General features: G+C 37.9%; 1 protein-coding gene across 6 annotated transcripts; it reads right to left on the reverse strand.

Moving 5' to 3' along the window:
• Positions 1-42,721: 42,721 nt before the first annotated feature.
• Positions 42,722-239,071, reverse strand: LOC131065031 (AP-3 complex subunit mu). 6 transcript variants are annotated; one of them, XM_057999412.2, is made up of 9 exons: positions 238,845-239,071; positions 228,491-228,553; positions 190,339-190,420; positions 187,753-187,863; positions 163,091-163,180; positions 109,531-109,778; positions 66,448-66,657; positions 66,014-66,221; positions 42,722-43,267 (listed from the first exon to the last, which is right to left on the reverse strand). In XM_057999412.2, the coding sequence occupies exons 3-9, from the start codon at positions 190,387-190,389 to the stop codon at positions 43,022-43,024; spliced, it is 1,164 nt and encodes a 387-aa protein (XP_057855395.2). In that variant the 5' UTR covers positions 190,390-190,420; positions 228,491-228,553; positions 238,845-239,071; the 3' UTR covers positions 42,722-43,021. The 6 variants fall into 6 exon arrangements, with proteins under 6 accessions (XP_057855395.2, XP_057855379.2, XP_057855384.2 ...); XM_057999396.2 differs by lacking the exon at positions 190,339-190,420 and having other exon boundaries at positions 228,491-228,590; XM_057999401.2 differs by lacking the exon at positions 190,339-190,420 and having other exon boundaries at positions 228,491-228,617.
• Between the last annotated feature and the right edge of the window lie 49,287 nt (positions 239,072-288,358).

Here is a 288,358-nt window from a genome sequence, read left to right on the forward strand (position 1 = left end):
TGTGCGGAGATCTACCCAGATGTCCTCAATGTGATGCACATGCACAAAGGATTTCTTGATCTTCTCCTTCATACCCTTGTAATCAAAATCAGCTCTAGGTTTAAACCTTTTCACCTTGATTTCATGTAGTTTAGTCTCCATGGCCTTAACTTTTACAAATGTGACAAGGGAATACCGACCAATTTTCAATGGGTTTGTGGTAGAGATCCCCATTCCAACCTTGTGTCTAGCAGATTGAAAAGTGTGGGCAGCTATGATCTGTCTTCCCAACTCCATAAGAATGATCTTATCAGCTAGGTATCTGGGAAGCATATATGGCTGATCACCATAGCATCCGATCCTCATATAGGTGAAGGTGGGAAACTGCAGAAACAAACATCCATACTCCCACACCTTTTCCCATGCCTCATCTAATACTCTCTTGTTCCTGAGATTTTTGTCAAGTTGACACATGAAATATCCAAAGAATGCATCTTGGACTCTTCTAAAATGCAGTCTGCTGAGTCTTAATGGAAACTGGTCATAATACTCCCAAACTGGTATAAGTGAGTGATCACCCTTGGTAGAAAGAGCTGGAAAGTGTCTAAGTGATGTTGCTAAGTATACCAAATATGAATTCATGAAGAAGGTCATGGTGGTAGGAACTGCTGCAAGTTGTTCGCACAAGGCATCATTGATTACTTCTCCCCATGAAATGTGATGAGACTGCCTTATGAACATGATGAACTGGTACATCCATGGCTCAAAGATATTGGAATGCTCAAGGCCCATCATCTTGCTAAGAAGAGTGATGGTGTCTCCTATCTCCCATTTGAAATCACAGTGGTACAAATTTTTCCACCTTGAGAAGGAGGCTCGTGGCTCTTGGATACACCTATTGATGTGTCACTTGCAATCTTTTTCCCTTTTCACATAATACTCCGCTGCACTTTCTTTGGAGATTTCCATATAAATAGGTGCAGGAGGTATTCTAAAGACTTTCTCGACTGTATTTGCATCGAGATGAATTATAGCTTCGCCATCATCATTTTTGATGACTCTTGTCTTTATCAAAATGATGGGCGCAGGCAAGAATAAATTCAGGTTCTAAGGCAGCCACCAGGAAGGATGATGCATGGTGGATATGGCTATCCAATAGCCACTGCAAGTTATTATCCTGTGGATCTTCTACCCTCTTGATTAATTCTGACATATCCACATGCCCTATTTCCGTATCTCTGATATGATCCAAAGGGGAAGAAACTTGAGAAGGTGCAACCTCGTTCTGATATTTGTCATATTTGTATTTCATCTTCTTTGGAGCTGGAGATGCTAACAAATCTGACGTTGATTGTGAACTTGGAATACTGTGATGAAGAATTAAAAGAGTTAAGGCAACATCATAGTCAGCTGCAAACATCATTCTTCCTTCTCCAAATGGGAAAAACTTCGATTCTTGAACTTCACGATTTTGTGAGAGGAAGAGGGGAAATATGTAGAAAATGGGAAAATGTTAACTTTGACCAATTTCAGATCTTGGGGAAATTTTCACAAGTATACAAGTTGGAAAGAATATACATGCAATCGGGGTTTTAAAACCCGAATGCAAGTACACTTGTAAATTTGCAAATGGAGAAATGGATGGAAAATGAGAATTTGACTTGCGGAAAATGATGGAAATGGAAAGTACGGATATGGGAAACATGAATGAATAGAAATGGGAAAATCCGAGAATGTCATTTTCATGAAAATGGGAAGAACTCTTCAACATGTAATCCAATTTTTAAAACCCGAATTTGAAAGGGAGGGGTATTTCACACTTTTCAACTTGAAATTTTAACCGGAAAAGGTTAAATTCCTTAACCGTAAGGGAAGAACAAGAATTTCCAGTGAACTTGTAATTGGGATTAAAAATCCCAAATACAAGTAAAGAGGGAATTTTGGGAAGAACAATGCAATTTGAAAATTGCATACCAAGGGGAAGATCTCTCTCACAAAAACCGATTTTTGGGGGAAGAATAACATATTTACAAAAATGCAACTAAGAAAGAAAACTAAGAAAACAAGAAAATAATAAAATGAAGGAAAGAAAGTAAAGAGAACATACCTTTCTTCAAACTGAAAATGTTTCTCCAAAAATGCAACAAACTTTGGAATGGAGAAGACACACCAATAAATAGAGACAAACCGAGATGCCAAACCCTTGCCACGTTTTTAGAAAAACGTCTTATATGAAAAAACGTGGCAGCACATGAGAATAGAATGGCTTGGAAAATGCTTGAAACCTCCTTAACCCTTAACTCCTTAGCATAATAGGCAAAAACAAACTAGGAGACAACAACTTCGTGGAGATTTAGTCTCCCAAAATGTGGCATTTTGGAAAAATGTGATTGCTGATTTGGGGCAAAAAAACAGTAAATGCAACCTCCATATGGCGTGACAAGTGGTTTCAAATGCATAAGAATAGGGTAGAAACCAAAACGCCTCTCCTTCCTAGAATATCTCCACAAAAATCTGCTTTGAAATCTTCAAAAACTATTTTTCCTTGCAATTCGGGTTTTTGGGAGACAAGAACAAGTTCGAAATGCACAAGTATGTGAAAATTGGGTTTTTTAGAACATATGACAAGTTCTAATTTTTACTTTTTCACTTACAAAGCCAAATTCAAGTTTTTTTAGCCAAATAGAAAGTTTTATTTTTGACTTTTTCACTTACAAAGCCAAATTTGGGTTTTTTGGAACAAACTGCAAGTTTAAAAAATGTCAAAAATGCACTTTATGTGCAAAATCGGGTTTTTTGGAGAGAAATGCAAGTTTTATTTACTTGTAAAAGGGAAATAAAATCCCTACAAGAAGTTATACTTGCTTGCACATATGTAATGGGGATTTAAAATCCCTATTACATGTAAAAACCATTAAAGTAGGGGTTTTTGGAGAGAACTACAAGTTTACTTGTAATTTAGCCAAAAAATCCCTATTTTAACTAAACAAGACCAAAAAACAATAAAAATAATAAAAACAACAAAGGAGAAATTTAAAACAAAGTACAAGTAACATCTTTTAAATAAAAGTGCACATGTAATAAGCTAAAAATTCCCCTACAAAGACCAAAACAATGAATATCATTAAAACTTGTAGTTTGAAGAAAATTCTCCACCTGCAGTCGGGGTTTTAAAACCCGAAATTGAAGGAAAGACATAGAAAACGAACCCAGAATTTGATGAAATTTGAAATGTAGCTTGAGGATGGATCGAGGATTAAGCTAATCCAAGGATTAGTCAAAATTTTGCCTCAGGAAGCGTGCCATAGAGTAAATTTTTTCATTTTTTCACAAAAATTTCATGTAGTGGTCCTTCATTTTTGGAAACAAAAATGAGGACAACATAATGAATATTTGATTTTATATCATTGTGTGTACTGCATACATTATAATTATAATCATGTGATTTTGGTTTGGAAACTCATAATGAAGTAATTAAATTATTGTATGATGCAAAACGAACTTTAGTGAGTTAGTAAAACATGAACGACATGTACCTAGACAAGGTAGACAAAATGCAATCTAATTAGATCTATTAGGAAACTGGATCGATTTTAATGTTTAAACAATATGGAAAAAGGTTGTCCTTTCTGATCTATGCCTATGCATGTTTAATTTTTTGTATTTGCATTTGCTTAAGAAATGGCAAGTCCTGGATTGTGATTGTTGGATATTGTCCTTTGTTTAAGTATCATCATGTCTTTAAGCTAATCAACTTGATTGGATTAATTAGCATGAGTTTAGTTAAGTGTTGAATTAAGTAATCACATTGGGAAACTCTTTAGGTGTTATTTAAGCCTTCCACTGTGTAATCTGAACTTTGATAACTCATTGTATCATTATGTTGTGTTTAACTTTAAAAATAATAATTATTTGCACTCTTATTCTTGTGTTTTAGCTTTATCCCTTTGGGGTTTCTTGATGGGGCATTACAATACACACTAGAGATTATTGAATCACAAGAGAACCATAAATAAAAACCTTTAGATAAAGGAGAAGTTCCTTTAGTTATCAATGACCTATAGGGATCAAGAACAACAAACCACCAAGACATACATATAATATACTGCTACACTAGGTGAACCATGATAATATGGAAATATAAAGAACCAACCAACATTTATAACCATATTATCAGTTAATGCAAATGTGGTATGATCTTCCCTATTCATGACTTTATAGAATAATAGAATATAATTGCAAATCGAATGTCTATTAAGATTATACAATACCTTGTGGCCAATTATATTGGGTGTATCATTCTTAGTAATAAAAAATACAATAATAATTTATTTAAAATTACTTAATTATGAATGGTATACATAATTCATATTATATCTAGCCTAAGGGACAATTAATGATGAGCAATTATATATATTGAGCAAACTTCCTTGATATTAATATAAGGGAGTATAAGGAGAGAGAAGATGATGAGGTCCTCCTCTAGGTACGCCACCTCATGGTAGTTGATTGATGGTTCCATGAGGCCAAGTGGACTATGGTTAAGTTAATGTTCCTAACCCTAAGTATAGAGAGTTTATGCTCAATTATCTTTATTAGAAGATTTATATTATTAATTATATACATTTTAATAGTTTCCTAACCTATCGCAGGATCTCAATCAAGTACGCATCTTATTCCATTTATTGTTCTACATGGAAATGGTGATTTAGGGCAAAAATTAGGGTTTTTACTAAAAAGAGACATTACACTAACATTTTATGAGCTTGAGGTATCCTCTTAATTAATTAGGTATAAATCACCTTATTATAATGGGTTTCTATCACCCTAATACACTATCCATGGAGAAAGCTTGGAAAGGATAGCTCACATGTTGCTTAAATATTTTATATATCATTACTAAATGTAGTAGCATGTCTACTTTTATTTTAAACAAGACAATTAATAATTCATGCTTATTCTCATGAAAATATATGTTGATCTCCTTGCAACTTTTATGTGGAATACTATATGATCTTTGGCATATGACAAATAAATAATATTATGTTTTCTCCTTGTACCAAGAGTAAAGTTTAATTGATTACTATGTTACTGATTATATTGGTGTTTCTATTTTAGATTATGCCTTCAAAACATACAGTGTAGGTGCTATTACATGGATGGTACAATACTTCAATAAAAATTCTATCTTCTATTGTTTCGTTGAATCAAAAGGGTGAAACAAGAAGGTAGCTCTTGAAGAATCAATATAACCTTGAAGATTAATGGAAGAGTTTCAACTAGATACGTGTAAAAGTGCCATCTTACCATATGATAATTAAAGTTATTATACTCTTTCCAAATGATCTCATTTCTAAAGAGAGTAAAGCACATTGAAGATCATGGGTAATTGATTCAAGAAAAGTATTCTAACATAAAAGATCTCGCCAGTTCCATTGAAGTGAAAGTATGCTATGATATAAAAAAGAGATTGAAATATCAAGCCATCACATATAAAAACCTCTATGTAGTGATGAACTTTAAGGTGATGTCATTTAGTTGGAGTTTATATGACACCACCTAGTGGCTAAATCCTAGATGTAAGACCTAATGGACATAAGACCTTTATGCATTAAATGCTACAAATTCATCTTAATTCTTTGCCTTGGGTGATTCCATTGAAGGGGAGTGTGTGTAGAAATGATACCACCTATTGGATAAATACTAAATTTAAGTACTTTAGTCATAAGCAAGTCCTAGTATGCATACAATAAGACCTCTAGGAATTATTATTAAGTCCTTTGTTTTAAGTCCTACATGCATATTTCTTAAGTCCTATGAGCACATTTTTTAAGTCCTACAAGCATATTGTAATTCTTCTCCTCGTAAATATTCCACTTGTAAAATAATTGTATTAAGTCCTACAAACACATTCTATTAATACCTATGGGCACTATGTAATGAACTTGGGAAGGGGTTAATTTGAGGAGACTGCGACTCTAAGATATTTTACAAGATTACTTTCATGTAGACCAGGAAGCATGATCTTCATGTTGGCATATATTTGTGTCCCTATTTATCATCGTCAAAGAAGACCTATGTTACTAGGGTACTTCTTGTTTTCTTTTTATGGAAATTGACTTATGTTGCCCCTTATTAACATTAATGAGTGTTAGAACATAATGTCATTAGGTGTCACACCCTTATAATATTTATATATTACTCTAATATAAGGTTAAAAAAATATATATTATATTATTTATTAAGCATATCCCATAAAAAATAACTATATTCTAATAAATATTAGATTATTAATTATTTATGAATGGGGGTTATTGAAAATGTGTGACTAATGTTGTCACCTTTACTCCTATGTTTAAGTAGGTTCTCTCTCATTTGAGAGTGAGTGAATTTGGAGATTTATAGTGAGTTGTTTCACTATACACAGGAGGTATTATTTGCCATGCAGAAGTGTGTGGGGGAGGGATCTAGGTTTAGTCTATTTTTAATAGACAATATTTTGTAAGAGTTTTAATAAAATGTTGCTATATGGGTTTTTTTACCCAAAAGGGTTTTCCCCATGTACATCTTGTGTAATGTGTTTAATCTATGTTTGATTAATTCTCATTTCATCATTTTTTGTATATTGAGAATTGCAATATATGGTTCTGAACTCACATCCATATTAATATTTACCTGCTATATATGTTTAATAAAATTAAAGATATCTTGTTTTCATTTAAATACTATCTAATTTGTGGATTGGGGTGTTTGATTTTCTAAAATCTAATCAAACCTAGTATTCATGAACTTGTAAAGTCATTATCATTATGGTTGTCTTGAGGTTTATTTGGGATAATGGATATACTAAAGTATATGGTGTTTGTGTATTTATCCCTATGAATTTAAACTCCCCATCTTTGTGATATCTATAGAAGGTATAGGTATCCCCATTGCACTAGAGTGGTTTATTCATCCAAGAGATAAGGATGCAATAAACTTGGCCATGGTTTATATATTGAGGAGTTATAATAACCTATTAACCTAGATATTTAATTATGATATCAACTTAAGCCATTATGACATGAGTAACTAGTGTGTATATGGATAATCTACAATTTATCTAATTATCATGCCTAAATTTGTGTTATATTCATGATCGAGTCCTTAGGATGACCTTTGTTGATTAGGGAAAATCGATGGTAAGTATTACAAATATATTATAGTGATTTATAAATGTTGCTATTGGGTGGACAATAATATGATAAATTTTTGGAGTGGTAAGATATATGAATTTATTTCTAAATAAACCTTGAATGAGTTAAATAAGTTTTTATTTCTTTTGAGCTCTTTTGGATTTACGTATATAAGTAATTAGATATATATAGGAAAATTGATATGGATTCGATACAAGAGATGACTATGAAAGTTTCATGGGCCTTTGATTTAAAGTTTAGGGTTGGTAATGGATGGTTAAGCATTGAGGGTTTATGGTTTAAATTTAAGTGTTTTTATTTTAATGTCAAGATTCATGGGTTATCATATAGGGCATAGGGTATAGAATTAATAGTTTAGAGTTGACATTTGATGATGGATGGTTAAGCATTGAGGGTTTTGGGTTTAAATTTAAGTGTTTTTATTTTTAGTACCAAATTATTAATATCAAGTTTAATGAGCCTAGGGTTTAGGGTTAAGGGTTGATGATGGAGGGTTAAGCATTGGGAATTTATTGTTTAAATTTAAGTGTTTTTATTTTAGTTTCAAATTAATAAAGTCAAGTTTCATAGCCCAAGGGTTTAGGGTTAAGGGTTGATGATGGATGGTAAAACATTGAAGGTTTAGGGTTTAAATAAGTGTTTTTATTTCAGTCTCAAATTTTTAATGTTAAGTCTCATAAGTTACCATATAGGGCCTATAATTTGGCATCACAAATATAGTTGATATAGGGCCTATAAGATACAAATATTTGAAACTGTTAGTTAACAGATTTATCTTCCCAAAATAATTATAAGAAAGACTTAATATGCCCATCATGAAAGACAAACAATAAACTAACAGTTGGAGAGATTACTAATTAAATCAACAATCTTCCTCAGAATTTGAGAGGTATGACTCCCTCTTATGATATAAATTTGGTTTTTTCTGGGTATGTTGTTAACTAGAATACAAGAAAGGTCAGAATTTTAACCAGAAATCCCTAAAGGAAAATAAAAATAAAAAGAAGCCACATGCGAAAAGAAATTTGTAACTAATTATCAACAAGCGCCATTGTTATTCCATATTCATTCAATGATAAACATTATATAATAGTGAACAAAGGAGAAGAGATAACTGATTTAATGACTCATAACATAGAAACTTGAACATGGAAGAACCCACATAAGAAGAATACAAACTTATCCAATATAGCACAGAGTCTAATCACATCAAATAAACTATTCAAACTCCCTTAATTGATATTAAAGCAATCAGATTTACTAAATCCAAAATTTTTAGAAAACAACACAAAGTCTGTATTCCCAAAAAACTTTTTTCTCTTTACCTTCTACCCCCCTTTTACAACTAACACCCTATTTTCCATTTCAAAGAGATGGTTTATGCAAGAGTAATAGTCTTGAAAATGACCATTTCAAATATTATTCTAGGTAAAACAAATCTCACCCACTAAACCATTATTAACACTAACCCCATATTATAAATAACCACTAATTTCATGCTCCTTCATCAAGTATGGGGTTTCTTCCAGCAATCTGACTTTGGATTATCTCACCTTTTGTCTCTTCTTCAGTCAACACCCAAAGGACCGCTGCAAATTCATCTTCATCTTGTATGTGCTCTCAGGTGAAGTCGGTTAGGTTGAAGAGGATGTTGCCTTGCATGTATTCAACATCAACCTGTATCACCAAATATTTCCCTTTGAGCACCATCTTGTTTGTTATCTAAAAAAACTAATTACCAGGATTCCTCCTCACAATTATTTCTTCTCGCAAACATTGTTCGTGATTTTCGACTTGCTCCGCAATTTTTCCTAATAAGGTGATGATCTTTCTATATCCAACAAAATCAGTTTGTTGTTTCCATGCAAGAGAGCATAGCCCTTGGATAATATTTCCTTGTTCACTTTCTGACCAATTTAGGTCAGGATTAACAACCGACAACTGGTTATCATAAGGCAAAACCATTCTGACAAAGGAGGTTCATGATAGCATGCGTTACTTTGGCCACTCTCAAAGGGTAGTGCATTAAATTTCATCTACAAAAGGTGATAATATCAAATTCTATGACTCATGTCGCCACCTTTACATGCCTTTAGCCATTTAATCAACCATTAATGAGGGTACTTGTGAATCCTCACTTGATTTGTTTCTTGAGAGTTGTGTGATTTATGGCTATAGGCTAACTTGGAAGCATGCAAAAAGAATTTGAATTCTTCGATACCCCGATATCGGTCTATAAGGGAGTATCGATCATCGGGAAGAAAACAAAATTGGGAACGGTGTGGATTTCTAGTTATCATCTGATTGCCTGATAAATAACGGTCCCTCCTTTGGAATAGTGACATTGAGTGAAATTGAAATTCAAGAACCTCAAAACATAGTTTTGATGTACTAAGGTTTTACCAATAAGACATAACTGATGAAGAAAAACCATTAGTTAAATAGATGCAAGCATTTTAATTTTTAAAATGGAAGGGGTGCTAACAGAAACATGAATTTAGAAGATTATAAGAAACCTAATTTAATGATTATAGAAACAAAATTTAATTTACAAGACTATTAAAACTTAAATTAAATTATTCATTAATAAAAAGCCTGTAGCATCCTAAAATTGCAGCCTTTGCAATTTTGACCGCATTTGGGGCCCTCACCTTAGTGTTCTCATCCTCATGCTTAATCAGGACCCATTTATGACTACCATGCAATAAATGTCATATTATCGCACTCCACCTTGCATTGCACCTTAACCCTAGTTGAAATATGGGGTAGAAGTAGGGCATGGTGCCTTGGTCCTCACTGGGAACATGGTGCCACGTCATGGTCCTCCCTAACTGGGGCCCATTTTAAACCCTTTTCCCCATCTCATGTTGGCCTATGTCAAAAAATTAATCAATTTTCTCGATGGGAAGGTATACAAGGAGGTCTTCGCCTCTCATTTTGGATATGGGTGGATACAAGGGAGATATTGGGAGCACTACAATCAAGCAATCAAGCATTTCTAGAGGTCTTCAAGGCTGCATATTCTTCATCTATCCATTGTGGAGCAACATTACATCATTCATTGGCAAGCATGTGTGTGTGTTAGGGTTTTGTCATGCTCATGCCATTTCATACAGCATATGTGATTACATTCAAGAATTAAAGCATCATTATCATTCATTGCAGATATGAGGTATACCTTTTCATCCTTTATTTCAAGTATTTGCAATATTTCATTCAAGGTTAATTCCTAAACCCAGGTTTGACTTAGGCAAACCCCTATTCCCAACCTATTTCCCCTTCTTTATGTGTGCATGAAATAAGTATAGAGTTGTACTCCTCTAGAATAAGCTTCATTCATAGAGACGAATAATCCCTTGTTGGCATGTGAAAAATTCAGAGGACTGTTGTGCCATGGTCTCAGTTTTTTAGGAGCTTTTCCAAGGATCAGATCCGAATCGACTTATACTACTTAGATCCATGTGCATGCAAAAATCCCACATCTATAGCTCACTATTTTCTCATTTTTACCTTCATTTTTCAGCACTTTACCTATTTCAACATTTCAACTCACAAAAGAGGAAACCCAAAATTAATTCAATCCATTTAGTATTCAGTCCTTATCTAATTTGTGACTAAATCTAGTGGATTCCCTTCCTCTTTTGAATGTAATGGTCCTAAGTGAAAATATTTAGTGGTTTCTTCCTTCCATGTTGCTAACTAAAATCAATTTTTACCATTACAAAGCCTAATTTGAACCCTAATTTTGAGAATATAAAAATCTAATTTAAAAGATTATAAAAAAGCTAATTAAAATACTTTCATTTAAATTTCATCCAAAAAAATGGAAAAAGGAGGTGATGTACATACCAGAGGAGAGGAGATCTACTATTGGTTGGAGGAGTGTATTGGTGTGGCTAGAACTGGATCTCATTTCTTCTTGTTTGCATTAGTTGCTAAAATGAATTTGCTCTATTTTTTTTATATAAATACTTACAAGAAATGCAATGGGTACTCGATACTCATTTCTTACATAACTGGATCTCGCTACCTACAAAATGAGTACCCATTTCTTTTTACATTTGAGTTGTTGAAACCTTAAGTGGGCAAGTACAATGAGTATATATTGCTTTTTGAGTTCATTATAATCACTTTCAAACTTGAGGAACTTTTGGGTGCAAAATTTGATCATCTCGAGCTGCATACGAATAGAGGTATTTCTTGAGGTTTAGTTTATAATGGAAAAATATATAATTATTAGTAGTATGGATGAACCACAATTTGTTTTCAAGTTACGTATGTTCAAACCTTTGAAAGAAGACCCGACTAGTGTTTTCTCTATTATTCCTATCGATGTCATTCATAAGGAGGATATTCACTTTACATTCATGTTCCTTTGGACAAATATGATCATAGCAAGATTAATGATTTCAGGAGAACCCATCTCGTTGACAATTTGCAAAAGCTCAAATTTGAATTTGGAAACCTAGGGCATATGGGGTTAGATACATGGAATGAATTTCTAGTATTTCTAAAAGAAGTGGAAAAAGTTGCACTAAATAGAATTCATGAAGATTTCATATGGTTGGATCAACCATGCCAAATTACTAAGGATTCCCTAAGTCATGTGATGAGTCTATGGTCCACTAGAGAGGTTCTAATTTTGAAATCTGTAAAGAATGAGGTAGTTACAAAGATGACTAGAGTAATATCTAACAAAATAGCTCTGCAAAATGATAGAATTATTTATCTTGGTGTAATATACACAACAATGGGCATATCATACAACTTTAGAAACAAGGAGGGATCCTCCTCGTCCATGACCACATACGTTGCTCATCAAATGGTGAAGGAGAACACAGACTATGATTTGTGTGAACTCTTGAGATTTCAATTGCTAGAGAATCTTCAAATGAAAAAGGAATAAATGTACCACTTCTGATATGGATATCTTATTGTTAGCTTAATATTTTATTTGCTAAATGCATTTCTTAGTAAGAACAATATTGCATGGAGAAAAGATATAATTGTTGGTGCTTAGATAAAAGGCTATTTAGATAATATGAAGGATGGTGATGCAGCTTGTTGTAAGTTTTTCAAGGATCTCTAGAAAGAGATGATCATTAAAAATAAAATTCCACCAATGATTATATAATTGTACAAAAATTAGATTATCTTTATGGTTGACAAGGACAATTGTTTTATGGAAGCAATAGTATCTCAAACTTCATGGGTTTCCAATCTTCCCTATGAAGTCTCTAAACATGAATTGACACTTGAAGAAATCATTCTCAAGTTGCCCGAGGACCTAAGTGAAGAGAGGTTTGGGAACTTTGATGAGATAATGAGTACTTATGCATGTGTTGGAGAGAAAGGTCTAGAAGGAGATTCGAAAAGACTAATTCAATTGTCAAGAGGACTAGGAGGTTATCTACTACATCTAAAGAGGCTTCCTCTTCCTACAAAATGATGAAAACTAAATGAGTGCCTTCTATTAGGAAGAATTGGGAAGAAACTATAATTGTGGAGAGAGAGGAAGATGAACTGGAGAAAGATGATAAATAGAAGAAATTTGTAGAATAAAAATTCTTACACTTTCTAGGAAAGATCCTCTTGAGGTACACAAAGTATTGGATATGATTGAGTGCCCCAATGGACTGAAAGCTATGGGTGATTTGTACCTTGTACGTGGCACTAACCTATGATCACATAATCATTTAACACGCATTTGTTTCTTATCTTACCCGAAACATATTGGTTGCCAAATTGTTTCCATAGATGTTATTGATCTTCTTTTGGAAGTCTTGGTAGAAATACTAGCCAAGCATATGGCTTTGGAAGACACTAGATGCAAAGTTACAAAGAAGAGTGAAGAAAAGGAGTTTACTATTGCAAACAAGACAATTGAAAATATACATATTAGCTGGATGACTAGGAAATGTGCAAAGGAACACCATAGATTGAAAGCCTACTTGGAGAATCTTAGGATGTGTATTGAAGATGTCGTTTGGCTATATTGATACTATTTAAGATGGCATGATGCCACTAGAAAATTCAAAGAAGAAATTGACTCAATTGAGTCATAGTTTACTAACTTAGCTAGTTCATTTGATATATACAAGGACAATGATAGTTTTGTCAGAGCCAGGATATATGATCTCCATTCATAGTTATCCATATTGCAAGAGTAGAGAGATAAATGCAAAAGACAATTTTGTTCTCTTAAAGATGCAGTTGAGTTACAAATGACTTCTCTTATCAAGATTTTGGAGGATGATGAAAAGACATAATAGAATATAAAGAATTTAGTCACCCTTGATACTGCAATAGATTGTATCTTCAACGTCAATGTCAACGTTGAATCCTCTCATCTACAATATATTCATGGGATTCTTCCCTTGCAGATATTAGGAGACATTACAAGAACATTTAGCCCACTAAAAGGGCTTAAGTCATGTTGGAATATATCAGCTCAATATGTTAACTTCTTGGTTTTGGGATTTCAGTCATTAAAACTATTGTTGATAGGAGGGCTTATAGATATAGTTATTAAGAAGATAAAAGTTACCTTTTGTCCTTGATGTCAAAGGGGGAGGAGTTTTTTGAGAAATAAGTATTCTGTATCTACAAAAGTGTTGCCATCAATGACAAAGGGGGAGATTGTTGCAAGTATATGTGTATGTTGTCATTAATGTCAAACTTGATGGTTTGGATGAGGTTTGGTTGATCCAGTTATGGTTTGAAACATTGTGGTTCTACAAAATTGTTAAAAGTGAATTGTAATTATGCCCTCATACATTTTATAATTTCTAGTAAAGGTACCAAAACTATGGCAATAAATGGTTTGGTGAGGTTATCCTGTTGGCCCAGGTGTATAACTTGCATTGTCTAATAAAGTTCAATGATTGTTGGTTGTGTTTGGATATATGGAACTCACTTGAAGACTTTATAAATAAAATTGTCTTGTGATTTTTTTGAAGCTCTGTTGATATTCTTGGTATACTGGTACGATGTTTAGTCATGTCTGACTATTCTAGTGAATAGTCTGTCATATAGTTTGTTCTGGTATGTGGTGGTTATGTATCAATTTTTTAGTGGTTGCTATATGTTGTTCATTAGCTCATATTATTCATGTTTTAGATACTCAAATATTGTATAGTTGAAGACATGTTGGCCTAAATTATAGATAATGCCCTAATAGCGAGGTGGTATATATGGTTTTCTAAACTAGTTTGTGGTGGATCTATGGCAGTTGATTATTTTGTCAGAACATGGTGTTGGTAAATAAAATATCATATCAAATTTCAGTTTTTAGGTGTTCAAGTGATCTAAAATTGGAGTTATTTATGTTGGAGGTTCGACTAATTCAATTGCAGAATAGTAGTGTGGAGGAATGCATTGCATTCCTTGGATTGCAGTTGGTTAAGTATTGTGGATAGTTGGCTAAGGTTTTCTTATTTTTTATGTTGGTGTTTTGGATGTATGCAAATCTTGTTGGTGGTATGGACTAAAGTTTGAGCCTGGTGTATTACCATAAGTTAATATTTTTACCTTTTGGGGTTGACTCGTAGTCATTTGGTCCATGCAGTCATGTGTGGTTACATAGGATCTATTTTAAGTGTATTAGGAAGGTGTGCCAAAATGGTGTGATCCTTCACACTTCTACATTTTATCTTGAAGACTGTTATGGGGCCGATGGTTTTATATGGACAGGTTACATCTTGTTATGTCGACCTAGTAGATGATATTGAGATAGAAGTTAATATATATAGGACTAAATTATTGTACTGAGTAATATCGATGTGGGAGATAGTGTGTGAAGTCATTGAGATACAGATTAGAGGTTCACAACAAAGTAGACATGAAGACTGTCTCAAATGTATACTAATTTGCAAACTTCAATTAGCAATCCAGAAGATGTCTTTTTCTATAGTTCAATTTTACTGATATTATTACATTAGAAGGATTGTATCTTGCGTTGAAGAAGTGGTCTTCAATGAGTGCAAGTAATTACTATATATTTCCCTAAGGTTGTGTTCCTTAGCTTGCAAGTCAACTTTTGGAGTAGTGAGCTCCTTGGCATCTAGCCTAAAATCTATAATTAATCATATATATTATGAATTTTCTTCTCACTGTGGTTTTCCCCACTTTGGGTTTTCCATGTAAAATATTGGTGTTCATGTGTTCTTTTATTTGATGATTTCAGTTATATATTTTCATGTTTAATAATTGATAAAGTAAATGATAAAGTAAGAAGCTAGATCTGATCAAGTTTTAGTATTTGTTGATTCACCCCCCATTCCTTCTCAAAAATTTAGTAGTGTTCAAAAACTTATGGATCAAAAAAATCTTAGTATACTTGAAGAATAAATCTCCTTTAAATTATACTCAAATTATTTTCTGTTCCTTAAAATAATTTTATGCTCCTCAAAATAATTTTCTCTCTCCAAATCTATTTGTGCGTGTATGATATAACTTGCATTCAACACACATACTTCAACACACTTCATGAAGGAGGGTGATCTTATGGAAAGACACACTTTCAAACTCGAGTTCTCACACACTAAGGAGTCAACCTCTTTTAGAAATATTTATTTATATTTTTAATTCACAAAGTAGGAGTGCTTGAAATAGGTTGAACCATATGAATAGATATAAATTTATATATTTAATGCAATTCAAAACTCTAATTTGGGTGCCAATTTAATTCATTCATTTTTGCTAATATTTTGCTAATTTAGTCAATTGGATTTCCATGTTGCAAAGAGGGTCGACCAACATTCTTCAAACATAACGAATTGTCTAGAAAATGGTGCAATCTACCCTTGAATATGGAGACTAAAATCTAATTTTGTTTGGTGTTTAGACAAGGATTAGTTCTCTTTGGACTTCATATGATCTGCTTTAAAATCAATGGCAATAATTCTAACAATTTCCCTCTCTATTAGATGGCAACCTCTCATAGAAATAATTTGTGAAAATAGTAAGAACATGATATTCCCCTATCTCTACTTCTTCCCCTTTCTCAAATTCTCCCCTTTTGATGTCAATGACAAAGGAATCATCAAAATCATAAGATGGTGTAGTGATGAGCTCCCCTTATATAATGGATCTCATTGATGACTAGATGAAGAGGATATCACCCCAAACTTTTTCCTAAGGTACTCAAAAAGTCTCTTTCAGAGAAGCTCTGTGAAGATGTTTACAATTTGTTCTTATGTAGTAATATACTATAACTTTAACTATTGGTATGACACCTATTCCCTTAGGAAACGATATTTTATTGCAATGTGTTTGGTTTGAGATTACATCCTAGGATTTTTCGATATATTGATTGCACTTGTGTTACCAAAAAATATGGATATTGGATGATCATATTCTATCTTGATGTCCCTCAAATTTTTCTCCATCTAAAGGAATTGAGTGCAACAAGAGGCTGTTGCTATATACTTTTCCTTTGTTGAGGATAAGGAAACTGAAGCATGTTTCTTTCTTAACTGTGATACAAGGCTATTGTCTAGAAAGAATACACCTCCACTTTTACTTCTTTAGTCATTAATGTTGTCTGCTCAATCCACATCAATGTATGCTACTAAAGTGAACTCTTCACCTCTTGGATACCAAAAAGAAAAATCTAAAGTGCCACTTAGAAATTTAAAGGTATGTTTAACTACCTCCACATGGGTTTGTTTTCATGTAGCCTGAAACCTTGCCACCATACCTACTACCTAGATACTGATAGGTCTCAAAGTTGTCGCATTTAACAAACTCATAATCATTAACGTTTGAAAATTTGATTAGTTTTACGATATTCATCATCCTTAGTTTGCATCCCTTAAGAATGGATGTACTTACATGTTTACAATTCTCCATTTCCTTAATATACTTTTCTATGAAATAAATATTCATTTATTTGATTGAGGGTTTTGCAACCCCAGGAAGAAAGACAACTCACCAAGAATAGACATTTCAAAATCCTACATGTTCATGGAAAATTCTTGACACATTTTATTACTACTACCTCCAAAAATAATATCATCTACATAAACTATAACAACCAATTGACAACCATCTCCAATTTTGGTGTATATATTGTTGTCAACAATATCTCTTTTAAAGCCTTATTGTTGTAGATGCTCATCCACTATTGAGTACCAAATCTTGGGGGCATGTTTCAATCCATAAGTGCTATCTTTAGCGTGCATACATAGTCCTCTTTTTTATAAGATGAACCCTTCAAGATATGCAATATAATAGGAATGATGATTTGACATCCATCTGGTAGACTTTGAAATTATTTAAACAAGCAAATGCTAAAAACATCCTTATAGATTCTAGAGGAGAAACAAGGGCAATTTTTTCTTCAAAGTCAACACCTTTGACTTGAGCATATCCCTTGCATACTAATCTTTCTCTTTTACTCACAACTTTGTCATCACCATTTGTTTGTTTTTGAATGCTCACTTAGTACCAGTTACAATCTTATCCTTAGGCCTTGGGACAAGTTCCCAAGTTTCATTTTTTCAATTTGATTCAACTTCTCTTCCATAGCATTTACCTAGTACATGTGTTCTCAAGCTTTTGTAAAATTATTGGGCTCTATTTTAGAGAGAAATATTAGGTTTGCATGTTTTGATGTATTGACCAATCTCCTTCTTGTCTAAATTTTTGTATCTTTGTATCTAGCAATCAAATCTTTTGGATGATTGCTTTGAAAAAATCTAGATAGTGTCTTAGATGATGTCTTTGATGGTATTTTTGTGTCTCTTTGCTCAACTATCTCATTTTCAATTTCTTCTTCTACTTCCTCTTCTTTACACCTTTCTCCCTTTTGGTAATCAACTTCTTGTGCCTTCTCTTCAGTCCCTTTTCACATCCACTCAAACATTTGCACTTTCAATAATTTTGTGAAATCTCTTATTGTAACACTTGTAGGCTTTTCTCCTTGAAGAGTAACCAAGAAAAATATTTTCATTAGACCTAGAGTCAAAATTTTCCAATTATTCCTCATCTCTTCTTATATAGCATTTTCTACCAAGGTCTTTGAAGTATTTCATAGTTGCAAGACTTCCCTTCCATAGTTCATATGGTGTTTTACTATGATTGATTCTAATTTCCCCTTGATCCAAAATGTAAATTTTTGAATGGATCACCTCTCTCTAGAATGTGTTTGATATCTTGAACTCATTTTAACACGGTTCTTGCCATTTCTTGGACAATTTTATTCTTTCTTCCCACGCCTCTATTTTGTAGTGGAGTCCTTGCAACAAAAAATTATCTCCTTATACCATTCTTTCACAAAATTCTTCAAATTGATTTGAAGTGAATTCTCCTCCTCTATCCAATCTTAGGAATTTGACTTTTAGCCCAATTTCATTATTGACTAAGTATTTGAATGCCTTAAAATTTTCAAAATCTTCAATTTTTTTCTTAAATTATGTGACCATTCATCTTGGAATAGTCATCAATTAACAACATAAAGTAACACTAACCTTGTATATTTTTTGTTCTAGTTGGCCCACATAGGCAGTATGAATAAGTTCCAAGGCTTGACAATGGGTGTACTTACAAATTTACAATCCTCTATTTCCTTAATATAATTGAGCTATGAAATAAATATTCCTTTATCTAATTGAGGGATTCACAACCCAAGGAAGAAAGACAACTCACCAAGCATAGACATTTCAAACTTTTGCATGTTTATTGAAAATTCTTGACACATTTTATTACTTCTACCTCCAAAAATAATATCATCCACGTAAAATACAACAATCAACTGGCGATCACCTTCAATTTAAATATATAGATTATTGTCAACAATATCTATTTTAAAGCCTTTTTGTTGTAGATACTTATCCCTTGCATACTAATCTTGCTATGTTCGTCACAAATTTTCCATCATCATTTGTTTGTTTTTGATACCCACTAAATGCCAATTACAATCTTATCCTTATGTCTTGGGACAAAATTCCAAGTTTGATTCTTTTTGTTTTGGTTCAACTTCTCTTCCATAACATTTACCCAATACTTGTGTTCGAGCGAGCTTTTATAAAATTCTTGAGTTCTAATTTAGAGAGAAACGATAGGTCTGCATGTTTTGATGTATTGATTAATCTCATTGTTTGAATTTTTCTATATTTAGATGATGTCTTTGATGGTGTTTTTGTGTCTCTTTTCTCAGCTATCTCATTTTCAATTTCGTCTTCTACTTCCTCTTCTTTACACCTTTCTTCCTTTTGACAATCAATTTCTTGTGCCTTCTCTTCAGTGACTTTTCTCATCCACTCAGACATTTGCAATTTCAATAATTTTGAGGAATCTCTTATTGTAACACTTGTAGGCTTTTCTCCTTGAAGAGTAACCAAGAAAAATATTTTCATTAGACCTAGAGTCAAAATTTTCCGAATCTTCCTCTTCTCTTCTTAATAAAATTTGCTCCCAAAGTCTATGAATTTTTTTACTTTCAAGGATATGGTGTTTTTACTATGATTGATTTTAATGAATTGCTTCTCTCCAGGATGTGTTTGATAGCTTGGACTCATTTAAAATGGTTTGTCATTTCTTGGATAGTTTTACTTTTTCTTACCACACCTCAATTTTTTTGTGGAGTCTTTGCAACAAAAAGGTGTATCCTTATACCATGCTTCCACAAATTTCTTCAAATTAATTTGAAGTGAACTCTCCTCCTCTATCCAATCTTAGGTATTTGATTTTTAGCCTAGTTTCATTCTTGACTAAGGATTTGAATGCCTTAAAATTCTCAAAAGATTCAAAATTTTCTTATAAAAATGTAACTTTGGTCATCCTAGAATAATCGTCGATTAACAATATAAAGTAACTCCCACCTTGTATACTTTTCATTCTAGTTGGCCCACATAGGTCAATATGAATAAGTTCCAAGGCTTTAGACATTGAATATTGTTTTGTCTTGAAACTCACCCTTATTTGCTTCCCATATTGGCATTGCTCATAAATGTTATTTGAAGGCTTTGAGATCTTTGACATGTCTCTCACAACTTTCTTATTGTTGATTTTTACAAGATTGTCAAAGTTTATGTGCCCCATAGTTCTGGGCTATAACAAACTCTCATCCCCTTGCCCCATATAACACAAAACCTTTAATTTCATTGAGAATGAAAAAGGTTATTTGTTGTTCTACTCGCATCTACAATCAATTTTTCTTCTCTGTTTATTTCACATCCCTGAACATGAAATGTGAGAGTGTGCCCTTGATCACATATTTGACTCACTTAGGAGATTATGCTTCAACCCTTCAACATATAAAACATTCTCAATTTTTGGTTTTCCATTGTCTAGGCTAAGAGTACATTTTCTTGTTATCCTTTCCATAGCTTTGTTCCCAAATTTCATTGTCTCTCAATTCACTCCCTTCAAGGTGAAGAATTTTCTCTTGTCTCTAGTCATGTGGCTTGGGCAACCACTATCAATATACCATTGGTCTCTCTCATTTTGAGCATGTAGAGAAATTTTGGACAAGCATGGACCTAACCTTTTCTTTCCATATTTTTGTATTTTTCTCCTTTTGCTTAGCCATATTATCCTTCATGTTTTGCTTGGGAGGTTCTACAAAACAACTTACACAAAAACATGCAATGTGCCCAAAAATGTTGGACTTGTATCATATAAAATTGTAGTTTAGTAGAGGGGCAAAAGAGTTAGAATTTCTATTTGTGAACCCATAAGATTTTCTTTTCTCATTCCAACCAAAATTTCCTACATGATTCCTACAAGAAATTGATTTATTACTAAATTTATTACACAAAAAGCAATAACCAAAGAAAGAGTGTTGAAACCTAGTTATATCAATTTGTCTTACAGGAAAAGACTTTCTAAATTTTTCCTTGTTAAGTTTTAGAGTGCTTTATTTTTGTGGAGTTTGACTCTCTTTCTTCTTGTTGCTTCAACTTTGATGCGACTGTTGAGGGCATCAACATAACTTGTCGATTATTCCTCATTTTTCTTTTTTTGGTGGTTGTTTGCAATTTTATTTGTTGGCCATTTGAATTTCTTTATATCCAAGACCAATATTTATAAATTTTGATATTTGTTCATTTATAACATCACTAAAGATCTGGATACTCTTTTCAAATTCGAGGATCTTGTTTAACTTAGTTGTTTTCTCTAATTATTTCTTCAAGAAAACAATTTTGGATTCAGATCTCTCATAATTTTCTTCTTTTTCCTATAATTGTATTCTCACTTCTTGCTCATTTCATTTTTTGTTTTCAATTTGAATTTTAAGATTGATGATCATTTTCTCCAACTCCTCAAGATTTTGTGACATTTTTTTCTTAGATTCATAGTCCTCTTCAAATTGTAATTTTGGCTTCAAATTCTTCTTCTTGAGTTTCTTTTTTTCATTTAGAGCACAGATAAGTTCATCTTCCAAAACTAATTTCCCATCCATTTCAAAATTCTCTTCCCCTTTGGTCTCCTCTACCTTTTCTTCACTTTCCAAGGCGTAATTTTTTGTTTCTATCACCATGAAAAGAATCTCTTCTCCATTGTGAAGAGAACATAATTATACTGAGAAGGTGGGCGGGCGAAGGAGGGGGGGGGGGTAAATTTGTATAACAACAAATTTTACCAACTTAAACTTTACCAATCACAATAGCATTGTTCATTAACTTTCAACAATCATGCACATAAGAACACAATAACACAATGTTTGCATGGAAAACCTAATGAGAAAAACCATGGCAAATTAATGCTTTTCATATAATTCTTCTTTTACAATGTTTGTAGGCACCAACCCCTAACTTAGTTTGTGAGCACCAACTCACTAGAAGCACCAACTCACAATTCTAAATTTGTGAGCAGCAACCCACTGGAGACACCAATCCCCACAATTTGTAGGCACCAATCAAATGGAGGAACCAAACCCCACTACTAAGCACCAACTTAACGAGAGACACCAATCTCTCCTTTAGAAAGCACCAAACTCCAAATCAAGATTCCAACTTTGAATGTTGCTTCGACAGTGGATGATGGACAATTCAATTTCTTCTACTCAGTTCTCTTTACAATATATGTCTCTTTCAATGGATGACTAACTTTTACAATGCCTTCATAAGATTTGATTACACAAATCCTCTCTCTTAAATTTAATGCAATCTCCTTTATATATATTTTTTCTTTAAATTTGTATATACTCTTCTTACAAATTTGCTAGATAACTCCTTTTCAATGATCTTCTTTTCTATATCTTCATGTGCAAACATGTAGGTGTAAGTCTAATATATTCTCTTTGATTCCTACACACTTATATCTTCTTCATCAAATCTATCTTATAAAAGATATTTCATTATCCACTTTATACTCTTCCTTCAAATATTCTTTTCTTTACTCATGAGACTAGTGGTGCATATGATTGTAATATTTAATTCTCACACAATACTTCTCTATTTTTCATATTTTATTTATCTTTCATATCTCTCACACTATTCTCTCCCTTTTTTTAAGGACTACATATATATATTCTCATTTTAGCCAGAAGATATGTCTCTTGATAAAAAAAGATCTCTTTTACCAATGACCACAACCCCTCAAACAATTGTTGCCCTTTGAGAACTAATTTGATCCTCCTCTGTACAAATTGTTCCTCTTTTATTAGCAGATCACACCTTTTCAAAAATGATTTATGTGCACCTAATTTGTTAGAGGCTTGCAAGACAACAAGAAAACATCAAATCCACCCATGAAACATTATATCAAGAAATCTAAATGAAGAAAACATGTTCATCAAATCAAATTGCTCAAAATCGTCTCATGGTCCTCTATCTCCAAGGATCTTCAAGATTCAAGGTGGCACTCAGCTTGGAAGAGCACTTGATCTTTTAGATGTCAACCTAAAGAACGAGAGATGAAGAATGATATAGGATCAAAATGGATGCAACTAAGATCCTAGTGATTAGATGAAAAACTATTGATATGATATGGATGAGGAACTATGATAGATGATGTGCAAGATGGAGGTGTATTTCCAAATTGAAAGATTAAGTGATGTAATTAAGCTAAGATGAAGATGAGATATGAGAATGCTATGGAATTGATATGAAATTAAGCTAAATGATAATCTAAAACATGATATAATATAAACTATGGTGCAATTAGGATGGCCTAGATTCTTGAGGGTGAACAATTGGAGCTCCTTGATAACCTGCACAACAAAATAACTATAGTATGGATGCAAAAGATGATGGATCCTAAGATTGAAGAAAGGGGGTCTATTTATAGAGAAAATAGAGAAATGGATGCCCAAGATTGAGCAATCTTAACAAGGGCTAGGATTGAAAGTTATCAATCCATGAGGGGGATTCAACCCAATCCCAAGTTGACAAATGTCACCTTGAGATGGCTTGAGAGGATGTTAAGCAAACGTTAGATGCTAAGTAAGCATTAGGGATAATCTCAACAGATGACATCATTGGATAATGCTATTATCCAAGGGAGCATGCTATTGTCCAAGAGCTAAACTCTTGTGCAAAGTTGAGGGATGGCCAAAGGGACAACCATCATGGGCTAGGATGATGTCTTGTAAGAGGCAGTAAATGCTCTTTGAATACTTTGGAGGTTAACTTGTTGAAAGTTAGATAACCTTACAAGTTTGGAAGACTCAACAAGTTAACTTGTTGAAAAAGGTAAAGTCTTCAATATATTTTGAAGACTTTTCCCAAATTTGGAGAAATGACTCCCCCAAATTCAAGGATGTGACATGATTAGAGGAATTAGGATAGTTAATGAGGGGTTAGAGGGGTTATAGAAGGATATTAGCATACTAATGGAAAATGTAGGAGAATGCAAGTGGAGGGAAATAGGCAATTTTAGATAAAATAAAAAATAATTTTAGCCAAAAGGGGTGCAACTTGCATTTGTACGATTTTGCAAGTGGGGAGACTATTCACAAATAAATAATGATTTATTTAAATGCAAAGGGATTTTAATCAAATGTAAATTCAATTAAAAGGGAAAAAGGGGGTTTTAATTAAATAAATAAGATTTATTCAATTAAATGGCTAAAGGGTACTTAATCAAACCTTAGTTTAATTAATAGGTTAGGCTAGAAGAAAAGGATTTTAATCAAATCTTTAATTTGATTAATAGGGAGATTGGAAGAATAGGGATATTAATTAAACCTTAGTCTAATTAATAGACGAATACATGATGATTAAATGAATAAAATTTATTTAATTAGTTGTGCATGTTTTAAGTGTCTGCATTTTGCCCCTCTTTGAAGTGATGTGTCACCACATGTTGATTCAAAGAAAAATGCTCAATATGTCGCCAAAATTCTCGATATGGTGTTGTCGTCAAAATTGTCGATATGAAGCCCTGGATATGAAGAATTGATTCGACATGAGAAGTTGATATGAAGTTGGTGTCGATATGAAATTGATGTTGATATGCTCCCTCGAGAGATAAATTGAGAAAAATTACGATTTCGGGACAGTGCCGTGATGCACGATGATTTTTGAAACTTTTGGATGATTTGAAATTTTTGGAATTTTTAAATTTTTTGATATTTTTGGAAAAAAAAAAATTTAATTTTTGATTTTTTGATTGTTTTAATTTTTTTTTTTTTTTTGGAATTTTAAATTTTTCGATATTTATCTGCCGATAAAAAAGAAATGTGAAAAATGGTGAAGAGATGATGTGGGCATAGCACGTTCATGCCCCACACGTCCATCGAGGTAGTTGAGTCGCTTGCATCAGCATGGGCTATATAAACCCTCAAGGGGCCCATTTCCACCTCATTTTTGCACTTGGCATTTGGAGAGTGGAGCTTGGAGAGGAGAGAAGAAATGGAGCCCCCTACCACAAACATCGATTTGAGTGAGTTCGGCGCTACCAGTGACCAATAGAGTATGACCCACCAGTAAGTTCGAATTTCTAACCCTCTTTGTGAATTTTTAGCTTAGATTTTCATGTTTTTAGGCTAGATTTTTCCAATTTTCACTCGTACGAAAGGACTTTTTTTGTCTTTTTTTTTTCTTTTAATGTTTTAGCACATTTTTCGTACGACATAGTGCATTTGTTTGTTTGATTAGTGCATTTGTTATGTTGTACAACGCATTTGTAAAGTTGTACAATGCATTTGCTTTAGTGCATTTGTGACAGTGTTGATTTTTTTTTAAAATTTTAACATGTGCAAATTAGATTTTTGGGTTCGTTGTGATGTTTGACACCTTTTCGATGTGTTGATATGCGTCGATTGCGTTCGTTGAGATGCGAGATGTCGAAAAGTTGGTCTAGGGTTGGCATGAGTCATTGTATGATATGAGTCGGGTGATGTGGTTCAAATTCGATATGGGTCATGTTAGTATGGATCTTGATTGTTGATATGAGTCATGTGTCGATATGGTTCAAAGGTCGATATGAATCAAACTGATTGTCAATATGGGTCAAATTGATTGATATGGGTCAAAGGTCGATATGGGTCAAACTTGTCGATATGAGTCAAATTGATTCGATATGGGTCAAACTTGTCGATATGGGTCAAACTTTGTTGATATGGGTCAAACTTGTCGATATGAGTCAAATTGATTCGATATGGGTCAAACTTGTTGATATGGGTCAAACTTGTTGATATGAGTCAAACGATTGTCGATATGGGTCAAACTGATTGTTGATATAGGTCAAACTTGTTGATATGGGTCAAACTTGTCGATATGGGTCAAACTGATTGTCGATATGGGTCAAACTTGTTGATATGGGTCAAACTTGTCGATATGGGTCAAACTTGTCGATATGAGTCAAACTGATTATCGATATGGGTCAAACTAATTGTCAATATGGGTCAAAGGTCGATATGGATCAAAGGTTGATAAGATGCTTGATATGCATCCTGGATTGATTGATTTAACTGATTGTGATATGATACTTGATTTGATATGATGCTAGACTTCTATATGATTATTGATTTCGATATGATACTTGATTTTGATATGATTTTTTGATTTCGATAGATAGGTTAAGTTGAACCTACTTAGTTGTCAAGAGTGCCTGATTTGGACCTCTTTGTGTGATATCATGATTGTCGTCACTTTGATAGGTGCCCCTTTTTGATTGAGAGTTGATGCTTGATTGCTTTAGAATAGGTGAAACTAATGTGGTACTCATGTGTTGATATAGGCGGACCTAGGTGTTATCCAGCTTTGGGAGCGATACCCGAAGACACTTTACATGCGAGGTTGATTGACAGATGATGATTGAGCAGTGCTCGAGGCGTGCAGATCGATACACAAGCTGCTCATGCCTTCCTATCAGAAGAACATAGCACTTTTGACGACCTTAGCGAAGCAATGGCACAGTGAGAATAGCACCTTTCACTTGTCGATAGGAGAGATCATAGTCACTCCTGAGGATGTCTATCGGATTCTCCAGATTCCGATCACTGGCGAGATAGTTGTATATGATGTTGAGGAGATTGGAGGGACTGATGCACTGTGGGAGATTTTTGGTGATCCCCATATTGTGGGATATTTAGTGGGTTGGCACAAGATGGTGGATAGATATGCCCCACTTCCATCAGTTGTAGCTGGATTGGTTGGTGGTTTCCTCCTTCCTGATAGGAGATCACATGGGTTGTCAGTTGGATGGGGCCATGTGCTTTGGCGGATGGTACGAGAGAGGACCCATTATGCATGGGGGATATGTGTTTTGGCCCACCTATATCATGAGCTACACCAGATAGTATATGGCAAGGATCGGGGATCCAGTCTAGCTGCAAGGTGCACATTGCTTTAGATTTGGGCTTGGGAGCATATAGCTATTACGCGCCCCATTGTTCAGAGATCTCGACTAGTTGGGTACCCCTATCTTTACATGTACAGATAGGCAACTTCTCAGCCTATGCTCGGGAAGCTAGAGTATTGGAGGTGTGTTCTAGATGACATCGATGCTGTGGTCTAGAGCCCGTATTTGGATTCTAAGCCATGGCCTGAGGATGCCACAGAGGTTCCAGTGTTGTTACAGAGCAGATATCTGATGGGGTGGAATCCCTATGTGGTACAAAGATCCCTCTTGTCTCGAGTATATCGACAATTTGGTTGGCCACATCCGATGCCCCGGGGGACAACCTTGTACGCGAGAGTGTACAAGGAGAGAGCAGAGTGGGGGTCGTCATTAGATTACACCACAACCCGTGCAGAGTTCCACTCTCTTCCTTTTGTTGTTTGGGATATGAGGCTTACAGTGACTGATGCGGGCATGCACCAGGATTATGCCCTATATATGATGAGCCATCATTTCACTCGATTGACAGGGATAGGAGAGCCAGTACCACCACTAGAGGAGGTTGATGATGATTATTATGATGGTGGCGATGGAGGATGATGAGGGGGCCAATAGGGCCAAGGTGTGGAGAGAGGGAGGAGAGGCCAAGGGGGAGATCGGGGAGTAGGCCGAGGCAGAGGACAGTTGGGTCGAGGTGGGGATGGAGGTGGGGGTGATGGTGGAAACAGGAGGGGAGGAGGATCTAGCGGCCAAGGGGTGAGGGGTAGGGGTGGTGGTTGGCGATAGATTCTAGGTCGAGGAGTGCATGTACATCGAGAGGTCGTAGCAGCAGTTGGAGGCAGGGATGAGGAGGAGAGCTCTGATGATGGATCTGATGAGGAGACATAGTCGAATGAGTTGGGTGGTGGGAGGGTAGGATTGGGCGGCATGGGCTTTTATGAGGAGGAGGAGGAGGAGGATGTCCAACCTTTGGTACAATGGAGGAGGATAGAGATGCCCCAGCCAGTCACAGGACAGGCGAGCTCCTTACAGGTACCAGCAGCACAAGTCTCGCAGGTGCCACGACCTCTCTCAGTTTAGATTGCAGTACCCTCGTACCAGCAGTAGGCACAGATAACAGGATTGCAGTCCTTAGTGCAGAGCCTTCAGGCTCAGCTTGTATAGGCATAGGGACAAATCATGTAGCTACAGGCACAGGTAGCACAGTTGATAGCTGAGAGGGATACAAAGATAGAGCGGCGAGGCCATGCAGAGGAGACAGTGCAGACATTACAACAGGCAACTACATGGGGTGTCACATGGGATACCATTAGGAGTCTCATTGATCAGACAGAGAGGGCTGCATATTATAGGACTTTGTACTTTTAGGTTGTGCCCCTAGATCAACATACCCCTAGCTATGTTGCCAATTCTCAACACGGGGCCTCTAAGAGACGAGGAGCCAACGAGGGTGTGATGGGTCCTAGGAGAGATCCTCCTAGTGGTGGTGGTGGAGTCAGATTCAGGAGGAAGCCACTCTTAGCCTCCTTCATGATGATGATGCACCCTTGACGTATTTTATTGATTATATACCCACATCATTGTATCTTTGATGATTCCCTCAAGATGTACATTGTTGTATTTTGATTGATTTGATATGATGCACATTGATTCATTGATAGATGTTGATGTCTCTTGATTCATATACTTTGCTATTGATGTGATATCTGGGGACTTTGGACATTTATTGTTTCACTGATGATGCGTTCTGACTTATATCTTTGATTTTCCTTTGGATCAACATGGGTCATACATGTGCATGATGATATGATACTAGATATGCTTCTACATGTTATGGACGCATTTATTTGATGAACTATATGATATGCATGATCTATATGACTTTTGCTTTGATAATGCAGATGAGTGCCTATGTGATGTGTGTGATGATGTGATGCTAGATATGCTTCTACATGTTTTGAAGGTGATATGCTAAAGATGTTTTGATGATCATGCTTAACTATATGTTTTGCAGGTGATATGATTACATGTAATGAGTGTATGCCTTTTATTGTGCTACTAAATGCAATGCATGAATGTACATGGATGAATATGTGAATGTTTTTAACATGTTTTTGTCTTTTTTGTATGCTTTTGATGACGTTGTTTTAACATGCAAAATGTTTTTGATATGATATGGTAATGTTTATGTACTTTGATATGAGATGATAATGATGATGCATCTAATGCAATTTGATTAGGATATGATATGATGTGAAATGTACCTAAATACAATCTTAACATGATATGAAAGTGATAATGATAATGCAATCTAAATGCAACCTTAACATGATAATGATAATACACATGAAGATGCAACTAAATGCATATTAAAATGATAAAGATAATGCAGCTAATGCAAAGCTTAATATGCATTCTCGTTCTCAATGTCGCCATTTGTTTTGATCAAATTGCTAGTGCTTCCCCCTTTTTTTAATCATTGAGCCTTGATTTATTGAAATTTGATACAAGCATCATGGTATAATTGAACCATAATGACCTGAGTATAACTTACATGGATATTGATATTGCAAGACGACACAAGCGTTGAGGTATAATTGAACCAAGACAACCTGAGTGTTGCTTGCATAAAACAGACAAGAGTTAACCTTAGTCCAATACAAATTGGAAATGTCGTCAGTGATATGTTGTCTGATCACGTTGTAAGATAAATTTGCATAGTAGAAGGCTTCACTCCCAAACAATAGACAAAGGAAACATCACATTCCTTCCTTGCTTCTCTAGTCTTTGAGACATCCTTGAGTTGCTTAGGAGATATGATAAGCAAAAATTAACAACCATAAGTAAGCATATATGCTATTTGAAGTGTATTCTTGTCAAATAAAACATCTTGCAAATATATCTTTTGTTTAGTTGAAATTAGTTCAAGTCCTCGATGTCTATCTTTGATGGTTGTGCTCTTATGTTGCTATGTTCACTGTTGGTTGTTTTGATCCTTGTTGTCTTACTACGTGTTTGGTCTAGTGTCTAAACCCAAGAGGAAAATGCCCCTAGTGAGGTCAGGATTGGCCCCTTGTTGTCGATACTACTTCGATATGGATATGTACACTGATCACCAAGCCATGGTGGGATATGATTCTGATAATTGATTCAGATAATCAAGGACAGTGACTACACTAAGTATGCTCGGGATAACGTTGCATGCATAAGTGTTCTGTGATGGCTATTGGCTTAGATAAGATGGAGCCAAATATATGATACAAGTAGTAATAGATAAAGGAGCTACTCTATCACAAATAGCGCCTGTTGCCAGGTTTTCACCACTTGTTTTTATTTCACTTTTGATTTGTTTTTCATTTTTTTGTATTTTTCTTGATTTTTGATTTTTTATGCCACCAGGTGCCTGTTTACCAAGTTTTCACCCTAGTGACAATTTTTTGATAATTATTTTTTTTTTTTCTTTTCTTGCTTGAATTGTGCATTGGACGACTCGAGTGTAGAATTTCTTTAGATGGATTTTGTTGGTTGGCTCATCAAGCACATCCCCTTTTGAAGTTGATATCTGATATGCTCCTGATCCATAAGTTGATCTGATGACAAAGGTTTCCAACTAGTTAGGTTCAAATTTCCCCTTCTTTTTCCGATCTTGTTGATTCTGGGGATTTTCTTTTAGGACTAGGTCACCAATTTTGAATGCCCTTGGTATGACCTTGTGATTGTAGCTTCGACGCATTCATTGTTGATATGCCTTGAGATGATCGAAGGCATGTTGTCGGCGTTCATCTAGCAGCTCTAGCTCTTGCAGTCTGTTGACTTGAAACTCTTCATCTAGAATGAAGCCTTTCAATGATACCCAAAGTGATGGAATTTCTACCTCAACAGGTAGGATAACTTCTGATCCATACACCAATGAGTATGGTGTAGCTCTTGTAGGTGTGCAGATACTTGTTCTGTATGCCCAAAGTGTAGGATTAAGCTGAACATGCCAACTTTACCAGCATCATTCACTATCTTCTTGAGGATCTTCAGGATTGTTTTGTTTGAGGCCTCTGCTTAGCCATTCCCTTGTGGATAATATGGTGTTGAAAAACGATGTTGGATATGGAATCACTCACAAAGTTCTTGTACATCTTGATTCTTGAAAGGTCTTCCATTATCTGTGATAATAGAACTAGGAATGATGTACCGACAGATGAGATAATTTAGGATAAAAGAAGATATTTGCTTGCCGGTAACAGTAGTCAATGGGACTGCCTCAATCCACTTTGTGAAGTACTTAGTGGTCGTGATGATAAACTTGTGTCCATTTGATGAGGAAGGATGAATTTTTCCTACGAGGTCAAGTCCCCATTGGCAGAAAGGCCATGATGTGGTGAATGGTTGTAGCTCCTATGTTGGTGCATGTATAAGATTGCCATGAATCTGGCATTTTGGACATTTTCTAGCAAATTGATATGATTCTTTCTCCATTATCGGCCAATAATATACCATCCTTAGAATTTTCTTGGAAAGAGTAGGAGCACTTGAATGTGTGCCACAAATACCTTCGTGAAGCTCATGTAAGGCGGAGTCAGATTCGTTATGATCGAGGCACCAAAGAAGAGTACCATCAAGACCTCGACGGTATAGCTTGTTAGCAGTTAAGGTATAGCGGGCTGCCTGACGAATGAAGTTGCATTTCTAGTTACGAGATAGATCACGTGGAAGGGTATTGTCTTTTAGGTAGGTGTAGATCATTTTGTAGAGGGGGGAATCAGAACCGTTTAGGGTACAAATGACTTGGGATTCCAAATTGTCATAGGCGGGGGGAAACAATTGCTCCACCGGGAATTCATAACAATTCTGTTTGTTTGGAATTTGCAGGAGTGAGGCAATGGTGGCCATTGTGTCAGTAGCTCTGTTGTCCAGCCTTGGAATCTGCTCAAATGTGATGTGTACAAAGTATTTCTTAAAATCATTCACCATGTGTTTGTAGGGCATCAACTTATCGTCCTTCATCTAATAATCATTATTGATATGATTGATAACTAATTGAGAGTCCCCACAGACTTTCAATTATGTGATTTTCCACTCTATGACTACTTTGATACATGTCACTAGAGCTTTGTACTCAACGATATTATTGGTGCATGGGAACATCAACCTATAGGATCTCGGAATTGTGTGTCCTTCTGGAGTGACTAACAAGATGCCGACACTTGATCCATGTTGTGTATAGAACCCATCAAAGTATACGATCCATTGCTTTGGTGTAACAGTGAGCACATCTGTATTTGGAAATTCCACATGTAGTGGATGTTTGTCTGGTTGGGGTGCTTCTGCTAGTTGATCTTCTATTTCTTGTCCTTTGATAGACCTCTATTTTGTGTACTGAATGTGGAAATCACTTAGAACCATGACCCATTTAGCTAACCTCCCTGTGAGAGTGGCTTTGTTGAGTAAGTATTTTAATGGGTCGATCTTTGCCACTAGCTTGATAGTATGAGCTATAATATAGCGTCGCAACTTTTGGGAAGTGAACACCACAACTAAACAAGATTTTTCGATGGTGTAATTGAGTTTGCAGTCATTCAGTGTCCTACTAATGTAATAAATGGCTCTCTCCTTTCCTACTGAGTCTTCCTGTGCTAGTAATGCCCCCAGTGACACTTTTGTTGCTGATATGTAGAGAATGAGTGGCTTTCCTACTATTGGTGGCACCAAAATAGGTGGATTCATGAGATATTGCTTGAGTTGATGGAATGATTCTACACACTTGTCCTCCCATCTGAAAGGTGCATTTTTATGAAGTAGATGGTTGAATGGGAGACATTTGTCTGCCAGTTGAGCAATGAACCTTTTGATAGATTGTAGCCTACCTTGAAGAGATCGTAGCTGACTAATGTTCCTTAGAGGTGGCATTTCCATGATTGCCTGAACCTTTGTAGGGTCAACCTCAATGCCCTTTTTTGATACAATGTAGCCAAAGAGTTTTCCAAATGTGACCCCAAAACAATTTTTTTAGGGTTTAATCTGACATTCAATTTCTCGTCTCTGAAAGATTTTATCAAGAATGTCCAGGTGTCCCTCTCTTGTGAATGATTTGGCTAGAAAGTCATGTACATAATCCTCCATAAAAGTATGCATCATGTCATGGAAGATTGTTGTCATTGCTCTTTGATAGGTCGCACCAGCATTTTTCAACTCAAAAGGCATGACATTCCAGTAGTATGTACCCCATGGACATGTGAATGTCATTTTATCCCGATCCTCTAGAGCTATCTTTATTTGGTTGTAAATTGAAAATCCATCCATGAGTGATAGCATCACGTGCCCTGCTGTGAGATCCACAATTGTATCGATGCTTGGTAGAGGAAAGTCATCTTTTGGACAAGCCTTGTTGAGATCCCTAAAGTTGGTGCAGATTTAGATGTTTTTGTTTGACTTGGAGACTGGTACAATGTTGGAAATCCATTATGCATAGTCTATAGGTTGGGTAAATCTGACATCTAGTAGTTTCTTTAGTTCAACTTTGACTAGCAATGCCACATGTGGATTCATCTTTCTGAGTTTTTGTTTAACAGGCTTCGCTCCTGGAGCGATTGATAAGTGATGCATAATGAGATCCGGATCAACTCTCGGCATATCTGCATAAGACCAAGAGAAGTTGATTTGTTTTCCTTGTAGAATTTGATGAAATCAGGTCTTTCTTGTTCTGTTAGTGATTTTGCCAGATGTATGGTTCTTGTTGCTGCTTAAGTGCTGTTATTGATTGATTGAGTTGGCTCAATCAAAATTGGTGATCTTTCCTGATAATGTTTAGGAAGAGTGTCAAGTCTCTCATCCTCAGGCGCGTCAAAGAGGTTTTCACTATCATATACGTCCTTTGTTTTTAGTTTTTTTATGATCTAATATTGTCATTAAATGGTTTTCACCATTAGATCGATTTTGTCTTTTGTTCATTTTACGACTAAGAGACTTGGCACTCCCTTGATTGAGAGCTTCGTTATGGGGTTCACTGGTGGAGCATGTTTTTGGGTTGACTGAGAAAACATATTGGACAATGGCATCATCGTTTTGAAAGGTTGGTATATTAATGTGTTCAGGTTGTTCCCAGTCTATAAGTTCGGGATGCATGAGAGGTAGAGGATCGTTTGGTGGGTCAAGGTCTGCCGCTATAAGAGTCATGATGGAGACATTGTCATAGTTGTCATTTGATACATGGCATCGAGGCATTTGATGGTACTCTCTTCGATGTTGCATGTTTAGTATTGACGTTGCTCGTTCTCACTAGCCTCATAGATATGTAGTGGTCCAAATTCAAATGATCTAGACCTCAAACCTTGTCCATCATAGGGTATGGGTGTATAAGCGTGGATTGCATCCACCTCAATGTCTTCAGTGACATTAGAGAAAGTATCCCATTCATATTCATTTGAGTCTGTCTCAGAATCACTTTCTAAGGCTACACCACTGTATCTGACAGGAATTTTGTATGGCGAGAAGAGTTCGCTGATAATTGATACAAGTTTTGTCGCTTGTGTTGATTCAGAATTTGTGCTTGCTTGTACTCTTTGGATTTGTTCATAAATAGTCTCCTCCTTTTGAATGGCAAGTTATTCTCGTTGTTGCTCATATACATTTTGATCGGGTCTTGTTATTGCTTGCACATGATGTATCTGTTTATAGGAAGCCTCCTCTCTTTGAATAGAGAGTTCCTCTTGTTGTTTCTCATATTCTTCATCCTTTTGTTCTTTGTTTGTCTTTTTAGTTGCTTGGTGTATCACTTCTTGCCATGATTCCTCGTTATGTGTCACATTTCTTCTCCATCGGGGATTTTGATTATCTCATTTTTGAATAGGTTGAATATGCTGACCATACCCAAGTCTAGATTTATCTTTGGTAAGTTGTGAATGGGGTTGAATTGGTTTTGTGATGCCTTCTTGACGCTTTCCAATAGGTCCCTTTCCTTTGTATCCCATTTGTTGCATGATTCTGAATCCATTACCATATTGTTGTGTGGGGATGGTAACTTCTAGAGCAGCTGCTTTTGTTTCTTCCTCATCTTTGTATAGCCAGTTGAGGATATCCTTGTCTTCTAATTCTTCTGTTAGTGTGCCTACTTGGATAAATTTTCCATCAAAATTTTTGATGGGTTGTGTTGCTTTGTGCCTTGATGTTGAAGGTTGTCCATGAGATCTTGGAGAAGTTGGCAACTTTGATAGACATAGGGATTCAAAAGAGTATTCCCCCATGCCTTGGTCTTTTATCTTCACCTTCTTTTCAAAGTCTATGGACAAAGACTTGAGTTTTTCTCAATTATTGGATCATGAGGAAGCTTGGGCCTCCTTGTTATGTGGTACTAGAACATTTTGAGCTGCCCTCATAGTGTTGCAATACTGAAAGGGGTTGGTCCGCTAATATTGAGATCTCCTATCCATTGTAAGGGAACTTGAGACATTGATGATATGTAGAAGGTATTGCTTGCATTTCATGGATCCAAGGATGACCCAAGAGTATGTTATATGTTGAGTCTATGTCTAAGACTTGACAAATTGTGTCCTTCTACACAGGTCCTACTTGAATGGGTAGCACCACTATTCCTTCTGATGACCTTTCTTCATCATCATATGCCTTGATAGTGATTTTCTTTTTGGGATCAATAGTTTTTTTTGAGAAGTCCAATGCATAGATAAGTTTTAAAGTACATATATTTAGGCAAGCTCCTCCATCTATTAGCACGTGTTTTACCTGATGTTTGTAGACGAGAACTTCGATATGGAGTGGGGTGTTGTGTGGATGACTCAAAGAGACGTCATCGTGCTTTGAAAAAGATAGGTTATGAGGTATTGTCATATGTGCCACCATGGCTTGGAATCAATTGATGTCCAGGTTGTTTGGAACTGTAGTATCTGTAAGAGCTTGTTCCAAAATGTCCTTATGTGTTGGTGAGATTTTGAGCAACTCAAGTATCGATATTTGGGCAAGCGTCTTTTGCAATTGGTCTACCAAGCTGTACTGAGTCTTAGGAAGAGTTGTTGCTTTAGATGTGCTCCCCTTCAAGACATATTTTTGTGCTCTTCTTGTCACATTCACCAACTCATGTTCTTGTTTATCCTTGATTTTTATGACATTCACTTGGTTGTCATATGTCGATATGTGATTAATGATGTTGTCGTGGATGTGGTTTGTATGGGCTCCTTTGTTGTTTTCATAATTAGGAAGGGGGTCTTTGAATGTCTCGTAATCACCATTGGTGTTATGGCCATCAATCGTTATATCACCCTTGCCTATCATGTCTTGAACTATGTTTTTCAACCTTAGGCAATTATTTGTGTGATGCACCTTGTTTCAATGATACTCACAATAGTGTGAGTCATTCCACCATGGTGGTTTGACTTGGGGTTCAAAATTGTCTATGTTTGGCAATGTGATGAGCTTGTTTGCCAAAAGCTCTCAAAATGCAGATTCTAGGGTTAATGGTGTAAACGTTCTTCGATATTGGGGAGGTGGAGTTTTGGTGTTACTCCCTTGGTTATTGATCCCTCGATTGTTGTTGTTTCCTTGATTGTTGTGCACTGATAGTTGTTCGTGCCTTGATTGATATTTCTTTGATTGTTGTTGGGTGGCGTACCACCTCACAAATTTAGCACTGGTTGCTTGGATTTTACGTTGTTCGCACCAATCATACCATCATTAACAACATTCTTGTTCCTAGTCCAAAATTTGGACTTGTCCGAGTTGTTGTTGTATTGATTATTATCGGTGTTGTTGTTTGATGAACTAGCACCTTCCCTAGAGAATTTCAAGGTTCCCTTTTTGATTGAGGCTTCTTCTACTTGAATACCATTCTCAACTAACTTTTGGAAAGTAGGTAGACATTATATTTTGAGTTGATAACTCATTTTGTCATTCAAGTTGTCTATAAAAATTTCCGTTTTCTCCTTTTCGAGCACATCACGTGGATACCTTGAGACTATGCGCCTCCATCTTTGTAAGAAAACCATGAAAGTTTCATTGTTCTTTTGTTTTGTATTGCATATGTCAAGCATGGTGACCTTGTGTTGGATATTATAAGAGTATTATGAAATGAATGTTCACTAACTCATCAAATGACCTGATAGGAGGTGTGAGTTTTGAAAGCCACTCCATTGTTTGTCCTCCCAAACTTCTTGGGAATAGCCTCATCATGTGTCATTATGGGCAAACTCTAAGCTCATAGTGCAAAATTCCCTAACGTGACCATGGGGATCACTCTTACCCTTGTATTTGTCATACTTAGGTATATTCGAGTTTGGTGGAAAGGGCACCATGTTTAGTCTTCTATCAAAAGGATAAGGACAAATGTCCTCCAAAGAGTACCTTGTCGTGGACCCTTGTTGCATATCCTGCATCTATCATTGGAGTGCTTAGATTTGTTGTGTGATGTTGGCTAAGTGAACATTTTCTTCGTTGAACCTTTGATGATTGACATACCCTTGTTCATTAATGTTGTCGTGATTATGGGTATCGTCTTGGTCACGGGTGTTGTCTTGGTCATGGGTGTCGTCTCCTCCCAAGTGCTCTTGATTTTGAGTATTGAATGTGTAAGTCCTTGCCCTTGTTCTTGGGATTCTTTCATTGGTATTCCTTGAATTCTCCGTGTCAAAATCCTCGAGAATCTTGACTCCTTTACTATTTAGCATGAGGTATTTTTGTTTGTCTGATTCTATAAGCCTTTCCATAAGCTTTTGGAAGGTGGCATTGTTGGATGAGATCCTCAGTGATCTCCTCTTCCCCCATATGCGTGTATTCATAAAAAGGAATGGACTCCCTCGACTCATGCTTGATTCTAGTTGTGGGTCCTTGTTTTTCTGAGATTGAGTGACAACATGCATTAATATACTTCTAAATAAGTGAGTTCTTCTTCTCTTAGCGGAGTTGATATTTCTTCTTCTCTTATTGGAGTTGGTGGTTTGGGTCGAGCTTCATTGTAAGTGGTGCAAATGTTTGGAAAGAAAGCAGGATTGATTTCCCCCCCTTTGTTGAGATGTTGGTTGAATGCCAACTTCTGAGTAAAAGCCCTACTTCTCAAAGGCTTTTCGTCAAACTCGTTGGTTTTTCCTTGAAGATATAATCGCATGTGACGTAAGAAGATACGATGTGATACAAAGAGTTGACGGTTAATGTAGAGAAACTTTCTCCTCTTGATAAGCTACCTAGGACTAGGTTGTCTCTTCTTCAACTTAGTCTTTTGACGAAAACTTCTTCTCAAAATACGGGGAGTGGTCATACAAATGATCAAAATGTTGATATTGTTGGTTGATATGGATACTTCGTTTTGATACTCAAGCTTACTAGTTTGAATAGAGGGTTTGTTCGATAGGCCTCTATGACAAAGTACATCAAATGATATGGATCAAGTTTCCCGATGTGGAAACCAAATTTGACAAACTTGAATACCTAGCTAGGTATTGTTGTTGAGATAGTTTGGATGATAACTTTTGATCACTTGGTTTGATACTCCTCTAATCTTGTTGGATGAAAGTCTTGTCTAAAGATAGTTGAAAAGTTGATAGCCACCTCAAAAGGTGCTTTATTGGATTTAAAAATCTTCTCCACTCTATGATTCTTTTGTTTGAACTGATTTTTGAGTTGAGTTGATTGATATTTTTGCAAGATGTTTTAATATTTGCGACAAGAATACATAGCACACATGAAGACAATGGTCATCCTAATGCTAAACATTTAGTGTATGTTCTTTTGAGGATGTGTTCAATCCCTGATGTTTTCACTGGTTTGGATACAAATAAGACACACCAAGTAGTCTCTATATTCAAGGGTCATTGACAATACCATAGCCCACAGCTCGATACTCCTTTCGCTCAAACAATTGTGTCACCCACTAGAGGACGCCCATTTTTTTGCCTTTTTTTTTTTTTTTTCCAGAAATTAACCCAAAGAGGATTGCTCCTCAATTGAGTAGTTATCTTGGGGGTGAATTTTTCCCCACCCTTGCACTGTGATATTGCCAATGTATGGCAACTGACTCGGCTCAAAGTTTCTACTTCTATGGTTCGTAGTAAAGGTTTCGTTCCGTTCGGCGCGACAAATGATAAAATCAATTAAGAGGCTTCCCAACTTTTAGAACAAAGGTTTTTCGCATCACAAGGATACCAGGGGAAGGCTATCAAATACACATTGCTGTTGGAGGGGATTTTCATCAGCCTCCACATTTGATTATAGTGGGTTGGTAAACTTGGCTTTAGTTATTGCCCACTTGGGTCGTACCCTTCTCACTAGCCCCCTCAAGGCTTAGGAAGGCAGGCCCTCTAAAGGTTTTAAATGCTTGAAAATAAATAAAGCTTGAAAAGAATGGGTTTGGCTTTTTGGTCACCCAATTAAGGGGAGAGCATATACCTACCACTCAAGACAAAGCATATAATGTTCTTTTTACCTTTTCAAAGCAATTATTTTCTAAGTCCTAATTAAAGATGTTGCTCCAATCAAACATGGTGTTTATTTTAGTCCCACATAGCAATTGTTTTCTAACTAGGAAAGTGAAATCCTAGTCAACAAAATAAAAGCACGTTGCTATAAAGTAAATCGATTTTACAAAAAGGGACAAGTTGATTGTTCTTTTAACTTGCAAATAAAGATTGATTATGAATTTTACCTTTACAAGAAAATGAAAGATTTGTTGTTCTTTTTAAGCCCAAATTGAGATGTTTTTGCTCCTAACTTGCAAGAAAGCAAAGTTTAATTTGTGATTCTTTTTACCTTTGCAAGTGATATTCTTTTTAAGCCCAAAAGACAAGTTTGATTTATTTTAGAGCACCAAAACGGAATTTTGAGGTTCTTTTTTACCAAAAAGAAAATATGAATTCTTTTTAACCAACTTTGAAAAAGCTAAAAAGAAATCAAAAAATCCTAATTTAACTCCTCCAACCTACAAAAAACTATTAGAAACCTGCAAAAAAAAGAAGTTAATGAAAATCTCAATCACTTGGTGGGCTAGACAAGCCTAATTTGCCAAACGAGATTACAAAATTTTGCCCCTGTTACAAATGTGTAAAAATAGAGTGCAAATGCGCTAAAACAAAAAGTGAATGCGCTAAAAGACACTGTAAATGTGCTAAACTTTTCAAAACAAAAAAAAAAACAGAAGATGCAAATGTGCTAAAACAAAGATCAAATGTGTTGCACTGTACTTCAAATGCACTATAACAGTGAACGTATGCGCTATAAAAGAGACCAAATGCGTTGCAGCGTACTACATATGCGCTAAAAGATTCTGAAAGATTTCTTGGTCGAACCTATGCAAAAATGTTAAAAAGTTGATCAAATTAGGGGTCTAGCCCCACGATGGGCACCAAAAATGTGCACCTGATTTGTTGGAGGCCTACAAGACAACAAGCAAACATCAAATGCACCCATGAAACATTATATTAAGAAAATATAAATGAAGAAAACATGTTCATCAAATAAAATTGCTCAAAACTGTCTCATGGTCCTCTATCTCCAAGGATCTTCAAGATTCAAGGTGGCTCTCAGCTTGGAAGAGCACTTGATCTTTTAGATGTCAACCTAAAGAACGAAAGATGAAGAATGATCTAGGATCAAAATGTATGCAACTAAGATCCTAATGATTAGATGAAAAACTATTGATATGATATGCAAGATGGAGGTGTATTTCCAAAGTGAAAGATTAAGTGATATAATTAAGCTAAGATGAAGATGAGATATGAGAATGCTATGGAATTGATATGAAATTAAGCTAAATGATAATCTAAAACATGATATAATATAAACTATGGTACAATTAGGATGGCCTAGATGCTTGAGGCTGAACAATTGGAGCTCCTTGATAACCTGCACAACAAAATAACTATAATATGGATGCAAAAGATGATGGATCCTAAGATTGAAGAAAGGGGCTCTATTTATACAGAAAATAGAGAAATGGATGGCCAAGATTGAACAATCTTAACAAAGGCTAAGATTGAAAGTTATCAATCCATGAGGGAGATTGAATCCAATCCCAAGTTGACAAATGTCACCTTGAGATGGCTTGAGAGGATGCTAAGCAAGCATTATATGCTAAGTAAGCATTAAAGATAATCTCAAGGGATGACATCATTGGATATTGCTATTATCCAAGGGAGCATGCTATTGTCCAAGAGGTAAACTCTTGTGCAAAGTTGAGGGGTGGCCAAAGGGACAACCATAATGGGCTAGGATGATGTCTTGTTAGAGACATTAAATGCTCTTTGAAGACTTTGGAGGTTAACTTGTTGAAAGTTAGATAACCTTACAAGTTTGGAAGACTCAACAAGTTAACTTTTTGAAGAAGGCAAAGTCTTCAACACATTTTGAAGACTCTCCCCAAATTTGGAGAAGTGACTCCCCCAAATTTAGGTATGTGACATGATTAGAGGAATTAGGATAGTTAATGAAGGGTTAAAAGGGTTCTAGAAGGATATTAGTAGAAGGACATTAGCATGCTAATAGAAAATGTAGGAGAATGCAAGTGGGGGGAATAGACATTTTTAGATAAAATAAAATATTTATTTTAGCCAAAAGGGGTGCAACTTGCATTTGTAGGATTTTGCAAGTGGGGGGACTATTCACAAATAAATAATGATTTATTTAAATGCAAAGAGATTATAATCAAATATAAATTCAATTAAAAGGGGAAAATGGAGTTTTAATTAAATAAGTAAGATTTGTTCAATTAAATGGCTAAATGGTACTTAATCAAACCTTAGTTTAATTAATAGGTTAAGCTAGAAGAAAAATATTTTAATCAAATCTTTAATTTGATTAATACGCTGATTGGAAGAATAAGGATATTAATTAAATCTTAGTCTAATTAATAGACTAATAAATGATGATTAAATGGATTTTTATTCATTTAATTAGTTGTGCAATTTTTAGGTGTCTTTTTAAACAAATCGTACTCTTCACTTTATTTAAATAAAACAAAGTAAATTTATCTTTTTCTTTAAATAAGACAAATTTGTCTTTTAGTAAATTTCTTTGACTATTGCTGCCTTCTTTCTTTATGAAAAAGACAAGGTAAATAAGATAAATTTGTCTTATTTGATTTTTGTCTTATGTGCTACACACCAAAAAACTTGTCTTATATAATATCTGTTTTTAATTGCTAATATTTATATTTGTGACTAATATAGGGATCAACCCTAAATGAATATTAATTTATTTTCTTAAAGCCTTTTCTAACTTGTGTGTCAATTTATTGAAATTCTTCACATGCCCATCTTGGGTGCCAAAAATACATAGTAATTTATTTATTTAATTTCATCCAAATGTCCACCTTCAACTTGCTAGTTGGCATATTATGAGATATAAGCTTTATCATTTTTTAGGGTGATCACAAGTGCGGGTGATCTTAAAGAGCCTCTAAACTTTTTGCCATCACTGCGAGTAGGAACTTTTTTCTTGTCACTGTAAGTAGGAATTTTTTTGCTGTCATTGCAAGTGAATGAACCTTACTTGTAATCGGACTCTAGAAACCCGATTACAAGTCAACACATTTGCTGAGACAAATAAGTATAGGTTGATGCTGATACAATATTTTTCTTGTTTTTTTTTTTTTCATAATATAAACCTTAAGGGGTTTAATAAATTAGTTGTTAGATTATTAGTTGGGTGAGAAGTTATTCTTACTGAAAAATAATGGCTTTATAAAGTCAAAGTCAATGTATTGGATATAATAAAACAGCGGAATGATTATAATGAAGAAAATCTTTCTGTCTTCTAACTAAAAAATAGAAAATGAAGAAAAAATATGAACTTTCTAAATTTTAGAATAAGAAAATTGTCCATGCAAAAAAGATAATCATTAATCATGCATTTTCAACTAGTTGAGAGATATTCGTAGCATTTTCCACCATGTCTGAATATAATATTTCTTTCTTATGAAAATAATTCCTTATGCGACTCCAAGCCATCTTCCCACAAAACCAGGCCAAGAGGGGAAACAAATTATATATGCTGCCGATACCTGCAGCTCTCACAATATCACTTAGACTAAAGAACGGTATTCAAAATTTAAATTGCTAACATTGTCCACTGCAGCAAGAAAAACCTTCTTACATTGCCAAATCAAATCAAAAGCAGTGCATCTTCTTTCAGATCCTGATTTCATAGCATGCAGCTTGCGTCAGAGCACGGAATCCTTTATATGGGCGATACCCCAAATTCTGGAGATCTAATTTATCTATTTTCAGGCCAGACATGGCAACTCCCATGATCTTGAAGCCAACAAGGATAGTGGGAAATTCACGCAAACAGTCCTGTCCACTTTCCAATGTAAGAGTCCCTGTTAAGCAAGGGGCTTTGTCTTTAGGAATTCGACCTATTGACCACGTGCAAGCCTGTGCAGCCCACAGCATTTAATTCAATTCAATGTTTTAGAGTCAGCTAATCTCCAGCAAGAATTATCTAAATAAAGTTTTGGACAAAAAATTCAGTTCTTTGAATTAAATATATGTTGAATCCATTCCTTGTAAATTGTGAAGGAAAACATCACAATAGCATGTTCATTTTTTAAAAAAAAGAAAAAATGAGAAGTGCAAAAAAAAAATCTGAAAAGAAAGAGAAATAGACTTTGTTTCAAGAAAATCAAGGCCTCCCAGTCATATAGATTTTGTTTTATTTATTTATTATAGTTTCAGTACTCGCTTTAAATTTAGGTGAGTTAGAAAAACCAATTTGTTTTAGTTGAGCAGCTTGGAAAACTTGGGAGGTACTTAGTTTTTCACTTTACCCTTATTTCGCTACCTAGAAAAAGAATGGTCATCTAAGCACATTCAAATTGTGACAGCTATTCTATCAGCACTTCAAGAAGCCAAAACTCGAACTAAAAATAGAGTGGATAGTTCATTTACATTGGCAGTATCCAAACCAAGATTTATGTCTTGGCTTACCAGTTTCATAACATAAAAGCAACGGTAGTTTCTTTGACATATCCAATTTAATGGTATTATGGTGGGGAAAACCAGAGCAGGCTTAACAATATGTATTACCGTGTTCTTTTTAAGGCCAGTAATCTCTAAAAGTAGCCATTAGAATCATTAAGTCACGACAACAAAAGGCACCAAAACAACTCAAAACATATTTCCCAATTACAGATCACGAGTCCTCTAATTCTATATTATACTCATAAACCTGCTCAATGAGCTACTGGAAAGTGGAAACCAATTACAGGCTAACAATGAGCTTGTTAGCCAACTTGATTGGATCTAGCTCAACAGATAGCTTTAACATGTTGCATTGAGGTTTACGCAATATTCGACGGGAGGCAGTTGGGGTTGACTTGCATGGGAAGAAAATTCACTCTTTAGTAAACTTGTACAAATAACCCAAATAAACTCATCTATTGAAAGTAATTTGCTAAATCAGCTATGTCTTCATTGAATTTAATGATTTTATGGAAGAGGTTGGGCCAAGGAGTGGCTGACTCTGCAACAAAACAGCACCTGTACCAAGAATGCTAAATAAATTCAATCATCGACTATCATCAGTCAAATCGAAGGGCAAACCTATCAATGTACTATTTACCTGTTAAAAGTTTCTTTAATACTATTCAAAATTCTCAAAGCTGTTTTGCAGCTGTCTACTTTAATTGCCATCATCAATAGTTCACCACATATAAAATATCTAGCCCTTGTTGTTATGAGGTTATATTAGGACTGCAAAGAAGTTGTGCATGCAATGTCTCATTTGTTGATTGATATCAGTGGATGAAACTGTAACTCTGTCTTCCACGAGTCCCCAACTTTTCCAGAGTGTGTTTGGGGCCAAGTCAAGATTCTGCAACCAAAAACCAAAAAAGAACTTTGCCTCCATGCACATTAACCACACGATGTTTTAAGTTTGCTATCCCAAAGCTTTCTATTTAATTTGTGAGTGACATGCTTACTCAACGGGATAATGAGGATAATAAACTATTAAATTATTTGTTTTTATTAATCCTTAAACTCTTCAATGAATGCAAGAGTGACTAAAGATCATTTGGAAGCTTAAACTGTTAATCGGCTAAAGCCGAAAGACATTTTAATTTCCGTTGGAAAAATTCAAACTTTAAATGACTTTGCTAGGTTTGGGTGTCAGAGCTTAGTGTTTGCTTAGTAAAATAAATCATCTGTTGGGGAAGGTAAATGCATATAAAATTATTATTTGTTTGTTTTTTGTGGGAGTTATTTCATTATAGGTCTGTCATGCTGAAAAAAGGCAGGCACATATATTGCTGGAAATCTAATTCATAATGTACACAGCAGAAATATATATAATTTTTTTTATTAATACTTTGGGTGATTACAAAGAATTGTGCAAATGCTTATACAACATTGCAATCCTGTACAACTTCCCAAACTACCCTACGGGAAACTAACTTCCAGCAAATTACCAACTTAAGTCACTAAAGCAGCTTTATTAAAATGTAAACCTTAATTTTGCTGACATCTGGATAATTTTTAAGGTTTACATTACATATAACAAAGCATATTGATAGATTTTGGAAGCTTTTCTTTGAAAAAACTAGTTTTCAAAAAATTGTCAAAAACTCTTTTGAGTCGTGACTACTCTTGAGTCAAAATGCAAGGCGAGTTACTTGCCCAAAAACTCTCCAACGAATTTTTGAAAAACTTGTGGTGATTTCTTCCTATAAAACTCCTGAGTAAATGCAAAAAATTGCAAGTTTTGTATTAAAAACTCGTCCAAATTCATATAATTTATTTTTTCTTGCTTGCCCCTTGACCCTATTGGGGGTGTTGCCTCCAAAACCCCATAAGGGGCACTACCTCTTGACCTTGCTGGGGGTGTGTTGTGACCTTTTCACACATTGCCCTGTTGCAAATGGGGACCCCCTCTTTCCTGCTTTCCGCATCGTGTTAGTTTAGGGTTTTGATAGTTAGGTGGCAATTTTGAGCTTTCAGCGCTCGAGTCCCACTTTTGAAGTGATCATGCCCAAGGTACAATTAGGATTTTGAAATTTTGAATAGGATCAAATGTTTTAAAATGTCAAAATTGTCAATGCAATCCTAAGTTTTCTCTAAGTCTAGGGGTCGCAACATGTTTTAAACGTGAATAAATGTCTAAGTGTTGCGAATTAGGGTTATTTTTGTGCTAGAGCGTCTAGGGACCCTTTGAGGGTTATTTTCTTGCTTCTATGAGGTAAATTAAGTCAGATTTGCACATTGTCCCAATGGACCCTTATTTTCCCCTAGTTAAAATGATGAAAGTCCCAATACAAAACGATAACATATGATAAGTCTAGGCATTTTTATTGTGAAAATCATCACAATTCTGATGGAAAATGTTTTTCCCCGTGAAGTTAAGGCCTAAAAATAAGTTGTCCCAATGGAGGACATTTTTCCATTGAGTTTTGAAGGCATAAATGGACTTTGTCCCAATGGAGCATGATTTTTCACTGCATCTTTTGAGGAAAAAAGGTTGATTTTAATGATAAAATGGTCTTAGTCTCGATGAGGTGCGTTTTTTCCCTCATGGACTGACTTTTTGGGGAAAATCCTAATGGATCGGGATTCTCCACCATAGTTGTCCCGATAGACCGCATTTTTCAACCAGAGGCAAAAATGACTAAGTTAAGTGCTAGAAATTGTCCAGATGAGATTCGAATTTCCCCAAGGATGGAAAATGAAGGATGCGAAGTTAAGTGTGGACATAATTGACTTGTTCCGATGAAGTGCGTTTTTCCCTTGGATGAGTTTATGAAGTTTTGATGTGAATTTGTTGTCCAGATGGAGATCGAATTTCCCCTGGAGGCTATTATGGTGAATTTTGACAAGTTTTATGTGTCCAAACAAGGATAGATTTTCTCCAAAATGAGATTTTTGGACAAAGTTGATGAAATGAATGGAATTTTTGTGTCCAGATGAGGATCAATTTTCGCCAAAATGAAATTTTGGACAAAGGCAAGGGAAATGATGAAATTTTATGTGTCCAGATGGCCCACAATTTTCCCGAAGGCCTTATGTGATGAGTTACGATAAAATTTAATCCAAATTTTTGTCCCAATAAGGTTCGATTTTCCCCAAGTGGCCAAAATTTAATGCAAGTGAGATTTTAATGACAAGTGTGCCCAAATTAAATGATTTTTGCCTTGCTACAATTATTTAATAATAAGCAACAATCATTTAATGACAAATATGTTATCCCAAGGCAAATCAATTTTTCACCAGGCTGTTATAAAACAAGTTTTTTATCCCACATTGCTTGTGTGGCTAACTCTTGAAGGCAAAATCATGAATAAGTATGCCCAGCCAGCATTATAATTTTATTATATTGTCTTGATGTGACAGTTGAAGATGCTGATTAGAGGCAGATTGAAGAACATTGCTGGGCGATTTTGTCTAAGTATGCTTGGCACCATTTTGGGAAAGGGATCTCCAAGGTGGGATCTCCAAGGCTTTATGCAGATTTGTGAGGGCGATTTTGCCCAATTATATTTGGTGCCACCATTGGAGAGGAGCCACGATTTTGTGTGGCCGATCGCTCCACATTTGGGTGCCATTTGACATTATTGTTTGAGCGCCATTGCCTGTGGAGAGAGCAGCTTCATTCAAGTTTAAGTTTGATGCCATAGCTGGGAGAATTTTGACGCCATTGTTTGGGCACCCTTGCTGGTCCTTGCCTGGGACATTAATTTCCAGGTCTGAAGTGTTGTTTCCAGCCACCATTTGTGATAGCAATTTTGTCTTGGATATCATTTTTGATGAATCACGGGTATTTTATGAGGACACCACAGCTAGCCTAAATCTGAAACACCATTTCCAGCTTTGTCTTCAAATTGATATTACATTTCCAGCCACCTAGTTGTGCCCAGGCGTGGCCATTTTGGAGTTTTGGAAGGCAAAATAACTCAAGTGAGAGTTTATGCCATGGCTGTGACCACTTCCAGCCACTAATATTAATCATTTTCAGTGTGTATTCAGACTTTAGGAGGCTATTTTCAGACTTTCAGAGGGTGTATTCAGACTTAAATATCAAAAATCAGACTTATATACACCACTTTCTGAGTGTGTTCAAACCTGGGGTATACCTTTTGAGCCTCAAATTTATCATTTTCTGAGTATACCAGGGTGCATTCAGACTTATTCTTCATGATCAGACCTTAAATAATTCTCAGAATCAAGGTTTTAGGAGGGTTATAGACCCCATTTTGACCCAAATCTATATTGTTTTCAGAATTTATGTTGCAAATAGTTAAAATTTCTGATTTTAGACCCTTGAAATTGACAAAATCATTAGAAATCAGAACTTATGAAATTCTGAAAACAAGTTATTTTTCCATGATATTGAATTCAAGCTTCGTACAGGTGCCATGTCCAAGGTGGGAATAGCTGCAAGGAAGGAACAATTGAGAATCGTACAAGAGGGCTTCTATTCGGAGTCATTGCTGGCGTCCCGATGGAAGTTCACAGATACGAACATGGAATTCCTGGACATGAGGCAGATGCGGCAAAGAATGTTCAGAATGAAGAACCATCTTCCTTCAACCCTATCGGCCAATATCATGAAAAGTGGAATCTACCAAGCAGCTGGCTTTCCACCATCCGTACAATGCGGTGAACTTATTATCAAGTGTGCGAAGCACTATGATCCAAGAACCAGAATGATCAAGTCACCCAAGGGGGCAGTGCTTGCATACTTAGCCGAGGATGCAATCGTGGAAGTGTTTGGAATCCCTAGGAGTGCGGAAATGCAAGAGAGAACTAACGATGAATACTAGGCTAAGTTTTTAAAAAAGGCAGATGCATGTATGGCAATTGTCAACAAGAAGTGGGTCATTGATCCAAGAACCAGAATGATCAAGTCACCCAAGGGGGCAGTGCTTGCATACTTAGCCGAGGATGCAATCGTGGAAGTGTTTGGAATCCCTAGGAGTACGGAAATGCAAGAGAGAACTAACGATGAATACTAGGCTAAGTTTTTAAAAAAGGCAGATGCATGTATGGCAATTGTCAACAAGAAGTGGGTCATTGAGCCAAGGCATCACCACTCTAACCTACCCAAGAGGCTTCTATCATCGGACTTCAAGGATGAATACAGTGATTTAATATTCCTACTCAATCGAGTGATGGGAACACCTCAAGGGCCATTGTTTGAGAACTGGACGTTTTCTTTTATTGAAGATATGTCAAGAGGAGTATTGATCAATTGGGCCAAAATAATAAGTGATAACCTTGACTTCCTCTTGAGAAGTTTGGAGAAAACAAAGACATTCAGCATGACCTCCTACATTGTGTACTTTCTTGCTAGATTTGTTGTATATAAGGGATTGATTTGCAAGGGTGAAGTTGGGAATGGACCAGGACAACACAAAGTTTATGTGTTATCCGCAACTCCATCTGCACAAGATTGAACACTATAGAAGAATGAATGATGCTTTCACCATGTACATCACAAGGCTATTGTAGAGTGGGATCCACAAACGGTTGCCCAAGGAGGGAACTAGGCTTATTGAGAAATATGAATCGTTGTATATACAGTTTCCTACCTTCGCATACCTACAGATTCAGGGATTTAGATCCAAACCATACAAACTTCCTAGGTATCCGACAGACAAGATGATCCTACTTGAGGTAGTGAGACAACTTTTGGAGTTTGATTTTATCCAAAAAGAGAAGCATAGGACAGGGATAACTCTCCCAATTGCACTTGGGAAGACTTTAGAGGTATGCCACACCGCAACCATAGCGGGTTCAATTATTCAAGAACTTGAATTCTATTGCCTTGGAACTTACAAGAGCACATATCAATTTGATCCATTCAAAAATGTTGTGAATATCAAGGGAGAAAAGTTTATACATAAGATTGACATTGAGGACTATTGGGCTAATCTCATGGATGAGCTCGCAGTTAGGAAGAGAATGTGGTCCTGAATGCCAGTGGACTTCATGAGGAAGTGTAGTCTCTTCTCCATTCTTGATCAGGTGCATGATGATAGTGATCATACTCATCCGCAATACAACAATGAGGTAAACAAACCTATCCTATGGCCCAGTTGGACACACTCTGAAGTGGTGGATTTGAATATGTTTATGAGAGAAGTAAATGATTACTCCGGGGAATGGATGGACAATTACATCAATAAGTTGAGAGAGATGAATGTCACCTTTACCTGTGAGAAGATGAAAGGTGAGGAGCCTTCCCTCGATGATGATGAAAGGACAGTCAGTAATGTAAGGACACATGATGATGAGAGTCAAGCTCCCAAGAGAAGGAAGAGTATGCCTGGAGAATCACAAGCAAAAGGCAAGGAGACTATTAGCCAGCAATCAAAGAAGAAGAAACATAAGTCTAGCACTCCTCAGTCCACCATGAGTTCCTCATTAGTGAAAGAGAATGATATGCCAGAGAAGAACAAAGAGTCAAAACAGAGTTCTAATACATAATCAAGAGTTGCATGCTACACACAATCGGCACCATTGAATGAAGATGAAGAGTAGCCAGGATCTTCCACTGTCCAGTTGGAGGTTAGCTTGGGCAACAATGTGGTCGATTTGACCAAGGACAAAATGATGGATGATGATGTCATTTCAGCTTTGAGAGGACTTGATCATGATATGAGCCTCAAAGATAGGATGGAGATGTCTACTATTCCTGATTGGTTGCTACAGAGCATGGAGAAGAAGAAGATGATAGAGGCACAACCCATAGAAGATATTGATGATTTCTTAGCCAAACCAGACAAAGGAAAGGAGCAGAAGAGGGCTAAGATATTTTCCAAAATTGCTAGAGATGATACAAGTGTGCCTATTGCACAAGTGGCTGTTTTGATGGGTGATAAGACCAAAGATGTTGCCACTCCCATGGATTATTAGATCACTATGATTCACCTTGGACCTACTACAAAGAAGCAAGAGTTCCAGGAACTTGATGATACGGTCAAGGCAATCAAGGCACAATTGGATAGGACTATTGAGAAGGAGATGCTTGAAAATGAAAACAGGAGACTCAAGGAGTACATTGAAGGGATGAATTCCAAAAGGCGTGAGGATCCTACTTTTGTCTCACCCATTGCTATTGATCATTGATTTCCCTTTGATTATGAGGTAGCGAGGAATACACAATTGGAGGTTGGAAAGTGGATTGAGGACGTTGCAAAACAAGCAGATGATTTCCTAGCTCAATTTGTCCAAGCATTTGACAAATTGTTAATGCTCATATTCAGGAATATAGTATTTGGAAGGAATTTGGGATGATTTCCAACTAGTGCAGGAGAAGACAATTCCTCGTCTTAGGGTGTTGAAGCGAATCCTGATGTTCACATTGATCTAGGAGGGAGTTGTACATGCGGGTGATGTTTATGATTTTCAAGGATGGTATTGTTCCTTGGCTATGAGGAAGTCCACCTTTGATCATGCAAGACAAGATTGTGCAAAGATGGAAGGATCGATCCAGGAGATTCAATCTAAGATCCTTACATCTATTGATGAGTTGTTGGGGATGGATGTCCATGCTTCCAATAGTTTACACCTAGAAGAATTGAAAGAAAGGATGAAGTTCATTTACTTCAATCGACTAGAACCTTTGAAGAAGAGTCAGATTGATGATTTGGTTTCTCTCATGGTTCACATCAACAACTTGCAAAAGCTTATGCCAGATTGGGAGAATGTCGTTGATTCTTTCTCAGATGTGTTGGATGCAATTGATGCACAACAAGAGGCTTTACCTAGCTTACCATGGAAGAGCTTAACTCGGTCTTGGCCAGATTCTTGGAATATGCTGCTAGAGAGAGGAATGTAGGCCAGATTCTTCTAGAAGATTCCCTACTTGATGACTAGGTGTCATCCCATTGGGTCACCTTTTGGTGATTCCTTTTTTGATGTAAACCCTAATTAGGGCAAATTTAGGGCAGTGTTGGCATGATCTTGGCCCTTCATTCTATTTGAGACTCTATATATACCCCATTGCCTCTCATTTTTAAGGGAGAGATTTTTTAGAATTGTCGTTTATATGCTGCAAGTTTGAATATAAACCATTGAAGTGTGGTGGTTTTGTTTAGATTTTGTATGCATTTGTGGTTCTCATTTCGTCCAAAATTTAGATTAGAATTTGTTTCAAGAATCTTAGATTGAACGAAAGAAGTGTTGAATGCATTTTAATGAGATTCGTATGATCCACACCAATAGCTTCTTGCTGATTGTAAGTTCGCCTTGCGTGGTCAATTGGAAATTGAAATTGAACTTAACTTCAATTGTTGCATGTCTATTGGTATGCGTTGCCTTGATGGTATTGATGTTGATGGTGATAATTTGAACATCTATAGCTTTACCTTAAATGATTGCACTAAGCATGTGTTGAATTGAACTTTGATGGTGAAACCTTGCCTAGTTGGATCTCATTAAGTCATTCATTTCGTCTTGCATTCTAGGAGTTAGAATAGAATTTCTAAAACCTTATCCCTTTTGCATTTTATTTGAAATCCTTTGTTAGATTAGATCAAGAGCTATATTGCAAAATCCTAAGTCATTGGCAAAACCTATTCTAGTCCATGATAAGATTGATAAATCCAAACAATTGTGTAAGTCCCCAAGTGAAAACAACAATTCACATCGACCATTGAATTACCCACATGTCAAGAATTGATAGTAGAAACCTTGAAAATCTTAGTTGATAAGATATTTAGCATCTAAGGTGATTTTGTTCAAGAGAGGGTAAAGTGCTTTGGTATTTTATTCTATGTTTGATTGTGCCTAAAAAACACATCAACAGGGCGTTGCCCCCAGACCCCCATGAGGGGAACTACCCCTCAACCTCATTGGGGTCTCCACTCTCAAATCCCCATTAGTTATTGGAATCTGTCAAATAAAAAACTTGATTACAATGAGGGGGCAACATGGAATTGGGATATAACTGTTGAGTGTGCCTAATTAAATGTTTGAAATGTCTCCCTTAGTTTTTTCCGAATTTACAACACAACTTCTTCAGTTAACATTAACAAAAATGAAACATTTGAAAGCATTACATGTTGGCGGTTAGACCAGCCACTTCCACTTTTCAGTGAGATAATGAAATACTGAAAATTAAACAACTACTTGGCGGTATAACCAACCACTTCCACTTTTTAGTAGGGAAAATTACAAACCAAAGAAGACTCAACCACTTATTCAGCAGGAGTAATACATAATTAGCTGAAAAGCAACACTAGAAAGATACAACAACTAAGCTAGGCGGTAAACCGACCTCTTCCACTTATACAGTGGGTATTGGGAAACTAATCAAAATTACATTTGTTGTTAGTACTACCAACCAGCATTACATGGAACATCATAAGATGATTAGAGCATGAAAATGTGAGCTTCTATCAATGTATAACCAATAGAAAACTAGAGTATCAAATGGAAGGAGAGGAACAAGCATGTATGAGCATAAACCAACGATACCAAATTGCTGTTGTGCGTGAATAGCAGGCCGTACGCCTTCAGATCAGCAACCAAGAAACTCTCCAAGCATCCAAAGCTCACCAATGTCCACTCCAAGCAGCTCCGATGTGTAAACAACTGAAGGAATACTGAATATCCTTGAAAAATCCAACCAAGAAACCCTCAAAGACTCCACGAAACCCTTCCTTGCAATGCACTTATCTCCCACATAAAGTACGGCCAGCCTTAGGGGCGATTTGCTCCCAAAAATCAGACTCTCTACCAATCAACCCTTGAGCTCAGGAGATGAGACACCCAGGTAATAGCTTTCCAATGAGCTCCTACCCACAAAAATCTGTTCAGTCAATCAAGAGATCTCAATACATCCTCTGGAATGAGAATGCCCTACGAACACAGCTAGGAGTTATATTTTTAAACTCGAAGACTATAAAAAGAAACTAGGAGGTATTCACCCTCGAAGCAGAATTCTGGAAACAATCCGGCGACACTTTGTTGCATAAACATTTGATGATCAAAATGAGGAGTAGAGCCCTGTATTTAAGGAGAAATATCCCCTCAAATTCAAATTCAACTCCCTCCAAAAGTGAAATGAAACGAAATGCCATTTTGGATGCCAAAACATAAAATTATTTGACTTAGATTAAAGCCAAATATTTCTCCAAGGGGGATGCCAAATTAAGCTCATGTTTTCGCATTTTTGAAAGATTAAAACCTTTAATAAAATATTTCCAAGTTGGACGCCCAAATAAGGTATAAATAACTTAAGCCATTTAATTAATAAATGACTTAGTCCATTCGATCAAATAATCAAGCTGGAGAAACTAAATCCAATTTGCCTGGCAAAATTAGAACTGAATCATTGGATCATCATGCTGAATTGGACTGCTAAAAATAGCCTGTGCTGCACTGACTCAATCTGAAACCCTAACATAGTGCTTACCAAAAATAGTGCCTCCAAACTCCGTTAGGGCACAAACCGGGAAACAACTGTCACTAAAAATAGTGTCCGCTAAAAGTGAATAGATGGAGATAATATATATATGTTCAAACATCAAAATTATAAAATATAATTATATAATTATTAATTTATATACAATCCATACAAAAATAAAATATACAATGTGACTTTCCATACATAAATGATAAATGATAAATCCATAATTGCCAATGCCAATAAATATTCATATATCGCAAATGTAATCAGTAATAAGTTAATAACTAAAGTCTAATATCATATTCATAATTTGCAAAAAAGATAATATTCAAGTTTCAAGTTTCAACTGATTCAAGTTTCAAAATGTGAAAATGTCATGACACGATAAAAATTCAAATTACAAGGCATCTATGGGGTGCAAACTCCATATTCATCTTCATCTGAAGCATCCAACCCAAGCCCAAGGTCATCAAGTGGTTCAAATTCAGCATCAATTGAACCACTATTGAATGGAATGCCACTCCCACTAGCCATGTCTCTTTCAAGTTCCATAGCTGCCTCGTCTATAGAGACTTGGGCAAGTTGTGCAACTGTAGCATCTAAATCAGCACACTCAGGGGCTAGATCCCAATTCCTTGTTGCACCCACACTATATTCAGGGTCCTTATGTGACAACAAACGAAGGTTGGAGTGTACGTAGACCAAATCCCTAGCTCTCTTTGCACCCAAACGATTACGTTTGACTGAGTGGATGAAGGAGTATGTACTCCAATTTCGCTCAGCTGAAGAACTTGCAACCTGTTTTAAATAAAAGTTAAAACATAATTAGAAATTTATAAATTATAAAATAAAAATATGATAGCATCAAATGAGATTGGAAAACTATAAAATAAAAAATAAAAAGATACATACTTGGGATAGAAGTTTAATTGCAAGAGGCTGCAAGTAAACGGAGCCTTGACCATGTACATACCACCACTCATCAACATCCATCCCATATCTAGCATTGAGAGCTACAACATCATGATTTTTTGTGGATACAAACTGGCCAAACTCCCTCATGACAACATTTCTTGTCTCATCTTCATATATCTTTTTAAAGGCAGCCCTATAGCCATAAGCAACCTCTGCATCTCTATATGGTGGCACCCTCCTTGGTGTTGCAAGCATCTCTGCACTATAAAATTTTGGCCTCAAAGCAAATGCTAAGAGATGTAAGGGGGTGGTCATCTTGTTCCAACGGTCAACAATAATATTCTGTGCAACTTTGAAAAATGTTTCCGTTGGGTCATTTACTTTTCTTTTTATTACTTCTCTTATTTTCTCCACCATGCAATCCATGCCATCATAAATCTCACCCAAACATGGGCGATCAGTATCAGCATACCTAATCATGCTTATGATGGGCTCAGTAAAATTCAAAACATATTCCACTTTATCCCACCATTTCTCATCAAGGATCAATGCTCTTACTTTTAGAGCTCTTTCTGTTTGGGCCTGCTTCCATACACTCCACAATCCATTGATGACCATAGAACTCAAGGCCTCTCGCACCTTCACAAGTCGTCTTAAGACGAGCGTGTGAGATGCAAATCGTGTTTCAGCAACCTAACATGACAAAAAAATACACAACATATATCAATTATAAAAAATAAAAAATAAAAATTAAAAAATAAAATTAAATTAGTAATTACCTTCAACAACTCCAACTTGGAGAAGGTCCTAAAAATGGCTTGTGACATATGATGATTAGTCACAAACATTTGAATCTCCTCACCCTCCACGTACAGTTTTTTCACGCAATCAATTTGTGTGCCAATCTTTTGCATGATTAAATTGAGTGAGTGGACAACACATGGTGTCCAAAAGATGTAAACATATGTAGCCTCCACTATAGTCCCTGCTGCCCTACAATTTTTAGCATTGTCCGTTATGACTTGGACAACATTTTCAAGCCCCACCATGTCAATGCATTCTATGAGGATATTGGCAATGAAACTTGCATCTTTCACTTGCCCCTCACAATCCACCGCTTTCAAAAACATTGCCCCTTTAGGGCACACTGCTATAACATTGATCAATGGCCTATTTTTACAATCTTTCCATCCATCAGAAACGATGGTCAAACCTGTTTCCAGCCATGTATCTTTGATGACTTTCAATTGTGACTCTACAGATGCTTTCTCCTTTGCCAATAAGGTGGTTCTCACCTTTTCATACCCTGGACAAACATTATCAGAAGGTGCGTTGCAAAGGGTATGTACCATGTCCCGAAAGTAAGGTGATCTAACAAGGTTGAAAGAAAGCCCATTGCCATAAAAGCAACGCCCAATGCTCTAATCTGCAATCTCTCTCATTTCATTTTTGAAGGCATTATCCAATGGGCCTCTTTTCCGTGAGGCCACAACATTTTTTTTCTCTAGTGGAGCAACTGGTGGTTTTGGCTTGAAAGGATGTGAACCAGCTAGTCTTGTGGAGCCAATACTACTAGAAGACCTCGTATTCTTCGAGCTTGACTGGACAAGAGGATGATCAGTCTTTGCTTTGCCACTTTTCCTATCAGCTTCCTCTTGTTCTCTAATATATTCCAAAACTAGAGCTTTTGACAGCCCCTTGCCATCTGATCCCTTACAAAAATTTATTCCACGCTCGGGGATGAAACAAAGGTGGCCTTTCACTCGATAGTATGAGCTGGTATACTCAATGCCACAATGGTTACACTGCCAAACAAAACCCCCACCACCAGACACTTGCTTGATCATTGTTGTATAATGCCAAAGTGGTGAATCTTGATCAATTCTAAAGGGGTTATTTTGAGTTCGGACATGGGCAACTAAACTAGAGCTTGCACTTGCACTTCCAGTTCCAGCCATTATGTATGATTATATGAATAATGCACCTAAAATGAAAAGAGAAAACACAACATTATTGAAAAAAATTGATAAAATTTCGGCATTATAACCCCATACCATGCATACAAAGTGTAAAAAAATATACAAGACTTCTTTAAAAAAAATTAAAAAACTTTTTAAAAAAATAAAAAAAAATTTGAAAAAAAACTTCAAAACAACTTGAAAAAAATTCAAATTCACTCACCTTTGATAGCTAAATCTTCTTTCTCCAGTGATTCCTACGCCTTTGATGCATGTCTACACCTTCGTACTCTTCACCTTCGAAGAAAAATGCAAAAAATAAGAAACTTGGCTATAGAGAAAAAATCTTCAAAAATGCAAATGGAATGATTTGAATGAATGTTTTGATGCATGAAATGCATCATAAAGGGGCGAATTAGGGTTTACATGTTTAAAAACTATTAAAAAAGGTGTTTTTTTTTTCTTTTTGTTTTATGACCCGTGGGCCCCGTTTTTGGGAACCCACGGGCCTAGGTTCACCCGAGTCCTGCCCAGGTGGCTGGGTTCCCTGTGGGTCCTGCCACGACCCACAAGGAACCCAACCACATGGGCAAGACCCAGGTCGAACCTGAGGTGAACCAGGACCGGACATGAACCAAGACCCGGACCCAGGCCAAAAAGGGAAGAACCGGTAACTTAGGCATTTTAACTACATTTTGAGCAGCCGTCACAACTTACTAAAAATAGTAAGTCCGGAAAAGTACTCAGATTCAGTTGCATGTCACACCATCGCAAAGCTCTCAGAAAACCTAGAAGGAATCCAAAATTAGAACTGTAAAACTCCAACATGCAAGCCACCAAAAATGCTAAAGCATCGTCCTAGAAAATAGAAAACCCTAATTATTGCTCTCAACTACCCTACGGGCCTCCAGAATAGGCTAATGACCAACTAAACCGATCATTGCTGAGAAGGGGACATTACAATGTTATTATTGCACAACTTGCCAAAAATCTCTTTAGATGAGGCAACTTCTACATATGGCATGGCTAGTGGAAGTGGCATTATAACTCATTTAGAGTTGAACTTGTTTTTCGGTCTATGGTATGCATTAAATTCTAATTTTGATTTATATATGATGAAAATTAGTAATATGTGAAAACCAAATCAGAAATATTGAGAGGGGGGGGTGAATCAATATTTCAGAAATTATTAACGAATTTTGACAAAAGAAATGAGTAGAACAACTAATCAAAGAGATGACACAGAGTTTATCTCGTGGAAAACCCTCTCGGATAAAAATCACGGCATTAAAAATTTTCATTAATAAAGATGGGTACCAACCCAATTACAAACAAGAGGTCCAACTCTCGAGAGCACCAACTCCAAATAGCAGAGGCACCGATCTCAAACAGCAGAGGCACCAACCTCAAATAACAGAGGTACCAACCTCTATTCTTCTGATTTTTATATTTTAAAAACAAGTGGACCTGAGAATACAAACATTGTTCAACCATACACAGAATCTTCTTGTCATTCGACTATAAACTAAGACATGAACCTGAGACCACTTCACTGTACTGCTTGCACTTCATTTTTGCACTACTTCACACTAACTTAGCATAAAAAACAAGTACTATATTCTCACAAAAACTTCTGACTGCTTCACAGAACATATAAATTCTTTTTGCACTCATACATATCACCCTTTCTTTAGAATTCAACCATCTTCTGTAGAATTTTTATAACATAGATGTTTTTGGAAAACATTTTTTTTAAAGAACTTTACGCACCCATAACATAAAGTAAAGTCCGTTACTTTTGTACGAATTCTATATTTTCCACTCAAAAAATAATCCACGGCTTTTCATAGTCAATTTTTTATCAAATACATCTCCCTCTCTTAACTCATCAAAAACACTAAAAAAAGAAGACATCGAAATTAAATGTTTCATTCCAGAAAAGATTATACGATGCTCTTCCCACAGTTCGAATACCAAACATCTGACATCATAAAAAACGTTTTTTGTGAAGACTGTTTCAAAACCTTTCCAACACGTCACCATAGAAAAAAGAACCAAGCAGCATCAATTAAACTCGAATTTTCTAACAGTCGTAACATATCCAATCCATAGTCATTAATCTTCTATAGTAATAACAAAAAAACTTTTTATTTTCCTTCAGAACTATTCAGATTTCCAACCGAAACAATTATACCAACAAATAACTCATAAGAGTTTAGCCGATATCAATTTTCTTCATTCACATACAACTTTAGTTAAATTGTTTTTACTACTTTCCAAATGTCCATAAAAAGGGAAGCCAAATAACTAACTAGGACTTGGAGATTTATCACATGCCATCAATGATAATACACCTTTCAACTCATCTAAGAACTTCATTAATAGCCAATTCTGGTTGTCTCCTATCATGGTTGGGATATAGGCTCATTTCTCTTCTTGCATCCCACCATGTCTGATGGGAGCAAATAAAACAAGATTTTGGAAGAATCCAACTGCTTCATTTATTATACCTTTTAGAGTCTGGGATAAAGTTATAGGCACAATTGTCATTGCTTTTATTCTGTTAACTTGTCTTTTGACTAGTTCGGATTAATTAAAGTTCCTATCATCCTCTTTCAGCAATGATTCTCAACTTTCTTTTTCCGGAACAACTCTTCCTTGAGAAATATAAATCTAACAGAGGCATCAACATAGTTTCCATTTTCAAATTCTAATCAAGAGCATGTTTTCTTCAATTCCTCCATGTAATATCTTTAATTCTTCCTTGATCTTTTCATGTTCTTGAAGGTTGTTAGGAAATTGTTTATTATTTAAATCCTTCAAATAGTTTTTTTATATATGAGTTTTCGTGCCAGGAGGAAATACTTGTTCCCTTAGTGGTTGAGTGTTGCTGCCATCAATCCTCTTCTTTTCCAAGGAATATTTTATCCTTCAGCCACATCAACAAAATTTTAGAGGGTAATTAGCAGGAGTTTTATTGGTTTCAATTGAGAGCCGAATTGGAGCATGATCTTATTCCAAGATGTTCAGCATGGAGGAGTCTTGTATTTGTTGATGGGGAAATGTGTAGCACTTACGTCAACGCAGAATAAAATGCACCGAGTACATCCTAATCTCTCTTGTATAAGGAAATTTTGTATGCCTTCTGACTGTCCAAACTGGATAACCTCAAGGTTTCTATCCTCAAGTCTTGACTAAGCTTAGGATAACTCAGTGTTGATGTGATTTGTTGATAAACATGAGGGGACTAATGCACAGGGCAAGCTGGTTGGCATCTGGTATGGCATTCTAGTGATGCTTTACTTCTCAAACTGGGTGAAATAAAGAGCAAAGGATAGGGTTTAGAGAACCTAGGGACAATGATAGTGTAGCGTCCTAAAATTGCGACACTTGCAATTTCGACTGCATTTGGGTCTTCATGATGGCGGCGCAACGTTGAACCTGAATGGAGACCCCGAAACCTGCTTGTGACATCAAAAACTGCATCTCTTTGCACCTTGGCCTGATCCTCCTTGCACCCTGCTGTCCCGGGAGGTGGGACCATGGCGCCCAGCGCCCTGATCCCTGGCCCTATTTTGGGCCCAGTCTCTTGTTGGGCATCGGGTCTTCAAGTTTGCAATTTGGAAAATAATGCTCCTAGGTCGGCCTAAGGTCGGAAAAATCAGTCTCCTAACCCTAATTGACAAGTATATAAACTACATTCCCCCTCCCAGAAAAGAGGAGGAAAGATATATGTGTGCAAGAGGCGGAAACGCTAGGCAAACATTCAAACATTCAAGCATTCAAGCATTCCTTCAAGCAATTGAGCATTCTAGGTCTCCATTCAAGGCTAGGTGTTGCATTCAAGACAAGGATTCAACCATTGAAGAGATCACCTACAACATACAACATACAACATCATTACACCTTCGCATGTAAGAATACAAACATTCTTACAACAAGGTATCAATACTTGATTACATTACAAACATTTACATTTACAGCATTCTCATTTCTTGGTTAATTCCAAAACCGGGGTTTGACCTGAAGGCAAACCCCTAATCCCTAACCCCCCAATCATCCTCTCTTTTCTGTGTGTAGGTTGCAGGTACGCGGCTGTAATTGAAGATCTGGAATCCTTGTGCAGAGACGAACAAATCCCCCTTCGTTTCGCGGATTTTTCGGAGGACCATGTGCACTCCGGGCACCATTGTCCCGTCAACTTTCGCTCAAATTTGCAAGACAGCATCGTCTCGACATTTTACTGCTAATTTCAGGTCCGTAGCTTCATCCCGTGTCCCTATCTCTGTCTACAAGCAAATCTTTCTTACTTTTACATACATTCCTAGTTCGATCTTTCTATCTACATTCTTTACAAAAGAGGGTATCCTTGATGTCTCAACCCTTGAAACTCATTTAGAATTCAATCTTGCATTGTGTGGGATTGGATCTTGTGAGTTTCAACCCCTCTTTTGAATGTAAAGTCTTTCCTAAGTGAAAACCGTCAATCCTAGTGACCTCCTTTCTCTCTCCATGGAGTGGGGGAACACCTAGGGTTCGATTTTCCGCTTTACAGATAGTAATGGCTGGTGTTGTAGATAGACAAATTTCAAATAAAACTAGTTCCTACTCAGTCAGAGATGAACTCACAACTCCAAAGGAATAGTGCAAGCTCCAAAGGGGAATAAAAGGAATTTCAGACCATGAATGTTCATCAAGTACCCAACTCTGGTGCAACTTGGATGAGCATTCACAATTGAACTAACATCACTAAAAGGCTCAGACTAACCATGCACAAAGATTTATAATCAACAATCACAATTGAACTAATATCACTAAAAGGCTTAGACTAACCATGCACAAAGATTTATAGTCAATAGATCTCCAATAGTGTGAACCTGAAATCTATCACATAACCTCACACTTTACCATCAAAACCATTGAACATTGACTAATCTTGCTGAAGAGAAACCATGCAAATAAGTGAAAGCAAGTGGTAAAACACCATGCTTCAATGCATTATTCCTCTGCTCCAACTATCCTTGCAACAATTTCTGCCCAACAATTCCTATTCTAATCCTAATTCTACTTCTAACTTCTACTTTTAATATCCACTGCCTTCTAACCCTTTACAATGAGAGAGGCATTGGCCTTTTATAGATTTTACTTTCTGAATGAATGGCCACGATTCAATCCATTCAGTGGCCCAAATCTACCCTCTAGAAACCCTAATAGGTTTCAGTTAATGGCTTCAGCCTTCAACAACTTCCAAGCACCTTTTTGGCTACTTTCAACTGTTTTCAATTAACCCCACAAGAAGACAAAAGTTCGCGAGGCTCGAGACACAGACAAACTTGGTAGCTAGGTGAACAACTAACTTTTGGCCCCCCTCTTGAATTGCATTAAATAGGGCCAAAAAGTAGTCATTTCACAATAAAATAATTGTCATTATAATAAATCTGAATTCTAGTCATCTCCTGCTGTCCATTCTTTGTTTCTGCATGCTCTTGTAGCATTATGTGTGTCTTGTCATTGTCTACCAAAGCTTTGGAAATGGCATGATAACAATTTTTTGCACTATGGTGGTGGTCCTTATCCTCACGCTTTGTTTTTGGCTTTGCAGCTCGTTCCTCATTGGCATTGCTTTGTGATCATAACTTTGATCTTTGCGTTGCATTTTCATCCTCTGGCTTTATCACAATCACATCTTCAATCTGTGCGTTGGGTTTTCTCTTGTTGCCTTGTTGGTGGTCTCCATCTCTGTGATCATGTCTTCAATTGGTGCCCCCAGATTGTTCTAATGTAGAGCTTTCTTTGTCCCGACCATCTCCACATGGCCTCATTTGAGCTCTTCATCCTGCATGGACAAGTAAGTTCAAGGATCAATCATTATTTCATTTAGTCATTCATCCATTATCATCACATCCATTGGTGATTTGCAATTTGGCAAGACTTTAGCCCCTCATTATGCAACATATTACTCTGAAGTCATGTCCAAGAGGGTCCCCTTTGGCCTTGGGAAAGTGAGCCACAAAGAGCCAAGGATCAAACTTGGCACAAGGAAGTCCTTTAAGAATAAGGCCAAATCAGTTTCTACATGCCTATACCAAAATTGGAGCATTTGTGCAAAGTTCGGTCTGAACTTAGGGGTTTGAAAGAAGTTCAGGAATACGGACTATTCCAAAATTTTATGATAACACCGAACTTGAAGAGAAAACTCAGACCTGTGGCAAAACTTGGACCTGATCTCAACATTAGGACGCCCTTCATATTGATGACAACTCTTTATTTCATTGCTGGGACCAAAGTTAGTGGAGCAAGGTGAAAGTCCAGAGAGCATGAAAATGCCAAACTTTGCAAGGCAGGGCCAGAAGTTTGGCCTAAAGTTCGGCATTTGGAACACTTTTTGGAATAGGCTTATTTCATAATTTTATGCAGAAGCAGAACTTTGCAGGGGTCTAGGTGGAAGATAGAACTTCGGTATAAACTTAGGCATTTGGAAGAGTTTTTGGAATAGCACCTGTACTGATTTCTCAGCTTTAAAAACACTGAATTCTGATTTTTCTATGTTCCAATCTTGCTTGGACTGCCTTGAGCTAGAATCCATTGAAAAATTTCAGCACATGGAAAGTCTTTAGGAGTAATCTTTATTCCCTTTTTACTGCAAACACCGAAGTTTGGAGGTGCTGGACAAAAGTTCGGACATTTCTTAGGCATAGGGAAACATTTTAGAATTAATGCTTAATCCAATTTCTGATGCAAATACCGAGTTTTGGTCTGCAATTCAGGTTTCAAGGAATATCAAACTTTGCTTGCCACTCACTTTCCTTGGCCTCTAGCCCTTTAAGCACATAGATCTGATACTTTTTAGGAATAATGCTTATCCCTACTTCCATGCTACCACTGAGTTGTGAAGGGAAATCCCTAAATTCAATCCCAAGGGTGGGCTGGCCTACACTTTGTTTCATCCTATGTCTCCTCATGGATCAAGTTTGGCCCTTAGACAATCCTTTCACGCCTGAGCTTCACCCTATGTTCTCCATGCTTGTTTGTGCATTTCCAAGCTCTCTCTCTCTCAAGGTAAAAATTGCTTCAGGACCTCGACAAAGTGGCCAAAAGGTGGGGGTCCTTGTCGGAGATGGGGAGTGTGTGCAAGGCACAACAGTACCCATCACTTTTATAACCATTTGGGAGCTAATTGGATCCTGTCTAGTCTTTCTGCTACATTAGAAATGCCCACACTTAAATCATGCCATGACTACTTCCCTTCCTTTGGTTTCAATTCAAGCAATTTGTCCTCTTAATTTTGGAAAGTTCTATGATTGTGTGATTCTCCATCTAGCATTTCTCTTTTTGTTGATTCCTAGAATGGGATTGAAGTTAGCTCCCAAAGTCAGCCTTCTCTCATTTAGCTGAAGACGTACGGAAGAGGCTCCCAGGATTTTGCCTTCCCAATTGGGCAGTTTGGCACATGTATGCTGAAAGTAACTCGGAGATCTTTTCTTTGTGGGAAAGGAAGTTACAGTCTAACTGATTTGGAGCCTTTCCTAAAATAGCACATATTGTTGGATTCCATGCCGTTTCTGTTGCAATAACATTTCATGATTTCCCAAATGATAATTTCACCTCCTCTATCTCCTCCTTTCAGAATCCTGGTTTCAATTTTTGTACCATTTTTTTGTTTCTTCTCTCAGAATTTACTAATGTACCCTATTTTATGGCAATTATAGCACCTACATGGGAAATTTACATAATCTACTTACGAGGAAAAGAGGCCAACTTTAGTTCTTATGCTTACAAATTCAGGCAATGGAAGGAACCAATTCAAAAATAATCATTATATGTTACTCTAATTGCTGGAATGAGAATGGGAGACGAATAAATAAATCTGTAGTGAATATAGTGTTTCTATCTAATGAACTCTACCATGATATAGTCAGCAAGGTCAAAGAATTTTAATAAGGACATGTAACATGTTCAAATACTACATAAAATGGTAATTATAACTAGATAATAATTAGTAGTTATTTACTTATATATTAAATTGGCATTGCCATTTATTGAAGAGGTATTACCAGAATATAAAATAAGCCTTATACTCTAACAAGCAGCATCATCCTCTATTTAAATTCATCTTTCCCAAATGGATTTGTAAATATTTAGTTTCAAAATCTGTACTTTAGCAAACATTCATAATTCCCTGCCTGATCTCCCACATGAATGGCCTTGTATGTTCTCCTGCAAATGTGAGCTTTCAGAGTTCTTCAGAGTTACTTGGAAGGAACTACAATTTTATTGAAGCTGATAAATTTTCAATTTATATTTCAGAGTCCAGATTTCTATGATGCCACAGCAATCTGTTGTCACTGGCTGGATATCAATGAAGATGCTATCCGAATTCAGGAAATGGAAGGTATCAAATCAAAAAATATCATTATATTATGGGAACATTTAAAAAACAACAGGTTGTAATTCTAGCAACTAGGAATAGTTCTCTTACTTATATAATGGGCCATAATAAAGCTAACTGTTCTACTTGGGCAAATTAGCACAATATATGCTGAGATGATCTTCACAAGGGCAACCTTGAAAAGAACATTCATAAGTTTCAACTTTCAACTCTTCTACAGTTGCACAATTAGTGTAAGAATCCACAAGAAACCATGAATTTACTACCCTATATAGAAAGCATTTGCTCAAAAACCAAGCCCAAAGGGAAGTAAAAATTAAGTCTTCTTATATTTAGAGAAGAGATTAATGTGGAAAAAAGAAAAACAAGAATGTCCCCATATATGCGCCAAAGCAATGATGCATTTTAGTCGTTCATGACAATAATAGAAAAAAAATTACACTATATCAACAAGGTGATAACATAGGAATTGTATATAATTGAAACTATACTTGATAATTTCAAAGACAAACCTTGTGGGTGAGGACATCCACGCTCCCATGGTTTGCAGTCAAATCAGATGAGACAACAGATTGTGGAAAGGTAAATTTTAAAGCTATTGAATCAATTGGCTTTCCAGGATCATTGCGCATGCCAACTAGTATATTAACTTGACAAACTCCAGCATCTGAACTTAGTTGTGGCCTTACATATATTGGAGTGTTCTTCAACTTCTTTACCCTAAATAGATCAAAATAGAAATTAGTAGTACCAATTATTTTGTTCAAAATAACAAAAAGAGCATTAACTTGCATATTACATTCAAGATAAACTATAATAAAACTAGGATTTTTGTGATAGAATTTAAGATTTATAAATAGATGATTATTACAATATAAATTATTAAAATATAAATGTACAATGATGGTCAAAATTTAATCTAAACTTGTCAAAATTCCAAATGAACCTGTAGCTCATGAGTTTGAATGCCCCATCCGGTGGCACAAAGGATAGCACTTGGTGAGCTTCCCATGGGCGAAAACGCACACATGGGTGAAATCTTATGTCATTAAGAATAGAAGGGTTGGAAAATGAAAGAGTCAACTCTGGTACACCTGAGAGTCTAGAATTCACATGCACTTCACCATAGACTTCACATTTGACAAGAAATCCATCCCTGAATCAGCCAAAACAAACATAAACATGAAGCAAAGAAAATTATGTAAGTAGAGTAAATCTAATGATGAATATATTAGCGCTACAAGCTTAATTTATTACCTTATTGTAACTTTATCACAACCTTGTCCTTAAAGTTCAAGAAATTTTTGATCAAAATATCAAGCCATATAGCTAAGTAGTTCAACAAAGAGAACAGGGACTAAACAATACATGCTATAGAAAGATTTGAAAAAAATAATATATTGTAAGCATCGACTCAAAATCAGCTAGTATGTGTACTATCCTATTCTAGATATATAGATTACAACTAGGCTCCAATAATGTTTGTATTAGATGAATGAAGTTTGAGGACAGCTTAAGAGTACTCTCCAAATGTTGTCAACTACTTGCAGAGTAATCCTATCATAAGCCATGTCATCTTCTACATTAAAACACTTTTCTAAATATATTGAATCCAATGACTTTTTTTACTGTCCACCAACTAAAATCAAGAAAACATTTCCACCAAGATGTGAATCAACGGTACAAATAATTTGTTTGCCCCATTTGCAAAATCTTCAAATGAGGACCTAGTAGGTTTAAACAGAAATTATTATCTAAATTGAAGCCCCAACTAAACCACCTAGGTGAGTAATAGACAAAATCAAGGGATAGGGCAGCTTTTTCAAGGTCCAAAATTAAACACCCAAAATAGAGATCCTTAACTTATATAATACGGATGTAGCTTCATGGATAAGTCTCATGGAACTATATTTTAGGCTTCATACTATACCAAACAATAAAATGGTTGGCAAAGCCTCGCTACATTAAGAATTTGAATCACATCAATCAACGGTACCAATGTATGATGAGTGACAAGCAAGGGTAAGTGCTTAATTGGAAAGAATTTATTGATGACATAACACCCCACTATGAGCAATTATGGAAGGGAAGCTATTTCACCCAACAAACAAATTTAAAACAAATATGATTTGTAGCATAATATAATTCTGTGCATATAAGATTAATGATCTAGACTTAGGATGTGACACCTTATTAGAGCCTACAAACCTAAATGAACGCACTTAATGATCAAATTAAGCATGTTGTTTGTTTGTTGGAACCTTGTACAATTAGAAAAGTTGTGCAACAAGCATTGCATACTGAGCAATGGAACTCCATCACCATAAGTTCTACACAAGGTCAAACTATAGGATGCAAAGATAAAAATGTGACAAATCCTATCTATAGATATGTGGCCCACTTATTTAATCTAAGAGAAATTACCAAGTTCTCTACTCAATAGAATGCAAAGAAGAGATAAAAAGGTCTATGTTGGCATTGGGATAGAAAATGTTCTTAGATTGTGTTAAAATTGAGGAAAGGCTAATGACTATTGAGAATGAGGTTGAAAAAGAGGGAGAAGTAGCTATAGAAGAACTGTTGGAAGTTGTCATTGATGTCAGAGGTGAGACCATTAATTGTCATTGATGTGAAAGGCACAAAGAACATTTTGACCACTGTGGAAGGCAACTGTTGATAAGGTTTAAACGAAATCATATAAAGGCCAAAGGCCACTAATCAACCTTCATATAGAATCATGAATTTAAACTTCTCCGTCCAAAATATGAGATGTAGTTACGAGAATCAAAGATGTAAAAATCTTAATCGGCAATAAATCTTTTGGGTAAATTTTTTTTTAAAATCGGGAATCGGGAAAAAATCGGCAATAAATCGGCAAAATTATCGAACATTTGAAAATATATAATTTTTAAAAATATTTTTAAGAAACACACATACACGAAATTTATAGAGCACAATAACATATTACTGGTATCCATCATATATAAATCATAGTTTGAGTCAAATACATACTATATAGTAATATACCAAAAAACAAGAAGAGATTGCAAGACACAAACGAGAAAAAGAAGAGGAGAAACAATGACAGAAGGAAGAAAAGAGACTAAAAAGGAGACAAGTTCCTTTATATGCAAATTGGGATTTTCTAAATTTTAATCAGGATTTAATTGCGATTTTTGACGACTGCAAATCGGGATTTTTTCCAAATAAATCGAGCAGGATTTAAATGGAGATTAAATCGTCTAGGCAAATGAATCGCAAAAAATCGGGATTTTTCCGATTTTTTGAGGATTTTTACATCCTTGATGAGAATTACTTGCCAACCTTCCTTAACCTTCCTTTAGTACCTATGAAGATGATATATAAATAAAGTTTAATATATTTTATGCTGGCCGACCATGCTTGCAACAATAGAATGTGATAAATTGCAGCAATACAGCAATGCTTATTAGAAGCAGCAATTAAAGAGCATAAAGGAGCAGTGAATATATTATAGCAGCAAATTCAATGAAACGGTCAACTTCATCATATTCAAATCAAGAACACACAAAGTTCTTTGTTGGCATAAGCTACCAATACATAAAAGAGGATTTGTCACTTGCAAAAGTAATCTAAATGATTAGTTGCTGGTCGCTTAAGTAATCACAAAAATTATTAGAAACATTCAAGAAATAAACAAAAACAAACTAAAGTTACATAAAGTGTTGTTAAGAAAAGTTAAAGATTTATATAAAAGTAAGAATAATTGCCCAAGCAAAAGTATGAATGCAGCAATAGTATTTTTTTGAAGACAGCGATAAAGAGATTTAAAGAGGCAATGATTAATATAAATAAGAAGGCTTTAAAGGTAGTGCTTATTTAAAAAGGTGCAGCAATTAATAAGGATAGCGATTAAGTAGTAACAAAGAGGCATGTATTTAATGGATGCCTCCTCTGGAATGCATACATTCATTATGGAGTGTTGCGTCCTTTTGATGTGGTATAAATATAGGAGATAAAATGTGGTAAGAAGAATATACAGAAGCACAAGAAGATAACGTATGAATTAAGAGTATACTTATAAGAAGAGATACATGGAAGAATTGTTAAAAGCCTATGCAGAAATGAAGCATAGTAGAGAGAATAAATGAGAGATTTCAAGGCAGAATTGAGAAGAGTTCTGAAGCAGATTTGTGAAAGAATTTAATGCAGATTTATGAAAGGATTTAGTGTAGACCAATGAAAGAATTTGGAGCAAATTTGTGAAAGGATTTAGAGCAGATTTACTAAGGAATTTGGAGTAGAGTTGTGAGGTTTATGCAGATTGAAGAAGGAAACTATATGAAAATTATTGCATCAGATTTGTCAAGAGTGTGGCATCTACAAGAAGACCTTTATGAAGGCAAATCATCTGAGAAGTTAATTTGGAAGTTGGTGCTTCTTAAAGGAGAGAGAGGCATTTCTTGCTAAGTTGGTGCTTAGCTGTGAGGGTTGTTGGTGCCTACAAAGTTGTGACAAAAATTATTTTTATATATAAAGCAATATTTTGTCGTGGTTTTCTCCCATAAGGGTTTCCACGTAAATCATGTGTTCTACTTGAGTTGTGTATTTGTTGCACTTTATTTTGTTGTTATTGTGCAATTGATATGCTTATGGTATTAAGTTTGAAAAAGTAAAGATTGTTGTTATATTGATTCACCTGCCCCCCCCTAGTACAACCGTATGCTCATCAAAAACCAATTGTAAAATTTGATCATGAGAATTCAAAGGATAAAGAAAGCACTATTATCTCTTTACATGGATTGAATGGAACAAACACACCACAAACAATCAAAGTGATTGGTTATATCAAAAGTGAAAGGTGGTTGGTTGATACATGTATTACACACAACTTTATTGATAGAAGATTGGTTAATGATCCCAATTGTTTTTTGTGCTATTCGAAAAGAATGGTATTGTGATTGAGTGAGTTGAAGCTATGAAGGCAATGTTAATGTTAGTTTTGGAGCTCTGCATTTTGGATGAGAAATATCTTGTGTGTGAATTTTGGAGTTTAGGGTAGATAGAATGAGCTGGGTGTTTAAAGGAATTTTTGTGTGGAGCTGTGTGTGTTATTGGATATTTTGCCAAGCATGTTATTTTGAATTGAAGTGCTACTGCTGTGTATTTCAGATCAACGAATTATTTCAGAATATAGTATATTTATTGAGTTGGTGCTCTAATTGGGGTTGGTGCCTCAGTTGTTCAAAGTTGGTGCTTCAAAGAGGGTTGGTGCTCTCTTTTGTAATTTGGGTTGGTGCCCATTATTTGTTAATGAAAAGCCTTGTATGCCGTGGTTTTTTACCCGAAAGGGTTTTCCACGAGAAATCTAGTGTTGGTGTCTTAATGGTTGCTTATTTCATGTTTTACGTGTCTCAAGTGCTAAAATTTTTAAAAGTTCTGAAATACTGATTCAGAACTTTCTGTGTGCTCTTCAATTGGTATTGGAGCAAGACACCTTCTTATAAAGCTTAAAAGCTTGAAGGATTGATCCCATTAGCACACAAGATGAATGTTCTTGAAGGACTTGCAACTAACAGAGCTCCTTTGTTTGATGGCTCTAACTATGGATTTTGGAGTGTTCAAATGAAGACCTATTTGATGTCTCTTGGTTTTGATGTTTGGATGAGCATGGTAAATGGTTATATTGCTCCTTCTGCATCTCCTACAGATGCTGATGGAAAGAAAGCATTTGAAAATAATGCTAAAGCTATGAATGCAATATTATGTGGCTTATCAAAGTAGGAATTTGTAAAGGTCATGCATTGTGATACAGCTCATACTATGTGGGAAAAACTTCAAAATGCATATGAAGGAGATGATAATGTTAAGAATGCCAAACTGCAAACTCACAGAATGCAGTTTGAAATTCTTAGAATGCGGGAAGAAGAAAGTGTTGCTGCTTACTTTTTAAGAGTTGACGAAGTTGTAGATTCTCTTAAGAGCTTAGGTGAAAAGATTGAAGATAAAACTGTGGTTCTGAAAATCTTAATGTCTTTTACCTTTAAGATTCAATGCTAAAGTTTCAACGATTGAAGAGATGGTTGATCTTGACAAGTTGTTTGTTGATAAGCTTCATGGCATCCTGACAGCCTATGAGATGAGAATGAATATTGAATCTTCTTCGAAGAAAGAAACTGCATTCAAAGATTCTAAGAAAGGTAAACAAAAGGTACAAATTTCTAGTGATAGTTTTGATGATAATCTGATTCTGAAGAGGCATTGTTCACGAGAAAGTTGAAGAGAGATTCTAGTAAATATAAAGGTAAATTGCCTCTCAAGTGTTTTAACTGTGGCAAGGTAGGACATTTTGCAGCAAAATGTCCGTATGAAAAGGATGAGGACAGTAGCTATGAGAAGGAACCTAAGTTTAGTAAAAAGAAATTCATGAGAAAAAAAAATAAGACTCATAATTTCAAATAAAGTTTCTAATCTAAAGAAGAAAGTTGTTCATCAAATGCAAGTGAAGAGGAGTCTCTAAATGATGAGATTTTATTCATGGCCCTAGAAGAAACAGTTTTTGAAAATCAAGAAGAATACTACTTTAATGAAGAAGAGGAAGTTGATCCTGAGCAAGAGTTGATAAGTGCTTTAAATGAAATCAAGATGCTAAGAAAGAAAAAATAGAGTTTAAAGTTTTTGTTACAGAATGAGAGTAACGAAAAATCTGAACAATTTCAAGCTTTAGAGGTTGCAGAAAAGTTGATAGTTGATCTGAAGCTCCAGATTGAAGAATCAAAGAAAATAGAAGAAGAGATCAGATGTCAACTCAAGGACAAAGAACAAAACTGTGAGAAGCTTGAAGCTTAAGTTGTTTCTCTAAGAAAGTTGGATAAATCTTTATAGTTATTGAATCATGAGAAGATTAATCATAAAGGAACTATGTCTTTGGATGATCTGTTATACTCTCAAAAGCAGTCCATTGACAAAAGTGGAGTTGGCCACGAAGAAGCTCAATGACAATAACCATTTTACTTGTAATTATTTTGGTCACAAAACCATAAATTGTAGAGTGTTTGCTAGAAGAGATTCTAGTTTTGTGAATAGAAATTCATTTGCTCATTTGAGAAATTACAACATTATTTGTTATAAATGTAATATCTTTGGTCATACTGCAAGAGTTTGTAAAAATGGCATGACAAATTTTACTAAGAAAGATGAGACAAAAGATAAGGCAAAGGAGAGTACTAAGGTTTGGAGGAAGAAGGAGAAACAAGTCTCTGAAGAATCTTTGATTGTTCAAACAACCCTTCTTGCACAAAATGAAAAGGATATTTGGTATGTTGATAGGGGTTGTTCCAGACATATGGCTGGAAATAAAAGTAAATTTTTGACTCTCGAGAAGATGAATGGAAGCAAAGCACGGTTCGGAGGTAACTCTTCAGCGAAGGTGGCAAGTAAAGGAACACTAATGTTGAATGATGGTAAGACAAAAGTTGAAAATGTCTTGTTTGTTGAAGGAGTGAAACACAATTTGCTGAGTGTTAGTCAATTATGTGATCAGGGACATAGCTTAATTTTCAGTTCAAAGTATAGCAAAAATCAGTAAGGATGGTAGTCATAATATTGATGCTAGTAGAGCTCCTAACAACTTGTATCTTCTTGATGTTAAAAGTGAAACATGTGTTACAAGTTAGGGTTGTTGTTGCACCAAAATATCGACCTATCAATGCCCGATACAACCACTAGACTTATAGAATCCATAGGAGGTTGTTAAACCATTTCACGAATCCCCGCGAGGGACACTGACCCACTGCCAACAATCCCCCTCCCAGCATCACTCGCCGCGGCTTGCGTGATTCGAACCTGTGACTAAGCTCTGATACCACTTGTTACAAGCTAGGGTTGTCGTTGCACCAAAAGATCAACCTATCAATGCCCGATACAACCACTAGACTTATAGAATCCACAGGAGGTTGTTAAACCATGTCACGAATCCCCGCGAGGGACGCTGACCCACTGCCAACAACATGTTGTTTGAGTTAGCTTGATGAAACATGGTTATGGCATAGAAGATTGGGACATATGAACTTTGATAGTCTCATTCAGATCAGCAACAAGGAAGCTGTTAGTGATATACCACAACTCTCTAAACCTTCAAACATTGTTTGTAAAGAGTGTCAACTTGGTAAACAAACAAGGAAGAGCTTCAAATCAAAGGAGTATTCAAGCACAAAGCCTCTTGAGCTGATACACACCTACCAAGACTACAAGTTTTCAAGGTGAGAAATATTTCATGCTTTTGATTGATGATTATTCATGTATGACTTGGGTTACGTTTTTAACAGAGAAATCAGAAGCATTAGAGAAGTTTAAAGTTTTCAAGGCTCTAGTTGAAAATGAAAAAGGTCTGAAAATTAATTGTTTACATTCAAACAATGGAGGTGAGTTTACTTCTAATGAGTTTATCAATTTTTGTGAGATAAATGGTATAAAAAGACAGTATTCAGCTGCTAGGACACATCAACAAAATGATGTTGTTGAGAGGAAAAACAGATCGGTCCAAGAAATGGCTTGAAGTATGATGAATGAGTCAAAAGTGAGTGACACTTTTTGGAGAGAAGCAGTTCAAACTGTTGTCTACATTCAAAATAGAGGCATGATTAGAGCAAAGCACAATAAAGCACCATATGAACTGTGGAAAGGTAAGGCTGCTAGAGTCAAGTACTTTAGAATTTTTGGTAGTCCTTGTTACATTAAGAGAGATGAAGACAATCTAAGTAAATTTGATCCTAGAGCTAATGAAGGTATCTTTTTGGGTTACTCTACTAAAAGCAAAGCTTATAGATACTTTAATAAAAGACTACATAAAGTTATTGAGAGTGTTAATGTAAAAATACATGAGAATACTAACACTTGTGACAAGCATGAAAATGATGAAAATAGTGCTCAAAGAGATGAAGAAGAAGGTTGTTGGCAGCAATATTGTATAGAACTAGTCCCAGCCAGGGAAACAGAATTAAAATGCAGTCCCAGCCAACCATAAGGGAAAAATAGTGGAGGAAGGAGAGCCCGCAATCGTACACCGTACTACCGACAGGAGTTGAAAGGGAAACGCTGGTAGTTGGAAGGAGAAAGTGGCAGACTGGCAGTTGGAAGGAGAATGTGGCAGGTGCAAGAAAGTTAAAGCTATAAAGGCAGATCAAGGGAATTAATCAGGAATCAATGGACACAAACAGGAACAAGGCAGATTGGAGAAAACAGTTATAGCCGTTAGAAGACAAGTTACAAGGAGGGCGAAGAACCCCAGAATCATGTGTAGACACAGGCAAGTGAGTTTCGCCATCTGGTATGCGCATTGCAGGCAGCCTCGGGATGAGCAACAGTCAGAAAAGAAGGGAGCATCGTTCAAAAACCCAGTCGACAAAGGACAAGGATGAGGTAACAATGAACAATATTGTGTTCAGGGTCTTAATGGAATAGACTGCAGAAATTGGTGGGCGAAGACACCTCACGATGACCCGATAAAGAAAAACCTTCGCTAGGCACAGGTACACTGGGCTGTCCAAATGCCAGTTTTCTGCATAAAAGATTTTGAGGTGGTTTTGCGTGCCATGATTGGCAGCTATGATAGACATCGCCACCAGTTTGTATTTGACTATCAGCACCGGCGGATAACTATTTCCTTCACGGCAAGCGAGTTCAGCAGGGTGTTTGGCATACCGGGGTTGAAAGGAAAAAAAATCGATAGTTCACAAAAAATCACTCCAGAAAACCGTGCTACAGTTGATGTTGAGTGATAACCTCACGCAAGGAGAAAAAGATAGTCTCAAAAGTGCAAGCAAGAGTGGGGGGGTCAAGAAAACATTTTTGGCTAAGGGAGTATGGCGATGCCTATTGTCCATAGTGAAGAGTCACCTTACAGGTGCCAGTCGCGCGTCTGACATAGCTATCGCACAAATAGTGTTGATGAATGGGCTGCACAATGGGGTGGTGTATGATTGGGCATCACTACTGGCAGATAGGATGGACGAGTTCATGACCCTACAGTACAAGAAATTTTACATGCCGCATCACGCCATTGGGTTATTTCTCGATGCAGTCCGCACACAGATCACCCCAGGCTCACAGCCATTGGAGCCACAAGGTCGTGTTGCACCGGACCAGCTACCCATATTCTACTGGTCGCACTTGGACGTCTTGGCACATGGCGCAAAGGCATGTCTAGGCACAAAAAGGAAGAAACCCGCCATGTCAGACACGTAGTCCGACACAGAAGAGTCCGATGTAGAGGAGGATGCGGATAGCGGCAGGGAGGAATCCGTAGACACCTCCCAGGTGAGCGGAGGGAGCTTTCGGTTGGCAGGTAGAGGGGGTGACCAGTTGCCTGAAGAGGAGGTAGTGGAATCGACAGGTACAGAAGGGTCCATTTGAGCATCGCACGTTCAGGTCCACTTTACACCAGCACGCTCACTGGAGACTTGTCAGTTGGCGGTGTGTTGACATTTCTGAAATCGCATTGTTGCAAACTCCATACGGCCAACACAGAATAGAATGAACTCGCTGAGTATCCTATCCTCTCTTGAGATAAGGAAATCCCTAGTGCTGTTTCTCACGTTTGATCAAAAGGGACAACCTCAAGGTTTCGTTTGTCAAGTCTTGATTGCGGGATTACTCAGTGGTTTGATGTGTTTTTGTTGGAAACACAAGGGGACTTACGGTGAAATACGCAATTGCTAGATGAGTTCCCTAGAACTTTAATAGTCTTGCTTATCAAATGGTTTAAGTTGGGTTGATACTGTTTTCAGCAGGACTGTGGATTCTCTTGGTAAAAAAAGGAAAAAAGGGGGATAGAGAGAGAGAGACAAAAATTATGAATTATTTAACTAAGATAGCAGATTCGGTAAACAGACAGACACCTCCAAATAACTGGATTAAGCATTACCAACCATTTAAGCACAATACTTGCATCAATCTAGTGCAATCTTCAAGGGAAAATTGAATTTTCATGCTATTAAATACAACATCAAAACTTTGACATTCATTTAGTGAGCATTCAATAACCGAACTAAGCATATGAAAGGTTCAGATTAACCATGCAGAAGGAAAGACAATCAACCATTCCCTAATGGTATGAACAGCGAGGATTCTATCAAATGTTTACTTAGAAAATGCTATATAAAGGAAAGAAACATAACTGAAAATTCTAAATCAATGAAGGAGGAGACCATGCACTCACAGGGAAACTTGAAACAATCTTAACTTTGCATTAAATCCTGTAAATTTCGCTAGAGCTTCAGCAACAATCCATGAACTTCTTACAAAATGAGGGAAACCCAGTCCCTTAAATAGGCTTCAAAAATGGATGAATGGCCAAGATCTAATCTAAACAAATGGCCCAGATTCATCCTTAAAAAGAGAACCCATACCCAAAATGGCGGGTAAATAGCAGCAACTACCCCAAAGGGAGTAATAACTACTCAAAAAGGTAATTAAAACTTATCCAAAATAATCCAAAAAAGTGCATACACATAAAGTTTTACATTTAGTTGACTTGGAAGTCAAACATAACCCTTTGGCCAAAAAGTGCAATTTTCAAAATTAAAAAGGGAAAAAAAACTTTAGGAGAGCACTTTTTCTTTTTCAGCTTCACATCCCTTTTCTAGGAATTCATCCTCGTCGTGCAAATATTCTTGCCAATGGTCTCGACCTGCTGTACGTTCCTCACGAACATATTCCTGGAACCTGAGGCACAATTGGAATAGCAAACTAAATGGAGGCATAGGAGGATGACGAATTTTATACTGCATGCCTTCAAGGTATTGGTCTACGTGCTTCAAACCATCCTTCCAACTGGAACGATTACACTCGAAGCACAACATGTTGACCAGCAAAACTCGGGTCCTTAGCAGAATAGGTGATCCTATCCGTCCCTAGTCTTTCCTCCCAGTCCGACTGTATCACTTCATCGGATAGGTCATTTTGCCATCCCGAGACCATTGATTGGAGGATCGTTTTGCTGAGTTCTTGCATGGTGTTCAGAATTGTCTCGCATGCATCGTGTTCTTTATCAATGATTTCTCTTGTGTCATTCTTCATGGTGATAGTCCAGTACCATTCCTTAAGAGTGCTGATGTTATAAGGATCTAGGATGGTGGATAATGTAGGAATTTGTGCATGGGTCCAGAAGAGAGCTCTCATGAGGGGAAGAGTAGTGGTAGCCACTTCATGTATTCTAAGGGATTCCCTCTTTACCTCTAATAGCCGGACCAGAGTGGTCGCTTGATGGTGAGCCATCTCTTTTACTTCTTCGAGGATTCGTTCTCCCCTCCTTTTGATGCCTTGTATCCATTCTCTGACAGCCCTTGCAGTATCCCGTACTCCTTCAAATTCTGTTGTGGTCCTCTGTGCCAAGGCCATCGGGGGAATGTGGGATTCGGAAGCATTGTGCAAGGGTTTCAGGAGTTGATCAATGTATTGCTCAGCCTGCTCGGCACAAGCTCGATACATGTCCTTTTCAACTGTTATCTCTTCAAGTTGCCTGAGCATGTTCTGTACTGAATCCTTGAATTCCTCCTTTTCTTGTTCCTTAGTGGCTCGTTCGATGGGGATGGTTGTGATGCTATAATCTGTCAGTGTGATCTGATCTGTTGGCTTGTCTGCAGGCGGGGTGGTGATGTGAAGAGTACGGTTCCTTTGCTCATCTTTGGTTATTCTGGAATATGCCTTGGGTTTTTTCTTCCCCTTGGCTTTAGCTTGATCTATACGTGAGAAGATGTCCTCCAAATCAATGGGTGGCTTTGTGGCGGCCTTGCGCTAGGCTCGGGCAATCAACCATTCCTAAGGTACAGTCTGGGCTGATGCTATGGTTAAATTTTCACTCTGTTCTTTGATATTTTCAGCCGTCTCATCACAAATTTGCAGCTGCTCGGTTACAAGAGGAGTGGAGGAGGTGTCAAGCTCTTTGCTTGCAGCAGAGTTTTCTCCCACTTCATTGAAAAATTGTCTGGTGCCTTCTTGTGATGGTAGCTATTCAGTCTTTTCGAGCTTGCGGGTCTCCTCTGTCCTTTGCTCTCCTTCAATGGTAGAGTCATCTTTGGTAGCGTTATGGAGCAGTAGTTCATGGCGACTCTATTGGGTAGGTTCATGTACTTCGATCCCCTGAATGGATGGAATCTCTCCTTCCTCAATTTGGTTACCCGGCTCGGCTGATTCAATGACTCTTAGCTCGGCGTCTAGCATGTCGGGTGCGGGAGGGTCATCAACTCCAAATGCATCAATATCGCTCTGGGAAGGCGGAGCAAGTATATAATCTAGTTCTACTACATCGTTGGACGAACTGAGGTCTTTTGACGATGAAGTGACCTCTGGTCTCCTAATGGGAATCTTTTCCCTTCTTGTTCTCTTGGATGTCCGAGTTCCTCTGCTGGCTTTAGCCTTCTTCCTTTTCTCGGGCTTTTCAATTTCTTCCCTAGGTGCACTGGAAGTTCCCTCATCTTCGGAAGACTGAGAATCAAGGCTACCCATTAAGTGGTAAGTGAACTGGACTCCATGAATTAGTCGCTCAATCTGCTGATGCAACCATTGGTCTGTATATCTTCCTGGGGCTGCCATGACTGCCTCAAAATCAGTGATTGGGTCCTGCGACCAATCAATGCCCGGCAAAAGATGTCTTACTGCCTCAAATTCCCGGACCTGCAGACAATTTCCCGAATCTGTGAGTTGATCTAGGACTTGACGATATTCATAGAGTCACATTTGCTACACACTCAGCCTAGAATATTCACGCCTTCGGACCTCATAGTCATCAGAGCAGTTCTTCCAATAACCTTCAACTAATTCCTTTGCTCTATACCGCTTGCCATAGGCTCTCTTTGCCAGATTGTTGTGATCGAAGCATTTCCTTGGGAAATGCTCCTGTAGGCCATAGGAGGCCAGCTCTATGAAGGATTCCTCTGCCTGGGTGGGGATCTTTAGATGGACATCCTGATTGCCTATAATCATGGGGAATGCGAATCTAGCCTGCTTGCTGTCTCTGAGTAAGCTGTTGGTCGGACGTGACTGCCTTGCAACCTCCATAAGAACTATCTTGTCGGTTGGGTACCGTGGAAGCCAGAGAGGGGCACCATCAAAGCCAGCTATCCAGATATAGGAGAACCTTGGGAACTGGATGAACCAGGCTCTGTATCTCTGTACTAGAATAGTAGCTTGCTCCGAGAGCCTTATGTGTAATCCTCCCTGCATAAGCCTGACCAAGCGCATTGTGAAGGCATCGTTGACGCGCTCATACTGGCCAACTGCATAGGCCGGGTTGCTCTTTTCTCTTTGAGCTATATCTTGATAGTGCAGCTGTGGGTAACAATCATACACTTTTACCTGATCAGGTCCATTCCCAATTTCACCTTTCATTATCAAACCTGACTAGTTCCTAGCGAACATGTAGACCAAATAGGAGGTCATGGTGAAGTACTTCTTTGTCTTGAGTTCGATCAGCTGAGTGTGGACGTTGTCGCTTATGATCTGGGCCCAATCAAACTTGGACTTCCTAGCGAAGACTTGCTCTGTGAAATAAAACATCCACTCTTCAAAGTAGTTGGATTTGGGGAGTCCCATAACTCTGCTGAGCAATGTGACCATGTCCCCATGCTCATTGTGAAAGTCACTTCTTGGGGTCTTTTTCCCAATTCTGACGCTTGGAGGTCTTCTCTCCTTGTACCACTCTTCATTGATCAGTGTTCTGCATCTGGCAGGATTCATATCATACGCCCCCTGCGCTTCATCTATAGTCGTGGTTGTGGGATTGTTTGGGAAGGGAATGTCGAATGCGTCGCCAATGGCTTCAGGAGTGAAATTAGTGAGGACCATGTCCTCGAGGAGCACCAATCTAGAATCTGGTTGGTAATGCCAAGCAGCCACTACTACTAACTCATAGTTTTGCATTGCTGGGGGAAATCTTGCTGCTTGGGCAATGCCACTTTCCATCATCTGCCTAGGCTTGCCATAGGCATTAGGGGAAAAGACTCGGCTTCTGAAATCTTGGATATCGATATGGCCTAGGTTAGTATCATCGACATTGTCCTAGACACTCTAAACTTTTGACTCCCTTAATCCCCCTCTTTGATACTGGTACTTCATCTTTTCGACTCGGCGAGGGATATATGATTTGGATGCTCGCGATGTCTCGGCTATGTTGGTGTTGGAAATAAGCCACACCCGGACCGACGATGGACTGGTCCAAGAGGGGCCAGTAGCTCAGTGGTACAGCACTCCATCAGCGTTATGGAAGGTCCTAGGTTCGAGTCCTAGCTGGTCCATGTCTCAACATGGTATCAGAGCCAGGTCCAGGTTAGGAGCCCCAAGCACACGAGAGGTGTGGCTTAAAGGGGGGTGTTGGTGTTGGAAATAAGCCACACCCGGACCGACGATGGACTGGTCCAAGAGGGGCCAGTAGCTCAGTGGTAGAGCACTCCATCAGCGTTATGGAAGGTCCTAGGTTCAAGTCCTAGCTGGTCCATGTCTCAACAGGCTGTAGCAAGCATCTTTGATGATTCTACCACCGATTTAGGCATTCATCCTGCACAGCCGGACGCGGATTACGAGGCGATAAAAGGAAGTAAAGCGGGTTAGATAAAGAATATGTCAGCATTCAAGGATCAATTCAAAAACCGAATTGAAAGAACATGATGATTTCGTTAGCTAAAAGGTTGATTAATTTAAACATAAATATTTATGAAGCTTTTCGATTGCGGATTTACACTCAGGCATTAATTTCAAAATGGATAGAGCTTGAGAAATTTTCCTAAGTCTGACAATGCATTTCTTGGTTAATTCTGGGCCTATGTTTCAATTGCTTTGCACAACGCCTTACAAACGGAAAAAGATGCGACTTGAAGACTTAAGCATTTTAACCAATTTTGCACAGACATCCATCCAATTTGTAAATATTTCAGAGGATTGAGAGAGGTAAAGCGTGCTTACCTGGTGAAAATGAATGGCGAGAAATTGCACGATTTGCAAATTAGAATGGGAGGTTTCTGCAATTTTTGAATTTCAACGGTTAACTTTAAATCCAAATTCTCGCGCCTATGGTTTGAAAAGAATTTGCAATTTTTACTTCGAATTTGAATGAGACTTAGTGATTTTAATTACCTTGGCGATATGGGCGATTTGCTTCAGCGATTTTAACCTTGTGCGAACTATAGCAGGCGAAGGGGGTTTTCAAATTTTTACCACGCAATCTGGGGAGTCTTTGCGAACTCCAAACACTCTTCACTTATCCATCTAGGTCACGATATTTAGGAGTTTTGCCGATTTTTTTGAAAAAATCGATCTCTTCCCATAATGCAAACTTTGGGTTATTAGGGCAGTTTGCAAACTTTGGATTTTGGCGTTTATCCACTATTGTGTGAATTTCGGAGCTTTGGAGGGTTTTGTGAGCTTCATTTCCCATGCACATCTCTTGAAAATGCGCCCTTGGAAATTTGAAGAGGCCCTTTTAAACTTTTCTATTCCACGCACTTCACCCATGCATGGCGAATTTCAGAGCTTTTAGTGCATTTGCAAAGTGCGGCACTTTGACCCCATTCTACCAATTTTTAAACTTCTGAAGAAATAGCGATTTTCGCCCCGACGCGATTTTCGTCGATTGGGCACAGTTCGTCAAACTTCGGACCTTTGGTGGCTTTTGTTAATTTGGACTTTTCACGTTTCTAGCAGAAAGTGCGAACTTTGGTGCTTCTAACCCTTTTGCAAACATTTTACATTTTCCACGCCTTTTACCTTCATGCGATTTTTGGTGCTTTGAAAATTTCGCAATTTTAAGTGTTATTTGCAAACTTCCTTCTTTTTGGCATTTCGGCCTAAAGGTTCGAATTTCGACCCTTTTGGCCATTTTGCAAATTTTCTTTCTTTCAATTCGGCCTTAAGGTCCGAATTTCGGCCTTTTTGGCCATTTTGACAAGTTTTCGCTTTTCTCTCACTTCGGCCTTAAGGTCCGAATTTCGCCCCTTTTGGGCATTTTGCAAAGTTTTCACTTTTCTCGCATTTTAGCCTAAAGGTCCGAATTGCGCCCCTTTTGGGCATTTTGCAAAGTTTGGCACCTTGAGGTACTTTAAAGATTTTGCCCTTCTTTTGCCTTTCAACTGGCGAGAATCGCCATTCATACAGATCTCGCAAACTTGTAAAAAAAACATCATGTAATCTCTCCCATCATTCTTATGTGAAAATCGGCGTCTTTGGGTCCTTATGTGACCTTTAGATGCACTGTCCTTTACTTGGCAAACTTGGCCAGTTTCTATCATCCCACGCCTATTTAAGGCATTTTCACGAGCTTGAACAATCTCTTGGAATTCGTGCCCAGGGGCTCGACTGACCTAATGGAATCATCGGCTCCCTCGCTCAACATCATCATCTCACGGACTAATCGCGAGCTCGCTCGAAAGGATGCGAGATGCTTTGTGTGGAACTCAACAGGGCGAAAACGGAAAGGCCCAAAAAAAAGGAAGGGGGACCCTGTCGGTGACAGGGAGCGTGTGCAACGCACAACACGATGTCGCGGTCATTCGGGACAGTCAGCGTAGTCACCACGATGCCAGTACCTAGCTTTGGGCAGCCTCGGGTGACGATAGCTATGACACCACGACGGGTCGAGAACACAGCAGGAACCGACTTTGGGGTGGCCTCAGTTCAACAGGATGGGTCGGGTACCTTGGCAAGTGCAGGGGCTTCCATGGAGTAGGATGTGTCGAGTGTGCCAGGTTATATGCAGGAGGTAATGATGGAAGCAGGCGCTCTCCAGGATGACCTCAGTGCCTGGGTTAGTCGTTACAAGCTCACACCCGTGGCACTTGTAGGGGAGGCCACTCTATCTCCAGGCAGGGAGATGCATTCCTTGGATATCATTGATCTAGAGGAAGGGAGTTCTCCGAGCAGTAGGGCGCTCCAGAGGGCTACGTCACCCCCGGCGGATGTAGTAACCAGTCCTTACAGAGAGGAGGGGGTACCTGTGGGAGTGCAGCAGGGCACTGGAGAATTTGACCAGTTCATTGTCGTCATGACTCTAGAAGCACAGCGGCTTGTGTCATCTGCCAGACTCCAGGCGGATGCCGCCATGGTCGAGCGGATGGAGAGGTTGTTGACCTTTGCCCGCACCGGATGCAGAGAGGAGTTTGGGAGGTGTTTTGAGTCTACCAGGTGGTCTGAGATGGAGAACCTGGGGATGTTGGAGGCTTGGCGCTTCATTGAGGGGGTTGGTGAGACCCGGATGCAATCGTTGTTGAGAGAGGTGGAGCAGGCCTTCCGTGAAGGCTATCTTGAGCTCCGGAGGACACAGCACATGGCATCCATAGCTGAGGCCTTGCGCGTAGCAGCAGTGACGGCTCTGGAGGAGCTGACTACCAGGTTTCGGGAGGTTGAGGCTACCATGGCACAGACTCGGACAGCGATGGACATTCTGGTGGCAAATAAGTCTGCCTTGGCTATACAGCTAGAAGAGGAATGGGCATCCAGAGAGCAGTTGGAGACTCGATTGGTCGGTGCATTGGATAGCGTGGACAAGAAGGATAAGGAGGTGTTGGAGGCCACCTACATGGTGAAGACTGCAATGGAGAGATAGATGGTGGCAGAACAGGATCTGAAGAGGAGGACGGAGCAAGTGTACGAGCTACGTGGGCGATTGGCGTCCACCACTACACCACCACCGGCGCCTTCTTCATCAGGGACGCCCTCTGCACCCCCTTAGTTTTTATGTCAGCTTCTGTAATAAGCAATGTATTCCCCATTTTGTTGTAAGTCATCTGGAGACGACCTTTCTTTTTTGGGGGGATGATGTTGGCGGCAATATTGTATAAAACTAGTTAATTAAGTTGTATTTGTCTTTGTTAGTTCGGTAACCAAGGGATGGTAGTTACGGTGCGACGGTTGGCACTCGCACCCCCTCGGTACCTTTATATACCTCGGAGGTAACTTGTATAGAAACATGATTATGAATGGAATAGCATCTCTTATGTTTTATTTGATATCTATGGCATTATTATTCTGCATTAAGTGTTCTATCTGTATGTTCTAAACTGTTCACCCAGAGTGTAAACAAAGGTGTTGTCCAACATTCTTCTTCTCATGTTCAAGCTGGGACAGCAAGTGGTAGTGCTAAGAATACATCAGAAAGTGTTCAACCTGAGGTAACAAATACTTCTTCTAAGAATACATCTTTAAGTATTCAGTTTGGGACAGCAGATATTTTCTGAAAATGAATCTGAAATTGAACATGATAAGAACACATCTAAAACATCTTTGAAGACTCCTCCTAAGTTTGTTCAAAAGAATCATCCTATGGATCAAATTTTGCCTAAGGACAAACCTAGAGCTACAAGAAGAAATGTAAATTATTATGAGGATGAAGATATCTCTTTGTTGTCCATGAATGAACCAAAGAATTTTGAAGAGGTGGCTGGAGACAAACATTGGGTGGAAGCCATGAAAGAGGAGCTTGATCAAATATAGAAAAGTGAAACATGAGAACTTGTTCCTAGGCCCAAAGACAAAAATGTTATAGGCACAAAATGGGTCTACAAAAACAAATTGAATGAAAATGGCCAAGTGGTAAGAAACAAAGCAAGACTTGTTTGCAAAGGTTATGATCAAATAGAAGGTATTGATTATGATGAAACCTGTGCTCCCGTTCCACATTTAGAAGCAATAAGAATGTTCTTAGCTTTTGCTTCTTTTAAAGATTTTAAATTTTTTCAAATGGATGTAAAATATACTTTTCTTAGTGGTAGATTGAATGAAAAAGCGTACATAGAGCAGCCTGATGGGTTTATCTTATCAAAAAATCAGGACTATGTTTGTAAGCTGAAAAATGCTTTTTATGGCCTTAAACAAGCCCCACGCTTGGTATGACAGACTTGATAGTTACCTACAACAACAAGGTTTCAAAAGAGAGATAGAAGACAACCTATATGTTCAATGTTAATTTTATACTTTTAGATTAATGTAACACTTAGAAATCAGAATTTAAATTCTAATTAATTTGTTTGTTGTTAAAATTTAGAGATTTCTAGATCTAGGCATAGCATAGAAATGAACGAATAAGAACAAAACACAATTACCCTGAGAAAACCTCCTAGGAGGAAAAACCCAGCCAGAAAAGATCCTCAGATCAGAGTAGCCGAAAACTCCTTTGTCCCTCCCTAGGAACGCGTATCCCCGTATTTGTTCCCGTATCCAAAACAAATACGTATCCGATACAACCCGGATACACATTGAATAATGTACCCACATGTGCCAAAAAAACCTTGATTTCCAATCATGCTAGATACTATGTGATTTAATTTTTTTTTAAAATTGACGGAAATCTTCCTAAATTCAGTTTTACAAAACTTCATTCATGCATTTTAAAAAAAAAAATTGGTATAAACAAAACCTACACCCAATGAGAAAGACAAATGAAATGTTTTTCTATTTGAGTGACCCATTTTTGGGGTTATCTTCCAATGCAACTGTACTATTTTTGCATATTGTAAAATGTTAAATCAACTTATCATTATTTATGTAGCAATTATGTGTCTATATTGTTTTTTTATGAATGACGTATCCAGCCGTATCCATATTAGGGGTCTTAAAAAATGGCCGTATTCGTATCCAATACTGTATCCATATTCGGTACCGTATCCGTGTCCATGCAACTTTGCCTCAGATCTGATTATGGAGTATATTCATATAAGGATTGCAACACTTATCTCAAGTACTTGAAGATGTCTGCACTTAGGGCTGATAAGGTCTTCCACAAGACTGCACTTTCATAAGCATCAAGCCTTCAAGTCTGCCCCCTTTAACACTTCAAACAGCAATCAGGTCCACACCCTAGGTCTGCATTATATTGTGTTTGAAGTCTGCACCTTTGCTGGACTGCAACCTTAGCACCTTGACCTAGATCAGTTCGCTCTCCTTATGATGATATTTGCACCTGAAATTAGCACCTTTAATGGTAGATATAGTTCGCTAATATTGCTTCTTCAACTTCGCATTTTGGTAGATGTATATTTCGCATGGAAGGATATTCATCGTGTGTTGAATGAGGTGAATGTGTCTTTACTTATATGTGATGCAAGATCCATTTATGTCGGCTTATGATAAATTAATAACCTTTAATTTATTGTATCTCTTTAACCGAAATGCTTTATAGGGTCGGCCCTATTCATGTTAGCACGTTATCTTGCATGTAGCGTGCGGTTTTATCATGCCGTGAGATATAGGGCCCAACCCTACACGTTGAAGAAGGGGTTGGCCCCTTGGGCGGATTCCAATGTTGCCTAAGGCAATTGGAATCCGCCATTCCTTAATTACAATCAACACTCCCTCTTAATTAGGGAGAAAGATAATCTTACAACCAGGTTACAAGATTAGGGCCCAGCCCTAGTAATACATACAATGTTTAAATTGTAATCCGAACTTAGCTGTCAACTTCAAATATTCCTGAGAGAGGATCACAACAAGCAGCCACAGATAGTATCCCATAGTATCCATCTTGTACTGCCTATGGAGGGTGAATTCAAAACTTTAACATGCACACTTGAAAGTCATGAATACATACACAATTATTCATGCACATCATGGAGTCTTTCCATGCCATCGATCACGCATATCCATCATTCATTGTCTTTACCTCAGTCTTCTCCCAAAGAAGAATGCAACATCATAATCTTCCATCTTGTACCCAAGCATGGAGTGGAGTTACATAATAATTGTTCTCCATAAGCATAAAATGAAAACATAGTCCTCCATCTTGCACACAAGCATAAAATGGAATCTAATAAACATAATCCTCCATCTTGCACACAAGCAAGGAATGGAACAAACATAATCAGAATATTGTAGTCTTCCATCTTGCACACAAGCATAGAATGAAACTACATAACATAGTCTTCCAGCTCGCACACAAGCATAGACTGGATCCACCTTACATTGCCCGTAGAGGGTGGAGAGAATCTTTTCTACCATCTTACATTGCCCGCAGAGGATGGTAACAATTACTCTTCTCCCTGAGAAAATTACACTACCACCTTACATTGCTCGCAGAGGGTGGTTGATACAACACAATGTATCACTAAGGTTGAGACTCCCTCTCAACCAAGGCGGTGTTCTCCACAGCTCCAAGTCTATCTTTTGAAGTACTCAAGCTTCAAGAGACTTGGTGAGAACATCTGCAACACAAGATTGTCCTGCCATAAAACACTGAATTGTCAGGTATCTCTATACAACCCTGATAATAAATCAAAACAACATAACAAGAATTTTGAGAAACCACACTGCTTCTCTTGATGCAACACTTGCAACAATGTATTTAGCTTCAGCAATACTCAATGCAACTGAGGACTGTCCCTGTTATAGTTTTAAAACTCGACGACTCGCCTCGGACTCGCGAGTCCTTTGGCGCCGCAAGTCGACTCGCCTAGGACTCGCGAGGCGAGTCCAGGCGAGTCCCTGCGAAAGACTCGCCCGAGTCTTTCGCTCGGACTCGCGAGTCTTTCACTGGGACTCGCGGGCCCAGAAAAACGCGCCCGTAAGGGTTAAAAACAAGTTTTTTTTTTAAATTTTGACTTCATTTTGGTTGTTTTTTTGCTGTAGCAGGTTAGAAGGGTTTGGAGGGGTAGAGGGAAGAAGGAAAAATCAGCAAGAGAGATCTAGGTAAGGATTTTTCTCTTTCTTTTTTTTTTTCATTTGAATCATTTCATTGTTTTGAAACTGAAAAAAATCTTGAAAAACAAGGGGATATGCTGCCAAATTTTTTTCTATTTTCTTTCCTAAGTTATTTCCTCTTTTTTTTTTCTTGTTTTTGAATGCTATTTTTCCCAAATGATTCATTGTCCTTTTTATTGTTGATTTTCCATAAAACCCTACTGATTTTTTTTTTTCATGTTAAATCAGCAATGGCAAGTTCAACTCCAAGGGCAACCCCAAGGTCAGGAAGACAAAGAGATAAAGCTTGGAAATATGGGATTGTAAGAAGCAAAAAGGGGGAGGTCACTTGCACCGAATGCACAAAATGGATGCCTGATGGAATCAATAGATTAAAATACCACCTTGCACAAATACCTGGATATGGTGTGGAGGCATGCCCCAAATCAACTCCTGAAATTATTAAAGAGATGAAGGCCATTCTTGCTGAGAATGATATGCATAAGGAAGAAAGGCAAAAAACAAGAGAAGCCATGGCAGCTGCAATGAATCCCACATTGTCCACTTCGGGTCCCATTGGTCACAGTCGGGGTCGTCAGTCACTTTCATCTTTTGGTGACAATGAAGGTGAGGCTAGTGGCACTCCTGTTCGATCAGACCCTAATTTTTTTGTACCACGCAATATTCCAGGTGCACAACCTTCACTTGAAGGTACAGGATGGAATAGAGAGAAGCATCAACAAGCACGGATAGCAGCTTCAAACTTTTGGTTTTACAATAATCTATCTTTCAATGCAGCAAACAATGTGTATTGGGAAAGTTTTGTTAATGCATGTACAGTGGCGGATAAGGGGTTTAAGGCCCCAACAGGTCATGACTTCAGTGGGCCATTGCTAGAGAAAGCTGTGAAAAATACAGAAGGTGTGGTTGATGATCAGAAAAGGTATTGGAAGAGAAAAGGATGCAGCATTTTATCTGATGGATGGACAGATGGACGGAATAGGACTCTTCTCAACTTCTTGGTGGCTTCAAGTGGTGCAATGGTATTCATAAAGTCTGTTGATGCCTCAAATGAAATAAAAAATGCAGAGACTTTGTGTAATCTGTTGGATGGTGTGGTTCGGGAAGTTGGAGTTGAGAATGTTGTCCAAATTATCACGGACAACGCAGCTGCATATGTATCTGCAGGTAGAATGCTTATGCAGAGGCATCCTTCAATTACATGGAGTCCTTGTGCTGCACATTGCTTGGACTTGGTGCTAGAGGACATTGGGAAGATTGGATGGGTGAAGAAGGTGGTTGAAGATGCAAAAAGTGTCACCAAATTCATCTACAACCATACTTGGGTGCTTGCTTTGATGAGAAAACACACAAATGGCAAGGACCTTGTGCGACCTGGAGTGACACGATTTGCTAGCCACTTCATCACTTTGCAGAGCATTCTTAGTGCCATTCCTCATCTTAAGCAGATGTTTGTGTCAGATGCTTGGTTGGGGTCTGCATACTCCAAAAGACCTGAAGCAGAGAAGATTGTTTGCATTGTTTTTGATGAAGGGTTCACCAAAAGTGGAGAGGAGTTGACTGCAGTAAGTAACAAACACAAAAGTAAAGTTTATACAATCTTGTCTATTTGCTGATTTTATTTTTAAGGGGTTGATTTTGTACTAATTTAAAATTTGTTTTAATTTTTTTAGGTGACAAAACCTTTGGTAAGGGTTCTTCCTATGGTGGATGGAGAGGGCATGCCAATGGGTTTCATTTATGAGGCCATGGATAGGGCCAAAGAGGCCATTTCACATTACTATCGTGGAAATACAAGAAAATGTGAAATCTTTTGGCGCATCATTGATCGTAGGTGGACAAACCAACTCCACCAACCAATACATGCCTTCACCTACTTTTTGAACCCGAAATTCTACTTCTCTGATTCATTTAGGGCTGATGAGGAGGTCATGGCAGGTGTTATTACATGCATTGATAAGATGACACCTGATCCTGAGTTGAGAGACAAGGTTCTTGATGAGTTGGAGGTGAGATTTGACATTTGCAATTGCTCTATCTTTATTTATGAATTCGGAAATGTTCATTATTGAATTTGAGTTTGACACTTTGACTATCTAGTATCTATTTCTGAATTTGGAAATGTTCATTGTTCCAAATCTACAAAAGTGCAGAGGGGAGACTCTTCTCATCACAACTAGCAATTGATAGGAGAGGAAAACAACAACCAGGTAAAAAATTTAGTAACTTAGTTCAATAGTGCAAGAAAAAACCTACAAACTTGATTGTTACATTTTTTTCTCAATTCTAATATTTTTAAATGTTTTTTGTAGATTTATGGTGGGAGAATTATGGTGCCGGCACGCCTAATCTTCAAAAGATAGCTATCCGTGTTTTGTCTCAGCCATGCAGTGCTTCTGGGTGTGAACGAAATTGGAGTGTCTTTGAAAGCATTCACACAAAGAAGCGAAATAGATTGTCACAAAAGCGGCTCAATGATCTAGTATTTGTTCGGTACAACCTTCGCCTTCGAGTTAGACAGGTGGAGGGTGTTTCACATGAGGCCATTGACTTGGATGAAATTGATCCATATGGTGATTGGACCATGAATGAACAAAATGATGGTGATGATGTCCTCCTTACCGAAGAAGAAATTGCAGAAATAGAGAGAGGAGCAGCACAAGATGCAGAAGGAGCAAGATTGGATGAAATGGAGGATGAAGACGAGGACGAAGATGAGGATGATGATGAGGACTTTGACTTTGAAGAAGAATCATTTCACCATTTAGATACCACAACACCCACTGCTACTACTTCTAGCTCAAGGCCTAAAAAATTGAGCTATATTAGGAAAAATACAAAGAGGAAGATGTAGTCTTCTCTTTGGTTTGTTCATTCACATTGTTGTTTTTCACATTTGGAGTTGGACTTGGACATATCATTATATGTAATTTTGTGAACATTTATATACTTATGCTGCCATTATACATTTTAGAGTTGAAAGTTGAAACTTGAATATGCTGCCATGAATGATGAAATTTCAAATGTTGCGTGTTTGTAGATCATATGACATGTGTAATGTTTCAATTATGGCACTTATGTTCTCTAAATGCATTAATTTCTTTATGTTTTTTTGTAAAACTACGGTTTTTTTTTTGCCGAGTCTTTCACGAGTCTTTCACGAGTCCGAGTCCGAGTCCAAAATTTTGGTTTGTCGAGTCCGAGGCGAGTCCGAGATTTTCAACTATGGTCCCTGTAGGTCCAAGAGATCGCAACGGGTGAATGCTTGAAGTGTTTTCCTTGTCCGTAACACTTCTTGACCAATCTGAACCTAAGCAACTTCAACCCATACTCAATTGTGTCTTGCAAATATCAAAATATGCTTGGTTGCAACAATATGCTTAACTTTGATTAGCTGAAGCACTCACCAATCAACTTGCCTCTATTCAGATGAATCTGCAAGATCATAGTTGGCTGCAGACATACTCAACTTCTTTAAGTTAGTTTGCATATAAGTTTACAATCCATAATTCTAACATAACAATAGAAAACTTGACTTAGAATAATTTCATTAGATCCTTACCACACTAGAAGTAATGCATTTTAGGTTTAGATCTTCCATCAAAATTCTGAGCTAATTCTTTCTTATATTAAATCATGAGGCTATCTTTATTAGTCAGAGTTAGATCATCCACATAAGAAATCAAAATTAGCATTTCAAATACTTTAAGGAACAGGTTATAATCTTTACAAAACCCTAGGCTTATCAAGTACTCATTCATACCAAGAGTTTTATTGAAGATCATAGGGCTCCCTCTTAATCCTCAATATTAGACTGATAGCCAAGCATCATAGATCATAAGTATTCATAAAGAAGGATGAGAAATGCCAACTTCAACTTTTATGAATTGGACCCATGGCTCAATTATGATCAGAACATATCCTCAAACTTCTTCTAATTGAGTGTGAAGATCCTTATGCCTTATTTCAAAGCTCCCTCTAAAGCCACATCAATCCAAGCTTATGGATTTCTGATGTCAGTATGGCCTTGGCCCTCGGCATACATCACCTACTATATGAAGTTATATAAAAATGACCTTGGGTGAGGATCGCAGCATTCATGATAAGTTAGATGCATCCCTTTAACAATATAACCAATTATACATAGAATGCTGAGACAATACTTATGTGACACAAATTAAAAAAGGGCCAACCTGTAACACACAACCTTGAAAACTTGTACATCACCATACAAGTTATAACAAAAATCTAATTTTCATAAAGAAACTCACAAGGGTTAAGTCATGATCATTTTCTACCTCACCAGGGTTTCCATAGATTTGAAGTTTATGCAAACAACCATTAGTATGACCTAATAGCTAAGTCACCAGGTTCGAATTCGAATTCGAAGTTCAACAACTTTGAAATTCGAATGAAGTTCAATGAGGGAAAAATTCGAAATGTATAAAATTCGAATTAAGTTCGCCGTATGTATAAATATGTCAGATATATTCTATAAAACAACCAATCTTTCATATGGGGGATGGTTCCATATGAATTGCTAATAAGGTTTATTGTAAGTAACATCTTTATCTCATCTTATGAGAATAACAGAATCACCAAATACTGGAATACCTCACTGATTGGATAATCAATTATCATCTTCAGCATTTTTTTTCTCATCCTAATTGAGGGTTCTAACAGACATAAATATCCTGGAGAAAGAACAGGTTAATGGGTTTTAATCAAAGAAAAGAAGATGTGTTTAAAAAATATTAACAGAAGAAGAAGGCCAAAAATTTATTTTTAAAAAAAAAAATTTCAAGTTCGACGAATTTCAATGAATTTTTTTTTTTTTTGAAGTTCGGCGAATTTCGAACTTCAAGGATGAAATTCGGCCAAACCCGGTGACTTAGCCTAATAGAGTCTACAATTAGCTCAAAATGTACGGTAGTTATCAACTAGAATAATTTTAAGTCAGCAATTGAGGATATAGTGTATATTATTAATTTCCATAATACTTCACACTTCATGATAGCAAATACTCAACTGAAAAGTCAATTTTATGTAGCTATTATAGAATCATTCAATTGATAGTCAAAACTCAATCAGATCATAGGTGAGGAAATACTAATAGAATGTTTACAAGGAGAGTGAAGTATACTTAATGAAGATACTAACCAAACAATGATAGTGAGAGCCTATACTTCCATGAATCAATAGCAATTAGTAAGATGCAGTATATATAATCAAAATAATTCTGATAAAGGATTTAGATCAAACCTCTAGATATCCAGCAGCAAATACATCAAAGGAATTAATCTTCGGATCAAGCATTGTGAACAATAATTCCTAGCTCACTTATTTATGACATTTATTTAACAAATACTTCATTTACTCAATTAGCAGCAATACTTATGTAACTGGCTTATTTTCCCTTACGCACATAGATAAAGGCACACATAAATTAAACGAAGTTCAAAACAGAGAGGAAATATTCAAGTTCGCAATGTCTTTACAAATATGAATTTCAACTTTTCTTCTTTTTTTTGATCTCACTCATTGGAACAATTAAGCAATAGATATTTAATGTGGGCATACATTCCATATTTAATTTTAGTATTTAATTGATCAAGTCACAGACAGACACGTACACAAAATTTCCCCTACTAGGTTTAGGCCTGTTTTAGCCATAATTAATCTACTTCAAAATACTTATGACTTCAACTAAGTTGATTAGAAGACAAAATCTATCTTAACATGAATCAAATTTGTGATATTTCATAGTTCAATTTATTTATCAATTATTAATAAATTGTTCATTTACCATACTAGAGAACTAATTATATCATACTAATTAATTAATTTTATCATCCATAATTCTTAATGCAAGTGTCAACCTACGTTACTACTTCAGTTCTAAGGAAGAGGGGGATGTCTATGTTACCAAAGCACTCAGAGACCAAAATACAATAGGCTCCCTCAAAGTTTACGGTTCCAAGCCCTATCTTGGGACCATACCCTCAAAGTTTACGGGACGCTGATCCTTATCCTATCTTGGGAATCATCCTATTGATTGGATTTAGACTGCCCCTCTTTGGAAACAACTCCATTCCCAACTTTCTTAAATACTGACAGTAGTAACAAGCATTACGCTATAAGTATACTAACTTGTCATGTATTAAGAATATATATGAAATTAAGTATAACTGTCATACATAATGCAGTCCATATTAATAATATTATTAAATTCTGCAGAAGAACATTATCAGGTATCATATATTAAGCATACATATTAAGCACATCCCCATGCATACCACCTAGAACAAAGATGTTACTGCCTCTAACTTAATAACAGTTCTGATCCGAGGTGATATCACTGGATGCTTTGATTCCTTTCCTTTATGTCCCTCAATATGAGGGAGAGGTCACACCTCCTCATCATGTATGCTCTTTGGCAAGAGACATACCCTTTCACCATTAGCACCTTTTGAAAGAGTGCAACTCTTCATTATTTCTGCCCTATGAAAGGGACACAACCTTTCACAATCAGATCTACAACTCTTATTTAAATCAGATCTTAACCACTACATAAAGTTGCAGCCCAAACGAAATAATAAGCCCTTAACAGCAACCTTAATTAACCAAGCATCCTCTTATAATATTCGGTTTAACAAGGACTAAATAAAAGATTCGTTCATTTAACATTTAATGTTTTCATTGACATCAAAGTCGTCTTATTGAGAGATCCTTATATTTACTAGCCTATCACCAAAGAAGGAAGGAACAAGAGACTGAAATTACATGATTAAATCTGATCACTGGTTAATACGAACCTAGTTCTAATACCATGTTGATTTTATACTTTTAGATTAATGTAACACTTAGAAATCAGAAGTTAGTTTCTAATTTAATTTGTTTGTTGTTAAAATTTAGAGATTTCTAGATCTAGGCATAGCATAGAAATGAACGAATAAGAACAAAACACAATTACCCTGAGAAAACCTCCTAGGAGGAAAAACCCAGCCAGAAAAGATCCTCAGATCTGATTATGGATTATATTCATATAATGATTGCAACACTTATCTCAAGTACTTGAAGATGTCTGCACTTAGGGTTGATAAGGTCTTTCACAAGACTGCACTTTCATAAGCATCAAGCCTTCAAGTCTGCCCCCTTTAACACTTCAAATAGCAATCAGGTCCACACCCTAGGTCTGCATTATATTGTATCTGAAGTCTGCACCTTTGCTGGACTGCAACCTTAGCACCTTGACCTAGATCAGTTCGCTCTCCTTATGATGATATTTGCAACTGAAATTCGCACCTTTAATGGCAGATATAGTTCGCTAATATTGCTTCTTCAACTTCGCATTTTGGCAAATGTATATTTCGCATGGAAGGATATTCATTGTGTGTTGAATGAGGTGAATGTGTCTTTACTTATATGTGATGCAAGATCCATTTATGTCGGCCTATGATAAATTAATAACCTTTAATTTATTGTATCTCTTTAACCGAAACGCTTTATAGGGTCGGCCCTATTCATGTTAGCACATTATCTTGCATGTAGCGTGGGGTTTTATCATGCCGTGAGATATAGGGCCCAGCCCTACACATTGAAGAAGGGGCTGGTCCCTTGGGCAGATTCCATGTTGCCCAAGGCAATTGGAATCCGCCATTCCCTAATTACAATCAACATAAAGAAGAAGGTAAACACATGTTGGTTGTAGTGGTTTATGTTGATGATCTGATTTTTGGTAGTGATTGTGTAGATATGTGCAAAGTTTTTGCTATTAATATGAAGAAAGAATTTGAAATGTCCATGTTGGGTGAGTTGTCCTTCTTTCTTGGGTTACAAATTCATCAAATCTGATAAAGGTATCTTTGTCTCTCAAACCAAATACATTAGAAAGATGTTGAAGAGATTTAGGATGGAGGATTGCAATCCTCCAACTATGCCTATGATAACCGGATGCAAGCTTAGCAAAGATGATGAGTCTCAAAATGTAAATCAAACATATTACAGGTCAATGGTAGGAAGTTTGTTATATGTTACAGCTTCTAGACTTGACATTATGCAAGTTGTTGGTTATGTTGCTAGATTTCAGGCCACTCCAAAAGGACACTCATGTTTAGGCTGTAAAGAGGATCTTCAAGTATCTTAAGGGTACTATGGATTTTGGTTTATGGTATCTTAGAGGTAATGATTTTACACTTACAACTTATACTGATGCAGATTGGGGAGGTTCAGTTGATGATAGAAAAAGCACCAGTGGTTGTGCTTTCTTTCTTGGTAGCTGTCTTGTTTCATGGTTAAGTAAAAAATAGGCTTCTATTTCATTATCTACAGCTGAAGCAGAGCATATTGCAGTTGTATCTTGTTGTACACAAGTGCTTTGGATGAGACAAACTTTGAAGGACATAAAGGTAGAGTATGATCATCCTATTTCAATCTTTTGTGACAATATGAGTGCCATTAATATTTCTAAGAATCCAGTCATGCACTCTAGGACTAATAAGCATATTCCCATTAAGTATCATTTTTTGAGAGAGCAAGTTACTAATCAGCAAGTTAAGTTGGAATATGTGTCCTCTAAAGAACAAATTGCAGATGTATTTACAAAGCCTCTACCAAAGGAGACATTTGAATACTTGAGACAGCAATTGGGAGTGATTTCACTCCATCATTGAAGAGTTGTTCCATCTCAGGGGGAGTATTTACTGTCACACTTTATGCCTCGGTTCAGTTTTACAAATAGAAATCAGTCATTGATGTCAAAAGAAGAGTAATAAGACAACGGGAGTATCATTCGTTCAGATTGTTTCAAAGTTATTTCTAGTTTCAAATTGGTTGCCATCAATAACAAAGGGGGAGATTGTTGGATATTTTGTCAATGATGTTACCTATTGAGGACAACACTTTCTTGATAGGGATGGGCATGTTATGCCCTTACAGTTAAAGCACTTCTTGCATGCTTAACCAACACACCCACCCACAAACGTGTGTATATATATATGTGTGTGTGTGTGTGTGTGTGTATACTATGTCACAAGGTTCAAGTTTGAATTCATGTTCACCAAAAATAAAATCTGGATGAAATTTGACAAGGAGAAAAGTTCGGAAAAAAAATTCGTGAATAAATTCTCCTATATAAATTTGAATTTTTTTAAAATATAAGTAATACATTAAAAAAACAAATATTAATATATTATATAAAATTTGCATACATTATAATAATTAAAAAAAGGTAATATAGATATGTTTAAAATCTTAATTTAAATATTTTTAATATATAAATAAAAAACATATTAAAATTTAAATATTAAATAATAAATGTATTATAATTAAAAATTTAATTTAAATATTTTCTAATGTTAAAACTTTAATATTGAATCAAAAACAAAATTAAAAAACAAATCATTTAAAACACAATTTATAAAGATTTTAAATTTTATTTAAAAATAAGATATAATAAAAATGGAAGCTAAACTTGTGATGGGTCGGTTGGGGAAATTTTACAAATGGAGACTTCGAGCAAAGCCTAAAGAGAAGTCGAAACTTCAAACAAGCGTGGAGAGAGCCATTGCAATTTCGAGCAAGCTTGCCAAACGTATTATTGACAGCCTACTTGTGAATGGCAGTTGCAAAATGTGTCGTGCATTGAAGAAATGCATCGTGCCCTAGCTGCGCTTGGAAGAAAACCTGATCTCGAAAACCAGTAGTAAAAAATGCATTTCAAAAACATATGCTTAAAAAATATAGTTGCCCTTTCTTGTACAAATCTGAAGGCAAGCTTTAACAAATTTTGTAGTTTTTAAAATGTTTGCCGAATTTCGAATTTCAACCATGGAATTTGGTGAAGTATATATATGTGTATATATATATATATATATATGTATGCATATATATGTATATATGTATGCATATATATGTATATATGTATGCATATAAATGTATGGACGTATATGTGTATATATGTATGTGTGTGTGTGTGTGTGTATATATATATAGAGAGAGAGAGAGATTGGGTTCTCCAAAACCATCATAAGTTTATCATATTGTATTTTGTATCCTCGTATTCTGATTTTGGGAGGTCACCCCCTTGAAGTGGTCTGATTTTTTATTGATTCTTATCTTTATTCACAAGAAATATACTAGCAAGGAGTGGCATTATGGTTGTTTGTGGTTCAATGAACCAAGTGATGACTGCTATTGATGAAGAGCAAGATGAATGATATTGCTTGTATTTGTATTGATTTGACATTTGACATTGAATTATTATCTTTATCACTACCATGTTACCATATTTTTTTGCAAATTATGGGTGTTTTTATATATTTTTAATATTGTGTATTGTACGATCATGTGCACATGATGAAAAAATTGTCTTATCAATGAACTAGAACCCCAAACGCATACTTATATTGCCAACTTAAGTTCAAACCTCACTTACCTTATTTGGTAGGTCCTAGGTTCAAGTCCTAGCTAGTTCTAGAGAAGCAACATGGTACTAGAGCTAGACTAAGATCCCAAGCCTAAAAAGGTCACTTGAGGGAGGAGTGTTGGAATAAAACAAATCACAATCAAACCACAAAGGACTAGTAGCTCAAGAGGAACACCATCCCAAAATGGTCATGTGAAGACCTTGTTTCAATTTCTAGCTAACCCACACAAAAATTAAAATAAAATATTGCTTTTTCCTTACTCTATTTTATTGATGATCACAATGAAAGCAAGTTGCTAGGAATGAGGGAGAGAAAATGTTTGAACCTAAACCTTGGAAATATACACCATTTTTCCCATTTCCCCCACATTCTATGTAATGTCCCCATTTTCATGAGGATCGGTCCGCAGAGGGGTTTGGCCTATTACTTGACCCTCGTAGGCCAAGGAGTTGATAAGAGGGGTGGTTGGGCAATTACTCATGGCTTCACATTTTAATTTTATATGATTTTTCGGGAGATAATAAATTCTCACGTATGATGTGTTGACGTGTCTAAAATCGCTAAACTTGCGACTTCATCCGGCCAATACAGAATAGAATGTACTAGCTGAGTATCCTATCCTCTCTTGAGATAAGGAAATCCCTAATGCTGTTTTTCGTTTGATCAAAGGGGACGACCTCAAGGTTTCGATTGTCAGGTCTTGACTGCGGGATCACTTAGTGGTTTGATGTGTTTTGCTGGAAACACAAAGGGGACTAATGGTGATATGGATAATTGTTGGATGAGTTCCCTAAAATTCTAACACTCTTGTTATCAGTTGGTTTCAGTTGGATGATACTATTTCAGCTGGATTGTAGGGGTTTCTTGGTAAAAAAAGGAAAAAAGAAGGGATAGGGAAAAGAGATACAGAGAATGTAACTATTTAACTAAGATAGCATCTTTAAGAAAAACAGACAGACACCTCCAAATAACCAGATTAAACACTATCAGCCATTTAAGCACAATATTTGTATGAATCTAGTGCGATCTTCAAGGAAAATAGAGTTTTCATGCTATTAAATGCATCTTTAGAACTTTAACATTCATTCAATGAGTATTCAATAACCGAACTAAGCATATGAGACGGTTCAGATTAACCATGCAGAAGGAATGACAATCAGTCAGTCCCTAATGGTATGAACAGCGAGGATTCTATCAGATGTTTATCTAGAAAATGCTATAGAGAAATGAAAGAAACATAACAGAATAATTCAAATTGGTGAAGAAGGAGACCATGCACTCACAATGAAATTGAAACAGTCTTAACTTTGCATTAAATCCTGTGTAAATTTCGCCAGAGCTTCAACAACAATCCATGAACTTCTTACAAAATGAGGGAAAACCAGTCCCCTTTAAATAGGCTTCCAAAAATAGATGAATGGCCAAGATCTAATCTAAACAAGTGGCCCAGATTCATCCTTACAAAAAGGTACCCATACCCATAAATGGAGGGTAAATATCAGCAACTACCCCAAAGGGAGCAATAACTACCTCAAAAGGTAATTAGAACTTATCCAAAATAATTCAAAAAGTGCACATGCACAAAGTTTTAAAGTTTACAGTTGACCTGGCAGTCAAATATGAACTTTGGCCAAAAAGTGACTTTTCATTTTTGAGACAAAAGAAAGCACTTTAGGAAAGCACTTTTTCTTTTCCATCTCTAGATTCCTCGGCAATGAACTCGACCTCATCATGCTGGTACTCTCCCGATCGACTGCACGCTCTTCCCGAATGTAGTCCTGAAATCTCAGGCATAACTTGAATAATTCGGTCATCGGCGGCATAGGAGGATTGAACATTTTGTAATGGATACCCTGTAGGAGGCTATCCAAATTCTCCAGCTCCTCTCTCCAGTATGACTTGTGATTTTCAAAACATGATATTTCTGCTTGCAGCCCGGCAGCGAAATCTAGATCCTCTACGGAGTAGGTGACCATGGGATTAAGCCTGTCCTCCCACTGCGGTTGCACTTCACTATCCTCCATACTATTTTTCCAACCGGGGACCATGGATTTGAGGATTCTTTCACCAAGATCCTTCACATTTGATAAAGTGTCATTGCACTTATCATGCATCTTATTGATATTATCCCTCATATCGTCCTTCATGCTAAGGGTCCAATACCATTCTTTGAAGGTATTGACACTATAGGGATTTAGGATAGTATCAACAACAGGGATCTGAGAGCAGGTCCAAAATAGAGCCCTAATGAGGGGCAATGCCTTGGCAATCGCCTCATGAGTGTTATAGCATTCTTTCTTCAGCTTAAACATTTTGATAATAATGGCTTCCTTATGGAGGGCCATTTCGCGTAGATCCTTGAAGATTTGCTCTCCTCTCTCTTTAATGCCTCGCATCCATTCTTTGACGGCCTTGGCAGTATCTCGTACTCCTTCAAATTCTGTGGTGGTCCTCTGTGCCAATGTTGCAGGGGGAATGTGGGATTCGGAAGCATTATGTAATGGTCTCAGGAGTTGATCAATGTATCCCTCGGCCTGTTCAGCACGAGCTCAATACATGTTCTTTTCAGCTGTTATTTCTTCGAGTTGTCTGAGCACGTTTTGTACGGAATCCTTGAATTCCTCCCTTTCCTGCTCTTTTGTGGCTCGTCCGATGGGGAGAGTCGTTATGCTATAATCAGCCAGTGTAATCTGATCTGCTGGTTTATCTACAGGCGGGATGGCGATATGAAGGGTACGGTTCCTTTGCTCATCTTTGGTTATCCGAGAATATGCCTTAGGCTTTTTCTTCCCCTTGGCCTTGGCTTGGTCTATGCGTGAGAAGATGTCCTCCAAATCAATGGGCGACTTGGTGGCAGCCTTGCGCTGAGCTCGAGCAATTAACCATTCTTGAGGTACAGTCTGGGCTGATGCTATGGTTAAATCTGCACTCTGTTCTTTAATGTTTTCAGCCGGCTCATCACATAGTTGCAGCTACTCGGTTACAGGAGGAGTGGAGGAAGTGTCAAGTTTCTTGCTTGCAGCTGAATTCTCTCCCACTTCACTGAACAACTGCCTAGTATTTTCGTGTGATGGTTGTTCTTCGGTCTTTTCAGGCTCACGGGTCTCATCTATCCTTTGCTCTCCTTCAACAGTGGAGTCATCCTTGGTAGTATTATGGAGCTGCAATTCATGGCGGCTTTGCTCGGTGGGTTCATGCATCTCCAGCCCCTGAATGGATGGAATCTCTCCTTCCTCCACTTGATTATCAGGTTCGGCTGATTCAATGGCTCTTAGCTCGGCATCTAGCATGTCGGGTGTAGGAGGATCATCAGCTCCAAATGCGTCAATATCACTCTGGGAAGGCAGAGTAGGTATATAATCCAGTTCAACTATATCGTCAGATGAACTGGGGTCTTTTGATGATGAAGTGACCTCCGGTCTCCTAATAGGGATCTTTTCCCTTCTTGTTCTTTTAAATGTCTGAGTTCCTCTGCTAGCCTTAGCCTATTTCCTTTTTTCAGGCTTTTCAACCTCTTCCTTTGGTGCACTGGATGTTCCCTCATCTTCGAAGGACTGAGAATCAAGGTTACCCATCAAGTGGTAGGTGAACTGGACTCCCTCATGAATCAGTCGCTCAATTTGCTGGTGCAACCACTGATCAGTGTATCTTCCTGGGGCTGCCATAACCGCCTCAAAATCATTGATTGGATCTTGCGACCAATCGATTCCTGGCAAAAGATGTCTTACCGCCTCAAATTCCCGGACTTGTAAGCAATTTCCTGAATCTGTTAGTTGATCTGGGACCCGACGGTATTCATAGTCGCATTTGCTGCACACTCAACCTTGAATATTCGCATCGTCGGACGTCATAGTCATCAGAGCAGTTCTTCCAATAATCTTCAACTAATTCCTTTGCTTTGTATCGCCTGCCATAGGCTCTCTTTGCCAGATTGTCGTGATCAAAGCATTTCCTTGGAAAATGCTCTTGTAGGCCGTAGGAGGCTAGTTCTGCAAAGGATTCCTTTTCCCGGGCCGGGTTCTTTAGATGGACATCAAGGTTACCTATAACCATAGGGAAGGTGAATCCAGACTGCTTCCTGTCTCTGAGTAGACTGTTCGCCGGACGTGACTACCTTGCGACTTCCAGGAGAACTATCTTGTCGGTTGGGTATCGCGGAAGTCGGAAAGGAGCACCCTCAAAGCCAGCTATCCAAATGTAGGAGAACCTTTGGAACTGGATGAACCAGGCCCCATACCTTTGCAATAGAATAGTAGCTTGCATTGAGAGCCTTATGTGTAGTCCTCCTTGCATTAGTCTGACTAGGCGCATTGTGAAGGCGTCATTGATGCGCTCATACTGACCAACTGCATAGGCAGGGCTATTCTTTTCCCTTTGAGCTATGTCCTGATAGTGCAGCTGTGGATAACAATCGTATACCTTCACCTGATCAGGCCCATTCCCAATTTCACCCTTCATGATTAAACCTGGCAGTGGCTGGTTTCTGGCGAACATGTAGACTAAATAGGATGTAATAGTGAAGTACTTCTTTGCCTCGAGTTCGATCAATTGGGTATGGATGTTGTCGCTTATGATCTGGGCCCAATCAAACTTGGATTTCCCAACGAAGACCTTCTCTATGAAGTAAAACATCCACTCTTCAAAGTAGTTGGATTGGGGAAGTCCCATAACTCTATTGAGCAATGTGACCATGTCCCCATGCTCGTTGTGAAAGTCGCTTCTAGGGGTCTTTTTCCCAATCCTGACGCTTGGAGGTCTTCTCTCCTTGTACCACTCTTCATTTATCAATGTTCTGCATTTGGCAGGGTTTATATCATACGCCACTTGTGCTTCATCTATAGTTGTTGCTATGGGGTTGTTCGGGAAGGGAATGTCAAATGCGTTGTCAATGGCTTCAGGAATGAAGTTAGCGAGGACCATGTTCTCAAGGAGCACCAATCTGGAGTTTGGTTGGTAATGTCGGGCAGCCTCTACTACTAGCTCATAGTTTTGCACTGCCGGGGGAAATCCTGCTGCCTGGGCAATGCCACTTTCCATCAGTCACCTAGGCCTGCCATAGGCCTTAGGGGAGAAAACTCGATTTCTGAAATCTTGAATATCAATATGGCCCAGGTCAATATCACCTACACTTTCCTAGACACTTTGAAGTTTGAACCTTTGATTCCCTCAGTCCCCCTCTCTGATACTGATACTTCATCTTTTCGACTCTGCGAGGGATATCTGACTTGGACGCTCGTGATGTCTCGGCTGCAGCAGGTGTCTTTTATGATTCTACCGCTGATTTAGGCATTTATCTTGTACAGCGGGATGCGGATTACGAGGTGATATAAAGGAAATAAAGCGGGTTAGTTAAGAGGGATACACCAGCATACAAGGATTAACTCAAAAACCGAACTTAAAGAACAACATGACATCTTAGCTAAAAAGCTTGATTGATTTAAACATGGATATTTATGAAGCTTTTCAATTGCGAATTTATACTTAGGCACTTTAGGATCAACTTTCAAAATGGACGATGCTTTAAAATTTTCCTAAGTCTGAAAATGCGTTTCTGGCTGATTCCTAGGAACAGACTCTGATTTCAATTGCTCCTGACGTCTTATAAATGGGAAGAAATGCGGTTTTTGATTTAATCTCTTTAATCAATTTTTTGCACACACATCTATCCAGTTTTGCATATATTTCGAATGATTTCAAGAGAGGCGAAGCACACTTACTTGGCGAAAATGAATGGCATGAATTCGCACAACCTGCCCTGCAAGAATGAATTCCTTTGGATTCGAAAAATGATACTTCTTATGCCTTACGTTTTGAAAAGATAAGTTCACAACTTGCAAATTTGGAATGGGAGAGTCCTGCAATTTCGAATTTTTTAAACGGTTAACTCCCTATTTCAAATTTCCGCACCTATGGTTTGGAAAGAAAATGCAGATTTAAACACTTAGACATAGCAATTTTTACCTTGGTGATTTCGCCTCCTGCGTGATTTTTTCAACAAATTACTTAACCTTCCACACTTCTTCGCGACTGTGATGGGTTCAAGGCGTTTGAAAAGGGTTTGGAGAGCTTTTTAGAAACCGCGACTTTCTCCTATACGAACTTCGACGTTTTATTGCTCTCTACAAGCTATGAAAACCTCGTGACTTTCAATACTTAAAGAAGAATCGCGGTATTACCTTAAATGGCGAATTTCGAAAAATAAGACATTTTGCAAGTTTGTAGCTTTCTAAAAATCGTGGTTTTAACCCTACGCGAAGTTTCAACAATGGAGAGTGGAGTTCGTGAAAAACACTCACTGCGCGATTTACCTCAAAGCGCGACCTTCGGCAAATGGGGGGGGGGGGTTTCCTTTTATCCTCTTCAATCTTTGGCGAAAATGACTATGCTAAAAACTCTTTGGACAATTTTGCCTTATACAGCAATTTTCGGGATTTGAAGAGCCTTTTCAAACTTCTAATCTTTCACCTAAAAGTGCGAATTTCGGCACTTTCATGCACTTTTCAAACTTTATTTTTCGCACTTACCCCTTATCACGCGATTTCGGCATCTTGAGGGGTTTTGAAAACTTTCTAACTTTTAAAACTTTCTCTCCATAATGCGCTTTTCGGCATTCCAGGGGGATTTGAAAAGTTTTAACTTTTAATACTTTCATGCACTCTACCCTAACTTCGGGTTTTGGAGGCATATTGCAAACTTCGAACTTTTCGCGTTTTCAGCTAAAAGTGCGAATTTCGGCACTTTCATGCACTTTTCAAACTTCTTATTTTTCGCACTTACCCCTTGGAATGTGGTTTTCGGGGTTTTGGGGCATTTTGCAAACTTTTACCTTTTTCGCATTGTCACCTAAAAGTGCGATTTCGGGCTTTATGTGCCCTTTGAAAAAAAAAAAAACTTTTCACTTACCCCTTTGTATGCGCTTTTCGGCATTTTCGGAGTCTTTGGAAACTTTTATTTTTTGCATCTTAATGCCATTTTCGGGGTTTTGACCCATTTTGCAAACTCTTAGAAATTTATGTAATTTCTCCCCCATAGTGCGAATTTCAGGATTTTGGGAGGTTTTGAAAACTTATACTTTTGCATCCTTTTATCTCTCCTATATCCTCTGACGAAATTGGTGCTTTGGGTCTTCATGTGACCTTCAGACACTTTATCTTTTACTTGGGGGGATTTCGCCAATTTCTATCATTCTACGCCTATCTCGGGCGATTTTACAAGCTTAAACGATCTCTTGGAATTTTCATGCCCGAAGGCTCAACTGATCTTACGGATTCACAGGCTCCTGCTTACAACATCATCATCGCATGGATTGATTATGGGCACGCTCAAAAGGACGTGAGACATCCTGCGCGGAACTCAACAGGGCGAAGGCGAAAAGACCAAAAAAGAAGAAAGGGGACCCTGTCGGCGACAAGGAGCGTGTGCAACGCACAACATGATGTCATGTATGTTGCACTTTATATTCATAATGATATTTTCATTATCTAAAATGCAAATTAAATAATAGTCACTTAAATAATATTATTATTATTTAAGGGGAATCTTCTAGAAGTTTAATTAAATATTATTTTATTTCTTTTAGAAGGAGGTCGACCTCTTGAGGGAAAAGAATAAATAGAGGAGGCAGCCTCATTGTTGGGCATCGATTGTTTGATATTTGTATTGATTGGTTTTGTGGAGCCAAGGGGTTTCTGCAAATCTTTGTCTTTGGGAACGAAAACTCCCATAGATAGCATAACTGAGGGAGCGGAAGACCTTCCGAGGGGTTGCAGATGTGAGTGGGAGATAACTCAATCTTCCACATTGGGCCTAACGAGTTTGCTACATCTTCATGGTGGTTGGGGAGGACAAATCAGTCCTTTCACTTGAGCTTATTGTGTTTGTTGCATTTCCATAGTAGATGGATTCATGGTGTCTTCAGCATTTCAGTTTGGTCTCCTAAATGCATCAATCCTTATTGGAAGAGAAAGGCGATTTGTGTGAAGTTTGGTTGAGGGTGGAAATTAGGAGGTGGCTGATCATAATTGTGTTAGACAGCTTAGATAACCGGTGGACAATTGAGAGGGGGGGGGTGAATCAGTTGTCAACAGATTATAGAACTTTAAGCATTAAAACCATATTACCGGAATACATAAACCAAATACCAGAATAGCAAATATAACAGTTAAGCACAAATATAAACCACAGAACATTTACCAACATCCACAAAAGATAACACCAAGATTTGTACGTGGAAAACTCGATAAAGGGAAAAACCACGGTGGGAAACCTACCCACAGTCAGATAATACTTTTGCCGTAAGTATGTGATTACAAAAAGAGGGGCCTGCACATGCAGGAAGGCCAACAGCCTAGAGCGCAGTGCTCATCACAAAAGGAGCCTCACTGACTACAAAGTAAATCCAGACTACAATCCGGAAGAAGAGTGAACTGCAAGAATAGCATCTCCTATGCCTGAATATAGTTCTGGTTAAGCTCAGTACCGGAGGTCTTAAACCTCTTTCACCAACCCAATTTGATCACCTATTATCGACCAAAACCTCTGCATATGATTACAACCTTATTCACACACAGACAATCTTTTTTCCCAAAAACCCACGATCTACAAAGAGATCTTACATCATATTTATACCAACCCGGGACCTAAACAATTAGGTCGACCACCTAAAAGATAATACAATAAATTCAAAACATAAACCCTCAAACCAATGATCAACCAAGTCGGCCTAAGACCGAAACAACATAATCCAATCAATAGATCCAACCAGAAACGCATCGGAATCATCCACCAGCACGTTACATAAACCGGTCCATAACCTAGCAAAATAAGATAGCATTAGGTCTGGTCCTAAATGCAACACCACCGATCAACAGGAACACGAACAAGATAACCAATAGCATCTCAAAATCCATCTAGAAGCCACACCAACTCCACTTATCAAGTGCATCAAAAGATCTTCAACAAAGCTCTGCCCGTAAAACCCTTACCGGTGACCAAAAGGCTTACTAGAACAAATGATAGCTCCTGAGTCATCAAATCCCAAACCAACTGATTTTGATACACATCTGAATAGCATGAATGATAGATCCAAACCAATTCCACAAACCGAAGCATACCGGATCAATATCATAATCCAACCACTCTACCGGAACCTACCGGAAACCGGTAAACAACCAAAACAGCCGGTGTTGCCATGAATGACAAAACATCAATGCAACACAATCAATTCCTCCAATTGCCAACAAATTGCAGATCTGAGACAAATCGACTCCATCATCAATAACCCACGATTTTGCTAATATTCCTTGGTTGAAGCAACATAACAATCAATGGTGGTCAGCGCTAGCCTTGGTAGCATAAGGCGATTCTACTAGAGGTATTTGGAAGGTGCAAAAAGAAGGATTTTGTTGATATATCAGTTCTGAGAACAAACCATAACAGTCAGCCATATTCCACGATTTCTTAATCTATTGCTCAAGCATCCTAATTTGCATTGGAGGACAGCGATAATATTTAGGGTCAATGGCGATTCTATTAGGAGTGATTGGCAGGAGTTTTCAGAAGGAATCATTACCCAAATCTGATCTGAAGACAAACTGTATCAAACAGCTAAGTCTCATGAAATCTGCTCATAGCCTTCCACCTTGGCATTGAACTTATCATTTGGGAATAGCAATTTGATTGGCACATGACAGCAATTATTTTAGGAGTGGAAAAGAGAAGTTTGGCGATGGAAATTGATAGATATCAAACCTCGAATCAGCAGCAGGGGCAATCGGAAAAGGGGATCGAATTTGATCATTGAAGACTCCAAAATTGGTGATATCGATTGCTACTTCATCTCCAAGGCAAGGCATCTTAAATCAGGTTTCTTTTGGGCATCATTTTCTTAGTAATTACATATTGTATGCTGATCATCATGGCTGCCTTGTGTTCTCAGAAATTCTGAGTACTCATTAATAAATTTCTAAGTGTTTGAGCACGTGTGAGCAATGTAATGAGCATATGATTTCTAAATAAAGGAGAGATAAGGTTGTTTATCATTCACATGCTGTTATAGGACTGCATGCCGACTGTTTGTCCGAATGTCAGTCTGCTGTAGGTGTATATCTGTGTGTCTAAATTGGCATTGAATTATATAATTTAGTAGCATATGCATCTTTGAAAATTGTTTTATCAATTAGAAGTCTTCTATAGCTGATCTTTCATGACAAATATGTGTTTGTTAAACTCCACATAGTTGTTAAACTCCATACCAATCTGAAAGTTCTGAGACACATATCAGCATAACACGCAAAAATCAAAGTTGCATAACACGCAGATTGAAAAGACAGGTTGCTAGCAAATATTCCTTGCATATTTAGTCATATCAACTGCAGGGGATATTTCATTCTACAACAAAGGGGCACCCTATCATAAACAAGGGAAGTCCTAGGTTTGAATTAGGTGGTCTATGAAAAACATGGAGTTAGAGCCAAACTAAAAGCCACAAGCACCAAAGTGTGGCTCAAGAGGGTGTATTGAATAAAACGAGACACAGTTGGACCTTATCAAGGAGCTTACCAAAAGCCCATTAATAAAGGGGCCAAATATTGAGGGGTTGAGCACCCAAAATGCAAATGGAAGATCCTCGTTTTTCCTCCAAGCCGATCCATGCAAAATAACACTTACATATAAACAAAAATAATTTGCATAAATTTATAAGTTTTCCTTTAAAACATAACTAATGGATAATAATTGATTGTTGCTATTTAATATACCCCTTGTTGAAGTTTACAACCCTCATCGATTTCATTCTAAAATCATCCTTCATAACCACTCTACTCTTCAATAGTAATATGACACAACATGATGACCAAAAATTCAAGCAGCAACACACTCTAAATAAATATTAGATCTATCAAAACAATTACAGGAGCAAACTAAGATATCCTATAGCTACCAAATACCTGTTTACAGTAGCATCGATTTCCTCTACAAGGTCCACATAAACTTCATTGTTTACATGTTTTAAGTCACTTGCTCGCCATGGTACATTTGATGATGTAGCACCTGGAAGAATATTGTTGACAGTGGAAGAACCTCCAGTAACAACGCTCAACATTCTACTAACTATATTTGGTGGTGTAATCATCTCCTTCAAGATATTAGGTTCTGTAGTTAAAGGAAATCCACTATCCATCATCTCATCCAAAAGCTGGAAGACAACAATTACATAAGCATTATTATATATAAACTTTTAAATCATCGACTATATGAAAACATCATCCCAACATATAAACACACACAAAAATATTCTTGTTCAAAAGGATGAAACTCAAGTATGGAGAATATTTTGAAAAATCTATAAAGCTAATTTAAATCAACCAAGAACAAGAATACAGGTGCTTAAAGCTAATGTTATCATTCCTCCCCTCTACAAATAAATGCTTGAAGGTGTATAAGTGGTGAGTGGATGCCCTTGCCTTGCAATTATTACTAACATATGTTTACCCTCTGGGTGAACAGTTTAGAACATACAGATAGAATGCTTAACCAAAGACAATAATGCCATAGATACCAGATAAGATCAAACAAATATAAGAGATACTATTTCCATTCATAATCATGTGTGTCTTTACAAGTTTCCTGCCATGGTATATAAAGGTACCGAGGGGTGCGAGGGGCAACCGTCGCACCCGTAACTACCATCCCTTGGTTACCATACTAACAAAGACAAGTACTACTTAATTAACTACGGTTTTACTCTCGTACAATATTGCCACCAACAACATATACAAAGAAAAATGTAATTATTGTAATGGGGAATTGGGGTCATTTTGAGAAGACTGAAAACTACACAAATCAAAATCCAATTAAAAATACATGTGAAAGCCTTCACCTACATAACATATATGCGTGAGTAATATGTAATTGGGTTGATCCCATGTTGGTAATATTGTGAGATAAGGGTAGCTTATTCGGCATTATGTGCTTCAAAATCTTTGCCAATGGTGAAAGAACCTATAGGGTGAAAAGCCTAAAGTAGTGAATGTAGTCATAGTACAGTCCCCCTACTAAAGAAGACTTATAGGTGCATGTGTGCTAAATACATAACCTAGCTTTGTATCTACTACCAGTGCAAATAAGGTAGAATTTCATCAATATATTGACTAAGTAGTATAATCATCTTGAGATGACTAAAAACCTATGCTCCCCCAAGTTTCTAGTATGGGGACAGCAGGAGAAAGCTATTAAAAAAATTATAAATTATTAAAAATATAATGAATATTTCATATGATAACATTGATAAATCAAAAAGCATTCATCATAGACATTATAGAATAATTGCATAGGATATATGTTCTTTATGTATACATATGAGCATGAGTTAATAAGACATGCCTAACTCATGTATATATTCAAGTGAGGGATTTATTATTAAAGTTTTTCTAATGCCTTCAAGAATGCATGTTTTATTGTCAAATTCATTAACAAAGAAGAATAATTAAGTAAAAAGGTAATTGCTTATGTTTGAGTTTGACCTTAGCTAGGATACTCATAGATGGGATTATTCTATGAGTTGTTTGTGCGAGGCATGATTGATACATTTTTGCATTATGAAAACGGCATTTCTTGCCAACTATGACTTAACTCATATTTGGTAGTATAATGACTCTAGCATGCCAACTTTTCTATGGCAGCCCTTGTATACTAACCAAGTTGTCCAATGTAATATACAAGATAATCATTGCTTGTCACTTTGATTGTGAAGATGTAGAGATTAGCAATAGGGGATATGTATTTTGTAGATTTTGTGATCATTATTCATCGTTGGTCTATTACTTGGTTAGACTTACAGTTTGATAGGGGGTTTTGGGGCAACTACCACAATGAGATCAAGGGGTAGTGTCCCTTGCGAGGGTCTAGGGGTAATGCACAACATTTTCATATTTTTTTGTAAATCCTAGATGGGAATGTCATAAACCAAAAAAGCATTGAAAAGTAGTAATTTTTTTTCAAAAGTAACTAAAATGTCCTTGAGTATGTTAGGGGACAGCTAGTTGTCCCCTAATGTAGCCTAGAAATTTTTTTATTTCTGATGGACGTTTCCTAAATTTTGACAAAAAAAGGGATGAGGTGGGGACATTTGCTACCCATCTCCATGTCTTCAAAATGTCGAGGGACAAGGTCCTTTTGGGCAAGGGATGCATCCCAAGAGAGCACTACTAAAAACTAAATAGATCAAATAGCACAAAATAATAAATGCCTATGAAAGCCTTCACTTACTCGAGAACAAGAATGCTAAATCCCTAGGTAAAGACACCCACATATGGATTTCCAAACAAAAGTATGAAAATAAAGTTAAATAATATTCCCAAGTTTTCCAAAGGATGAAACCCAACTACAAAGAATACTCCCAAAAAATTATATAATTAATTTAGATTAAACATATGAAAATACTCTACAAAGGTTGTGGATCAATTCTAGAAAGCCCGATTGAAAAAAGACAAGTGCTAAAGATATACTAGTACATGGTTCCACTTAGTTAAGCCAAAACTACTAATTATTTTTATCAATGCACACATGCTAATTTATAAGAAACATAATATAGAAATTACAATGATCATTTACATCATTATTTTAATATTTTTATTGTTTTAGGGTAAGTGTTGTCAAGGGGACAGCTCCCATTCATTGGTCTTAAAAGAAATTTACATTGTGTTGTCCCAATTTTTGGATTTTCAAAAATGACAACCCCTAGGAATTTTTGCTCAAAATGTGTTGCTTTTGTCTCTAAGGTGAGTTTTACAAGGTGCAAAATTCATATTTGTTAATGCCAAATCATGCGTGGGTGTGTTTACCATTGTCGTCCAAGTTTTGGTTAGTTTTGGCCTTCATTTTCCTAGCTTTCTGAGCAATTTTGGGTTTCAGGTCAGTCGCTGCAAGTAGGAACTTTTTGTTGTCATTGCAAGTAAAGTTACTACAAGTAGGAACTTTTTGACCTCACTACAAGTGGCAGGAACTTTTGGATGACATTACAAGTAAATGCACCAACTTCTAAAGACCCGATTACAAGTTAGTTCATTGTTTTAATTGTCAAGTTACTTGTCATTTCGGGTTTTATGTCCATCATTGCAAGTGTGAAGGTATGTCTTCATTGATAGTTAATTTACTTGCAGTCAGGTCTCTAGAACACCCGATTGCAAGTCCCTTTTCACCTTCTTTCGTGCAAGTTATCTTGACTTGCAATCGGGTCCTAGAACCCGATTGCAAGTGGTTTTCAACATTCAAACATCACTTGCATACAAGCTCCCAAATCCTGATTTTCAAAAAAGTGTTTCATGCTATGCCTTTCTTAAAACCCAATTTGGCTTAAGTATATGTTTTATGCAACATGTAACACAAAACCTGATTTTTGTCTCTTGCTGTTTTTATGTGTTGTGCCTGCTACAAAACCCAATTGCACTCTTGTCATGTGTAGTTAACACTCAATAACCCGAAATTGACTTTAAATGGCCTAAAATCGGGTTATGTAAACCTGGTTACATCATATCATGACATTTTTTTTTAAAGTTGCCTTCCAAACACATGTTGTTGTCACATGTAATCAGTTCTCCAAAACCCGAAATTGGTCCAAAATGCACTCAAAAACACTTGAAAATGATCCAATTACAAGTGCAAACTTGTATTTTCCCATTACACATATGAAGTTGCATGTTCGTTCTCCACAATTGCAAGTGAATGCTTTTGTTTTTCCAAACATATAATGCAGTCCTCAAAACCCGAAATTCACTTGTGAGCCCATTTTTGCATCAATTTATCTCTTCCCTTGTCAGTCTTGTTTGCACACACAGTCTATCAAACCAACAAATCAAGGCATGGGCATTGTTTCATAGCAATTTCATCTTGAATAAGGTGTTATGGGTTCTTCATCAGTGAACAAAAGAAGAAGAGATACAACAGTAATTCATGGGGCAGCCCAACAAGGGTCAATAATCCTCATGAAGTCATCCAGTGACAAAGTGAATCAAGCATGGAGAAAGAACACAACGAAGAGAAGAATTTCCCCCCTGAAGAAATGGTACTACCCCAAGCACGTGATAAGGTAAAAGTTCGTTGGCCAAGGACACAAAGACTATCAAAGGTGCAAGTTCTTGTTCCGGTTCAAGATGCCATTCCCAAACCCGAGTACTTCAATCACAGAGTGTCTTATAATAGCATGAAGATCAAACAGAGGATGATGTAAATAAGAGTCGTGTCTCTGGACACAGTTTCAATTATGCATTTGTAATTTCATTTCAACATATTACATGTAATGTCAGAAATTGTAATTGCAGGAGATCATATCACTTGCATTGTTGTAAATTGTAATTGCATGTAAGCAAATTACAAGTCGAAAGACAATAGGACTGTAATTTGAATAAGTCATAGTTAGTTAGTTAGTTGTGGAATAAGTCTCAGTTGGTTAGACTTCTCCCACATTTTGCTCTTAGACCCTCTCCTATATATAGACGAGGGTGCTCTATGTAATTAAGATCTTTTGAGCAAGCAAACTCTGCAAAATTTTGTACTCATAAAGACTTTGAGCTTTATAGTTGTAAATTGTTCCTTTTCAATTAATATCAAGGAGTTTGGGATTTCAGACTTTGTGTTGAAGTCTTACTTTGTACCTTTTGTGTTCTTATGTCATATTGGGGCATTTCTTTGTGCTTACTTGAAGTTGTAGAAAGTTGTTGAGAAGAGTTTCACTCTAAATATCTACAGACTTTGTGCTGCAAATATTGAAAGTTGAATTAGTTTAGTTTGTGATTACAATTTGAGAAAAGTTGCAAGACTTTGTGCTTGTAGTAATTCCCATCTAAAGTGATTTGAAGGTGCATCATATTTGTAGACTTTGCGTAGCTATACATTGTACTTTGTTCTTAAGTTATAATTCTAAAAGTGTAGATAGGATTTCAGATTCTCAGCACTTTGTGCTTGGTGATTGTTTTCCTGTCCCGGAGGAGGTGACGGAAGTCTTTGTGCTTTCAGGAAACTTCATTTCCTCTCTTGGTTTTGATTTAAGTTGCTGTAATTGTTTTCCCAAAGATTGTTGTTACTTTTCTATGAAGAGAAACGAATATAGTCTTTCCTGAAAAAAGAGAAAAGGTTGTTGTCCTACCGATATTAGATTAAGTTAATTTTAGTTAGTTAATAGAAATGGGGGAGCCTTCCTTAAATTAGGAGAGTATTATACTCACACACTGTGGCTGAAATCACAATTTTGCACATCCTCCCGGGTGTACAAAATTTTCAACCAACATATTGCATGAACTAGGCCCCCTCTAGAGGTTCCTCAGTTGCATCAGATACGTAGTGTCGGAGGCAAATTCATAGACCCTATCTATCTATGTTGGAGATAGTAGATCCCCTTTTTGACTAATAAAGGAAACAAATGTTCCCATAAATTTCCTCTCCAAGCCTTCCCTATTGCTCGTTAATAGTTTCATTTATAAACTGAGTACCAGTCACACATTTGTCAAACCTTCAATGTACACTATGGTAGCTAGACACACAATTCATATCTACCTCCCTTTTGACTCTCATTTTGAATACATGACTAACAGTTTGTTCTACTATCCTCATTGCCATCCACATAAGAGCATAATATGGCCAACAAAACCTGCTTACTTGAACATAATCCTCACTGTGCACACATCAGGTGTTACCAATTCTATCCTTATACAGTGTCCTGGATCTATCACAAATTTTCTTGTTAGAAAATGATTCCTTGTATTTGTTTTGTCAATCCTTGTATTCTATTAGCTCTTCTACACTTTTATGGTGCTTAAACATATTTACTATTTATTTTTTCTTGCTTAATCGATGAATTTTCCAACACAATATCAATCTTAAGACTTCTTTCCTCTCCCTTCTTGCATGTGGGAATGTTCTTGCTACCTTTTATTCTTCTAATCTCTCCCTTGCATTTGTGAAATTTCTTATTGTGGCCTACCTCTTGTTCTTGAATTGATAAACTAACTTCATAATCTAATATGTTTCCAACAACCTTAGGAGGAAAGATATGATTGTCACAAAAGAAATGAGGGTAAGCTGAAAAAAAAAAGTGAATAGATTTAGTGTTAGAAACAATCATCTAATTGCCAAAAAGACCCATCACCTCATTGTGGCTAATAAATTGGAAATGGATATTAAATGAAAAGGTACTTTACGAACACTACTAAATTGAAATGTTCCAAGAAGATGCATCCCTAAGGGTCAGGGAAACATTCTTTTTTCATTATAACAACTTTTATCAATCTAAACTTTATCAATCACAATAGCATCATTTACTTAATTTCAATAATTATGCACATGAGAAGAACACAATAACACAATATTTACATGGAAACCCTTACGGGAGAAAACCACGGCAAATTACTTGCTTATATAATAAACTTTTGCAAATTTTGTAGGCTCAACTTACTAGAGGCACCAACCCCTCATTAAATTTGTGAGAACTTTCAGACTAGAGGCACCAACCCCTCATTCAAACTTCCACCATATCAATGTTGCTTCTACGATGGATGATGGATAACCTTTTTCTCCATAACTTTTTCTATAAATCTCTTCTTCAAACTGCTAAAATCTCTTCCTCAAACCTGCTATAAATTGATCATAAATCTACGACAAAATGATTACAATCTCCTATTCCAAATATGCTATAAACTCCTCATATTCTTCTCTTCAAATCTGAAATAATTTTCTCATTTATTGCCCTCTCTATATCTGGTGTATATGCTTGATCTATCTACTTTGTTCACTCAAAACTCTCTCTCTCTCTCTCTCTCTCTCTCTCTCTCTCTCTAGATCTTTGTCTCTAAGACATGTTTTCTTATTTGTTAATTGCAGATTTTATTCATAATAATAATTGTATCCCTTCAAATATTAATGCATCCCTTCATTTACAAAATCGCACCACTTACAATTTGTTTCTTTCTTTTTAAATAAGTGAATCACACCATTTGATAATTCTTCAACAGATCGCACCTTTTGAAGATTAATTACTGCCTTTTAGTTTACACATAACCACAGCCTTTGTTTCTTAACTTAATCACCATTCTTTAATCTTTTAACTTAAAATTTATGGCTTATTTAATCACTGCTCTTTTTGCCCTTTAGACCTCTAACCACTGTTCATTAAAATATACTATAATTGTATTTCACTGCTGTGCTTTATTTGGTCTACACACTGTATCTTGAATCCTTCTTAATATTATGTATTTTGCCATACCTCCATATGTTTCACAGCCTTTACAGAAGTGCCAATGACAAAATTTAGTCTTTCACAAATCTGATCACCCAGCAATGATTTGTCTTTGTTGTGTTGACTCCCATTGTAAATGTCTTTGTTGATAACTCCGTGATATTGCAGAAACTTTCATTTCTGATTACCAATGCTGCATCTCAACAACTATTATCTTATCTTCCAATTTCTTGAAGTGTAGCCCTATATGTACAAAGTTGCATATACATGAAAATTGTAGCCTTATAGGCAAAGTTGCATATACATGAACATCCATACTAATTCAACATCATCACATTATAATTTCACCTACAAAAATATTAAGTAAAGACGTGCACTTAGAACTCATTTTGTTAACATTAATGACAACTACCTAATGACATATATCTTTGTCAATGCCTTTGACATCAATGACACATTTGTCTTGTTTAACTTTGACATCAATGACGACAATTCTGACAATTTGCTGGAAAAATCTCAATCCCAATTTGCCTAGGGTGCAAAATTTAGGTCAAATTCTGGCATCTTTAAATGGTAGTTCGATATTTTCCTTAGCCTTAGCTGTAAAATAGAATATCACATACTTTAATATATAATAATATAGCACAAGAACAATATGTCCCTTGGTATACTTTGACCCATGCTCCAATTAGTATATTATATTATTATCTGCTTTGATATTGATGGGTATATTATAACATTATATACTTTGATAAATTATAAGTATATTATATTATTATATTTTAGACATCTAGAGGACAAGATATTTGGGATAGTTATGCATAGTTTACCCAAAGGATGATGGTTAAGAATAAGATAAATGTATTGAATGTGAAGATGAATACTTCTATCATTATGAACTAAAGTCTATAATAATTTTGCATTTAATCAACCTTCAAAGGGAAAAAAAAAATTAGATTTTTGTGAAAGTTCAATATCATGATACTTCTAATTTTCATGTTCGCAAATTATTAGATTATAGGGTATGATCGGCATAGGATACAACGTACAGAGTGTCTAGAGAAAGGCCAAGTGTCCTCAGCACGAGGGGGACCTCCCCCTCCCCTTGGTAAGGCTCTCCTTCCATCCTTCGTTTGCTTCGTCTTAATGTGTTGCACACCATAGGAGAGATGTTGGTTGGAAAAGATAAAGACGACATCATTTCACCAGATACTAATGTTACGTCATTCGAAATGGTTTTGATTAATTCCCCCTATGAAATCCCAAAGAAAGCGAAGTTTATTCCTTCTTCGATCCAAGAAATTAATCCCTTGAGCAATGGAGGCGGAGGTAAGTGCAGCTCACCTTCCAACTTCTTGTTCTTCCAAATCCAGAAATGTTGTAAGTTATTTCAAATGAGAAATCTAGGCTTAAATCAGTTGCTATCTTTCTTTCAGCTCTTGATGTAAATGAAATTCTTGTAAGAAAATTTCTTAATGAATGGTTCCAGAATGTTTGGGTTAATAAACTTGGCTATCAATTCACATTTTGTCGCATAATACAGAAAGGGGTTTTCATTATTTTTTTCAAAAACCCTAATATACAACAAGAGGTCTAAAAAAACCAATTTTGGAATATTGGGGCTTGCTATTTTAGAGCAATTCGTTAGTCCCCAGAAGCCGTCAATGACAAAGTCCTCGCTCTAGCGTGCCCTAGATGGATTACTGTGAAAATATCCCTCCTTTTCTCTGGTATGTTCTTCCCAAAGCCCTCGAACCATTGGGTAAGATCTCTCGTGTTGATTTGTCGCCCACTTTGCTACCACATATGGATGCCTGGATTCTCATTTCAGTTAATCCTGGAGTTGATATTCTGGAAACCCTAGACATCCCTATGGGAGACGAGACTCTTAGTTGCCTAATTGATGTTCTAGGGGGTCTCAAAGTTTGTTTCCTTAGCAAAAACCCTAGTCATATTAGAAGAAATTGCCCTTTGTTAGGGCCCAAGAGACGGCCTCACAAGCCGAAGAAAACAATGCTTATCAATGGTGTTTATAGCCCCCAACCCAATCCTTCTAACCCTAACTCGTTTCTCTCCATATCTTTCGCCCTTAAAGACCCTATCTTTTCTAACTCTAATCTCTTCAATCCTCGGCAGATCACTGTTCACAGAGCGAATGTTAATTTGTAATGTCCCCTTCTCAGTAAGGTGTAATCAATGGTCCATTGGCCTATTTCAGAGACCAGTAGGCTGATTGGAATGAGGAATTAGGGTTTCCTGTTTTCTAGGAGGATTCTTCGTAGTTTTCAAGGATGTTGTGGTTGGAGTTTGGCAAAAAGAACTGAGGATTCCTTCTGGGTTTTTCGAGAACTTCACGGTGGTTTAACATGCATTCTGTTCCGGAGTGATTTTTGAACTTACTATTTTTAGTAAGTTGGTGGCAGCTAACTGGATTTTGAGGTTTTTATGGGTTTTTCGAGCTCTCTTACAGGGTTCGACGAGCATGTCTTTCGGAGATGTTTTCATGACTTACTATTTTTATTAAGTGTCAGTTCAGGCAGTGCCATTTTTGGCAAACTTAAGCAGAGCTCCAATCCAGTTCAGATTAGTGTTTTCTGCACTTCCATTCACATGGTTGATTTGGCAGCAATCAGTGGTTGATTTTTTATTGTTAATTAAATCTTATTACTTTATTCTAAAGTTTAATATTTAATTATTTCACTGATTTATGTTGATGATTTATAGCTTCAGTCGGATAAAATTAAATGTTAAATTGGCCTTAAGGCCTTCAACATTTAATAATATATATCATTATGTTATTTATTATTATTATTGTTAAATTGATTAGATAATAATAATTATTACTATATTTAATTGTATAACTAAATGAAACCACGTCTTGCTTAGTGAATGTTCGGATTAATCATAACATAACCGATGATTAATAAGTGACTCTTGGCATTAGTCGGTTCCTAATGAAGACGTGCTAATAAAGAGTCGTCTTGCAAGTCCACCACCCTTAGTGATTGTGTTCGATGCATTTTGTGAAATTGTGTCACTTGGAAGGGGTGCCCACTCCTGGGTGTAGATCACCTTCATCCGATATAAAGGAAGACCATATCTCTCCTTCTTGGAATGGTAATACATACACAGTTCTGCAGATCGTATTCATTCATTGACATACTTCGGCATTCAGAGAATCTTCTCCAGCAGTTCGTTCTTATCCTACAATGAACAATATACATAGTGTGCAGTCGACAAGCAGAAAGGGAACAAAAGCAGAGGACAGTGAGGACAGCGAAGGACAGTGAGAATAGCGCAGGACAGTGCAGGGTACAAAGTACTGCGACTGCGACAACAACACTAAACCTGCAGACCAATAAGACATTATCACAAGAGTAAAAATCAACAATTTATTCTAGAGGAACAACTTAGGAAAGGAAATATAATATCATTTATCCTAAGTTATGTTTTATTTCTCAAGTCAGAAAAGGGCGTCCAAATTGAATATGTTTTATGTATCTAATATTCCATTGTTGCAAGTGTGGACCTTGGGAAAAGTACGCATAGGCTTACCTTGGAAAGTGGACGCCATGTTTGAAGGGGGCATGAAGATGAAATGAAGTGAATTTCAAATGAATTTTGGGCGCCATTTCATGTGAATTTGAGATTCAAAATCTATAAATACAGGGTTGGGCGCCTCATTTGAACATCTTGAAGAAATCATATCGTTATGCTGTCGGAATGATGAGTGAACTTGAGCTTCGGAGTTGTGGCTCCCTAGTTTAGCCAGTTTCATACTTGAGACATAGTACCTAGCTGAGTGTTGGATTGTTGGTGAAGTTTTCAATGTGCACTTTCAGATTTTCAGTGTGGTGTGGTTTTCAGTGTTGCTGGTTTTAGGTGTGGCTAAAGCGAAGATTTGATTGTATCTCCTTGCCTGTGCAATCGATCATTCTGGGTATTAACTCATTGGAAGCGTAGGAGGAAGGCAATTATTCTTCTACTTTGGCGTTGATGTTGGTGTGCAATCTGATTTTTAGTAGCAAACCGTACTACTGCTGCTGGTCGTACTTTCCTGGAGCTGCCTTGGGTTGTGTGCTGCTTGTTGGAGGTGATTTTCATGCCGGTTTGTGATTCTATCTTGGGCCTCTTGGTTATACCTTTCATTTGCCTGTGTTTGTCAGCAATTCGGAGCTGTTTTTGGGGAGTTGTGAGTCTTTCAATGTTGCTGGTCCAGTGCTGGAGTCTGCTGGTATTTTATATCAGATTTGGTTAATTGTGTTTTAGCTTGTTTTTTCTCAAAATTTCAGTATTGTGATATTTAGTACTTCATTATTCTCTTCATTGTAGTTGTTGGTTAGTAGTAATAACCTCTATTGTATTTGAAGTACTCGTTGTAATTCCCACTGCACAAGTGGAAGAGGTTGGTTTGGCCACCTTCAGTGTTTGTAATTCGGTTTGTATTCAGTCCTCCTGCTGCATAAGCAGTTGAGTGATTTTTGTCTGTATTGTCCTCTCACTGCATAAGCAGTTGAGTGATTTTTGTTTGTATTGTCCTTCTGCTACATAAGCGGTTGAGTTGAATTTGTTTAGTAATAAGTCCTCCCGCTGAAATATCGCAGCAGAGTGATTTGTGCTTGAGTGTGTTCTTGTTTATTTGGCTGGTTTAGCGCCAAAGTCTTTGTTCTACTAGCTGGAAAGTGGAAGGGGTTGCCTTGCTGCCCATTATTGTAATAAGTATTTATCTGAAGTTGTATCTAACGATCCCCTGCCACCGTATGCTCTCACCCTCCCAGCTTGGGCTCTCGGTGAACAAAAGGTGTAGGGTTCCTTCTAGCTGGTTTTGGATTTCTTACTCTAACCCTAATGGGTGTGGTTGTGTTTGTAATCTTGTTGAAAAATCAAAAAATATTGTTGGGGATATTACATAATTCTCCCCAGGCCCCTCTTCCTCCTTTTTTCGATGATTCCTGTGATACTGTTGATTCCAGATCTCCCCTTGTCTCCTCTGCGCCACCCCCGCCCCCTATCGTGGAGAGTGAAATCCCTCCCCAACCCAAGACTCCTAAGCACATAGCTAAAAATGCTTAGCAACTTGCATTGGATAAGTTGAGAGCACAAGCAAAAGAGAGAAAGAAAATAGCAGCTCAAGGATTCCTAGATGGTGGTTTGAATCACTCCAAATTGTCAATCAATACTGGAGTAAAAGAGTCTCTTGTTCAATGTAGGATAAGGGACATAGAAAGTAAAGGTCTTGACACTGTGGGGCACTTAGGGAAGGAGAGTGGGGGTACTCCCACTGAGGCACTGGACAATGTCATATCTATATTGGGCGAGGCCATGTCAGATTGTAAAGATGAGGCCCTAAAAGCTATTCAGCTAAATTATGATTGCATGGATAAAGATTGTCTTGTTGATACACATCCCTCTATCGAGGATACCCAAGTTAGCCTCCCCATAGTGCCCTACAGGGCCAGAATCCCTAATATCCCTACCCCCATCCTATGTCTAATGAGAGGAATCAAGACAGTGATTATCAAGAACTCCCCATTGATCAGCAATTTGATTCTATACTAATGGAAAACCAGAAGCTGCTTAGTAACTGGAAGTATTGGCCATTGTGCCTTTCTAGGGCAATCCCTCAGTCAATGGGAACCTTGAAGAAACAGAAAGCATCTCCAAGGCTAACTTAAATAAAGAAAGAACCAAAAGTCGTAAGCAAAAGAAAGATATTGATGAGGACAACATAGCAGTTAAACAAGGTAGCACAAGCGTACTAAAAAGGCGGCCTAATAAATCTTCAACCCCTTATTCTAAAAAGAACTTGACCAGTGACAAGCTGCCCAAATGTTATGATACTTTTAGGGCACCTATGGATACCTCTATCTAATTTTACTATGGAGCTAAATTGCTTCTCATGGAATGTCGGAGGTTTGGAGTCCCCTGATAGAAAATATATTGTTAATCGATTCTTAAAAATGCAGAAAAACATTGATGTCCTGCTCCTACAAGAGGTCAAGCCAATAGTTTTCATGCTAGATGTAAGTCTTAAATGTATTTCGAGGGATGCATTCTACCTCTCCACTAAACATGAAAGGAGTAAGGGGGGCACAACTATTCTCCATAATAACAGATGGAGCAAGTACATTATTGACCAAGGCTCTTCCCCTTGCAATAGAGCAGTGTGGGTGATTTTGGAGATTGAAAACCTAACCTTTGGCAATTCTTCCTTATATGCCCCCAACAACTACAGGGACAGAATTGCCCTCTGGCAGTGGTTGTTTCTATTTGTTGTCCTCAATTTTTGATTTCAAAAATTGGACTATCACATGGAAATTTTTATTAAAAAATGAAAAAATTTACTCTATGGCACGCTTCCTGAGGTAGAAATTCGTCCCATCCTTGGACTGGATCGATTGTTGATCCATCCCCAAGCTAGGTTTCGAATTTCGTCGCGTTTCGAGTACATTTGCTATGTTTTTGCTTCAATGTAGGGGAATTTTTCGATAATTACCAGTAACTGGTAATTTGTTTTTCAAAACCCCCTTGAAGCTTTTGGTCTTGTAGGGGAATTTTTCTCCAATTACAAGTTTTTGGAAACTGGTAAAAAGGGTTTTAAAACCCCCTTTACTAGTAGAATGACTTAAGTGTTTTGTAAAACTTGTAAATGGGTTTTTAAAACCCCTTTACATGTTTTTATGACTTAAAGTTATTTTTTTATTTTTAAATAGAACTTGTAAATAGGATTTTAAAATCCCTTTACATGTTTTAAGTAAAATCACTTGTAAAGGGAATTCTATTTCCCTATTACAAGTAATTTAAAACTTGTATTTCCTTTTCTAAAACCCAAAATTTGCCTTAGAGGCAAAACTATGAACATTTTTAAAACTTGTATTTCCATTTCTAAAACCCGAAATTTCTCCCATGCCTTTGCAAATTGATTTGGGTTCGAATTTTTTGGAAGAAAGATAGGGATTCCTTCCAAAGGCGGATTTGCTGTAACTTTGAAGGATTCAAACCCTCGTTCTACGCATCTATCAAACTGATTTTCGCCATTTGCCTTCTTCAACATTTTTTTTTCTGAATCATGCATTTGTGCCATTTGCCACGGTTTGGAGGTTCGAATCTGCTCTTTCCTAAGGCGTTTTTGATTTAATCATAAATGCGTTGGATTTCAAGCTACATTCAAACCGTTTTGTGCACATTTTGGGGAATCAATTTGCAAAAACGCCCTAAAAACAAGTCACGTTTTTGCAAGTTTCGCACCTTTTTCATTCAAGGTATGCTTTCAATTCTAAATCATTTTTGCTTTCTCTTGTATGTAATGATGAATCACATCATTTTTGAACTACTTCCTTGGCATTTTTCATGGCGTTTTTATAGCGAATCGGTTTTTCTTTGGTCACCATGCGTGGCTAAGTTTCTTCCTTTGTTTAAATTCTATTTAAAGGGTTTCATCTTCTATGTTTGGTTGACTCTGCAAGCTTGGATCTCTCCTCATCTTTGCAAGGTAATTTTTATTTTTGTATTTCTTTCTTGTTTCTTTCCTTGCAATTTCCTCGTTTAAGTTTTGGTTTTGTTCATGTTCATTGTTGGTTGAAAATTTTGTACACTTGGGGAAATATACAAAATTGTGGTTTCAACTACAGCACACGAGTAAAAACTCTCCTAATTAAGGGAAGGCTCCCCCTATCTAACTACAACTTGGAAAATAAAATTGGATGGGACAGCAATCTTTCTTCTTTTTTCAAGAAAGACAATATCCTTTTTCTCTTCACAGAAAAGGATAGCGATTGAATAACAGCAGTAACCACTTTCAAGTAAAATGAGAGAAAGGAAGTGAAGTTTCCTGAAAGCTCAAAGACTCCCGTCACTTCCTTCGGGACGGGACAGCAATATCAAGCTCAAAGACTTGACTATTGGAAGTCCTATCTACCCTTTGCTATACTAAATTTTACAACGAATAAAAGATAACAGCTCAAAGACTGGAATAATCTATTCTTTTAACACAAAGACAAGAACTAATACAAGCTCAAAGACTTGCTGTTATTTCTTATCAAACAGTAATTTTCCTCAAGAATAGACGCAAGCTCAAAGACTTGCTGCTCCTTCAAGAGAGTTTCCTATTTTAATTAATCTTCTCTACTTGCAGCTCAAAGACTTCAAATCAGATTGGACTAAGCTCCTTTAGAAACACTTGGCATAGAAGAAATAAAAGATTCAAACTCAAACATGTAGCTCAAAGACTCAAAACTTGAGTAGTCCTTCTTTATTATTTCTTCAAAAACTTTCAATCCACATACATAAGCTCAAAGACTTCTTGCTGTAAATTTGGCAGAGTTTTTGCTTGCTTTCCCAAAAGATAAAAATTACAATAGACTCCTCCAGTATTTATAGAAGAGGAGCCTTGAGAAAAAGGTGGGAGGATCCTAACTAACTTGAGAGATTCTCTCAACCACCAAGACTCATTCAATAACTAACTGAGACTTCATTAACTAACTAAGAGTTACTCCAACTAACTAAGACTTATTCCAACTACAGTCCTAATCGGACACAACTTGTAGTTGCCTTACATGTAATTACAAAAGTGCAAGTAATGTGTAACTTGCATTTTACAAAAAATATTTTTACATGTAACTTGTCAAAACGAAATTACAAATGCATAACTAAAACTATTCCATGTGTCTAAAGACACGACTCTAACTGCATCATCCTTTGTCTGTGATGATCTTCATGTCGCTTCAGAATGCTAGAACTTGAAGTATTCTAGATTGGTAAAGACATCTTGAACCGGAACGAGAACTTGCATCCTTGTCTTCTTGCTTGGGGTAATACTAGCTTTTCAAGAGGGAACGGGCTGCCTTCCTCTTTTCATGTCATGACCATCTTTGTCTTGAAAGCATTCTATGCTCTCAACCATGAATTGTTGTTGTATCTCTTCTTTGTATCATCCTTCATTCTTGAAATCTTCTTGCAAAATAAGGCCCATGCCTTAATCCATTGATTTGGTAGATCGTGTGTGCAAACCGGACTGACAAGGGAAGGGATAAATTGATGCGAAAATGGGCTCACAAGTGAATTTCGGGTTTTGGAAGCTGCATTACATGTGTGGGAAAAACAAGAGCATTAACTTGCAAATGTGGGAACAAACACGCAACTTCATATGTGTAATGGGTAACTACAAGTTTGCACTTGTAATTGGTCCTTTAAAACTCATTTTCAAGTGTTTTTTGAGTGCATTTTGGACCAATTTCGGGTTCTGGATGGCTGACTGCAAGTAGACTTTAAATGGGGAAAATGAATGAAGGTGTGAAATGAGTGGATGAATTGGTATGTACGGATGAGGGAATTGGAAGCGGATAGGTAAAAATGAATTTCAAGAAGATCACTTGGAACTTTGCCAATGCAAAAATGGGAAGAACTTTCAACTTGCAACCCGGATTTCAAAAAAAAAGATGGTTAAATCTTTTATCCGTAAGGGAAGAACAATGATTTTCATCCAACTTGTAATTGGAATTTAAAATCCCGAATACAAGTAAAGAGGGAAAATGGGGAAGAACAATGCAATTCTAAAATTGCTTTACAAAAGGGAAAATCTCTCTCACAAAATCTGATTTTTGGGGAAGAACCAACCATTTACAAATTTACAACTAGAAAGAAAAAAACAAGAAAACAAGAAAAAAGAAACAAGAAGAAAATAAATCTTACCTTGCTCCAATGTGAAAATGCCTCTCCAAAAGATAATCAATCTTTGAAATAAAGAAGAATATCTCTTAAAAAGAAATTAACCGTATTCCAAAACCCTAGCCACGTTTTTGAAAAAATGGCAAAAACTGAAAAACGTGGCAGCAAATGCATGAGAAATGGCATGGAAAATGGCCAAGACTCTTTCTAACCTCAATACCTTAGCATACCAAGCCAAAACGATTCATAACATTGCTGATTCGTGGCATTTTTAATGAAGAAAAACGTGGTTTTTTAACAAAAACGTGTTTGCTGTTATAAACCTAAAAACCAGCAAACTTAACCTCCATGTGGCATGAAAGGTGTCTAAAAATGCATGGAAATAGGAAGGAATCCAAAACGCCTTCTATCTCCCAAAAAATCTCCACAAAAATTTGCTAAAAATCTTCAAAAAACATGTTTTTCCTTGCAATTCGGGTTTTTTGGAACAAATAGCAAGTTTAAAATGTATGAAACAATGAAAATCGGGTTTTTTGGAGGATATGACAAGTTTAAAATTTCACTTTTTCAACATGTTAGGCAAAATCGGGATTTTTTGGCCAAATAGCAAGTTTAAAATTTCAAAAATGCACTTTATGAGCAAAATCGGGTTTTTTGGACCAAAGTGCAAGTTTTAAATTGTCACTTTTTCACTTACAAGGCAAAATCGGGTTTTTTGGAGCAAACTGCAAGTTTTAAATACTTGTAAATGGGAAATAAAATCCCTACAACAAGTTATACTTGCTTGCACATATGTAATGGGGATTTAAAATCCCTATTACATGCAAAAACCATTAAAGTAGGGGTTTTTTGACCAAACTGCAAGTTTACTTGCACATATGTAATGGGGATTTAAAATCCCTATTACATGTGAAAACCATTAAAGTAGGGGTTTTTTGACCAAACTGCAAGTTTACTTGCACATATGTAATGGGGATTTAAAATCCCTATTACATGTGAAAACCATTAAAGTAGGGGTTTTTTGACCAAACTGCAAGTTTACTTGCAGTTGAGCCAAAAAATCCCTATTTTAACTAAAAATGACCAAAAAACAATAAAAAGATAAAAACAACAAAGGGGAAATTTAAAATAAATTACAAGTAACATATTTGAAATAAAAGTGCACATGTAATTGGTCAAAAATTCCCCTACAAAGACCAAAACAATGAATATCATTAAAACTTGCAGTTTGAAGAAAATTCTCCACCTGCAGTTGGGGTTTTAAAACCTGACTGAAGGAAAGACATAGCAAACGAACCCAGAATTTGACGAAATTCGAAACGTAGTTCGAGGATGGACTGAGGATTAAGCCAGTCCAAGGATTAGTCGAAATTCTGCCTCGGGAAGCGTGCCATAGAGTAATTTTTTTCATTTTTTCACAAAAATTTCATGTAATGGTCCTTCATTTTTGAAAACAAAAATGAGGACAACATTCATATTGGGTTTATGAGAGGAAATTCCACATTTTACAAAGAAATTTATAAAGTAAAAGTTGTTCTTCCCCATTGAAAATTCTCCTTCTTTACTTGCATTCGGGTTTTAGAAACCCGATTGCGAGTAAGAGGAAAATATGTGTTCTTCCCTTTTTGGACAAAGACTTAACCTTCTTTGATCCAAAAGATCAAGTTTCAAAACAAGAAAAATGTGTTCTTCCAAATATGTTCTTCCCAATTTGCAAAGAAATTTGCAAGTGTGAAAAGTTCTACCTCAAGATGCGTTCTTCCCTTTTTGGACAAAGACTTAACCTTCTTTAGTCCAAAAATCAAGTTTCAATGACGGAAAAATCAAGTTCTTCCCAATTTCGGGATTTGAAATCCAGATTGCAAGTTGAAAGTCCTTCCCATTTTGGCATGACAAAGTTCCAAGTGATCTTCCCGAAATTCATTTTTACCTATCCACTTCCAATTCCCTCATCCGTACTTATCATCCTCGTCATTTCCCGCATGCCTAAATACCTTTTTCCGTCCATTCCTTCGATTTTCAGTTTGTAAATAAGTTTGCATTTGGATTTAGAAAACCAATTGCAAATGTGTTCTTCCCAACTTCCAAACTGAAAATTCATTCTCCTTCCATTTAATCATGCTTCGTGTTTCGCAAGTATAATTGCATTCGGAGTTTAAAATCCGATTGCACGTTTGTACTTCCCTCTTGTGTACTTGCGAAACATGTTTCAAAATCCGAAATAAGTCAAAAGCTTATTTTTCCACCTCTTATATCTCCTCTCACAAAGCCAAAATACAAAAGTTGAACTTTCTCATTTGGAGGAGTGAAAATGTCTAAAGATACTGACTTTGATATTGCCTTGATACTCTTGGATTTACATTGCAGCATTCCCGGTTGTTTCCAGATGACAGATGTATCATCATCTCCCACTCCAAAAAAGATGAAATACAAGTATGATAAATACCAGAATGAAGTTCCGCAGTCACAGATCTCCTCCTCCCTTGACCATATCAAGGATACTGAGATAGGGCATGTTGACATGTCCGAATTCATACAAAGGATTGAAGATCCAAAGGAGGGGGATATGCAACTGTTGCTGGACAGCCATATCCATCATGCTGCATCCTTTCCAGTTGCTGCCCTAGAACCAGAATTTATTCTAGCATGTGCTCATCATTTTGACAAAGAGTCACGAGTCATTAGAAATGATGATGGGGAAGTGATCATTCGCCTGGATGCAGAAGCTATAGAGAGGGTTTTCAAAATACCTTCCGAAACCATTTATATACAGATCTCCAAGCAAAGTGCAGCTGAATACTTTGCCAAAAGGGAGAAAGACTGTAAGTGTCATATCAACAAATGGATTCATGAACCTCGCACTGCGCTTACCAGATGGGCAAAGTTATATCGGTCTGATTTCAAGAATGAGATCGGTGATACTATTACTCTTCTTAGCCGTATGATGGGATTGGAGCATTCCAATGTTTTTGAACCTTGGATGTACCAATTTATTATGTTAATAAGGCAGTCTCAGCACATCTGTTGGGGTGAAATCATCAGTGATGCTTTGTGTGAGCAACTTGCAGTCGTCCCTACTACCTTCACCTTCTACATGAATTCATATATCGTGTATATTGCTGCGTCACTTAGACATTTCCCAGGTCTTTCCACAAAGGGTGACCGCATGCTTGTACCGGTTTGGGAATACTATGATCAGTTGCCTCTAAGATCAAGTAGGTCTCATTTCAGAAGGGTTCAGGACGCTTTCTTTGGTCATTATTTGTGTCAATTTGACAAGAACCTGAAAAACAAAAGCGTCTCAAATGAAGCATGGGAAAAGCTGAAAGAATATGGTTGTTTGTTTCTCCAATTTCCAACTTTTACCTACATGAGAGTTGGATGTTATGGCGGGCAGCCTTACATGCTCCCACGGTACCCAACAGATAAGATTATTCTCATGGAATTGGGAAGGCAGATCATGGCTGTGCATACACACCAGTCAGTTAAGCACAAGGTTGGCATGGGTATTTCTTCCAACAACCCATTAAAGATTGGTCAATATTCTCTAATGACTTCAATCAAGGCCAGGGCTATGGAGCCTAAGTTGCAGGAAATTAGACTCAAAAGATTCAAACCTAGAGCTGATTTCGATTACCGAGGCATGAAAGAGAAGATCAAGAAAACCTTCATCCATGTACACCGGATAGAAGATATCTGGGCTGATCTTCGTACTGAAAAGGAGATTCGCAAGATGGATTACTGCCAACTCACTACAGAACAGATTGTGGATCTAAACCTCGCGAACATGCCACAAGGTATGATTGATGATGGTAATGTTCTTGATCCTGAGTTTGTCAATCAGAATGTTGATGAGGCTCCGCTTCCTTCTATCCACTGGTCTCACAAGGAAGGCACTTCTATCTTGGATAGATTTTAGTCAGTTCTTGCCAATACCAATATCTGGCTTAAGAATAATGGTGTCAAGCTCATTAAGATTAAGGTGGGGAAAGAAGATGATTCTACAGGTCCTCTTGGGCGGAAGTCTGAAATTCAACTAGACAACAAAGAAGGTGCATCCTCTTCTAGTACGAGGATTAAATTGCAAGTCAGCCGTGCAATGGTGCTTCCTCCTCAGGAAATAACAGTTCAAGGCAAGGAAAAGCCACAATTGGAAATTCATGTGATTGATCCTGAAGCTTCAGAGGAAGAAACTCAATCTGATAATGCTCCTCAGTCACTTTCTACAGAGTCTCCACATAATTCTCTTTCTTCACTTCCTATTGAGGTACCCATGTTTCCTCCTGTGATAGATGTGAGCTCTCAATCTGCCCCTTCAGTTTCGGAATCTCCGTAGAACGTCCTCCCACTTTCAGTAGCAGAACCATCTCAAGGCCATCCTCAGGAAAATTTGTTGAATATCTTTTCGGCAAATCCTTCATATGTACCTGTGTCTGATATTGATACTTCTATGACCTGTTTTGATGAGTTCATGACATCTTCATCACATCCTGTCGTCACTCAGCAGACTATGGTGGCTATCCAGACGGACACTTCTCCCAAGGTCACCACTGTTATTCAAACAGAAACTGCTTCTCCCTCTATCCCAGAATCAGAGTTAATGGCTTTACCTCCATGGCTCAGTTCCTTCACTGCAAAGAGGAAGAAGCAAGTGATCTCACCTGATCCCTTCGACTACCAACAGTTGAAACAATCAAAACCTAAAGCTGTTAAGAGGGCAAAGACAGTTTCAAGGGTGATCGTTGATGAAAACCGGATGAGAGTGGCAAAGATTGCTGAACCAATATCAAATAAACCAGTTGAAGAAATGCAAGCAGCTGATTATCGAATCACCAAAGTTCAACTGGGTAAGCAGACTCATGAGGTTGTCAAGCATGATGCTCAACAAACAGTGGCTACATTGGTACAACGATATGATGAGGTGTTGACCAAGAAAGATCAACTAGAAGTAGAGAATCAAAGACTCATGGCAGCTATCCAAAGTATTACTCAACCTTCAAGTGGAGAAGGCCAAGTACCTATTTCTTCCAGGGTCATTGAACCAATCCAAGGTATCGAGAGAGCCGCCCAAAAGGTTCAAGCCTTAGACACCTGGGTTGATCAACTGCATGACTTATGTTCACAAGTCATAAGACAGGTATTTGAAATGATGGTTAAATTGGAGATCATTGAAGATAAGTTGAATCAAATCTTGGGTGCTTTCAAGCTAAATTTGCAAAAGGTTAAGGGAAATTTAGTTTCTTGGCGAAAGATGCCTCAATATCAGTTGGGCGTTCTTCAGGTGCATGACGTGATTCCTTCCAGAGTCACATACATTGAATATGAGGAACTCCTGGACAACAAATCTCTTGTTCTCAAATCACTCATTGAAGAAATTGATGAAACCTTAAAGTTGCGTGGAGCAGTCTTTCAAGATGTAACCTCCCATTGCAAAAAGGCATCCTGCGACATTTTAAATCAGAATGATGAGTTGCTGCCCGAGGAAGAAGTTTTTGCAGACCTGCAACTCAAGATTCATGATGAATGGAGAAGTGAGCAATTCTCAGTCGCTTCCATTCAAATATTGATTAAGTATCGAACTGAGTTGCAGGAAATCCGGTCAGCATTGGAAAAAGGGAATTCCACGCTATGCCAATGCCATGATGTCATCGTAAAAACTAGGGTGGTGGCTATGAACACTCATGAACCAGATCCTGATGAATTGCAGAAAGTTATTCAGAAGTTCGATTTGTTCGTATCTTCAAGAGTTGCAACTTAAGTGTTTTTAACACTAGTTGTAAATTTTTAAAAATTGTAATTTCAGAATTGTAGTTACCCTTTCGGCAAGTTGTCATCACTTGCATTTTTGTAATTGCAAGTTGTCATCACTTGCATTTTTGTAATTACTGGTAAGGCAACTACAAGTTGTGTCCGATTAGGACTGTAGTTAGAATAAGTCTTAGTTGGTTAATGAAGTCATAATTAGTTGTTGAATAGGTCTTGGTGGTTGAGGGAATTTCTCAAGTTAGTTAGGATCCTCCCACCTTTTTCTCAAGGCTCCTCTCCTATAAATAGAAGAGAGGGTCCTTTGTAATCTTTATCTTTTGGAAAGCAAGCAAAAACTCTACCAAATTTACAGCAAGAAGTCTTTGAGCTTATGTATGTGGATTGAAAGTTTTTGAAGAATAATAAAGAAGGATTACTCAAGTTTTGAGTCTTTGAGCTACATGTTTGAGTTTGAATCTTTTATTTCTTCTATGCCAAGTGTTTCTAAAGGAGCTTAGTCCAATCTGATTTGAAGTCTTTGAGCTGCAAGTAGAGAAGATTAATTGAAATAGGAAAATCTCTAGAAGGAGCAGCAAGTCTTTGAGCTTGCGTCCATTCTTGAGAAAAATTATTGTTTGATAAGAAATAGTAGCAAGTCTTTGAGCTTGCATTAGTTCTTGTCTTTGTGTTAAAAGAATAAATTATTCCAGTCTTTGACCTGTTGTCTTTTATTCGTTGTAAAATTTAGTATAGCAAAGCATAGATAGGACTTCAAATAGTCAAGTCTTTGAGCTTGATATTGTTGTCCCGTCCCGAAGGAAGTGACGGAAGTCTTTGCGCTTTCAGGAAACTTCATTTCCTTTCTCTCATTTCACTTGAAAGTAGTTACTGCTGTTCATTTTCAATCGCTATCCTTTTCTATGAAGAGAAAAGGATATTGTCTTTCTTGAAGAAAGAAGAAAGACTGCTGTCCCATCCTGTTTTTATTTCAGTTTTAGTTAGATAGGGGGAGCCTTCCCTTAATTAGGAGAGTTTTTACTCATGTGCTATGGTTGAAACCACAATTTTGTATATTTCCCCTAAGTGTACAAAATTTTCAACCAACACTATTGAAGGATGTCCCCTGGGTGGTAGGGGGTGACTTCAACATGATAGAAAATCCTCACGACAAATCTGGAGGATCAAAGCTTGAATGGAAAGGCGACGAAAGATTCTACTGGAACAAGGTGAAAAGTAAGTTGTAACTTGTAGACCCCCTTGAAGGTAAGAAAGAGGACTATAATGGTATATGTTATACATGGTGCAACTTTCAAAAGGGGTCTAGCAGAATCTATAGCAGATTAGATAGGTTCTACTTTAACAAAGAAATATTCAGTGTGAAAAGAGATGGTGAAGGACTATGTACCATAGTGCACCCTTCCACTTTGTTTGATCACCACCCAATCCAGACGGTGGTTTGTTCAGGCAACTCATCAACAACACCTAACATCAAGCCCACTTCCTTTGCTCTTAATATTTCTCTATTGGAGGATGAGGATGTCAGATATGCAGCATATGTTATCAGATGGTTGAACAAATGGAAAAATTCTTCCAACTCAACAATAGCTAGAAGGGAGCAAAAAATAGAGACTTGAAAAACTCTCTTTCAAACAATACGAAAAAAGAAGGCTAAAGATGGCAGGAAAGAAGAAGCAGATCTTAATGATAAACTACTTGACTTTGAAAGTCAAATTCAACAAGATCCTTCCAATACTGTTGTTAATGATTCCCTTATCCATGTTAAAGATTCTCTGAGAAGAATCCAAAACTATAAAGTTCAAGGGGAGTCAAATCTAGAATTAATTGGGCCCAACATGGAGATCAGGGCTCCAAGATCTTCTTTCAAGCACTGAAACAGAAGGAAGCTAAGGAGAAGATTAATTCCATATGGGATGAAGTGAAATATCTTAACGATGAGGAAGATATTCTTAATGCCTTTTGTTCTTTTTATCGGAAACTGTTTAGTACAAAGGATAACTCAAAAAAGGGGCAAATTGCCAGAGATGCCCTTAGGAGAATTACTCCGAATAAGTTAGGCTATGAGGACAAAACTGTTTTGGAAGGCTGCATTACAATGGAAGAAGTTAAGAGATCCATTCAAACTCTCAAAAATGATAAGGCCCCTGGCCCGGATGGGCTACCTATTGAATTCTTTAAAGCCAATGCAGATTGGATTTGTGAAGACCTCTTACAGATTTACAATGAGGTTGTTGACCAAGCGTCTTTGTGCCCTAAGATTAATAAAGGTGTGGTGAAGCTCATTCCAAAGGATGGTAATAAAACACTTTATTAAGAATTGGAGACCTATAACTTTGTTGAATGTGTCCTACAAGATCTTAGCCAAGATTCTAGCTACTAGAATGGAAAGTATCCTACCAAAAATAGTGAATGCATCATAGACAAGATTCATAAAAGGGAGGTACATCCCGGAGAACCTTCTAACATGCTCAGAAGCAATGGATTGGTCCAAACTCTCTGGTCAAAACTCTGCTATGCTTCTTCTAGATTTTGAAAAAGCTTATGATACGGTTGAATGGAAGTTTATTCTAGAAATGCTTAGCAATCTTGCATTTCCTGAATATTTTTGTAGAATGGTCAGAACTTTGATGGTGGACGCTAATGCTTGTGCAGAAGTTAACGGTCTTAGATCTGAAAGCTTCTACCTATCAAGATCCATAAGGCAAGGGTGCTCGTTGGCACCTGCCCTATTTGTTATTGCTGCTGATGCTCTTTTCTATTTGTTCAAGGATGACTCTAATTCCCCAAGTATCAAGGCTAATGGAGAGGATCTATCTAATTGAGAGGATCTAACATGCAGTTTGTTGATGACACTGTTGCTCTTCTTGAATTAAATGAGTCTAATTTGGACTCCCTTTTCTTAAAGTTGGAACTGTTTTGTGAGGCTTCTGGGAGCAAAATCTCCTTGTCTAAATCTATCATGCTCGGGTGGGAGACTCATCCACCTACCTGGTTTAGTAAATATAGCCTAGAATGGGGAGGCCCAAACCACCTTGTGAGGTATTTGATCCCTTTTGCAGTTAGCCCATGTCTTAAGGAGATTTGGGGTTGGGTGAAGGAAAAGATAGACATAAACTAAGGAAATGGAACAGGCAGTAACTCTCCTTAGCTGGTAGAGTTCAAGTTTGTCAAAAGATTTTATCGTCTTATAATTTGTACTACACCTCTACCTGGCTCTTTGGCAACTACCAGTACAATGACATCCAAAAGAAAATCAGGGACTTCCTGTGGTCTGATGGCAAAGGCAAAAAGAAAATTCACTCAATCAAATGGGATTGGTGTATAAAGAACAAAGATAACGAGGATCTAGGGTTGAAAGACCTTAGACTGCAGGGCATGGCTTTAGCTGCAAAATGGATTTTCAGATCCCTCAAGGGTGAGAAACCATGGAAGGTTTTGGTTAGAAACAATATAGCCATGGCAGTCCCCAAAAAAGCCAGCTCTTGGAAAAAGCTACCCTTGAGTGATCTTCTAGCAAGACAATTTTCTATCAGTTCGGGTGGGGTCGTCAAATCAATATGGAAGGCCTGGGAGGAGTTTAGAAAGATCATTACCCATAATGGACTTATCAATAATGGCAGAAACATTTGTGGAGAGAGATCCATATGGTGGAATCTATCTTACAATGGTAAAGCAGTTGCTCTATTACAAGGCTACTCAGTTAGGAATTGGTATGCTAAAGGCATCCAGTGCATGAAGGATATCATAATTTAAATTAATGGTAGCTTGATTAGTTGGTCAGATTTGAGCCAATAGTATGACCTGCCACAGACCCAATGAAGAACCTACTCTGTGCTTAGAGAGGCCTGTGCCCCCCTTGCCCTCCCCAAACCCTACATTGATGACCCTCTGAGGTTTGAAACCTATAGATGGCTTGATGATACCATTCTTCCTAATGTCAAAGCCAAGCGGATTTATAAATTCCTCACTGATGATGACGCCATCCTGAATAACATCAATAATTTATGGCTTCTCAACCCTCCTACTATTGTGTGGCACTTTGTTTTCTACTCTCTTTGGAGATGCCTTGCTGTTCCTAAAAAGAAATATTTTAAGTGGCTCTTGATCTTGCAAAAGCTTCCTTTCAGAAATCCTAATGGGGACCTTACTATCAACCATGTTTTCTTTGAATGCTTTGTTGCCTTTGAAATCTGGAAAATGTTTGGCATTTCTTTTAATGGCACTGATAAAAATGTTGAGATCAATGAAGTCATTTATGGTTATATCTCTAGTTTAGAGAAGGATTGTAATTTGTTTTGGCTTACTTTCTCAATTAAAGTTCTTTGGCAAATCTGGATTTTAGGAATGATAATATGTTTGGAGGTAGGAGTAGAGTGCTTACTGAGTCCCTTAAGAGACTGTGATAAACCCGCATCAGCCCCTGATATAAAGTTATGTAAATAATATTAAGGATAGGGATCGAGTAAATAAAATTATTGTAAATACATGACTAATACGATAAAATAAGTATTCTATTAAAAAGAGGAAATATATTTAAAATAAGTATTATATTAAATAGATTGAAATACATTTAATATAATAAGTATTATATTAAAGAGGAAATACATTTATATAATAAGGAAAGAATTAATTAAAATATCATATATTTTAATTAATGAAAGAAGTGTTATTTTAATATATAACAAATAAAACAAAAAGTATTACGTTTTATTAAAGCAAATAAACCAAAGCATTACGTTTAAATATTAAAGCAGATTTAATATCATTATATTTAAAAAGCCACCCCCCGATTCCCCCGCACCAAGAGGTGCGATGGTAATCGCAGCATGGGCTGTGATTGCCACAGCACCCCTTGGTGTGGAAGGGGATCGTGGGGGTTCACATCCCTTCACAAGGATATAAAGGGAAACAGCCACTGCAAGGAAAGGAGGAAGGAGAAAGGAATACGGGAGAGCAGCCAGGAGTAGACCTCGGGACCAGCAGGTAAGAGGTAAGGTAAATATATTATAAATTAATATATTAGTATGAATTAATATATGGGAATAGTAACCATTGTATATTTCATTAAGTATTAATTAGGTATGATACTTAATAGATGTTAATGTTAATTAATATATGTTTCATTGCACATTAATTAAGGATGATAATTAATATGTTAATATTAATTAAAGTACATTTCAATGAACAGTAGTAAGATTATATTAAGGCATTAAACATGCGTATATTAAGGAATACAATTAATTAATATACTAATCTGTTCATAAGTAATGATTAAGGAATATAGGTGTTATCAAGGAAGGTGTAATGCATATGTCAACAATGATAGGGTACATTTAATATGAATATATGTTAAAGTATACATCAGGAATACATGTTAACATAAAATGTAGATTAGGAAATTAAATAGTACTAAATCTTCAAAGTGCATTATAAATACAAATGTAAACCCATGTTGGAGGCTATAGGGAGGAAACTCCTTTAGTCTAAGGAAGGGATTATGAAATCCCTAGGGCAGTATATATACTGATTATTGATATGCATATGTAGGGCTTGGTTGATTAAGTTCAACCAAGAGGAGATGGATCTGGCCGGTCCACTATGAGGACTTGGGTGATGGGATGCATCACTCAAGGCAAGGAATGACTCATGGTCTTCCTTGGAGGGCTTGGGTGCAAGAGGTTGCACCCAAGACAGGAATCGAAATAACCTTCGATTTCCTAGAGGGCTTGGATATAAGAAATTACATTCAAGATAGGAGTCGAATTCACCTTCAACTTCCTCGAGGGCTTGGAACCAAGATAGGTTCCAAGAAGGCGAGCTTCACGGCCACCTAAGGACATACTTTGTATGGCATTCGTATCCTTTTTTTAGATTAAAATGATGATTATGTAATTAAGTATTTTAAAATTCAGTGGCAATTTAGATTATATATATATATATATATATATATATATATATATATATATATATATATATATGTCTATTGTATTCTAACAATTTGTTTTTGCAGGATAGTGATCCCTAACTAGCAGGGACATTACAGAGACTCATTTTTTACAACACAAATGTGCAGGTTACTGTAGCTATGAGATTAGCTAAGAGGAAATTTGAGAGACTTCTACACGATGGAACAGTGAGAGTCTTCAAATGGGAGATTTCTCACAGATTCTCCTGGGTGAAAACTACAGCTGAAAGATCTCCCTTTGTTGCCGGACTGGAGACCTTTGTCCGTGAGCTTAATGTGCAGAGGATAAGAGACAGAAGAAATAGGGAGCAGCAGAATAGGATAGCAATGCTAGAGACAGTGCTTGACCTTGCTCAACACCCTTTCTTGGACCCCAATAAGAGGGGTAAAAATCTATTCTGGATGGATGGTTCATAGGGGTGGGTAGCTTGGATAGATGAGCAATTTTCCAATGTTCACACCATGATGTAATCTAGTATTTTTGTACTTTTCTGGGGATATAGAAGTAGGTTATCTCTTCATCATACGAAGTGTTCAATTTTTTGTATTGTTGTAACTTTTCTCTAAACTTCTAATCAGCCCCAGATGGGGTAACAGTGACATATTGATGCTATTGTTCCGAGTTTATTTTTGATGTTTAATAGAAAAATTTATTAAAATTTTTTTTTTAAATTGCATCTCCAAGTACCCCTTGTCTCCTATTTTTCAAAAAAAAATACTGGTGCTTGTATCATTCTCCTGTACTAGTACCAAAACCAATCTCTTGGCAACCATGGTTTTTCCTTTGGAAACTATTTTGCAAAAAATTGAGATGGATTGTAGATGAATTTTAATGTGGGAAAAGAAGCCTCATTAATGTTTTTTTATTTTAGAATATTTTGAGATCAAGTTTAAATTTTTGCCCCAATTTTGTACATTGAAATCCATGCTATGCTCAAACAGTGTTTTGGCATGATGAAACTAGAATTTGAGGTATAGGGCTAGGAATGAGTGGCTCTAGATGTCATCCCAAGTCCGAAACTAGCTTCTAGGCTACAATAGGCAGAGTATTAATTAAGTGAAATTTAGAAAAATCATTGGGTAATTAAAATGAACCAAGATATTTGTTGGCAACATACTTAGAGCACTTGCATAGGCTTGATATGCATATGTCAATGACTTATTGCACACAAGTAGGGTGGTACTGGTGGATGTCACTTGGGTACTCCTTTTGCATGGAAAGAGAGCATACACAATCAAGTGCACATAGCCATCCCTTCAGACCATAGCGATGACACTCCTTGCCTTCCCCTAGGATCCTCATCCTTGATGTCATTGGACTTGGTCTTTGTCGTAAGACACACCTCTACCATGTTGTGATTGGTTGAGACCATGATTGCACATGTTTATGTCTAAGTTGTATATTTTAATGTTTGCATGTTTATGATATGTGATGTGATTATATCTTATGCTTGCTATTGGTGATGTTATCCCCTTGAGTATGTTTATTCGGTAAATGGGTGATCCTTCTTATTGGCCTATTGTACATTTGATTTTGATCATGTTTGTTAGCATGTATACCTTGATGAGTTATCTCATTTGATGCCATGTAGATATTATGATGATTGTTCATATTGATTGGCATGTTTATAATCCATGCTTGCTTGTTACGTATGAGTGTTGCGCTTGTGCTTGTTGAGACATGGACCAGCTAGGACTCGAACCTAGGACCTTCCATACACTGCTGGAGTGCTCTACCATTGAGCTACTGGCCCTTCTTGGACCAGTCCATCGTCGGTCCGGGTGTGGCTTATTTCCACCACCAACACCCCCCCTTAAGCCACACCTCTCGTGTGCTTGGGGCTCCTAGCCTGGACCTGGCTTTGATACAATGTAAATGATGTTCAATTTACAATTCAATATGCAAGATGTATTCTAATTTGTATTCTCTATATCTATGTATAATCTATCTCTATTATAAATCTGACTATCTTCTTTGTTTGGCAGGTGAGAGGAGTATTTATCGATTTCAATATCCTCTTCACAAATATCAATTGATAGATATATGCAAGAGGGTGCGATCAAGTAGTGTCTTGATCGGTCATGTCACATGACTGGTCAAGGCACTGCTTGATCGCACCCTTTGATATATACTATCAATCGGTGTTTATATTAATCACTAGCCCGATACTAATCGGGGTCTACGTAACTTAGTGTTTATGCCAATCGGTATTCACATGGTATGCCAATCGGTATTTGCGTGGCATATTAACCAATGTCAATCGGTGTCTAAGTTAACCGATATCGATCACTAACTAATGGTTATATATATCAAGCGGTGCATACTTTGCCACCCGATAACAACTCGATAATCATTATTTGTTTATTGCTGAGAACATATCCGATATAAATCGGGATACATGGTTAACCCGATAATCATCGATGATCACAGTTATAATGCAAACCGATATGTCATGCTATAATATGATTATCGATATTGATCGATTAAGTAGATTTGATATATAAATGAGGAATGATTATCAAATGAAATAGCTTGAAGTTTTCTTGATAGTTTATCGATAGGATAAATAATTGAATGAGAGACTTCATTTATCTCTCATTCAATCATTTATCTTACAGAAGCTACCATGCATTAACAGTGCCCAAGTGACTGTCTCCTAACACAACAGGATGAATAAGGGCTACCATGTGGTTGAGTGGTGTGGAACCACCATTAGGGATCAAAGTTCTTGGGGGCTTCATCTTGGAGGAGCTTTGGTTAGCATGCAAGTGGAGATTCTCTACTCCTTGCCTCAATTCTCTCATTTTTGTAATATGATGTAAAATGTATAGAATCAAGACTTTGAGTCCTCTTACAATTGTAATGTTATTCTAGAACCTCCTATTGGTTGAAATGAAAACCTCCCACACAAGTGGTGTTGGATGTATCTGTAATTGCATTTTTTTTTGGCATTGGTGTCAAATGCCATTGTCGTTCCTTAAGTGTTTCCTCATTTTGGTTATGTTGGTAAAATGAACTCAAAGAACATTTGGATTTGGGCTTAAAATGAATTAATGTGTTAGAAAACAATGTTTAATTTTGATGTCTTGTGTAGTTGTCTCCCAAGTTCAAGTTGTGTGTGTGTGAGAACCCACCACAAGGCGTTGTTGTTTTGGCTCCCCTCTTAGTTGAAGGACCAATAGAGCCTATTGGGAATGTATCCCCTTATCCCTTGTAGGCCTCCCATATTTTAGGAAGTGTCTCCTTCATTGGTTAAGGTTTTGGAGATTCAATGTCGTTGTCCCTCTTGGTCTCCTATTCATTTTCAACTATTTTGGAGTATTTTTGTGTTATATTCTTATTTTTGTGAGTCTTGAGTGTTGTCCCTAAGCATGAATACAATGCATGGTCAAGACTACAATGCAGATTCAAGACTCAAATTCATTTTCTAGACACTTGTGCGATTCCAAGACACTAGCGCATTTTTGTGACACTTGTAGAGTAGCACACTAGTGTCCTCCTAGTGTGCTAGTTCCCTTTTTGGGCATTGTAGTCCTCTAGCACATTGTCTTGTATTTCACTGAATACTAGGTTCTTTTGACCATTTCTCAAGGAAACCTTGTATACAAAAGTTGTTCCCCTTGGCCTACTGAGTTTTTTCATGTTGTTGTTTCATCAACAAGTGTTATAATCTTCAAAGTTATGTTGTCTTTTACATTAGGAAGCATCCCATTCCTTGAAAGCAACTCACCATTCCAATTGGTGGAGGGCTTGTACATCCTAGTAAGGCAACGCCTTGTGAGGGTTTTTCCTTGTGTTTAGGTGTTGTTAAAGTCATTGTTGAGTGGATTGGGGGTGGTTGTTACCATCATCCTTCTCATTCAAAAAACCCATGGTCATGTCATCTAGTCAAGATGTGATATCTCTTAGTCATTCCACTATTTGTATAGATTTTCTTTGGTGTTGCTAGTGTCTTCTAGTGTGTTTTGGTGTGTATTCGAGGTTGATGATTCCCTCATCCTACCCGTGTGTTCATGAGAGGGAGCGATCATGAGTTCGTACCTAATCGTCAATTGGGTGTCATTCCATTCTCACATAGAATGATCATGGTGGTTTCATTCTACAATTAGTAAGTCTTTCATTGGTGCTACCTTGCTTGTAGCAATGGTGAGGTTGTTCTTGTTAGTGTACTTGTGACGTTGAGTTTCACATGGGACTTGTGTGTATGTTGTTGTGCAACGTGACATGTTGCAGTATCTTGATTGTCGATGCAGCTCTTTAAGAAGAAAATTGCGGCTAATGCCTAGGTGTGTGGCTTGGGGTCATTACAACTTGAAAGAAAAATAATTAAATTTCTTTTCTTTTCTTTACAAAATTTTATTTTAAAAATGTCTAGAAATTTCTTTTAATTAAATGTTACTTTTGGATACCAGTCTTAGCATTATTTTAATACATAACATTACGGCCTCATTTTATATTTAAATATAAGTCATCCATTTTGCAATATTATAACATAAATTTATTTAGAGAAGTTAAATCATTAATTATTTCCTTAGCTCAAAAAGAGGACATGACAAAGTAGTTGTTAGGTTTTACCAAGGTCTCATGATCCAATAGTGTAACTTTTGGCTTGTTGTCCTCATTTCTGTTTTCAAAAATGAAGGACCATTACATGAAATTTTTGTGAAAAAATGAAAAAATTTACTCTGTGGCATGCTTCCCGAGGTAGAATTTCGACTAATCCTTGGACTGGCTTAATCCTCAGTCCATCCTCGAACTACGTTTCGAATTTCGTCAAATTCTAGGTTCGTTTGCTATGTCTTTCCTTCAATTTCGGGTTTTAAAATCCCGACTGCAGGTGGAGAATTTTCTTCAAACTGCAAGTTTTAATGATATTCATTGTTTTGGTCTTTGTAGGGGAATTTTTGACTTATTACATGTGCACTTTTATTTAAAAGATGTTACTTGTAATTTGTTTTAAATTTCCCCTTTGTTGTTTTTATCTTTTTTATTGTTTTTTGGTCTTTTTTAGTTAAAATAGGGATTTTTTGACTCAATTACAAGTAAATTTGCAATTTGGTCAAAAAACCCCTACTTTAATGGTTTTTGCATGTAATAGGGATTTTAAATCCCCATTACATATGTGCAAGCAAGTATAACTTGTTGTAGGGATTTTATTTCCCATTTACAAGTATTTAAAACTTGCAGTTTGCTCCAAAAAACCCGATTTTGCTCATAAAGTGCATTTTTGACATTTTAAACTTGCTATTTGGCCAAAAAATCCCGATTTTGCCTAACATGTTGAAAAAGTGAAATTTTAAACTTGTCATATCCTCCAAAAAACTCGATTTTCATTGTTTCATACATTTTAAACTTGCTATTTGTTCCAAAAAACCCAAATTGCAAGGAAAAACATGTTTTTTGAAGATTTTTAGCAAATTTTTCTGGAGATTTTTTGGGAGATAGAAGGCGTTTTGGATTCCTTCCTATTTCCATGCATTTTTAGACACCTTTCACGCCACATGGAGGTTAAGTTTGCTGGTTTTTAAGTTTATAACAGCAAACATGTTTTTGCTAAAAAACCACGTTTTTCTTCATTAAAAATGCCACGAATCAGCAATGTTATGTGTAATGCCCCGTCAGGAACCTGTTGACGTGTATTTTGTACACGATCATACACAGAATAAAATACCATTAGGCATCTTATCCTCTCTTGAGAAAATAGTCTCTAACTGCTGAAGATCTGCAAAAAAGGATCAGTTAGATAGACTCCAAGGTTCTTTTAGTGGGGTCTCCACGTGTGGACAAGCTTTTAGTGGTATGATGTGATTTGCTGTTTCCTCCAAGGCGTCTTACGGATTCCAAAGGCTCGAAGATTTCACTAAACTAAAAGGAACTTTCAAAAAAAAAAAAAGGAAAAAGATAGGGCTCAAGAGGTCTAATCTAGCCTAACCCTATGAACGACTTAGCGTGAATGAGATTTGGCAAGACTCAACCAACTCCAATTTTGCCATAAGATAACAACTCAATTGAAATTAGTGCGATCTTCTAAGGTAATAATGGTATTCAATGCATCAAAGACCAAGGACACTACTACGAAGGTACATATCCTAGATGCGAAAATGCTTGAAGGTTAAGGACTCAAAACGTTTTCCAGTCGACCACGCAAGGCGTTCCTACAATCAGCAAGAAGCTAGTGGTTTGGATTGCGAATCCTACCAAATATCAAACCTCACACTTAGCCTTTCAAATTAACAAACTACTTTGATTGAGCATGATTCAAGTACATCCAACAACCATGAAGATAACTTATGAAATTTGCAACAAAACACCATAACTTCAATATTTCATTGATTTCCAAGTCATCATATACAACAATTGCTTGAATTTCTCTCTTCAAGACTCAATCTTGCTACAAAATAAAAATTGCTTACAACTCTAATCTCTTTATTTCACTCTTAACTCTATTCTCTATTAACTGACTCTAAATAAAATGAAAAATGGGGGGTATAAAAAGCATCCCCAATTACAATGAAAGGTCCAGATTGAAAGTAAATCAACGGACAAGATCATGACACCTAAACCCTAATTAGGGTTTGTTACAAATGACCTCCTTTTTACTGAACAATATTAAATACATAGCCAAATATTAAATTTGGCACAAAAATCTAGGAGGTATCAACCAATGAGAAATAAGATGTCATGTCATCTGTAACAACCTTTCATCTAGAATCTTATTCCCTTTCCAATTCTCTTTCTTAGCATATGCAATGAATTTTGTCACGATTCCTTCGATTTCTGTGATTGGAATCTCGGGAAGATTCTTGATACTCTCTTCTAAGTGGATAACCTGATCAAATGCATCTAGAAGAGCTGTGTCCCAAGTAGGTTCAAGTTCCTTTGTTCTATCAATCAGGAGCATGGTGGCATACATTTGATCATACTGCTCATCTGTAACATCTGCGTCCTTGCGAAAGATGATCGTGATTCTATCCTCAAATTCTTGTAAATCCACATCTGTCTCGACCTCGATCCCTCTGCCAAGAATGGTACGAAGTACCTCAAATACTCTGTCCTGGATCGGATTGATCACCTCCTCAACTTGACCACATCTAACACTGATGTCCTCAAAGAGAACACTCTTTATATGGAGTAAGGTTGACCACTGAAACAAACTGTGAGAATCACCTTCTAAGATCCTCTCTTGTGCTAAAATTCTTCTAGATGTATGTCTTATAACTTTCAAGACAGGGATGACAACGTCCTTGGTATGGGCAAATGCAGCTACTGTTGCCATCAATCTGTGGATTATCTCAAGAACTTGGATAGCCTGGTGGGTGATCTTCAACATCCTTGTAATAAACTCAATGGCCACCGTGTGAGATCTATCCATCCAATTACATGTACGCTGGACCATATTCCTGAATCTTTCTGCTTCATTGATTGATTGAAGGGGCAATGCCTGCAATGGTGATCTAACTGGATCCTGACGTCCCAAAGGTTCATTGATGTGACTGAAATATGTCCTCCATGCACCGACCTCTTTCTCAAGCTTTCTATTCTTTTCTACTTCTTCTCTAAACTTATCCTTCAATGCCTCAAATGTGTCGGTGGCATCATCTAAAGTCTGCTCTGCTGTGGATGGTCCTAACTCAATAGTCTGTATATGATAGTCCTCTGCTAGGATCTCATCCTCATATTTGTCTGCTGCCGGTGTAGCTATCTGTAGTTTTCTAGATCCAGTCTCATCTCGAATCATCTTGGACATCTTTGTAGCCTTCTTCTTCTCTGTTGTCATATGTGAACGTCCAACAAGGCTCTCTAAATCAATTGCACTGTCCTCGTCCTCAATTGCGATCACCTTAGTCAATCTTTCCTTCAACCAATCTGGGATATTTGATCTTGTCTCTTGAACTTGAATTTCTTTGTGTACTACTTCTTCTTGTCTGGGAGGAGATGTTACTTCATTATCATTATCTAAATCATAGTCTTGGAGAGATCCATCGGATGAAACATGCTGTGCCTGTCCTTCCTCCTGCCTGTCATTCTGTACCATCGATTCCATGGATTCTTCCAATCGAACTGCTCTATCTTCTGGTCTGGAAGAAGTACCTGGTGTTTGATCTTTGTTAGCACCTTGCTTTTTCTTGGAAGGCTCTTTCTTTTCTGATCTTTCCTTTCTCTTTGAACCTCTCGAATGGAGATTGCCCTCACTGGCACATCGAAGGTTACCTTCACCTGAATTCCTAGGATTAGGATTGCCTTCACTAACACTGGCTCCACCTTTGGCTGGCTTTTCTTCCAAAGTAAAAGACATGGCTATGCCTTGTTCTCTCAACTTCTGATGTTGAACATCTACCCATCTGCGAGTACAAGACAAAACTGGTGCCATCAAATCATCTAAATCCACGGCCTCGGGCTCATTCCAATTCAAACTTATTGTTTTGCTCTCTCTATCATATGAAGATTGGATGTGCCTGCCGTTGTCCTGAGCTTGGTCGGCTACTCTGTAAATCTTACATTTCCTGATAAAATCCAAAGGCAATCTAGAATGTATCTTACGTTTCACTTCAAGATCATCTAGGAGATTCATCATAAAATCTTCAATTTGGTATTCATGTCTAAATCTTCTACCGACTGTCTCCTCTAAATGTCCATGAGGGTCAAAACTATTCCTCCAAGCAAAAGATGAAAAAGGATACAAGGCTAACTCCCTCTCTGCATCATCCATGGCTGAGACATTGGGACATACCTCAACTGAATTACCCAAAATAATAGGTACCTGAACTCCATTCTGATGTCTATGTCTGAATGTCTTCACATATGCTGCCAACTGCCTTGTTACTTCAAGTAACACAATTCTGTCTGTCGGGTATCTCGGCAACATGTATGGGGGTAAAGGACATCCATACACTCTAATGTAAGTGAACTTGGGAAACTGAATGAACCAAGCACCGTACCTCTTGATTAACTCCTGGGCATCCTGAGATAATCTGTTGTGAATCCCCCCTTGCAGCGTCCTGGTGATGTTCATCGTGAAAGTATCATTGATTAACTTGTAGTTCTTCCCTGGTGGATGATGCAAGTAGGTATAGGATTCACAAACTCTGACCTCGCCGGGTCCTCTTCCAATCACTCCTCTGTGAGGTAGTCCTGCGTACTCAACGCTCCTGATTAAGGCATAGATGACGTATGAACTCATGTGGAAGGACTTAGTAGCCCTGAGTCTTCTCAACTGTACGTCTAAGCAATGGCTAATTATCCTAGCCCAATGTATTGTACCCTTTCCTTGAACAATCACCTGGATGAAGTAAAACATCCATTTCTCAAAATAGAAGGCATGAGGTGCTCCTGTAACTCTGTTGAGCATGGTAATCAAATCTCTGTACTCCTCTTGGAAATCAATCCGGTGTGGTGTGTTCGGTACTTTGCTCAGACGGGGACGACTCTTAAGTAGCCAGTTCTTGTTGATTATGCTTAGACAAGCATCTGGATCATCATCGTACACTGATCTGGCTCCTTCAATGCTCTTGTATATCATGTCCCTGTGCTCTGGAAGATGGAAGGCTTCACTTATGGCTTCCTCTGAAAGGTACGCCAAAATGTTTCCCTCATTGGACACAATTGTCCTGGACTGTGGATTGTAATGACGGGCACACTCGATCATCAACTCGTGACACTGAATGGCTGGAGGAAAACCGGCCGCCTTAATGATGCCACTTTCTATTATTCTCCGGGCGACAGGTGATGGCTTGCCGATGTAAGGGACCTCTCGGAACTTCTTCGTACTAAAGTTCCCCAAGTTTGTATCTCCAATGTTGCTCCACTTGGACACGATCTTGGTCTCCACTTCTTCAGTCTTCTGATCTTCTTTCATGAGAGCCGAGCGACTGGTGGATGCTCCCGCCTTTGGGGTCGCCATACCTACACAACATTTCATTATGAGAAATAAATTTTTTGCAATAAATAACGTAGATAAGAGAGATAAATTTTAGGAAACCTTATGATAAGTCTCTAGAGTTATCATTTCCTAAAATACAACGACTGAGCCAAGAGAAATTCAAGATTCAAAATTTGAAATATGACGATGAATGAATAAAACAATAATAATTAAATCGCCATACCTCGATAGAGAGCTAACTCTAGAATGCAAAAACAAAATTTGCCTAGGCAAAATTGAGGTATAAAGATAATCTTCAATATGATCCCTTCAAATTTGATTTCGCCACCTCTGGAGAGAATGTGATCTTCAAATTCGCTCTTGGTGTGGTCTTCGAATTCACACCACCTTTGATCTTCAATGCAATTCGCACCTCTTCAAACACACTTCGCACGCCTCACACTATCTTGGGAATGTCTACGCCACCTTTGGTTTGAAGTCGCACCACCTTTGGAATGTCTAAGCGCGCCACCCTTGGTCTTCAATGCAATTCGCACCACCTTTGGAGTGTCTTCGCCACCTTGGATAATATTCGCTCTATCTTTGCCTCTTGTCAACTCGCATGAACGATAAAAATGATTATGTAAAAATGATATCTTCCACCCTCAATATATAGCGCTTTCACCCTTTCATCCCTTAGGCCGACTTGGTAAATAAAGCCATTTTTAAATGATTTGCAATGAAATGACAAGGCCGACCTCCTTAAATGAGCGCTCCAATTCGATTTTTTTTATTAATTAATTAACTATTAATGCCTTGCGTTTTTTTTTAATTTGCAAATTTCGATTTTAATAAAGGCAAAAATAATTAATACATGTTTAACGCCACATTAAATGCCAATAAAAAATGGATTTTCGATTTTTTAAATTGATTTAGCATTTAATGAAATTCGAATTGTTTAAATTTGGCGCCAAAGATATGAAAATAAAAGGACGTACCTCATCGCTCTGGTCCCTTGGAGAGGGACAGGAGCGATCCATGATTTTGGTCTAGATTCTTGCGTTTTTGACATTCAACTCCTTCATTTTCACCTCCCAAATCGATCATCTGGTGGTCCTTCGAATTAGAATGCCTTTCTTGTGCGAGCAAATGTATCTTATGATCATTATCGCCCTGGTCCCTTGGAGAGGGACAGGAGCGATCTCCATGTTTTTGCGTTCACCTTGCATCTTTGACCTTCGAAATACCATTGCTCGTGTCCTTTGCGCTTATTTCCACTCGCTTTTGCAAGGTACCTTCGATGTTATAAGGATCATCGCCCTTGTCCCTTGGAGAGGGACAGGAGCGATCCACATGTTTTCCTTGGTCTTGGCGATTTTAAACTTCGATCTCCTTTGCAATGTCCTTCAAACGTTGTCCTTCGCACTTCCTAACCTTGCTTCGCCTTGATTTTTGAAGGAACGGGAGTGTTCTAATAGTATCGCCTTGGTCCTTGTCCAAACGACAGGAGCGATGGGAGACTTTTACCTTGATTAGCAATGTTTGGACGTTTAAAACTCTTGCAAATTATCTTCAAACGATGTCCTGGAGCATATGTAACCTTGTGTATCTTTGTCTTTACGTAAATCTTGCATGGATTAATCTAATATATCAATATCGCTCTAGTCCCTTCCTGAGGGACAGGAGCGAAGTTCATCATAACATGCTTGTTCTTGTTTGTGCCAACTTGCAATTATCTTCATTGCGTGGAATGATGTCCTTTCGACCCTTTTGGTAACTTGAAATTTGTTTGCCTTTTGAAATTTACGCCATTATGTAGATATCGCTCTGGTCCCTTCCCAAAGGACAGGAGCGATCTGGGTTATAGAGTGCAAATCCTTCCATTTGATGACCTTTGCAACGTTGTGCTTGATGGAAATGCCTTGAGATGTCTTCGCCACCCTTCGTCTTGACTTGGATCAGCCTTGGACCTTGGAGGGACGACCTTGAACATTGGAGGGACGTATCATCACCATTGTATCGCCCTGGTCCCTTGGAGAGGGACAGGAGCGATCCTCCCTTTGTGGCCTTTATCTTACTTTGCCAAGTTCCAAGTTTATATTCAACGGAATCGTCCTTCTTCACTCTATCCACCCATGCCTTTACATTATTTGTAACTTTGCAAGAAAAGCAATTATATCAAAAATCGCTCTGGTCCCTTCCTGAGGGACAGGAGCGAACTAGGCATTTAACACTGGTATGGACGTCCCAAAAATCTTCAATTTATATTCAATGTGCTCATCTCATGTTTTCCCTTGTTTTTGAACGTAAATTTGCCTTGACCCTTGTCTGGATTTTGCAAAATGGAGGAAATCGCTCTAGTCCCTGGGAGAGGGACGAGAGCTACAAGGTACCTCGCCCTGGTCCCTTGGAGAGGGACAGGAGCGATTTGGTCAATATAGATCATTCTCCTTCGTTTTTGCATATCAAATTATATTCATTTGGCAAAGTATCTTCCTTCGGACGTCCTCAAATCATTAAGTTCTCAAAATCTTGCAAGGACAAGACGAAATTGAATTTGTAGCTCCGGTCCTTCACTGAGGGACAGGAGCGATTTTCTTCCTGGAGGCCTTTCTGTGCTCATGAAAATCTTCAATTTATATTCAATGGAAAGATCTTGTCGTTTTCTATCACTTCAAACGTAAAATTTATCTGGACTCTGCAAGGATGATGAGATATTTGAAATTGAGCTCCCGTCCTTCACTGAGGGACAGGAGCGATTTTGCTCCTACAGGCCAAAATAACAAGATTTTTCACATTTTAACACTTCACGAGGCGAAAACAAATCAATTCCAATGCCTAGGATCAAACTTCAAAAAAGTCAAAATTTGGTCAAAATATTCAGTCAGACAAAAATTCATATTGACGATCAACACTTAGACAAGTTTAAGCTCTGCATGAACATTCCAATTGAAAATTAGACCATTTTGGCGAATTCATTGCATTCAAAATTTGCATTCTAGAAAAGAAGCTCAAAAGCTCTCAAAAAAAGACTGGATTTTGGCTTGAAAAGGCAAAATTTAAAACCCTAAGGCTTGGCCCTAAATCCAGACAACTAACTGACTAACAAAACCCTAAAAACGAAAGCGAAAACAAGCGAAAAACAAGCAAAAAGAGGGGGTCCCCATTTGCGATGGGGCGATGTGTGAAATGGTCACAACAGAACCCTAAAGGAAAACATCATAATCTATGCAACTAAGGGTGAAATAATTTTTATTTTATTTTTTTAAATGCATGAATTAAACCTTAGTACATCTAATAACATAGCGGAAGTTTTACACCTGAATTTTCCTAAGGGTTGCCAACGAATATTACTTCATAAATTAAATCTTTAAGACAAAATTTCCGCAATGAAAGAATCTAAATTTCTTCAAGCAATCATATATTATATACATCATAAATCAGTAATTGATGTAGCATATATCACAATATTTCTTTGCTTTCAATATTCAAATATACATGTTTTCAAAATGAAATTACCTCATGAGCTAAAATGATACAAAATGTTAGTTACATATAGTTTCTTTTCAAAACCTTTAGTATTTAACTGAAAGATGGATAGGAAGAAGAGTCGGTACATGAATCACGATCCAAGATCATCAGCGAAGTCCTTTCCTCGCCCGAAGATACGTACCAGAACATCCGATGGGAAGTGACACTACCACTCGACCATGTGATTCTGAAAAGGAACCACCCCACCGTGCTGGAGATAGTAGATAACCCTCAAGCAAGCAAAATGATACAAGAACAAAAAGACTACAAGACTCCACTTACATTCATGTAACCTAACTCACTGAACACTAGTGACTCTAAGGAGAAAGTGTCATCACATGTCTTATGGTGGATACCATGGTACAGCCTCCATAGGTCCCGGCCCCCATCCTGGGTTATCCTGGTGACCTCTCCCGAGCCTCCGATTCCAACTAAGACTCATGCGGACCTTACCAATCCTCTCATGAAGACAAGGTGGTAAGTTTGCCATTCCAGGCCTTCTCGCTACATTATGAGCCCTATACTAGCACTCACCTATGTGCGAGGCACATTATTTCATTTAACTTTTATTCTACCCTTCCCTAGTCATTTATTAGGTTTTCACTTTCTTAACCAACTTTCGACGGTTATCCTGTCACCTCTTCGGCACAGTTCCCGCTCGAAAGCCACTCTCTCTCTTAGGACACTATGGGTTAGTTCTATCTACAGAACTCTATGGCGACACAAATAGCCATTCCCAAACTTGACCTATCTCAATGAAAGATACAAAATTACTAACCTAAGGTTTGGCCATCACGAACAACTCATAGCGGCTCACTCCCTTAAGGTTATACATCTAATATACTGGCCAAGTCACAACACAAGACAAATTGACAACATGACATATTGTACTTAGTTGCGACCACCATATAAAACATGATAATCCTATGTACCAATACCTATCACAAAATTAACTTGCAAAACGTAAACATGATTGTCAAGACACAGAGAACAATATGGTCGGTAAAACACATAATTTTACACTTAATGACAAGTTTTAAGAGTTCTAATACTCTTGTTAACAACTATAGGTATGTTACCTTAATAATTTCCATTTTTACAAATAAACGAAGATTAAAAGAGAAATATTCATTTCATCAGGAAAATCTTACAATAAAACGTAATACATTTCTTCATAGAAAAATGCCTTTATTTTTATTTATTTATCTTTTTAACACAAGAGTGTTACATCATTCTTCCGGAAAATATGGAGAAGTACACTCGTCAGACTCAGCATGATCTAAAGGAGTATATCCTTCAGATTTGCTTTCACTTCGGGGAAAGTACCCCACAGACTCATTATCACTCAAGGGGGTATACCCCTCCGACGAGTCAGAACTAATCACTATTGGCTTTTCAGGTGAACACTCTGACTTGGGTTCTTTTCCTTTCTCAGTGGTAGCTGCTTTGGTTGGGCTCTGAATAGGACCTTTTTCTATTTCTTTGCTCCCTTCTGGAGTTGGGTTCTCTTTGGCAGGGTTGTCCTCCTCAACGGGCTGGATAGGAGTCAAAGAATCTTTCTTGACTTTTAGGTAGTGAGCATAACCCGCTACTGATTTGCGAGCTGTTTGCTTGGCTCGTACCATCTCTGTAACGTGTCAATGGTAAACTATTACTTCTCAGAACTCCCCTATAGCTATGTCAAATAAATCTTAATATCTAGGTGTTGAACGTAATCATACCCTTCTTCCATTAAGAAATTTAAACTTAAAACTATTCCACTTCTTTAGTCCTAATGTAATCACAACTACTACTAAACGATTTTATTTAATCAAACCCTAACGAATAACTAAAACATGACCATATTTATTTCCTAAGCATGATATATAACTGAGATTGCAAATAATAATGATTAAACACTAAGAAATTCCCGACCTACTTGAAGCGATGTTCAATTTGCAAGTCCTTGACGCCCGTTTGCTGATAAATATACCTTGCTTGCAATCCTTTTTACCAATGTTTCCAGCTCTATCAGGAAATAGGCACACAACTCTCTCTTGATTCTATCAACCACTATCCTCTCTAAAACATCACACACTTGACACTATAAAAACATGCGCTACCCTCACTATCTCTACTCTCCTCTCTACGTTCCTTTGTCCTTTCTTGGATGTCACCAAAAGCCTCCCCTTTGCTCTCTACCCACACCCCTTTTTATACTAAAAGAAAACATCTATCGCTCCCCTAAATCTGGCTGAGTGATAGCTATCGACTGAGACTCTTTTTCTATTAACTCATCTACTTCCTCCACGCAGAGAGTTTACCTCTTGTTAACTTCAGTCTTTAGCGCTCCATTGATAATGATTATGACACCTATCGGCTGGGTGGAGAGGTTAACTTATTGTTTCATTCACTGATGCATTTGCAAACAGCGACTTGAGCGTTCAAACTGCCAGGTCTAGAGTCCATTAAGGATTACGGTTTAGTTCCACCTTGCGTGCCAGTTCATTCTCCTTTCAAACCGGTCCATCAGCTGTTAGTTGCCAACGAACTGGAGCTCGTGGAGAATACTGAACGTGGAGAGGTGATGGTTATCGTTTAAAACTGCGAGAGGTATCCTCCACTAAAATTAGTTCCACCTTTAGTCAATCCAACTAATTTTAGTCAATCCAACTAATTTTAGTCAATCCAACTAAACGATAACCATCAGTTTTAAAACTGCGAGAGGTATCCTCCACTAAAATTAGTTCCACCTTTAGTCAATCCAACTAATTTTAGTCAATCCAACTAATTTTAGTCAATCCAACTAAACGATAACCATCAGTTTTAAAACTGCGAGAGGTATCCTCCACTAAAATTAGTTCCACCTTTAGTCAATCCAACTAATTTTAGTCAATCCAACTAATTTTAGTCAATCCAACTAAACGATAACCATCTCCACGTTCAGTATTCTCCACGAGCTCCAGTTCGTTGGCAACTAACAGCTGATGGACCGGTTTGAAAGGAGAATGAACTGGCACGCAAGGTGGAACTAAACCGTAATCCTTAATGGACTCTAGACCTGGCAGTTTAAACGCTCAAGTCGCTGTTTGCAAATGCATCAGTGAATGAAACAATAAGTTAACCTCTCCACCCAGCCGATAGGTGTCATAATCATTATCAATGGAGCGCTAAAGACTGAAGTTAACAAGAGGTAAACTCTCTGCGTGGAGGAAGTAGATGAGTTAATAGAAAAAGAGTCTCAGTCGATAGCTATCACTCAGCCAGATTTAGGGGAGCGATAGATGTTTTCTTTTAGTATAAAAAGGGGTGTGGGTAGAGAGCAAAGGGGAGGCTTTTGGTGACATCCAAGAAAGGACAAAGGAACGTAGAGAGGAGAGTAGAGATAGTGAGGGTAGCGCATGTTTTTATAGTGTCAAGTGTGTGATGTTTTAGAGAGGATAGTGGTTGATAGAATCAAGAGAGAGTTGTGTGCCTATTTCCTGATAGAGCTGGAAACATTGGTAAAAAGGATTGCAAGCAAGGTATATTTATCAGCAAACGGGCGTCAAGGACTTGCAAATTGAACATCGCTTCAAGTAGGTCGGGAATTTCTTAGTGTTTAATCATTATTATTTGCAATCTCAGTTATATATCATGCTTAGGAAATAAATATGGTCATGTTTTAGTTATTCGTTAGGGTTTGATTAAATAAAATCGTTTAGTAGTAGTTGTGATTACATTAGGACTAAAGAAGTGGAATAGTTTTAAGTTTAAATTTCTTAATGGAAGAAGGGTATGATTACGTTCAACACCTAGATATTAAGATTTATTTGACATAGCTATAGGGGAGTTCTGAGAAGTAATAGTTTACCATTGACACGTTACAGAGATGGTACGAGCCAAGCAAACAGCTCGCAAATCAGTAGCGGGTTATGCTCACTACCTAAAAGTCAAGAAAGATTCTTTGACTCCTGTCCAGCCCGTTGAGGAGGACAACCCTGCCAAAGAGAACCCAGCTCCAGAAGGGAGCAAAGAAATAGAAAAAGGTCCTATTCAGAGCCCAACCAAAGCAGCTACCACTGAGAAAGGAAAAGAACCCAAGTCAGAGTGTTCACCTGAAAAGCCAATAGTGATTAGTTCTGACTCGTCGGAGGGGTATACCCCCTTGAGTGATAATGAGTCTGTGGGGTACTTTCCCCGAAGTGAAAGCAAATCTGAAGGATATACTCCTTTAGATCATGCTGAGTCTGACGAGTGTACTTCTCCATATTTTCCGGAAGAATGATGTAACACTCGTGTTAAAAAGATAAATAAATAAAAATAAAGGCATTTTTCTATGAAGAAATGTATTACGTTTTATTGTAAGATTTTCCTGATGAAATGAATATTTCTCTTTTAATCTTCGTTTATTTGTAAAAATGGAAATTATTAAGGTAACATACCTATAGTTGTTAACAAGAGTATTAGAACTCTTAAAACTTGTCATTAAGTGTAAAATTATGTGTTTTACCGACCATATTGTTCTCTGTGTCTTGACAATCATGTTTACGTTTTGCAAGTTAATTTTGTGATAGGTATTGGTACATAGGATTATCATGTTTTATATGGTGGTCGCAACTAAGTACAATATGTCATGTTGTCAATTTGTCTTGTGTTGTGACTTGGCCAGTATATTAGATGTATAACCTTAAGGGAGTGAGTCGCTATGAGTTGTTCGTGATGGCCAAACCTTAGGTTAGTAATTTTGTATCTTTCATTGAGATAGGTCAAGTTTGGGAATGGCTATTTGTGTCGCCATAGAGTTCTGTAGATAGAACTAACCCATAGTGTCCTAAGAGAGAGAGTGGCTTTCGAGCGGGAACTGTGCCGAAGAGGTGACAGGATAACCGTCGAAAGTTGGTTAAGAAAGTGAAAACCTAATAAATGACTAGGGAAGGGTAGAATAAAAGTTAAATGAAATAATGTGCCTCGCACATAGGTGAGTGCTAGTATAGGGCTCATAATGTAGCGAGAAGGCCTGGAATGGCAAACTTACCACCTTGTCTTCATGAGAGGATTGGTAAGGTCCGCATGAGTCTTAGTTGGAATCGGAGGCTCGGGAGAGGTCACCAGGATAACCCAGGATGGGGGCCGGGACCTATGGAGGCTGTACCATGGTATCCACCATAAGACATGTGATGACACTTTCTCCTTAGAGTCACTAGTGTTCAGTGAGTTAGGTTACATGAATGTAAGTGGAGTCTTGTAGTCTTTTTGTTCTTGTATCATTTTGCTTGCTTGAGGGTTATCTACTATCTCCAGCACGGTGGGGTGGTTCCTTTTCAGAATCACATGGTCGAGTGGTAGTGTCACTTCCCATCGGATGTTCTGGTACGTATCTTCGAGCGAGGAAGGACTTCGCTGATGATCTTGGATCGTGATTCATGTACCGACTCTTCTTCCTATCCATCTTTCAGTTAAATACTAAAGGTTTTGAAAAGAAACTATATGTAACTAACATTTTGTATCATTTTAGCTCATGAGGTAATTTCATTTTGAAAACATGTATATTTGAATATTGAAAGCAAAGAAATATTGTGATATATGCTACATCAATTACTGATTTATGATGTATATAATATATGATTGCTTGAAGAAATTTAGATTCTTTCATTGCGGAAATTTTGTCTTAAAGATTTAATTTATGAAGTAATATTCGTTGGCAACCCTTAGGAAATTCAGGTGTAAAACTTCCGCTATGTTATTAGATGTACTAAGGTTTAATTCATGCATTTAAAAAAATAAAATAAAAATTATTTCACCCTTAGTTGCATAGATTATGATGTTTTCCTTTAGGGTTCCTAACGGGGCATTACATTATGAATCGTTTTGGCTTGGTATGCTAAGGTATTGAGGTTAGAAAGAGTCTTGGCCATTTTCCATGCCATTTCTCATGCATTTGCTGCCACGTTTTTCAGTTTTGGGGATTTTTTCAAAAACACGGCTAGGGTTTTGGAATACGGTCAGTTTCTTTTTAAGAGATATTCTTCTTTATTTCAAAGATTGATCATCTTTTGGAGAGGCATTTTTAGATTGGAGCAAGGTAAGATTTATTTTCTTCTTGTTTCATTTTTCTTCTTTTCTTGTTTTCTTGTTTTTCCTTTCTAGTTGTAAATTTGTAAAAGGTTGGTTCTTCCCCAAAAATCGGTTTTTTGTGAGAGAGATTTTCCCCTTTGATAGCAATTTTAGAATTGCATTGTTCTTCCCCATTTTCCCTCTTTACTTGTATTCGGGATTTTAAATCCCGATTACAAGTTGGATGAAAATCATTGTTCTTCCCTTACGGATAAAAGATTTAACCATCTTTTGTTGAAATTCGAAGTTGCAAAGATGAGAAATACCTATCCTTTCATAATCGGGTTTTTAGAACCGGATTACACGTTGAAAGTTCTTCTCATTTTCTTGAAGATGATCTTCCCAAAATATTTTCATATTCATTTCCATCATCCGTACATACCATTTCATCCACTCATTTCACACTTTTATTCATTTTCCCCATTTAAAAGTCTACATGCGGTTAGCCATCCAAAACCCGAAATTGGTCCAAAAAGCACTCAAAAAACACTTGAAAATGAGTTCTAAAGGTCCAATTACAAGTGCAAACTTGTGTTTACCCATTACACATATGAAGTTGCATGTTTGTTCCCCGCAATTGCAAGTAATGCTCTTGTTTTTCCCACACATGTAATGCAGCTTCCAAAACCCGAAATTCACTTGTGAGCCCATTTTTGCATCAATTTATCCCTTCCCTTGTCAGTCCGGTTTGCACACATGATCTACCAAATCAATGGATTAAAGCATGGGCCTTATTTTGCAAGCAAATTTCAAGAATGAAGGATGATACAAAGAAGAAATACAACAACAATTAATGGTTGAGAGCATAAAATGCTTTCAAGACAAAGATGGTCATGACATGAAAAGAGGAAGGCTACCCTTTCCCTCTTGAAAAGCTAGTATTACCCCAAGCAAGAAGACAAGGATGCAAGTTCCCGTTCCAATTCAAGATGTCTTTACCAATCTAGAATACTTCAAGTTCTTGCATCCTGAAGCGACATGAAGATCATCACAGACAAAGGATGATGCAGTTAGAGTCGTGTCTTTAGACACATGGAATAGTTTTAGTTATGCATTTGTAATTCGTTTTGACAAGTTACATGTAAAAGTATTTTTTGTAAAATGCAAGTTACACATTACTTGCACTTTTGTAATTACATGTAAGACAACTACAAGTTGTGTCCGATTAGGACTGTAGTTGGAATAAGTCTTAGTTAGTTGGAGTAACTCTTAGTTAGTTAATGAAGTCTCAGTTAGTTATTGAATGAGTCTTGGTGGTTGAGAGAATCTCTCAATTTAGTTAGGATCCTCCCACCTTTTTCTCAAGGCTCCTCTTCCATAAATACTGGAGGAGTCTATTGTAATTTTTATCTTTTGGAAAGCAAGCAAAAACTCTACCAAATTTACAGCAAGAAGTCTTTGAGCTTATGTATGTGGATTGAAAGTTTTTGAAGAATAATAAAGAAGGATTACTCAAGTTTTGATTCTTTGAGCTACATGTTTGAGCTTGAATCTTTTATTTCTTCTATGCCAAGTGTTTCTAAAGGAGCTTAGTCCAATCTGATTTGAAGTCTTTGAGCTGCAAGTAGAGAAGATTAATTAAAATAGGAAATCTCTAGAAGGAGCAGCAAGTCTTTGAGCTTGCGTCTATTCTTGAGGAAAAATTATTGTTTGATAAGAAATAGCAGCAAGTCTTTGAGCTTGCATTAGTTCTTGTCTTTGTGTTAAAAGAATAAATTATTCCAGTCTTTGAGTTGTTGTCTTTTATTCGTTGTAAAATTTAGTATAGCAAAGGGTAGATAGGACTTCCAATAGTCAAGTCTTTGAGCTTGATATTGTTGTCCCGTCTCGAAGGAAGTGACGGAAGTCTTTGCGCTTTCAGGAAACTTCATTTCCTTTCTCTCATTTCACTTGAAAGTAGTTACTGCTGTTCATTTTCAATCGCTATCCTTTTCTGTGAAGAGAAAAGGAGATTGTCTTTCTTGAAAAAAGAAGAAAGATTGTTGTTCCATCCCATTTTATTTTCCAAGTTGTAGTTAGATAGGGGGAGCCTTCCCTTAATTAGGAGAGTTTTTACTCGTGTGCTGTGGTTGAAACCACAATTTTGTATATTTCCCCAAGTGTACAAAATTTTCAACCAACATGGCTTATCTTTTGTCAAGTCAAATTGATAAAGTGATAGAGAATCACGTTTCATATGCATAGTTTAAGGTAATTCATGTCTAGGGATATAAAACTAATGGTATTTTTGGTGCATGTGCAAGGATGTCGTCTACTTGTTTGAAAAATTGAAGGTGAATTCATGTCCAAGGATGTAAAACTAATGTTATCTTTTGGTGCATGTGCAAGGATGTTGTTTGCTTGTTTGAAAAATTGAGGGTGTGTATGCAACCAGTGTTGACATGAGTATAGTCACAAATCTGAGTGATTCATAGCACTTTGGAAATGGTTGTTTAAGGGCCTTATGTCTAACTATTCATTTCTCTTTATATATTCCATCTTAAGATATGAAGGGACACCCCCTTGGCCTAGTAGAGCCTAAAATGGTACCCACCCATGCATTTTCTCCTAGATGTTCACATTCTATTGATGAATTTCGGCCCTTTCGTCAGGATGACATGTTTTTGCAACCTTGAGAATTGGTCTCACCTCTAGGAATGAGAAGATGCAACTTTGAGATCCAACTCAATGTGCATAAGTAACAATCTAGTTTATTTGTTTTGTATTTTATTAAATTAGATTGGAGAGCTTCTCTTGCAAATTTGAAGATAGAGTTTTCTCACACAATGTTTAAGTTTGAGTTGTCCTATAAAGGATAAATCAAAATGCTAGCAAGGGACATTGTTTTTGAAAGACATTGTGAGGGGTAAGTAAAGGATGTGCAGTTTATTGTTGACATTTTCATAAAGGCCATTGACTAAGGGAGGCATAAAAATATTGTCCAAGTTGTAACAAACCACGCCAAATTTTCAAAGTAACTAGTTTGTTGATTGAGGCAAAATATTCATACATCTTTTGGATGCCTTGTGTAGTCCACTCAACCTAATATTACAAACATTGGACTGAAAGATTGACTGGATCAAACAAGTGTATCCCAAGGCCAAAGATATCCGAATGTTCATCACATGTTGTGATCCATATTCAATTTATTTTTGAAATGGGAGCTACTAAAGATAACTGAAACAATAAAAATTGCTTCATTTTAATAATTTATTTTTTATAACTTAAGAATTTTTTATTTATTTTTACTTTCAAATAGGTTGCTGAGAATTGATTCACCTTCAACACAATCATCCTCAGACAACTTGTGAAGGTGCAAGAGGAACTTTCAAGCATAGTCATCAACTGGATTTTGCCTATATGGAGGGAATCCAATAATGAGAGGGCAATAATGTTAAGCAAATGATTCTAAATGATGCTTGGTGGCAATGTGTGGAATATGTTCTCAGTTTCACCAAGCCCATTTTGATTACGATCTGTTTCGTTGATATAAGTGAGCAAAACTTAGGAGAGATATATGATGGCATAGAATCAATGTTGAAAAGATGACCATCATAAAAGAAAAAGAGCAAGATCCTAAAAACACCTTTTTCATCCATGTGTAGACAATTCTTGTTGAGTGGTGGAACAAATTGACCATTCAATCACATATTTTTTCCTTTACATTGACTCCAAAATATTACAGCTTGGAGATCCTTTCTTTGCTGAGGAGAGTGCTACCATACAGAGATATCAAAGCCAGTGAAGGATACAAGCTAGCATTTGCTAAACCCTTCCTAATCCTGATGTGGAGGATGTAGTTACAAGTGAGTTTGTTGATTCTATAGCCTTCACTAGTCAAAGTCTTTCCACTCTTCATGACAAGTATAAGGATGCTCACTCTTGGTGGTACCTATATGGCCAAACATTCCCACAACTACAAAGTCTTGTGATCAAAATTTATCACAAGTTTTTTCAAGTCTCTAGATTGTAAGTTCTTTCATTTTGGAAATATTTTATCTTCAATTTTGAAGATTGGTTCTATAATTTTATAACTATCAAACTTTGCCTCAATAGGTTGCTAGTTCAACTTCATCTAGGTAAAATTGAAGTTCATACTCCATCTACTCAATAGAGCATAACTAATAGGCATTGAAAAAAGGTAAAGGAATTAGTTTATGTGGATTCCAACTTGCACCTTCTTTCACACAAGCAAACTGAATGCAAGGAGCAACAAAGTTGTGGGATGTAGAATCAAAGCAACATTAATTGGATGCTGCCACTACCCAACAGTATTTATTTACAGGAGCCAGATAGCCAGCATAGTTTTAGTGCCAATACCAGCAGCTCGCCTTGTGGTTCTTCTAATGTACCTCCATCATCTTATGTCAATGATGATGTGCACTTTATGGAGAGCAATATGATCATGAATTATGATTTTATTATTTTAATGTTGACCAATAAATATCTATTATAAAATTCAAGTTTGACAATTTCACATTGAATACCGAGTAAAATTTTATGGTTTTTTAAATTATTTTGTGTATATTATGTGGTTATCTTAACTTTATTCCTATTTTTAGGTTTATATTTTAATGTATAAAATTTATATTTTGTTTTGTATGTAATATCCAAAATGTACCCATTCTCGAAAACATTATATCACACTCACATACTGGAATCACCATACATATATCTGTACTGGTAACTTAGAGAATATAAAACTACTCCATGTGACTGTCCCATATCCCATTTGACTATGTCTCATCATTTCCTACTTGCTTGTTGGGCATTGCTCCCAATTCAAATTGTATATATCGAAAATCCTGCTCAAATGCTGCTTAAATTCACAATAAGCCTTCCCAAACAACCAAGCAGAAGTAAAATTTGCCCAGCAGTGAGCATGTGAACATCAAAAAGAGTATCTCAATGAAAGTAAGTTGAAAATTCAAGAGGCATCTGAAGGAATGAGAGATAAACATCTTCCCTCTTAATGTGGTTGCTCGTAGAGTTTAACTCATATTTCTATTATCATGTATAGAAAGATGACAAGAATCTAAATGAAAAAGCATTTCCCCCATCTAATTTAGATACCCTTTTCATTTGCCATTGTTTTGTAGAAAATAAAAAAGGGGAGTACTGCTCAATAGCAATCCAAACAGCCCAATAGACACCTGCAGTCTTGGAACTAGGATAATATACTGTTGTCTCCAAGGCACAGGAACATGCTGCACAGAAAAACTGATGAAAGCCGAAAACCATATTCAAAGACTCTTAAAAGTTGGATCTGCTCCACCAGAAAAGGGCACATTCTATTGGGTTCATTCAATGAAAATCCAGAATTTGTGGTAAGGCAAAAATAACTAATTTTGACACAATAGATTTGCCAAGGCTTTCAAAGCCAAATATTGCGAACTAGTTGAAATTTCAGAATAATGTATTCTATGAATGAAAGTAGATACCTGATACACAATAACAAAATTATCTTTGATTAGATCTTCATTCAAGCCTCCAAGGTAATCTGAAAGCACATTTGCCACCCTGCAAAGAAACTTCATCATATACAAACAAATTAGAGTTATGATGGATGTACTAAACTTTTTTATATTAAAATAACTTTATAATTCTAAGATGCTCATGCAGTCAAGAAAAACATCAATCCAGCATGCAAAGGAATATCATGAGATTAAAAAAAGTTTAAAATTAGATATCTATAACGAACAACCCTTGTTGATGATATATAGCTTCAGTCGGATAAAATTAAATGTTAAATTGGCCTTAAGGCCTTCAACATTTAATAATATATATCATTCTAATCACCAATATGCACATTGCTTTCATTAATTACTTATGTTTAGTTAGCACGTATTATGTCTTGTTTGCCTATCGGTGATTACACATCGCACCCCCTCATTTGGTATGCCACCCCGATTGAGGTCACAACACCACACCGAAATTGAACGAGTATTTATCTTCTATCAGGGGCAATTGCTAGGTGTGTGGTTGAGAGAGACCAATACTGATTAGACATATACGTCATAGGAGAGGCTGATGTAAATTTAGTGTATACGATATAGAGGGTTATGCTGTTCTCTTCTAACACATATATATCTGTTCGTGGTCTGCAGAAAATATACGTGTGAAGTCAGGATATTACAATTGCTGTGTAATTTATAAAGATCATTTGCTGTGCATCTTCACCCAGACAATTTATATATAAGCAAATTGATTATACTAGAAGGATCGAGTGACTAAAGGAGGAATTAATAACCTCAACAACCCTATTTGAAATATGTTTAAATAACACAATGTACCAAAGACAAACACCTAGTTTCAAATATGCTTAGCGATAAGGCATCCTAAGAACACAAAATCAGTTATCCAACAATTATATAATGCCAAATATTCTTTAATTATTCTTAATTTCATCATCATGACTGACCACATTAATTTAATGGTACAGATTTCATTTGGAAATCTGCAAGTGAAATCAATACCTGTGGTGATCTTTTCAAGACTTTAAACTTTTGCAGTCCATAATTGTTGAAAAGTAAAACATAATATTTTCTCGAAAAGTAAGACAAGTACAGAGTTTTTTAAATAAATTTTTCAGGTCACGCTTTGTAATCCATCAGCAAAGGTAAAAAATGAATTAGAGTTGCATATTAGAGCTCCTACAAGAGGTTGAGCAGGCACCTAAATCAGGAACAAAAGAGAGGACAAGTTTATTAATTAAACACACCCCAAGGCCCATCTAAAAAGAGCTCCATAAACTTTCTGGCATAAAAGGTCTTTCTCAGGATAATTACATAGAAGACCATAAGATGACCAGAAATTGCGAAATTCCTCCGACCCAACAAAAACATTTTAGAACTTACAATTTGCAATCTGCACAGCACATCTGATCGTCTATAAATAGAATGTTGAAGAATGTTTTCTATTATTATGTGCTGTTGAGTTTTACATAAATTAAAGCTAGATTTGCATCAGACAGATATGTATAAAAGTAAGCTTTGAAAGAAACTAATTACTAGAGATCAAGATCCTCTGCTGCCTATACTGACTTTACAACCTTGACATGTGATTACCATTATTAATGACGTGGTTTATTAAAAACTTTCAGAAAATTGTGTCCATGTGTGTATGCATGGGTCTGTTTTCCCCGTAGGGTGTCAGGTTAAGACATTGCATAAATGACAGAAGTACACAGAATATATGGAACTCACAAGTGTTTTATTGATTCATAATAACCGAGTACATACAATGATAGCAATATGTTCGACTACAATAGCATGTCCAAAGACTGGAAACAGATACAATATAAAGGAGTCTGGTCAGTTACCCGGTGCCAACTGCCGACAACGGACGGATTAACTACCGATGCTAACACAATTTACCTTAATGCTTAATTACCCAACAACATCATCCCCCCCAAAAAGAAATGTCGTCTCCGGACGACAGACAACCAAAATGGGAATGATGTACAAGCAAAACCGAAACCCAAAACAACAAATCACTGGGGAAGGTCATCTCCAGACGACTTACAACAAAATGGGGAATACACTGTTTACTACAGAACCCAAAATCAGAAACTAAGGGGGTGCAAAGGGCATCCCTGATGAAGAAGGCGCTGGTGGTGGTGTAGCGGTGGACGCCAATCACCCACGCAACTCGTACACTTGCTCCATCCTCCTCTTCAGATCTCATTCTACCACCATCGGTCGCTCCATTGCAGTCTTTACCATATAGGCTGCCTCCGACACCTCCTTATCCTTCTTGTCCATGCTCTCCGATGCACTGAGCAATCGAGTCTCCAACTACGCTCTGGATGCCCTTTCCTCTTCCAACTGCGTAACCAAGGTAGACTTATCTGCTACCAGAATGTACATTGTTGTCCGAGTCTGTGCCATGGTAGCCTCAACCTCCCGAAATCTGGCAACCAGCTCCTCCCGAGCCGTCACTGCTGCTACACGCAAGGCCTCAGCTATGGATGCCATGCGTTGTGTCCTCCGGAGCTCAAGATAGCCTTTGCGGAAGGCCTGCTCCACCTCTCTCAACAAGGACTGCATCTAGGTCTCGCCAACCCCCTCAGTGAGGCGCCAAGCTTCCAGCATCCCCAGGTTCTCTGTCTCAGGCCACCCGGCAAACTCAAAACACCTCCCAAACTCTTCTCTGCATCCGGTGCGGGCAAAGGTCAACAACCTCTCCATCTACTCGACCATGGCGGCATCCTCCTGGAGTCTGGCAGATGACACAAGCCGCTATGCTCCTAGAGTCATCTCGGCAATGAACTGCTCAAACTCTCCCGCACCCTGTTGTACTCCCACAGGCACCCCCTCCTCTATGTAAGGACTGGTTACTACATCCGTCGGGGGTGATGCAGCCCTCTGAAGCGCCCTACTGCTCGAAGAACTCCCTTCCTCGAGATCAATGATATCCAAGGAATGCATCTCCCTGCCTGGAGATAGAGTGGCCTCCCCTACAGGTGCCATGGGTGTGAGCTGGTAACGGCTCAACTAGGCGCTGAGGTCATCCTGGAGAGTGCCTACTTCCATCATTACCTCCTGCATATAACCTAGCACACCCGGTACATCCTGCTCCATGGAAGCCCCTACACTCGCCAAGATACCCGGCCCATCCTGCTGATCTGAGGCCACCCCAGAGTTGATTCCTGATGTGGTCTCGACCCTCGGTGGTGTCATATCTATCGTCACCCGAGGCTGCCCAAAGCTAGGTACTGGCACCGTGGTGACTACGCTGACTATCCCGAATGACTGTGGCACCGCCAACTGACAAGTCTCCAGTAATCGTGTTGGTGTAAAGTGGACCCGAGCCTGTGCAATGCTAGAACGAACCCTTTTGTACCTGTCGATTCCACTACCTCCTCTTCAGGCAACTGGTCACCCCCTCTACCTGCCAACCAAAAGCTCCTTCCGCTCACCTAGTGGGTGTCTGCGGATTCCTCCCTGCCGCTATCAGCATCCTCCTCTGCGTCAGACTCTTCTGTGTCGGACTTCGTTTCTGACATGGCAGGCTTCTTCCTTTTGTGCCCAGACGTGCCTCCGTGCCATGTGCCAAGACATCCAAGTGCGACCAGTAGAATATAGGCGGCTGGTCCGGTGCAACACGACCTTGTGGCTCCAATGGCTGTGAGCCTGGGGTGATCTGCGTGCGGACTGCATCGAGAAATAACCCAATGGCGTGATGTGGCATGTAAAATTTCTTGTACTGTAGAGTCATGAACTCGTCCATCCTATCCGCCAGCAGTGATGCCCAATCATACACCACCCCATTGTGCAGCCCATTCATCAACACTATTTGTGCGATAGTTATGTCAAATGCGCTGCTGGCACCTGTAAGGCGACTCTTTACTACTGACAATAGGCATCGCCATACACCCTTAGCCAAAAAAGTTTTCTTAACCCCCCTACTCTTACCAGCACTTTTGAGGCTATCTTTTTCTGCCTGGGTGAGGTTATCGCGCAACATCAAATGTAGCAGGGTGGCACGGACGTCTGGAGTGATTTTCTGTGAAGTATCAATTTTTTTCCCTTTCACCCCAAGTATGCCAAAAACCCTTCTGAACTTGCTTGCAGTGAACGAGACAGTTATCCGCTGGTGCTGGTAGTCAAATACTGGCGGCAGTGTCTATCATAGGTGCCAATCATGGCATGCAATACTACCTCAAAATCCTTTATGCAAAAAACTAGCATTTGGACCGCCCATTGTACCTGTGCGTGTGTAATGTCCCTACTAGTTAGAGATCATTGACCTCCAAAACAGACTGTTAGAATGCAACAAATATATAACTAATCTAATTTGCAATTAAACTTCCATTACTTAATTAACACTAATCTCAATTCCTATTTAATAAAAAGGATACGAGTGCAATACTGGGACATGTCCATAAGCGGTTGTGCAGCTCGCCTTCTTGGAACCCATCTTGGTTCTAAGCCATACCAAGAAATCGAAGGTTAATTTGATTCCTGTCTTGGATGTAATTTCTTACACCCAAGCCATCTAGGAAATTGAAGGTTAATTCGATTCCTATCTTGGATGTAATTTCTTACACCCAAGCCATCCAGGAGATCGAAGGTTCATTCGATTCCTGTCTTGGATATATGATCGATTCCTTGCCTTGGATGGTGCATCTCACCATCCAAGTCCATCAGAGAGGACCGGCCAGATCTATCTCTTCTTGGATGAACTTTGTCAACCAAGCCATAACAACATATATGCATATAGATACTCAATATATACTGCCTACCAGGGATTATCATAACCCCTGCATTAGACTAAGGGAATTTCTTCCCAATAGCCTCCATCATATAGCCACATCATTCATATTACATTCTACAATTTATTATCATTTTCATTCCATAATCTACCTTTACATATTCCTATATTAACATGTATTTGGTAACATATATTCAGAAAATATTCATTAACATGTTCTCAGGAAAGTTCATTAACATATATTCATGACTATTCATTAACGTATATTCACAAATATTCATTAACATATATCTAGAACTATTCATTAACATGTATTAAAATATTCATTACTATATATGTGTGTGTGTGGCACACACGTCCACACACATATATATCCTCTATGAACCGCAGACATCACTTACCTGTCATAGTCTGCAGTCTGCTATTGAAGCTCCTAGACCGTAGTCCGCTTGCTATCCTCCTGTCTCCCTTCCTGTCGTATCACTTGTAATGTCCCCTACTAAGTTTAGGCTAGTTTTAACCATAATTAATCCATCTCGACATACTTTGGCTTAAACTAAATTGATTAGGAGACAGAACTATCTTTAACATGAATCCAATCAGTGATAACAAGAACATAGGCTTCTTCCTGATATAATCTTAAACATTCCATCTGATTTATATACTAATATTTATTATTAATATACAGATAGTTTATATATATATTCATATACATTATTTATTCTCAAATATTATCATTATATTACTGCAGATGGATAACTTATAAAACATTATAATAATTATAATTATATTATTATTATTATTATTATAATTATAATTATTATCTAAATTTATATTACTATTAAATTCTGCATAAGAATGTTATCGGGCTTCATATATTAAGCACATCCCATGCATACCACCAAGAACACAAATGTTACTCCCTGTAACTCCGTAACAGTTCTGTTCTAATCTGATCGTAGATGATATATCCTTCTTTTTTCCCTCTTCCCATCATTCTCTTTTTATACCTCCTAATAGTCATGTCTCTTTGGAGTAATCTTTCCTTGAGGAAACGCGTCTCATACTAATTGCTTAATTGCTGATTTGGGGAATTGTGTATTTTTTCTTAATAAGTGCTGACTAGTCAAACTACTATCTTATTGATAACTATTAGTTTCTTATTGGAATTGTACCTTGTGCTGTCCGTAAAAATTATGGAGGACGACCCACAATGTTAATGTAATACTCCATATTGAAAGCGATCAGCAATTATAATAGTCAGTTCTAACAAACCCGATCTCTATGTAAAACATTATCACTCAGGTTGCTTTCCATCTTATAGTCATCGCTATATATTTGTTCTATTACTGATCATAAGCTTGCTGCCACAAAACAGATTTCTGACCAAGATCGTTGTGTTCATAGGTTTCTAACTTACTCCTGGATTACTCTCCTGTGATTCCCCCTTAATATTACTTGTGCTTTAGTATAATATAGGGGGAAGTGGTGACTCAAGGAAGGGTCACCACCTTCTAACAGAAAGGTTACGTGGGATCCTTGGGATCCTTGGGATCCTTGGGCCCATACATTGATAATAATAATTAATTAATAATAGCATCAAATAAAAAATATTAATTAATAGGTAAATATTAAATAATAAATAAACATTGATAATATTTATTGTTTAATATTCATAATGATGTTAATGTTTATAATATAATGCTAATTTATTTTATTTGGATATTTCAAAATATTATTATCAACGAATATTAATCAAATAATAATATTTAACAAATAAATAAATATTTAATAATTTCAAATAATCATTCGTCGATAATTAATATATTAATTAATAATAATTATTGTTTCATCTATGCTCTACATAATGATCAAGGAGGGGACATGACAGCGTGGCAAAGATTTTTCTTTATTTGATCGTCGTGAGGTGTCTTTGCCCACCAATTCCTGCAGTCTATTCCACTAAGACCTTCGAACACAATATTGTCCGTTGTAACCTCTTCCTTGTCCTTTGCCGACTGGGGTTTTGTACGATGCTTCCTGCTTTTTTGACTGCTGCTCATCCCGAGGCTGCCTGCAATACACACACCAGATGGCAAAACTCACTTGCCTGTGTCTGCACTTGATTGTGAAGTTCTTCGCCCTCCCTGTAACTTGTCTTCTAACGGTTGCAACCGTTTTCTCCAATCCACCTTATTCCTGTTTGTGTCCATTGATTCTGGATTAATTCTCTTAATCTGCTTTTATAGAGTTTTTAACCTTCCTGCACGTGTTGCGCCCTTCCTTCCAAATGTCAACGTACGGTGTACGACTGTGGCGTGCCGTCTCCTTCCTCCACGATTTTTTCCTTACGGTTGGCAGGGTCTTGCAATCTCCTTCCTCCGCGATTTTTCCCTTATGTTTTTCTTGTCTCCTTTTGGGCGTCGTGGGTATATAGCATGCGGGGTATTTGCCCCACCGTACGGTGGGCACGTCGTGCCAACGCACGGTGGACGCATGGCCCCCACCGCACGATGGACACGCGGGCTCCATTGCACGATGGGCACGCCGTGCCACCGCACGGTGGACGCATGGCCCCACCGTATGGTGCACTCTTTTTTTTTTTCTTTTTTTTTAATTTTCCAATTTTCACGATCTGGGCATTCCCATCGTTCTTGGTACACCTTTAATTTCGAGTCGTTGACTGCATTGAGTATTTCCTTGCCGTCGAGCGTCCACAGTTTAATGGCTCCGTTCGCGCCGACTTCACGAACCTTAAATGGACCCAGCCACTTTACCTTGAACTTGCCAGGCTTTATTTCATTGCATCCGTTAAACTTCAGCACAAGTTGTCCGGGAAAAAACTGCATTCTCTGCAGGTGTTTGTCGTGCCACGTTTTCCACCTCTGTTGTGCCGTCTCTGTCACCCACTAAGCCATCATTCGTCGCTCATCCAATTTGTTCAAGGCGTACAACCGCTCTCAGAGACTCTCCATGTCGCCTAGTCTGTTGTCAATGGCGATCCGAAGACTCGACACCATGAATTCCACTGGCACCACCGCTTCCTACCCAAACATTAACTGGAAGGGGGTCTGTCCTGTGGTGACCTTATACGTCGTCCGGTACGCCCACAGTACCGACAGTAAGCGTTCCTCCCAATCTTCCTTCTCCACTCTGCAAGACTTGTAAATCACAGAGAAGATTATTTTGTTTGTTGCCTCGGCTTGCCCGTTTGCCCGAGGACAGTAGGGGCTTGATAAGGAATGGAATATCTTGAACTCCATCGTGAGCAACCGGATTATATGATTGACAAAATGTCCTCCCCGATCACTCGTCAAGTGGATTGGAATCCCGTGTCGTGTAATGATTTGCTCGTAGATAAACCTTGTCGTACTGACGGCCGAATTGTCTAGCAGAGCTCGTGCCTCAACCCACTTGGTCAAGTATTCTGTGGCCACCACAATGCATCTGCACCGTCAGGCTCAACTTGCCTTCAAGGGTCTGATGAAATCCAACCCCCATCGTTCAAACAGTTGCTGGGCATTGGACGGGTTGAGGGGCATAAAATCCCTCTTCAGCAACCTCCCCCCCCGTTGGCATGTGTCACAACTCGTCACCCACTCCCGAGAGTCATTGTGCAGTGTCGGCAACCATAGCCCTGCCAATAGAACTTTCCTGGCCGTGGTGTTGGGCCCCATGTGCCCTCCTGTCGGGCCTTCATTTGCTTCCCGTAAAACACCTTGAATTTCTTCCTCCGAGACACATCGCCGTAGGACCTGGTCAGGTCCCATTTTATACAAAACGCCATTAATGAGTTGAAACATCTTACTCCTTAGTACGAGATTCCTTCGCTCCCCTGGTGGCATCTCTTTAGGAAATTGTGATGTCGACAGATATTCCCTGATGCTTGTGTACCAAGCAAGAAGAACGGCGATGCAGAATAAGTGGGCGTCCGAGAAGTCTTTGTTTACTCCTTCCGCCGGTTCCCCTGACTTGATTCTAGATAGCTGGTCAACTATCACATGGCTTTTCCCAAGTCATACAATAATGTTGAATGTAAACTCCTGCAATAGCAGCAGCCATCAACTGATTCACCCCTGAATGATTAGCTTATTCACCAGGTACATTAACGCCTGGTGGTCCACATAGAATGTGAACGGCATGGCCAATAAGTAATGTCTAACTTATAGACAGAGTACACCATCCCCAAGGCTTCCCTCTCTGTCGTTCTATAGTTTTTTTCCGCCTTTGACAGGAGTCTTCTCTTGAAGTACACCGGGTGATCTAGCCCGTAATCGCCAACCTGCGCTAGTGTGGCCCCTATGGCAAAATTTGATGCGTCGACGTGTACATGGAACTCTTTGTCCCAATTTGGATATGTCAAAATTGGCACCCCTACCAACTGTGACATTAGTTCTTGGAAGGCTTTTTCCTGAGCCGTCCCCCATGTGTACCGTTCACCTCTCCTCGTCAGCTTGTCCAGAGGGCAGGATACTTGAGCAAAATTTTTGATAAACCTCCTATAATACCCTATGTGTCCTAGGAAGGATTTGACTCTCGTGACATCTGTCGGTGCCTCCATTTCCACTATCACCCGAATCTTATCCGGGTCAGTCTTGAGTCCAGCCTTACACACTATGTGTCCTAACAGCTTCCCTTGACGCACCATGAATCTGCATTTTTGGGGGATTGAGTGCTACGCGGGCTCGCCTGCATCTCTCCATGCATTCGCCAAGTGCGGCCAGATGTGCATCCTGGTTACTGTAGATGGACCAATCGTCAAGGAACGCCCTGAAGTTCCCTATTGACATCTTGTCAAATATGTGAAGGATTATCCGCTGGAATGTTGCTGGCACGTTGCATAACCCAAACGGCATTCGGTTATACTCGTGCACGCCATCTTCCACTACGAAGGTCGTTTTTAATTTGTCCTCTTTGGTAATGGATATCTGGTTATACCCAGAAAATCCATCCATAAATGAATAAATTTCATGACCGGCTACTTCCTCCAAGATGCTATCCGTAAATGGTATTGGAAACGGGTCCTTTATGGTGACCGCGTTAAGGCATTTGAAATCCACGCATATTCGGATCTAGTTTGCCTCCTTTTTAAGGGATATCACTATGGGCAACACCCACTTGCTTGTCTGCACTTTAAAAATAATCCCGGCTTCGAGCATACATTCGATTTCATCATTCACTCTCGCGCCATAGTTTTTATTGATTCTGTACGGCCTCTTCCATACAGGTACGGCACCAGGTACGAGTGAAATTTGGTGTACGCACAGTTCTGGTGGCACCCCTTTGAGGCCCTTGTACGTCCAGGCGAATACATCCTTGTATTCCACGAATATTTTAAACGCGGTGGCTTTCAGGACTGGATTCTAGTCATCGCCAACCAGGATGTTCCTTGACTCTGCTTTCGTGCCGAGGTTTGTAGGTTTTACGGACTCTTCGTACCGGATTGGTTTCGTCATGTCAAACCTATGTGCTAGTGTCTCGTTGACAGGAGCATCCCCTTCCATGTATTCCCCGTACACTAGCAAAAATTCATTTTTGTCCGGCTCCTCATCAACCTGCAACATGTTGCACCCATACAGCAGCTCGTAGTCTTCCATTTGCCAATGGAAGAGCCGATTAAGGGAATCGGTCTCATCTTCCGAACATCCTTGGATTCCCAGGATGCCTTCCTCATCCGGTTCCCTTCCGTACTTTCCTTCATCAACTCCGCCCTCGCCGTCCGATTCTGATTCTAACGCAAGTTCTTCACTAACGAGTTGTGTTTTCAAGTCGATAATAAATTTTCGCTCGGCTTTCTCCATGGACAACATGTTACGCTTCCAGTTGTGATTCGCTTTGGCTGCCACCAACCACCCTTTGCCAAGAATGGCGTTGTATCCTTTCTTCGCAAGCGGAATCACCACGAAGTCGAGGACAAATGGTTGTGTCCCAATGGTCACTTGTTGCGCCATGAGCATTCCAAGAGGTTTGATACCATATTGATCCACTCCCAATAAGTTGAAGGTTGACGGCCACAGTGTCGGCTTGCCAAGCTTCTTCCAGGTTTCTTCCGGAAGCACATTCACTCCCGACCCGCCGTCGACAATGGTGTCAGTCAAAATGGTGCCAAGTATTCTCATTTCTACCACCGCCAGGTGTCGACCACTGTATAGTGTTAGGACCAATGGGTCTGTTGGTGTTCCGCCAAGAACATCCGTATTTCGGGTCACCCAACTCTGTGGAGTTACTTGCACCGTACGTAGGAGTGTTGTACGTAATTGTGGCATCGTTTCCAGGAGGTCCTTCATCTTCACAGGTACTTCAATCTGCAGCATTTGATTCGGGATATTTTCCTCAGCCTCAGAGCGGGAAGTAATTGTTGTTTCCTGAGTGTTCCCTTGTGCCAACATTTCCTTCGCCACTTCAGCGTTCGCCTCTAGCGTGCGCTGCTTCTCCGTGCGAGGGTCCAGGTATGTGGCCTTCTTTGCCTCTGACCGTGTGATTACCAATACCCATTCCTCCATCCTGTCAATGTTGAGCATGTTGGTTGAAAATTTTGTACACTTGGGGAAATATACAAAATTGTGGTTTCAACCACAACACACGAGTAAAAACTCTCCTAATTAAGGGAAGGCCCCCCCTATCTAACTAAAATTGAAATAAAAACAAGATGGTACAGCAGTCTTCCTTCTTTCTTTAAGAAAGACAATATTCTTTTCTCTTCACAGAAAAGGATAACGATTGAATATGAACAGTAATAACCACTTTTAAGTAAAATGAGAGAAAGGAAATGAAGTTTCCTGAAAGCGTAAAGACTTTCGTCACTTCCTTCGGGACAGGACAACAATATCAAGCTCAAAGACTTGACTATTGAAAGTCCTATCTACCCTTTGCTAAACTAAATTTTTACAATGCATAAAAGATAACAGCTCAAAGACTGGAATAATCTATTTTTTTAACACAAAGACAAGAACTAATGCAAGCTCAAAGACTTGCTGCTATTTCTTATCAAACAGTAATTTTTCCTCAAGAATAGACGTAAGCTCAAAGACTTGCTGCTCCTTCTAGAGATTTCCTATTTTAATTATTCTTCTCTACTTGTAGCTTAAAGACTTCAAATCAGATTGGACTAAGCTCCTTTAGAAACACTTTGCATAGAATAAATAAAAAGAATGAATCTCAAACTTGTAGCTCAAAGACTCAAAACTTGAGTAATCTTTCTTTACTATTTCTTCAAAACCTTCAATTCACATACATAAGCTCAAAGACTTCTTGCTGTAAATTTGGCAGAGTTTTTCCTTGCTTTCCCAAAAGATAAAGATTACAAAGGACCCTCTCTTCTATTTATAGGAGAGGAGCCTTGAGAAAAAGGTGGGAGGATCCTAACTAACTTGAGAAATTCCCTCAACCACCAAGACCTATTCAACAACTAATTATGACTTTATTAACTAACTAAGACTTATTCTAACTATAGTCCTAATCGGACACAACTTGTAGTTGCCTTACCAATAATTACAAAAATGCAAGTGATAACAACTTGCAATTACAAAAATGCAAGTGATAACAACTTGCAATTACAAAAATGCAAGTGAGGACAACTTGCCGAAAGGAAAACTACAATTCTGAAATTACAATTTTAAAATTTTACAACAAGTGTTAAAAACACTTAAGTTGCAACTCTTGAAGACACGAACAATTCGAACTTATGAATAACTTTCTGCAATTCATCAGGATCTGGTTCATGAGTGTTCATAGCCACCACCCTAGTTTTTACGATGACATCATGGCATTGGCATAGCGTGGAATTGCCTTTTTCCAATGCTGACCGGATTTCCTGCAACTCAGTTTGATACTTAATCAATATTTGAATGGAAGCGATTGAGAATTGCTCACTTCTCCATTCATCATGAATCTTGAGTTGCAGATCTGCAAGAACTTCTTCCTCGGGTAGCAGCTCATCATTCTGATTTAAAATGTCGCAGGATGCCTTTTTGCAATGGGAGGTTACATCTTTAAAGACTGCTTCACGCAACTTTAAGGTTTCATCAATTGCTTCAATGAGTGATTTGAGAACAAGAAAGACTGCTTCACGCAACTTTAAGGTTTCATCAATTTCTTCAATGAGTGATTTGAGAACAAGAGATTTGTTCTCCAGAAGTTCCTCATATTCAATGTACGTGACTCTGGAAGGAATCACGTCATGCACCTGAAGAACGCCCAACTGATGTTGAGGCATCTTTCGCCAAGAAACTAAATTTCCCTCAACCTTATACAAATTTAGTTTGAAAGCACCCACGATTTGATTCAATTTATCTTCAATGATCTCCAATTTAACAATCATTTCAAATACCTGTCTTATGACTTGTGAACATAAGTCATGCAGTTGATCAACCCAAGTGTCTAAGGCTTGAACCTTTTGGGCGGCTCTCGATACCTTGGATTGGTTCGCTGACCCTGGAAGAAATAGGTATTTGGCCTTCTCCACTTGAAGGTTGAGTAATACTTTGGATAGCTGCCATGAGTCTTTGATTCTCTACTTCCAGTTGATCTTTCTTGGTCAACACCTCATCATACCGTTGTACCAATGTACCCACTGTGTGTTGAGCATCGTGCTTGACAACCTCATGAGTTTGCTTACCCAATTGAACTTTGGTGATCCGATAATCAGCTGCTTGCATTTCTTCAACTGGTTTATCTGATATTGGTTCAGCAATCTCTGCCACTCTCATCCGGTTTTCATCAACAATCACCCTTGAAATTGTCTTTGACCTCTTAACAGCTTTAGGTTTTGATTGTTTCAACTGTTGGTAGTCGAAAGGATCGGGTGAGATCACCTGCTTCTTTCTCTTTGCAGTGAAGGAACTGAGCCACGGAGGTAAAGCCATTAACTTTGATTCTAGGATAGACGGAGAAGCAGTTTCTGTTTGAATAACAGTAGTGACCTTGGGAGAAGTGTCCGTCTGGATAGCCACCATAGTCTGCTGAGTGACAACAGGATGTGATGAAGATGTCATGAACTCATCAAAACAGGTCATAGAAGTATCAATATCAGACACAGGTACATATGAAGGATCTTCTGAAAAGATATTCAACAAATTTTCCTGAGGATGGCCTTGAGATGGTTCTGCTGCTGAAAGTGGGAGGACGTTCTGCGGAGATTCTGAAACTGAATGGGCAGATTGTGAGCTCACATCTATCACAGGAGGAAACATGGGTACCTCAATAGGAAGCGAAGAAAGAGAATTATGTGGAGACTCTGTAGAAAGTGACTGAGGAGCATTATCAGATTGAGTTTCTTCGTCTGAAGCTTCAGGATCAATCACATGAATTTCCAACTGTGGCTTCTCCTTGCCTTGAACTGTTATTTCCTGAGGAGGAAGCACCATTGCACGGCTGACTCGCAATTTAATCCTCGTACTAGAAGACGATGCACCTTCTTTGTTGTCTAGTTGAATTTCAGACTTCCACCCAAGAGGACCTGTAGAATCATCTTCATTCCCAACCATAATCTTAATGAGCTTGACACCATTATTCTTTAGCCAGATATTGGTATTGGCAAGAACTGACTGGAATCTATCCAAGATAGAAGTGCCTTCCTTGTGGGACCAGTGGATAGAAGGAAGCGGAGCCTCATCAACATTCTGATTGACAAACTCAGGATAAAGAACGTTACCATCATCAATCATATCTTGTGGCATGTTCACGAGGTTTAGATCCGCAATCTGTTCTGCAGTGAGTCGGCAGTAATCCATCTTGCGAATCTCCTTTTCGGTACGAAGATCAGCCCAGATATCTTCTATCCGGTGTACATGGATGAAGGTCTTCTTGATCTTCACCTTCATGCCTCGATAATCGAAATCAGCTCTAGGTTTGAATCTTTTCAGTCTGATTTCCTGCAACTCAGTCTCCATAGCCCTGGCCTTGATTGAAGTCATTAGAGAATATTGACCAATCTTCAATGGGTTGTTGGAAGAAATACCCATGCCAACCTTGTGCTTAACTGACTGGTGTGTATGCACAGCCATGATCTGCCTTCCCAATTCCATGAGAATAATCTTATCTGTTGGGTACCGTGGAAGCATGTAAGGCTGCCCGCCATAGCATCCAACTCTCATGTAGGTAAAAGTTGGAAATTGGAGAAACAAACAACCATATTCTTTCACCTTTTCCCATGCTTCATCTGAGACTCTTTTGTTCTTTAGGTTCTTGTCAAATTGACACAAATAATGACCAAAGAAAGCGTCCTGAACCCTTCTGAAATGAGACCTACTTGATCTTAGAGGCAACTGATCATAGCATTCCCAAACCAGTACAAGCATGCGGTCACCCTTGGTGCAAAGACCGGGAAATGTCTAAGTGACGTAGCAATATACACGAGATATGAATTCATGTAGAAGGTGAAGGTAGTAGGGACGACTGCAAGTTGCTCACACAAAGCATCACTAATGATTTCACCCCAACAGATGTGCTGAGACTGCCTTACTAACATAATAAATTGGTACATCCAAGGTTCAAAAACATTGGAATGCTCCAATCCCATCATATGGCTAAGAAGAGTAATAGTATCACCGATCTCATTCTTGAAATCAGACCGATATAACTTTGCCCATCTGGTAAGCGCAGTGCGAGGTTCATGAATCCATTTGTTGATATTATGCTTACAGTCTTTCTCCCTTTTGGCAAAGTATTCAGCTGCACTTTGCTTGGAGATCTCTATATAAATGGTTTCGGAAGGTATTTTGAAAACCCTCTCTATAGCTTCTGCATCCAGGCGAATGATCACTTCCCCGTCATCATTTCTAATGGCTCGTGTCTCTTTGTCAAAATGATGAGCACATGCTAGAATAAATTCTGGTTCTAGGGCAGCAACTGGAAAGGATGTCGCATGATGGATATGGCTGTCCAGCAACCGTTGCATATCACCCTCCTTCGGATCTTCAATCCTTTGTATGAATTCGGACATGTCAACATGCCCTATCTCAGTATCCTTGATATGATCAAGGGAGCAGGAGATCTGTGACTGCGGAACTTCATTCTGGTATTTATCATACCTGTATTTCATCTTTTTTGGAGTGGGAGATGATGATACATCTGTCATCTGGAAACAACTGCGAGTGCTGCAATGTAAATCCAAGAGTATCAAGGCAATATCAAAGTCAGTATCTTTAGACATTTTCACTCCTCCAAATGAGAAAGTTCAACTTTCGTATTTTGGTTTTGTGAGAGGAGATATAAGAGGTGGAAAAATAAGCTTTGAACTTATTTCGGGTTTTGAAACATGTTTTGCAAGTACACAAGAGGGAAGTACAAACGTGCAATCGGGTTTTAAATTCCGAATGCAATTAGACTTGCAAAACACAAAGCATGAATAAATGGAAGGAGAATGAATTTTCAGTTTGGAAGTTGGGAAGAACACATTTGCAATTGGTTTTTTAAATCCAAATGCAAACTTATTTAAAAACTGAAAATCGAAGGAATGGACGGAAAAAAGGTATTTAGGCATGCGGGAAATGACAAAGATGATAAGTACGGATGAAGGAATTGGAAGCAGATAGGTAAAAATGAATTTCGGGAAGATCACTTGGAACTTTGTCATGCCAAAATGGGAAGGACTTTCAACTTGCAATACGGATTTCAAAACCCGAAATTGGGAAGAACTTCATTTTTTCGTCATTGAAACTTGATTTTTGGACTAAAGAAGATTAAGTCTTTGTCCAAAAAGGGAAGAACGCATCTTGAGGTAGAACTTTTCACACTTGCAAATTTCTTTGCAAATTGGGAAGATTGCAAATTGGGAAGAACATATTTGGAAGAACACATTTTTCTTGTTTTGAAACTTGATCTTTTAGATCAAAGAAGGTTAAGTCTTTGTCCAAAAAAGGGAAGAACACATATTTTCCTCTTACTTGCAATCGGGTTTCTAAAACCCAAATGCAAGTAAAGAAGGAGAATTTTCAATGGGGAAGAACAACTTTTACTTTACAAATTTCTTTGTAAAATGGAGAATTTCCTCTCATAAACCCAATATGAACATGAACAAAACCAAAACTTAAACAAGAAAATGCAAGGAAAGAAACAAGAAAGAAATACAAAAATAAAAATTACCTTGAAAAGATGAGGAGAGATCCAAGCTTGTAGAGTCAACCAAACATGGAAGATGAAACCCTTTAAATAGAATTTAAACAAAGGAAAAAACTTAGCCACGCATGGTGACCAAAGAAAAACCGATTTGCTACAAAAATGCCATAAACAATGCCAAGGAAGTAGTTCGAAAATGATTTGATTCATCATTAAATACAAGAGAAAGCAAAAATGATTTAGAATTGAAAGCATACCTTGAATGAGAAAGGTGCGAAACTTGCAAAAAACGTGACTGGTTTTTAGGGCGTTTTTGCAAATCGATTCCCCAAAATGCGCACAAAACGGTTTGAATGAAGCTTGAAATCCAACGCATTTATGATTAAATCAAAAACGCCTTAGGAAAGGGTAGATTCAAACCTCCAAACCACGGCAAATGGCACAAATGCATGATTCAGAAAAAAAAACGTTGAAGAAGACAAATGGCGAAAATGAGTTTGATAGATGCGTAGAACAAGGGTTTGAATCCTTCAAAGTTGCAGCAAATCCGCATTTGGAAGGAATCCCTATCCTTCCTCCAAAAAATTCGAACCCAAATCAGTTTGCAAAGGCATGGGAGAAATTTCGAGTTTTAGAAATGAAACAAGAAGTTTTCAAAATGTTCATATTTTTGCCTCTAAGGCAAATTTCGGGTTTTAGAAAAGGAAATACAAGTTAAATTACTTGTAATAGGGAAATAGAATTCCCTTTACAAGTGATTTTACTTAAAACATGTAAAGGGATTTTAAAATCCCATTTACAAGTTCTATTTAAAAATAAAAAATAACTTTAAGTCATAAAAACATGTAAAGGGGTTTTAAAAACCCATTTACAAGTTTTATAAAACACTTAAGTCATTCTACTAGTAAAGGGGGTTTTAAAACCCTTTTTACCAATTTCCAAAACCTTGTAATTGGAGAAAAATTCCCCTACAAGACCAAAAGCTTCAAGGGGGTTTTAAAAACCAAATTCCCAGTTACTGGTAATTATCGAAAAATTCCCCTACATTGAAGCAAAAACATAGCAAACGGACTCGGAACGCGACGAAATTCGAAACGTAGCTTGGGGATGGATCAACAATCGATCCAGTCCAAGGATGGGGCGAATTTCTACCTCGGGAAGCGTGCCATAGAGTAAAAATTTTCATTTTTTAATAAAAATTTTCATGTGACAGTCCAATTTTTGAAATCAAAAATTGAGGACAACAGAGCAGGTTCACTCCAGACTTTGGGCAAGTTCCATCATCGTGGTCTCCAGGCCCACACCATTTGCATAGTTTTTGTGGAGTTTCTTCTGAGGTGCATTCCCTGACAAAGTGACCCCATTGATTGCAGGCTCGGCACTGGATAATTGTCGTCCCTTCGCATCATATTGGATCTAGCTCCTATTATTATTGTTATTATTGGTCTTCCCCCCTCGCCGGTTGTTCCGGTATCCGCCCGATGATGCATTATTGTTGGTGGTTTGCAAAGTTCCAACGGCTGGCTGCTCTTGCGTGAAGAGAACTTGTTGGTTCCTTGTTTTCATATTGTAGGGACATTCCTTTGTCAAATGTCCGACAATCTGACAAATGTCGCAGAAAGCCTTCTTGGGGCAGGACCCCTTGGTGTGTCCGTCACTCCTACAGTCCTACACCACACGACGTTTTCTTCAGTCTTACTTGTACTACCCTTCATGGCTTTAAATTCTTTCAACATTCGTTCCATATCCTTTTGGAGCGCGTGCACCTTTTTACTCAATTCGCCACCACTGCTGCTTTCCCCATCGGAGTCTTCGTCATCGGATGAGGATTTATTACTTTTCTTCTTCTTTGACGTTTTGTGTTCGCTCTCGAGGTCCATCGCCCTATTATAGGCGTCGTCATATGACATCGGGGGTACAATTTTCATCTTCTTCCATAGGGAGCATTTCAACCCTTCAACGAACCATCGTTTCTTCAATCCATCTGTGGGTTGGCTCTCCATTTTACCCAGCAATTCTTTTAGCCTCTAGCTGTATGCCCATACTGTCTCCTTGGTACCTTGTTTGGTACTATATATATTGGCTACGATTTCATTGTCATCACGGAGCAACCGAAACTCCTCCTTGAATTCCTTCTGTAGATTGGCCCATGTGGCCACTTTTTGCTTGTCAACATCGGAGTACCAATCTATGGCAACTCCGCATAACGTGGCTGGGAACTACTGTACCCAGTCATCCTGGTCCGTCACTCTGTTGGTGGACCAAATAGTTTCACATGTACGGCAATGTTGTACGGGGTCTTCCTTGTCGTCCCCTGTGAACTTTGGCAATTTCTGTTTACTTGCCATCCCACCATTGGGTCTCGCTCCTCTGATGCCTTGTGTGCTTGTACCTGGTGATCCTCTGCCTCCGCCTCCTGCACCTAACCCTCCACTCATGGGTCCTCCGGAGAAGGTTGTTGACCCCGAACCGAACAGATTGCCTCCCGTACGGTACCCTTGTGTTCCCTCAGCACCTTCGGCCGTACTGTCACCTTCGGTCGTCTCCCTCCGGTTGGTTGTCTCCCTCTAGTTGTCCTCTGAAATGGACAAGTTCTTTAGTAGGTCTCTGGTAGCATCATCAAGTTTAGATTTCGCCATGTTTGTTCCACCAACTCTTCGCGACTTCTTATCCTATGGTGGTATTCTGGCGAACTGTAGAGTTCTCCTTCGGCACCCTCCGTGACTTCTTCTAGGTTCCCTTCGAGCAACCCTACAACAATGTAGAGAGTGTAATTCTCTTTGTCTATCTCTACCTCCGCAACCTCCGTGACACCTCCTGGGTTCCCTTCGAGCAACCCCTCGGTCGGTCATCCGTCAGCAAGCTGCCTTAGCCTACACCTTCGTTCTATCTATTGTCTGAGATTCAACGCTCTTTGTGCCACTTTCCATTCGTCACTTTGTATCTTTTTATTTTTGTCTTTAATTAGTATATTGGGCATAAATCACTTCCGTACACAGCAAGCACACACCATGTACACAAACAAAAAAAACTTTTATTACTTCATCCCTCGTACATAATGTATGTCACTGACATACTCATTACAATGGGGGTGTTCTTATTTATTCTCTTTGATCGTCAAAGTTCATGTATTGCGTTCATCTTCTTGGCGCTCCCTAAATTCCCGTAGAATTTGCTGTCGTCAGTTCTCTCGGTAGATGTCTTCCCTTCGGTTTTGGAGAGCCAAAAATCCTTGTGCCAAAAGGTTAGGCAGTTCGCTCATCAACCGATTCACAGCGGGGCTTACTCTGAGCGAACACCACACAACATCTTCTGGGACATCTTCGGCGGTGGCTTCCCTCCATACGTGTGTTTCGATTGCCGCCTGTAGGATGCAGGAGAAACCTTCGTGAGTGTCTTTTCCCCCTCGAACAATTATTCGGGTTCTCTGTCAGGGTCACTCGTTCCTTCTGGGAATGGTTGTCCCATTATCCATGTGCCATGTAGTACATCCTTTTCCCCATTGCTCCCAGGTTTTTACTTAGGCAACAGCGCCAAATGTTTTCCCTGTAGGGTGTCAGGTTAAGACATTGCATAAATGACAGAAGTACACAGAATATATGGAACTCACAAGTGTTTTTTGATTCATAATAAGCCAGTACATACAATGATAGCAATATGTTCGACTACAATAGCATGTCCAAAGACTGGAAACAGATACAATATAAAGGAGTCTGGTCAGTTACTCGGTGCCAACTGCCGACAACCGATGGGTTAACTGCCGATGCTAACACAATTTACCTTAATGCTTAATTACCCGACAACAGGGTCCTTGCGGAAGTTGAAAGTGTTTTTCTTTTTCTTAACATATATGGCATACACCGTCATCTGATACCCTAGGTTACAACCATAATCCTATGAGAATTTCAAGATTTGGTTACAGCACACTCTCACTCTCTCTATACATTTGGAAAACTATTTATCTATTTGTTTATATTTGTCTATCATATATCTATTTGTAGTAGATAGTTATACATATATGCTAGGTTACTGGTTCGGGTTCGAAGAACCGGTATGCCGGTATGGCAAAATTTTGGAAAGGGGTTTGGGTTCGTTTGGGTTCGTTAGTACAAATACATGTAAATTTTATATATATATGCAGCCTATAAGCATGAATTGAGATTAGCATGTCAAAAAGCATCATATAAACAACAAAACCAACATAAACTTGTAATCATAGCATCATAATCAACCATAATAGCATCATATAGATCAAGTTTAATATCAAAATGAGAAAATATTCAAGTATCATTGTTTCAACTTTCAACAATTTAAATTTTTATCACCAAATGGATTCTCTAATTCATCATCCTCATTCTCCTCCTCCTCATCCTCCTCATCATTGACACTGACATTGGATGAACGAATGCCAATGCCAATGCCATTTGCACTTGCACTCGCACTATAAGTTTGCTCGCTATCCGAGTCATCAAATGCAACAAGCTGAGAAGCGGAAGCATCCAAATCAGTATGTTTTGGCTCTATATCCCACATCTTTATTTCCCCTTGCTTGTAGTCATGTTGCTTGTGTGAAAGAAGACGTAGGTTGGAATGCACATATACTAAATTCTCTGCTCTCTTTGATAGCAACCTATTGCGCTTTACTGAGTGGATGAAAGAGTACGTGCTCCAATTTCTTTCTCAAGCAGATGAACTAGCAACCTATGAAGACAGAGTAAACAATTAAAGTTATACATTTATAAAAATTAAAATTAAAAATTACTAGCAACCTATGAAGATAAAGTAAACTATAAATAAACTTGTGATAAACTTTGTAGGTTTTGGAAGCATGTGCCATGGAAGTAACACCAACTATGAGCATCCTTCTTGGATCTATGACGAAGAGAATCAACACTTAGACCATTTCCATTTGCAAATTCTATGAACTCATTTGTAACAATATCTCGCAAATCATCATCAAGATAGAATCTAAGGAATGTTGCCTTGTACCCATCAGATACTTCTATATCTCTCCATGGTGGAATCCTTCTTGGTTTATCAGGAAATTGATTGCTATAGTACTTTGGTGTCAAAGCATAGGCAAGAAGATGCAAAGGAGTGGTCATCTTATTCCACCTTTCTACAACAATTGCTTCCACTTGTTTGAAGAATTTCTCCTCGGGGTCTTTCTCTCTTGCATTTATAATGCACTTCGTGTTTTCAAGCATTGAGTCAATGCCATCATAAATCTCACCAATGCAAGGCCTATCCATGTCGGTATAGTAAATCATGCTCATAATGGATTCAGTGAAACTCAGGAGATATGTCACAAGATCCCACCATGACTCATTCAATATTTGTTCCCCAATTTTTGCTGCCCTCTCACTGCTACTCTACTTCCATATAGTCCAATTGGTGTTGATCACCATATTGCATAGTGCCACTTTAACTTTCACAAGTCGTCTCAAGACGAATGTGTTTGATGCAAAACAAGTCTCAACAACCTATAACACAAATTAATGCCAAAATGATTAAAAAACAAAGCCAAAATTTAAAGAAGAATACACAATATAGCTTACACAATGATATTATGAACATTTAAAATTTAAAATCAGAAAATGTAAAATTAAATTACTATTTCACTTACCTTCAATAGCTCCAAATTCGAAAAAGGATCTAAAAATCCCTTGAGACATGTGGTGGTTTGTGATGAACATCTAGATGTCCTCAACCTCTGCATACACATCTTTGATCCATTTAATTTTATTCCCAATCTTTTGGAGCATAAGATTGAGTGAATGGACCACACAAGGTGTCCAAAAGATGTGATCATAGCGTTCCTCGACCAACAAACCAGCATCTCTACAATTTTTTGCGTTGTCCGTTATGACTTGGACAACATTGCAGGGTCCCACAGACTCAATGACGGAGATGAGAATATTTGCAATAAATTGGCCATCTTTTACTTGGCCCTCACAATCCACAGCTTTCAAAAACATTGCCCCTTTAGGGGACACTGCTATGACATTGATCAAGGGACGATTTTTAGAATCTTTCCAACCATCTGAAACAATTGATACACATGTCTCAGCCCATGAATCCCTTATGGGTTTCAATTCATCTTCAACCCCCTTCACCTCTTTTTCCAATAAGGTTCCACGTACCTTCTCATAACCTAGGCCCTTATACCCTCTTGGAGCTTCATTAACACTTCTCAACATTTGCTTCCAATATGGGGAGCAAACAACATCGAAAGCCAACCCATTTGCATATATGCACCTTGCTACATCTTGGTCGGCAATGTCTCGACTCTCATTTTAAAATGCAGTTTCTAAAGGCTCCTATGTTCTTTTGCGTGTCAAGGGTGCTTCACTTTGAGGTTCAACTGTGGAAAAGAAGGGGTGGTTTTCTACTACAACACTGGGATTAGATGGGGGTTGCATTCTCTTTGTTTTTTTTGGTGCGGTTTGATTCAATCTACGGGCTTCTCTCTCTTCTGTTGCCTTATGCTCCCTAATATATTTCATCACCGTCTCATTTGGTATAGGTTTACCCTCTTTTCCTAGGCATTTTTTGATGCCTCTTCCTGGTATTCCACACAAATGGCCTACCACCTGGTAATATGAACTATTACATTCTACATCACATCCTTGGCATTTCCAACGGAATCCCCCACCTCCTGGAAGCGGTCTTATAATATCAACATACTTCCATTGGAGAGAATTTGGATCATTTCTTTGTTTTGAGATTGGTTGTTCATTTGTGCCAATGGAGGAAGAGATAGATGCCATTCTAGTTCCTATGGCAAGAAATAATATGAACAAATTCAAAACAAAAACAATATATTGAAAAACAATTAATGTTTCATGTTTGACAATTTGTGAAACAAAAATAGTTGAAAAAAATGTTCAAAAACCTACCTCTTTCAGCCAATGGGAGTTTGCATATGTGTGGAAATGATGCTGCAACACTTGTTAAAGCTTCAAAAATCAGTCTTCAACTCCTATTTGATTTTGGAAGCCAAACTTTGTTCACCCTGTCTTCAACCTACTAGCAAAAAACTTTAGTTTGCAACACAAGTGAGGAGAAATGAGCCAAGTTTATGTTTTAAAACTCACTTTTAGGGTTTTATTTTCATTTTTTAAGTGGTGGATTTTTTTTTTAAATTAAATTTTGCAAACAAATTGATGTTTTTTGGCCGTCAGCTGCTCGGGTTCGACCTGGGTCTGCCTTGGTCCGGCCGGGTTCAACCTGGGTCCGCCCGGGTCCGTCCTAACAGAAACCACGCCTATGGAACACGGACCCTATTCAGATCACAAGTAGGCTGGACCAGGACCGGACCAGACTAGGACCAAGGGGTAGGGGGCCGAACCCAGTAACCTAGCATATATGCATGTATTCATTTATCTATATATAGATTTATGTATCATATAAACATGCCTAGATCCACTAGACATTTTTATGTTTTCCAACAAATTTAAAACCAAAGCTTTGTTAGTGACTCAAACTTTCAAAGAACGGAGATAAGGCATACATGTTCTAGGTGTAGCGCCATAAATTCCAAAGTAGCACAAACCAACCTTTAATAAAAATTCAAGAGACAAAATAAAGAAGGAAAAAGTGAGTCATTGGGTTATAATTCTGGATGAGACAATGAAAACCCAATCACCTAGTGAAGTCAATCTATGAAAAACATACTCGGATGCATGTGCCTCTCAACTAACTTATGTAATAGTAAACCAATTGATAAATCAGGATGTCAAATCCAACAAGAATTTAGCAGATTAACCTGGAATCAGAACTGTAACATACATTTACTATCTTAACAATAAACTGGAATGGGAACAATCACCTCAATACCAAGTAGAGGAGACATTTCATACTGTGTACAAGCCAAAAATGTTATTCCTTCACGTACAATATGCAAAAGGTAATGTGCTGGCGAAGCAATTACAGAAGGCACCTACAAATATGACCAAAAATCACAAAATGAAAAGTGAAAAATCAAATTACAATAAGATAATAAGCAAATTATTATTTTAAATAAGAAAATAATTTCACATGAAAATTATGATTGATGAATTAAACTTCTGCATTACCCATGTCATGTAGTACAATAAATCATAGATCAGACAGATCAATCTTGATAAGCCTCTAATAAGAAAGAACATTAAGGAGAAAACAAGAAGTGTCTCTCATACCCCAAGAACAGTCATGTTGTTTGTGTAGTCACCTCTAACAGTTATATTCTTCATCTGATCGTCCTCTCAAAATTTTAAACATCAATATATTGGCATGCCCTTTTTTGCTTTTCTCATCTAAAAAGTGAGCTGATAGAAGAAGTCTGAGAAAGTATTGTTATATCTTTCCAATTACATCTTTGTTTGTGGGTGCCTAAAAGGGAGACGTCTTTATATTTGCAAGAAAAAAGAAAAGATTATTGATATTTAATTAAAGATTTGGTGAAATTGGAGCTGATTGAAGTTTTATCAGATTCATAGATGATTTATATGGTTCCAGATTGTGGATGATTATTTGAGATTGGACACTATAAAGGATTTATGCATTTTGACCAAGCCACCAACTCCAAAAGATTTCTTGGAGGTACCTGTGGGATGCCACCCTTTCTCATCATTTGTTTTGCAGAATACTGCTGCCACCTGTAAGGAGGATATGTTACACCTCATTGATGATAACAGGCATTTGTGAGGGGGCGTGGGAATTTGTTTGAGGTCACAGCCATATCTAGGAGAATTGTGGGTCAAAGAGGAGGCCATTAATTGCTGTAGTGGGTAGACTCAGCAGACACCAACATATTCAAGTAGCTTCAGACCTGCAATAAAAAGGTTTTTTTGAGTTTTGTCTGCTATAACACGATTTTTGGAGTTCCTAGCTGCTCAATTTGAGTCGTTGTTCAATTGGAACTGAATCTAGCAGCCTCAACATTCATTATTGCAATTGTATTTGACATCATTTGGAAGTTAGAAAAATAAAAATTTTCATATCTATAATTCCTATTTTTTGAACAGTAGATTGTATGAGTTTATGATGAATAAATGATTTAGAATAAGAGATTCAGGTGTTCTAAGTGTTCATAATCATAAGTTCTTCAGAATTGCTTGGGTACAAAGTGTTTAATGAAATGTTTGCAAGATAAGTCAGAAATATTGCAATTTGGAACAAAATCTCTTGGTAGGGTTATTATAGTGATATCAGAGTAGTGTATCCTACCAGCCAGTGGAGAAAAAAATAATTATAAGCAACCACAGAATTCATATGCAGCCAAGTGAAGGTGTCAGCAACCAGCAGGTATTATTTAAGAAGATGACCACCAAATCATTCCAGTAATCTCGAAGGAGAGATTCCCGCTGATTTGTTAGTTAAGGAACAAGCAGAAACAAGACACATGGGTGATAGAAGGGACCCAAATGAAGGTAGCACAACACAAGTTTTGAATGATCATGATAGGGAACAGCAGCAATCAGTGCAATTGATGACACAAATGATGCAGATATGAATGAAAATCAAACCAATGGAGGCAACAATGTCAACCAACGGAGCAATGGGGAAGCTAGTAACATGAACATACCAGCCAACGCGAATTACAAGGCACCTAGTGGGGCAATATCTAGACTTCTAATGCCTACATTTTTACAAAACAAAGTTGCAGCAAGAGGAAATAAATAGAATACAGAAGATGGTTTCATGGACTGATTACATGAGTACAATTCATTTGGTGATGAAATTCATACTACCACGTCTATACTAGATTTCTATCAAGTCAAGCTAAGAAATAGACCCAAAAGAGATAGAGGCCCTCATAGCCAAGTTTTGCAAAAGAGGCTGGGTAAGATATTTATTCCCACTTTTGATGGTTCCAACATATGCACTGCTAGATCGTGGGTTAGGAAACTTGACACTTATTTTTCATTAAAACCTATGTTTGAGACTGAAGCTATCAAGTACACCACTTTGCACTTGGACAGTGATGCACACGAATGGTGGTACCATGGATTGTTGATACAAAGTCATAACCTCGTTAACTCCTATGTGAAATTTAGCCAAAGACTTATAGGCAGATTTGACAAGAAGGATCCAGAGTTGCAATTCCGGGAGTTAGCACAATTGGAACAACATGGTACAGTTGATGCTTATGTGTCAAAATTTCTGTAGTATCCTTCCTAAATCTGCCTTATTATTTTTGCCCTTCCAACAAAGCTTTTAGTGTCACAGTTGTATAGTTCCAGGTTCGTAAGAATATTGATGTTGGTTTAACATGTGTTCAAGCAGATTTCATTGTTTGGACATAAGAAGACATAATTGATTTGAACCACACCAATTTAATAATTGCTCAAAAGCATATAAACTGAAACAGTAGCTTATTCCTTAATTGCAATGACTGAAATAAATCTACATGCACATAGTTATAATTTCTAACCTTCAATATTTGCATCGTTCTGCAACTGCAAACTGCATGGCTCAAAATCATATAGCATCATCATACATTTCAGGTATCAATCCTGAAGCAAGATTGCAACACTCAGAATTTATATAGCAGCAGTCATATATCATGTAAAATGTTATTAACCTCCTCCAAATGTTCTTCAAAAGTCTGAAATACAATTTGAAATATTCTTCAGTAATGCTGGAGCAATATATTAAATATCCCAATCTCAGAATTTGTGAACAGCAATAAACACCATGAGACATATGCTCGCTTCACACACAAGTCTCAGTATTTGAACAGCAGCTAATAGAAAGACAATATTCACTGCCAATATACTGGAATACTTGAATCTGCAAACAATATTGTTGCTAAACCCTACGCCCAAACAATGAGATGGATCAGTCAAGAAGAATGAAGTGTATTTCCCACGTGTAGGGCATCTTTCGACTAGCAACCTGCCTTCCAAGCTGTGCTGAACTTCATTAGCTTACGTCAAATATCACTGCCACGAGTGGTTGCTGAATAATGTACAATAAGTTCTGGTTTTGGGAGACCAATATACCCAGAATAACAGAAGTATGACACCCAAACAGTATTAAAACGATTTGTCACTATTTTCCCTTTCAACCCTGCACTTGATTTCCTCATTGAAGCACTACCATATTTTGGCTCATTTTAACAAAAAGAATTTCCACAATTCAAAATAATTCTTTGTGCCAAAACCAAACAAAATTAAACCATTCAATGAATCATTATAACACTTCCCAAATAATTAAACTTTATTTCCTTTAAGTCATTGCCAAGAAATATTGATCTTCTTGTCTAGAGTGCCAAATAATACTCAATCGAGAAATATAAATCTTTCTTTATTAAATCGATTCAAATATATGTATCTTCTTATATTTCCAAACCCCCAAATATGGAAGAGCTTCACTCTAAGAGTGTGAGTACCGCACTTAACCAAAGCCTATGCTAAGTAAAGGATGTAGTGGCCAAAATATTCAAATCTCCACGTCTTTGAATATTCACAATATTTGTTAATTTCATTCTCCAAAGTTGCCTCCAGAAACTCACGCCAACAACATAGTCCACTGATATTTATTTTCTTAAGAATAACCAACAAAGCCCATAATATTGTAGTGCGAAAATCTCTAGATAGAAAATACCAGGCAAGGCATTCAACAAACAAACATTTTCAATAACTCGAAATATTTTGTAAATTTGTCTCGAGACATTACAAATTTGATAAACTTATCTGTTAAACCCTTCTGCAGATCTCTAGCTATAACCTCCAATAATTTGAACTTTTTAGTGCAACTGCAAATTTTGGATGAATCTACCTTAGAAATGGACTTGGGCTTTCATCCAATTCCACAAAACCCAAGGGATTCCATCTAGGGCCTTCTATAAACCAAAAGCTCTCAGAGCTCTTCCAAAGAAAATAATAAAACCAAGCATCGCCCAAAAGAGACTCGAACTGTATTTTTGTAAGTCCCTGAAGAAGCTTCCAAAAACCCTTTTAAAATTCACTTACCTTTTAATATTTCGCTTTTACAAATGGGAAATAATAAAGCGAACCTTTTAATTCTTCATTGCCAATAAAATCACTTTAATGGCCTTAGTAAATAATTAATTTTGACAGCTTAAATTTTAATTATTTAATTAAATTTAAGTCCAAATAAAGGGGACATTATAGTCCTCCCTTCCCAAGATTGCTAGTCATCGAACAATTCCAGTGTAGCACCAAGATCACTATGCTAAACCAAACTCAAATTGAGTATGATCCCAGGGTCCCAAGTCAACTTGGGAGATCTATTGCACGAACTACTCCAAGCACTATCCTGCTAAACACCAGTAGAAGAGACCTCCTGAACCCCACCTGAAAGAAGAGCAATCCAAAACTGCAAAAATTCGGTGAACTCCTAAAAGAATTGCCCTTTGAAGATCCCAATTCTAGGCACCATAGGAGGAAGCTCAAACAAATCATCATAGACTATCTCATTCCCAACACCCTGCACTCCTCCAAAACAACTGATATTGAATAAAATCTGTTATTCCAAGTATGAGTACAATCTGAATTCAAACAGTAATAATGATTTGGTGCCAAACATGCAACCAAAACTCAAACTGATTAGACAAATCAGTCAGCGTCGTCATTTAATACTCAAAAATAGCTCTGCCATTAAGCTAACTGAAATGAAAGCGCTCAAATCCGCAACTGTACAAGTCTGAATTTTCAAGTTGCAACACTTGCAAAGGAAAACTGTTACTACTGAACTGAAAAATCTTGGCCAAAATCAAATCTTTACTTGTAACCCCGACTAGAAGTGTCTTTCCAAAAGTAACCAACTCAGTCACAAACCAAGTCCTACTCATGATCTCCCTCCAATCCACCTACAATAACTGAAATGGACTTCTATATATTCTGAAATAAGAGGTGACAACATCAACAATATCACTTTTAGAGTCCACAAACTCCCATGGAATGTTTCTCTCATCATCATTAGTCATCAGCAGCCCCTAAAAAGGACCTTGTGTATAAGTACTAACACGAATAATTACACCATGCTGACACTGCACTACTCTGATATTCATGTGACATACACCAAGAGTGCAGTAAATGGTGTTCATTCTATCACTTTCATTAGCACATACCACAATTAAATCATTAAAAATTCTCAAACCAGAAAGATATGTGTCACACAATAAATCATCAACACTGACAATCACACTCCACAAGTTGGAGTGACAATCCAATACACTCAAACCCATGCAATGAGCTACCAATATCAATGCAAGGTCTGAAATTTTCATAATCAGCATCATAGGGCAGTCATTAAACATCGAATTGTAAGATAGAGACAAAGGAACCAAATCTGTAATCTCATCCGTTTAATGCGTTTTGGGGGGTTTTAGATGATAGAATGAATAATGCGATTTGGAAATGCAAGTAAGAACAAATGACAGCTACTAAAACTAAATTTCAGAAAATCTGATTTATTATCAGCAATTAACAAATGCAAGGAATTAATGAGTTTCAACACTAAATTGCCAAATTTGGCCTACCAGGGGTCCAACGCCTTGCCTGGAAGCTTCTTTATTGACTTTATTGAAAGAAAATGCTGCTACAGGAGCTCCCAAAGTGCACCAGCAGCTCCAATGGGCTTTATTCTTCTAAATAATGATTATCAAAAACAATTGAATAGATGGATAGCAATTCTGAAGCTTATTCTGAAATCTTGCCAAGAGAGATCACCAAATTGACCTATTTTCCCCTCTAATTCACTGATGTAGCTCCAATATGATGCAATTTCTCCAAACAAACCCTTGACTTCTTCTTATTGACTGCTGACGATAAATTCTGAGCTATAAAACTGAACCTAAACCCTTGCATTTATTTTTGATGGTCCCCAGGCAAGTGTTGATGGCACGGCCCTGCCTGGAATGGTACGATTTGCAAATCAAACTGCTAAACCTGCTGCAAACTGCTTACAAACCGCCCAGAATTGATGGATCAGACTCGCCAGAGATGAGGAAGGTGGATTTTTGCAGATTATTGTTGATGTGTAGCTAGGTCGGATCCCTTCTAGGGCCGACCTAATACACCTAATTGCTAATTGGCCTGTTGGCCTTAGCATTTTGGCAGCTTACTTTGAATGTTAACTCAAATTGGGGCAGTCCTTATTTGGGCGATTGATTTAACTTGTAACTTGTAAGACTCATTGATATGTATCTTGTAGATGGGTCCTAACCCATATGTAGCTTGTGAATTCAAATTATATCTTGGCGTCAAAATATGCAAGGCCGACCAAGGGATAATGATGAGCATCATATCATATATAAGCAACGTAACCAAGGATCACAAGACACAACACAAGCGAATTATCTCTGATTAATAGCAGCATCATCAAGCGAATTATATCTGCATTGGCAAATCCATCTAAGGCAGCGAATTGGAGTTCTCAAGCTGGGCTATCATCCTCAAGGTTGAGCGAACTTGCATACCAAGCTGGGCAAACATTACCTAAGGCTGAGCAAATACCATCCTGGGCTGCCGAACTTGTTCAAGGGCTTGTGAAGTATGTCAAGGCTGCCGAATTCTGTCTCAGATTGACAATGACCTGCATATACACTCTGTCTTCCAGATTCAGATAAATTTTGCTATAGTTGATGTGTGCCCTAAGACGGGTGAAGTTGTAATCTGCCACTGTGTTATTGTTCAATCTGATCTGAGACATTTCTTGCTGGGTTTTTCACCTCCACGAGGGAGGTTTTCCCAGGGTATCATTGTGTTATGTGTGCATTTCATGTTTTATGTTTCTTACAGTCAATCTGATTGCTAAAACTAACAATTATGACCCTTAATGGTCAGATGTTGTTCATACAGCGCTGCCGTGGTGTTGTTGGAAGTGTGGTGTTTCGTCCACTCAGTCAAATTTGGAAGGGATTTCATCCTCCAATGGCTACCATAGCTAATACGTGCTATTGCAGACCTCAAAACATCAAATAGAAGCAAAATAATGAATCAAGATGGATCAAAAATGAATCGCCTCCTTTCCTTTATGCCTCTAAACCCTACATCGAACTTTCAAGGGTATCATTTTTAAGATTCCAAGGAATCTTCTTCTCTCAAAAGCCACGCCCAGCCTGAGGGTTATTTCATCATTAACATTTGTCCACCTTTTTAAAATGTTTTATTCTCCTAGGGGGCATACAAGGTAACTTTTAATATAAAGTTATTCATTCAATCATAAAGTAACTTATAAAGTTACTTTTATTAACTTTTCTAATTTTAGAGAAAAAGTAACTTTACAATACAATATTATAAAGTTTTATTATATTAAGCTCACCAAGGCTAAAAATTACTAAGTGTAAACCCAAACTTGGCTAGCCAATCATCCCCGAGCCTCTGTAATTGCCTACGGAGGTGGCTAACAGGCAAAACTATGCAACTGAGTGATCACAGAAAAAATGGGGACATTACACTTTGACAAACCATGCATTATCTTCCTTGTAGGTAATTTCTTAGTTTTTGTAATCAGCTCTTCAATACCATGACTCCCATAATCATTCAAACTTCTTGCTATATTCATGCTAGCAAAAAATTTACATACCTTATGCTCCTTCAATGTGATAATCTTCAAATAGCAAGGAAAAATGAATCCATTGTGAAAAGTTATGTTGTTCACAATTAATTCAGTGGTTGCTTCAAATCCTTCCTTGGTGTCTTCATACTACTCGTGCAATTCATCTTCAAATTTTGATTTCTCCTCAATAGATGTTGTTCCAGCAAGAGTATCATTCCAAAAACTGCCTGCGAACCCTGTTAAAGCAACTATCTCATGGCTGCAAACTGAATTATCATGTAAAGATTGACCCTCAAAATGTGAGATTTTAGGTTTTTGCTATAGTTCAATATCTACATACTGAATCTCCTTAGATTGGAACATACTAGAATCATTGTGCATTATAATTCATCCTTCCCAAGTTCATTGATCCCTTCAACAATTTGTATGATCTCCATAATCTTAGAATTAGGTTGTTCTTCTTTGGAAGACGTTGCCATAGGAGACTGATATTCTGATTTGGATGATGAAGAATGTGCCAAACTCAACTCTAAACAAAGCTCATCAATCTGATCTTCTACTTCTTGTAGGACTTGAGTAGTCTCTAAGGAATTCTTTGTATTCATAAGCTCGTAGGTAAGATTGTCAACTTCTTCTTCTTTCCCTCTCAATGTATCTGAATATATTTCAGTAAGATTGTGGAGATGGTCTCGATCTGAGAGTAGATGTATATAATCTGATTTCATTGTCTCTATAGCTTCCTTGATTAACTGTAAATTGACATGAGAAGATTTTTTCAAATCCCCTTTGTCTTCTCTCAACTTGAACCTTCCAAAGGAAATCTTCAACCATCTTATGTGTGTTATCAAAATGTGTTAATGCTGCAACAATCTTATCTTCACTGACCTTCAATTGGTTCTCCAATTTATGTGACTTACTTGGCTTATGAACTCCATCTGCTTCAAATAATGAATTATCTGATTAGCCTTGACGAACTTGACTCTCACAATCAACTGTCTCTATAATATCTTCTTTGCACACTTGCCGATTTAAAATTAAAGCAGATGTATTCACACATCACCTCATTGCAAATGGGGACCCCCACTTTTTTTTGGCTTTCTAGGATAGTGGTAGAGTCTTTTGCTATTAACCTTTGCGTTGAATAAGTGTAGTTGGTCAAGAGCTAATCAAGTCAAGTCTCTCCCTCTTAATTAATTGAGGTCGGATAGTTTTCAAGGCTTTCAAAATGAACGACTTACATCTTTTGCTTGCAGAACTAGGGATGAAATGCTAAATTTGGCTAAGGCATAAATATTTGCTTTGATGGCCTAATCAGCAACCGAGGCATTGACAACACTTCCTTTGCCCAGCCAAGGCATAATCCCCTCCACTTCTCCCAGCGCTGCCAGTGGGTGCCCAAACCTGATCACTCCCATTTCCATTTGTCATGTCCCCTACTTGATCACTATATGCAGTATAAATGAAACAATTATTAATTAATATAATCAACGAATAACTATTTGAAAATTATTAAATATTTATTTATTTATTTATTTATTAAATATAATTATTTAATATTCATTAAAAATATTACTAATAATATTCTAAACGACAATATATATTATCTGGCACATATATTATCATATATATATGCGACAACCTCCTCTAAAAGACAATAGCGTACTCACAATATCATCCATCATCGAATGATTACAACTCAACATTCTCTAACTATATCGTTTAATCGATGATTAAAAGAGGACATCATTAGCAATTATCTTATTGCTGACAAATCAGCATACAAAGAAAGATGGATATGGGACATAGTTAAGCAATCGATGAAAGAGGATTCAAGAACAATTAGGATATATTCCTAAGTATTATGTTGCGGCTAAAACAAAAGCTTATGTAACATACGGAGAGCACATAGGTTGACCCCCGAACAAGAGACTATCTCCTATAATATCGCTACCTATGGAGGGAAAGTCCGTTCTCCATTAGCTAACTGACTAATAACAAATTAGTTAGAAGAAGCATGTTTCAGTCAAGGGTTGTAAAGATTGGAAGTTGGGAGGCAACCTCTCACCTCATATCCCATCGCATCATACATTAAGGTGATCACAATTCTTTCCAAAGGAAGGGAGTGGGATTATTATTGTTGTCCTCATTTTTGTTTTCAAAAATGAAGGACCACTACGGTAAAAATTTTATGAAAAATTGAAATTTTTACTCTATGGCACGCTTCCCAAGGCAAAATTTTGACTAATCCTTGGACTGGCTTGATCTTCAGTCCATTCTCAAACTACGTTTCAAATTTCGTCCAATTCTGGGTTCGTTTGCTATGCCTTTCCTTCAATTTCGGGTTTTAAAACCCAGACTGCAGGTGGAGAATTTTCTTCAAACTGCAAGTTTTAATGATATTCATTGTTATGGTCTTTGTAGGGGAATTTTTGATCAATTACATGTGCACTTTTATTTTAAATATGTCACTTGTAATTTATTTTAAGTTTCCCCTTTAATGTTTTTATCTTTTTATTGTTTTTTGGTCATTTTTAGTTAAAATGGGGATTTTTTGGCTCAACTGCAAGTAAACTTGCAGTTTGTTCAAAAAACCCCTACTTTAATGGTTTTCACATGTAATAGGGATTTTAAATCCCCATTACATATGTGCAAGTGTTTTTAACTTGTTGTAGGGATTGTATTTCCCTTTTACAAGTATTTTTAAACTTGCAGTTTGCTCCAAAAAACCCGATTTTGACATGAAAGTGCATTTTTGACAATTTTTAACTTGTCATTTGTCCAACAAAACCTGATTTTGGCTTGATGAGTGAAAAAGTGAAAAATTAAACTTGCTATTTGTCTTAAAAAACCCGATTTTGACATGAAAGTGGGAAAAGTGAAAATTGAACTTGTTATTTTCTCTCTAAAACCCGATTTGCTTCATTTTGGACAAATCGAACTTGTCATGTGTCTCCCAAAACCCGATTTTCATGCAAAATTGATTTGTTGAAGATTTCAAAGCAATTTTTTGTGGAGATTTTTTAGGGAAGGAAGGCGTTTTTGCTTCTACCCTATTTTCATGCAATCATCAACATCTTTCATGCCAAATGGAGGTTATATTCACTGGTTTTTGGAGCTAAATCAACAAAAACGTGGTTCTTTAAACCCACATTTTGGGCGCTTTTTACTTCATAAATCTGCAGTCTCCTTAAGCGTTTTGTCTTCTTCTACCTAGGCGTGGAGGGAGAGAGGGTTTTCGCACCATTTAATGATGCCGTTGGAGTTTATTATGGTGGCCACGTGATTTCCTTTGGCCATGTTTTCTCCCTTTGGCAACGTTTTCAATCATTTGGCGTCATTATTTCTTCTTCTACCTTAGGCGTTTTGCTTGGATGCACACTCTCATTGGCATTTTGGTCCTCCAAGTTTAAGATTGCTGCTATATTTGGGGCATTTTTACAAAAAAAGTGATAAGGGTTTGATATTCCGGATTGCTCCTTTTCACCGGTTTTGCCTCTTCATTTCAAGAATTGTTGCATTGTTGGAGAAGCATTTTGCAAAGGTATGTTCTCCTTCCTTTCTTCTCTTCATTTTATTATTTTCTTGTTTTCTTTATTTTTCGTTATTAGTTGCATTTTTGGCATGTGATGTTCTTCCCCCAAAAAATTTGGTTTTCGTGAAAGAAATCTTCCCCTTGAAATGCAATTGTTGAATTGCATTGTTCTTCTCAAAATTCCCTCTTAACTTGTATTCGGGATTTTTAATCTCGATTACAAGTTCGCTGGAAATTTTTGTTCTTCCCCTACAATTAAGGAATTTAATCATTTTTGGTTAAAATTCCAAGCTTGAAAAGTGTGAAATACCCCTCCCTTGCAAATTCGGGTTTTAAAAACCGGATTACATGCTGAAGAGTTCTTCCCATTTTCATAAAAATGACTTTCCCGGATATTCTCGTTTCTATTCATTCACGTTCCCCATATCCGTACTTTCCATTTCCATCATTTCCCGCAAGTCAAAATCCCATTTTTCATCCATTTCTCCATTTTCGAATTTACAAGTGTACTTGTATTCGGGTTTTAAAACCCTGATTGCATGTATGTCCTTTCCAACTTGTATACTTGCGAAAATTCTCCCAAGATCCGAAATTGGTCAAAGTCAAGATTTTCCCATTTCTACATATCTCCCTTCTTCCTCTCACAAAACCGTGAAATTCAGAGATCAAAGTTTTACTCATTTGAAGAAGGAAGAATGATATTTGCAGCTGATTATGAGGTTGCCTTAACTCTTTTAAGTCTTCATCACAGCATTCCAGGTTCACAATCAATGTTAGATTTGCCGGCATCGCCAACTCCAAAGAAAATGAAATACAAATATGACAAATACCAGAATGAGGTTGCACCTTCCCAGGTTTCTTCTCCTTTGGATCGCATCAGGGACACGAAAATAGGGCACATTGATATGGCAGAATTCATCAACAGGGTAGAAGATCCACAGGATAACAACTTGCAACGGTTGTTGGACAGCCATATTCATCATGCATCTTCTTTCCCAGTAGCTGCCCTAGAACCTGAGTTTGTTCTTGCATGCGCCCATCATTTTGACAAAGAGTCGAGAGTCATCAAAAATGATGATGGTGAAGCTATAATTCGTCTTGATGCGGATACAATCGAGAAGGTCTTCAAAATACCTCTTGCACCTGTTTATATGGAAATCACCAAAGAAAGTGCAGCAGAGTATTATGTGAAAAGGGAAAAAGATTGCAAGCGACACATCAATAGGTGGATCCAAGAGCCACGTCCTTCCTTCTCAAGATGGGCAAAGTTGTACCGTTGTGATTTCAAGTGGGAGATAGGAGACACCATCACTCTTCTCAGCAGGATGATGGGCCTTGAGCACTCTAATGTCTTTGAGCCATGGATGTATCAATTCATTATGTTCATACGGCAGTCACATCACATTTCATGGGGTGAAATCATCAGCGATGCTTTGTGTGAACAACTTGCAGCAGTTCCTACCACTATGACCTTCTTCATGAATTCTTATTTGGTATATTTAGCAGCATCACTTAGACACTTTCCAGGTCTTTCTACCAAGGGTGATCGCTCGCTTATACCAGTTTGGGAATATTTTGACCAGTTGCCATTGAAACCTAGCAGACTGCATTTCATAAGAGTCCAAGATGCATTCTTCGGATATTTCATGTGTCAGTTTGACATGGATCTCAGAAACAAAAGAGTATTAGATGAGGCATGGGTCAAGGTGTCTGAGTATGGGTGTTTATTCCTGCAATTTCCCACCTTCACCTATATGAGGATTGGATGCTATGATGGACAGCCATACATGCTTCCAAGATACCCAACCGATAAGATAATTCTTATGGAGTTGGGAAGACAGATCATGGCTGTTCATACTTTTCAGTCTGCTAGACACAAGGTTGGAATGGGGATCTCTAGCACAAACCCATTGAAAATTGGTCGATACTCCCTTGTCACATCTGTGAAGGCTAAGGCCATGGAGGTTGAATTGCAGGAAATCAAGCTTAAGAGGTTCAAACCTAAAGCTGATTTTGATTATAGAGGTATGAAGGAGAAGATCAAGAAATCCTTTGTGCATGTTCATCACATTGAAGACATCTGGGTAGATCTTTGCACGAAAGCCGAAGTTCTGAAGATGGATTACTGCAGGCTCACTGTTGAGCAAATTGTTGACTTGAAATTGGTGGATATCCCACAAGGGATGATCGATGACGGGCATATACTTGATCCTGAATACATTTCACGAAGGGTTGAGGAAGCTCCACTTCCTTTGATCCAATGGTCACACAAGGAGTGTGTCTCCATCCTTGACAGATTTCAGCCTATCTTGGCCAACACTAACGCATGGCTGAAAAATAATGCAGTTAGACTTATCAAAATCAAGGTTGGTAAAGAAGATGATTCTACAGGGCCTCTTGGACGGAAGTCTGAGATTCAGATTGATAATAAGGAGGGTGCTTCATCTTCAGGCACAAGGATCAAGTTGCGAGTTAGTCGTGCAGTAGTGCTTCCTCCTGAGGAGACGACTACTCGTGGGAAGGAGAAATCACGGTTCCATGTTCGGGTGATCGATCTGGATAATCCAGAAGAGGGGCAGCAATCTGACGATGCGCCCAAGTCTCCAGTTTCAAACTCGCCTCACGAGGTCATTCCTCCGGTTTCCATTGAGACGCCTCTTTCTCCTCCTGATTTGCTCATAGATGAGTTTCCTCAGAATGCAGTTCCCATTTCAGCATACGAGCCTTCTCCTGATCAACAACGAGAAAGTGTGTTGAAAGTTCCTGAAGATAATCCCACTTGCATTCAGTTATCAGAAAACAATACTTCCACTTCTGGTTTTGAAGAATTCATGAGGCAATCTTCATGTCCATTGGTAACTGAGCAAACCGTGGTCACCATTCAAACAGATATTCCTCCCAGGGTGACCACGGTAATTCAAACAGAAACTGCTTCTCCTTTGCCTACGGCTGCTACTGGAAGTGAGTTGATGACTTTACCTCCATGGCTTAGTTCTTTCACCCCGAAAAGAAAGAAGCAAGAGATATCACCTGATGCCTTTGACTACTAGCAACTCAAACAGTCCAAATCCAAAGTTGCTAAGAAGGCAAAGACTATCTCTAGGGTAACTGTTGATAGCAACAAGATGAAAGTAGCTGAAATTGTGGAACCTATCGCAGATAAACCACTTGATGAAATGTCAGCTGCTGATTATAAGGTTACAAGGGTCGAATTGGGCAAGCAAACACATGAGGTCATTAAACATGATGCCCAGTTTTCTGTTGCTTCACTAGTGCAAAGGTGTGACGATCTTCTTGCAAAAAAAGACAAGCTAGAAGAAGAAAACCGACAGCTCATGGCAGCCATTCATAAAATCACAAAACCTGCTGCTGAAGGGAGTAACTCCATAGGTTCTTCTGGTTCCCAAGAATCGATTCGTGGAGTGTAAAGGGTTGCCCAGAGAGTACAAGCACTGGATTCCTGGGTTGATCAGCTTCATGATCAATGTATACAAGTGGTAAAAGACATTTTTCAAATAATGTCTAAGTTGGAAACCATTGAGGAGAAACTGGATCAGACTTCTAACACTTTCAAAAAGAATCTGGAAAGTGTTGATTAAAGTCTGGCAATCTGGCATACCACGCCCCAACAACAGCTGAGTATTTTGCAGGAGCACGCCATCATCTCTTCCAGGGTCATGTACTTGGAATTTGAGGAACTCATGGAAAACAAGACCCTTGTTCTTAAATCCCTCATTAAGGAGATCAGTGATGCAAGGAGATTCCGGGATGAAGTCTATCGAGGTATTGTCTCACATTGTGAAAGGGCCTCTTGCAATATAGTAAGTCAGGATGGAGAGCTGATTCCAGAAGAAAAAGTTCTTGCTGATTTACAAATGAGGATTCATAATCAATGGAGGAGTGAACAATTCTCGGCAGCTTCAATTCAAGAATTGATGAAACACCAAGCCTTTCTGCATGAGATCCAGTCTATCCTGGATAAAGACAATTCCGCGCTCCTCCGCTGTCACGACACTATTGTGAAGACTATGGTTGTTGCTAAGAACACCCATGAACCGAATCCTGAGGAACTACAAGTGAGCATCCGAAAATTTCAAAGATTCGTGTCTTCACAAAAGGCAACTTAAGTGTTTTTCAACACTTAGTTGAATTTTCCCTCTTTTGTAATCTTTAGTTGTAATTTTGTTTAGACAAGTTACATGTAAAAGTAATTTTTGTAAAATGCAAGTTACACATTACTTGCACTTTTGTAATTACATGTAAGGCAACTACAAGTTGTGTCTGATTAGGACTGTAGTTGGAATAAGTCTTTGTTAGTTAGAGTAACTCTTAGTTAGTTAATGAAGTCTCACTTATTTATTGAATGAGTCTTGGTGGTTGAGAGAATCTCTCTAGTTAGTTAGGATCCTCCCACCTTTTTCTCAAGGCTCCTCTTTTATAAATACTTGAGAGGTCCATTGTAAATATATCTTTTGGAAAGCAAGCAAAAACTCTGCCAAATTTACAGCAAGAAGTCTTTGAGCTTATGTATGTGAATTGAAGGTTTTGAAGAATAAGAAAGAAGGATTACTCAGGTTTTGAGTCTTTGAGCTACATATTTGAGTTTGAATCTTTTTATTTCTTCTATGCAAAGTGTTTCTAAAGGAGCTTAATCCAATCTGATTTGAAGTCTTTGAGCTGCAAGTAGAGAAGATTAATCAAAATAGGAAACTCTCTTGAAGGAGCAGCAAGTCTTTGAGCTTGCATCTATTCTTGAGGAAAAATTACTGTTTGACAAGAAATAGCAGCAAGTCTTTGAGCTTGCATTAGTTCTTGTCTTTGTGTTAAAAGAATAAATTATTCCAGTCTTTGAGCTGTTGTCTTTTATTCGTTGTAAAATTTAGTATAGCAAAGGGTAGATAGGACTTCCAATAGTCAAGTCGTTGAGCTTGATATTGCTGTCTCGTCCCGAAGGAAGTGACGGAAGTCTTTGCGCTTTCAGGAAACTTCATTTCCTTTCTCTCATTTCACTTGAAAGTAGTTACTACTGTTCATTTTCAATCGCTATCATTTTCTGTGAAGAGAAAAGGATATTGTCTTTCTTGAAGAAAGAAGAAAGATTGCTATTCCATCCCATTTTATTTTCCAAGTTGTAGTTAGATAGGGGGAGCCTTCCCTTAATTAGGAGAGTTTTTACTCGTGTGCTGTGGTTGAAACCACAATTTTGTATATTTCCCCAAGTGTACAAAATTTTCAACCAACAATTATCCTGTTTCATATTCAATGCTCAAAGAGCCTCTAACATCCGGGTGAGAAGGGGAATATCATCCTGCCCTACCGCAAGGAGAAGTACGCATAAGTATTTCAGACACAATGCCATAGATTAGAGGAGATGGATAATCAAGCATTGAACAAGTAATCCCGTGAAGGAACAACGATTACAATATGTTAATGACCAAGCCCCAAGAGGAAGTGAGATTAACTAGGCATTAATAAATTATCAAACCAAGGAGTGATAATATAAAAGGAATATCGACTAGGTATTAAAAAACAGCAGTCAACAACTTATACAACATTAATTAAGGGAAGAATGTTATCAAACAAATAATGACAGCGATGATATCATACCATTTCTTCATGGAGGTATTACGACATATACATTCCAGTATTGGATTATTAATGAAAGCATTGACTTTTGAGGGTTACAGATTATTCAAAGGGAAATGGTTAAGTGGAAGGTAGTAATACGGACCAAACATTGCATGGGTTAAGTAATCATAGCAGAGACTGCAATCTATATTGCTAAAAGCCATATCGCATTATATCTCAGCGCATATTTACATTGCCCACTACTTGCTACGGCATGTGATCATTGCATTAAGTACAAATACGTCCATCGATCAGATCAGATCCGAACTGTTATTAAGTCACATGCAGTAACATTGAGTTCTTAGTGATATGTTGAGAGAATAAAGGGAAATCAGATCATAGAAAAATAATTAAAATTAGATCATCAAAAGATATTGAATACGGAAGGAGAAAAAAATCATTTTGGCACAATTATAAGTGAACCGTTAGATACAACTTCCAAGGTAGCACATTATGCGTCCCATGAGGCCTTCTCCCGAGCCAATTGCTCCCTGTGCGACTCCTCCATCTGCTAGAGTCGAGCAGCCAACTCTTCTCGTGCCGACATGGCCTCCTGGCGCTGGGTCTCGGTACCCTGAGCAATATACTGTGTCCTCCTCAACTCATAGTATGTCTCACAGAAGACCTACTCTATCCTCCGCAACAGTGACTGTCTACTGGTCTCGCCAACCTGCTCCCTGAGGCCCCAATCCTCCAACATCTACAAGGTCTCCGTAGTAGGCCACCCTCTAGACTCAAAACACTAAGCAAAGTGTGACGTGCACCTACCCCTAATAAAACCTAACATCTGCTCCAACTCTCCATCTGTCCTGGCATCTCCTTGAGACCTGGCAAAGGCTACAATCCTCTGGGCTTCGACAGCCATGTCCGCAAGAAACTACTCCAATTCCCTGTCATCCTCCACTCTCAAAGATGCTAGGACATCGTGCTCCTGGGCATCCTCATGAGGACTCTGCAATGGCTCGTCATGAGGGGGGCTCTGGATCAACTTCTCCTCCTGCCTGGGACTCAGCACCAACTGACGAATGGGTGAGTGGTCTCTCTGTACTATCTGTGAAGTCTCCGGTGAGCTATCTCCAACCAAGTCCACAATCTCATGAGGGCTCGACTCATGCTGTGGGGAGAGGACAGCTGCTCCAACCAGTGCTAATGGTGCCATCTTGTACCGACTCAGCCAAGCACTCATAACCGTCTGAGAAGGGGTACCACTCCCTCCAGGATGCTCTGATGGTACCGCAGCCTCCCTACCAACCGTCCCGCCACTGGTCCCAACCTCTACTACTGCCGTGGAACTCCTGACACCGACCGTCTGAGGCTTTGGTAGGGCTACCAATGTCGCGGCCACGTGTGGGGGAATCATAATCACTAGTGTTCGACCCTGCCCAAAACCAGGAACCGGCACTGCCAATACTATCGCTCCAGGCAGAGTCCGAGTGGCACCTACTGAGGTCGTCTATTGGGATAACTCACCCCGGAGCCGTGTGGCTGTCGCTGTTGGCACAACTACAGGAGGTGGAGGTGTGGTTATCTGCGCAACTGCAGAAGATGTTGCCCCCGTCTCCTCCACCTGTTGTCCGCCTCTACCCACGATCCTGAAACTACTCTCGGTGGCCTGTGACGTATCCACGAAGTCCTCTGCACTGGCCTCCTCACTCGGGTCACTAGGCTCAGACTCTGACTCTGTCTCGGACTCAGACACCCCCACCCGCCACTTCCATTTCTTGCCTGATTGTGTATTTCCACTGGATGCCATGATATCCAGATGAACCCAATAGAATATAGGCGGTTGCCTAGGGTGTACACGACCTTGTGGTGGCAAGTGTTGTGTGCCTCGTGAACCCTGAAGGCATACGGCATCCAAGAAGAGTCCAATGGCATGGTAGGGCATGTAGAAGGTTTTATGTTGTAGGGTCATAAATTCCTCCATCCTATCTACTAGTACTGATGCCCAGTCGTATACCATGCCATTGCAGATGCCATTCATCAATACCACCTGCACCATGGCAATGTCTAAAGCCCTACTGGCTCCCATCAAGCGGCTCTTCAACACATCCAGAAGGCACCGCCATACCCCCTCTCTCAAAAACAACTTCTTCAAGCCTCTTCCCTTGCTGGCATACTGGAGACTATCGAGCTCGACTTGTATGAGGTCGCGCGGCACATCAACTTCAGGAGTTTATCCTTTAAATCTGGGGATATTTTCTGCCCCTTATCCACTTTCTTTCCCTGCGCTCCTGGAATACCAAAAACCCTCGTAAACTCTGTGGAAGCGAAAGACATCGTAACCTGGTGGTGCTCATAATCGAATACCGACTGTCGCCTATGTGGGTCATAGGCACCAATCATGGTCTGCAACACAACCTCAAAATCCTTAATGCAAAAGATGGGCATCTGAATGGCCCATTGTACGTGTGCATGTCGCAGCTATGCCTTCACAGGATCATCATGCGGGGTCTCATTCCATCATTTTCTACAATCTGTTCCACTCAAACCCTCGAAGGTAATGGTGTCCACGGTCACATCATTCTTCGCTGCCATCTGCTGCTGCACGTTGGGTTGCACCTTTTTACCTTTGCTTTTGCTGCTGTCAACCATGCCGCCCTTGACTTTCACACCGAAAGGCAGAATCCGAATAGCTTTCTTGTTCGAAGAGGTTGACGACACTGTGGCAAGTAACTGCCGCAACTGTCTTTTCCAATTCTTTCCACCGCTGGGGTCCATTAAATGATTTTTCTTTTGTCTCTTGTGCCCTTAAATATATTAAAAAATAGGGTCAGAAAAACGATTTTATGCACGTGCTTACTCCCTCAAATCCCTTTGTGCCACTATACCCTTCCATACAGCTGCCGTATATTTAACACTTACGTACGTTCTATGGATCCAAACGTTGTCGTACAGTCACCGTACAGTCGCCTCATCTTCTTGTGTCTTGTCGCCGTACAAGCTTCCACCATACGAAATATTCCTTTCTCTCTACCACATGGTGAATGCTCTCCACCGTACGGTCTGCTTTATACCGTGTTGTTTTGACCGTACGTCGTACGATATATTCTTTCCGCCAACTGAAATCGTTTTTCTCTCTGTCATACAATGGTGATCGCGTGGTGTTTTATTCCTTCGCCGTACGGTCTGTACGACGATCATGTGGTGTTTTTTCCTTCTCGTACGGTGATCATTTTCTTCGTTTTTATACTTTTTGCGATGCACTCTTTTCTTTTTTTTTTTAAATTTTGAACAATTTTACCTAGGTCTTTCCACGGGAAGATTCTGGGTCACTTTTTGCGGTGAACTCTTCTTTTTTTTTTTTCTTTTTTTTTTTTTATTCTGAATAGTTTTACCTAGGTCTTTCCACGGGAAGATTCTGGGTCGGTCTTCTGCCTGCGCTCATGATATGGTTTTAATTTCGACCCATTAATGCTGTACGAAACCTCCCGTCCATCCAGTGTCCACAACTTGACTGACCCGTTCTCGGCCACCTCTCGAACTTTATATGGCCCTAACCATCTTACTTTGAATTTGCTCGGTTTAATCTCATTGCGCCCATTATATTTCAGTACCAGTTGGCCCGAGGCAAACCTCATTCATTTTTAGTGCTTGTCGTGCCATAGCTTCCTCCTTTGTTGGGTTGCCTCCGTAGGCCACAGGTCCATCATTCTTTTCTCATCCAACTTGTTCAAGACATATAGCCTCTCTCTTAAGCTTTCCATATCCCCCAGTCTGTTTTCGATTGCTATACAGAGGCTTGGCACCATAAACTTGGCTAGCACAACAGCTTCATGCCCGTACATTAGTTGGAATGGAGTTTGGCCTGTGGTCCAATGTAGGTGGTGCGATAGGCCCACAAAACTGAGGGTAATTTTTCCTCCTAGTCTTCCCCCTCGACTCCGCATGACTTGTAAATCAATGCAACGAGAATCTTGTTGGTGGCCTCCGTCTGCCCATTTGCTCGTGGGTAGTAAGGGCTGGACAAGGAATGAAAATTTTTGAATTCAGTAGTGAGGAGCTTGATGACATGGTTTACAAAATGTCCACCCCGGTCACTAGTCAACTGTATGGGGATGCCATACCGTGTAATTATCTACTCATAGATGAATCTCGCCGTACTCAGGGCGGAGTTGTCAGGCAAGGCCCGTGCTTCTACCCACTTGGTTAAGTACTTTGTGGCAACCACAATGTAGCAACACCTCTTGGCACCGCTGGCCTTGAGTGGTCCAATAAAATCCAGCCCCCAGGCTCAAATAACTCTTGAGCATACGAGGGGTTGAGTGGCATGAAATCCCTCTTCAATGGCTTCCCGGCTCTCTGACACGTGTCACAACCCACTATCCATTCTCTGGCATCATTATACAGCATGGGCCACCATAGATCTGCAAGTAGCACCTTTCGTGCGGTAGTGTCCGGTCCCATATGGCCTCCCGCGAGGCCCTCATGTGCCTCCCTCAAAATGCTAGGCACCTCTTCCTCCATCACACACCGATGCAACACCTGATCAAGCCCCATTTTGTACAGTAATCCATTAATCAACTGGAATGTACGGCTTCTTAACACCAGTCTCCTCTGTTCTCCAGGTGGCATACCTTGCGGGAACACAAAGGTGGAGAGATATTCCCCGATAGCAGTATACCATGATGGCAGTATTGCGATCTTGAACAGGTGAGCATCAGGAAATTCATCATTAACTCCCTCTGGCGGCTCCCCCAACCTTATCCTGGATAATTGGTTGGCTATCACATGGCTTTTTTCTGGTCTGACAATGATGGTGAATGTAAACTCCTGCAACAAGAGTAACCATCTACTGATCCTTCCTTGAATGATTGGTTTGTTGACCAGATACATAAGCGCCCGGTGATCCACGTAAAACGTGAATGGCATCGCGAGAAGGTAATGCCTGAATTTCTGCACTGCATAGACCATTCCTAGGGCCTCTCACTCCGTTGTGCTGTAATTCTTTTCAGCCTTAGACAATAATCTACTCACAAAGTAGATTGGATGGTCCAGTCCATGGTCACCCACCTGAGCTAATGTGGCACCAATTGCGAAATTAGAGGCATCTACGTGGACATGGAACTCCCTGTCCCAATTTGGATATGTGAGGATGGGGGCTGCCACCAGCCTGGTCTTCAACTCTTCAAAAGCTTCGCCTTCCGAAGTCCCCCACTTGTACGGCTCACCCTTCCGAGTTGGTTTATCCAAGGGGTAGGATATATTAGCAAAATTCTTTATAAACCTTCTATAATAACCAACGTGACCCAAGAAGGATTTTACCCCTGTGACATCTATGGGTGACTCCATCTCCACAATCACCCGAACCTTATTAGGGTTTGTTTTTAGCCCTTCTTTACAAACAATGTGCCCAAGCAATTTGCCTTACGGCACCATACATCTACACTTCTTAGGTTTGAGTGCCAACCTTGCCCTCCGGCATCTCTCCATAAATTCCCTTAGGGCTACCAGATGTGTGTCCTGCCCGCTGTAAATCGACCAATCGTCAAGGAAAGCCTTAAAGTTTCCCACAGACATCTTATCAAAGATGTGTACGATGATCCTCTGAAAAGTTGCAGGCGCATTGCATAGACCGAATGGCATCCGTTTATATGCATACACGTCGTCCACCACGAAGGTGCTCTTGAGCTTATCCTCTTCGGCGATGGATATCTGATTGTATCCTGAAAATCTGTCCATGAAGGAATACATTTCGTGGCCGGCTACCTCTTCCAATATGTTATCCATGAAAGGAGTAGGAAAAGGATCCTTGATGGTGACTACATTCAGGCACCGAAAGTCGACACAAATCCGGATTTGATTGGCCTCTTTCTTTAAAGAAATAACAATCGGAGACACCCATTCGCTGGTCTGTACCCGGAAAATGATGCCAGCGTCTAACATTTTTTCTATTTCCTCATTCACTCTTGCGACATAGTTTTTGTTCATCCGATACAGCCTCTTCCACACCGGCTGGGCTCCGGGTACCAATTGAATGCGATGTACACACATCTCAGGGGGCACTCCTTTCAGATCTTTATATGTCTAGGCGAAAACATTCTTATACTCCAAAAAGATTTTAAAAGCTGCTGCCTTCAACACAGGATCCCAATCGTCCCGAACCAATATGTTTTTAGGGGCTTCCTTTGTTCCCAAATTGGTCAACTTTAACTTGGACTCCTCATACTTAATAGGTTTGTCTTTCTCAAGCTGATGTGCGGGAGCTTCATCCACTCGGGCCTCCCCTTCTCTGTATTCTCCATACTCAGGTGGAAACACAGTTTTCTCCTCCGACTCTTCTATCTGGAGCATGTTGCATTGGAACAGCTCATAATCCTCCATCTGCCAATGGAAGAGTCCATTCAATGAGCAGATGTCGTCTTCCGAGCAGCCATCGAGTTCAAGCACTCCTTCATTATTTGGTTCCATCTCGTCTCTGCCTTCGTAGGAATCCCACTCCCATCTGTTTGAGTCTTTTGAGTCGGAGTCGGATGATGCAAGCTCCTGGGTCCTTAAATCAATAACGTACTTCCGCCCCCCTTTCTCCATGGAGAGGGTGTTCTTCCAATTGTGATTCACTTTTGCTGTGACCAACCACCCTCTCCCTAAGATCACGTCATAGCCCTTCTTTTTAAGTGGGATTACCACAAAATCCAGTAAGAAGGGTTGTGTGCCAATGGTCACGGGCTGGGCCATCAAGGTGTCGAGTGGCTTTATACTATGTTGGTCTGCTCCCACCAAATTGAATGTGGGTGGTCATAGTGTTGGCTTCCCGAGCTTCTTCCATGTATCCTCTGGCAACACATTCACCCTAGATCCTCCGTCCACGATGGTGTCCTTAAGGATAGTCCCGAGGATTCCCATTTCCACCACCGCAGGATGCCAACCACTATTTAAGGCCAACAACATTGGATCAGTCGAAGGGTTGGTTGGGACTTCCATCTGGGTCACACCTGAAGGTGTGTACACAATGCTTTGTACGGTACTGAGAATGGCAGTCCTCAGTTGTGGCATTGTGTCTAGAAGGTCCTTCACCCTTATCGACACCTCCATCTGCAAGACTTGCCCAATAATGTTCTTTTCTACTTCAGTATGGGATGAGGTACTCACCACCTCTACATTTTTTCGTCGTTCTGTCGTCATCTCCCACTCAATGTCGGCCTTTGCCTCCCGTAATCTCTCCTTCTCTATATGAGGGTCGAGATAAGTGGCTTTCTTGGCCTAAGCACGGGTGATTGCCAACACTTCTTTATCATCGCCGGTTTTCTCAATATTGAGAAGATTAACCCCTAGCTTGGGGCAATTTGTGTCGTCCTGGTCTCCAGGACCGCACCATCTGCACAAGTTCTGGGGTGTTTCCTCTTTCTGGCAATCCCACGCAAAGTGTCCCCACTGGTTCCAAGCCCGACACTAAATCATCGGTCGTCCTTTGGCATCATACTGCATTCAACTCCGGTTATTATTATTATTATTACTATTGCCTTTCCCTCCCCTTCGGTTACCTCTGTAACCGCTGGATGATGCTGTGGTGTTGGCTTGACGTTGGGATGTGCCCGCTGTACCGGAGGGTGATGGCTGCTCCTAGGTGAAAAGCACCTGATTCCCTCGTGTCTTCATGTTGTAGGGACATTCTTTGGTGGAGTGTCCCAACACTTAGCAAATGTCGCAAAAGGCCTTTTTAGGACATGTACCTTTTGTATGACCTTCCTCCTTACACTCTGTGCACGACACTTCCTCATTCTTACTGGTGCTTCCCTTCATACTTTTAAATTCCTTCATCATGCAATGCATGTCCTTCTGGAGGGCTTGCACCTTCTTGCTCGACCCCTCGTCAATGCTACTTCCCTCGGAGGAGTCCTCCTCCCCAGAGGATTTGTCTTTCTTCTTCCTGGATGTCTTGCCTTCACTTTCTAGGTCCATTGCCTAGTTATAGGCATCTTCGTAGGTGGGTGGTACAATTTTCATTTTCCTCCTGAGGGACGATTTCAAACCCTCCACAAACCACCTTTTCTTTAATCCATCACCTGGCTGGTTGTCCATTTTTCCCAGCAATTCCTTCAGGCGCCGACTATACGCTCGGACGGTCTCGTTTTCCCCTTGCTTGGTACTCAGGATTTCCGCCACGATTTCATTGTCATCTCTAAGAAGTCGAAACTCTGTTTCGAAGGCTTTATGTAATTCGTCCCAAGTTGCCAGCTTCGTTTTATCAGCATCGGAGTACCAGTCGATGGCTACCTCCACCTTGTCGATCACGCCATTGGCCAACCAGATTGTTTCACACGTACGACAATGGCGTATCAGGTCTTATTTCCCGTCTCCATTGAACTTAGGCAATTTTTGCCAATTCGCCGTCACGCTCCTTAGCGGCAGCCAAGTTTGCAATACGGAACTCGAACTCGACCCTCTAGGAACTCCTCCAGACACTAGTCTTCCAGAAGGTACTCCGCCGAGATTTGGTACGTTGGGTCCCACCAGGTTACTCTGACTACCAGGGTGTGATGAGCTAAACCGAACAGATTACTTCTACTACCGTGCCCTTGTGTCCTCCCGACACCTTCGATCGCACTGTTATCCTCCGCCTCTCTGTTCTCGATCTCGGACTCCTCTTCTCTCTTGGTCTCTGTACCTCTAAATGGTATGTACGGCTCTACCGTACTCCCGTCGCCAATCTCTTCCAATGTGAGGGAAAGGCCCCTCGACCGCTTTCTGGTGGTTTCTATTAACACAGAAACTTGGCCTTCATCACTCGAGCCATCATTGCCATTTCCGCTTCCTTCTTCAGCAAGTTTCTTCAATCATCGTCGACGTTCGGCTTGTTGTTCCAACCTTAGTGCCTTCACGGCTGCCTCGTGCCCGTCTTCTTCTTGTCCCTTCAGCACACGGTTTCTATCCTTGTTCAGCGTCATGGGCATCAATTCCTTTGTTCCATAGGATTGAAGGTTTGTCGACGGCTTTCGTCACGTTCCTCCTCCCGCCAACTCCTCTCTTAGAACTGTTGTAGGATTTGTTGCCGATGGTTCTCGTGGTTGGTTTCCTCTCGGCAAGTTTGTAGAGAAAGAAATGCTTGTGCCAACAAGCTAGGCAAGTTTCGATCAATTCCTATAGGATGCAGGTGAAATCCCTTGTCAGTGCTCTATCTCCTTCGAACAACTCCGTCGGCTCTTCCTTGGGATTGCTACTTGTCCCCTCGCTCACTGGTTGTCCCATTACCGTCGTGCCATGTAGTATGCTCCCGTCATTCCAAGTTTAATTCGGCAACGGCCCTAGATGTTTGCCCTCCAGGCGAACAGTTTAATACATCCAGACATAATACTTAACAAGAAACAGTAATACCATAGATACCAGACAATAATATTAAATCAACAGAAAAGATACCATTTCATTCATAATCGTGATACTGACAAGTTACATCACATGGTATATAAAGGTACCGAGGGGGTGCGAGGGACAACCGTCGCACCCGTAACTACCAACCCTCAGTTACATTACTAACAAAGTACTTCCTAATTAATTACTTTTTATTCTCGTACATACAATATTACCGCCAACATTAATTACATTACACTAATTACAGATATATAGATCAAGATTCTCAAGCATACGTCTAAGTGCTGAATCAAAGAGTACAATACAAACTCCATAGCATATCATGTCGAGTGACTTGCCAAGTATATGGAAGGTGTTGTCCTCATTTTTTTATTTTCAAAAATGTGACAACCCCTACAATTTTTTGCTTAAAATGTGTCATTTTTGTCTCCAAGGCACATTTTACGAGGTGCAAAACTCACATTTGTTAGTGTTAAATCATTAGGGGGTGTCTTTGCCATCGTTGTCTAGGTTTTGGTGAGTTTTGGCCTTCATTTTCCTAGCTTTCTGTGCAATTTCGGGTTTCAAAGTAGTCATTGCAAGTAAGAGATTTTTGCTTGACATTTGAGATTTTAAGGCTCGACACATTTTCTAACATGTTTTTCCATCACCTAGGAATCCATCGATGAATCCAAGTCCTTCACCTCCATTTTTGTCAATTTTCATTGTCTTAAAGTTGGGTTTTTCTTCAATTTCGGGTTTCAGAGCAATAACTGCAAGTTGGAGATTTTACTCTAAGACGCGCTTTTCAAGGCAAAATTCTTGCTTCTTTTTGAACTGGACTAATCTTTGTTTCATCCTAGATCCACGTTTCAAATTTCATCGCATTCTGAGTTCGTTTGTTTGGTCTTTCTTCCAAAATCAGGTTTTGATCTCTGAACTGCGAGTGGGAAATTTTCCTTCTTTTGCAAGTAAAAGAGACTTTTGCTTTCAAAGTAATAGGAACTTTTTCAAACAGTTACAAGTGAAATCTTTTGAAGATGTGTAACTTGTAACTTGTTATTTCTTTTGCATTCCTATTATTTGTCTTTTAAGTTACTTTGCAGGGACTTTTTTATCATATTACAAGTGAATTTAAAATTACAAGTTTATAAGAACTTGTAATTACCCTTTAAAGTTCCTACTCTTCCCTTTATTTTTCTTTGTTTTGTAAGTTTTAAAACTTGTAATCGGGTTTCTAAGTCTTTTGGTGAGTTTTATTTATTTTTCTTAAAAGGAACTTGTAAAGTAATTTTAAAAGCCCTATTACAAGTTATTTGTAAAAAGTAACTTGTAATGAGTCATGAAAAACCCGAGTTGCTTCAAGTAAAGAATTACAAGTCATTTTAAACTTGTAATGAGTCTTTCCAAACCCAAAATCAGTTTTGCAACTAATTTTTACTTGTTCTTGCATGTACCCCGACTGGAGAGATTTTTGGCATGAACATGAAGAACACTTGGCAAATCTACAACTTCAATGAATCCTTGTTTCTCGCCCTATTCATGCCTTGTTTTGGCAGATTTTTAGTTGGTTTTCTCCTCTTCTTTCATGGCCACGTGTGTCGAGGAAGCGTTTTGGTCTGCATTTTCATCTTCTCTTCATGTTTTAAGGAAGCGCTGAGTCTTTGTTGTTAAGTTACAGAGGCAGATTTGCTAAGACATGGTACAGATTTTTGTTACTGTTTATTGATGCATTTCTTTCTTTGCCCAAACGGTTAGGGTTTGCTGAAAACGTTTTCTATCCATAAGTAAAAGCAAGTAAAATGATTTTCCAAAGAAACTTTTGTATCTTCCCTCCATGGTTGGATTTCTGCAAGGTGGCTGCAAGTTTCGTTTATTCCAAATGTCAAAGTTCTTCATCTCCATTGTTTCACTCTCATGAATGATTTGCAAAGTTTTTCCCATTGCATTACAAGTAAAATTTGGCTCTCATATCAATCATGGCCATGACTATCAAAGATGTCTATGTGCATTCCCAATAAGAAAAGCTTGTGTTCTTCCCTTCAAGTAAATTTGCATTTTACTTGTAATCAGGATTTTGAAACCCAATTACTAGTGATATTTGACAAGTCTATGCTTTTCCCATCAAGAAAATGTTTGCTTTCGGGTTTGTATGGCCTTTCACCATGTCAAAGTTAGCCTCATGTGAATACTTGCACTTACAATCAGCCTTCCAAAACCTGAAATTGGTCCAAAATGCACTCAAAAACATTTGAAAATGAGTCTCTAGGATCCAATTACAAGTGCAAACTTGTATTTTCCCATTACACATATGAAGTTGCATGTTCATTCTCCACAAATGCAAGTCAATGCTCTTGTTTTTCCACACATGTAATGCAGTCTTCAAAACCCGAAATTGAGTTTTGGCCCCACTTTTGCAGTCCCTTTGTCTCACCCATGTCAGTCCTGTTTGCACACACGGCCTACCAAATCAATAAATTAAGGCATGGGCCTTAATCCCGTAAGTAGATTCCAAGATTGGAGGATGATACAAAGAAAGAACAACAACATGACATAGCCACACAAGGAGACGAACAAGTGATGAATGATTGAGAACCACACAAGGAGATGGACAAGTGATATGAATTATTGAGAGCCACACAAGGAGATGGACAAGTGATATTTGACCCACCTACCCTAAATGATCAATAAGATCATTAAACATGGATTTTTCTACTCCTAAAGGTAAATTTAATTTAGAGGATTCGCATACAAGACGGCAAAAGAAGTCCTTTCAAAATAAGTGTCTCACATTCAGCATCAAAGGTATTACGAATGTAATTTGGTAAAAATGATTGTTGTATTTACGAATGATCATGAAGATCATTATAAAGAATTACAAAGAATCTCAAAATAGAAAGATTCTAATACGAAACTAAAATTACAATATCTTATAGTATATTACATTATTGAGCATTAATAACTTAGGAAAATATAATATTAATACCCTCCCTTAATGCTCAATCTATCAACTACACCAATAGACCCCTTGAATTTTACAAACTTATCTGGACTGAGGGGCTTGGTGAGAATATCGGCTTGCTGCTCTGTTGTAGGAACATACAGCAATTGAATGGATCCGTCTTCAACCAACTGTCAAATGTAATGACAATGAAGCTCTACATGTTTGGTTCTTTCATGGAAGACTGGATTCTTGGCAAGTTTGAGAACTCCCTGATTGTCAGAGAAAAAGGGAGTCCGACCTGCTTGAGATATTTGCATATCCGCAAGCATCCGGTGAAGCCAAACTGCCTCACAAGCTGCCTTAACTGCTCCCCAATATTCTGCTTCTGTTGAGGAGAGAGCCACTGCCTGCTGCTTCTTAAAGTGACTGCACCGGATCCCAAACTGAACACATATCCAGAGGTTGACTTCCTGTCATCAACCAAACCTGCCGAATCTGAATTTGTGAACCCACTGAGTCTAGGATCATGACTCCTAGTGTAAAGAAGTCCATAATCAGAGGTGCCTTTCACATAACGCAGCACACGCTTTGCTGCTACCCAATGATCAGCCTTGGGGGCTGTCATGAAGCCTGAAATGTAGCTCACTGCAAAACTGAGATCAGGTCTAGTAGTAGTAAGATAGATGAAACTACCCACTAGTTACCTGAATAGTGGTTCATCTACAGGAAGAGAATCAGACTTGGCTGACAACTTCAAGCCAATCTCCATAGATGTGGAAGCAGGTTTGCAATCCTGCATTCGAAACCTGTCAAGCAAGTTCCTGGCATACTTAGACTGAGAAAAAAAATGCTACCATCTATCTGCCAAACCTCAACACCTAAACAATAATGGAGAAGCCCCAAATCTGTCATATCAAAATCCTGGCACAGATCCTGTTTGATTTCTGCAATCAAATGTGTTGAACTGCCAGTAATGATTAAGTCGTCCACATAGACAACAAGAAAGAGAATATCATCACCACAGTGTTTGATATATAGATTACTGTCAGAAGGGCAACGCTGAAAACCATGAGCAACCAAGTACTAATCAATCTTAATGTACCACGCTCGAGGTGCCAGTTTAAGTCCATAGAGTGCTTTAACGAGTCTACATACTTGATGTTCTTTGCCGGCAACCTTGAAACCAGGAGGCTGCATCATGTAGACTTCTTCCTGCAATTCACCGTTGAGGAAGGCACTCTTAACATCCATCCGATGGACTTTCCATTGAAACTGAGCTGCAATAGCGAGAAGAAGACGAATGGTACTCATCTTGGCAGTAGGAGCAAATGTCTCCTCATAATCAATGCCCTCCCGCTGTGTGAATCCTCGAGCAACTAATCTGGCCTTGTATTTATCTAAGGTACCATCTACATGATACTTGACCTTATAGACCCATTTGCAGCTAATGGGTTTCTTCCCTTGAGGAAGATCAAAGAGAACCCAGGTGTTGTTCTTCAAAAGGCTTTGGTATTCTGCATCCATTGCCTATTCCCACTCTGGAATCCCTTTTGCTTCGGTATAAGTCTGAGGCTCATAAATGTTGTGAACGTTGGCCATGAGACCAAAGTTAACTGTATTTTGTTGATTGCCCTTATTTCTGGAAGATCTACCCTCAATGAGCTCATCAGGACGAAGATTATTGATTGTCTTAGCCCACCACTTAGGCCGGAGAGTAGATGTGCCAACATCAGATGGAAGAGGAAGAACTGGAACTGGAGGTGGAAGAGGATCTGGAATAGGTGGAAGATTAGCATCATCAGGAAGAAATTCAGGTAGTGCATCATCAAATACAGAATCTGCATCATCCCTCCCATCAAGTGAACCAAATGGAAGATGAACACCTAAATCAAAAGCCTTCAAAGGCTGATCCTCAGAATTTTGCTCAAACAAGGAAAGCTGAAATAGTCCTCGATCTTCATCAAAGACAACATTGCGACTGAAGATGAGACGATCAGTGTCTACATCAATCAGTCGGTAAGCCTTATGGTTGTCACTGTAACATGTAAACATGAGCTTCTGACTCTTGGAATCCAACTTAAGCGCTTGGCATCTAGAATCCAAACATATGCAAGAGAGCCAAAAACTTTCAAATGACTGATACTGGGTTTGCGACCAGTCCAGGCTTCCTCAGAAGTCTTCCCTTTAACAACATGAGTGGGAAACCTATTAAGAAGATAGACTGCAGTAAACACTGCTTCTGCCCAATACTTCTTAGGAACATTTTTGTGTTCCAACATAGACCTAGCCATTTATGTAACGGTGTGGTTACGACGTTCTACAACGCTCTGCTGAGGGGTGTATGGTGTGGTTAACTGACATTTTATGCCATGTGTATCACAAAAAGTGGAGAAAGGAGTAGAACAAAACTCCCCCCCATTATCAGACCTAAGAGTAATAATAGAACAACTAGACTCTTTTTCTACCAAGGCCTTAAATTTTTGAAATACAGGAAACACAGCTGGTTTATGTCTAAGAAAGTACACCCACATCTTACGACTGTAATCATCAACAAAAAGTAAGAAATACCTGCACCCAGTAACAGAAGTAGTATTCATTGGACCACATACATCAGCATGGACCAACTGCAGTACCTTAGAGGCTCGCCATGAGTCACCATCCTTGAACGGTGTCCTGTGTTGTTTCCCAGCCTGACAAGCTTGACAAACTCGTTGATTCTAAGTTTGAAGTTCGGGTAGGCCATGTACTAAATCTTCCTGAACAAGGTGAGCAAGATAATGAATGTTCAAGTGACCATATCGCTGATGCCATAGATGGGAGATAGAGGAGGATTTTGATGCGAAGGCATGCTCAAGAGAATCACCTGTATCCACAAGTCTATAAAGACCATGATCCTCAATACCAACAGCAATTGTAGTGCGCGTCGCACGATCAACAATGGAACACTTATGTGCACTGAAGATGACATCAAGCTGAGGAGAATGCCGCATAATCTGACTTATGGAGAGAAGGTTCAGTTCCATGCCAGAAACGTAGTACACATTGAGAAATATAAGATTCCTCCCACCAGACTGTATCTGAACGTTGCCCTTGCCGACAAATGTGTACTCCTCACCTCCTCCAAAAATAACTAAATCAGTATAGGGAGTGAATTTTGTAAACCAATCACGCCTGTGAGTGAAATGCCAAGAAGCACCAGAATCAATATACCAAGCAGAAGATTTCACATGGTCTGCAGGTCTTTTAGCCATGAAGGTGTAAAAGGCGGACTCTTTCTGCTTTGTGTGCTCAACGACATTGGCTTTAGGCTGAGACCCTCCCTGCTTCCGCTGTTCGGAAGCTATCCGAGTGCGACAATCCTTAATCAGATGGCCATATTTGTGACAATAATTGCATTGAACCTTGTTCTTTTTCGAGCCTTTCTGTGACTGACTAGAGCCCTTCAACTGAGAGAACTGAGATGACTGAAATTTGCCTTTATCCTTATGAAAGGATTTGGCTGCAAAGGCTTGCTCAAAGGAGGATGAAGTGGCACCGCTACCAAACTATTGTTTCCAGCAATCCTGCTGCAGAAGTTTGGTGCACAACTCTGGAAATTTCACATCAACATTCGTAGACATAATGTTGAGAGTCTCTATGAAGTGCTCGTAGGATTTTGGTAGACTTTTGAGGGTTATGACTACCATATCCTCTTCTTCCATTTTCCAACCAATAGCTTCGAGCTGATCTCGAATGTCCTTAATCTTTGTGAGATGCTCCTGTAAGGACATGCGTTCATCCATCATGATGGAGAACAACTGGTTCTTCAAGAAGAATGCTCGGTTTTTGTCGGATGTCTCATACAACTCCTTTAGATGCTTCCAAATTTCTGAGGCTAATTGGCCAGAAGAAATCTGAGGTAGCTAGTCATCTGTGACAGAGATCTTGAGAAGCATGACAGCTTCCCTATTGCGGTCATCAAATTTATCTTGATCGGCTCCAGCTGCAGAAGGACGAGATTCTTTTCCCAAGACAAGATCATCTAGGCGGAGATATTCAAAGATTGTCAGCATGCGCTGCTTCCAGGTGTTATAATTTTTTCCGTTGAATCGCTGACTGCCTTCCAACATCAAGTTGGTCAATGACGCCATCTTGCACGTTTCCCAATGCATGGAAAACGAAAAAATCAAAGAGGCGATAGCACAGAATACAAAGCACAAATCCCAATGCAGAAAACAAAGGAGGATACAAGTACAAACTTCAAAAAACGAATGAAGTACGGTTAGCACAGATTTCGAGAAAATTTTCCGGCTGACCCAAAAAAATTCGAAGACAACCCAGAAATCCTTGCAAAAAACCCAAAAAGAATCTGAAATCATACTTGAAATCCATTGGCACAAAATTTGAGACATGGAAAACGATGCACCCACAAAATTCTGAAAACAACCCCGTTGAGCTCTCGAAAAACCCAAAAGGAATCTAGTGTCAGATTTCCGAAGGCAGCAAAAACCAGAGGGTTTTCATTAAAACCCTAGCCGCAGATTAAATGGTCGTGGGTGGACGAAAATGGCAAAAAAAAATCTGCAGAAGGTAGAGAACCCAAATATTCCCGTCACCGTTTATAGAGCCATCACACCAAAACGTTGAAGAGAAACAAGCCACTGTCGGAAAAAATCCGCCAAAGATAACGTCATGCAAATCATGAAAAATCGTGAGATGCAAAAACGCGAAAAATCGCAGATTTTGGGGTCGCGTGAGGGAAGAAGAGACAGCCGCGGATGCAGATAGGGGCGCTACAAAAAATCACGAAAGCTGCAAATAGAACGTCGCTAAACCTTCTTCGCAGAAAGTCGCAAAATGCAAAAATCTATGTATCACGATTTTATTTTATTTAAAAAAAAAAAACGCAAAAATGAGATCGCAGGAGGTCACAGGCACAGGTTGCAGAAAACACCAGTCGCGATATCGAAGAAGCAAAGAAATTTCTCAAAAATTATTTAAAAATTCATGACGAATTTTTAATTGAGAAATTATTCCGAAAATAACCAGGGCTCTGATACCATATTACGAAAGTAATTTGGTAAAAATGATTGTTGTATTTACGAATGATCATGAAGATCATTATAAAGAATTACAAAGAATCTCAAAATAGAAAGATTCTAATAAGAAACTAAAATTACAATATCTTACAATATATTACATTATTGAGCATTAATAACTTAGGAAAATATAATATTAATAAAAGGAAATTTCCATCCAAAACAAGCAAGAAAGAAAAATCCAAGGACAAACTTAGAAGAAAGAAATAGTGTTTCCAATGCAGGGAAACCTGGACTCCAGGTTATGGATACCTTGGAAAGGGAAAGATACATTACGTTGCGGTGAATTCTAAAGAGGAAGAAGAAACCTTAGATCCAACAAGTTTGAGAAAGGATCAAGATGAACATTTGGACCTCGAGGATAATGATACCAAAGGACGTATAGTTGCTTCTCTTTCTAGCACACCAAGGTATACTCCCTTCACATTCCAAGGAGTTTTATGTGGATGTAGAATCATAGTACTTCTTGATGGTGGAGCTACTCACAATTACATTGATGAGGACTTAGTGGTTAAAAGGGACCTACATGCTGAAGAATTCAAACGCTTTGATGTTGTAGTAACTAATTAGTTTATCATCCCTCAAGATGAAGATGAGTAAACTCAGAAACCTGATTGATGGGCATACAATTTGTGATAATTTTTATGTTATCAGCTTGACTGACATGGTTCTTGGAGTTCAATGGTTGTATTCTCTAAGTGAAATTTCTCAAAATTATCAAAAAATGGATTTAGATTTTCAACATGAGGCGAAAGAGGTGACATTGAAGGGTATTCGACACACACTACATCATCAGATTTCAGCTAAAAGAATTAAAGCTCTCAGCTCCAAATGTTCCATCAAAAGCCTTGGACAAGCAAACTCCTCATTTGCATAACATGGGATATGAATTTGTGAAGGATGTTAATGGGTTAACTTTGGAACAAATACAAGACAGCAGATTTCTGCATAGTTATGGCCAACATTCAAGGAGTCAAAGTAAAAAAAAAAATGCATGGACATTTCCTTTTTTATCAGAGGGGCATAGCAAAAATAGGGTAAAGTAAAGACGATGTCTTGGGAATTCACTCCATACTTGCAAAAGATTATTGTAATTTTAGTTAGACGTTTGAAGGAGGTTCCATTTGCAGGTGTGATTCAGCATAGTACATCAAACCTAAAGATTAACAAACCTCCTAGGCTAATTTGGGATCCTAAAATCTCAGAGAATTCTATCCCAGATTAGACAGTGATTGAATGGAGATTGCTTAAGACAAGCAATATTTGGGAAGAGAGGACTATAATGTCCCCTTTTGTGGCCTTTCCAATATCTTCAGAAACTCCAATTTCTTGGAGAATGCCAGACTTTCTTGAAATAAAATTCTGATAGTGGTGATAAGTTCAAGAATTCAAAGCCAGTCCCATTGTACTTTCCAAGTATTTCAACTTTCTAGAAGCTCTCCAAACTTCTTGGTGAAGTTTGCTATTTATGAAAAGTATTAATTTTCATAAGGCTCGATATTATGAGGGCTTAAGAATAGTTTGACATGGTCGGAACTCATATTTGGTCCATTTTATTACAATTTGTAGCTTTGGTTGGATGTGTAGATAATAATTAAATAATTAAATGCTAAGGTGGAAAAGCAAAATTTAGAAGACAACTTATGTTAATTATTTAATTAGAATCTAAAATCACTTTTTGGAGGGGGAAATAATGGGCATCTAAACACTAGTAGAGAAATCAAAAGCAATGTGGAATAAAATTCAAGATATCCATGTGGAGTAAAGGTATAGAAAGGAAATTTGCCAACATTGGTATGGTGTGATGGTTAAGCTGTAGTGTTGCTGTTCTTGCCATCAAGGTTCAAACCTCATTGGGGTGTACTTGTTGAATGGTTATGTTGGGGATGAGGTCCCCCATTTAAGACCTTACCGGTTCTTAGCTCAGGGTCAAAAGCATTTACCCCTCTTTTAAACAAAACAGATATAGAAAGGAAACAAAAAGACTACATCGTTGATTCAACCCCTTGTATGAACATCACAGTAAAACAAGCATGGGCAAAAATTAAACGGTGGTTGAAGACACTTTTAGTGCAGATAAGGACTAATTCAGAGATTGTGATGTCCCCAAACAAGACTCCGTCAAGTATTGTTAATATCGAGAAAGCTCCTTGTATTATCTGTATATGTAATTATAAGTCTGTGAGACTTAAACAATGGTTCAGCCTTACACAGTGATTCATTGGAGATAGTGGCAAGACAACATGACATATCAGCAATTGATCAATGGATATCATGAACGATAGAAATAGAGCCAACGGTTCACTAATGATCAATAATCCATTGCTATGACATGAAGAGAACAATACATATTGGGCATTCTATGATCATAGTTGCTATCTCCATCTGCAAGTACTGGGGACATTACAGATCGGGTAAAGATCTCTAACATCGACTTCATATAAAATGTAGCAAGTGCCAAAGAAGATTCATGGTGATGTGACTACAATAGGAAGAGTTTGTACATCATTGATAAGCAGTAATTAAAGACCATTGCATATTATATAAGCAATCAGCATATGCAGCGAATCTTATAATGATTAAAAATGGACCATTGAGAAGGTTGTAATATCATTAACAGCAATTCATATTAAGGAGCAAGCCTGATAGAATAAAGAAGAGTGTGACTTGATTAACCAAGTGATCCCATGAGCAGCGATTATACTTTGATGATCAGCCTTTACATTGCCGCCTTCAGAAAGAATAAAACAAACAACGTAGTTCATAGTCGACTCCTTAGACTATTGGTGAATGTAAGAACAACAAGTTAGTATGCAGTAGTTATTGTGGAGAGAATGTGAAGAGTTTATTTTTTATTCTTATTCAAGTCTGAGTGCTCAAGTAGAGCGGCAGAAATACCAAGCATGGATGCATGAGGAACTAACGTTAACAATCAGGGGAAGCTCCATCCATTTCAAATACATTATCAGAAATCTGGAATGGCATTCAACCGATTTCTTAAGGATCACAATTAGACCAGAATTCATCACATAAGCAAGAAGATTTAATATCAGAGATAGCAATATCAAACCATTGTTAAAAGCAGAAGTTAGATTGATAGGATCAAGAAACAGAAATCATATCAAATTGTGAGGTCTTATCAGACTGAACAGCGGTAACATCTTTGCATATGTATAAGGCAATATCAGGAACAACAATCATCATAGATCGTCTATTATTAAGTCATCGCCCTTTCATAAGAAGTAAATCTGATAAGTGATCAGGCTGATCGAAAAAGAGTTCATTTGAATATTCATACAGTGATATTTGAAACAGCAGTATTGTTCACACTATCAATAACATCCATTGTTCAATAGTTTGCAAGACAAGCATCATTACATCCACAAATCAGATTTTGCCTTTATTTCAATTTGTCGTTATTTCTATTTGTGTGCAATGAGAAATATCTGAGTGTAGAGAAGATTTCGAAAAAATAAGAGAGGAAATATGAAATGTGTACTAAAAAGACTATTGAGCATATACACCAAGGACATTGATGAAAAGTAAGATTGCAGATCCAATGAAGAGGAGTGTACAGAAGACTATTGCAGGTTTATTGAACAGATTATACGAGGAGATAGTGAAGAATTTTATGACAGACTTATGAGGAGAATGTAAGAAGTTCTATAGCAGATTTGTAAGGAGATACTAATCAGTTTTATGGGAGATTTATGATTAGCATAAATCCATTGTCAAATCAGAGAAAGCTATCAAGATAAGTTCTATCCTCCAAACTATTCTTAGAATTTTAAGTTAAATGTTATTATGAAATGTATTTAGTTTTGATAAAATTATATTTATTAATATGTTACAACACTCACCTTAAGTTAGAATTGTTGTCTCGGGACTAAAGTATGGTAAATCCCAAAAGGGGACATTACAGAGACTCATGTGAGATAGGTAGATCTATAAAACCGAAGGAGGATATGAAAAAGGGTGTGTATTTTGTACTTTAGGAGCAATTGTAATAGAGAAACACTTTATCAGAAAATACCCAGCTTACAACAACGTGAGGATCAAAATAGAGACCTTAAACGTGGACTCCATGTTAGAGATCTTTGAAAGAGGCAAGAATAAAGCAGTGAGAGTGCAAATTAATTGAAGAACCAACCTTCATAAGGAGGCCACATTGTCCTCAAGCTTAATCCCTCTTGGTGGTTGACAATTGTAATATTTGTGGTCCCACAGACCATTGAGTTTCACAAACATAATTAAATTCATTTTGTTTCTTCAAACTTTAGACAATGGAAGAGAAGGCATACCTATATCCTACTTGTAGATGTAATTTGTTCCACACACAAGTGCAACTGTAAATTGCAAGGCACTTTGAGAAGACCTTATCTCCTTGCTTACCACCATATTCTATCAATTTGTGGCTTTGGTCACAAAAGAAATCATCCATAGAATGTATCGACTCTCGTATGACAATAGAGGATGAACTATTGGCATGTTTTAGCTCCTCCAAAACTTAAGGAATGCCTACATCATCATGCCAGCTAATCAGTTGGTTAACTCCTATGATTTTGAATGAATGGAAGTTGCACTTCAAGTCATACTTATTGTTGTTAAAAGTTTTCTAAATAGGTGAAGATGCCTGATTCTAAACCCCAACATGTCTAGATTCTGTTGAAAAGGAATCATTACTGATTTATATATCTTTTAAATCTAGTGAGTTTAAGTTTTCCAATGTTTTGATTAAGTTAAACACGGGAAAAGGGCCCAGACCCATTACAGATAGCCATAGAGGCGAACAAGGCAAGTCTCACCAACAGAGAGACTAAAACAAAACTAAAGAACTAAGAAAGCAGAACCAGGAAGGACCGGCAGAAAGCACCAGACGCAACAGAAGAACAGCAAGAACCAGCTACATATCAGTGAGTAGCTTAAGGCCTCCAATGGCCTACCAAGATTATACCTTGAATTTTCCAATTCTATACAGTAATGAGAACCCATTATATTTTCAAGAAGTATTGAAGATATACAAGTTAATAGAAAAGAAAAATGAAAAAAGATGTACAATTGTTGGTGTTGGAAATAAGCCACACCCGAACCGACGATGGACTGGTCCAAGAGGGGCCAGTAGCTCAGTGGTAGAGCACTCCAGCAGCATATGGAAGGTCCTAGGTTCGAGTCCTAGCTGGTCCATGTCTCAACATGGTATCAGAGCCAGGTCCAGGCTAGAAGCCCCAAGCACACGAGAGGTGTGGCTTAAGGGGGGGTGTTGGTGTTGGAAATAAGCCACACCCGAACCGACGATGGACTGGTCCAAGAGGGGCCAGTAGCTCAGTGGTAGAGCACTCCAGCAGCATATGGAAGGTCCTAGGTTCGAGTCCTAGTTGGTCCATGTCTCAACAACACTAATATCCACAATTTTAAGTACACAAGTCTAGCTTTAAAATTGTTCTTTGAGTCCACCCAATTACCTTTTCAAACAATTCTATAAAATTAAAACTGAAATTAATTAAGTGGCATCGAAATTGTACATATTAACCATAGTAGCATAAAATTGCTAAAACATCACACTTAATTGCTGCTAGTGGTGTCAGCAATCTGTTCTGTATCACAGTGCTGATATTTTTCCAATCAGTGGCACATTTTTTTGAGGCAAAAAAATTGTTGAACAAATCATGATTTATTCACAATATTTTGGAAAATTGATTTATTCAACTGGACCTGTTTGGTATATATTGTTTTTTTTCACCAAGGACCTCATTCCTACAGTACACATATAGATTTTTCCAGAGCAGATATGGATTTGGACTTAGTAGCCAAACATTGATTCAATGAGGGTACTCATTCTTCAATGAAGATAAATTCTCTTGTATTTCAGGCCAGCATCTTTTGAAGGGTTTGGAGCTTGGTTAAAGATATTTCATAATGAAAATGGCATGGGCCATGAAGGCCCCTGTGGTCTCGAAGGCCTTAATTTGGCTTGGTGGTGGAGGCACCTAGACACCACATGACCCTACTAGGGGCTGCCATCCTAAATCCCAGCTTGGCTGTGCTAGGTTGAAAAGCAGCATTGTTTTCCTTTAATTGGCTTGAAATAACCAAAACAGTGTTTTTTTGTATGTTTATGAAATTTTCAGCATTTTCCCCTATTTTATGAATTTTTCAGTATTTTTTAACTTAGTACTTGAACTACAATATGTTTTTGGGTTGCTGAGTCAATCCTAATCCCATTAATGCTACCACGATATAAAGCACAGGCTTTCTAAACTAAATTGCCTTACGTAGAATTTTTTAAGAACCTTCACTCAGATCTCTGTCAATTTCATGTTTGAGACAATCTTATTTGAAAGACACAAACAAGAAGTTTAAAAACACAAATTGAGGCCACATTTTAGAAATTTAATTATGACATGAATATTGTGGGCCTCCCCATATCTAAATGAGACATATAGGTTAGATATATTTACTTCAGCATGGCTCTATCAGAATAGAATGTCACTGTAAACTCTAAGTAGAAGATTCCTCATGTATATAGCCACTAACAGTGAGAATCACTAATCTTTTCATGTTCAATATTATTATAGAAGATGCATACCTTATAAGAATCTCTCGCAGGAAAAGCTTGTTCCCAGAACCAAACACATATAGATCTGTCCACCTGTTGCCCCATCCATTGTTTTTCAAGCATTACTTCCCTGAAAAGGTGTATCATTTAAGAATAGCTACACCATTTGATCGACATAAGGACAAAGGTAGAAAGTAGGGTAAAAAGAGCTCATGCATGCTGTATTGAAAATGCATATACTCTAGATTTAAAGAAAAAAAACATATTTTCCTACAAGGTAACATTATTTAGAAACAAAAAATGTAATGTTGTCAAGATAATTGCTTAACAAAGAACATATTGCAGTTTCTCCTCTTATACAACAAACCTGCATTGAAGAAGAACTTCACAGAAAAATGTGACTTTGACACAGGTCAAAGCCACCAACTCAAGGAGCATTAGATTATGAAACCTTTTGGCATGGCTTACTACGAGATAAGTTTAAAACTGCTAAATCTTATGCACTAATGGCAAGGTCAACTTTACCGAATACACAACTAACAAAGACCAAGGGTTTTACTACAATACAAGAGGGAAAAAAATTAAATCCTGTGTACTGATCTCTATCCAAGACAAGCAAGGAATAAGTAATAATATAATGCAATAGACATAATGAATACAAATTTACAGAAAGCACAATACTCTTGTCTGTTAATTCATGTTAGCCAAGTAAATATATATGAGCAAAATTTCTACACCAATTTTCATGAATATCTAAAGACCCACCAACCATTCATATCAACACCTAACATTATCTACATGACACTTATTGTGGTTCCATACCTATTATAAATAAGAGAGGAACATCTTTATTTATTACATGTAAAAATTGGATTTGATGTCGAATTTGACAAGCTACATTATGTTTTACATTGCAATATTTCAATTAAGTACGTGACATTATGATAGACTGTCACAAGCTCCTTTAAATCGGTGTTGATTTTATTGGTACATAGACTAAATGGAGAAACTTGTGGGAAGCCAGATTATATGGACAAGCAAGCAGGCAAACTGAGACCAAACGCTTCTCTTGTCAAGTTAGAAAGAACCACTTTGTTGTATTCAAAGATTCCAGAATATGTGGATTGAACAGTCAAACATGGGTAATAAGTGTCGGTTCTTCCTAAGGCATCATCCTATGCCTATTTTTTCCCAAACTAACTCAAGCAATCCTTTTCTGACTCCAAAGTTTCTATTTTCAGTTTAGCAGCCTAACCCCATTAATAACTTGGTTGTCTATGTTGATAGAAAGAAGATGTGCTAACAACAACTCCCACCACAAAAAGAGCATGAGCATTCTCACCGCATCAACCTTGATTGTCATTATAGCCTCAAAATTGAGAAAACCAAAGAGAATATACCAAGAAAATCATTAAAGGAATGATTACTATTATCCTTAAAATTTATAACAATAGGTTTTTCTATCACCTTGTTATTAAGAAAAACATCATATCAAGCCCTTTCTCAGCTATGGAAGCACACTAGCAAGTGAATGAGGCGACGCTGAGAAGGAGCAAATGAAGGTGGCTGCAGTTTGCAACGAAGTAAAGGATCAAAATTCGTGCAAGGTCCAGAGTAGCAAGAAGGGTGCCCTGTCTGACGCACGTGGAGTAGCCTTTGCTAGTTTTCAGAAGGGATTCCTATTTGTACCTAAACCCCTACTCTTGAAGTCATGCATTAGGATCCCATGATTGATGGCTTGACTGGTCTTTGGGTTTACAAGAAATGCAAGGACAACTCTATTCCATTTTATGGTTGTGGCAACCATCCATGCAACAGATTTAAATAGTAACCCTAATATTTTGCCTTTGCTAATTGCCAAAAGCCTAGCAGTGCCATTATGGCCAAATCTTGTGGGTAGTATCTCTACTTATCCCCCCATTCCCTCTCAAGATGCAAAAAAGGGGCTTTTTTCACTCTTGGAAATGTCAAGATATGTCTTGTGGAAGTTCCTCTAGTTTTTACACAATCACGATGATAGCACTGATGAAATCTCAAGCAGCATAGGTAGCAGGTCACTCTTTTGTAGATGTTTGGGGAAGTGTCCTGCTTTAAGGATATTATTTGTTGGACTAAAAACGACTAGAGTAATTTGGCAGCACCCTCTGTTTTTCTGTTAGAACATGGCTTCTTTCTCCTTAAATTTCTTTCTGTTAAAGACCACATTTTCCTGCAGCAGAATACACCATGCCTCCTCTTTTTCATCCAGCAGTTCCCACCATTTCTAGGATTACGATATAAGCATCCTTGTATAGTCTCCCTTTGATCATGAAAGAAGCAAAATTAATTTGTAAATTAATACATCAAGTGGGTGATTTCATGAAATTTGATGAGCAGATTGATCCTAAATGCACATCTGTGAGGGTTTGTACCTAGACTGATATATCCAAGCCAATTTTTCATTCAGCTAAAATTCACCCTTCATAGGGCATTTGGACACATTTTTTTTTATTTTGAAGGTCTACCATACAGATACATTCAGTGCAAATGGATTAGACACAAAATTTCAAGCTGTCCTTGATCATTTCATTCAGGCATCATTATATTCATTTGGAAAAATGGATGCAAAAAACTGGTAACCCTAATAAAGACTTTGTACAGCACAACCATTCTCATTTTTTTGAGCAAATGGAGTCCCAACACTCTCAATAATTGGTCCATAACAATTGGGTAGGAGAGTTGTCCATGCCCTTTGACAGTTTAAAACAACTCAGCAGCTCCTCTAGGTTCCAGTCAGTTTCAGATTGCTGATAATCTATGTTACCAGGTACTGCTAGTAAAGCCCAGGTCCTGGTATGGGTACGGTCCTTGTACAAGTACAGTCCAGGTATGGCCAAGGTACCACCTGGGCACCCAGGTTCACTGCGGGTTCTTCTGTGAAGGACCCACAGCGAACCCGGATACCCAGGCAGTACCAAGGGCCATGCCTAGGCATAGATTGATACATTACTGCCTCAGTATCACTATTCATCATTTTGGGTAAATCATTTCCTTTTCCATCCAGTCCCAGCTGTATCATAACTTTGTAACAGCATTTTTATATCAAAATATGCCAGCAAACAAGAAATTAAATATCATTTCAGTTGCATTTGCAAGCTGTACATGTGAACAAAAGGTTAGTGAACTTATCAGCATTAATGAGATTGATCGCAGTTGATTTACGTTATGCATATGTAGCAGCTATTTATTTATGTTTTGTGAAATCACTTCCCTTGTATTGTTAATGATTTAGCATTTTGTCAAATGTTTGCAAAATGAAATTGAACCAGCTTCTATAGACACAGCTAGTAGGGTAGCAATCCAATTGACTGTGGTTCAAATGAAATTGAATCAAATGTTGATGTTGACCTTGATGCTTCTGATGAAGAAGAATAAGAATATTGAATATCAATTGTAATTTGAATTTTCATCATCTAATGACATTTTGAGACTTGAGTATTTTCATTTTTGCAAATTATGGATATGAGGTATTTAAATATTCTATTTTTTGGCTATATATATATATATATATATATATATAGTCATATCCCCCTGTGCCTAGCTCAGCCTGATTTCTCCATTCACCTAGTCCAAGGTTCCCATAGGCTAATTGGATGTGACGAGGGGACTCAGTGTCCTAAGATCAACTCCTTTAGTGATTTTTAGTGTTTCCGGCGAGTTTACTATTTTTGGCATACTACTAAATTTAGTAAGTGTTATTTTTAGCACTTGGCCATGGTCCCAATTCCTTCCTTAGTTCAATGCAATGGATTTTAATTGGACTTGGTGATTTTTTATTGTTTTCAGAAGAGCTGTATTTTTATTTCAATCACTAAGTCTTCAAAAGTGTTTTTATATCCCCCCTTGGCCTAGTAACACAATGTTGTTTTTAAAGAGGGGCTTAAATTTTATGAGTTTATATTACTTGCCTAAGGGGACGTCTAGGAGTTGTAAGGAGACAAAAGTAAATTAAATATTTTATTTGTGAGCTCATAAAAAGTTGGAACTTCTCTAGAGATTTAAAGTTTCAGTTTTGGAGGGAAAAGGCTTCGAATTGAGGATGTCCTGTAAATACATGTTTTGAGCTCTCATTTCTATATGCTTGCTTTGACAAATTATTGATATGCTGCTGGATTTTCTCTAGAGTTCACTTCTGCTGGTTGGAAGACGAAAACCCTCTATTGGTTAGCTGGTTTTGGTGGTGAAAGATCCACCCTAGCTGGTTGGAGAAGTGACTTTGGCTTGAAAGGATGATTTTGGAGTTGAAATCAAGAAGACATATACGATATTTGGATGTGGGTTTGTTGTTTTGGGTGTGCTGTGTGATTTTGATAGTTTGGTGTGTGTAATGTCCCCACTCCAAAATAAAATTTAATAATAAATGATAATAATAATATTAATATATTTAAAATTAAATTATAATATAAAATAATATAATTAAATATGATTAATTAAAAATTAATTAAGTTAATGAAAAGTCAAAAGACATGAAAGGAAAAGTTGTGACTCCCTCAACAATGAGATATAAAAGGGAGAAGAGAACCTCATTTGAGAGGGGGAATAATTTGAAAATGAGAAGTGCAGATCTGATTTAAATAATAAGTGCAGATCTGATTATGAGAGGTTGTGTCCCTTTCAAAGGGCAGAAATAATGAAGAGTTGCACTCTTTCAAAGGGTGCTAATGGTGAAAGGGCGTGTCTCTTGCCAAAGGGTATACATGATGAAGTGGTGTGACCTCTCCCTCACATTGAGAGATATAAAGGAAAGGAATCAAAGCATCCAATAACATCACCATGGATTGATAAGATCGGAACTGTTATTATGTTACAAGCAGTAACATCTTTGTTCTTAGTGGTATGCATGGGGATGAGCTGAGTTGTTCATTCACATTTTGGCATAAAGTGGTTATATATACTTATGGATAGAAAGCCGGAAGAACACCACCATCATTGCCCAGTTGGGTGGTTCTATATGCAGAGAGTCAGTAAACCAGATCGCATGAATAAATGGACTGGTGTCAGGGATGACAGTATATACATAGCATAGTGACAAAGAACTACAACACAAACCACGACAGTTTAGTTGCCATTACAAAATCAGTCATAGACACAAATTGCATACTCATATCAATGAATGACACCTTCAGAACTGCTGGTATCATTAACTCTATCAGTCATAACATATCCTCAATTGTCAAAATCCGAAAAGCTGATCAAGATAAGTTCCATTATTCGAATTAATCTCAGAATTTTATAGTAAAATATATCTAATTCTGATAAAATTGTATTTATTAATATATTACTATTCTAATTTGAGGTTAGAATGGATGTCTCAGGTTTAAATTAAGGGAAATCCCAAGTGGGGACATTACAGTGAGAGTTTAGAGATGATTAGATTCTGATTCTGATTCTGAGTGTTGGTGTTGATTTTCTGAGTGCTGGTAATGTTTTTCAGAGTAGCTGCGAAAAATAAAATTGCTCATTTATCTGTGGGACAAATAGTTACCATTTTGGGTATTGATCCTTTGGATTTACTACAGCTGGGTGACTTCTATTGACCATTCACTTGTGGTGTTTGCTGGAAAACTGTTCTCTAGTAGCAAAATCGCCCCTACAAGGAGGCCATACCATTCCTCTTGACTAGGTTCTCAAACTGAATTTATATCTGCATTCTCAGAGGTCTATAATCTTCATTTTGAGGCGTCCTTTGCATAGTAAAGTGGTTAGGTAATGAAAAGAAAAATAGTTTGGATTTGGTTGGCACTTGCAACGTTGATCCTTTCACCCTCTGGGAGTAGCCATGGTGGATGTCACGCTGAGAGACTCCATGACAACATCATGTTGAGAGACTCCGTGATGAATTCTTAATACTTGTGTTTTTCCACATGGGAGTAGCCATGGTGGACATCATGTTGAGAGACTCCATGATGACATCACGTTGAGTGACTCCATGATAGGCACTTGTACACATGTTTCCTTCCACATGGGAGTAGCCATGATGGACATCATGTTGAGTGACTCCGTGATGATATCACGTTGAGAGACTTTGTGATAAACCTTTTTCACTAATGGGTGTAGCCATTGTGATTGTCATGTTGAGAGACTCCATGACATGAGTATCTGAGAAGATATCTCCCAAGCTAAGAGGGAGTGTTGAAGTATGTAGTGGCGGGAGAAATATTTTAAGAGGCCGATACATGTTAAGAATCGTCGATTCTTAACTAATCTTTTATTTATTTTTTAGACGTCTCTTAAGGTCGACTCAAGGAGGAGTCACCTCTATTAGAAGAGACGACTCACTTCACCCTTGAATAGTCGCCTCTATTGGAAGCCGACTATCCAAGGAGAAGCACGATGTTCATATTTATACACAAGGCGGGCTCATTCATTGGCATCGAATACACACACACATTTAGTTCACTTTATAAACTCATCTACAGCAGTTTGATTATCATCAAGGAGAAATTTTGTTTTGTATATCTTGCATCTTGAGAGATGCTGTTATAGTTCTTCGGATTGACCTAAGAAATTGATCATTTTATAAAGCTTATTGCTGTTCATTGAATTAATATATAAGTGATATATTGTTGCTGGGTTTTTCTCCCTCAAGAAGGAGGGTTTTCCCAGGATATATACTGAGTTAATTGTTCAAATATTGATTGATTTCTGCTTAATCTAATTCTGATCATAAAATAACACTAAGGAGCTGGAATGTGTTTGCTATTCATTGAAGACTTGGAAATGTGTTGTTTAGCCTATGAACAGGTCTGAAATTTCTTGAATCTGATTTTAGTTTGTAAATCAAATCTCTTCAATATTGTAACTGGGTTGTTATATGTTTTGATGTAATGCAATGCTATGTTATTATCCTTATTTGCAATCATATTGTTGAATGAAACTTGAAAACAAAAGACTTCTACATTTCCATCTATTTCTATCAACCAAAAAATAAATAAATCAGGGGTGGGCATTATATATATCTACCCAAGGAAAAAAATTTGCCATACCGCAATACCGGGTTCCAGTTCCCATACCCGAACCGGCAACTTAGTGAAATTCTTTTTAATTTGATGGAAATTTTGATAAAGAACTCAACAAATTTTGGCTTGTCTTATCATCTGAATTCCTTTGGAACATATGGAAAGTTAGGAATATGTAATATCCCCTCTTTCCTAGTTGATCACTCAAGTTTTGAGATTTGCCTATTATCCATCTCCGTAGGCAAATCCAATGAATAGGAGATGTTACTCCAAGCAGGGAAGGACTTAAACACTATAGTTTGGCAATTGGTTATCTTCATCCTTGAGCAAATAATGTTATTTATGGCTAAGTCACTCTTTTGCTAAATATAGAAAGCTATCCATGGCTAAAATGGGTAATTTTATATTATGGTGGCTATTTATAGAAATAATTAAAGCCATAATAAAGTAACTTTATAATCTTATGTTATAAAGTTAAAAATAAAATATTAGTGAGAGACCCCATGGCACGCCTCCCTAGGTGTTATAAGGTTGTTTTAAAAGGTGGGCTTTTTATCAATGATGAATTAGACCCTCAAGCTAATCGACCCACTTAAGGGAGATATAAGTTGCAAAATAACTTCATTAAATTAAGGAGAAAACCCTAAAAGTTCGATTAGGGTTGGCAAGCAATAAAGTAATGTGAGAGGGTCTCATTTGTGCATTCATTGATTCATTTTTACATCAGCAATTGGAGAATTGAGCTCTAAGGATGAATTTTGTGAGTTGGATGGAAACCAATTCACAGTTGTGGGAAATCTATACAGGATTTCCATTTGTGCTTAATTGGAGTGTTTTACAAACAGATTTACAAGTTAATTTCCAGCAAATGAGCATCGAGGGTTTGATGCAATCAAATCAATGAAATTAAATAAAAGTAATTGTTGCCAGGAGAACAATTTTACCAAAAATCAATGAAATTGCTTGAAAGATTAATAATAAAATTGTTTGCAGCAGAAATAAGGTGAAATGTGGCAGATCTAGAGGAGTTTGAGATTCCTCAAGACAACCGTACATTCTTCTAAGCTGGCAGTACCTTTACTAAGCCATCCGTACCATTCAGCAGGCCCCAGATTGCACATCATGGCCATACCAGCCAAGAAAGGGGTTGGATTTCGTGCAAACTTAATTGTCAGCATCTTCCAGAGGTGATTTGGTGATTTCTACAAGCTACAGGAGTTGATTTTGATTCAGATTGTTGTTTTTGTCAATTAATTAAATAATCTTGCCTAGGAGCTAGACGTGGGAGTCAATAGTTTCCCAGTATTTGTTTTTGGTAATTATTGTAGAAGCAATTAAAGCCATTAGGAGTCATCTTCGATTGTTGGGAGCTCATAGATTGTGTTATTTTAAAGTTCATCAATAAAAATTCCTTCCTAGTTGAGCACTGGACTTCTGGTATGCAAATAGTTGTTGTGGTGAATTATTTCCTTAAATCTGAAATTTGTTATCTTGCCGTTCCAAAAATCAGAATTCTGAATTTATTTGTCAGTCATTAATATTTCTGCATTTTGAGTTCAAAAGTATTGTTTCATTGGCATACATTCATGATAAACCCTTATGGTATCATTGGAAACAAAACCCAAGCAAAAAACCTCAGAAAACTATCCTAAAAACTTTCAATCAGCAACGTTAAATCAGAAAAATTCAGTATAGACTGGCTGGGGATCTTTCAGAATAATGAGGTGTTCCAAGGCAACAGGAGGTGCCTTTCAGAATCTCACTATAATTTCACTCTTCACTCTATTATTTTGTAGATTACAATGGTTCTAAAAAATCCATAAGAGAAATTCTACAGGCTGCTTGACAATGGCACACTGAGGCTTGCAAATCAGAAATAAAAGAGGCAGAGTGGTATCTGGACATAGAAAGAAATGGTGGTAAATTAATGACACTGATGATCAAGAAAAAATAAGCTCAGCCTATGCGGGTTCACGGTCTGATTCCCTCAGATTTCATGGCTGACAGCTTGGAAACCATCTTCCCGAAAAGAAAAGAAGATATGGAGATTGAGAATGATCTTCACTACAACATAGACATCTCAGAAAGTGTTGCTCCTTCAGACAGTTATGAACAGGATAATGAGAATTTTGACACCAATAATAACATCAAATGCTGCTGGGAATGATTATGTTTATGCTAGCAATGGTTATTGTAACTGATACTCTATTATATTTTGGTATATGGCGTAATAGGTTTATGACACTGATAGATTTCAGATTGTCTCTCGTGCATCTCTTTTTTTGTCTGTGGATACTGGTTTTTCCTCAATTTTAGTTTCTCGTCGTCAACTATTTCCAATATAAAAAAATGATATAGCTGTTGCTGGTCCTAGGCTCAAAATGTAACCTATATCAACAATACCTAATTTAAAATTTTTATAATCACAAACGTCAAATTTGCACGTCCTCTATATCTGAATGTATTGCAAAGGTCTTTGAACATATCTTAGGCACTTTTCTGATGGAAAATTCTTGTATCTATCTTCATACAAACAGAATCTGCATTACGTGTTATATTAAGTCGGCACTTTGTCTCATGTCCCACTATAACATAACCAATGTGCTTAAAATTAGAAGTGGTTTTTGAAAATGTGATAATCCTTCACACCAGCAGAGAGCTTGGGTTTGGTGGAATGATACGTTATAATGTTATTTCTTGGAGCAGAGCACAAGGCCCTGTGAAATTAACAAAGTGTCGGCCTGTATAATTCCCAGCGTTATAATTGTTTTACTTTCTTTGAGATGGCTCTTCTCTTCCTGTGCATAATTTATGCCAACCAAAGTACCAAAAATATCACCTCAAGAATATGATGGGGGAAGCAAAGCTGAGTTTATCTGATGATCATCGGATTCCTATTGTCAAATCAATTTCTTCAGTTTAAAAATATGTGCTCAAGGTTGGTATTTTCCTTCTAAATTTGATTTAGAAGACGAATGACCCACCTCAACACACTCCAGCAGGTGCAGGGCAATCTGAGAACATCCAGGCGGAATTTGAAGAATTGTCTTCCTACTCAAGTGGAAAGAACATTTCATACCAATTGAACGAACGAATAGGGACAAACTATATGACCATTTCTTAAAAAAAAAGGGAAAAAATTTCAGAAGCAAAATAATGTTGTAGGCTGTCGATTGCCAATCAACCATTCTCAGTCATATCTAAATCAAAGCAGGGTCTAGAAACAGGGTATTTCGCCGCAGATAAATAAAAAATGTGTATATTGAAAGCAATTGTGATTGTATCGAGCTAATCATCTGAGAAAAATTTTATAGAATAAAGACACTTGATGAGATACAATAAGTAGCTGAAAGGAATCGTAAATGGAATTTAAGAAAGAATAGTACCCGGTATCGGAGAGAAGAAATATACACTGCATCATATTTCTCTGCTAGAGTAATCGATCCACGGCATCAGCTCCTTCGCACCATCCACTACTGTTCCCTACAGTTCACCTCCCAAACAATTGTAATTGTAAATTTTTTAGCTTCGGGTTAACAGGATTAGTATACTTAATATCGTGAAAATGGATCGCTGGGTTAGTGAGACGAGTTTGGTAGGGTGCATAGCAATTGGATATAAAAGGAAGGTAAAAGAGCAAGTATGTTTCATCTTAAAATAGTTTGTAGTTGTTTGATGTACTATTTTTTAACATTCCATTGAAAAGGTAAGGTATGAGAGACATAAGGGAAAGAATTATTTTTATTTTCCTAAAAGCATTCAATGTCATATCTAGAAGTGAATTCTAAAAGAATTATGATTTTAGAGAAATATAAGGCATCATTTCAGTAGTCTATTTGACGAAGAAAAGATAGCAAGAGTTGCAGATTTCTTAATCAAGTTACACAGCAAAAGATCCAAGATGCAGAAGGAGAAGGAGAAAAAGGTTTAACAGTTTGGATTTGTTCAGGCTTTGCATGCCTTCTTTGCTAGCTATCTGTGGGTCTCATAGGTTGTTTGGCCTCGTGGACGTTATTAAAAACATTCATTCATTCATTCATAGATTCTATAATCAGGTTTAAGCCAAAATTAGAACAAGAAGAGGAGTAAGGCATGCTTTGGGAGCAACATTGATGTCAAGCAAGGATGTCCATTATCTCCCCCATTTTGTTTAGGCTATACATAGAAAAATCAAACTAGTAGTTATACAAATATAAAGGGAGGGTTGTCCACATAACAAGTTATGTAGTCAGTTGCTCTTATATGTAGGTGACCTTATTTTAGTGGAAAAAATAATGTATAGTCTAAGAAAGCATTTGAGAACTGTAGAGTTGTTTTGTCAAGAGTTAGCAATACAATTCAACACTAGCAAAACCAAGGCCATGATTTTTACCTTATAGTAAAAACATAGGCAATTTGACTTCGTATTTGAAGGAAGCCTTTTGTAGGTGGTGGATGAATACAAGCACATTGGTTTAGATTTTAATAATAAACTCGATTAGGAGACTTGTAGGAGAAAAAGAATACTAGGGGTGTAGGAAGCTTTATACTTGATATGAAACAAATGTAAAAATGTAGAATTGTGAGATTTGAAAACCACGAAGACAGTATTTGGACTACTTGTCACACTAGAGTGCTTTATGGGTGTGAAATTTTGAATAAGAATGCATTAGAATTGAAATGGAGACAAATAGAAAGTTCACAAAAGTATTTAATCACAAGCAGCTTCAAAACTAAAAATTTGGTTTCAAATTAGATCTTATTAGCTAAGATGAGTGTTTTCCCATTAGAGCCATTGGCTTTAATTTGATTGTTAGGTTATATAAAAAGAATAAAGAGCATGAAGTCACATCATTGGCCCAAAATAGAAGTGGGATAAAATATAAGTAGAAAGAGAAAGTGGATGGAACAAAATAAAAAGTGGCTAGTTAAATGGAAAATTAACATGCAAGAATGTCCAAACAAGGAAATCAAAAGCTATGTGAGAGAAAAGTCAACCATCTGGACAAAGTAGCTCAAGTGAAAGCAAGACTGCCGGTGTTAGAGAATTCAATTACATGTGTGACAATGAGCAAAAAGCATATATGGGAACAAAACAAAAAATTGATAGCTTAGCTAAAGAAAAGCTCACATCATCTTGGGTGTAACACTAAAAGGTGACAATGCTTGAAGGAGATTGGGTAGATAAAATATGTCATTTTTGCATTTTGGGATTAGTGGGAATATAATAGCACCACATCATGGAATGTCCATTCAACAAGGATATCTAGATCAAATACACTAATATCTTGTCAAAGCATAACTATTGCATTCATCCAATTCTATTTTTCAATTAGTTGAACTAGTCAGTGTTTAGAATTAAAAATTTTGAGCAAAAAGTGTGTAGTTCATATTTATTTTATATCTTACATAATTATAAAAATATCATTTTTCTTTACTTCTATTGGTTCATATTGAACATAGTGGGTAGAAAATTCAATTTTCTTTGTGTAAAATAATATATTTATCTTTGTTATTAATTATTTGAATGACATTGCTATTATTACATTGTACAAATAGACATTTAATTTATTAAATAAAATGTGAGAATTTATGATATCATATAACTTGATTACAAAAATCATTTATTAAAAATAGAAAAAAAAATTACGAAATTTTGTAGACCTTAGAATCCACAATCTCTGTCCACTTATGTTGTACTAACTTCGAATTGAACTATAACTTACAAACTTTACAAGTTTTATAACTAACCTATACAAAGACGTTGTTGGTAAATGCATCTCGTTTTAACAAAAGGAAACAACTAAATTGTTTCATCAACCAATGAAGATAAGAATTGGTGATTGGTATAAGTGCTCTTCAATTAGTCATAAATACTTTAACAAGCACTTAATCATAAATACTTTTTTTTAAAGCAATAATGGAATCCAAATGAATATTGAAATCATACTACTCCTACACATTCCTCTAAGTTGCCTAAACAATTTAAATAAGAATGGGGAGAAATAGTTAAATTCCATGGTAATTTTAACAAAACACGTTGTCTTTTTTTTTTTAATAAGTTGCATAAGAAATTTAATTTTATAATATTTTTTTTTTTTAAATAGTTTATAACTTATTTTTTGTTATTGAAAAAATATATATAAATATATTTGTATATATGCATATACACGTGTTTATTTTTTATTGTTTATATTTGATTATTGTTGATATTTTTAATTTTATAATTATAATTTTTTTAATTAATGCAGTCATGTTTTGATTTTAATACATATCTCAAAGACTTTTTGATGTAACTCTAGATATTTCATGATGTTTTTAAGACATTTTTATCTTAAAAACATCATGAAATATCTCAAACTATTTAATTTATTTAAAAGTTATTTTACTTTGCTTTTCAATTATTTTATTTACAACATAAATATATAATTTTTTTATTCCAAAAGTCTATTTTTTAGTGTAATTTTTAATTTATTTTGAAAAAAGTCACCACTCATTATTTTTTATTATTCTAATGTTCATGATAATATATTTGATAATTCTAGTGTTCATGATAACACATTGTGTACTCTTTGGATGTTGATTTTTTTCTTAAAATATTTTCTAAAATATAACTTCTATTATGCATCTTGTTTTGTCTTGCATATTGTTTCATAAAATATATTCATTGGTAAAATTATTATAAGTTATGTATTTATTTATTTATTATTTTTTATGCATTAAAGTACGCAAATATATACTATTTTATTTATTTCAAGAGCGATCAACTAGATGACTAAATGATGTACATGAATGCTCTCTGTTTCCACTAATCTAACTACAATCATGAACTATTCTACCTAACAATAACTACTTTACATTTATAGGCAGGAACTTGACGTGGTGTGTCTCTTGTTTAAAAAGGAGACAAGTTCAAACAATAGATATTTTGACCATGATTCATAGGAACATACCCAAGATTACAAATGAAGTGGCTATAAATCATACATAGTTGGGGGGGAGACCTATCAATAATATTTAAATGCACAGTTAAGTTGTTTCTATCCTTGGATCTCATAAATTGCTTCATCTCAAGGACACAATTAGAAGCTTCCATTTTATATCATTTATGTTGATAAATAAAATGTTTAAACATATTGTTAGTATTTAAATAATTAAAAACCATGTATTACCCCAAAAAAAAAGTAAAAATAAAGTACTTAAATAATTAATCAATATAGATAAATGAGTAGATATTGATATTAAAATTAAATGTAAATTTTAAATGAATTAGATACAACATTCAATTTTAGGCTCAGTGATGGAATATGTTGTTGAAGATATCAAAAAAGAGTTCTTTAATGCATTGAAAATTTAGGGCCTTATCCTAATGAGAGTTTGTACATTTGTGAACTATATAGGTTTTTCTTTAGTTTAGATCAATACCTATGGCACTAATCTATGTGGCTACAAAAATAAACCGATGCGTATACTAGACTTGTACTTATAGAATTAATTGATGATAAAATGTAGTTTGCCTTGATCTTTCAATGTATAAATTATAGTAAGGAAATTTTATTCTTGACAAGCACTTTTGGAGACTATTAAAATGTGATGGTCGTGTTCTCCTTAATAAGAGCCCTCGATGTACCAAATTAACAAAGATGAAGTGAGATCAAGGACAACAAACAAGCATACAATATGTCTCAAATGATAATGTGATGTTGATGTAAAAAAATATATCTTTTTGAAATTGGATACTAGATGTGTTTAAAATAGATTCATCTCTTCCAACCAAGTAATTTATAAATGCATAAAGAATGTTCCTAAATACAAAAATATAGCACACAAATGTATGTTAGGTATGTTGATCAGGTTGAAAGCTTTGGAATACTGAGATGAGGGAGGTGAATCAATATTCCCACTCATTTAAAACAATAAACTTTTTACTAATTGTAATTGTCCACAAAAATATCAAACAAACTTGGCTGATATAAAGTAGCTAATCATGAAGAACACAACAAACATCGGATTTTATACGTGGAAAACCCAAATGGGAAAACCACAGAGAGTGTTAACTCTCAGGAATATATAACTAGTTATAGTTGTGTTTACAAACGGGTGGCTCACTACTAGGTGGCTCACTGCTAGATTACAAAAACAGCTTACTACCGAACTGCTCATTGAAGATATACTAAAAGGGACAACTAACTATCAGAATGCTCACTACAACTAAAAAGGTTGAACTGAGAAGGTTTGCATCTCCAAATTCATGAGATTAGTTCCAAGTTTAAGCTCAAGTTAAAAATATTAGACTTTACAATAGATCCGGTTAGAGATCTCTGCACAATTATTCTACAATAGGTCCAGTAAAGGACTATTGCACTACTGTGGCATTGATTACATTCACTGTCTGCAACTCTCACATACACTGCTTCCTTCATTGTCAACTATTTTTCACACATCACATACACTCTCTTGATCGATATCCTCATTCACCATTCATGTACATGTATATATATCAAAGGGTACAATTATAGAATAGTGTGTCGGCCAAGCCCAACATGTTATTAATAAGCTCATGTCGGCCTCTGGAATACTTCTACACAATTCCTTTACATACTTTTGATTACCATTGCATATGTCGAGATTATTGAAAAAGGGCAGGGTCATCTAGACCCAAGAGAACGGATCTATTATCTCAAGATCAAGTCCAATATCTCCAAAATGTACCAAGGAAACTGCAATCACAAAACTCGAAGGGATACTTCTGATAGTCATAAAAAATGCAAACTCTGGGATGTATAACTGATACCGGGATCAACAAGAAATCCTAACACCAGGATACCGAGTTTGATGATAACTCAATGGGACCTCAAGAAGGCATCATCCAAAGTTGTCCATGTTGCACAATAACTTCTAACCAAAGACTGCAACATCTGAACTCCACATACATATTGATTGCATACAATCCTTGCATGTAACTATATCATCCATAACTTCCACGACATCCATGACATCTGATCTAATATTTGGATCTGCATACACTGTTTGGTATAGAACTGGATGACTGATTTGACATCGATGACAATATTATTTACACTTATAATAATATTCCCCTTTATCATTGATGCCAAAACATATTCAAAACATAATTGCACCAACTCCCCCTTCATGGAATTCCTCAAAACCACATTCCTTACATTTCTTGAGCTCGTATTCCTTTCTCCTCCTTTTGACATCAAGGACAAAGGATGCCTTTGATGAAAAATGAAAGAATAGATATACATACAACCAAAAAGGTGACTTACACAACAAAATTTTCAGCTACTCTTCTTCAAAAATATAAGCTTGTATTTTTCCTTTTAGTTCTGGAAGAAGAACTTCCCAAGAATGTATATGCCAATTTGATACTTACTGAAAGGATTTTGCACTTAACTAGAAAATAAACTGAATTTGAAAATTTATCCGTAGTAGTTGGATTCTGCTCATGCTCTACTGCGTTCTCAAGTAAAACTGAAAAGTGTTATAGCTTAGCTTCAACAATCTCCTTAACCTTCCAAAACATGCTCATAAAATCTTATTTATGTCTTTGCAACAAAAGAAGCTCAGCCTGAAGAGAACTATCTCTTTTAATTTGCTCACCATCCTTATCATTCAGAAAATCAAAAGATTTACTAGACTTGTCATTTCGGTTTCAATAGCATCAATTTTACCTTTGTGTTCCACAGTGGTTGTCGGCCAGGAGATACAATATCTATAGATACTGTGAATACAATCTCTCAATTCCTCTATGCAGGTTGACAAGTTTTTTTGAGAAATAGTACATTCATTTAGCCAACTTTGCATATACAGGGCCTTTTCTTTAACAGACTGCTCAAACATTCTTTCTTTCAGGATCTCATTCAAGGATTCTGAAAGCATATTACTAATATCTTTTGGACTAATGTTGTTTTGAATTAGATGTTTCATTAAAATGCTCTCAATTTTGTCTAACTCGACTCAAGTCAGCCATTTCGCACCAATCTTCCAAATTTTATCTGTAATGTCAACCAGCTTTAATAAATTACTCATTGTTTGAGTCTCCAGCTTCTTGCTTATTCACTTTCAAAACTCCTTTAGTTGCAAGGGATTCCAGATCATCAATCACCACGACATCTTCCACCTTGCTTCTCTTTGGATCTGAGGTATCAATAGGAATAGGTTGTCTCCTTTTCTTCTTTCTAGAAGATGAATCCCCAAAATTGAAAGAGAAATAAATAGAAACTTGGCCAACTCTCCACATATCCACAAATGATTTTTAATAATTATTGCAAAATTCCTCTCTATTATCCAACCTACTCAGATATATGACTATTTGTCTTGCATTCGACACACCAAATTCCCAAATGACATTGCCTTTTTTCCAAAAGGGATTCTAAACAGTACATAACCAAACTCACAAGCAATGACCCACACCAAAAAGCACAATTTTTCTCTTTTGACATCTTTATATTCTCTAACAACAACTCTTTCAATAATTCACACAAGTCAAATGATTTGTTCTCCATCACAAGCATGTATGCCATATATACCATAATTGTCGAGGTGGCTCCTTTAATATTTCTAAAATAGAATTTGTAAGAGATGTCATAAGCAACATATCTCACCATAGGGTTGACGATCGTACTGATGATGAGAGATCATTGATCGCCCTTTACATCAGTTAGGGCTTCCACTTCTCTGTTCAAAATTGATTTCTTTGCCAGAACTTCTCCATTGTCACACAAGACGATGACCATAGAAATTATTTCCTTTATAATTGGAGAGGATTTATTCAACACGATGCAGTTATCTCGCACATGGCTAAGAATTACTCTGATTACCTCTGCATTGTCGAACCAAGGGAATTCGGTCCACATATTCAAACCTTTGCCTTCAAGTTCTTGTTATCGGGAAAAAGTGTATAGTTTAGTAATGCTAATTATTGATAGTTAGTTAGCTGACGGGTAGGTAGTTGGAGTCGCGACGGTTGTGTCGCACCCCTTCGGCTGTCATATATTGTACCACCTCCGGGTGTTGGAGGACATGTAATGTGGACGACAGAATATAATATGAACATCTCTTAACATTAATGGAAAGCTTATTCTGGTACTTCTTTGGTATTTGCATTGTGCATTGCTGTTCAGTTTCTGTATTCTTCCTGTTTACCCAGTGAGGTAAACATTTGGCGCCATTGCCGACACGAATTCGGGAACAGGAGACACGGATGGCGCACAGACACAATGGGCCTACCCGTTGGTGAGGTGAACCCGGAGGTCGACGATGCCCAAACGGAACTCTACGTAGGAGAAGACACCGCGACGAGAGAATTTTCAATTCTACTCCAAGTAGCCATTCAGACCTACGTGCGACGAGAGGCGGCGGAGGCGGAAGTCCCACTAAGTGTCGTGTGGACAGCGTTGGAAGTGAGTCCGGAGGTAAATCGGTTGATGAACCATCTCCCTCGATTGCTAGCACAAGCATCGTTGGCACAACAAGCTCGCGTGGAGGAAATTGCCCAGGAGGAGCGACGCCAAGAAATTTTGCAATAGTACGAGGAACGGGAAGCAGAACGAGATGGTGCCAGGTCAGGGGCATTTGAACCGTGAGCCATACAGGACGGAATAAAGAACACTTATTGTAATAATTATGTCATATTGTTGGCATAAACTTGTCTTCCACATTATGAATGAATAAAAGTGTTCTACTTTTTATGTCATTAAGTATATAGAAAGCGGTCTGGGAATTAATGCCCAATACACTGAATAAAGACAAAAATAAGCAACAATATATAGATGAACGTGCAGTAGCCCAACGTGCCTTGATCCTTGAACAGCAAGCGGAAAGGCGACAGAGGTATAAGCGAAGAGAGGAGGAACGCTCCGAAGGGGACGGTGAGGCCAGCAGCCACCCACGGAGTCGGGAGGAGTTACTTGCGGAAACCCGCCGTAGGATAGAGTGTACCAAAACTCAGTTGAGGGATTTGAGGGACTTGCCACACACACCAGAGGCTAGGAAAACTCCAAGGAGTGGGGAGGAGGCAGAAGAGGGAGAAGACACCGGGGCTGCCAGGAGTGTCGGAGGGACACCGGGGCACGGCGGTCAAGCACCCCTTATAGGATCTGACCCATCCGGAGTAGGACAACAGCCACCAGGAGTAAAAAGGCAAGGTATGGCACAAAAACAAAAACTTCCAAAGTTCCATGGGGATGGGAAAGAAGACCCTGTCCACCACTGTCGCACTTGTGAAACAATTTGGGGAGTGAATGGTGTTACCGATGAGGACGAGTGGGTAACACAGTTTCTCGCAACCCTGAGGGGCGTAGCCATCGACTGGTTTTCGGATACGGATAAGGCTAAAATTAGCACATGGGCAGACTTGAAGAAGGAATTTCAAGCAGAGTTTCGTCTCCTAAGAGACGATAATGAGATCGTAGCCGAAATCTACGGCACGAAACAGAGAAAGGACGAGACTGTTCAAACCTACAGCCGGCGGCTCAAAGAGCTGCTAGGAAAGATGGAGAACCAGCCGGCAGACGGACTGAAAAAACGGTGGTTCGTGGAAGGTCTAAAGAAATCCCTTAGACGAAAAAATGAAGATAGTACCTCCTTCTTCATATTTTGACGCCTATAACAGGGCAATGGATTTAGAAAGTGAACAGAAGACGTCCAAGAAGAAGAAAAATAAATCCTCGTCGGAGGATGATTCCTCTTTTGACAAAAGTGATAGCAGTGATGACGACTCTAATCGGAAGGTACGGGCTCTCCAGAAAGATATGGAGCGAATGATGAGAGAGATAAAGACAACCAAAGGAAGCACAAGCAAGGGCGACGAAGGGGAGTTATGGTGCACGGACTGCCGTACCGACGAACACACCAAGGGGTCTTGTCCGAAAAAAGCATTTTGTGATATTTGCCAGATTGTCGGACACCTTACCAAGGAGTGTCTGTACAATATGAGGACCCGTAACCAACAGGTTCTCTTTACAAAACCATCTGCGTCAGCCGGCACGTCCCAGCCTGCGAGCAACAACGCCTCGTCTGGCGGCTATCGAAACAACAGGCAAGGAAGAGGTAATAATAACAATACGAATAATAGAAGCCGAATCCAATACGACGCTAAAGGGCGGCCGATGATACAATGCCGAGCTTGCAATCACTGGGGGTATTTCGCCAGAGACTGTATAGTGGAGGAAGCACCACAAAAACTTTGCAAGTGGTGCGGTCCGGGGGACCGTGATGATGGCAATTGTCCCAAATCTGGCGTGAACCTGTTGAATGTAGAAACGGAGGATGTACTCGCCATAACAAGGTCCAAGACGAAAGCAGCCACTTATCCAGATCCCCACATGGAAAAACGAAAGGCACTGGAGGCACGAGCGGAACTGGAGAAGGAGATGTCAATGAGCAAGGATGCACAGGGGCTTGCGGGTACTTCTCGCTCTAAAGGAGAAACAAACATTATAAACCAACTGTTACAAGTTGAAATACCCATCAAAATAAAGGACCTCCTGGAAAGTATGCCGCACTTGTGAGCGACATTGTTGCAATCCGCAATAATAACCCCAGTAGGCCAACCAATACATGGCAAGGACAACCTTGGCGAGACAGCGGCAAACCCATTAACCCTGACGATCAATAATGGTAGACACCCAGCAGTGGTGGAAATGGTTATATTGGGCACCATCCCGACCGACACAATTGTCGACGGCGGGTCGGGAGTAAATGTCTTGCCAGAGGAAACATGGAAAAAATTGGGTAAACCTACTCTCTGGCCGTCCACCTTTAATTTATTGGGAGCAGACCAACACGGCATCAAGCCGCTTGGCACACTCATGGCGCAACCAGTGACGATCGGAACACAGTCGTTCGTCTTCAATTTTGTGGTCATCCCATTGAAGAAGAAGGGGTATGATGCCATCCTCAGCAGAGGCTGGTTGGTGGCGGCCAAAGCAAACCACAATTGGAAGAAGAACACCTTGTCCATGGAAAAGGCTGGCAGAAGGTATACCATTGACCTCAAAACTCAACTGGTCAGTGAAGAGTTGGCGTCAGAGTCAGAGTCCGACGGAGACAACGATACCGACGAAGGAAAAGATGGCAGGGAACCAGATGACGAAGGCATCTTAGGAATTCAAGCTTGTTCTGAGGATGAGACGGATTCTTTGAGAGGGCTCTTCCATTGGCAAATGGAAGACTATGAATTATTGTACGGGTGCAATATGTTGGGGATTGAAAGACCTGACATGAACGAGTTTCCGCCAGAATACGGACAATACAAGGAAGGGGATGTCCCTATGGATGACGCACCAGCGCACCAGTTTGACAAAAGTAAGCCCATAAGGTACGAAGAATCCGCACTTCAAGTTACAAACCTTGGAGAAACTTCAGAACAGAAAAATATTCTGGTCGGCGACGACTGGAATCCAGTCTTAAAGACAGCGGCGTTCAAAATCTTCACAGAATACAAAGATGTGTTCGCTTGGACGCATAAGGACCTCAAGGGGGTACCACAAGAACTTTGTGTACATCGGAACCCTCTGGTTCCCGGAGCCATGCCCGTACGGAAGAGGCCATACAGGATGAACAAAAATTATGCGGCCAGGGTAAATAACGAAATTGACCGCATGCTTGAAGCAGGGATTATCTTCAAGGTCCAGACGAGTGAATGGGTATCACCCATTGTGATATCCTTGAAAAAGGAGGCCAATCAGATAAGAATCTGTGTAGACTTCAGGTGTTTGAATGCTGTCACAATTAAAGATCCATTTCCCATACCATTCACAGACACCATCCTCGAGGAAGTCGCGGGTCACGAAATTTATTCATTTATGGATGGATTCTCCAGATATAATCAAATTTCCATTGCAGAGGAGGACAAATTAAAGACCACCTTTATCGTAGAAGATGGCGTCTATGCATACAACCGGATGCCATTCGGGTTGTGCAACGCACCAGCTACCTTTCAACGGATAATCCTCCATATCTTCGATAAAATGTCTGTGGGAAACTTCAAAGCATTCTTGGATGATTGGTCCATTTACAGCACGGAGGAGGCACATCTGGCCGCACTTGGTGAATGCATGGAGAGATGCCGACGAGCCCGCCTCGCCCTAAATCCCAAGAAATGCAGATTCATGTGCCTCAGGGCAAGTTATTAGGGCACATCGTTTGCAAGGTTGGACTGAAGATGGACCCTGACAAAGTACGGGTCATTGTGGAGATGGAAGCGCCCGACGATGTCACTGGCGTCAAGTCATTTCTTGGACACATCGGGTATTATAGGCGGTTTATTAAGAACTTTGCCCAAGTATCATACCCACTTGATAGGCTGACACGAAGGGGGGAGCCGTACGTCTGGGGGACGGCCCAAGAAGAGGCTTTTCAAGAGTTAAAGTCACGGTTGGTGGGTGCGCCAATCTTGACATACCCGGACTGGGACAAAGAGTTCCATGTACATGTCGACGCATCCAACTTCGCCATAGGGGCCACCCTGGCACAGGTTGGCAGCCACGGGTTGGACCACCCAGTATATTTTGCAAGTCGACTCTTGTCAAACGCGGAGAGGAACTACAGCACGACGGAGAGAGAAGCCCTCGGCATGGTATACTCCGTCCAAAAATTCTGACATTACCTATTGGCGACACCATTCACATTTTATGTGGATCACCAGGCGTTGATGTATTTGGTGAACAAGCCAATCATCCAGGGGCGGATTAGTCGATGGCTGTTGCTGTTACAAGAATTTACGTTCAACATCATTGTCAGACCTGGCAGGAGCCATGTCATAGCCGACCAGCTATCACGGATCAATTCTGGAGAGCCGGCCGAAGGCGTTAGCGAGGATTTTCCGGACGCCCATCTTTTCCGCATTGCCATCCTTCCTCATTGGTACACGAGTGTGGGTGAATACTTGTCAACGTCAAAATTTCCTAAGGAAATGTCAGTAGGCGAAAGACAGAAACTTGTATTAAGAAGCCGAACATTCCAACTTATAAATGGCCTTCTCTACAAAATGGGACCTGACCAAATCCTACGACGATGCGTCTTGGAAGAAGAAATCCCAGGAGTATTGAGAGAAGCCCATGAAGGGGCCGCTAGAGGACACATGGGACCGGATACGACAGCAAGGAAGGTCCTACTAGCTAGCTTATGGTGGTCGACACTGCATAATGACGCCACAGAATGGGTGACAAGTTGTGATACATGTCAGCATGCTGGGCGACCGTTAAAGAGAGATTTCATGCCACTTAACCCGTCGCATGCTCAAGAGTTGTTCCAAAGATGGGGGTTAGACTTCGTTGGTCCATTGAAACCGAGTCGCGCCCGACGATGTAGATACATTGTCGTGGCGACAGAATATTTGACCAAATGGGTCGAAGCGAGGGCTTTGGCAGACAACTCCGCCGTCAGTACGACGAAATTCATTTATGACCAGATTATCACCCAGTACGGAATACCTATTCAACTGACAAGTGATAGAGGGGGGCACTTTGTAAATCATATTATTTGACTACTGACAACCGAGTTCAAAATTTTTCATTCTCTATCAAGTCTGTACTATCCCAGGGCAAACGGTCAGGCTGAGGCGACCAACAAAATCATCGTGTCAGTAATTTATAAGTCCTGTGGGGTGGAAAAAGAAGACTGGGAGGAGCGTCTGCCTTCGGTACTTTGGGCGTACCGCACAACTTACAAAGTAACCACCGGACAAACACCTTTCCAATTGATGTACGGTCAGGAGGTTGTGGTACCGGTGGAATTCATGGTGCCAAGTCTTAGAATCGCTATTGACAACAAGCTAGGCGACATGGAAAGCCTTCGAGAAAGACTATACGCCCTAAATAAGCTGGATGAAAGACGGACGATGGCACAATGGGTGACAGACGTGGCCCAGCAACGCAGGAAATATTGGCATGACCAACACATTCGACGAGCGAGGTTCACGCCGGGCCAATTAGTCCTAAAGTATAACGGACGGAACGAGATTAAGCCTGGCAAGTTCAGAGTGAAGTGGCTAGGTCCTTACAGGATCCGAGAGGTCGCAGCAAATGGATCCGTCAAGCTCTCGACCCTCGACGGACAGGAAATTCCAGAGGGCGTCAACGGGTCAAAACTGAAAGTGTATCACCAGAGGCTGGAGGCGCGCAGGAGCAGCCCGACAGGAGGCGCGCAGTCACAGTCAGATAATGAAAGAAAATGAAAAAAAATTAGAAAATTTGGAAAAATATATATATAAAAATTTGAAAAAAAGTATATATAAAAGAAAAATTGGAAAAAAAAAATTTTGAAAATTTTTTCAAACGAAAAAAAAAACCACCGTACGGTGGACCCGTGGTGGCACCACTGTGCGGTGGCACCACCGACGGTGGAAGCCACCGTGCGGTGGAACCACCGACGGTGGAAGCACCAACGGTGGAAGCCATCGTGCGGTGGAACCACCGACAGTGGAGCCACCGTGCGGTGGAACCCACCGAAGGCCGTGGGAGATAAAGGCGTGGGAAACGAAAGGATTTTCTTACAACACCGCACGAAGGGAAAGAAGGAGATGCCGCGGGGGGAATGAAGGAGGTCATCACCGCACGAAGGGAAAGAAGGAGATGCCATGGGGGGAATGAAGGAGGTCATCGCCGCACGAAGGGAAAGAAGGAGATGCCGCGGGGGGAATGAAGGAGGTCATCGTCAAGAGGATTTGGTAAGCGACTGAGTAACGCGCAGACAAGACAAGATCAAAGTTACGTTACGGAAACTTAAAAAGCAAAGTCAAACGCCACAAAATTGAAATGAAGGATTAATTACTTGTATGGGCGAACGGAAGGTGATTCCAATCCGATGTACCAGCGAAGCCACGGGTGAGGTACAACCGCTTCGCCAAAAAAAAAAAAAAAAAAAAAGAAGCAAAGGCTGGGCCTGGGCTATGCTTTGATTTGCTTTGCTGTGCTAATGCACAGATACAACAGCCGCTACCTACTTCCTGCTTCCTGAGACTCCGAGGGCGAGAGCGAGGGCGAGGGCGTAACCGAATTTAGAAAAAGACGCAGCCGTAGGGAAAGGAAGGGCAACGCACAAAACGCCGGAGATAGAAAAGCCACGCACCGCATGAAGGAACACCACCGCCAACCCCCGCCGAACAGCGTGAAAAGAAAGAAGCTACCGTGCGGTGGAAGGAAGGAAGTTGAATTTTGGGCGAAGAAGGAAGCTACCATGCGGTGGAAGGAAGAAGTTGAATTCTGTGCGAACAGCATGCGCTCAAAAAACGCACCGCACACAGGCATATCACCGTGTCTACCGCACGCCCAACACACAGGCACATCACCTCCGCACAGTCTTAGCTGCCCGGAGGCAGTTAGCCATTTTTTTCAACACGATAGCTAAACTCAAGAATCAGTTACAGGAAGCTAATGGAGTCCGCAGGAAAAAGAAACTGGAAAAAACAGTTGCAGGATAGCAGCCATAGGAAGCCGGATGCACATATTCTTCCTTCAGGTGTTCGAATAGCAGGTGGCACAATGGAAGCCAGGCAGAAGAAAAAGACACCACAACAGCCCACTGCACGAGGGAAGAACACCTGCACTTCACAGAGTATCACCTTTGAGGGATTGAATGGGGTGGAATGTCAGAAATGGTGGCAAGAAACGCCGGATGATAATTTGGTGAAGACAAGTCTTCGCAAAGCAGGGGTAGAATGGGCTATCTGGATGCCTGTGTTCGCCATTCGCGAGTACGTGGGAGCATTGCGATATATGGTTGATACCTTTGATAGCCACTCACGGACGAGCACATTTGAGTACCTTGGGAAGGATATCTCCATATCCTTCAAACCTGTAGATTTCACGAGAGTATTTGGCATTCCAGGCATACATGGCAAGAAAGTGGACTTCAAGGCGAAGAAGATGATAGGGGAGGAAAAGGAACATTGGATTACACGAGTGTCCCGAGACTTGACCCCAGCAGAGTTGGCGAGCATCGTAGACGCCACGAAGGGTCGTGGGATGCGTAGGTCCTTTGTCGCAAAGGGTCATTGGCGATGCATTATGGACGTCATCAAAAGCAGGTTGACAGGGTCGGGTAGGGCATCAAACATCGCTCTACCACAGATCGTATTGATGAACGGGTTGATGAACGGAGTCGTGTATGATTGGGCTACCTTGTTATCAGAGCGGATGTGCGCATTCTTGATGATGGAGCAGCGCACCTTTTACATGCCCCACTATGCCATTGGACTGTTCTTGGAGGCTACGCGGGAAGCAGTGCCAGAGGCTGAGTTGGAGGTACGGCCACAGGGACCTTTGGCGGAGGGTGAGCCTCCTATCATGCATTGGCGCCACCTGGACATTGGCCACTCTTCCGCGAAGCGGAAATGGATATTAGAGACCACCGCAGCAGAACCAGATAGTGGGCGAGAAACTTCTAGTAGTGCAGAGGATTCTGAGGATTCGGAGGATGAGGATGACAATAGCAGTCGGGCCACAGACGAGGGGAGGATGGAGCCCGCCGGAGAGCGAGTGTTGTTTGCACCACCCACACTTCCACTTGGCACACTTGTGGGGTCCTCAGTGGGCAGTACTTCGATTCTGGCATTTGGGCAGAGCCGCACGCCCATTGCACTCGATCCCATGCAGCCGGCGACATCACCTTCAGCCACATCACCGCAGCAGGCTCGTGCACCAGCTGCAGGACCGACTCCCGCAGAGGCATGTACTGACAGCAGGGCGGAGTTGTGTGGTCCACCGCAGGGAGGCATGGCAGGGGAGATGGTTGAGACGGAGCCTCAGGTGCGACTGGACGTTGTGGGATCCGACGCAGTGGGGACGGTTGCTGCCTCCTTGTTGGAGGAGCCCATTGCAGGACATGTTTCCGAAGGGGAGAGAGGGTCGGAGGTGTTGAGTGCAGCTCCATCGGTGGCGACTATGGGGAGTTGGCTGACCCGGAGATTCCAGATGACAGTGATGCCACCCGTAGGAGCAGTTGTACTCTCACCTCGGTGAGAGCCTCCCACTGAGGTGGTGGATCTAGAGGATTCCTCGACGGAGACGCAGGCACCAGCAGAGGGACAGGTCACTGGAGAGGGTGTTCCTACTGGCCCAGAGCAGGCGACTGCTACACTTGAGGGGGCGGGGGAGACACCATTGTGCCAGCAGGATGCAGCAGGTGTGGTTGAGGAGACTTTTGAGTTACCACGTGGGCTTCTTGTACCTACATCGGGGCTGGATGGGGAGGATATTGAGGTTTACTTGGCAGATATGGTGACGAGGGGTCGGCGAGTGGTGGCCGCAGCTCAGACATGAGCTCTACAGCAGGTTGTGGAGGAATTAGAGCAGGTCCTCCAGTTTATGCGAGATGGCTGTCCTGTAGCTTTCACTTCATGTTTTGAGGCACGAGGGTGGCCAGTTATCCAGACGAATGCGATGTTGGAGGCTTGGAGTGTGCCTCAGCCCGTCGTGGAGAGTAGGGTGACGACTCTCGTCCGGGAGATTGAACAGGTTTACAGGGAGGCCTACTATGCCTTACGCCAGACGCAGCATGAGTCTGCGGTTCGCGAGGCTGCTTGAGTTGAGTTAGAGCAGGACATGGCCAGACAACAAGCCTCGTGGGCAGCCGAGAGATCAGAGTTGGTAGCACAGCTTGAGACAGCCCGCGCAGAGAAGGTTGCGGTGGCCACCCGTCTTTCGGAGGAGCAGAGTGCGCGGAGTCTCGTCCAGCAGGAGTTAGATGTTGCTCAGGCTTAGTTGGTTCGCATGATAGAGTCCGCCGATACCAAGGAGAAGGAGCTACTGGAGGCTGCGCTTATGGTGAAGACGGCCTTAGAGAAGGTGTTGGTGGCAGAGCGGGATGTGGCAGCACGCACCCAGCAGGTCTATGAGCTCCGCGCCCGCCTGGCGGCCCAGACACCCGCATCTCACCCTTCGACTTCAGGGATGCTTCCTCAGCCCCCTCCTTGACTTTATCTTGGTTGTATATCTATATTACATTGTCTCCATTTTGTTGTTAGTCGTCGGAGACGACTTCTTTTTTTGGGGGGGATGATGTTATCGGGAAAAAGTGTATAGTTTAGTAATGCTAATTATTGATAGTTAGTTAGCCGACGGGTAGGTAGTTGGAGTCGCGACGGTTGTGTCGCACCCCTTCGGCTGTCATATATTGTACCACCTCCGGGTGTTGGAGGACATGTAATGTGGACGACAGAATATAATATGAACATCTCTTGACATTAATGGAAAGCTTATTCTGGTACTTCTTTGGTATTTGCATTGTGCATTGCTGTTCAGTTTCTGTATTCTTCCTGTTTACCCAGTGAGGTAAACAGTTCTTAGACCCTCAGTAATTCATCATCCTTCAAACCTGCTTCAACAATTTTGAACTTCTCTGGGCTAAACTCATCTAGGAGCACTTTGTCCAAAATCTGAAATTCCTTGCTGCTAGATTCTGTAATGATTATTTTTCCTTCCATGATTTCTTCTACTGCTCACTTTGTTGCTTCTCTACTATTCGCAATGATCTCAAGAAAATATAAGTGATATGAAATAAATGACCTCAAGAACTGATACTTATCTAAAGACTCTTCATTAGGGTTTTGCCTCCAAGAACTATCTTTTTGATGATGTCATCATGATTCCTCTTATTACCAGATACTACTAAAGTATAGTCATGCCGATTTAGTGACATGATCAATTCAGATGGGGAGAATAAAAGATTTCTCTTTCAAATCAAAACTCCCCCTGACCCGAAGCTTTAAGCTTAATTTTCGGAGGAAGGGGTGCCTCCACCGAATTCTGGTATTTGAGGCTCACTTCCTTTGTTCTCATTCTTATTTCTCCAGACCAAATTTTATTTCTTCTTTGATTCACCATTTTTCATTGCATCCTTCTCAATGGATTTTTCTTCACTTCCTTTCCTGCATTGATTAGCATAGTGTTTGGGTTGATTGCACTTAAAACAACTAACAATTTTCCTTTCAAATCTTACCAGATGAGATATGTATCTACATTGACTGGCCTTGTGTCCATAGTTATTGCAATTGAAACAATATTCTTGAAAGTTGTAACTCTTCTTGTTTGCAACAATCGGGTTATAACTTTGATTCACAACGTGATTCCTATAAAGGCTTGCTTTATGTCCAAACATTTTGCAACCATAACATTGAATGCATCTAGAGTTTATTGTCTTGTGTCCATATTGTATTTAGAACAATAGCCATTAAAATATGGGTACCTTTATGCATTGGGTTGTTAGACTAGCGGTCTTCTTTCATTTAATTTTTGATTCTGGGATTTCTTCTCATCTTCTGATTTCTTCTTTGTATTAGCTTTGACTTCCTTATTTTCTTCTTTAACATTATGTTATGTGCACACACCAGTTTGGAAACCAAGTCCAGTTTTGTCTGACTTAACTTGTTTCATGGTAATCAAATCTTCCATGAGTTTTTTGTTGTCAAGGATCTTGTTCTTTGCCTTCAGATTCTTCGTGTTCAAGCTTTTCATACTCTTCAAATTTCATCTTTAACGTCCCTTTCAGGAACTGCTTTGTCTTATCCTTTTCCTCTATCTTCTGCATCAGGTCTTTGATGGTCTCATTCACTTGATTCAACTGATTATTAACCTCCTTATGTCTCAACTTGAATTTCTGGATTTTCTCTCTCAACTTCTGTACATATTCATTTGCTATCTTCATGTAATATCATAAATATTATCCCTTGTAATTAATGTGACAAATGGTGCTTTTCCTCCATGTCGTCGGAGGTCAGGATCCACCATCATGTCCTTCTATCCACTCAGACCATCCATGTCATCTATGGCCAAAGCATTACCAACTCCACCAACCTGTCACCCTTGCGGACACATGCGTAATGCAAAGACGTCCATGTGGCGCATTAGTGTCCCACGAATTTGTTAGTCTGTAGGTGGTCATTTGAGAGTTACACCTACGCTAGGAAGGAATCGTAATGCCTCTGCATGTGCCCACCAGCATCTGAATTCCTTGCTAGGCCTTTATCTTTCACTTTGGAGACATTTTGAAAGGATTCTTTTGCAATTTTGGGAATCTTCTTGCAAATTGAGCTTTTGGAGACCACTTTGGACAACATACTATCAACACCACCATTGTTATAGCATCTGAAGCACACTACACCAGCATCTCCAATAACTATTCATGAAAGGGGAGTTTTCTCAAACCTCTCTTTCTTACTTTCCAAATCTTCATTCCAATCTTGTATTGCATTTTCAATTGTCTTTATCATATTATCATTCTCATGGCTTCTTGGGTTGTCTGTAGAGATGAAAACACCAAAATGGGGGTCTGACTTAGGCAGGCTCCAAAACACAACCCCCAACATTTTCCTTTCTTACATGTGTGTAGGTATACTACTGTGAAGAGGAGATTAACTTGCAGGAGGCTTCATAGTGTGGACCTTTTGTTTGTCTATTTCCTTCCCTTTTCTCCATCCATTCTATCTTGGTTATTTCATATATCACGCTTACTAGTTTAGCTTCATTATTTTCTATAATTTTATTGCATCATAATTGCACTCAAATCTTTCCATACATGCTTTGTACTTTGTCCATATAGGAGCGCTAATGTCCCAGATGCGTGCTCATCCTTAGGACATAGACTTGACAAAGTCATCTGTGAATCCTGGATCGTGGACAATTGCCCTGGTTTGTTATTTTATCCCCTGGCTCATTTCAGTGTCGGTTCACAGAGGTAATTGGAAGGACAATTTGTCCTCAAGGATGTATCATCCTTGAGGTGGCAAATTCCCTCCATTACATTTTGGTGAACCCGACGTGACTGCTTCATTTAGGTGCATTTAGTCTTTTAAATTTTCAAAAGTTTAAAAATCTGAAAACAAAACAAAATAATAATAAAAAAAGAAGAGGAAAACCAAAAACAAAAACTTTCATTCGCATTTAGTTTAAATTTTTGCATCTTTTGTTTATCATTTAAAACCAACTTTATCATTTGGTATCCCTGAAGCATGGTCTTGAACGTTTTGTGGCTTGTCTAGGAGCTTAACGACTTAGACTACAAGAGGAGTCGTAGTCAGGAGGTCATCTAGGCAAAGTTTCCCCCTGATCGCTACAGTCCCCCTCTACTCAGCACCATATGTTGGTATTTGCATGAAGATTGCATTAATGATATGTTATGTTGTCATTAATGTCAATTAACTGGTAATGATATTGTTGTAATGATATTTTGTAACTGGCAGTAAGAGCTAGTGAAAGGAAACTGTAACCGGTATTGCTATGTATTGGAGAGTTGAACCAGTATTGCTATGTATTGGAGAGTTGAACCGGTAAACCCTACCTGTTGATTTGATAAACCCTAACCAATTAAGTTTGGTGAATTGGTTATATTGGTTTATGATCTGATGATTAGCGGTAATAATTATGACACATATGATTATTGTATGAAGAGAGTTTCAAGTGATTTTGGCGCGTTGATGAAATGGTTTTTGTCTAGGGAATGAGCAAGTATATTGCATGTAATGCAAAGCGTGTGATGAGTTACTGAGTTTGATGAAGCGGTAATCAAGGAGCAATCGAGGTTTTCTTGATTGATGTGCAGAGATTGCTATGTAATCCAACAGTCATACTTGAACCAACTTGTTTATAATCTCTATGAGAGAATTAGGTTTTTATTGTGTTACAGACCTAATTGATTTGTTTATAAGTTTGATGAGTTGTTTAGTTTCATAGTTGGAAAATTTTTAGTTGAGTGTGTGGTTGCCAAACCGATTGATGTATCTATAGTTTGAGTAAAGGCAGATAGGAGCATGAAAAGGATTTGAACAAGCAAGTGTAATGCTATTCAAACAGATCAACAAACTCCTGTTGTTTTTTAACAATTACAATAGAAATGAAATCCCCTAACCGGGTAAGCTCTAACAAGCTTGGTGCTATTCAAATCCTCTAACAAGGTGATCCATTAGCTTGTATTTTCAAATCCTCTACCAAGGTTACTCCTTACATGGTATTGCTTCTAACAAGGCATTATAGTCAATCCCTTAACCGGGTGGTCCCTAACATGATCTGTCTTTAAGATGACTTTTGTAAAGCTTTAACAGGTTAATCTCCTAATAGGGAGAACTTCGGAAGAGTTCAGATGGTTATCTTGTGAGTCTCATCTCACCATGGTTTTTCCCATTTGGGTTTCCATGTCTAAAATGTTATGTCAAGTGGTGAATGTTTTTGTGGTTATGTTTTTATGGTTGATGTTTTGCTTAACTACTTAATTCATTTTGCTAAGTCATGATAACCGGAAGCATTGTGAAATGAAGTTTTACTTATGGAAGTAAAAGCATTTGGATGTTTATGAGTTTGAAGTTGTTTACTGTTAATTTGTTGTAACAGTCAACCGGTTTATCTTGAGAGTTTTTATCTTGACAATGATATTGCATTGATAGTTTTAAGTTTACTTTGAGAGATTGATTTTGAGATTGGTGAAGTTTGTATCGGTTTTTCTATCTACTAATTCACCCCCCCCTCTCTCACTAGTTGATCGGATTCTTATTCTTTCATCATACCATCAATTGGTATCAAGGCATATCAGGTCCTCTAAGGTCTAAGCCTAACAACTTGAGGTAAAGATCTTGCAGATCATGATGAAGAAGGAAGGTCCAAAGTTTAATAGAGAGAAATATAGGATATGGAGTGACAGAATGAAGATTTATATCAAGAGTCTAGGAAATCAATACTGGGAACATGTTAATACTCAATATGTTGCACCTAGTGGGACTATGACCGATGATCAATAGAAAGAGAAACAAGAAAACTACCAAGCACTGGAGGCTATTATCAATTCTTTGTTTGATGTAGAGTATGTAGATGTTCATGGTCTAGAGACTACATATGATGTATCAAAAAACTTGAAGAGATTTATAGCGGTGATGAACATGTTAAGATTGCCAAGGAAGAGAGTCTAAGAGGAAAGTTTGATGACATGCAGATGGTAGAAGGTGAGAATATCCAACAGTATGGTCAAAGGATAAAGGAGATAGTTGGTGAAATTAAGAGTGTAGGAGGTAAAGTGGAAGATGCCACAATAATCAGTAAGGTACTGAGAACCCTGCTACCGGTCTTTACTATCCGAGTTGCAGCCATTCAGGAGCTAAAGTCTATTGACAAAACTAAGGTAATCCTTGACTCCATCATTGGCAAGCTTGTTGCTTTTGAATTAAATGGTTATGATGGTAGTGTACAGAAATCTGAGTTTGCATTTAGAGCTTCTGTTCCTAACCCATCTATGAGGAAAAGTAGAGATGTTAGTCATAGTTATGAATCTAGATCTAGCAGAGAAGCTGATGATGAAGACAGTTTAGCTTGAAGCATTGTTGGCCAAGCGGTTGCCCAGAGGTACTGGTAAATATAGAGGTAAATTACCTTTGAAATGTTTTTCATGCAACAAAATTGGACACATAGTTGCTAACTGTCCTAATGGTGACAATGAGCATAAACTAGAGAAATTCAAGAAGTATAAGGGTAAAGGCAAAAGAGATTGTCTTATTGTTGTTGATGGTGGTATCACTGATGAGGAATCTGATGGTGATGCTAATGAATATATTGTGTTTGTAACCATTAAAGAGGAGATATCTGATCAGAAGGCGTTAGTATCTTAGATTGATAACTTTGATGATTGGATCATTGATAGTAGTTGTTCACATTACATGATCAGTGATTGGAGCAAATTTCTTTCTTTGAAGGGATTTGATGGCAGAGTTGTAAGATTTGGTAAGGACTCACCTTGCATGGTTAAAGGTAAGGGAACTATTTCTCTTAATGGAAAGAGCAATGTAGATGATGTCTATTGGGTTGAAGGTTTAAAGCATAATCTTTTGAGTGTGGCACAACTCAATGACAGAGGATACCCATTGGAGTTTAAGAATGGTATGTGCAAAATCTATGGGAGCAAAGGTGAACTGATTGCAACCGGGAAGCAAACTAAAGGTAACCTGTTTCACCTTAACCCTATAGTCAGTAACTGTTTAATTGCAAAGATACATGATAGTTGGTTTTGGCATAGGAGATTGTGTCATATAAACTTTGATAACATTGTTAAAGTGAGTGAGTCCAATATAGTGAGAGGTTTGCCTTTGTTGGACAAACTAGTTAAAGCTCTATGTAAGGAATGTCAGTTGGGAAAGATGACATCCTCAACTTTCAAGAGCAAATCTTTTTCAGTGAAACAACTGTTAGATTTGGTTCATGCAGATCTTTATGGACCAATAAGGACAAAAAGTATTCAAGGTGATAGATACTTTATGATCTTCACTGATGATTGCTCAAGGATGATGTGGGTCACATTCTTGAAGGATAAGACTGAAGCTTTTAGTAAGTTCAAGGCATTCAGGGCCTTAGCTAAGAAGGAGAGCGATAAGAAAATAAAGTGTCTAAGGACTGATCAAGGCGGTGAATTTACTTCTGAGGAATTCACTAGATATTGTGAAGAAAATGGTATCAGACGATAACTTTTTGCATTGAGGACACCACAACAGAATGGTATCATAGAGAGAAACAACCAGTTAGTTGTTGAAGCTGCTAGGACGATGTTGATACAAGGAGGTGTAGCGAAATTTTTTTGGAGAGAAGCTGTCAGCACAACTTTCTACACTATGAACCAGATTCTGGTAAAAAGAGGTAAGGACAAGACTCCTTATGAATACTGTTATGGAAGATCACCTGATGTTAGTTATTTTAAGATATTTGGAAGCAAATGTTTTATTAAGAGAGGTGATTATGTTAGCAAATTTGAGGCTAAAAGTGATGAAGGTATATTTCTTGGTTATTCCACCAAGAGTAAGACCTTCAAGTGTTTTAACAACCGGACACAAAGAATTATTAAGAGTGTTGATGTTCGAGTGGATGAATATCCTAAGTCTCAGAGGAAACCAGTTTGGAGAAAAAAGATGAAGATCCTTGCATTTTGTTTTTCGAACCAGAAACTATGAAATTTGAAACCGATAAATCAAGTACTGATGTACCAATTTAACTGGAACGGATAAATTCAGTAGACTATGATGATAATGAAGAAGATGAACTTGAAGATAATGATCATGTTATTCTAAGATATGTGAGATTGAATCACAATCCTGAGCAGATTATTGGAGATAAGGATGCTGGAGTACTAACCAAAAGAAGAATCAGAGAGAATTCCTGCATGATCTCCACTATTGAACCAAGAACTGTGAAGGAAGATTTGGTGATAATCATTGGGTTAAAGATATGGAGGAGGAACTATATCAAATCAAGAAGAACAACACATGGACCCTAGTACCCCGACCGGTAAATAAAAATGTGATAGGTACTAAGTGGGTATTCATAAACAAGTTGAATGAAGATGTTGTTGTAGTTCGCAACAAAGCTAGGTTGGTTTGCAAAGGTTATGCAAAAGAGGAAGGAGAAGATTATGGTGAGACTTTTGCACCAGTGGCAAGACTGGAAGGTGTCATAACTTTACTTGCATTTGCAACACATAAGAAATTCAAGGTATACCAGATGGATGTTAAGTCAACACTTTTGAATGAGATACTAGAAGAAGAAGTATACATTGAGCAACCAAATGGTTATGCTTTGACTGATGAGAAAGACATGGTATGCATATTGCATAAGGATTTATATGGATTAAAGTAGGAACCAAGAGCATGGTATGAAAGGCTTCATACACATCTGATGAAGATAGGTTTTCTGAGAACCAGTGAAGATAGCAACATATATCTCAAATCTGAAGGAGATAAAATATTGGTCAGTGAAGTTTTTGTAGATGATATCATATTTGGAGGAAATGATGACATGAGCAATGATTTTGCATATGAAATGAAAAATGAGTTTGAAATGTCTTTAGTGGGAGAAATGAAAAATTTCATAGGCTTGCAAGTACAACAAATGAAGAATGGTATTTTCATCACACAATCTAAGTATCTGAAAGAGGTCTTGAAGATATTTGGTATGAGTGACTGTAAACTAGTTGGGACACCAATGGTTACAAGTTTTAAGTTGTCTAAGGAAGATGAATCCACATCTATTGATGAGAAGGAATACAGGTCAATGATTGGAAAATTGCACTATGTTGTTCACAGAAGACCGGATATAGCTCATGCAGTTGGCATAGTTGCTAGATTCCAGAAGAATCCTAAGGAAACACATTTGATAGCAACCAAGAGGATTTTAGATATTTGAAAGGTACTATTGACTGTAGATTATGGTATCCATATGGAGGAAACTTTGACTTGAAGGTGTACACAGATGCAAATTGGGCAGGAAATGTTGATGATAGGAAAAGCATAACCGGTGGAGCATTTTTTCTTGGAGGAAGACTTGTTTCATGGAGTAGTAAGAAGCAGAGTTGTACATCACAATCTACTACTGAAGCTAAGTATGTTGCAGCTTACATGAATTGTACCCAGGCTATTTGGATGAGGCACATTTTGGAAGGTTTTAAGATGAAGATTTCAGAACCTGTTAAGATCTTATATGATAATTCAAGTGCCATAAATATTTCCAAGAACCTTGTTTTGTACACACGAACCAAGAATATTGAATTGAAGAATTATTTCTTAATTGAAAAAGTGTAGAGTAAAGATGTGATCTTGGAGCATGTTTCTACCAAGGAGAAGCTTGCAGATATCTTTACTAACCCTCTGCCTAAGACTATTATTGAGTATCTTAGAAGTTAACTAGGGGTTGTAGCCCTTCATGAGGTTAGTTGAGCATGATGTATATTACATTAGTCCTGAGCTACTTGTAGAATTTTACAACAGGATTGTGTAGAAGTGGAGTTATTCCACAAGGGGAGCATCAAGTTGCAGGTTGTTGATGCTGAACAATGAAATTTGACATTGCATGTTTTACTTTCAATTTGGCATTGATGTCAAAGGGGGAGAAGAACTATGTGATTTATATGATTGACAGAGAGAAGGAAGACAAGCAGAAGATGAGGTGAATACTTGGTAATGTAAATCGGGATTCCTATTCAAAATCACACGACAACTAATGGTATTGATATTTGTATTGCCATCAATGCCAAAGGGGGAGATTGTTGGCGTTTGCATGAAGATTGCATTAATGATATGTTATGTTGTCATTGATGTCAATTAACTGGTAATAATATTGTTGTAATGATGTTTTTTAACCAGTAGGAAGAGCTAGTGAAAGGAAACTATAACCCGTAGGAAGAATTTGTGGAAGTGAACCGATATTGCTATGTATTGGAGAGTTGAACCGCTAAACCCTACCTGTTGATTTGATAAACCTTAACCGATTAAGTTTGGTGAATTGGTTATATTGGTTTATGATCTGACGATGAGTGGTAATGATTATGATACGTATGATTATTGTATCAAGAGAGTTTCAAGTGATTTTTGCGCGTTGATGATATGGTTTCTGTCTAGGGAATGAGCAAGTATATTGCGTGTAATGCAAAGCGTGTGATGAGTTACTAAGTTCGATGAAGTAGTGATCAAGGAGCGATCGAGGTTTTCTTGATTGATGTGCAGAGATTGCTATGTAATCCAATGATCATACTTGAACCGACTTGTTTGTAATCTCTATGAGAGAATTAGGTTTTTGTTGTGTTATTGACCTAATTGATTTGTTTATAAGGTCGATGAGTTGTTTAGTTTCATACTTGGAAAAGTTTTAGTTGAGTGTGTGGTTGCCAAACTGGTTGATGTATCTGCAGTTTGAGTAAAGGCAGATAGGAGCATGAAAAGGATCTAAACAAGCAAGTGTATTGCTATTCAAACAAATCAACAAACTCCTATTGTTTTCTAACAATTATGATAGAATTAAAATCCCCTAATCGGGTAAGCTCTAACAAGCTTGGTGCTATTCAAATCCTCTAACAAGGTGATTCATTATCTTGGATTTTCAAATCCTCTATCGAGGTTACTCCTTACAGGGTATTGCTTCTCACAAGGCATTATAGTCAATCCCTTAACCGGGTGGTCCCTAACAGGATTTGTCTTTAACAGGACTTTTGTAAAGCTTTAACAGGCTCTGCTCCTAACAGGGCGAACTTTAGAAGAGTTCAGATAGTTATCTTGTGAGTCTCATCTCATCGTAGTTTTTCCCATTTGGGTTTCCAAGTCAAAAATATTGTGTCAAGTGGTGAATGTTTTTGTGGTTATGTTTTTATGGTTGATTTGCTTAACTACTTAATTCATTTTGATAAGTCATGATAACTGGAAGCACTGTGAAATGAAGTTTTACTTATGGTAGTAAAAGCATTTGGATGTTTGAGTTTGAAGTTGTTTACTGTTAATTTGTTTTAACAGTCAACCGGTTTATCTTGAGAGTTTTTATCTTGACAGTGATATTGCATTGATAGTTCTAAGTTTACTTTAAGAGATTGATTTTGAGATTGGTGAAGTTTGTATCAGTTTTTCTATCTACTGATTCACCCCCCATCTCAGTATTTGACCAGATTCTTATTATTTCATCATACCATCACCATGCAGGGTGAGCAGTCATCTAATCCCAATGAGTTCTTGACCTCTCATAGTCTGAAATCTATTGTGACTAGGGGGCCTTCTCCTTCTAATTCACAACCTAACTATCCTAGGAGTTCTACCACGTCTTCCCTCCTATGGTCGATCATGATTCTGCAGTCACTATAGACTTTGAGAAGATCAATATGTTAGAGCAAAATCTGAGAGACTTTGAGGGTTTTTTGAATAGAGATAATGTCCTCCCCCAGTTCAGGAACATGGTAGGTACCTTGAGAGACATGTTAATCACTGTCAAGAGAGGCATGAAGATGTTGAGGGCTTTATCCATGATTGTTAAGAGCCATGAGCCCCTGGTGGATGCACCTCCTGTGGATGATCAATATGATCCTTTTAGTTCTCAGGTTAGTGCTAGCATTCCATGGCTGAGTGCACACATGGTGGACTACACCATACCTAGTGTCAATGCTTCACTCACTCCCTTGGGCTACACAGGAATGGCTAGTATTTCAACCTCCAGTGCTGCTCAGGTTTTAGTAATCAAAACTAGCACTACATCTGTTGGTGGTACTTTCTCAAGGTTCTGGTGGAGGTGGCGGTGGATTTGGCCCACCTCCACCTCCTCTGCCTTCTAATCTTGTCCTAAATACCATCTTATAGAACATGGGGCAGTTACAGTTGCAGCTGATGAGCTTAGCCTCTGCCTCTGGTCTATCATCTGTGCATGTGTATTACAAGAACTCTAGACATTACCATTTTGAATACTATCCTTCTAACTGTCACTGAATCCTTGAAGTTTGATAGGTTCAATGGTGATGGGGACCTGAACATTCATATAGATTCCTTCAAGACTATGTGTAGTGACTACCATAGTCTAAATTTTGTGTTGCTGAAATTGTTCTTGCGTTCTCTCAAGGGGACAATGTTAGAATGGTATAGCTCCTTACCTGACCACTCTATTTGTTCCTTTGATAAGCTTATGGACCTTTTCTTTAAGCGATTTTAGGTGAACATTGGTAGCAAGGTCACTATCGCTAACCTTGTTCATTGTAAACAGAATCCCAATGAGAAGATCATTGATTTCATGTCAAGATATCAAGCTATCTCAACCAAGATCCCCTTTGCGTTTCCAGATAGTGATATGTAGAGGATGTTTATCGACAATCTGTAGCTGACATTGAGAGAGAATCTCTCTTAATTGATATCATAAGTTTGCTAACATGTGCTTTGCTCTCACCTTTTACAAGCACATTGTGTCGCAATTTAGAGATACTTCTTTGAACCCTCACGGTGGGTCATTTGCAGGCACATCCATGGATGGGTCCCAAAAGAATAAGGTTGTCACTAATGTTGTGGCTATTCCTTTGATGGCTGTTGTGGAAGCCCCACAAAAAAATAGAGTCTTCACTAAGTTGAATGACTCCTACTTGAGCATAATGCAGTGGTTGTTGAATGACAACCTTATTACCCTTCCGAAAATCAAACTATTGTCTTATAGTCGGTCTTATTCGTGTTGGTACGATGGTTCAAAGTTTTGTCACTATCATCGTGTGCCTGGTCACGACACTGAGCGATGCTATCATCTTCAACATGTTGTCCAAGACCACATCGATAGTGATACAATCAAGGTGGATGCACATAAGCATAAATCAAACAAGTATGTTGATAAAACCAACAACGACTTGCAAATTTATACCGATCCTTTCCTTTCGCATTCAAAAAAATTCTCTGCATTGGATCCTTCTTCAGATGATGGTCCATATGTGAACATGGTCACCATCACCCCCATTAGCTCACCTCCATCCCAAAAGGGGAAGGTATCTAAGTTGTCCTTGTCATTTACCCCTTTGGATGCCTCGTATTGCAGAGAGTCTGCTCCTCTTTACATCCCTTGCAAGCTGAACGATCAAACTGTCACAGGTGTGATGGTTGACCCATCTAGCAGAGTCGATGTTATCACAAAGTTGACTCTCTTTGTGAATGGCTGGAATAGACTAGTGTATGATGAATGCCATGCAACTTTGAGGATGCATGATGGGTTCTCTATCCACCCCTTGGGTAGTATCACCTTGATGGTCCTCATAGTGCCTAAGGTTGTGTCCTCTATGTTCGTCATCATTCCCAAATCGGATCTTTCGAGTTAAGCTTGACATTCCTTGGTTGATTGCTATGGAAGAAGTCCCCTCGGTTGTGCAAAAATGTCTCAAGTTTCCCCATGAGGGCACAATGCATGTCATCCATGACATTGGATACCGACCCTTGATCGCCCGCAGGGATTTTTCGTTGGACCACTTTTGGCCTGCTCTAGTGGGGCCCATGCTTCCGCGTAGTGATTTAATGTACCATGCTTATTATCAATATAAAACGGGGGAGTCGACCCCTAAATCTATGCATCCTAGTGTTTCATTTCCACCTACTGCATCGACCCCTCCTCCATCGATTCTGGTCTTGGAGTAGGTAATGCCTCATTGTAATGTCCCCTACCTAATTAACATAATTAATCTATTTCAATATAATAAAATTGATTGAGAGACTAAACTTGGAGTGAGTCATTAATATTCTTCAATTTATTAGTTATTAACAAGTACCTATATATTTTCCTCATTAGACAATTAATCTCGTTATTCCTCTTATTGACTATTTCTTAAGAGTTCTTTCTGATTTTTTTTATTGATCTAATATATATATTTTTTCTATCAAAACATCTTTTTATGAATATATACATACATACATACATACATACATACATACATATATATATATACACACACACACACACACACACACATATCTATGCACATATATACATATACATATACATATATACATACATACATATATATCTATGTATATATATACATGTATATATACATGTATATATATCTATGTATATATACATACATGTATATATACATGTATATATACATACATGTATATATACATACATGTATATATACATGTATATATACATACATGTATATATACATGTATATATACATAGATGTATATATACATACATGTATATATACATGTATATATACATAGATGTATATATACATAGATGTATATATACATGTATATATACATGTATGTATATATACATGTATGTATATATACATGTATATATACATGTATATATGTATATATATATGTATATATACATATATACATGTATATATATACATATATACATATACATATATACATGTACATATATACATCTATACATGTATATATATATATATATATATATATATATATATATATATATATATATATATATATATATATATATATATATATATATATATAAATCCTTAATACTACCACTACTTAAAGAAAACATTACTCATTAATATATATTGTGGTTGGTAAAGATAGATAGATCTGACGCATGTCAGATCTAGTTTGCCACTGTTATTAAACTGTGTATTACTATCATACGTATTGCAGCCTGTGTTAATATTATTGTTATTAAATTTTGCATAAAGATATTATCGAGCTTCCATATATTAAGCATGCATATTAAGTACGTCTCCAAGCACACCACCCAAAACAAGGATGTTATTGCCTGTAACTTAATAACAGTTCTGATCTGATCTGATCGATATCTCCTCCATAATATATATTTACTCTTTTTATTTTTTATATCCCCCTCCAATATGCACTTTCAATCTTCATATATATGATTTTACATTATGAGACATGCCTTTTGATCATCAAAGAGTCACATCCTTTATTATCCCGTGACAATTAAGAAGCATACCTAATATTTGTATCTTTATTCATTAGCAATCATTGATGTAATCTTTTTATGAGTCATGGCATTGACTAATCCACGTCTTCTTATAACAAATTGTTCCTTTGAAAATAGATGTGAAACAAATCCTCGTCTACTTATAACTGATTGTTCTTTTGGATAATCGGTCTTTCACACTTATTATTTTAATGACAATTAACTTTAAGTAAATTGACTCATATAATGAATCAAATTTATGCATATTTGCTTGTATGTTAGTTATGTCCTTGTTATGTTAATATGAGGAATGACTGTATAACACATTGCCATCTTCTAACTAACTTTATATTGGTGAAGTCGTTCATATCAAGTTAAATATATAAATTGTGTTTACAATTACGTTTAAAATTTATAATACATAAATTATGTTTATAATATATAAATTATGTTTATAATATAATATTAATTTATTTTTATTTGAATACTTCAAGAATATCATTAGCAGTTAATATTAATATATATTAACTAAATAATAATATTTAATAAATAAATAAATTTCAAATAAGAATTTGTTGATAATTATTATATCAATAATAATAATTGTTTCATTAAGGATATATATAACAATCAAAGAGGGGACATGACACTCATGTCTCCTCATCATCAGGGACTGAGGCTAATTATACTCCCTCGAATAGACCTCTTCATCCACCTAGGACCGCATAGCCTCCAGCGGTGTCTGTTGTTCATGTGACTGTGCCCAGTGCAGCTAAGGGAAAGGCACCCATGTTGTCGAAGTCCGCAGCCCATCCTCCCTTCGAGTTCCCGATCATGGCCTATATTCCTTAGTCCTCTCATTATGAGAAATGAAAGTGCTCTTCTCATGTGCCTTCATCATAGCCTGTGCTAGCACCCTCTATTCCTCTAGTCACTCCTTGAGCAAAACGGGGTCGAGTGCCCGTGGATGTAGATGTGGTGCCTCTCCAGGATGCGCCTCCTTTTTCATTGGTTGGGCCTTCTCTCATCCTTGACACACTTTTGGAGGCCTCTCCTATGGAACATGATGCTCCTGAATCCTCTCTGGCTCTAGTTGGTGGTCCTCATCTCCATTAGAATCATTGTGCACGTGATCGTAAACGCTTTCGACGGGCCTGAGCTTGAGAGTGCGACGCTGCCTTACAATCATCTAGTGTAAGTGTTGTTGTTACAGAGCCCATATCCTTAGTTGCTCCCATTTGTGCACCTATTTCGGTCTCACTCACTGCTACTTCAGGGGCTTTCAATCAACCTCCCTCTAAACGAGTTATGTTTTTCATTGCTCCTTCTTTGGAGCCATCTCTTATCACTTCTTTGTCAGACATGCCTCCCTTGTCCCAGCCCCTTAACATGTGACATACACAGGTGGTGCCCGGTACAACTTTTCCTGTCCCGCCTGCTTCACCACCACTCCAACATCCGAGTTTTCCTGGGGTCCTTTGACTTTCTATGGTTGATAAGAGGCCTGACACTCATCCCATGTAAACACAAATTTGAGCAGGGCCCTATTCTGGAGTTTTGATGATGCAAGTCTTCACAGGTATGTTCTTCATCTCTTCCTTTGCTTGTCTCAATGCTTGTTGGTTTGCCTATTTTTGTTTGCATGGTCGAGAAGGCCTCACCTTCTCCTGAGTTTGTCACTGCCCCTCTTCCAGAGGTTGGTAGTCATGTTATTGTTTCATCTTCTCCAAGTGAGTCACTTGCTTCCTCCACGAAGGCCTGCATGTTTGGCTCCTTGGAGGACATCCCGACCTTGTCTACAATTTTCACATGATCGTTGACCATCACCTCCTCTAAGCCTACAGATGAAGACATCGTTGTTACTTCGTCTCTTGGTCTTGCTGCTGGTGAGGCACCTAATGTGGCCCTTGCGATAGTCCCTCTCTTAGCTCACCCTCCTTCTCCCTATGACTTAGATTGGGAGCATGAGGCTCTCCTTGAGGATGACGATCTCTTGCAGTATGAACCCTCCTAAGGGTTGATTTTTAGGACTTCTATTTTTCATCTACATATGCTTGCATGTGTGTGTGATTGTGTCCCCCCATACTTGCTTTATCTATTTGTTCCCTCCTGGAGAACCCAAGTCACTCCGTAGGTACTTGGATATAGGAGGTTGACTGTTTTTATCCGTTGTTCTCTCCTGAAGGACTTGAGTTACTCTGTAGGTGCTCGGATATAGGGGAATTTGTGCCATACACATTCCTCTATTTTTCTACCTCCTTCTTCTATTTGTCATATCTTGCTTTTTGACATTCGAGACCGATGCAAAGTGTTGGGGGCATTCTTTGCCTTCTTCCATGTTGACCCAAATTTTTAGTTTCTCTTTGTCTTCATGTTCTCTTCTTCAAATCCAAGAAATTTGGCACTATGACAATACACCCATCTCACAATGATACTATATATCTTTTTGACACTGTTATGGGTTTTGCTGCCAAACTATCAAATCCCCTTGTCCTCTTGCATTGTATTTTTTGATGTTGTGGACATTTATGTGTCACTATTTATTGGTGGCATTTCATGGATAGATCTCATTATGTTGACATGCCACAACTGCTCTTCTCCTAAAAATGGCACGCCTTCCATGCCTATCATTCTAAGGGGAGGTCATCATATCTACGCTTATCTTTTTAGCTTTGGCATTTATCCTTTCAACTTTTGCATAGGTGTCTTGTATCAATTTTTTTCCTTGTTTGCCTAGGTGGAGGCCAAACCACTCAGTCTTTCTCTTTTCCAAGATCGCCTAGGTGGGGGCCAAACCACTTGATCTTTTTCTTTTCTCAAGATCGCCTACATGGGGGCCAAACCATTCCAAAGTGCCTTTGTGGGGGCCAATCTACTACTTACCAAATTTATCTGCCCTATCGCATGGCTATCTAGCACGTCGCTACCCATGCTAGCAAATCTATATTTATCTGTCCTATCGCATGACTATCTAGCAAGTCACTACCCATGTCGGAAAAATTTATCTTTATTTGCTTTATCGTATAGTTTTCCATACCGACATATCGCGCCCTATCGTATGGCCATCTAGCATAACACATCTTGCTACCCATACTGACGTATCTTCTACCAATGGCGGCCACTTATCTCATATCTTTCCATAGCCAAGGGCTTTCCTCCAGAGTGAGGTTTGTTTCTGTCATGCTATCTTATCTATTTCTTTATCTTATCGTCCATCACGCTAGTCTGTAGCTAGTGCGTTTGAGATGTACCAAATAGCGACATCTGTACCAAATCTCAACATCATCTTGTTGGGGGCAACCTTGTTTGATCAACAAAAATTTGTCTCCCTAAAGTGGGGGTGACTGTTCTTTCCCTGAATCTTCCTCTACTTTAGCTTTGCATCCCTCAACAAAGGCATGCTCTCTAAAGTGGGGGCAAAATGCAAGCTCAAAAATATTATCCCTTGTAATTAATGTGACAAATGGTGAAATAACCCACTTAACTTAATCCAAAAACTCAACTGATTTTTTTTTCTTTTAATATATAAAAATATTGATTTCTTATTCTTACTTATACTTATTTGTTTTTTTATTCAATCACATACTCAAGTACATCTATCCAAATGAGATAGGCATCCATCCAACCGGGATGGGCATCTAACCATACGGGTTAGGCATCTATCCATACGGGACTAGGCATCTAACCATACGGGTTAGGCATCTAACCATACGTGTTAGGAATCTGTCCATACAGGACATGAGGTTTCATCTATCCAATCTGGGATAGGCATCTACCCAAACGGGGTAGGCATCTATTCATAAGAATAGGATATACTCTGGCCAGAGACTTTAGACTCATCGAGACCATCCAGGTCCTGAGCCACTCTCTAAAGACTACACTCCCTACTAGGAGTGCACCGAGGTCGTTGTCCTTAGGAGTATAAAAATAATTACATTAACAAGCTGGAGTTCTACCTTGGAATTCGGCCTAAAGCCTCGGGAAGTCAAGCGAATCCATACAAGATTCCTTCTGAGTATGCATTGAATTAATTTTAACATTTCAATTATTATTTGCACCATTTGATTAAAAGACTAAGGAACTTCAAGAACCAACTAATCACCCAAAACCAAATCCTAATCCCCATCCCCGAATGCCTGAGTACAAGGGACAACTCCATCCCTAGATTGCCTACATACCCGTTTCGGCACAGGAACAAGGCATAAAGTATGTAGTTCTGATTTCTAACTATGGTTTAATGTAAACTGTTTGGTGGGTACGCAACCCTTCCTAGGGTCAATGTCCCAGATAGTTTCTCTGTGGTTGCTACCTATGATGGTAGCTCTATAGCAAAAAGGATTAAGGTGGCCTTCTACTTGTGTCCTAAAATAATTAAGTCTTATTTTCTATTAAATACATCACCCTTATTCCGTTATCATTCGTTGAAATCATCAAGATAAAAATAAATTTTCAAGATCTTCACACACATCCAAACCCTAATGGGGTTATCTAAAGTTCAACTGATCGGATGTAAATTCATTTAAAAATTAATCTTTTTAGATTATCGATCCAAGGGGGATTACCCGCCCCTTGGATTTTAACTTCCAAATGAACCTTATTTCTCCCCGGCGACTTAGAGGGACGATGCTGTAGACACCGTTATTGAAGCTTTATTAGGCATTAAGTGTAGTAGTTCAACATGATGGAATTACTCGTAAGTGTGACCCAGAGGCACCATAGATACCGAACGCCGCTAATTTTTGGTTTCAACTCCTCTTATTTAGTTATGTAACTAGGAATTTAACTTTGAATTCATGAATCTTAAACGAAGCAATATACCAATACAATTATGAAAAAGAAACTATTATATACAAGGAATTATCTCTTGAATTTAAAAAACTAAAGTATGAATTTTACATAATTGAAAGGAACATAAACAAATCGACTACTTGGAATAGTATTTTCTTTGAAGGAAAGTTATGATAATTAAAAATTCAAAAACTTGAACTAAATACATGAAATTACTAATTGCTTGGAAACCATGATACTTTCAAAGATAACTTATTAAAATGATTTGAATTACTTGCAAGATATAATGGTTTTGGACAAACCATTACACAATAAGTATGAATCCTAGTACTAATTTGCTTGAAAGAAAATTAAATGATTGAATAGCAAGAATTTGGAAATGAATTTTAACACCTACTTGTTTGAAGTGAAAAGTACTTAATAATAATCCCAACTAATTCTTACATATGAAGTAATACAAATTTCATCTACAAATGATAACACTACTTTAAATGTGAATCCTAATACTTTAAAGGTACTAAATTGCTTGAAATAGAATTTAAATTATCAAATAATTATACTTTGGAAATGAATTTAATACTCACTTGTTGAAGGGAAAAGGAAACAAGTATTCAACAATAAGCTTCAAATTAACCATATTATTCATAGTTACTAATTGTTTGAAAAAGATATTAGACAAGAGTATAAACACTTGCTAGTTAACCATGTAAATAATACTATGTCTCCTAATAAACAATTCTAATCAATAAACTTCTAGTTGCCTTTGAACTAATACCTTTGCAAGATTATAAAGTGATAACTAATTACTCCTTCCACTTGAAGTAACATTAACTTTATCGTTGGATACATTCTACAAATAATAACTTTATCAATTTCAAATACTTCAAAGGGAGCTAATGTTTGCTCCTTAAATTACCCTCAATTAGAATTGTTATTAAATTTTCTAAGTGATCACAGAATAGGTTTCTTGAACTCATTTGCTAAAACAATTTCGGTTTTGAATAAACTCTCTTTGCATCCTAATTAATTCTATTACCATGTGAATATTTAACAATGCAATTTACCTCTAATTTTAATGTTAATTAAATTTATCCTTACTAATTACTTGTATTATTAAGTGTAACTTTTCCTTTTTACTAGTCTTATGTTTCTTTTAGCTAGAAGGTAAATGATTTTAACTATTAAAAGAAGTGACTATTCGCAATGCCTTATATACTCATATCTCGGAATCTAATAAAGAAACAAATCAAATAATCAACCTTTCGAATTGAGGCAAAAAATTTTCTAACATTAACTCATATTGCTGAAATGCCTAAAAGGGTTACTATGAATCTAAACACATCTACTTGTTAGGTAAATTCCTTTAACATTTGATACTTGTACAAATTGAAATATACAAAAGTTAGTTTTGAAATCCAATAATTAAAGAACATAAATATTTGAAATGTATTGAATGTCTTGAGGGAACCCTCTTACTATTAAGATTTATTTATTTGATGAAAAGATCCAAAACTATGGAATAAGTGTATCATTGGTGCAATAACATTTTCCTTTGCTTTGTTTTTCCTAAGTCAAACTAATTTGTTTAATAAGGAGATTTAACTATTATATCTACATCCTAAGAAGGATTAATTCAAGATGATAGATCTCTTAATGCTCGATTATCTATTGAAATTCTCAAGTGTTAATTGACCCTTTTGCCTTATGCAATATTTATCTTTTCAAAACCCAAGAGACTCTTTTCCCATCATTGAGGAGATACTAACTCTTTAGAATTTAAAAAGAGTTCAAATTTGCAACTTAATTTTCCATAATTAAAACTCCAATAAGGTATCCATTAATATGGGTTAGACCCTTTTCACTTAAATTTTCCTTTAATATATTAATAATCTAATTCTTAAAACTAGAGATGACATTTGAAACACATTTCCATTAATTTTAATAAGGTTAGATTATAAATAGGTCTCATTAATAAATAAAAACCATTTTTCATTAAATAGACCTCAATAAATAAATCCATCACTAAATTTGATTAATTTTCAATTATTAAAATTTATAATAATAAATTAATCCTAAATGATTTTTTAATCACCAAGTGCATAATTAAATTTCAAAGAACTATAAGCTTATTAATTTTAATCATTCAAAATAACTTTCAATATTCTAAAACATTTTTAATTTTAAATTAAACACATAAAATTTAATTACAAACTCTAAAGTATAATTCAATTTTAATAAAACAATTCCTAACTCATAATATATATATATATATATATATATATATATATATATATATATATATATATATATATATGTTTTTTTTTAATAATTGACTCAAAATCTTTTAATAATATAATAATAAACTTAAATCTACAAACAAATTTAGAACATAAATTTAATATGATTTTAAATAAATTAAATATTTATTTGAAGGGAAATTTACTAATTTATTAATCAAGGCAAGATTTACTTTTTTTTTTTTTTTAAATTCATACATGCACAGGGAATAATTTTTTTTTTTCTAACAATCCAAAGAGATGAATATGTTTCTAAAAAGTACAAAGATGAATTTTTTTTTTCTGTAATGCACAAAGATGAATGTTTTCCTAAAATCCACAGAGATGGGTATTTATCTAACATACACAGAGATTAATATATTTCTATTTTTGTTTTCTTTATTCTGATTTTATATTACTTTGGCAATAGATTTATTTTTGTTCAGGTTATTCTAATATATATATTCCATTCTTAAAAAAATCTTTTTTTTTTGTAAAATAAAGAAAGTTGATTGAGGAAAAGATTTCAGATTAAACAATATTCGAATTTGTATATGCATATTTTTAAAGAAAACTATTAACCAATTTATTTCCTACATGCAGAATAAAAAAGAAGATTTTTTTTTCTTTTTTGGATAGAAAAGCAATTTATTACATGTGTTTGATTATATCAATTAACAAAAACTGAAAAAGATTTCCTTGCAAAAATCTAAAATGGATAAAAGAGATTTCTTTCAAAAAAATAAAATTAAAATATAAACTTTCTTATGTGCAAAATTTTGAAAGAGACGAGAAGAAGATTTTCTTTGAAATGAAAAAACAAGCAATGAATGTGCAAGAGGGGAACCTGGATTGAATGAAGAACCTTGCTGACCTCCTTCAATTCCTCCTTGAAGCTTGGTAATTATCTTCTCCAAAATCCTGCAACATATATACAAAATTTCTCCTACAACTAACATGGTATTGAAAATAAATTCATAAGAATTTCAAGACTACTTTATCATCCAAAAAACAATGAACTCTCATTTTTTGAAAATTTAGAACTCAATATATAGAAAAGAGAGTCATTTTCCCACTACAAAAGAAATTCATTGATTTCCATATTTTTTTCCCAAAATAATTTCATGCAAAATGATTAATTGTCATAGTGGGGGTTACATGCAAAAAATTGAATTTGAAATTCTCTTCTAGAACCTTCTCATTTCCTAATAGCATATTGAGAAAATAAACAATTTCTAAATTAATTTCATGCAAAAATGATTGTTGTCATAGTGGGGGTTACATTTGACCATGCATTCAAAATTCAAATTTGAATTCTCCTCCAAAAATGCATTTTGTAACTCCTTTGTCTTAAAAATGCCATGAATAGAATTATTCTTGTCATAGAATAATTTTGTAACTCCCATGTCATGTATTTGCTAAATATAATATTTATTTTTTAATATTTTAAATTTTAAATTTCTTTTCTAGAATCTTCTTATTTCTCCTACACCATATGCTCAATTAGGATATTGAGAAAATAAGCAATTTTCAAATAAATTATGACCTCATGTGTGTGTCATCAATTAAATTCCTTTTTATTTAAAAACTTCAACCTCATTTTAATTTATCTTTTCCTTCTAACATTACTCATAAAATTAATATTATAATAGTAGTAGTAATAATAATAATAATAACAACAACAAGAAGTCATATCAAGGTCCAAAAAGAGGGTTATGACAAATGACGCTTTTCCTCCATGTCATTCGAGGTCAGGATCCACCATCATGTCCTTATGTCCACTCATACCATCTATGTCAGCTATGGCCAAAGCATTACCAACTCCTCCAACCTATCACCCTCGGGGACACATGCGTGGCGCGGAGACGTCCGCATGATGCACTAGTGTCCCGCAAATCTGATAGTCCGCAAGTGGTTGTTTGAGCATTACACCTACACTTGGAAGGAATCACAACACCTCTACATGCACCCTTTGAAGTTCAAATTCCTTCCTAGGCCTTTATCTTTCACTTTGGAGGCATTTTGAAAGGATTCTTTGGAAAGTTTGGGAATCTTCTTGCAGGTTGAGCTCTTGGAGACCACTTTGGACAACATACTATCAACACCATCATTGTTGCAACATCTCAAGCACACTACACCAGCATTTCCAATAATTGTTCATGAAAGGGGAGTTTTCTCAAACCTCTCTTTCTTACTTTTCAAATCTTCATTTCCAATCTCGTATTGCATTTTCAATTGTTTTTATTATATTATCATTCTCATGGCTTTTTGGGTTGTTCGTGGAGGTAGAAACACCAAAACGAGGGTTTGACTTAGGTAGGATCCAAAACACAACCCCCAACATTTTCCTTTCTTGCACATGTGTAGGTATACTGCCATGAAGAGGAGATTAACTTGCGGGATGCTTCATAGCGTGGACCTTTTGTTTGTCTATTTCCTTCCCTTTTCTCCTTCCATTCTATATTGGTTATTTTATATATCATGTTTACTAGTTTAGCTTCATTATTTTATGTACTTATATTTCATCATAATCATACTTAGAACTTTCTGTACGCTCTCTATACTTCATTCGTACAGGACGACAACACGCCGCACTGGTGTCCCAGATCCGCGTGCTCATCCTCAGGACAGAGACTTGACAAAGTTGTCTGTGAATCTTGGATTGTGGACAATTGCCTTGGTTTTTTATTTTATCCCCTAGCTCATCTCAGCATCGGTTCATAGAGGTAATTGGAAGGATAATTTGTCCTCAAGGATGTATCATCCTTGAGGTGGTAAATTCCCTCCATTACACTTCATATTCTCCTTCAATTCTTCATTCTATGATTCAATGCTTTCCAAATCTTCAAGGGTTGTATTCAAATATTTATTTATTTAAAATTCTTCATCCAAGTATAAAGGTGTCATGGCTCAACCAATAAGAATCTCCCTCAAGCGGTTAGGCTTTCCAAGCAAGGGACCAAAGCACTGATACCAATTATTGATCAGGTTGTAAGCACCATAATATTGAGAGGCGGGGGGTGGTGAATCAGTATTCCCACTTATTTAAAACAATAAAACTTTTTACTAATTGCAACTATCCATAAAAATATCAAACAAACGTGACTAATATAAAGTAGCTAATCATGAAGAACACAACAACAAGATAAACACTAGATTTTATACATGGAAAACCCAAATGGGAAAAACCACAGAGAGTGTTAACTCTCAGAAGAATATAAGTAGTTATAGTTGTGTTTACAAATGGGTGGCTCATTGTCGGGTGACTCACTGCTAGATTACAAAAACAGCTCACTGTCAGACTGCTCACTGCAGATATACAAAAAGGATGACTAACTGCTGAAATGCTCACTACAACTAAAAATGTTGAACTGAGAAGGTTTGCATCTCCAAATGTATGAGATATGTTCCAAGTTTAAGCTAAAGTTACAAATCTAAAACTTTACAGTAGATCTAGTTAGAGATGTTCACACAACTATTTTGCAACAAGTCCAATAAAGGACTTCTGCACTGTTGTGACACTAATTACCTTCACTATCTGCAACTCTCACATACACTGCTTCCTTCTGTGCCAACTATCTTTCTCACATCACACACACTCTCTTGATCTATATCCTCATTCACCATTCATGTACCTGTATATATACTGGAGGGTACAATTATATAATAGCGTGTCGACCAAGCCCAACATGTTATCAATAAGTTGATGTTGGCCTTTGCAATACTTTCTACACAATTCCTTTACATACTTTCGATTACCAATGCATATGCCAATATTACCGGAAAAAGGGCAGGGTCTTCCGAACCCAAGAGAATGACCCTATTGTCTCAAGATCAAGTCCAGTATCTCCAAAAGGTAGATTCCACATGTACCAAGGAAACCGTTGTCACAAAACTCGAAGAGATGCTTTTGATAGTCATAAAAAACTCAAACTTTGGGATGCATAACTGATACCAGGATTAACATGAATTCCTAACACCAAGATACCGGGGTTAATGAGAACTCAATGGGACCTCAAGAAGTCATCATCCAAAGTTGTCCATGTTGCCCAATAGCTTCTAACCAAAAACTGCAACATGTGAACTCCACATACATACTGACCGCATACAATCCTTGCATAACTATATCATCCATAACTTCCATGACATCCATGATGTCTGGATTGATATATGGATTTGCATACACTACCTGATATAGAACCAGATGACTGGTTTGACATCACTGACAACATTATTCACACAAGTCTAACAAGGTTACGTCACACCTGGGACAATTTGTACCTATTAATATGATTTGAGATGAGGAATTAAAGGTATAAGGATCAAGATTAATTTATAGGAATGATTTATGATGGGACCATGAGCCAAATTCATGCTAAAAATGATACTTGTAGACTAGATATTAAATAAAAGTCACTCTAATAAAAGTGGACCCAAAATGTGGACAAGAGCTATTGTGAGGATGCATGATGTGTACATGAAAAGATTAGAACAAAATAATATGCGTTGAAAAATACTTAAAATGTTAATACTAACTCATGTAAACATTTGTTTGAGCTTTGAATCTAGACATGCCCAATATTACAATTGTATGTGGATGCTCGTTTTATTAGCATAACTATAACATTATGTACATTATAAATTTAATAACACAAGTTTATATTTCATATCGATGGATTATTGAAAAATATGGATGAGGATGAATCTATAGATTTTTTAGAGAACGAATAAATGTCTAGATTTGATCATAGACCATGAGTTAACTCCACTAGTTAGGGAATTAATGAAGAAAGGTGGACTAACTATATTTGATGAGGAAATTGTTATTTTGGTGAAGAAGTTAATTCATGAGAGGATAATTATGAATTTTATTAATTTAATTAATAAATTTTTTAATGAGGAAATTGCTAGTTTGATGAGGAACTTAACTCATTAGAGGATAATTATAAATTTTATTAATGTATTTAGTAGAAAATGAGATGGAATATTATATAAATACTTATGAACAATGAATTGATTTAATGTATTTATCTATTTAATAGATTAAATGGATAAAATTGAAAATAGCATAATTTATTTAAATAATAAAAATTATTAATTAATTAGTAACGTAGTGGTGATTGTAGACACCTAAAAATATCTGATTGATCATGTACTAATTATTCCTCTAATTGATTAAATAATTAATTAATTATTTAATTAAGTTAATTTAATCTTATTCTTCTATTTCATATTTCCTCACCATCTTACTAATTATTCTATTTCCTATTATGTCATCATTTAATCATTTTAATCATTTTCTAATGTTAATTAAATATTTATTATTTAATTAATTGTGTTTTTTAATTTCTCAATTTAAATAATCTTTATTATTTAAATAAATTAATTCTCAATTTCTATCTCTAATCATCTAATCATTCAACCCTCTTCTAAATATTAATTAAATATTTATTATTTAATTAATTGTGATTTTAATCCTTTAATTCAAATAATCTTTATTTGTTTAATTAAATTCCATTTCTAAATAATTAAATAGTTTCTTTAAATTATTTAATTAACTAATTATTTCCTTTAATTCAAATTCCAAATCCCCAAATTCTAATTTCAAATTCTTCTAATTTCATCAAATTCAAATACATGTGCATGATTTCAAAACCAAATTGAAAATCAAAGTCAAGTTCTAAATATATTCAAATACTAAATTGAATTTAAAATATATTCAATTATTTGAATTAAATCTCATGCAAAGATTAAATTGAAAATCTAAGTTAAAGTGCAAGCACATGCTAAATTAATTAATTAAATCGATTAATTAATTAAATCATTATCTCTCCAATCTCTTTTTCCATCTTTTAGTTAGTTTTTTCTAAATAAAGCTTTCTTTGTCATCTTCTTTATTTCCCCCAATCATTCTTTTTCTTCCCTAAGTTAGCTTTTTCTTAATCGGTTAACTCTTTTAATCTATTCAATCTATTATGTTTCACCTCTAAATCAATAGTTCAACTATCAATTTTCATTTGAGCTCACTTGAGTTCCACCTCTTGATCAATTTGTTCCACCTTTCAATCAATCCTCTCCAAAAATCTATAAATTGAGCATTCAATCTCCATTTTCAACAATCACGAACTTTGAATCTTTGTGTCATTTGTAGGTTACCAGCGCAATATCTGAGAGCCATTATACCACAGAGAAGAGAAGAGCAATGTAAGTTGTACGCAGTCACATAATTGGGAGTTTTGATTGATTTAATTTATAATTCCTATTTTGATTTGATTGTGTTATTTCATTGTCTGTTTGTTAGAATTATTTGATTAGATAGGGATTCATGATTTCCCTTTGAATTCTAATTGATATTTGAATAAAAGATAAGTTTTACATGGGACATTTTGGTGAACCCGACATGAACAACAACTAATTAACCTTCTTTGTTTTCTATGTTATTTTTGCAGATTGTACGAATTATTTCTTCTTCTTTTTTAAGGTTGCATGGATTTCGGAAAAAGATCTTTTCGTCATGCATTCGCGGTCGCATCATCACGCAATCGCATAGACAGGATTACGTAATCAACCTTTCGGGGTCACGTAATCAACTTTTCAGGGTCACACAATCGCCCTGTCAGGATCATGCAATCACCCTTTCAGTATCACACAATCACCCTGTTATTATTACGCCTTCGCTGCGAAAATTGTTGTTCTATTGTTTTTACTCTTATATCCTTTCCGTTCTCCAATCTGTTTAATTCTACATGAAATTGAGTAAATCTGGAAATAGATTATCTTTATTCAATGTTTTTGTTATAATAGTTTATGGAACGTAAGGTACAATTCAGGATTTCAGGTGCTAGAAGGACAAAGGAACAAAGAAGGCAGGCCAGACGCTATCAGAGAATTCTTAAAGTAGAAAAGCAGATACAAGATTGGGAAGACCAACCAACCATCGACAGATACAACAACTTAGTTCTCTCATATCGGGTGAAATATGATTTAATTAAAATTGAATGAATGATGAGAGATCTAGCTAGGGACTCACAATCTGTTTTGCAGGTTTTTGATCAAGTTTAGTTTCAATTTTTATTTTTTTTTGTTATTTTCCTATGTGTCACACAATCGCCTTGTTATCATCATGTAATCGACCTATTAGTATCACACATTCGCTCTATCAGGATCACACATTCATCCTGACAGAATTATGCAATCACATATGTGGGTTCTTGCAATCACGCAGGTATCATCATGCATTCATTTCTATCAATTTTAGATTGTCTATTTTTTGTTGATTTGATTTTACTGCTAATCATCTGTTTGCAGCCTGTGGCGAATTTACAGAAAGGATCATATTAATATTAGATCAATTGCACTCATGCTCTCACACTTCATCTTTTGGTGCTTAAAATCAACAATGGTTAAAATGAACATGCATGCATAACACTTCAGTTTGGTGTTTAAAATTAATATTGGTTAAAATTGACATGCATGCATAACACTTCAGTTTGGTGCTTAAAATCAACATTGGTTAAAATTGACATGCATGTATAACACTTCGATTTGGGCTTAAAATCAACAATGGTTAAAATTGACATGCATGTATAACACTTCGATTTGGGCTTAAAATTGAAATGCATATGCGTATTCAACACCTCAATTTGGGCTTTAAAATGAATGTGAATCAACATTCATATAGATTAAATCATATTTGATTTTCGTAAGGAAAATAACTTTTATCGTGTTTGGGGTGGACCTATTGTTGAATTAACTAACTTTTCACTCGCCTTCAGGGTCTTGGGAGAAAGGAAGGAGGTGACAACGACACTCAATTTTATTTTATTCCACGTAGAGAGGGGTATCTTTGACTGGGGATTTCATCACCCCACAAAGGTACTTCAAATTGGGATGCATTGGGGATATCATCTCTCCCAACGTACTCTCAAGCGAGTTTTTCGAGCCACTATATATAAACATATTGGTTAGGCAGCTAGAGTGTTGAGTGAATTCGATGTATGTGGGGGCCTTCCCTGCACCAATAAGCTCAACTAAAGTCTTAAGTGGCTTGCTTTGAGAATCAGTCGTTGGATCAGGATCCCTTGAAATTTTACAATAAGAACTAGCTTAGTATCCCAAAATCCTACATTTAGTGATTCTGGGAGTGTGGATCATACCCCTTAAATACCCTTCATGTACCTTGCATTATGATATAGAAATCCCTTGGTTATAAGATATTCGGGGTAAGAGAGACTGACATGCCCGAGAAGTATGTGTCATGGAGTGGAGCCAGTGCTACCAGACTCTCTATTTGTTCATTTTGTTTTGGTATTTCGTAAGGCCCTCATTGAATGGTTTCCAATTTCCAGCGTAAGCTTGTCTTCTGTGTCTTTATATGTATTAGACCAGTATTGAGTCAGTAACTTGGGCTATTTTAGGCCCTATCCTGTGTATCTCTGAATTCTCTGAGATTGTTTGAAAAACTAGTTAGTCGGCTATATTTACCTCTAAACAATTGTTCTCAGACTTGAAAAAACCACGAAACTTGTCCTATACATAGATTACTGAAAACCAACTCCATTTTTTTGAAACTCAAAACTAAAATATTTATACATTTGTGACCATAGGAAGTCCTTGCATAGTCCTCATTTACGTCCTTACCATCGTCCTAAGTCCTTGCATAGTCCTTATGTAGTCATCATTATTATCATAAGTCCTTGCATAGTCTTCATTTACGTACTCATTATCATTCTCATACATGTCCTTGTCTAGACCTTATATACGTCTGTCTTAGTTCATCATCATTTGCATAATCATCCTACAAAGTCATAGCACACATCTTAATGGGTCTCCCAGGTGATGGTTTTCTCCCGTTCGAGCAACCTAATCTAGCGCCAAACGACAATCAATGAGAAATTATTGAAGGTATAGCTAACTTAGCCTGGAACTCAAGGAGAAACACACCCCAGTATATAGGAATCGAGTACAAGATAAATATCGAGTATAAATTGCCTGTAGGATTGAGAGAGAAATTATTGCAAAATGTCTAAGAGAAGACTTGGAAAAACTTGCACTACAAAAATCCCAAAATATTCAACAAAGTTTGTGTCAAAATCCCCAATAGAGAGTCTAGTCTAGTTTTGCATACCTCATACCTATGTCTAGAGTCTACCATTAGTTGTCGTCTTGCATAAGGTTCTAAAACAACTATCATATAGAAGTCTTAAATACCCGTCACAAGGTTACAAAAGGCAAAAGGTACAATGGACCCGAATAACGACTTGTTAGTAAACCCAACTTGGAATATGGACATATCAACTAGTCAACAATCAGGTCCTCAAGCTATGTCTACATTACATGAACTACAACAACATTTAACACGAGAGGAAATTGAGTGAGCTCAACAAGATCCGCATGTCCTTATGATCTTAGATGCACTTATACATAGTGATAGGGACAAATAACTCTTGTTGTTATTACAAAATGGGGCAAAATTACCTGAGGATTTTGATGTCACAAAGATATTACCACCAATAAATACTTTAGGTCAAGATAACAGTCAAATACCGCATATAACACAAATGCAAACAACAACCTCTAGTTTTCCTCAGAATGCACATATGCAAACAAATGTCAGTATAAATGCAAATTTTCAATCAAGTGCATCATCCTCAACAATAAATGTCAGCGCACCAACACAGAACATACCGATAATATCAAGTGTCTCAACACCTATTCAAACACAGATTCCTCATGCAACAAGTGTAACGCAACCTCTGGTTTCCTATTCTACAGGATCAACATACAATCACCAAAATTCAAATCTAGGTCTTGCAAATACAACAACTACAACTCAGCTTAACATAGGTTCACATATCAACTATTTCACAATACCTAGTAGAATGTACATCACGAGAAATTACAATCATGGTACCTTCCAACAACCTCCTAGTTATGCTATCATGAATCCTTTTGTGGGACATACACAAGGTGTACCTTTCACCCAAACTGATATTCTAACACAACAGTTACACAATTTGCAACAACAAGTAACTACTATGCAAACCGGTAACGATAAAAAGAGCTACACACTGCAGGACTTACGTCCTTATCCTTTTGATCACACATTGTACATGCCGCCTTTCCCACAACATTTTGAAACACTGGAATTTGACAAATACCGAGGGAAAGGTGATCCTAGAGACCACATCAGAGAATTTTTTACGACATGCATAGAGGTTGCAACAAAGGACACTTACTTAATGAGGCTATTTCCTAAAAGTTTGGGAGGCCTAGCCTTAGAGTGGTTTTCACATTTACCACCAACCATCACATCATGGGGAGAATTAGCTGAACACTTTATTGCAAACTTTTCACATAACATTGAAACCCTGGTCACTTTAATGGACTTGTGTGCCGCAAAACAATACAAGAATGAAACATTTGCATCCTGCATACAACAATGGAGGGCTCTCTATAGGAGGTGTAAAAAAATTATTCCAGAAATAGGGCAAGTGGATATGTTCACATAAAACTTGATCCCTAAGATTAAATATCCTATACAAACGCAATGTTTAACCACGTTCAAACAAATCATGGAAAAAGCTCTAAAGTGTGAGAAAGGGATAGTGGAACAAGGTCTCATTAAGTATGGAAACAACAACAACAATGATAAATCTAAGTTTTGGTCAAAAAACAAAAATG

The sequence above is a fragment of the Cryptomeria japonica genome, chromosome 1 (genome assembly GCF_030272615.1).
Source record: "Cryptomeria japonica chromosome 1, Sugi_1.0, whole genome shotgun sequence".
Taxonomy (NCBI): domain Eukaryota; kingdom Viridiplantae; phylum Streptophyta; class Pinopsida; order Cupressales; family Cupressaceae; genus Cryptomeria; species Cryptomeria japonica.

Excerpts from the sequence above, each read along its gene's own strand:
- LOC131065031 (XM_057999396.2), bottom strand. The coding sequence starts at position 238,879 with ATGATGCAGTGTATATTTCTTCTCTCCGATACCGG. Across the intron at positions 187,864-228,490 it reads CTGCGAGAGATTCTTATAAG|GTGCCTTCTGTAATTGCTTC; the intron begins GTATGCATCTTC and ends TCATATTTGTAG. Across the intron at positions 43,268-66,013 it reads TGGATGTCCTCACCCACAAG|GCTTGCACGTGGTCAATAGG; the intron begins GTTTGTCTTTGA and ends TGGGCTGCACAG.